Source organism: Ursus arctos, unplaced genomic scaffold (genome assembly GCF_023065955.2).
Source record: "Ursus arctos isolate Adak ecotype North America unplaced genomic scaffold, UrsArc2.0 scaffold_11, whole genome shotgun sequence".
Taxonomy (NCBI): Eukaryota; Metazoa; Chordata; class Mammalia; order Carnivora; family Ursidae; genus Ursus; species Ursus arctos.
In genome coordinates, this window is record NW_026622775.1 from 69,626,459 (window position 1) to 69,872,599 (window position 246,141).

The 246,141-nt window shown below is 50.4% G+C and overlaps 2 protein-coding genes across 3 annotated transcripts; both read left to right on the top strand.

Annotated features, from left to right (window-relative positions):
- The first annotated feature begins 4,714 nt into the window (after positions 1 to 4,714).
- Positions 4,715 to 206,287, top strand: PEBP4 (phosphatidylethanolamine binding protein 4). The gene is made up of 8 exons (XM_048212224.2): positions 4,715 to 4,771; positions 10,068 to 10,217; positions 10,320 to 10,456; positions 16,756 to 16,882; positions 111,278 to 111,376; positions 192,683 to 192,728; positions 195,117 to 195,230; positions 205,985 to 206,287. The coding sequence occupies exons 1-8, from the start codon at positions 4,715 to 4,717 to the stop codon at positions 206,131 to 206,133; spliced, it is 879 nt and encodes a 292-aa protein (XP_048068181.1). The 3' UTR covers positions 206,134 to 206,287.
- A 16,514-nt stretch (positions 206,288 to 222,801) lies between these two features.
- Positions 222,802 to 228,200, top strand: EGR3 (early growth response 3). Of its 2 annotated transcripts, none has more exons than XM_026519008.4 (2): positions 222,802 to 223,055; positions 224,382 to 228,200. In XM_026519008.4, exons 1-2 carry the CDS (start codon positions 222,902 to 222,904, stop codon positions 225,389 to 225,391), a joined length of 1,164 nt encoding a protein of 387 aa, XP_026374793.1. In that variant the 5' UTR covers positions 222,802 to 222,901; the 3' UTR covers positions 225,392 to 228,200. The 2 variants fall into 2 exon arrangements, with proteins under 2 accessions (XP_026374793.1, XP_048068242.1); XM_048212285.2 differs by lacking the exon at positions 222,802 to 223,055 and adding an exon at positions 223,242 to 223,559.
- Positions 228,201 to 246,141: the final 17,941 nt, after the last annotated feature.

Genomic DNA, 246,141 nt, shown 5'->3' on the forward strand with positions numbered 1-246,141 from the left:
AGCAATTCACAGGACACATGTGGTTCTTCCCCCCAAAAGGTAACAGTCTACTGGTAGATAAGCACAAGTAAATGGCAAATAAAAATGGCCTGATACTTACTATCATGGTGGGAGTATTGCAGAGACTGTATGTGGATATGAGAGGGTATCTAAGAGGGTTCACTGAAGGAAGGCTCACTGATGTTTAAATAACATCTGAAGGATAAGCAAAAGTTAGCCATATGGGTCATGGGTCAGGAGAGAATGGCCCTCCTTGCAGAGAGAACAGCTTGTACAAAGGCCTTAGAGTGAAGAAAGCACAGCCAATTGGGGATATTTGGAAAGTAGTCTACACAGGCCGATCAAGTGGTCTATACAGTGAGGAGAATGGATTAGGTCAGGGTTTCCAAAGTGGGCTGTATAGACCACTAGTTCCTCGGATGTGTATGGTGTGTGGGTGCTAAAATATACATAAAATTTACCATTTTAACTTCTTAGGAGTACTATTCAGTAGCACTGATTACATTCAAAATGTTGAACATTTATCATCCTATGCGTTTCCAAAATATTTATTACCCCAACATAAAATCTATAACCATTAAGTAATAACACCTCTTTGTGAAAAAATAAGTTTCTGCTGCTTCAGCCACCCAATTTATGATATTTTGCCATGGCAGCCCTGGCAAACTAACCATTTGTCTTGTCTCTGATCTTTGGGGAAAATTTTGAGTCTTTCACCACTGAGTGTGATGTTAGCTATAGGCATTCCACACATGGCCTTTATCATGTTGAGGATGTTTCCTTCTCTTCCTGGTTTGTTGAGTAGTTGTTTTGTTTTGTTTTGTTTTGTTTTGTTTTGTTTTATCAAGAAAGTTGTTGGTGCCTGGATGGTGCAGTCAGTCAAGCATCTGACTCTTGGTTTCAGCTCAGGTCATGATCTCAGGGTGATGAGATCAAGCCCAGTGTCAGGCTCCATGTTCAGTGTGGAGTCTATTTGGATTCTCTCTCCCTCTCCCTCTGCTCCTGCCACAACCTGCTTGCTTTCTCTCTCTCTCAAAAATAAAATAAATTGTCAAAAAAAAAAAAGAATGAAACTGGATGCCTGGGTGGCTCAGTCGGTTAAGCATCTGCCTTTGGCTCGGGTGGTGATCGAGTCCCACCTCGGGCCTCCTGCTCAGTGGGGAGTCTGCTTCTCCCTCTGCCCCTCCCCCCACTCACACGCTCTCTCTCTCTCTCTCTCTCGCAAAAAATAAATAAAATTTTTTAAAAAAAAGAAAGTTGTTGAATTTTGTCAAATGCTTTTTCTGCCTCAAGTGAGATAATTATGTGGATTTTTTCCTTCATTCTGTCAAAGTGGTGTATTACATTGGTTGATGTTCCTATGCTGAACCATTCTTACATTCTAGGAATAAATCTTACTTGGTCATGTTGTGTAATCTTGTTAATATGCTTCTGAATGCAGTTTACTAGGATTTTTACATCAATATTCATAAAGAATATTGGTCTTTAGTTTTCCTTTCTTGTACTGTCTTTGTCTGGTTTTGGTATCAGGGTAATGTTAGCCTCACAAAATGACTTAGGAAGTGTTCCCCCCACTTTAATCTTTTGAAAGAGTTTGTAGTGACATGTTTTTATTCCCCTCTTACTTTTTTGTGTGTATATTATGTAGGTATATTTTGTGGGTACCATGAACACCACAAAAAACATCCTAAAATTATTACAATCTAATTTGAATTGATACCAACTGAATTTCAATTGCGTGTAAAAACTCTACTCCCCTACTTTATGTAATTGATGTCACGAATTATGTCTTTATATATCTATACGCTAGCAAAAGTCTATAATTATTTTTAGGGGCACCTGGGTGGCACAGCGGTTAAGCGTCTGCCTTCGGCTCAGGGCGTGATCCCGGCGTTATGGGATCGAGCCCCACATCAGGCTCCTCTGCTATGAGCCTGTTTCTTCCTCTCCCACTCCCCCTGCTTGTGTTCCCTCTCTCGCTGGCTGTCTCTATCTCTGTCAAATAAATAAATAAAATCTTTAAAAAAAAAAAAAGTCTATAATTACTTTTAAATCCTATTTTTTTTTAAAAAGTGGAGTTTCAAAGAAAAATTGTAATAATACTGGCTTTTATGTTTGCCCATTTCTTTACCTCTACCTGAGATCTTTATATCTTCACCTAACATCAAGTTACTGTCTACTGTCCTTTCATTTTAACCTGAAAGACTCTTATTAGCATTTCTTGCAGGGAATCTCTAGTGACAATGAACTCCCTCAGCTTCTGTTTATCTGGGAATGTCTTAATATCTCCCTCATTTTTGAAGGACAGTTTTGCTAGATATAGAATCCTTGCTTGACAGGTTTTTTTTCCTTTATATAGTTTAAATACAGTTGACCCTTGAACAACATAAGTTTGACCTGCATGGACCCATTTATCTGTGGATTTTTTTCTCTTCCTTATGATTTTCTTAATAACATGTTCTTTTCTCTAGCTTACTTTATTGTAAAAATACGGTACGTAATATATAGACCATACAAAAACCTGTGTTAACCAACTGTTTATGTTATCAGTAAGGGCTCCAGTCAACAGTTATCAGTACTTAAGTTTTGGGGGAGTCAAAAGTTATACACAGATTTTTGACTGCATGGGGGTCAGTGCACCTAACCTCCCTGTTGTTTGCAGGTCAACTGTATATCCTGATGCCTTCAGGCCTCCAGGGTTTCTTCTGATAAATCAAGCGTCAGTTTTATGGAGGATACCTTGTACATATCAAGTCCCTTTTCTCTGCTGCTTTCAAGATTCATTTTTTTGTCTTTCAACACTTTGATTACATGTCTTGGTATGAGTGTCTTTGAGTTTATTTTACTTGGCATTTCTTGAGCTTCTTGCATTTGCAGATTCCCGTACGTCGTCAAATTTGGTAAATTTTTGGCCACTATTTTCTCAATGATCTTTCTGCCCCCTTCTCTCTTTCCTCATTCTGGAACTCTCATAATGTGTATATTGGTCTACTTGATGGTATCCCATGGATCTCTCAAGCTCTGTTCACTTTTCTTCATGCTTTTTTCTTTTTGCCCCTGCTCCTAGACTCAATAATTTCAGTGTTCCTATCTTCAAATTCATGGATTCTTTTTTCTCCTTGCTCAGATATGCTATTGAATCCCTCTAGTAAATTTATCATTTCAGTTATTTCATTTGTCAGCTCCAGAATTTATGTTGTTCCTTTTCATAATTTTTATACTTTGTTGGTATTCTGATTTTGTTCATATACTGTTTTCCTGATTTCCTTTAGTTCTTTGTTCATGTTTTCCTTTAGCTCTTTGAATATATTTAAGACAGTTATTTTAAAGTCTTCAATAAGTCTGATGTGTGAGCTTCCTCAGGGATAGTTTATGTCAACTTATTTTATTCCTTGGAATGGTTATGTTTTCTTGTTCTTTGTGATTTTTTGTTGTTGTTGAAAATTGTGTGTTTGAAAGAAACAACCACCTTTCCCAGTCTTTGCAGACTGGCTGTGTGCCAAAGAAGACCTTTATTAATTAGCTGGGCATTCTCTGGGCCCAGGGATCAGCCCAACCTGAGAGCTTAAGATCCTCTCTCATCTTTTCTGACCATGTGTCTTGCCTGGACCTGAATGTGGCTTTCTCAGGTCCCCCATATACAAAGCTTCTTTTAAATGTCTTAATTTCCCCCCAAGAATTTCACCCTAGCTTCTCTTTGGAGCCTATATTATCTTTTATATGTCTCCATCCATAATCTCTTGCCCTAAATATCTGCAGGTCTGTAGTCTCCCTGCAGCTTTCATAAGCAATACCCACTCCTTATCCTCCCTGAGATCTGAGTTAGACCAGGAAGAGACCAGTCCTTCAGGCAATCCCTAGACAGATTAGAACACTGGAGTAAGATCTGCTTTGTTCTCTCTGATTTGAGAGAGGAAACTGGTAACTGGGCTTCGGTCTCCTCCAAACCAAAACTGAACTATGCTGGGGAGGGTGTGGGGGCAAAAACATGTGAAAATACCATGAAATTTCTTATCATTTTGAAGGCAACTTTTTTTTTGATTGAGCATTCATTTGGTTGCTCTTAATCCTAGACTGTTTTCCAGAGCTTCTAGCTCAGCCAGCTTTAGGGTTTTTATGTGTTTGTTTTGTTGGTTGGTTGGTTGGTTGGTTGGTTGGTTTGGTTTTGGAGTGTGTGTACATGTGTGTATTTTGAAGTTTCCATGAAAGAATGAGAGCTTGAGTATTCCCAGTCCATCACTTTGCTGATGTTACCTGGACTTTTTTCTTTAATAGCTTTATTGAGATATGTTTACATACCACACAGTTCACTAAATTATATGGTATAATCTAAATATGTACACTTTAATGGCTTTTAAAGTATAAAATCCAATGGTTTTTAAGTATATTTACAGATATTTGCAACCATTACCACAATGTTAGAACATTTTCATCACCTCTAAAAGAAAGCCCATACCTTTCCACTATCACTCCCATCTCCCCTATTCACCGGTCCACCCACCCACAGCTCTAAGAACCATGAATCAATTTTCTGTCCCTATATATTTTCCTATTCTGGATATTTCATATAAAAGGAAGCATACGATATGTGGTCTTTTGTAACAAGCTTCCTTCACCTAGCACAATATTTTCCCCCATCCCCTGCTCCAGGGTCTGTAGAGGGCACAAAGGTACTGAGAAGATAAGAGGGAATGGGGAGCAGCAAGGGTGCACAATGGACGAGGCAGACTGGATCAAAACTGGAGTTACACCCAATAGCTACAACATGAGGGTAAGTAGGAAGGAACTAAGTGGTGGCAAGTGAATAGTAGAAGCAAAGATTCACAGGAAACTAGGCACCAGAGAGAAGGAAGTCAGAATAGGTAAGGAGAAAAGACAGTGGTCAAGGGATTGGAGTTCAGAATGAGATGGAAGAGTAGATGCAGTGGGAGTAACAAAGTGACAGCAAAGGACGAAGAGTTTGTTATCACAATGGCTGCTTGAATTTAAGATTTTAGGCACAGAATGGTTTTTAGTGGTGACAGTGTCCAAGAAGTTGCCAGAAAGGAGGCTGGAGAGGAGGGAGAAGTGTTGGAAGAGGTATCTCCAAGTGTTGGAAGAGGTATCTCCATTAACCCAGGGTTAATATCAAGATCTGGAGCAAGGGAAAGCTTCCATGCCAAGTAGCAATGTCTTCAGTGGGCAAGGAGTGATAGGAAGACAGATAACACCAATTAGGAGTGATTCAGATGGAGTAAGCCTCAAGAAGTGTAGATTTTGACAAGAAGGCTGAGGATCATGGTATAGAAGCAGCAATGGGGAATGGGGTGCTAGTCAACCTTACCTCTCAACCCTGAGTCATGTTGGGCATGGGAGACTGAACATTCCACACTTTGAAGAACTTCAGGAGAAGTTGCTTTTCAAGGGTCAGAGAGATTCTGGTTACAGCAAGGGGTAGAGGTGAAGTGATATCAGTGGGAAAAGCAAAGTCTTTTCATCAAATGGTGTTGGAACAACTGGATAGAACTGAAAGAATAAAAACGGACCTTGCCCAACACAACATATAAAAATTAACTCACAATGAGGGGGCACCTGGGTGGTTCAATTGGTTAAGCCTCTGACTTTTGGTTTCTGCTCAGGTCATGATCTCAGACTCAGTGGGGAGTCTGCTTGGAGAGTCTCTCCCTGTTCATGCTCTTTCTCTCTCTTTCTCTCTCTCTCAAATAAATAAATCTTTAAAAAAATTAACACACAATGGATCAATGATGATCTAAGAGCTAAGATTGGTAAACTCTTGGAAGAAAACATAGAGGAAAAGCTTCATGACACTGAATTTGTCACTAATTTCTTGAATATGACACCAAAAGCATAGACAACAAAAGAAGAAATAGATAAATTGGACTTCATTGCAATTCAGTGGAGTCCACTGAAATTACAACCTTTTGTGCAACAAAGTACATCATCAAGAAAATAAAAAGACTGGGGCAGTTCCTCAAAATGTTAAATATGGAATTGTCATATAACCCAATAATTCTACTCCTGGGCATAACCCAAGAAAATTGAGAGCATATTTTCACAAAATGTGTACAAATGTTTATAATAGCATTATTCACAATAGCCCCAAAGTAGAAACAAACCAAATGTCCATCAACTGGTAATTGGCTAAACGAAATGTGGTGTGTCCATGCAATGGAATATTATTCAGCCATAAAAAGGAATGAAGCACTGACACAACATGGGTTACCTTGAAAACATGCTAAGTGAAAGAAACTGGTCACAAGAGACTATATACACAGTTGATCCTTGATCAACATGGGTTTGAACTGCATGGGTCTACCTATATGCGATTTTTCGGCAGTCCAAGACTATAAGTGTATTTTCTCTTTCTTAAAATTTTCTTAATAATGTTTTCTTTTTTTTTTTTTTAAGATTTTATTTATTAATTTGACAGAGAGAGAGACAGCCAGCGAGAGAGGGAACACAAGCAGGGGGAGTGGGAGAGGAAGAAGCAGGCTCCCAGCGGAGGAGCCTGATGTGGGGCTCGATCCCAGAACGCTGGGATCACAACCTGAGCCGAAGGCAGACGCTTAATGACTGCGCCACCCAGGCACCCCAATAATGTTTTCTTTTCTCTAGTTTACTTTATTATAAGAAAACAGAATATAACACATATAAGACACAAAATTGTGTTATTTTACTGTTTTTAGGTTATCAGTAAGACTTCTGGTCAGCAGTAGGCTGTTAGTAGTTAAATCCGGGGGGAGTCAAAAGTTATCAGATTTTCAGCTGTGGGGGATTGACATCCATAACCCCCATGTTGTTCAAGGGTCAACTGTAGTATGATTCCATTTATATGAAACATCTAGAATAGGCAAATCTACACAGGTAGAGAGCAGATTAGTGGCTCCCAAGGACTGGGAGAGGAAGAAATGGGGAGTAACTGCTAATGAGTTGTGCTTTGGGGCTTCTTCTGAGGGTGATGAAAATGTTCTGGAATTAGGTAGTGATGATGGTTGCATAACTTTGTGAGGGTTGCAAAACCTTTAGTGATTTCTATGCTAAAAACCACTGAAATGTACATGTTAAAAGAGTGAATTTTATGGTATGTAAATCTCAATTTTTAAATGTAGAGTGAAGGAAAGGAGTAGATTCAGAGATTCCAGAGGTCATAGGTGAAAATATTTAAGGGAGAGGGAAAGCGTGAACATCTGTCTGGATAGAGAAGGAAGGTGACACCTGGGCAGGGGGGTGGGGGTGTCAGGCACAGGAGGTCTGGAGGGGGGTCGAGTGTTCCAAGAACCCTGGCCCAGGAGATCCCGGGGTTTGGAGGGACCAAGGCATCTCAGGAAGCCAACAGGCTCAGCCTCCCTGATAGTATTGGGATTTGGTTACAGCCCAGATGGCTGGAGGCATGGAAGTAGGCTCCCAGGGTGGCTACCTTGGGATCTAGAGATGGGAGTTTCCAGAAATAAGGCAGTTGAGCAAAGCAGGCTGGCAAAGGGAAGGGGATGCTGTGCCTTCCTGGGTTTGAATGTGGTTCCCAGATCTTGGACTCCATGTATGAAGTCCTGTGAATCCCCAAGAGAAAGATCAGATTCGAAAATGCCAAGAACCGCTGCACTCTGTCAGAGCTCTCTGAAGAAAACAAGCCAGAGAAGGTCAGATAAATAAGCAAAAGGGATTCAGGGCCAGAGTGGTTGCTTCCTGCTGATGTTTATTGAGTTAGGAGCTGTTACTTGAAAACTGAACTATCAGAAATAGAGGTGGCCCGTTTGTCAGGCATTCACACGGTAATTTATTAAGCATCTAGACAGCCAGGGACTGTGCTTGGAATGCTGGACGCAGGCTCAGTACAGCCTCCCAAGAAGCTTGTGGACCAGGGGTGGGGAACTCTAGGCTAATCTCTAAGCAAGCAATTACAAAATAATCCATCACAAGCGTATGAGAACAAGGAAAGGAATAAGGAGCTAAGATTCTGTGTAACAGGAATCGAATGGAACCTGGGGGTCAGGGCATTTCTCTGAAGAAATGACATTTCAGCTATCCGCCAAAAGGGGGTGGGAAGTGAGGGCGGTGCATGGGAAGGCCCTGGGGCAGGAAGGAGCTTGAGGCCTGAGTGGAGTTAACCCTTGAGCAGCAGCAGCATGGAGTAGAGAGTCACAGTTAGAGAAGCAGGAAGAGCCAGATCATGCTGGCATTACGGGCTAAGTGGGAGATTCTGGGCTTCATTCCAAGAACAAAGGGAATGGAGGGGGACAACAGAGGGGGAAAGACAGGGCACGGCAGAGCTCCAAGAGGGGGCAGTAGAGGAGAGTGGTAAGGGGCAGGGAGTCTGGAGGCAGATGGCATGGGTTCAAATCACAGGTCTGCCACTCACAATCCATGTGACCACGGTCTGGGTCAGCAAACCTCTCTGTAGCTCAGTCTCCTCCTCTGTAAAATGGGGTAATAATAGGACTTACTTCAGAGGATCATATCCAGAGGATTCAATGATAAAAGTTTGGCTCATCCTGAGTAAAGAAGAACTGCTGACACTGGTAGACTCAGCAGGATCAACCCTTTCCCAGGGCCTCTCCCCCACCTCTAGACAACCCCTTTTGGTGCTAAGAGCTGTTGGCATTCAGGAAAGTTTTGGCTTCTCTAGTGGTTGCCACTTTGAAGACCAGAGTCTCTTGGCCTTAGAAGACCATGCTGGCAACGTTGTCCCCGTGGCTCTGGCTCTCCAGCAAGCTCCATTAGAACAGGGACCGTGCTGACCCAATATCATATCAGGGCCTGGCACAGGGGAGGCACTCAGTACCCACTGGCGAGATGGATTGCGAATGAATGAATGAATGAACGAACAAATGGATGGAGCTGAGGAAGAGTACTTACACTCTGCGTAAGTGACGAGCATTCCCTGGGCGAGGGCCATTCCCGCCTGAGGCCCTTACATACACAGCTTGTTCATTCCATCCGCACAGCCGTCTTGTGAGGGGGCTACCAGGAGACACTCCCAGGAGGGGAATGACCTTGGGAATGAGTCCTCTGTGGGGGAGCCCTAGGCATACATCAGGGACTCTAATTATTGAGAAATGTGTTTGAGTTGTCACCCCAAAGAAGGGTTTTGGCTAGAAGTCGGCATCCTGGAAGCAGGAATTCAGCTGGAAAGCAAGCAACGCTCGAAATAGTTTCTCTAAAGCTCGAGCTGCATATACTTTATGGCTATGATCTCATCTTCCTTAGCAAGGCACAGGAGCAACGGGGGCATTTTACTTGTTTTTGAGAGGGAGAAGTGGTGCATCCTAGCGAGGCATAGCCCCCCTACCCCTGCCCCCACCCCCACCCCAGCAACCTGGCGGGGCTCAGAGCAGAACCCAGGCGTCCTTGTTGCCAGCTGGTGGAACGTCCCCCAGCACACCCCCACACCCCATCTCAGAGGAGACAGGGAGCAGATCAACTGGAAAGGCAGTGGGAGAACTGCCTTTGATCTTCTCCCTGCCCTCCCCGTTCCCATCGGAGTCCCACACGCAACTTCCTGCAGGCTGCTACCCCCCTTCCTCCCAGCCAGCGCCCGGCAACCGCAAGGCAAGCTGCCCCCTTCCCCAGCAGCCCTGCTGGTTTCTTCTCCAGAGACTATTATTTTGGGTGAGTGCTGAGTTCAGCATTGCGGCAAGGTGCAGCCAGAGGAGCCCTTCTGTCCTCAGCTGGCCCTTTGGAGCTGGCCTCAGGGCCAGGGCCGCCCTAAGTGCAGCGGCCCCTCCTACACAGGGTCACCGCGTCCAACCACCTACCATCCGTCAGACCCAAGGCTGTCAAGGCAGGTGGCACAGGAACTGTGGGCAGGGGACACAGAGCTGTCCAAGGGGCACAGCCTAGCCAGAGCCCTGCTCCTAGAAAAACGACCAAGGTCTTGCTCTCGCAAGGACCCCAGAACCCAAAGTCTGGGATCACCAGCTCCCGGGGTTTGCCTTAAAGCCAAAGAAGCAGGCTGGCCCAAGGCCAGCTGATTGCACATGGGGCGAGTGGCGGGGACAGGACGAGGAGCTGGGGCGACAGGCTTATATAAGCCCTTCTGCCCCGGCCTCCGGGATTAATGGCCAGCAAAGCCCTGCTCCCATGGAGGAGGGGCCTCAGCCGACTGCAAACTGAGTCCGGCTTGGAGCAGGCCCAGATCGTCCCAAGATACCTGTGTCCGGGTGGCAGACTGGCTGCCGGAGCCCAGGCAGCGGCCGCCCTTCTCCTTCTGTTTACCAGAGGTCTCTGTTCCTCCAAGGGGGACCCTGGGGCAGGGACGCGCAGGGTGAGAAGGGCGCCCCCTGCAGAGGGCCCCGCAGCTCTAAAAGCTCCTTCTGTTCCAGGTGTGCGTGGACTGGACAATGAGGCTGGCCGTGGCAGCCCTGTTTCTGGGTCTCACGATGGTGATCACCAGAGACGAGGAGGAAGGCGACCTGTGTCTGTACGAGGCCCTGTCTGACACCGATGCTGTCCTCTGCAAGTAAGGCTGGGCAGGACTCCGGAAAGCAAGGGGGCAGGTCAAAATGGGGCTTGAGATCTCAAGGAGGGGTGTCCCCGGGGGCTCAGGCAGCCTCTGTGGACAGGAAGAGAGTAAGTGAGGCTTCGAGACCACCTGGATGGAGAACGGCATTAAGGAAAGAACTTGAGACGGGATCCTGCCTTCCAGACAGCAGTCTCCCGGCCCCAGACGGTGTACGGACCTGGTCAGCTCCCCTCACACCCCAGGGGCCTCCAGACCTGAGAGGCTGGCTTCACCCTCCCTGCTGGGACCCTGAGGGACCATCGCTCCCTGCAGCCCGGGCTGCTCCCTTCCCCCCAGCAAAGTGGCATTTTAAAGAATAGTGGCAGTTGACAGAGGGCGTGGATTGGTCTCTCCCTGTGTGAGAGGCGGTTGTTTGCCTTCCAGCGACGAGGGCCCAGGAGTGTGGGACAGGTGGGCCTTTTAGGGAGTGTGGCCTCTGGGTGTTGTCTGGAGAGGAGGCCGGGCGTCAGGGGTGGACTTTTTCCCTCCGAGGGCACGAGCCTCTCCCTGCCTCCGTCAGCTTTCTCCTCACTGACCACCAGTTAGAAAAGCCAGTCCCAATTGTCCTGGACCCATGGCTCATCCTGAGGGTGGCCCGGGGCACTTCGCTGCCAACGCCCTTTGCCGGTTTGGTGGCCAAGGAGGCCGGTGTCCCACTAAAGCCATCAGAAGTGAGAGAGTGGGGAAGAACTTTCCTTTCTTACTCTGTCTCCTTGTATACATTTGAATTCTTACAAATGTGACTTTTAGAAAGATAAATAGATGTTTTCTCTTAAAAAGTTAGGAAGCTGAAACCCCTCCTCCCTCCCCAAAAAGGTAATACACACCCTGCTCTTATCAGTACATTTTTAAAACTCTGGTGAAACAATTGTGGGTGAAGTTTTGTGTGGGAGAAGGAGGGAACGTGGCTGCCTCTCACATGGGCTCCAAGCCTCCAGGCACTCTGCAGAGTGGAACCTTCCCCCGGGGCTGCAGCCATCTTACTCGGGTAGGCAGAAGATCAAGTCCCCAGGAGCTGGGGACGTCAGCTGGGCTGGACCACGATAAGGCCCACGACGGAGTGCCTCTGTGCTTCCCACGTTCTCTGTGGAACACTTAGAAAGTGATGATATGTGTACGGTCACTGGGGGTGACCAGCCTGGGCCCCAGCTGCCCTAGGCTCTGCCCTGCAGACCTCCACACACACACACACACACACACACACACACACACACACGTGCACGCACACACACGCGCGCACACACGTGCACACACGCACACGCATGCTGGTGCCCTGCTAGCCTGAGAGCTTGGGGCCTGGAGGGAGCTCGGACGGCTGTATGAGCATCCTCGTCTTGCCGGTGAGGCCGCCCCAGAGATCAAAGAACCTGTTGTCCGCAGAGCTCACACACCTTGCAAGTGGCAGAGCCGGGGTTCAGCCCCTCTTGTCTGACTGTACACTCGACACTCCCCACCTGCCTCTGGCCTCTGACCTTCGTCCAGGGGCTCGGAGCTTCTCAAACTCGAGGAAAGGGGAGTTGTCTTAGTCGACTTCAGGCTGCTGTAACAAAATGCCGGCGCAGGGCACCTCACAAACAGCAGAAATTTACTTCCCATCCTTCTGGAGCTACCAGCAGGGCGTCTGGTGAGAACTGCTTCCTGATTCACAGACCGCTGCCTCCTTACTATGCCCTCGCCTAGTGGAAGGCACCCCCCACTTCCCGATGCTGTCACACTGGGGGCTGGGGTGCAGCCTATGAATTTGGGTCCTTTGCAGGAGCCATTCTCAGGACTGCCTAGAATACACCAGCAGAACCCCAGTTTGAGAAACACGAACTTACCACACTAAGGTCGCTTGGTAGGAAATGTCCCATTATAAACCATCCCCGCAAAACTGGAGGTTTGTCTTCATGACTGCTGAAGATTTTCGTTGGTAAAATATCATCACTAACTGAGAACACATTATGGACACGCCAGCCCCCCAAGGAGGGTCAGTACCTCCTGTGCTAGGGCCCCCCCTCCCCAAGAACCCTGCTCAGCTCAGGCTTCTCGCCTGGCCAAGAGAGCCCCCAGAGAGGCCGCCCCTCCCATGGTATTTAGAGTCTAAAAGGGAATTTTTAAAGTTAGGCCCTCATAGCTGAGGGCACGAATCTAGAAAAGAGGAATTTTATGTCTAGGGACAAGCGGTAGGAAAACACTGCTAAGAGAAAAGCTCTTCCAGAGTAGTACCTTACCTACCCCTGAGGTAAGCCTGAGTAGACCGACAAAAACTGAGATCAGAGCCTGGGTTCGGGGGCGCCTGGGTGGCCGTCAGTTGGGCGGCCGACTCTTGATTTCAGCCCAGGTCATGATCTCCGGCCGTGAGACTGAGCCCCATGTTGGGCTCCATGCCGGGCATGGAGCCTGCTTAACATTCTCTCTCTGTCTTAAAAAACAAAAGACAAAAAACAACTTAGGTTGAGTCTCAGCAGCGAAAGAACCGGTCATCTAACCCGCACGCTTTGGGTGAGTCCGCTCAACAGCCCTCTCCCGCCGCCTCTGCTGGAGGCCCCGAGCTGCCCCCCAAGCCCTCCGGGGGGTGTTGGAAGCTCCACCCCTTCAGAGGGCACGTCCCGTCTCAAGGCAGGGCCGCCTGTCTCACTCACGGCCCTCCTTCCAGTTCTGCCGCGGACAAAACAAGCTTTGTTTCTCTGCCTCCTGACGGCCCTTCAGATGCTGGGATGTCATGCTCTGCCCTCACCCACAGCTCTTCTAAGCTGGGCGTCCTCCTCCATCCTCTGTTCTTCCCTGGGAGCCTGGCTTCTGGGCCCCACTTCTGGAAGTGTCGGTTGGAGACAGACCCATTGCTCTTTCCCAAGGCTGGCGCCCCACACTTGGTCCCTGAGAACCGTGCAGGGGAGGCTGGGGTGCCCACCGAGCCCCCTCAGACCTCCGTGGGCCTTCCTGTCATCCTCGCTTTCAGGCCGCTGCAATTCTGGGCCCTTTGCACAGGGACACCCAGGGAGCAGTTTGCCTCAGATCCGCTTCTTACAATGTTGAAGGGACTTCAGCGACTGTCCTGTCAGACAGAAGCCCAGAGAAACGCAACGACTCCCCGGGGAGGCCGTGGGGCGCAGGGGGAGTCAGACAGACCACTGGGATAGTTCTCCGCGGCCGCACAAATGCATTCAAATGGAGCGGCCGCTCACCTTTGTCGCGTCCCGTTTTCTCGGGGCGGGGTTCAGCGGGGCAGCTCCGGCTCGGGGCCTCTCAGGAGGTCGCCCTAAAGCTGCGGCCTCATCTGAAGGGGTAGACTGGCCGGGCTGGGGTGCTCGGCTCCCGAGCTCGCTGGCGTAGCTGTTGACAGGCCTTGGTCCCCTGCCTGCCACATGGCCTGTGTGTGGGGCCATTCACAACATGGCAGGTGCTTCCCCTGGAGCCAGGCTCTGAGGGGGAGCGTGTGTGAGAGGAGCCCCAGTCTTCTTGCAGCATAATCTTGGAAGTGACATCCTTCTCCTTTCGAAGCGAGTCGCTGAATCGAGCCCCCACTCAAGGGGAGGGTCACACTCAGCTGGGAGAACCAGGGGGCAGGGATCACTGGGGGCATCAGGGACACTGTCCGCCACACCCACGTCCCGTGCCCTCCGTTCACCAACAACGAGACCCTGCGTTAGTTGCCGCCCTTTCCTTGGGTGTCTGTTTACTCATTTGGGAGAGGCTGCTTTGAGGTACTGTCGTATGGGAGGAAGTAATATGTTTGTGATGCCCCGGACCCACTCCCTTTCCCCGGCCCCCATGCAGTGTGAGATGGAGACCGAGCTGGGACCAGAGCCCCCTGCCCTCCCCTCCGCGCTCCCAGGGCCTTGTGCTCCCGGAAGTGCCCCAGCTCTGGGGCTGGAGACAGAACATGCCCCGTGTGACGTACCCCTCGAGCAGGAAGGCAGTGCGAAAAGAAGGCAGAGGTTCGAAAGCGTGTTCGTGCTAAATTCAATGTTCTATTCATTCATCTCAGGCTTGTCCAGATCTGTTTTTAGGCTGATTGGATCATCTGTTTTAATCAATGACACACTTGATCACTGCTATTAATCAACTTTGTGCGGCTCACAAATCAAATAGATTTGCCTTCTGTGTCCTGACCCAAGCCTTTGGTAAAACTGCGAACAGGACGGAGGCCCACACATGCCCCCCCAGCCCTGCCTGCTGTGTGAAGCAACAGGGGCTTTTCCGACACCGGGCTGGCAGTGCCCCACGGTGTGACCAGGGCTGGGGGCACGGACCCAATCCCTGGTCTCCTGGCACCTACCTTTCCAGGGCGCACTCAGTGGCTTGAGGCCCGCTCAGAGAGCATCGACGTGCTGCTTTTGCTTAACTGTTCTAACATTTGCAGCAATTCTACCAGGATAAAAAGAGGAGACCCATTTGTTCCCTGGGGAAGGCCCCTCTGGTCAGACTCTTCGTCTCCGCACAGGTCATGATCTCAGGGTTGGGAGATGGAGCCCCATGTCGGGCTCTGAGCGGACTGTGGAACCTGCTTAGGATTCTCTCTTCCCCTCTCCCCCTACCCCTCCCGCCACATGGGTATGCTCTCTCCTTCTCTCACTCTCTCTCAAAAAAATTTTTGAAAAATGTTGCTGTGAGGAAAAATGAAAACCCATCCCTAAAACTTGTTCAAATGCCATCCAAAGCATGGCATCCAAAAGGAATTACTGTAACCTCACCAAGAGGTAAGAGAAACAAGTGAGCAGAGCAAACCGGAAGCTGAGCTAACCGGCCCGAGGCTCCTCAGGGGTGCTGGCCCGCAGAAGCGCCCGTTATCTGCTGGATGTGGTAGGCTCTGGCTGCCAGCACCCCAGGTGGGACCTCAGGAGCCACCGGAAGGGTGGGACGGGAGGGGAATGTGAGGCTCCCCACCAGGAGGCTGTCCTTGCCTTTCTCCCAGATCCAGAACTTGGGAGCTCCCCCTCCAGATCTGTTCCCTCACTATCTCTTCACTGGGTCTCCTCCAGGCATCACCCCAGCAAGGGAATCGTGGCCAGCTCTGGGTGACCACTGGCAGACGGAGCTGCTCAGCCACGCTGGGCTTTTCAGCAAAGGCTAAGAACCCACCCCTTCTCTGTCAGTGAATCATCTTTTTTTTTTTTTAAGATTTTATTTATTTATTCAACAGAGATAGAGACAGCCAGCGAGAGAGGGAACACAAGCAGGGGGAGTGGGAGAGGAAGAAGCAAGCTCATAGCGGAGGAGCCTGATGTGGGGCTCGATCCCATAACGCCAGGATCACGCCCTGAGCCGAAGGCAGACGCTTAACCGCTGTGCCACCCAGGCGCCCCATGTCAGTGAATCATCTTAACCAAATGTACCCTACAGAGACCCTGGGTCTTGGTGATAAAAAATGACAGAGGGACAGAGAGGAAGGGCAAGTTAAAAAAAAAAAAAAGTTGGCACAATGATTTTTTTTAAAATATCTATTTGACAGCCTGGTTTACATCCCTGAGTTTTGGTTACAGGTGAGCCCTTAAGGCTAACCTTGGTGGAGTTATGAGAGCAGCCCTCCCGCTGAAATAGATTCTCAGAGCATTCGTGCTGTTTAGGTCTTTGCAGGAAAAAAGCAGACAAACGGATTCATACTACTGTCTCAGTGATCACATAGTTTACACCCCAGGAGACATTTGCATTTTGAAAGCGCAGGGACTGGTAGGTCGAGAGCCTAGGCTATTGGGCAACGCTTGACCCAAAGGTGGGGGCTATGGAGTTACCCGTGAGGATTGCAGACACGGAGAGGATCTGGATTGTTTAGGGTTGACAGATGCCTGTCTCCGTGAAGAAGGCTGTGCTCATTTGCTAACCCTTTCTTCATTTAAAGAGAACGTTCGTGGAAAGCAAGTGTAAATATTGCTCTTGTAAACCCGATCCTACTTTAAAGACACTGACCAGATTTGCCTCAGTATGTGCGTTCTTTCTGAGAAGCAGATACAGGTGACGGTTAACACCTTCTGACTCCTGATGACACGCTGGTTCTGTCCTAAACACTGACTGCCTTCTTTACTCCTCACGCCAACACTATAAGGAGGTACTGTCAGTGTCCCCAGTTTACAGGTGAACAAACTGAGGCACCAAGAGGTCAAGTAACTCTTAAACCACACTGGTCACACCAGTTAGGTGCCACGACTACTTCATAGCAGGCCTAGGATTTGTTTGCACTCGACTCCACGTTCCCAACGGTGCTAGACTGAAGCATGTGAGCTCTCCAGGCTCTCCCCCAGAACTGACGTGGGCTGACCATCTCCCTCTCTCCATAGGGGCCTTGAAGTTTTCTACCCAGAGCTGGGGAACGTTGGCTGCATGTTTGTTCCTGACTGCAACAACTACAGACAAAAGATCACTCACTGGGCTGAGCCCATAGTCAAGTTTCCTGGGGCCTTGGAGGTAAGTGAGCAAGCCTGGCCTGGAGGAGGAGGGCCATGGGTCTTGGTTTCCCTCTGAGCTTGTTCTTCTGGGCGACTTGAAGCCGTGTGCAGGGCCATCTGGGATGGGTCTGGGGGTCCCAGGTGACGGATGCCATAAGCATGTGCCCTTCTGAGAACAGCCCCATGGCTTTGGAGGAGGTTGGGGTGTGATGGGGGTTTGCAGACGGAGAGCTTTAGTGGGTCTCAGGGTGCTCTGCGGGGACTTTGCCTGCTCCCAGAGTACGTGGAACTCCTCGGTGTACGTGGAGACCAGCTTGTGTGCTTTGGAGACGGCAGAGAGAAGGAGGAGAGAAGGAGTCCTTTCTCAAGGTGCAAGGTGGCTGGGCTTTCAGAATGAGCTTCTCAATGCGGAGGAGCTAGTCTGTAATGGGCAGTGCGTCTCACGTAGGCTAAACAAGCAGAGGGGAGCATCCTGACTCCATCATTGCAATACGAAACACATCTCAGCATTTGCTCACACATGTCTGAAATAGAAAACTGAAGCATTTTTAGGAATTGGAAAAAACGATTCTTTCTACTGGGAAATGCTAGTACTATCTTGTTCTGGAAGCTTCCTGGAGTTTGGGGATGTAGTAAGCCTGGGGGAGGGCCATGGAAGTGGGACTGTGGCTGCTGCTTCCAGCGGCCAGGCCAGGTCCGGGGGCACTGCTCTAGTGTTCCGGTCTCTGTTTCTTTCTTCCTTGACTCCTGGGTCACACTGAGCCCCCGAAGTGTCAGCAGTGGAGGGTGACTCTCGCTTCATCTGCGGTATTTTACTAGGAGGTGCCCAGGTCAACCTACATACAAGGACTGTGATGTGGCCAGGAATCAGGCCACAAATGAGTGGAGACAGAAGGGCCACGGTCAGGATGTGACCCCTTGCACACCACGCACACAGCCTTCTGGTCCCCTCCGTGCGCCGCAGCAGGGAGAGGCCACTGCGGGCTCTTCCCCTCTGTCCGTCCGCCCTGGGGACTGTCAGTGCTGCTGTTGATCAGGCCTGATGGCGGTCAGGACAAACACAACAAAACAGCAAGTTCTGGGGTGGGGGGTCCTCAGATGTAGAGGGTAGATTTTTCTCTCTTTCTGGAACTGTTCACCCTCAACCCTCCCAAGCCTCACACACATGACCATGCATGCACATGCATGTGCACACATGCACCTGTCAGTCTCCTCCCTGGGGACACTTGGCCGGGGTCACACTGGTGGACATGTGGGAGAAACAGACGAAACATAGGCCACTAAGATTCTAACACTTGGATCAGGATGGGGAGGGCTGCAGAAGCGGGGCAGGAGCCCAGTCCTTTAGGGAAGAGAGAGTGCTGCTCCTGGGACAAGTTGCTCGACTTCGCCATTAATTCACTTGTCCTTGGCTCTGCCACTGAAGGAGTAATGAGGTCGAACCAAAATACTTTCGCAGCCCAGTGACTGTCCCCGAAGGGATTCTCAAAGGTCTCCACTCTGTGTGATATTATAGCAGATGTCCACTAGATGGCAGTGCAGACTTTCTGAGTACCTGGTGTACTTGGTTTGAAGCAAGGTGGGGAGTGTGCATTTGATTCCGCGTGGTCCACACGCATTGTCCTGGGGTATAGGCGTGGAATGCAGAGAAGACCTCACCCCCACCAGGTCATGAAATTTCCCACCCTGTCTCAGTCTAGAGGCGGGATGAGGGAGAAAACCTGGAGACTTATGAGGGACACAGAGCTGTGGTTAAGAAAGCCCTGAAGGGTAGAGATTTCACAGAGAAAAAATTGGAAACAAAGGAGGAAAAAGTAATATTCTACTACTAGAGAAGTCGACTTTTTTTTTTTTTTTTTGGAAATTTAACCGATGTTTGACAAGGCAGATTCAGTTAGAGTTCCCGAAAAACACCATTAATTGAGACTTTATACTGGATACTATTTATGTGTCATTTCATTTAAAGTTTTCATCAGGTCTGCAAGTGAAGTATTTCTTTAGTTGAGACTGTTAGTAGCAAGTGACAAAAGCCAGTTCCAACTGGCTTATGCCAAAGAGGGAAGAAATTGTTGGTTCACAAACTGAAACTCCAGGGATAGCTTCAGGCATGGCTGGATCCAGGTGCCCAACAACGCCACCAGAAATCTATTTTTCCCTGTTCTCTACTTTATCTTACGCTGGTTTTATGTCTGGATAGACTCTTTCCTTGTGGTGGCAAAGACAACCCCATCAGCTTCAGATTTGTGTTATCAGTTTATCAATCCCCATGGGAATAGATTGATGCTTTTCAACCATTAAAAACCCCAAGATTTGTCCTGCTTAGATCACATGCCTATCCTTGAACTAATGACCCTGGGTAGCCCCAGAAGAGAATGGTTCCTCCAAAGGAGAATCAAGATGCTAGTTATCAGAAGGGGAGAAAGATATTGGGTCAGAAAAACGAGAGAAATTCCTGTGGAAGGAATTAATCAGAGCAAGTCCAGAGCTGGAAAGTGGCAGAGCCAGGGTTTAAACCCTGACCAACTCCAAAGGCTTGAGCACTGGCCCACTGGCAATGGCCCTCAGGGCAGACATCAGGATGCTGGTACTACTGACGAGGGCTTGCTGAATGGAAGCTTTCCTGGGACAGAAAGCAGTGATTGCTAAGGAGGGTGGTGGTGAAGAGGAGACAGGACAATGGGAAGGGCCAAGGACAGTGGGAGATGAGAGGATGGGTAGAGCTTTCCTGAAGGGGTAGAGGGAGCAAGCACCTCTAGAGAGAGCAACTGGTAAAGTTGGAGAGGAAGTGGATGCTATCTGGGAATAGGGTCTCTCAAAAGTGCAGGCAGGGGAGCCCTTAGTGACAGAGAAGAGGATGGAGAGTGTTCCCTCTGGGCCTAGGGCCTGATGAGAAAGGGCAAGCAGGTAGCAACCAGCTATGTGGGGACAATGCCTTGTCTCAAAGGTGATTAAAGCAATGCCACCAAAGCAGCAGCTGCCAGGGGGCATGCCTTGGGAAGCTCCCTCTCCCCCTGTCACCAAGCAAGCCCCAAGGCCCTGGAAGGAGGGGTGCAGTGGACCGGGACAGTGCCTCTGTGCCTCCCAGAGGTCTTCCTGCCTGCACACTGTTGCTCAGGCCACTTCCCATATCTGGACCCTGCATTCTGGGACACTCTGACCACAGCAAAATGCTTCTTCTAAGAAGCCTTCCGTGACTGCCTCCCTCTTGGCCCTCTCTTCATCCCTGGCTGGTCTCTTCTTTGAGCTTTTTAAATGTCCCCTATCCACCAGACCTAGCATTTACTTCCTCTGGCTTGTATTGTGGTGGCTTATTTCTATCTCCCAGAGCCTTGGCCAGTGTATAAGCTCTAAGAAAGTAAGACCACCCACAGCCCCTTACCAGCACTGCAGACCCCACGTTGGCTGACCAGGTGAGTGAGTAGAGAATGAATGAATGGACACCTCCTGCAGTGTGAACTGTGAGATGTGTGAGTCCCATGGTTTGCCTTTTAAGCTGCTGGGTGTCTAGGTAAGCCTGGTGGACCCCAAAGCCAGCGCTAGTCTCTCCTCCACCCAGCGTGGGTGGGGGCTTGTGGCTAGGAAGGGGAAAGCCTGGAGACAAGTCCAGCGGGTTTCCCAGAAGGCAAAGTCGTGCAGGGAGATGTGGATGGTCCCTGCGCCAACAGCCCTGAGAGCTGAGAGAGGTGTCGAAATAAGAAGAAGCTTTCTCCCTGGGTGCTTTGACAAACATTAAGAGGCAAACGTCTTAAAACGCATCCCTTCTCAAGACGATGCAAACTGAAAGGCCCCTGAGAAGCTTCTTGACGGAGGCTTATTCTTCACCTTGAATTTAACCAGCTGGAATCCTTTTGAAGTGAAGAAATTGCCTTTAAGTGGGGGAATGTACATTGCATTAGAGAGAAGGAACAAGGAGTCCTGCTGTCCCTTGGGTTTCCAGGCAGGCTCTGCTCCTTTCTCCTTCCCAGAAAGCAGGAGACTCTGAGCATCCTCGTCCTGGCTGGGGTGGGCAGAGCCCCACGCCACCCTGGGCCTGCAGCGTCTGTGTTGCTGCCTCCTGGGGGCCACCTCCTTGCCTTCACGGGCCCAGAGCAGGGACACAAGTCAGGACATAGATGGCAGCGTCACAGACTCTCTGTGCTGAAAGAGACCTGGGAGCTAACTAGTCCGCCTCCCATCCTTCTCTTTACACACAGAACAGAAAAATCAGGGCTGCTGCGATCACAAAATGATTAGTAGAGGCGGGACATAGGGCTCCTGACAGCCAGAGTAAGGCTGGTTAGAGCAGCCCCAGATGGACGGGGCAGATTCGCTCATCCGGGGCCAGAAGGGGCAGAAGAGGAGCATGAATTCATGCAGGGGGCAGCCAAGTGCATTTGTTCCAAGGGCAGCAGCCAGGCACGATTTAGTGTTAGGCATATGAAGCGATTCACTTAACACATATTTATTAAACACACAGACACCATGTTAGTGCCTTGAGGTCAAAAACAAAAGGCGCCACCACGGAGCTCCCAAACTAGGTGGGGAGGCAGACAGGTGGCTGGCAAATGCAGGGTCGTGTGGTGTCAGTGCTGTGATAGAGGAGCTGCAGGTACCACGAGGACGGGGCAAGGCAGCCAAGCTGAGTGGCAGTCAGGGGAGGCCTCCAAGAGGAGGTGACCGGAGCTGACCTGTGGACGGTGAATAGGCAAAGCATGAAGGGGGGCCCCAGGAGGGGCTGGTGAATGCGATCAGGTTAGCGAATCAGGAAGGTCACCGTGGCAGTGCAGGTGGAAGAATGGAAGAAAGAGGAGGTTGGAGGCAGGGAGGGCACCCTGCTGAAGCACTCAATCTAGGTGAGGGCATAAGCCGTGGCATGGACTTTGAGAGGTATAAGGAAGTGACATCCATAGGCCTTGGTGACCGGAGGAACCGGGATAGTGGCAGAGAGAGGGTTGGTATGACTCTTGGGTTTCTGTGACGGTCAGACAGGTAAGGGTGAAGCTGAGGATATAGCCTGTCCTCTAAAACAAGACGCTTTGGAGAGTGAAGGGACATGCGGTGGATGATGATCAGCATGGCAGGGGTGATAGGGCACTGTCCCATTACTACGGCTTCCTGCAGGGGACACAAGAGAACTAGATGTACAGGGACAAAGGCCAGTGGCAGCGACTCTGCAGACGCTGAATCTGAGGACCCTATGTACGCCCGGAGGCAGGTGCCCCATGAGTCTGCTGAGAAGAGCAGGCAGGGCCGGAGGCCTAGATTTGGGTCCTCAGTGTCAGGGGGTGGAAAGTGGAAGCTTTGAGGTGGCGGGACTCACTCGGGGGGAGGATACAGAGTGGTCACCTGCAGCTGGCCGGAAGAGGTCAGACAGGCATGGGAAAAAGTGTACCAACCTAACCCAGCCGGCTGTCGGCAAGCCCTGTCAGGGAGAGAGGAGTGAATGCGAAGAGGACACGGCGGGGCGGGCACACAGACCGGAAGTGTGCAGGGAGACAAGGGGCACCTGAGCTATTGAAATGCTGGCAGGAAAGAGCCAGTGATAAAGGCAATGCCCCTTGCAGCAGAAATTGGAGCTAACAGGCCCACTGGGGAAGTTCACATCTGAGAAGAACCACGGGGGTGGTAGAGGTCAAACAAAGGGCAAGAGATTTCCAAGTTCCTCAGAGGTCAAGGGTGGGACCTGCAGAAGAAGTTTCCAGAGGCCCCAGGCCTGGGCACGGGGGTGAGCAGGAAGAGGAGGGAGAGGCAGGTGTGCTCATGGTGCCAGAGGTGGTCACCCAGGTCACCAGGTGAGGGGTCTCCCAGACTGCCAGACCTGTGAGCCGGAGCGCAGGCAATAGTGCCCCTCATACAGAGATAGGATGCTATCTGGAGGCTGGAAGGGCTTTGGGTGTGAATGTGAGAAGTGCACTTTATGGGCATCCCAGACAGAGGTCAGAAAGGTGCAGGGCCAGAGAGGCAGGGATGGAATGGGATGGCCGCCAGGCTCAGACTTGGGGTAGGACAGGGGGGGTGGGAGAAGCAGCTGCAGGGCCAGGTTGGGGAGAGCCATTAGATTTGGCAAATTCCCTGGCCCGACTCCTGAGGATGGAGAGAGGAGTTCCAGAACGGGGGGCTGGGAGCAGATGGTAAATCCAGGACAGGGTGAGGGGTTCAGCGAGGCTCCGAGTGGTAGGGGGAACTCATGACCTGCAACCCTAAGCCAGGGCCTAACCTGCGACACAGTCTTAGTAAATGTTATCCATTGTCATCGTAAGAGACAATAAGGTAGTCTGAAGAGTACAAGGCGCAGAAGGATTTGGGCTTCTGGAGGGTTAGAGCGGCAATGCTCATCACCATTTCTAACCCTTGCAGCCAGATTTTGAGGTTGCAGAGAAACTTCTCATGTAGGATTTCACACGATCCTCCTCACAGTATTGGGATTGGGCTGAGTAGGGATTATCCCCATATTGCAGATGAAGGGCCCTCCCAAGGTCACACTTGCCAAAGCTGGAAAGTAGGAGAACCAGCCTTAGATCCCTTCCGGTCCACTCTTTTTCGGCTACGTAATTTTGCCTCTTGACTCCATCTGGATACTTGAAAACGGATGGGGTTGCAGATAGTTTCATACCTAAGCGTCTTTGCTGCCAACATTTTTGCTGCACAGCTAATTGGCTATCAGGCAATTTTGCTGCAAACGCTAAAAACATGAAAAATAAAAGAGGGACATTCATTAAAAATGACATAATGAAACATGAAGAACGAATAACAAAATTAAAAAGACTTTATTGTGAAATATAAAATATTTGAATGTATTAAAAATGCATAGTGCAGATTCATGACGTCTCTACACATACTGATTTTGTGGATTGTACCTAGGTTCTTGTCTTCAAAGTGGTATCATACATTTTTTTTCTTGTTGATTGGTCTCCTTTTTCAGCCTCACGCTTTTTCTCTTTTCACTAAAATTTCTCCTTCATTAAGAGAGGTATCGTTTCCCAAATACGAGGATGCACATCCGGAGCTGAGCTTTGTATGACGAGGTGACAGCCTTCTACACTGCTGTTTCCTTATGGCCTCTGGTCCCATGTCCACTGATGGATGTTCCAAACTTCTATGAGAAATGTGGGTTGAAAACTCTGCGTCACTGTATGGACGGCTACGAGGGCTAAGATTACATAGGATAAAATGCAGCAGTAAAACCTAACGGTCAAAAACTGTCTGCCCGTGACTTTTCATCTTTTACGGCAAAGCTGCCTTACGGCCGATTACTTCTGCGGCCAAGATGGGTGCCGCCGAGATGCTCACGGCGGAGGAGGCGGGAGTGGCCCCCGTGTCCGCGCTGGACTCGGGGGCCCTTTCCCGCGTCGGCTGGCTGGGGCAGCTCGGAGGCCTCCTGTCTGCCACTCCGCCGGTCACTGTTGCGCGAGCCGGGGACACAAGCGAACACGAGCCCCGGCCCTGCCTGCCAGCCGCAGCGCGTCGTGAAGGTAAGAACCGGCATGGCTGTCGCTGTAGAAAGAATGACCTCGGAAGTGCTTGTGCCTCTGGGGTTTTGCTCCTGGGCGGCTTCATTAGGAAGCTTCTTGGCCTTGATCTTTATTTCCAGTCCTCTTTCTCCTCCCACCCACCTTTCCTGTCGTTACACTCACTGCTCCAGGGTTTGCAAAACCTCTGGTCAGACCCGAGCCTGACCTTCCCGGAGCTTGTTAATCAAGCCGCCTGTCCCCGTCCACAGCGGTGCTCCTCCAAGCTCAGGCAAACAGGGTGTTTGCTCGGTGGTTGGGCAGATGATGTTGGCTGAAAGCTTCCAGTCAAGTGTGGGGAAACAGGTTCCAGATGTTTTTCAGATCAAATAATGTTTCTTTGAAAAAAAAAAAAAACTGTGTGGGCCGCTCCTCGGAGGGGGCATGTGGGATCTGAAAGAGAGTTCACTGGGTTTGTATCCTGGTTTTAAAAAAAAGGTCATTCAGCAAGTGTCTGTGTGGGGCACTTCGTGTGTGTGGGATCTGTTCAGAGCCGACGGTCAGGGGGTGTGAGCAGAGGTTTCATGGATTTCAAAATAGCTGCCCGGCCCTTGTGGGAGCCATTTGGAGAGACGAATAATTGAATTTTGAATGTACAGTAGCTTGTTGCCTGTTCTCACTGGAAAGAAAAGATGGTGTGGCCTGAAGAGCAGTGCAGAGAAGGGTTTTGAGGCTGTTTGAATGAGTGATGATGTTATTTGTTAACCCTTGCAGTCTTGGGGTGGGGGTGGGGTGGGGGAGAAGGAGGTGAAGGGCCCTCCACTGGGTGGAGCAGCTGGCAGGACGCAGTCCCATCTCACTGTCTTACCAGTGTACCCTCAACGCCGGCCAGCACATTGTTCTGTGTTAGATCCCATCTGGCCCTAACTGCAGCCATGTGGGCCAGGCGGAGCAGACTCTGTTCTACAGACGAGGAAACAGCAGCTCATGGGAAATTATCTGTTTAGGTTTTCATAGACTTTATTTTTTAGAGAAGTTTTAGGTTCACAGAAAAATTGAGTGGCAAGTACAGAGATTTCCTATGTGCCCCTTGACCCCCACACAGGCATCCTACACTATGAACATCCCCCACCGGAGTGGTACATTTGTTACAGTTGGTGAACCTACACTGACACGTCGTTATCACCTACAGTGCCTAGTTTACCAAACGGTTCCTTCTTGGTGTTGTACATTGTATAGGTTTGGACAGATGTATATGACATGTATCCATCATTATAGTATCAGACAGAGTAGTTTCGCTGTTCTAAAAATCCTCTGTGCTCCGCCTACTCATCCCCCAACTTCTGGCAACTACTGATCTTTCTGCTCTCTACATAGATTTTGCCTTTTCCAGAATGTCATAGTTGGAATCCTACTGTATATAGCTTTTTTGGATTAATAGCATAGACTACCACCCGGGCCTCCTGACTCCAGTGCCAGCACCTTCTTCACCACACAAGGGTTTGGCAACATTACCCATCCTGGCCCAAGACAGTGGCCAGTCATCCTGTGGCTTAGCTCCCTTTTTTGGGAATTGTGCTTCCCTCAACTGGAGGTTTCTGCTAAGTCTTTGGAGTGGGCAGGATCCACTCACTCCTGCACCTGCTGTCAGCCTGGGCGTTCCCACCATTTTGTTTCTTGTCTGTCTCTCCAACTAGAATGTAGACTCCCTGAGGGCAGAGTCCTTTGTATGCTTGGAGACAGCAAGAAATAGACAGTTTTTGTGCAATGAGATCTGTGCTATGATAGGGAGCTAAGGGCAGGATGCTGGCAGGGGAGAGCAGGTATCTCTTGGTAACAAGATTCTAAGCGTTCCAGTTTTTAAAGCACTTTCCCTTATCATGACAGTTCTTATCTCTGATCAGTCCCGAGAGATGGGCCAGGCAGGTGTCTCTGCCTTCCCTAAGGATCCTTGGCCCAGGGATGGCCAGAAAAGGCAAGACGCTCAGCCTCAGAGCCCAGACCCCATTTGGGCCTCCTCACAGCCTTGTGGACGTTAGCTTGCCCTAATGCACCGATGTGTTAAGTGGAGTGATGAAGCCCGGGCTCGAATCCCTGCCTCCTCTACTGTGCTCTTCTTTCCCGCACCTCCTACATCCCTGTCGTCCCCAAGCATTTACTACGTGGCCACACTTACTATTTTCTACATGGTCGGGTTCTGTGCTAAGTGCCCCATGAGGTATGATTACCTTCATTTTCCAGGCCAGGAAACTGAGGCACAGAAAAATTTCAAAGCTCACGAGTGACAGAATCAGGATTTGAACCCAGGTCTGTATGGATTCATCCCCCTGAGAGTAGAAGGCAACCTGCAGTGTGCCCCAAATGACCTGAGCTGTTTCCAACTGCCGCCTCAGCCATCCAGCTCCAGGTCCAGGGAAGAAGCCAGCCCCTAAGGCAAGCAGGGGAGGAATAAGTAGGAGAGTTCCTCTTGTTCCATTACCTCCCTTTACAAATGGGCCTCACAGTATCAAATAACTCAGCAAAGTGAGAGATAAGGGTGGGACATGGGGGCATGCAGGGGTATGCACAAATCAGAGACCCTTGGTTTCTTCCCCATCTCTAGGTCTGTACTGCTAACCTAAGGGAGAACCAGGGTAAGCCAGCAGACATTCTAATTTCCATGTTTGAGTTCTTTCCATTGCAATTGGGAGGGCAGAGCGCCCATGCCCATGGCCTAGAGTGCTAGAACTACCCTGGGCAGAGGCAGACAAGGCCTAGAGGGGATGAGAAGGGAAGAGGGCCAGGCCAGTGGCTCCTAGGCGTGGTTCTCCAGGCCCTGAATGTGGGAAGGCGTAGATAGCCTCCTGCTGTCTCCTGGGGCTGCAATTGCAAGAGTGAACACCAGAGGGAGACAGGTGACTGTCGTCCTGCTCCAGGCAAGGCGAGCCCACATAACTGGCCAGGAAGGCTTTGCCCAAGCTGGGCAGACAGTGGAGACCTACCCAATAATGGAGAAACAGAGGGTCCTGGATTTGGATTGAGTGTGCACGCCTCTTCACCCCTTGCCCCATCTCTCCCTTTGCCAGTTGGTTGTAGACATGCCCTTTACTCAAATACAAATATCCTTGGACTGGAATTCCTTAAACCAGGGGTCACTAATTGGAAAAGCCCTCAGGAGCCAGGCCCTAATTAGGTGCGTGAAATGCACAGTTGGAAGGAAAGCAGGGCCAGGCAGACCCGCTTGCTCTGAGAATCCTCTCACATCCCACCTGGCATTAAAAGGACTTTTACAGTTGTGCTAGTTGTCCTCTGCTCATCCCCAGTTTTCCCTGACCTGCAGAAACTATTCAACCTTCTGAGGATGCCTGGTCCAGTGGGAGTGAGAACCGCTGGGTGTCAGAGCTACTCCCTTAGTTTAGAGAGCACTCGGAGCCTGCAGGGTTCGTAAGAGGAGCAGCCAGGCTGGGCTTTGCGCAGACCTTGTCTTACATCCTAGCTCTGTTGCTCATAACTCTGTGACCTTGGATCTTCTCACTAAGATTCCTTTTCCTCACCTTAAAACAGGTATAATATCCATTTCTGGGTTAGACCCAGTGGTCATTTCTCAATCGTAATCCTTCTGGTCTGCCCAGCATCATTTGACCCAGTTGGTCACTTCCTCCTCCTAGATACCCCTGCCTCCCACACTCTCTGGATTTGCCTACACCTTCTATGGTTCTTCACTTCTCAGTCTCCTTTGCTGGCAGCTGCTCCCCTCCCCAACCTCTTGGTATAGGATATCCCAGGCCTCAGTGTTTGGTCTTCTCATCTTTTTCTACACTTTCTCCCTTATTGTCTCATCCAAGGTCATGACTTTGAAGTTTTCTCTGTGATGTCCTAGTCACATGGCCACTGGGGTATCTCACAGACCCCTCAAATGCAACATGTCCACCCCCAAGTGCCCACTCTCCGCAAACCTGCTCCATCTGCTGTATTTGCCATCTCAGCAAAGAACAACCCCAGCCTTCCAGCTTTGTTGCTTAAACATATTGGAGTCATCAATAACTGCTCTTGCTCTCCCATTATACATCCAGTCCACCAGGAAACCCTCTTGGCTTTGCTTCCAGAATATATCCAGAAGCTGAGCACTTCTCCTCTCCTCCACTGTTAACACCCTGGCCAGGGCCAGCACCCTCTCTACCTGGGTTATTACAATAACCACCTAACTTGTCTCCCGGCCACCATGTCTGCTCCAAACCCCCAGCGTATTCTCGATACAGCAGCCAGGATGAGCCTTGAAATCTGCAAGTCACATCAGTTTACTCCTCTGCTCAAAATCCCTCCATTTCTCCCCCGATTCACCTGAGTAAGAGCCACAGTGCTCCCAATGGCTTACAGAACCCTAGAACCTGGCCCACTTCACATCTCTGACCTCAGTTCCTACCATTTTTTGCCTTGTTCACCTGGCCTCCTTTTTTGTTTCTTGCCCACACCACGCATGCCTTGGGCCCTTTCTCCTTATATCTCTGTGGCACACATCCTCACCTTCTTCAGATCTCTGCTCCAAGGTCATCTTCTCAAGGAGGCCTTCCCATCTCCAGCCCTGATACTCCTGAGCCCCCTAATCCCTCCCCACTTCTTTCTATCATATTTATACCTTCTAACCTATGTACAATATCTTCATTTTTCTTGTTTGTTCATTTGTTTTGTCTACTCTCACCCCCCACCCCACAGCTAGGATGTAAGCTTCTTGAGGGCAAGAATCTTTGGTTTATTCACTAGTCTATCCCACGTACCAGAGGAGTTTCTGTCACATGGTAGGCACTTAATATTTGTTGAATAAAAGTTATTGGATAAAGATTATGAGAGATCATGTATTTATAGCCTTCAGTGCTGACACAGGGAGCATTCAGTAAATGGTGGTGATTCTAATCTTCTCTCGCGTCCAGGTGACTAGTGCAGCCTGCAGCATGACAGCCGAGGCAGGGTGACGGCTGGAGGACATGGGATTCAAGATAGAGGGTTGTACGGGTTTTTTTTTAGGGGTTTAAGGAGAGAAAATGGGGGTGGGGAGATAGAAGGGAAATATTTTATGCCTGGTTAAAAAGGAATAGATCTACAAGGCTAGACCCAGGGGTCTGCAGATAGTAGACACTCAGTAAACCTGTGGGATGAATAAACAAACCCCTTGGCTTGTTAGTACAAGTAGAGTTGACTTTGGAAACTGAGCAAAGACACTCAGTAAAAAGTTTTGGGGGCTGGACTGAAATAGTGATGACAGAAGGCAGTGATCGCCTGAGGCTGGACAGAGGGGGCAGCCTGCAGCAACCTCTTCCCGGGTGCTGGCTGGAGGTAGTCACCCTGTGCTCAGGAGGCCACATCCCACCTGGTACTTATCGCCTCTCAAGCCCTTGGGGGGCTGGACAAAAGAGACCGTCCACATCTCTGGGAAGCTGAAGTCCCAGGCTCCTCCTTCCCTCAGGGTCTCTTCATGAGAACTTGGTATTCGAGGATACCCAATACCAGCAGAACTGCCTCTGGCTTCGTCTTGCAAATAGAGTGATAGTTAATTTCAGGTTTGGAATCCAATCCCCTGATTTTTAACGTGCTAAGACTGGAGCTGCTCACCAGCTCTCCATACATCTGGCACTCCCCATCCTCCACCTCCCCCATCTCGGATGGGAAACAGAGCCACGTGAGGTGCACCTTTTCCAGTGTGTAATCGCAGAGCAGCTATTCATTTCTTCCATTCACTAGCAAAAACCCGGGGCCCCGTGGAAAGCTGCCTGCCAGGCTGAGCGCTCCTGGAAGGCAGGAGCGGCAGACAGGTCAATTCCTGCATTTCCCTGGCAACCATCTCTGACCTGACTCCAGACTTAGGACTGTTGGATGAGCAAATTCAGACCCCACCTCTATGTGAAATCCAAGGGAGTTAGAGCAGTCAATGTTAAAACAAGCCACACAACCATGAAATAGCTGGAAAAGCAGCATACAGGTGAATATTTCTCTGGTCGCAGGGCGGAGAAGGTCTGTCTAAGCATAAAAATCAAAGGACAAAATCATAAAGGAAAAGAAGGATGGATGTGAGTTACAACAATATTTGAAACTTCTACACTTTAGAAATGCCGTAAACAAAATAAAAATCCAGTGACAAACTGAGAGAACATATGTGCCACAAATATGGCAAAGGATTATTATCTTTATGCATAAGGAGCTCTTATAAATCAATAAGGAAAAGATGAATACCCCAAAGAACTAGAGGGCAAAGGATATATAGGTGATTCCAGAAACAGGAAAATTCATTAAAAATGGAGGGGCGGGGAATGCTTCAATGAAAGGAAAATGTAATTTCTATTAGTACAGACTTCGTTTAAAACCAACCAAATTTGCAGTTTGGGCTTTTTGTTGTTGTTGTTGGGTTTTTTTTTTTTTTCTTTTTTGAAGAAGAATATACGTTACAGGCAGAAGTACAAATTGCTTCAACCTTTCCAGAGGGTGATTTGATAATGCGTATTAAAATCATTAGCATGTTCATTGTGTTTGAACAGTAATTTTAGTTCTACGAATTTATTCTAATCTGATTACTTAATCAGATACATACACACGAATTTATGTAAAAGGCTGTTCATTGTAGTATTATTTAAAATAGCAAAAGAAAAAAAGAAAACCAAGTAAATGTTCAACAATAGATTGGTTAAGTAGAATACGTTCTATCCATATGAAAACGTACCACTAGCCATTAAACATCATGTTCGCAATGAATATTTAAGGCTATCAGGAAGTCTTACAATATATTTTTAAATGGAAAAAACCAAATGATAAAACAGTAATTTCACTACAGTCTCAATTTTCAAAAATTATATCTTTTTATGCATGAAAAAAAACCCTAGACGAATGGAGAATACATCAAAATGTTGACATTGGATCACCTCGAGTGGTGGGATTAAGGGTGATTTTTATTTTCTCCTTTACACTTGTCTGTAATTTCCATATGTTCTCCAATGAACATGTATTACTTTAATAATAAGAAAAAAATGCTATTTGGGGAGAAAAAGAGTGAATGCTAAGAGGAAAAGCTTTAGCTACCCAAATGGTCTGAGTGCTGGTTGCTGTGGAAACTGTAACTTTGAATTGCCCAACTTTTTGTGAATTACTTCCCTGCTCTGCAGGGTTAGTGCTGGGGCTGGATTCAGTGTTATTCGGGTGTGGGCATGTTGCCAGGGGGGTGGTAAAAGTGGAGGGGCCCTGCCCCAGGCAAAGGTCCCCAAGGAGGGTCCTGGGTTTCATTCTGTCACCCTCTTCCCTTCCAGGTGTCCTGCACAAGCTGCCCTGTGTGCCCACGGGGTGGGGAGCCCGCGAAAAGCCCCCTGCTTCCCTTCATAGGGCTCCCCAGTGCCTCTGTCGAGTATTTGGTTGTTCTCATGAATCAGCCTTGCCCTGCTCCCAGCCTGGTATCTAAAGATGGGGTCCCAGCAGTGGTGTGGGGAGATAGGGCAAGTGGCTTTCTTTTCCTTTTTGTGTCAATGATAAAGATGGGGATGTGACCGAGTCCCAGGGACATTTGCCCTAAGTGTAGCCTTTAATAAAAATCCCAATCTTGGCTTGAGCCTTGACCACTTGCCATCTTGCCTTCCTTCTTTTGGCCACCTGGCAAGCAATTCCTGCACTGAAGGGAAGACAGGGATGAAGCACTAGCCCCAGGGCCTTTCAGGAAGCTGAGAGGCTGGGTACCCTGAGTGCAAAGTCACTTTCATATGCCTATTCTCGGAATGAATGTCTCGCTGCCATTTGTGAATCCTGTTCCGAGCTCTAGGGTGTGGAGAACTGGTTGATTTATAGATCGAGGCAGCCACAAGTTGGAATTTTAAAAAGCAATGTGTCCTTTGAGCAGGAGCCCGGGCTGGGGGCTTTGCAGGCTGTCGCTTTGTCCCAGGGACCAGATGGAACTTGTTTTTCTGTTCACTTGGGGGTTTAACCCTTCGTGCACTCCCTCCCCTACAGCCCCATTCAGGAGTCGCTGCCTTTGAGGCCAGGAGTCAGCCATAAGGGAGAATCCACGTATGTGAGCCTCAGTGATATTTATTGAAAATGCCTCATCTTTTCAATCCCGTCTCTGCCGGATCATTTTGTTTTATTTAGCATTCACTGGCATGTGCCAGGCACTGTTTTAAGCACTTTAGAAATATTAACCCATTTACTCTTCACAACCATTATTATCCCTGTTTTACAGGTAAGTATACTGAGGCACAGATAGGTTAAGCTACTTGCCTAGAGTCACACAGTTGGCGGGTGATGAGGCCAGGATTTGAAGCCCAGCTGTTTGGTTCTCAAATCTGTGTATTTAATTACAAAATCATGGCTGCCTCTCAGCAGGTAAATGAATTCTGTTCTTAACAATTCAGAGCTTCTGAGGGTGATTCTCTCCACTTAAACTATGGGAGCATAGGGACCATCAGAGTGATATGTCCCAGGGGTTTGTGCCTGAAATATCACTGCCATCCTGGGTGTGTCTGACCTGTTACCCCCGTGTTGCCTTCAGGCACATCAGGCTGCAAAACCCCTATTTCTAAGGTCTGGGCAATGTAACAAGCAAAGTTCAGGGTTCGATGCCCACCTCCACTCCACCCACAGCACGTGCCAAACTAGTGCTACCCGGTGGAAGCGCGGGTCCCTGAGTTTGGATCCTGTCTTCTACAGGGGAAACTTTATGTCACATACATCTTCCCTCCAGCAGGGGTCCTGGGGCCGGCCTTTAGCAAACTCTCTTTCCCCTTTATGGAGCAGAGTGCATAAGGCTCTTTGAAACTTTAGGCACATTGGAACCCTAACACTTCCCAGGCAAAAGCTGTTCCCTACCCTAGGGAAGTCAGCATGGTTCTCTGTCCCCTTTCTACAGAGGCAGGATCTGGATGGAGTCCTGAGCTCGGCACTCACCAGGGCTTGGGGCTAGAAACAGCGTTGGGTGTCCAGGCTGTGTGGGGAGAGGCTGTAGCCTGGGGAGAAGCTAAGAAGACGTCAGACCCTAAACAAAGTAGGGTGGGGTTTGTCATCCTCACCAGGGTCACAGGAGCACGGGTTACACTGCCTCCTGCCGTGAGGTTACAGGGTGGGGGGCGGGCAGGGAACCTGTGATGGTCTATTAAGGAAGGATGTAGGGCTCCGAGTCCGGAAGTAGATTTTTGATAAAAATGGCAAACAATAATAGCACCTGTGAGAGGGAGCTGTTCTTTCTAAGCTCGTCTTCCAGACAATCACACCTTGCTCCTTGTACTCAGACTTCTTATTTTAATCATGTTCTGTATGGCTGTCTTTCTAAAATTGGTTACATATGACCCTGCCTTCCTCAACAGTCTAATGAACATAATTTAACCTCTGTTAAATGACTCCATGTCATCGTTGCAAACACCTGTCACAGAGCGTGCCCTGCTATGCACGGGCATTTCCTCTGTGTGTTGGCAGGAGCTGTTGAGAGTGTTCTAGCAGGGCCCATCTGCGCACTCCTATGCAGCTAAGGCCAGGCCCCTCGTGGGCAGGGGGCACCTAGCCCTGAAGGGGAGGTTGCCTGTGGTTATCAATCATCTAGGACAGGAAATTAGAACTCCGCGGCTGCCTCAGTCACTCTGCAATGTTTTCGCCCCACAGTACTTCTAACACCAAACGTGTGGGTTTTTTCCACACCAACAACCAGTTCTCCATCTCCCCGCCAACGTGGAGTCCTGCATTTCAATTCAATCCTCACACTAACTCCCTAGACTTAGTATCAGACTCCACCAGTGAAGGGCTCAGTCTCAAAGACCATCCCCCACTTCAAACACCAGTCACAAGTACTGGGTGCCCAGAGTACCCACGCTTCTCTCTGACTTGGCTAAATAATCAGGAGTCCCCACTACACCCCCACTTTCAGGTTCCATAATTTGCTAGGACAGCTCACAGAACTCAGGAAAACAGTTTACTTACAATTACCAGTTTATTACAAAAGGATACAACTCAAGGAACAGCCAAATGGAAGAGATGCCCAGGGCAAATCATGAGGGAGGTTGCATGGAGCTGCCCTGCGCTTTCTGAGAGTACCACCCTGTCAGCACCTTGACATGCTCACCTACAGGGACGCTCTCCGGACCCATCATTTGGGGGTTTTCACAGAGGTTTCATTTACAAAGACGTGAATGATTAAATCATTGGCCACTGGTGATTAACTCAATCTCCAGCCCCCATGAAGGTCTGGGGTGGGACTGAAAGTTCCAACCCTCTAATCACGCCTTGGTCTTTCTGGGACCAGCCGCCATCTTAATGCTGTCTAGGGGCCCCCAACCACGGGTCATCCCATTAGCATACAAAAGACACACAACACTGGAGATTCCAAGAGTCCTCGCAGAGCTGGGTGCCAGGACAAAGACCAAATACATATCTCTCACTATGCCACGCTGGTGGTGGATGGTGTAGAGAGCTGGGGGGGGGGGTGGTATTGCGGAGGACTTCAGCTACATGCAGGCAGGCTGGACCACAAGGGGACACATGCCTTTCCCAGGGGTCACCAGCTGCAGACTGACCGCACACACTCCCTGCATTTGTCAACTTCACAGCTGACAGCCTTGGCCCTGGGGCTGTGCTGCCTCATGGCAGGGGCCAGATCAGTGTCTATCGATTATGCAAATGATGAGCAAATGGCTATTTTGCACCTGGTTTCTTGTGGCTCTCTTCATCCGCTTGTCTTCTGCTGTCTTGGGGTCGTCGGTGAATACGGGATGTGCCTCTCATTTCACAGTGGTGCCAAGGATGAACGCCTCGGTCTGTCTGTGCTCTGCCCTGGCTGGAAAGGTGGAACAGGACAGGGGCTCGGACAGCGGTGAAGGGATCTTGGGGAACCGGAGTCCGAGCTGCTGGAGGCCCAACTGCCACGCCCAGCATGGAGCTTCTTTTCCTGCCTGGGAAATATACATGTTCTTTTCTTTTCACAGGGAGGGCTGAATTTTTTTTTTTTTAGGATCACTCGCAAGTGATAATCTGAGGGATCAAAGAAAATTGTGGGGTTATTTGCTTCTACATAAAACTGCCCAACACTGTTAAATTATTTCAAAAATTAATTTTCCTCCTGTCATCTGTCGCTTTTTGTTGCTGTTAAAGATGATTAGTAGCCGTATATCTCTTCTGATCTGTAGTAATATGGAAAAGCTGATAATCAAGTATGTCAGAATTATTTCTAAACTAAGAGTAGATAGACTCAAAATGAGGATGTGAGTCAAGCACCTGCATTTCAGCCTAGGAACCCTGTGATGTACGAGATGCCTTTGTGTGTAGTTTTCAGACGTGGGGATCAGAAAAGCAGCATAGGAGAGTCGTCACACGGGCCGTGGAGGTCTCGAAAGACAGATCTGTGTACAGATTCCAGTTCTGTATCTAACTAGCAGGTTCCTCAGCCTCTTAGCCTCACTTCCCTCATCGTGAACGTGAATAACAATATCTGCATAGAGAGGCTTAAAGGGGAAAATGTTCCTAAAGCAACCAGTCTGTGTGCAGAGAGCTTTTTCCACAATAGGTGCTCACTAAATGTCAGTTCTCACCTTCCCTCCTACCCTTTCGGATGCTCAGCTGCGTGCTAGACACTGGAGCCGTGGGAGAAGTGACCCCCAGATTGGTCATTTCTGTTGGCTCTCATGGTTAGAGAGCCCGTTATATGTTTCAGATCCCTCATCCTTGTCTCAGCTGGGATCATGACCCTCAATGTGCAGATGAGAAAGCCGAAGCAAGAAGGGAAGGATCTTGTCCAAGGTCACACAGGCAGGTGGCGACAGAGGCCAAACTAGAAGCCGGGCCTCCTGCTTTCCCTGTGCCCTGCTCCTCCCGTTGCTACTCGCCTGGTAACCACAGGTGAGAAGGCTAACTCTTCACGTTCGGGCTTCCCTCCTGTGGCATGCCTGCCGCCCCAGGGTTGTTAGGTGGTTCAAGAAACAGACAACCCATGAAAGCTCTTTGAAAAATTAAGAGCGGTACGCACATGAATTCTGCCATTTTTCTGCAATATTTTAATCCCTTTCTAATACTACTACGTAGATGAGATGGCCGACACTCCTCCTCCCTCCATCCCCAGCCCAGCAAGGGAAGAAGGAACAAGAACCAGAGCTGCTTTTCCCAGAGGCTGCTCAGCAGACACCATAGTAACAGGGTGAGTCGCAGGTGCCAGGAGCTCAGCATCGGGCCCTGACTTGCAGGGTGCATACCAAGAGCCTTCCAGAATGGAAAGCGAACAAACTTTTTTTTTTTTTTTAACCACTTCCTCGTCCATGCTCTGGCTTTTCAGAATAAATGATTTGGAAGGCCCAGCTGCCTCCTGTAAGTACTTCAGGCTGCTCAGACTTAGGAACAGGCTCCGCACGCTCCCTGCCACCCCAGGGCCAGGGCTCCCAGAACAGCCGCAGGTTGGGGAACAACAAGGAAGGGGGAATGATGTCCAAATGCCTGGCAACCCCCGGCTCCCTGGGTCTGGGTAAAGCTTGCTCAGGGCAGCCTTCCCACCTCCCGAGAGCAGGGTGTGATAACAGCTCCCTCTGTGTGTCAGGTGCGGTCTTCAGTTCTTTATGTACTATCAGCCTTTCATCTGCGCACGATGCTATGTGGTCAGTGCTATTATTGCGCCCATTTTCCAGATGAGGAAACAGGTGTGTAGCTTGCCCCAGCTAGTAAGCCTCAGAGCTAGCTTGAAACCCAAGCGATCTGGCACTGGTGGCCGGCCAGTAACCACAATGCTATACTGCTTGTCCAGTCCAGTCGACTTTAATTCATCAAGCCACATTTCCTTGGAAACATCCACAGTAGGGACTAGCAAAGGGAGACTTGGGTTCAGTTTCCTGTCTAGTCTAGTTTCCACGGTGAGGCCCGTCCTTCTTTGCCTTCCTGAGCTCCTCCCCTCCGGGGAGTAAGGGAGCTTTCTCAGGGCCCAGTCCCTCCAGATTCACCTCTTTATTATCCCACAGAGCTTCCTAGCCTGTCCTGCCCTCCATTCTGGCTGGCATATTTCAACCACAAATTTTCTCTGATGAGCAGAGTCTCATACATACCAGACCCTTGAGAAAGACTTAGTAACTGCAGAAGAGAAAGACATCCCAGGGGCCAACGCTAGCTTCCTCCTGGGCAGGCAGAGCATGAGGGAAACACCTCATTCCTTTCGGCAAAAACATCCATGGTGGTCTTTCGAAAGTTACCCTAAACCAAAGGCTAGAGCACTTTGTTTGAGACCCTTCATAATAGATAGCAATTTGATGGCTGGGAGGATAGAGTTACCATTTTCTGCACAGGCTGCCATAACAAAATACCATAGACTGGGAAGTTTATTCTCGCAGTTCTAGAGATTAGACATCCAGGATCAAGGTGCTAACCAAGTCAGTTTATGGTGAGAGCTCTCTCATCTTCTCTTGCAGACAGCTGCCTTTTCTCTGTGTCTTCATGTGGAAGAGAGACACACAGAGAGAGAACTCTCTGTAGATTCTTCTTATAAGGGCACTAATAACATCATGAGGTGCCTACCCTCATGACCTTATCTAAACTACATTAACTCCTGCAGGCCCCATCTCCAAATACTATCACATTAGGGATTAGGGCTTCAACATATGAACGGGAGGGAGAGGTGGGGGGTAGGGAATACAAACATTCTGTCCGTAGTAGATGGCAAAGACTGGGAAGAGTACGTTTGGGGGGTGCACGCAAGAACTCAGGCAATCTGTCTGGACATCCTGAGTGTGAAGTGTTATCAGACATCCAGAGAGGTATTGAGGGAGCATTTACATATGCGTTTGATATTCAAGGCAGAGGTCTAGGCTGGAGAAAGAAGTAGATCTAAAAGTCTACCTCTCCAAGCCACAGTCTTCTCAACTATAGAACAAGATTAATAATACCCATCTCTTAGGATTGTTGGAAGGTTTGAATAAGAAAAACAAAATAGTTGGTGATACTTTTATGTATATTAAAACTAGAGAGCTAATTCTTGAGAGTTAAGTGGCCAAGACACCTGGCTAGAATTATGGCATAGACAGCTTGTCTTTGGTACCTTGACCCTCCACATACCGTGTCCTTTTCCCCCTTGGACATGGCAGCCTCTTCTTCCTTCTCTGCCCCCACCCTCACCCCCACTCCTATTCCTGTCTATGTCTGTTCATCTCAAACACACCATATCCCAGTGTGGTGACTGATAGCAGCTTAAAATGTTATCTGCCCCAAGGGACTTTGCATGCCAAGACACTGAACAGTCTTAAATTAAAAGAAGGAGAAAGAAAAGGGAAGAAGGAGGAGGAGGGGGAAAAAGCTGTATTTTCTCAATTAGCTGAAAAAATATGGAATTTACTCAATTTTAAGTTTTTTTCCCGTACTTTTCTTAAGTCTTTTTTTTTTTTTTAGATTTTATTTATTTATTTGAGAGTGAGAGAGAGAGAGCACAGAGTGGGGAGGATCAGAGGGAGAAGTAGACTCCCTGCTGAGCAGGGAGCCCGATACGGGACTCGATCTGGGGTCTCTGGGACCATGACCTGAGCCGAAGGCAGTCGCAGTCACTTAGCCAACTGAGTCACCCAGGTGCCCTTAAGTCTTTCTTAAATCATTTCCTTTCTATATCAATGTCTACATTAAGCTTTAGTATATTTGATATGTGTGCTTATATATAAATATATATATTAATATATTTAGTACATTGGGCTATTTGATTTAGCTATGTATATATTTATATCTATATAGATCTCTTTATATACATATATATAATTTTACATATACATGAAACTATATACATATATATGTGTGTGTATATATATATGTATGTATAAATATGTACGTATGTAGAGAAAAAAGAGAAAGAACCATCATATACTACGCATCAATTAAAGTTTAGAGCTACTATGCTAAAGAAAGAGACTAATTGTGGATTTGGAGACTTCATATATCTGATGGCAAGATGGTTGAGGCATTTTGCACTTCTGAAATACTGCCCCATCATAAATTGTCACTTCCTAACCTCTGTGTAATGCTGGTTCTACCAATGAACACAGTAGGTTGGGAGAGTCTGATTAAATTCTGAGCCTCAGCTTGAACAAGAATAGAGAGGCCAAGGACAGGTGTGGGGGATGAGAAATGAAATGGGTGATGTGGTTCTTAGGTATCCAGAGCTAGAAAAATCTCACTGGACAAAATGTCAGGGAAGTTAGTGTAGGAGTGCACCTGAGTCAGCCCCAGGAAACCCATGGCGGAAGGGGTGGAAGGAAACTGATCATTTGGATGATGGCAGGAGATAAGGGAAGACTCCGCTTAGACTGAAGGTACCCCTAGCAAGCAGGTTGGAACCCTGATAACACCCCCACTGACACTGCAGCCATCAGGTAATTAAACCACTGAGTATGAATTGATAGGTAAGCAGGGGCAAAATTCTGTTAATGGGTGTTAGTTCTGACCTGCGCTTCGTGCTAATTCAGACCTTCATTATACCACACTTGGGCTATGACCGTGGTTTTCTAAAACTCAGCTCCCCATCTTTTTTCCCCAGATTAATTCATCTTCCTCCTCTGGGCTCCCACGTCACTCTGCATTCCGAGGGCATTGATCACACTCAATGGCAGGATGTGATGTTTTGCAAACATGTCTTATCTCCGCACCTACATAACCAGCAACTCTAAGGCAGCTGTCTTACACCACATGTCAGACCTGCCCAGGGCAGAGAGAACACTCAATAGGCAGTAACTGGGGGTTCATGCCCCAGACTGGCATGAGGAAATCTGCCCGTGGGGAGCAGGGCTCATGCTTCTAGGTTGGGCTCAGGGCTAGGTCTCATGCCCTAGGAGGCAATCTCACGAAAAAGGCAGAACCTCCATCAAGGAAAACTAGACAGGTTTCTGAAATGGAACTTAGGATGAGCTTATCGACAAATTGGACATGATTGGTGAAAGAGTCCGTGAACTTGAAGATGGATAGATAGAAATTATCTAAGCACACATAAAGAGAGAAAAGAAGGATTGGGGACACAACAGAACATCCAAGAATTGGGGAACAATAGAGAATGGTTTAAACTACATATAGTTGGAGTCCCAGAAATAAAATACAGAAAGAACAGAGCAGAAGAAATATTTGAAGAGATGATGGCTAAGAATTTTTCAAAACTGATAGATCCAAGAAGCTCAGAGAGCTGTAATCAGGATTAACAACAACAACAACAACAACAACAACAACAAAGCAACATCTTGATGTATCATGATCAAACCATTGAAAACCAAGGGTAAAGAGAAACTCTGAAGACAACCAAAGAAAAAAATAATGCTGGTATCCCCTCACCAAAGTATTCTTAAATACTCACAAAGGAAGTATGTTCTCGGGACAGAGTTAGAGAACACACAAGGGGACCAATGTGTTAGCCTACCACAATTTTTCTATTGTTCTCTAGGTATTTGGGTTCTTCCCTTTATATTATATGAGGGAATTTCGATCACCTCAATTTTAGTTAGTATAGGATACCATTGAGTTCAGCAGTCATCAGAGAATGCACTGAGCAAACAGATCCGCACCCAGATGATCTAGCTAGCACTTTGGATATAGAATTCATATTAATCAAGCTGGGCCGATCTCAGATTATCTTCTTTCCTCTGATCTAGCACCTTACCTTAATATATATAGTGTATTTCTTAGGTTTCTGAGGTAACATATCTTTCTCAGGTCTCTGCCAATAAATATAAGAAAACAAATGCCAGTTATTTTGGTGTGGAAGTCTGCTGTTTTGGGATCAGACTTTATACCTGTCTCCATGAGGTATGCTGAAATCTGACTCTAGGATAGGTCCGGAGCAATGAGGGGTGGTCAGTGTGGGCATCAAGAACAGGTATTCTCTTGCAAGTCAAGATCAACCTTATCAGGCACAGAAGAAGGGGCGCTTCTGCTGGAAAGGGAGGCTCAGTTGGGTCTGAGCTTCAGCCATCTGAATCATGCATCCCAGATCACAGGGTCCCAATTTTTCCTCATCAAGTCTCTCTCCCTGAAGAGATCTGATGAGTATGAACTGAGGTTATAACTCAGCAACCTGCAGAATCAGAGTTGATGTGCAATTTGTTTTGTTGGCACCAAAGCTTGCAGGCTACCTCAAGATTTCCCACAGCTCACTGATGTACCATTCTGTTTTGGTTTTCTCCCACAGGTTCTTTCCAGGAAGTAATAAATGTTCCCTGGTCTTCTGATTACGCCTTGAGTCAATTTAAACCCCAAGTCTGTTTGTCTGTTTGTTTTTGAATCTTTCCACTTCAAGCAGAAGAAGCCATCTTATACCACTCTGTGTGTTCATCACTCCCAACGTAATCAACTATCCTGCAACTCTGCCAGTCAGACACTTCTCTTTAATGGGCACCTAACTCTAGGCAACCACACTTGATAATTGAGAATCTTTTGCATGTCATGGGCCACCAATGTCACATTTTATAATGTAGCCTGTTCCCCATCTTCATCCCTGGTTTTGAGCAATTTGATATGATGTACCTTTGGTGTAGATTCCTCATTTTTCTTCGGCTTGGCATTTCTTTTGTTGGGCTTCTTGAATCTGCGGTGTATGGCTCACATCAAATTTGGAAATTTCAACCATGATTTCTTCTAATATTTTTTTCTGCCTCCCCCACTCTCTTCAAAGAACTCTAGTTACCCCTATATTTCGCTACTTGAAAATGTCCCACACTCATTGACCTGCTATTCTGGGTTTTTCCCCCAGTCTTTTTTCTCCCTGTGCTTCATCTTGGATGGTTTCTGTTGCTGTGTCTTCCAGTTCACTAAATATGTTATTCTGTGCGATAATCTTCTGTTGACCTCGTCAAAAGTATTTTTCATCTTAGACATTACACTTTTTTAGATCTTCAAATTCAATTTGAATTTTTAAAAAATAGATTCCATGTCTTTTGGGATATTTAAGCATCCCTACCTTCTTGAACATATGGAATATAGTTATAATAACTGCTTTCATGTCTTTGTCTACTACTTCTATCATCTGTGTCATTTCTGGATCTGTTTCTATTGATTGATTCTTGTCCTCATTACGGTGTCTATTTTTTCCTTCTTTGCATACCTGGTAGTTTTTTGTTTTTTTGGTTGCCAGACATTGTGAATTTTTACTTTGTTGCATGTGAGATATTTCATACTCTTATAAATATTCTTGAGCTTTGTTCTGGGATGTAGCTAGATTCATTGGAAACAGTCTGATCCTTCTAAGGCTTGTTTTTAAGCTTCGTTACGTAGGATCAGAGCAGCCTTTTTCTAGAGCTGATTTGGCCCACTGCTGCATGTTCTACCTGCTCCCTTATGAATTATGAGGTTATTTTGGGGGGTGGGGGTTGTTGTTGTTGTTTACTGTAGCTGGTAGGAATACAAACTGTTCTTAAGTCTGTGTGATCCCTGAAGATATTTCCCTCTATTCCTTTTGGGAGTTCCTTCTGTGGTGTCAGGTCATCTCTTCACATGCATGTGCTCATCAGTACTCAATTACACAAGGAGGCTGCCCTACAATTTCCAGAGGTTTCTCTCTGTACAGCTCTCTCTCTCTCTCTCTCTCTCTCTCTCTAGTCCCTCTGAATTCCAGGCAACTTGACCTCCTTGGACCTCCAGCTCAGTATCCTCAGCTCAGAGTAACTGTCAGGCTCCACCTGGTCCCCTTCCCTGCACTACAGCCTGGAAACTCTGTCTAGGCGGTAATGGGGGTAATTGTAGATTCTCCTCATTTGTTTCCCCTCTCTCGCTGATCACTGCCCTGTTCTGCCCAATGTCCAAAGTCTGCAAACCATTGTTTCACGTGCTTTGTTCAGTTGTCTAGTTGTCTCAGGTCGTAGGGTGAATCTGCTCCCGTTACTCCATCTCGGCTGGAAGCAGATGACTTTTACCTGTCTTCAGACTGGACCAGGCAGTAACCAACCCCAAATATGAGGGTCTACTGCCCGCACCCTCTTCCATCCCAAAACACCGTCAGTCGGCATTTAGTTGCAGAAAACTGGAGCTACACTCTAGCTATTTTAAGCAGAAAAGTACTTAATAGAGGACATTCACTGCTTACAAAATTGTTAGCTGGGCTAGAGGAGTAGGCTCTAGTTTGGGCCTCCAGGAATGACTCTCCCGGGAACAAAACCACCCAACTGGTCTACCAGAGGAGCTGCTCTTTCTGCTCCAGTGAGGAAGCCAGGTAATCAGGAAGCTGCCCTTAGAGCTGTTGGCTTCAAAAGCACACCGCAGCTACTACACCCAGTGATCAGGAAGCAGCCACCACCTCTCAGGAGCCTCTCAGCTCCCATGATCAGTGACTAGACTTGAGAACAGTAAATCTGAATGTCTCTGTCACTACATCTCTCTCCCAAGACCTATGAAGCTGCCCCTCAACACTGGATCACCATGGGTGATCCTCAAGTCCTCACCTGGTGACAACACAGAGACCGCCATATACAGCCACATCCATTAGGGTGACAGTATTTGCGATAATTTCCTAGTCTCATCTTCAAACAGTGACAGTGGGAATCAGCAACCTGATGTAAGTACCAAGCTTGACTGAATAGGGATTGGGAAGGAAAAAAAGCAAACCGAAGGCAGGAGGAACACATAGCAGGTATTTTATTGCTGGTATGCTCAGTGGTACAGAGCAGAGCCCTTATCCGGGGGTTTGTCTATTGTCTGGAGACCCTGGCTAGGCTTTAGGGAAGCCATAAACCCCCTAAATTATTTGCAAATTTACTTCTGCAAAGTGTTTTCTGGAGTCCGTACTTTTTTTTTTCATTCTCTTTAGGGCTTTGTGATTTTAAAAAGTTAAGAATTCCTGAGGTAATCACCATTTTAAATTTTTTTAGTATTATTATTATTTATCATTATTATTATTATTATTATTTGCCTCTGCAAAGCAAATTGTCTTAGTAGTTTTTGAAACTATCGTTTCATTAATGTCACAATGGTGTATTACTGTGCCCATTTTCAAGTTATGAAAACCAAAGCCTGAGAAATTTGAATTTGCTTTAATTCCACATGAAACTGGCATTTAGCCATCACTTGGCCTGGAATCTTCTGGGCTCCTCAGCATTCACTTAATCCATCAAAGCATACTGCCTGCCAGCATACAGTCTGTAGTTTGATCACCCACTGCCTGTCAAGACCAATTTTATTTTTTTTTATTTTATTTTTTATTTAAATTCAATTAGCTAACATAGTACATCATTAGTTTCAGATGTCAAGATCAATTTTAGAAGCAGAACACAGGCTTCTTCTTTTGGTTTGGCTTATTATAAGTCAGGGAAAACAAAAGGGTCACCCTATGTGCCAAGGACAGACAAAGGAAAGGAAGCCTAGAATGAATAGCCTGAATCAACAAAACATTCGTGGAAGAGATGAGCCTTTAAGCCACTTGATGTTTACTTGGTATTGTCATGAATAAGAAAGGGCAGAATGTTCCAGGTGAAGGCACTGAGTATAGCAGAAACCAACATTACTTGAGCACGTATCCCATACCTGAATCTCATCTAGTCACCACAGTCCTAGGAGGCTGAGATACTATTATTTCTAGTTTATTTATTAGGAAACTGAGGCTCAGAAAGTAAGTGGCTTATCCAAGGTAATACACTTGTGAGTCATAATAAAAACAAACAAACTCCTGTAATGGAGAAAAAAGAAACATCCGAAACTTCAGAAACTTAATCTAGGAAATGTGGACCTGGTCACATGTACCTATTTTATTCTTGTTAATGTTCCTGCTACTCCTTGGCAAAATGTTACCTCCTAAATTTTGGAATTTGAGATTGCTATTTTGTTGCTATAGTCATAGTGATAATAAGAAAAAAAATCTGCATTAAAATGTAACCTAGGACCCTTACCTCACACTATATACAAAAATTAACTCATATGGACCAAAAACCTAAACATAAGAGCTAAACCTACAAAACTCATAGAAGTGAACATAGGGGGAAATTTCATGACGTTGGATTTGGCAATGATTTCTTGGATATGACATAAATAGCATAGGCAACAAAAGAAAAAAATGGACAAATTCAACTATATCAAAAATTTTTAATTATGTCAAAGTATCACAATCAACAGAGTAAGAAGGCAACCCACAGAATGAGTAAATATGTACATATTGTATATCTGATGAAAGATATCCAGAATATGTAAAGAACTATAGTTCAAGAGCAACAAAAAATAATCCAATTTTTAAAACGGAAAAAGGACTTAAATAAACATTTTCCCAAAGATATGCAAATGGCCAACAAAAACATGAAAAGATGCTTAACATCACTAATCATTAGGTAAATGCAAATCAAACCACAATGTGATGCTGCCACAAATCCATTGAAATGGCTACTATTAAAAAAAGGAAGGAAAAGAACAGGTGTTGGCAAGGATGTGGAAAAATTGTAACTCTTGCACATTGTTGATGGGAATGTAAAATGGTGAAGCTGCTATGGAAAACAGTATGGTGAGTTCCTCAAAAACTTAAAAATAAAATTACCATATGACCAAGCAATTCCGTTTCTGAATATGTATCCAAAAGAATTGAGAGCAGGTACTGAAGAGATATTTGTGTACCCAATGTGAACAGTAATATCTACAACAGCCAAAAGGGAGAAAACACCCAAGTATCCATTGACAGCTGAATGGATGAAGAAAATGTGGCGTATACATACAGAGGAATATTATTCAGCCTTAAAAAGGAAGGAAATTCTGACCCAGGCTACAGCACAGATGAACCCAGAGGACATCATACTAAGTGAAATAAGCCAGACACAGAAAGACAAATAGTGTGTGACTCCATTATACGAGGTACTTGGAGTAGTCAAATTCATAGAGACAGGAAGTAGACTGGTGTTTGCCAGGGGCTGGGGCGGGGGGGGGGAGAACAGGCAGTGGTTATTTAATTGGCAAGGAGTTCCCGTTTCGCAAACTGAAGAGTTCTGGAAATTGACTGCACAACAAAGTGTATGTACTAACACTACTGAACTGCGTACTTAAAAAGAGTTAAGATGATAGGCAGGGATATCTGGGTGGCTCAGTCAGTTAAGTGTCCCGACTCTTGATTTCGGCTCAGGTCATGATCTCAGAGTCATGAGATTGAGCCACATGTGGGGCTCTGTGCTGAGTGTGGAGCCTGCTTAAGATTCCCTCTCTCCTTCTCTCTCTGCCCCTCTCTTCCCCCGCCCCACCCCCACCCCCACTCACACGTGCTCTCAAGTGCTCGCTTATGCTTTCTCTCTAAAAAAAAAAAAAAGTTTTGTTAGATGCATTTTACCGTAACTTAAAAAAACATAAGTAAGAGATATTACTTGGAAAATTATTTCATATATTTTAGCACTAAATAGGCTGACTACTAAATTTTCATTTCTCAGAAGTTGGTTTAATTAAGTATGACCCTTAACCCTTCTACTTTCTCCTTTCTTGGTTTCTTAAGATATGAAGGATCCTGTGATGTATGGTAAAAAGATGGTGGATCGGGGTCAAAAGACCTAATTATAATCCAGCCTCACCCCTTCCCAGCCCTGTGAACGGGTCCAGTGAACTGGGCTTTACTAAGGGCCTTAGTTATCTCTCTGAGACTGCTCTCAATAATAACTCCAACACTCGCCTCCATAACCCTGAACTCTACATAAGGAACATTCCACAATATGCTAGAGGCACTATCATGCCTAACCATATTATCACCCCCACACCCAGACTCCTCATTCCCCAAGTGGCATTACCCTCTGGGTGGTCAACAATTCATGCCAGACCAAGAGGCCAAAACGAGTATTTCATGCATTTGTGACTTGAGTTTCATTGGAGGGAGGTGAGGCTATGGGAGCCAACAGGTGGGGTATTATAGAAAGCAGGAGGAGCCAGGCTACATCCCTCCTACCCAGCCTTTTGCCCTGGCTTCTTTCTACCTCATGGTCTAGTATGAGCCACTTATACTTTGTTTGTCTCAACTACCTCTGAAGTATTCATTCATTCATCTATTTGGCAAGTGCATACTGAATAAATACAAAGGGAGCAGCTGGTCCTTCTTAAACATCTGGTGGTATCAAGCTCTCCGTATATGTTATCGCATTTACTGAGAGGGTAGATCTTGAGGAAAGAACTTTAGTCCCAAGTCACTGATTAAAATGCTGGGGCTTCAGGAGGTAAAATCATTTGCCTAAATGAAGCCTGCTTGTCAGTAAATGGTGGAATCAGAATCCAAACCCATCCTATCTAATGTCACACTCGCCCTTTCCACCACACGGCACCACTTCCTGACATCTGCCCAGTGGTCTCCAAACATGAGTGGTCTCTAGGTGCTCTCACTCCCTAGGCACTCACTGTGACGTGATGAGTGGAACCACAAGGGCACCACAGCGTACCAAAGCACAGAGGAGGAAATGGAATTAATTGGAAAGATAGAGCTAATGATATTGTCCCCATAAGAAGATCAGGGCATCGACCAGATTACTTCTTGGGTCTTTGTCTGGGGGTCTTTTCCAGCTCTGAGATTTGTGACTCTATGTCTCGAGGTTGCTCCTGGTCTGGAGACTTGCTGCCCACAGTGTGGCCCATGGACTAGCCACACTGGCAACCCCTGGTGGCTGGTTAGAAATGCAGTCTCAGGCCTCATCCAGACTGACTAAATCAGCATCTACATCTTAGCAAAATTCCCAGACTCTAGAGCATTCACTGCTACAGCTTCTCTGCTAGATGTCCTCTTGCCCTCCACCCTTCTGCCTCTGGAGGCTCTAGAGCACAACTGTTGCTGGGTCCCCCTGGCAAGGAGGCCTCTTCTCCATGCACATCTACTTCCGTGGCCTTCCGTCTCCCTGTCTGTGAAGGCTGGTGAGCGCTGGCTTACGTCTCCTCACTCCTCCCAAGGAGTGTGAGGTCTTCCAGGTAACATCTGGTAGCGCTCAGTGGCTTGCTCAGAGACCTCAATATTGCTTGGCTCAACCAAAAATAAATTGGAAAAGAAAATTGAACATTGCATCAATTTGAAGCAAGTTTATAAATTCTGCAGCTAAGCAATACCAATAGAAAATGATAGATCGCTGCAGAGCAGAGCGTCCCTGCAGTGATGTATAGTCACATTACCTGAAATACCGTATTACATGATTCTGCTTTATTACCAGTGTTGGTGGCAGACAGAAAAACAGATTACACTTGAGTTCAAATCGATAGGAACTTTATTTACTGGCCTTTTAAAAACATATTTCTGCACTTTATAAAAACATACGGTAGATGCTATTGATAGAGCTTGTCTGCTTGTTAAAAAGCAATTTGCCCAAAACGAGGCTTTTAAGCTATAATTTACGGCATTACCTTTTACCTCCTTTTTTCAGGGTTCTGTTCGCCTGGCTGTGCTTTGACGACTTCCTTAGACTTTTCTTGCCTTTAATTTTCTTTCCCACTTATCATCTCCCTAAACTCTGAGCTCCCCAGGGCCTTAGAGCAGGAGGTAGAAAGTAGCAGCATCTTCTCTTGATGAAGGCTAGGGTCTCTCCCTAAAGCCCACCCTCCCGCCCTCAGCTTCCTTACTGTTATTCTGGGTTTTGAGGGGGCTTCTGTGGGTTCAGATGGTCCATCCTCTCCCTCCTTCTGTTTCTCACTCCCATGGACCCTCCTTTGCTCTCCCTCCTCCTCGGAGAAAGGCACTTCTCTCCCCAAAGCCCTGATTGCAATCACCCTGAGTGGTAGGAATATCATTCCTACTGCATAGCTATGCAAACTCACCCAAAGAAGTCAAACTCAGATCTTGGGACTTCAAGTCAAATCAAGTCATTTTTGAGGCTGGAAGATGAGCATCCCTTTTCCCCCAGGCCCTTAACCAGGTGCACCCACCCCTCCCATCTCAGATTTCTGTCACTGTCCCTGTTGCTGTTGCTGCCTGGTGAGGAGTGGGAGATTTGGACCACTAGAACAGAGTGGTCAGCGCCCCCACCTGGCCATGGTTCTGGGCAGGCATGCTGTTTGGGGGCCGCAGCCTTGCCCGGGGGCTGCCAAGCGTCAGGGCCCTGTATGGCCCAGAATGGAAAGGGGTCACATCCTTCCTGCCCCTGCATCTTGGCCTTGACCTGACACCCCAGACTTCAGATGTGCTGGATTTGTACACATGATTTCCATTTAACCCTTACAATTCCATGATGAGAAAATCTGGGGTCAGGAAATTTAGGAGTCCCTCAAGGTCCCCAGCTGTCAACCAATAGTATGATCAGATGCAGTGAAATTGAGGGCCAAATTCAAAGAGCTATGGGCTATATTAAGTGGCCTCCTGATAACCAGCCTGGATTTAGGAGTTGTCTTTTGCCTATTCCAGAAATGTGGCAGCTTACAGTCAAGGAAGGGGGGAAATGGAGCCAGATCATTGATCAGGAACCCTTGCTGCCTCACACCCAAGTGGCCAGGCACTGCGTTGAAGCCCACGGTGGGGGCTGCCTCTGGTCGGGTCTACTTGTCTCTCTAAAGTGCAGAAGTACCCAATGCTGGCACCTGACCCAGAGCCCATCTACTGCAGAGTCTGTATTTGTCTAGTAAGGGCTTTGTTATTAAAGAAATGATTGACAAATAAGTGGATGAGTGAGTAGATCAACAAATAAAGACAACCTCCCTCCTTAACCTGTAATTCCATGTTAATGATGCTTAAAGATCACAGAAGAGGAGCAAGCCTGACTCCTAAGAAGGGATGATAAATCCAAGTCCTCACGTGATATGTGACTAGGAAGTAATGAGGTAGATCCTTGGAGTGACCCATTAGCTGGCGCAAAAAGCAATTCCCAAACATGGGTGTTGCCACACTCTTGTGTCCTGGTCTTGTACCTGGAACACAGGCCTGGCTTCTCCCGAGGACCCCCAGGTGAACACCACCAAGGAGTATTCATTAAGCTGTGTGAGTCCTGACTTCATTCAAAAAGTCATAGTAACCTTGGCCAGAACAGCTTCGATAGCAGCCGTGTTGCAGAAGTCAGCGAGTGCCGTAATGCCTCCGGCCTGCCCCATGGCCTTCTAAGAGAGGCACCTTTAGCGTTTTTGTTTGTTTGTTTAGCCCTAAGACTAAAGAGTATGGCTTCAGTGAAGAGTTTGCTTCAGTGAAAAGGCCAGTGTCAGCTTCCTGGAAGAGTAGAGAGGAGTCAGAGTAGTGTCCGGAGCCTACAGCTGTGAAAGTGGACCAACAGGCTGGCAGCTAGAGTAGCTGAACTCAGTGCTCATCTTGTGGAAAAGACCAGTCTCAGCCTGATTTTTGTGTTTGGTCTCAAAGGAAAAGGGAGGGTGCTGGAGGCAGGCAGACCCAGACTAGGTTTGAATTCTAGTTCAGTCCTGTACCTCTGTGGACACTGAGCAAGTCACCTAACGTCACTAAGCCTCGATTTCCTCGAGGAAATTAAATGAGATGATTCACATAAAGTACTCAGCTTTCACAAGCGAGATCTCAGTAAGCAAGGGCTGTCTTACTGATTAGCATCAAGCAAGATGGTGCACATATCCTAGGGGTAGATAGTATCTGGTTTCACTGTTATCTCAAATCTTCACTTGCTTTGCCCAATGTGCAAAGACATATAATATTCCATTCTCACTTCCAGGAAGTGAGAAGAGAAGAAGTGTCCGCTTCATTTGGGAGAGTGCAGTGAACTCTGTGTTAGATGCAACCTGAAAATTATCTAACAGTAAATGTTGCTGTGACTCAGAACAGAGATAGCAATGCAGGGTAAGGCTTTCTGGAGCAGGTAAACCTAGCTACACTTTGAAGGATGGGTAGAACTTGTGTGAGCAGAAAGGAAAGGTGAACACTTTTCAGGCATGGCAGGGGAAGGATAGGATGAGGCAAGACTCCACATTGGAGAATGCAGCAAAATTAAGGAGAGACATCGGGAGAATATGGAGGTGGTGTGGATTTGAACTGGTTATGTGAAGGCTGGGGACAGTGAGAAACATGCTCAGAAGAGTAAAAAGGAAGTCAGAAGGCACTTGGGACTTTTGGGGGAAGTCCAAGTCGAGGGGACAGATGCTACCCTTGGAATTGGAGGCTGACCTTCTCCCTCTTCCCTCTCCTGATGCCCTCAAGAGTTGTGAGCCGAGTGAATCTCATCAGTTGGCTCTTCCTTGATTAACCTCCCAGGTGGTGGCTTGGCCATGATTTGTACTTGCTTCCCCTTAATAGCCAGTGCACTCCCCCATCCCACTGGAATGCACATCCTGACATTATAATAGGCTCTGCAGAGAAGGAAATGCTGTCATCCGTGGTGGTGACAGCAGGCTCCAAGCCCTGCCAGGTAGCTTTAGCAACTTTCTAGTCTTCCTTATCTTGTTAATTAGGAGGGCCTATCTCTCAGATTTGGGCTATGAATCTCAGATAGCAGCTCTTCAACCTTCGTAACTGCTCTTAACTAGGTGATGGAACCATGTGCCTTCCATACACATTTTAGAGAGGCCCTAGGATTTAAGATCTGTGTGAGCCCTGCCTGCCAGGGATGGAAAACAGAGCGAAACTTCCACATGCCTCTTCCAGTGCCTCCAACCTTATTGTCTCTTCAGCCCTCATTGAGATATGGCTACTCAATCCCCTTCCCCAGCTCCCTTCTCAGATTCAAGGGCATAGGTCCAGGTGTCAGGGAACCTTTGCACTTCAACATAAACATTTGTGAACACCAGAGCTGAGAACTGGTGAAATCGGCTGATGGTGGAGTTTTCCCCCTCTTTTTGTATTCCCCGTAAATAGTATACAGTAATCAAAATTTAAGCCGCCCAAGATGAAATAATTGCTTAACAATCATATAAGACGAACTGATTCAACAAATGACAATGAGGGCCCGTGATATACAGAACAGATGCATGCAGTGTACCATATTATAATGTGCTAATACAAGATTGACAGCACAATAATAGGAGTGAGCAGCAATTCAGCCTATAATTCCAAACCAAATGTGAGGCTGTCCACAGAACTCAAATCCTAGCAGGCTGCAAAATTAGAGGTAACACCGCGCAAGGTTCAAGACGACTCATTAGCAGGTTGGCAGAGTGTTTCAGGAGCAAATTTGTCTGTCGAAGGAACTAATTTTGTGCCATCTTCGGCTCAACTTTTTTTTTTTTTTTTTAAGTCTGCAGATACAGTTTTCCCTGGAGAGAAATGCAGGGCTGGGGGTGTGAGATCTGGTCATAGCCCATGGGGCACAGTGAGGTGGCTGGTGTCAGCTTTTGAGCGGCTAGTATTGGACGAGTGATCTGGGTGTGTCCAGGGGGTGTGCGAGGAGCAGACAGCAGCGATGGTGACAGACACTATTCAGAGTAATTTCAACACGAGGGAGTGAGGGACTCTCAGGGCTGATTCTACAGCAGAAAGGGCTTAGATCAAGGATATCATTCAGGTGTGATAAGGATCTTTGCACGTCTTAAATTTCTGAACCTCTAAATAAGCATTTAATCCCTGCTTGGTATGGATGCCCTCGTGGTTTTAAGGGTGCCCGGGATTTGCTTTTAGCAGATGGAGTAAGACACAGACACAGAAATGACTGTCATGAAGGAAGGAGTTTTTACACTTACACATCCCTAGAGACAGAAAGTGTGGCAGGCCACACAGGGCCACACAGGAAGGCACCAGAGGCCGTCAGGAGGCAAAGGGAGGGAGTGAGGGGGGAACTGTGGACAAGAAGCCTTTATTGTGGCTTCCACAGGAGGGCTGGGCGAGGAGGAGTGAACAGTAAACTATTCAAACTGACTAGTTTGGATAATTTTAGCAGGCTCTGGGGCATAGGGCCCAACCCTAGTCCTCTCTACCTGGCCCTAGGGAGATAGGGTAGGGGCTGGTGGCCCAGAGTGTGATAAAGGAGGTGGTTGAAGGGGAAAGGCTCCAGTTTGGTTGGTTGGCATATGGAAGAGTTGTTCTGCTCTTAGGAATTAGCTAGCCCTGGGAGGGGCAGTCCCCCTTAGGGTCAGTGAGAACCCCAGGTGTCAAAGCAGCCTCAAAATATAGAATAAAAGGATATGATTACTACACTTTCATAGCCCCACACCATCAGCTGCCTTCCATTTCCTACCATTTCCTCCTCCTGTCCCTTGCCCCAGCCCCCTGAGGAAAAGCCGGACACGGTGACATCACCTTCGGCACAGATGAAAAGCCATGGCATACTCCCCAACACCACCCCACCCCTGGATCTGCGAGGCCAGGAAGGAGAGACTTCTACCCTGCTTCAACCAGCGCAGCTCTCGCCAGGCTTCTCCTCCTCTCTCCTCCCTCTGGGGCTGCTGGGTGTGGATAGCACCAGCCACGTCGCCACGGCTGACTCAGAAGTCCTCTCGATTCCACCAGGAACAGGCTGTGTGGCTGTTGGCGAGGCTGCTTCACATTTCTGGGCTTCAGTTTCCTGCCCTTCAAAGAAACAGCCTTGATCATCATTCTAAATGCTTCGTTTCTGTGAAAAATTGAGGGAAAGGATAGAAGCAGCAGAAAAGCTAAGGACATGGGGGGGGTGTCTAATCCTCCCATAAAACCAGTGACATCCACAAAACCAGAGAAGCCGGCCAAGTCTCCTGAGCCCCCGTCCTCCATCCATCCTGATGAGATGGCTGAGACTCTCCCAGTGATGGTGGTGGTGGTGGTGGTGGTGGTGGTGGTGGTGGTGGTGATGATGACGATGACAGGTCAGCAGCTGTGGGGTGGCCAGGCTACTGAAGTATTACCTTGCTTAGTTCTTACAACCCTAGCATGGGCAGCCGCTCTCGGTTTAGAGAGATGAAGTCACTTGCCGGCAGCCACACAGGCAGTAAGTGATGGAGCCAGGTCTCAAGCCCAAAGCCATGTTCCTAGTCACTGTGCTCTGCTGCCTCTCTCTGTCATGGGCAGGATCATCCCAAGAGGATTTGATGGAGTGTGTCCCAAGCAGCAATAAATTGTGCTACTAGGAGGGGTGACCCCAAATAGGGAGACTGAACACCAAAGGAAAGTCACTGCCCTATGGGGAGAACGCTGCTTGGAACTGAAGGGGTTTCCTTATTCCTTCTTTCCGCAAATATTTTGTGTCCTTCGCCTTCTTGGCATGGCTGTCAGCAGTGAGGATGCACAGCCATGAATGTCCCCTGCACTCAAGGCGCTCTCAGCCTGGTGGAAGGGGACAGAGAGAAGCAAAGGGAGCAAATAAATACAGTCTCTGTAGAGAGCACCTGTCTGACAGGCTCTGGCCCTCCTTGTGTCAAGGCCTACAAGTTGGAAAACGCTGGACCCCAGAGAAAGCACAAGTCCTCCATCAGGCCGGAGGGCTGCCACTGCCTTCAGTGACCAGGCCAACCCTCAGGACTCAGGGAGCCACCAGCTGTGTTCTGCCAGGTCAGCAGAAAACCAATCTCCATGAAAACAGAGGGGATTTAATGCAAGAAATTGGTTATGCAGGTGATGGGGGTCTGAGAAGCAGAAGAGAGGATGAGAAGCAACAGCAGAAAGCCAGGGGAGCCCCAGGCTGAGGGACAAGGGAGGCTGTGGCGTCACCAGTCTAGGGCTTGGGGTATCCCTGAGGATACTGGAGCCCTGTAGGGCCTAGCAGACACAACCAAGGCCAGAGACACTGTCCGGAGCCAAAAGGAGGGGTAGCAATATCCTGGCTTCTCCCTCCTCTTGCCTTCTGATTTGTCAGTGACTCTCAGTGACCCAGCCGGACTAAATCCTGATGGTATGGGAAGTCTGGGAGACTCCGCCTGCAGGGCCCAGTCCCCACACCCCCTCCCCCATGCGGAGCAAAGCGGGAAGGTTGAGCAGTGGGCCTAAGTGCGAGCAAGCAGGCCAAGCCCCATGCTTTCCCTTCTCTCCCTTCTCTCCCTTCTCTCCCTTCTCTGTGGGACACGGCTGGGTCTCAGGGCTTACAAAATGCCTTGGTGCGGCAGGGGAAGCACTTGCTTTAAGCAGAGCCTGGGGCTGGGACTCCTCCCCACCAGAGTCCCATTGGGCTTATGCCCTCTGTCACTGCTCCACCTTGGGCACCCCACACCCCATCTCTGCAGTGCTTACTGAGGACTGCAGAATGGAGAGAAAGGCCTCTTCCAGCCTATCTCGCTGAGACATGAGAAGCAGGGAAGGGCAGGTGGGGAGAGCCCCCTGGCCCTGAGTGTGAAAAGCAGGGCTAGGGACAAGGGCACAAGCCACCCTGAGATGTCTCCTAGAGCCGGCAGTCACCTTCTCGGTGAAGGGACGTAGACTCCGCTCTTAAAGGGCCTCAGGTAGTATCAGCAGCAAAGCAGTGCTCAGATAGCTGGTAAAAGAGAGGTCTGTCCTAGTGTAAACAGAATATAGCCAACTTAGGAGCAGTTTGAAGAATTTTTCCTTTTAAACTCTGAGGTGGCTATACATAGTTCCTATCAGCATATTTCTTACAGAATAATAACACCTCACATTTATGTCGCCGTTGGAGCCTCTCAACATAAGTTCACATGTCATTTGACTGTCACAAAACCCCTGCAAAGTAGATGGACAGGGACCGCGACCAAGTGGCCACAGTGACACTGAGGAGCCAGTGGAGCTCCTCAGCCCATGCTCCTTGCTCCGTCATCCGCTCCCCATTATCTGCTGTCTTCTGGTTCCGTGCCCCAGAGTCCAGAGGGCGGAATGCAGCCCCGTAGCCAGCTGGCCACACTGTCCTGCTCTGCGCCTTTCTCAGGCTCGAGTATGGGTGCAGCAGCTCCACTTTGCAGCCAAACTTAAGTGCATGCAGCAATCTGGACAATATTTTCAGCTGCAGGGACAAAAAAACGGTGTTCAGCACCCCCTTTTATGCAAATGCAGCGTGCCTCTCTGTGTGGTGTAGAATGTTACCACATTTTATGAAATAAACATACCACAAGATATTTATTTCTTTTCTTCTGTGGGGGAGGATGAAGAGATTTTGGTAATTAAAACTTCCATCGATCAATGCTTAGATCTCAGAGATAATTGCATTGCTGCTGCAGATGTGCGTTGAATCATGCGGTTTTGTTTTCAAGTGTATGTGTACCCCAAGGCCTGGAATCACACCTCCCCCCGCGTGAAGCGCCCCCACACCGCGCTCACCGTCCTCCCCGACCAGCGTGGGGCTGAACAAGAACACTGGGGTGGTAGTCCTGGGCCTGACCTGGATCAGCTGTGTGGGATTGAGGATGTGGCTTACCCTCTCTGGACCTCAGTTTTTCCTTCGTAAACTGAAGAGTTGGAACCTGATCGTCTCCATTTTCTCCACCTCTTTGACATTCCCCCTGAGAGCCGGTCGTCTCTGATTCATGGGTCCATGACACATTAATGGAGGGCCTTGTGTGTGTGCCAGGCCCAGTACGAGGCTTGGAAGTACAAGGATGTCTAAGGTCGAGTCCTGCCTCTCGGGATCTCCCAGTCTGATGGGCTCAACAGTCCAGAAGCAGACATCTCACAAGAAGACATGTGGAGTGCCTTTCCAGAGATAGGAACTCTCTTTGTGTGGCCTGCCTGTCTCGCCGCACTGCACCATCAGCTGTAATGAGGGAACATTTGCTGTGGCAAATCCTTTCCCATAGGGAAGGGCCCATCCTCTCTTTCTGCCCCAAGAAACCAAGTAGACAGAGGAGATACCATGGATGGGGACAAGAGCCGTCATCTGTAGCTCTTGCTCTCACCCATCGTGCTCCGGTAAGAAGTCAGGCCAGTATCATTCTAAAGGATCCCTTACAGCCTCTAGGGTCTGTCTGCCCATGGTGACTTGACCGTAATGACTACCACTAAAAAGCAAGAATACTCGGAGAAGGAGGGATATTTTTCCCTGGCCTTCCAGCATGGCCTGGGCATTCACATTGCTGCTCTGTTCTAGAAACTCTGAGCTTCCTGTGGTGAAGCTAGGGAATGCACCCCTGTTAGTTCTTGCACTCCACTCAGGAGCAGCCCAGAGGAGGCAGGCAGGAGACCCTCTTCCCAGCTGGCTCTGCCTCCAGGAGCACCATGAGCCCTCTTGTCTACTTTGTGATCCTAATTAAGCAACCAAATAACTCAGGGCCTCCACTGATAGTGATCTCACTAATGTGGCATGTCAGGTAAACTGAGCCAAAAAGCGAATGTGCCCCAGAGATGGGTGCCTTCTGAGGTACCACCCAGTTCCACCCCATCTCAGAGCCCTCTGAACATCCCCTAGCCTCCAGCCCCTCCCACAGTTTCCATACACATTTCACCTGCAGTGTAGGTTTTAAGCAGAGGCCCCCCAAATGCCTTCTTACTACTGTATTCTCTAACCTTCCATTCTGGGGACTTGAGCCCCTTCCTCCCTTGCTACACTCACCCCGGCTCCACCCTCCCAGGAGTTGCTGGTGCAGTCAGCCTCCTGTGCCTGTGATAGCCTTACCCAGTCTGCAGTAGCACTGGAGACCCCAAGGATCTCCTTGCCCAACCAAATCTCACTTAGAGGGGAGTCTAGGAGGAGCCAGGGGCGCGGGGCACAGAGGTTGAGTATAGGCCCTTTGATTGCACCGCCTTCTTCCCTGACTCCCAGTTACTACTGAGCCATGCACGGCGGCTGGCTGGCTGGCTGGACGGATGGGTGGATGGACAGATGGGTAAATGTCCCCCTCTGTAGTGGGGTGGGGGAGCTGTCCTCTCACCCTGTGTCTTTCTGCCTCTCCCCCACTAAGCATCCCACACTGCAGGTGTCTCTGAGGCAGTGTTTATGTAAGCAGCTCATGTTCTGCAGAGTTACATCAAGAAGCTGTTGTCAATGGAGGAAAGCCCCCGGCTGCCCACATGCGTGGTTGTCCCCAGCAGGTTTCCTAACAGGACAGCGAGGTGGGGTAGGGGGCCTCCCCGAAATTGAGTGCTGGGTTGGACTGGGCTGGGGAGCCTCGGGCTTCCCAGGCACTGCGTCTGGAATCTGCAGCCTTCTTCTCTCCTCCCTGCCTGGCTTCCTGGCGGTTTGGCTGTGGAGACTGTAGTAAGTGCCTCCCACCTCTGGGCAGCCATGCAGAGCAACGCAGTACCTGGGTTGTGTTATTGGTTATATAAGGGCAAACAAACCCGACCTCTAGAAGGCATGAAAGTTGCAAGGATTACCATCCAACCCAGCAGGCTCAGATGAACTTTATATGGTCCCTCAGGTCTGAATCTTAGTCAGGAAAAGTAGCTCTTTAATTATGTGCTTGTTAGACACTAATGGTCCCTTTATTCCAAAGTCCCCTGACCTCATCAGTATGTACGTCCAAGGGAGTGAAAAAGTCTTTGAGCCACCAAAATGGTTGCAATGGCTCACAAATATATACCTGAGGCTGAGGGGCTCAGTTTAAGGATTCCCACCCGAGAGAGGTATCACTGAGCCTTGTCACTTCTCAACTGTTTTCTGTTAGAAGAGCCTGGTTTGGGGGGTGGGTTGGGGAGGGAATCCAAAACATGACGCCCATTTAACATGTCTGTGAGGGCAGAGTAAAATCCCAGAAACCCAAGCCATAATTAAAATAGGTAATGTTTATGAGGGCTTCTCTGTCCCAGATACATGCTATGTAATTTACATTTAGATCCTTACAAAGACAGCATGAAGGAGGTGCCATTATTATCCCCATTTTAAAGATAAGAGAGATTAAGTAATTAGGCCAGGGTCACCCAGTGATGGAAGAAGAGGATCCGTTGAAACTTAAAGGCTTCCTTTCTATACCTTTAATGTCACAGAAATTTGCTTTTTTTTTTTTTTTTTTTGCAGACCAAACCAGGTGTTGGCTTTGCTCCCTGGAAGCTGATGTCTCACCTGAGACATCATGTTTAAGCAGCGGAGGAAACAATTCCTAGCTCATTCATTAACTTCTAACTGATATACTTTATGTACTGCTTATTTAACCAGTCTAAGTACTGTAAGCATACACTGTCATCAGTGAGGCATGTTTGTTGAGTGCCCCTGGGCTGTGAGCTAAGGTAGAGATGGGACGTGTCACCACTGCATCATTGGAAAGTGACCTCCTTCCTGAATTTCTGGCTTCTCAAGTGCTCCCAAGTAAGCACATGTAAATCCTTTCCTGGAATGGGGCCTAAAGACAAATCCTGAGAATCTTGAAGAATGAGCTGGATCCCGTCTGTTCTGAGTAATTCATTCATTCAATCCTTCAGCGAACACTGGCGGAACTTCACTATGGACACTACGTATCGATGATGCAGGAAGTCTTTAAGACACCGTCTCTGCCCTGCAGGGACTTGGTAGAGTCAGCAGACACAGTTCTGTAGAACGTATGGAATGCATAGGGGCTGCATCATCATAAAAGCAGTGCTCACAGAGGAGAGGACGTTTGAGCTGAGTACTGACAGCTAGGAAGACCACATCTAGAGAAGTCGTGGGAAAGAGCGTGTCTGGTGGAGGGAGCAGTAAATGCAACAAGAAGATCTGGAAAGGCTGTGCTGTGTTTTGAAGCGTAGCCTGTGACTGTGGCCAGTTTCAGGACCGGGTGAATGGAGACGGGCTGTGGGCGGCGTGCGTGGGCCCTGGCCCCTCAGTGTGGCCGGCCTCAGCGCTCTCAGACAGTCAAGGAGCCAGTCAAGACCGACTGGGGGCGAGGTTCTAAGTATCGTGCGACAGTGTAGAAAGTGCCCGAGTTTGTAAGCAATCTCCTTTTGTAAAAAGGGCTTGTGTTTAAGATTATTACTAAAATAATATGCTACTTGATTTCCTAACTAGGGAGAGAGAGGGGTGGAGTTACCTTTTGTGGGCAAGCAGTGGTTCAGGACAGTCCGCGCCCTCGTTCCCAGCTCCCAGCTCCAGAGAGCTGGAGAACCATCTCTCGTCTCGCGCTTGAGTCTCACTGGTGACAAGGCTGCGCACAGCTGGCTCCAAGGGATAAATTCATTATTTCGCTAACAAGATTGACTCCCAGCACGTTGAAGGGTAAAGATGTAGAGGCCTTGGGTATATGCCCCATAGGGAGAAGCAGGGAAGCGGCTAGAGACCCCGCCTAGAAAACAAAATGGGGAGGTAGACCACCAAGCCCTCCATTTCTTAAAGCCCTAATGAACAACTGAAAATTACTTGCCCCTGGAAAAAAATAATAAATTCCACATTATCATTTCAATAGTTCCTCACATAAATACCAAAGAATCAGAAAAGCTGGTGCCTCATGTTGCTCCCAGAACCTAAGAAATGGTATCTTTCAGTTATCGGATTTTATTTCTTTGCCGCGTTACATTTTATACATATTTATTCATGCAGAACAGAAGCGCAGCGTTATTGAGGCTGCCATGGGAGCGGAAGGAAAAGCTGTTATACATAAGAATGCGTCGCATTTACATTGCTGCACTTTGCAACAATTGAACTATATGCAACTGTTTTTTTTTAATAATAAAAAAACTCCGGTTTGCATTTAATTTGCTGATTTTTTTCTTTCTGACTCTTGAATTTTCATATGCCATAGAAATGTGAAAGGGGGAGGGGTCAAGATCCTTGCAGATACAGAGGGTTGGGGGCTAGCAAGAAGCAGCTTTCATGGGGAGGGGTTGGGGACCCAGAGCAAGTTTATAACTATTTCTTTTTTAACAGAGGCAGTTAACTGAACTGGGAAACATTCATCTTCTGATTTAATAACTCATTCTCCCTGCATGGAGACGGGGTATTATAGTGCTGGATATTGCTTTTCAGGCTTTTGAGTGTCAATGATGAATCCCCATCTTCTAATAAAATACATTTTCATAGTAATTGAAATAATAATTTTTTGCCTCTTCATTTTCCCAGGTACTTAAAAAAGGGCTTTTGACTTCTTTCCCTTTCCCCTGTCCTGACCTTATTTTCTTTTAACTGAAATGCCTTCAGCTGTTGAGATGCAGAGTCCGTCCTTCTGGCATCTGTGTTCAGGTGGCTGCATGCTTCCCTCCCACCCCTGAGTTGCAGCTGCAGGATGGAACCGCCCCATCAGACCACAGGGGTGATTAGGGGGACTGAGACATCAAGACCTGGAATTGTTGGCTTGGTTTGGCTACTCCATTTGCTTGGCAAACTGAGCTGTCCCTAGGGAGGGACAAAGGCGATAACCAGGCAGCTGAGAGGAGTACCGAGAGGAGCAACGAAGGGTCCCAACCCTACAAATCCTGAAGCTCACACCCTAGTTAGACCCCTAAATCTACCCCAACATGCCCGAGGTCAAGATCTGGGACTGCCCCTCCCCATTGCACATGCACCCCTCAGGCTGCAGGGGAACTCATCTCTGAGAATTAAAATGAGTATCAGTGTGTTAAAGACAGCATTACTTTCTCAAGAATAAAATTTGAGGGGGTAACGTGGCAGGGATGATGTTGCATTGGGTGTAATATACTTAATCTGCAGCTCTGTACGCAGGGTTACTTTAAATGCTATATTGGTAAAATCAACTTGAATGGGAAAACGTGAAGTTGTGTCCTCTTCATCCTCTCCTCCGTGGCTGACCGTGATGAGAAAGAAAAAAATTTATAATTAGGACTGTAAAGGGTTTAAGAAGAACAATCGAGGTATGGCCTCTCTGGTAACGATGCCAGCTTTGGGAGATTGTCCTGGCCCTTTCTCTTCATACCCACCCAGGGAAGGATGATTTTGGCGAAAACTTGCTCAGTTTAAGCTATAGTTTAACTTTGCCTGTAGGAATTCTCCCCTCTCTGTGTCTAATCTTTCCTAATCTAGTAAAAAGAATTTGGAAGCCAGGAATCTGGATTTGGAACCAGTCTGGATCAGGAAATCAAAGTAGCTGTTGGGTAAATGGTCAGGGAGACTGAAAGTGTTTGGAAGCAATGCCTTCCATCTTAGCAATAGAAGTAACACTCTTCTGCCTGTTTGTTTTCCAAGGTACTTAGAAAAAGGCTTTTGACTTCTTTCGCTTTACCCTGCCCTACTGAGAAACTCACGTGTGATCCTGGCCTGTCCGGACGGAGTAGGTTTCACCTGCTCCTTGCAAATATGTAGGCTGTGGCCAGCATACGCAGCATCTTTGTGCAAACTATGGAAAGGACTTCTGTCTTTTGGCCTGATTCCTCCCTAGTCCAGGAGGCATGGTCTGGCAAGAGGAGCAGGGGCTGGATTTGAGCCTCCAGTCCCGTCCTTGCCTGGGGGGCCTTTGTGCTGTGCAGACATTGTTTAACTCTACTGGCAGGAGATGGTAGCTTTTTTTTTTTAAGATTTTATTTATTTGAGAGAGAGAGAGAACATGAGTGGAGGGGAGAGGCAGAGGGAGAGGGAGAAGCAGACGCCCTGCTGAGCAGGGAGCCTGACTTGGGGCTCAATCCCAGGACCCCGAGATCATGACCGGAGCCGAAGGCAGATGCTTAACTGACTGAGCCATCCAGGTGCCCCAGAGATGGTAGCTTTTGAGTTAGAAAGACTCAGGTTCAAATCCTGACTCCACCACTTTCTAGCTGTGTTACCTTTGGCAAGTGGTTTGATTTCATACGTAATATATTGTACCTATATTATAAGAACCTTGCAAGGGCTAAATGAGATAATATATGTAAATCTCTTAGTGCTAAATCTGTCGTGCCTATTATTATTCCAGAGAGGCCTTTTTTGATCCTTCAGTATCCATGAGAGGCAGGAGTGAAAATACATTTCCTATAATAGGGATGGGGGTGACAACACGTGGGCCCAAGCCTGGATGTGAATTGTCCTTTGGACAGAAGTGCTGGGCTATGAGATCTGATCTGCTAAATACTGGAGGGTCAAGAAGGGAGAGAAATCCAGTGGCTTGTGTGACCTCAGCTTCCAGACAGAGGCTGGACTCCCGTTCCTGCATTTGGGGTCATCTGTCCCAGCTATTCTTGCTTCTCTGTTTCTCTACTCCTCATCCCCAGGGACCAGCAGCATTTCGGGGGATTAAAGGGACCTGCTTCTCCTGGGACTTTGGGACTGGGGGTGTGGGATCAGCAACAGAAAGTCTTTCTTTTATGTCCCTGTCCTCATTCTCTAGTGAAGCAGGAAAGGAACAAGTCCAGGGCATCTACAGAGCATCTTCCCAGGTGTGTCCCCACCCTACACAGCCCCATCTAGGGCTATCCTTGATGCCGAAGTTTTCTCTGGCAGTGACCAGGAGCTTCTTTGGATAGGTGAGAAGTAGCCATCCAGAGCCTGATAATCTACTGCTTGGAAAGACCTGGGGCCCATTCAGGTTTTTTTGCAGACTGTTTTTTTAGAACAGTTCTAGGTTCATAGCAAAAGTAAGTGGAAAGTACAGAAAGTTCACCTATACCCCATCCGCCACTATCAACACCCTGGGCCAGAATGTTACATTTATTATAATCAGTGAATCTGTGTTGAGTAATCATTACCACCCAGAGTCCATTGTTTACTTTAGGGTTCATTCTTGGTATGGTAAATTCTCTGGGCTTGGACAGGTGAATAATGGCACACATCCATCATTACAATATCATACAGAAAAGTTTCACTGCCCTAAATATCCTCTAAGCTCCACTGTTCATTTCTCCCTCCCCCAATCCTTGGCATCCACTCTTCTTTTTAGCGGTCTCCCATTTGTTTTGCCTTTTCCAGAATGTTGTATTGTTGGAGTCATACGATATGTAGCCTTTTCGTATTGTCTTCTTTCACTTAGTAGTAGGCACTTGAGGTTCCTCTGTGTCTTTTCATGACTTGATAGCTCATTTCTTTTTAGCACTGAATAATATTGTCAGGGTGTACCACAGTTTATTCATATATTCACCTACTGAAGGACATCTTGTTTGCCTCCAAGTTTTGGCAGTCATGAATACAGCTGCTATAAATACCAGTGTATAGGTTTCTGTGTGGACATAAGTTTTCAACTCCTTTAGGTAAATATCACTGAGCATGATTATTGGATTATATGGAAAAGGTATGTTTAGTTTTATAAGAAACTGTCAAACTGTCTTTCAAAGTGGGCTGTACCATTTTGCATTCCTATCAGCAATGAACCAGGGTTCCTGTTGCTCCACCTCCCCTCTAGCATTTGCTGTTGTCAGTGTTCTAGATTTTGGCCATTCTGATAGGTGTGTGGTAGTATCCCATTGCTGTTTTAATTTACAATTTTGTAATGATACGACGTTGAGCATCTTTTCCTACACTTTTTTTTTTTTTTTTTTTTGCCATGTGTATATCTTTTTTGGTGAGGTGTCTGTTCAGATCTTTTGCACATTTTTAAATTGGGTTGTTTGTCTTCTTATGGTTGAGTTTTAAGTGTTCTTTGTATATTTTGGATACCAGTCCTTTATCAGCTACATTTTTGCAAAGATTTTCTCCCAGCCTATGACTTGTCTTCTCAGTCTCTTGACCCCATTCAATTTCATGCCCTCTTCCTGTGTGTCCAGCAGACCCAAAACTCCTTCTCTTCCTGCAAGAGCTACAGAGAAGCCATACTAGCTGTGGAGGGGCATGGCTTCCTAGGGAAATGTGTGGACCTATGGCCACCCTTCACTTCAAACCAACACATATTTATTCATTCCTTAAACACTTAGATTTTTTTTAAGTCCTGGGGATGCATCAGTGAACAAAAAAGACAAAACTCTGAATCTTGTAGAGCTTACTTTCTGGTAGAGAAGACATACTAAAAAAATAAATGTAGAGACATATACTGAAAAATCTACATAAGCATCTTATATAGCTTTCTAGAAGTAAGTCCAATGTGAAAAAAAATGAGCAGAACAAGGGAGATTGGAGGTGCTGGCATGGGGGATGTTTGCCATCTAAATTAAGTGGCAGGGTGGGCTTCATTGGGAAAGGGATGTTTAAGGAAAGAGGATGCCAAGAGAACACAGAAACCAGGCAGAGGGACCAGTCAGTACAAAGACCACAAGGCAAGAGTGTGCCTGGTGTGTTTGAAGATCTGCAAGGAGGCCAATGTGACTGGAGTGAAGTAGAGGGAACACTGGGAAAGGTTTTCCTGATGGATTTGATGTGGGGGTGAGAGAAAGGAGCATCCTAAATGACAACAGGATTTTTGACTTGAGCCACTGGAAGGATGTCATTAACTGAGACAGGGCAGAGCAGATTTCCAGGTGGTGGTGGGTGAGGGCAGAGATGAGTTTTTTTGGACACATTGAGTTAGTGCTATTAGACAATTTGGTGGACATCAGGTAGGCTGTTGGACAGATGAGTTTAGAGTTCAAGGGAGTTTGTGTATAAGACTCTGGGCTGGCTATGGAAAATAGGGAGAAGAATAAAACCCAATTCCTCTACCCCTACCTCTGTCCAGGGATCCCTGGAGGGTAGCACATAAAACAGGCACCCCCACCAGAAGGCAGCTCCTTCTAGCCTCCCTTGAGGCTTGAAGGCAGGTGAACAAATCCAAGCTACCAAAAATTACACTAAAGAGACAACCAGATGAAAGACCACCCCCAAACACCTTGACTGCTCATTAGTAAGAAGTCAGCAAGAAGGGGAAACCAGAGTGGTGTTTTCTTTCTCCAGCAGCAGTAAAAAAGACCCTTCAGAGTTTTGAGGATTATCACAAGGGCTCCTCACAGTCCATTTGCCTTCCCGTTCACCTGCCAGGCAGTTCAAGCAAGAGAGGGAAGGCTGATGGGGGCCTCCTGGCCACAGGGACAGTCACTTCAGCTCTCCCTTGCTCCTTTGGCTGTGCCCCCCAGCCACCTGTCAAGCAGCCAGATCAATGCCAGATGGGTCCAGGCGGAGCTGGGTCCTGCTCTCTGTGGTCCATGTGTGCCCAGGGCTAGCTATTTAAAGAGAGGAGAGCTATTACTATCAATTCACCACACACTAGACCAATATTAGGTCGAATCCCTCATATGGGTAACCCACGTCCCAGGGTTAGCATGCCAGCTGTGGTCTTCACTCTGAAGTACAGTCAGTTGCCCAAGGAAGAGCCGTGTTTTCACATTAAACATCCCTGAGCCTCTCTTGTTCAAGTGGCAGATGGTGAATTTCATGCAATGACGTGAGTAGAGGCCCCTCTATTTCCAGCCTGGAACTCGGAATCTGTGGAAAAGCCGTATCTCTGCATCCTGTGCCTGCGTGCTGCAGCTCTTGGGGTCAGGATGTGTCTGAGAGAGCTGGGGCCAGGTGGGGGAAGAGCAGTGAACTGGCCTTTGCCCAGGGTTGTCCAGCAGAGAAAGGGAGACCAGGGTGCTTCGGGAGGCCTAGGCTGGATACAGAGGACAAGACCTGCCATACAACCTGAAAATCTAGTGCTTTAATAAGCCGAGGCTGATATTGGAACTGGTGCGTCCAGGGACCTCGGAGAGATGGGCAGCATGGAGCAAGTGGGGGGTTACTGATGCAGTGTCTTTGCAGGCTAGGATCTGAGCAAAAGTAAACCTGAGTTATGACACGAAGGTCGGATTAATGAAAATGTGCCTGGGAACAGCCCATCCTCAGTGATTTCCATCCAGCACTTGGGTGCTTTCTGACCCAAATATGTTGACGGAGTCTAATGTCCTACATCCAGCCTTTTCACTGACAGAGACAGAAAAAGATTTATAACACAATAACCTTCAGGAATTTCAGCCCACTCCTGGTCTACTGCCTTAAATCCTCAAGGGAATTGACCCCTCAGGGAAGGTTCTAGGACAACATTCAGGGTTTGGAATTCTTTATTTGACAGGCTTCCCAAGAAATGTGATTGAGGTCTTATCTCCCACTCTTTCCCTTCCTCACTTCTGCCACACAGACTTCCATGCAGTTTCTCCTGCTGGCCTCTGGCCTCCTGCCACGCCTTTGCAGCCTTGGGGCGCACAGATCTCTCCCCCGGGGCGCCCTTCCCAGACTTCCCACTTAATTAACAACTCATCTTCCATTAGGGCAAACTCAAGCCACACCATCTTTTGGAAGCTTTGCACTCAAGCTGTACTTTAATAACATTTATTGCTTTTCTTCTTATGATAAAATTCATGTTCAGAGTAGGAAATATGGAGCTTATAAAAAAAATGAAGAAAACAAAAACCACCCATCATTTTGACATGTATTCTCCTGGTCTTTTTTTTTTTTTTTTTTTTTTTCCTGAGCGTTTTTCTGTATTCTAATTGGGAGCATACCATAATACTGCTTTGTGATCTGCTCCCCCCCCCCTTTCCCTATAGTTAAGGGAAAAGAGGGCAGTTTAGCATAGTGGTTTGTGTGGGTGGGCTCTGGAGTCAGACTGTCTGAGTTCAAATCCTGGCAGGGCCACCACAGTCCTGACACCTGAGCAAGTTACTGAAACTGTTTCCGTGTTTAGAACAGTGTGGTTTACACCGAATTTTAATCTATAATTTTGTTTTCTCTTTTTCTCACTCAACTGTGAGTTCCTTAAGGTCATAGAGTGGCTCCTGTTCATTTTTCTGACCTCCACATCTTGCTCCTCATGATAAGCATCCCCAACTTGTTAAATGCATGGAAGACCCCAAAGGAAAAGGCCTAGCCCTAGGAATCAGATGCAAGTTCCTGAAACAGGATCAAAGATTTGTGTCAGAGGCCTTGTTTCTTACCCGGATTAGCTAAAGCGGGACAATACGTCTTCCGAGGCTCCCATTTCACCATTTGTCAAATGGAGACGCCAGCCCGAGTGTGAGACAAGCAAGACGACTCGTGGCCCTGCTCTGCAGACGGTAGAACTTTGCGAGTGAAGTTACTATTTCCTGATTTCACAGGGCTCCTCGCCGGCTCTCAGTGGCGACAGTCGCCCCAGCCGCTGCCCTCAGTTCGGGAGAATCGAGCCTGATGGCAGGCGGTGCGCGGCTGCGGCTCCTGGCTTCTCCGGGCGCCGGGAGAGTCAGGGGTGCGCAGGCCCCCGCGCTGGGTGCGCAACCCCCGCCCAGGTCCCTGCCCGGCTCCGAGCCCAGGAGGCCACCCTGGGCGCCGCTGCCACCCGTGTCCCCGTTATCAGGCTCCTTCTCCTTCCCCCAGGGCCTAATGTTGAGCCCACCAGATCCGGTGGGGGGGGGGAAATCCTATCCCCTTTTCTCGGGGATCCGGGAGGGGAGGGGAAGGTGGCGGTGGCTAGAATTGAGGCTTCCTTTGCCTCCTACTCTCCGGCAAAATCCGATCTTTTCTGAGCAGGATGGGGCGGGGGCGGGGGGCCGCGTGTGCGCCCGGGCGGAGGGAATTCCTTCTCCGGCGGGCGGCGGCACCCGCAGCAGCGCCTTCCCTTTTTTTAGCTCTTCCCCGAGGCTCCTTCTCGGCGCGGCCGGGGGTGGCGGCGCGCTCCACCTCGCGCTGGGGAAGACAGTCGCCCCGCGCCCCGCCAGGCGCCCGGGCAGCGGCAGGTGGAAAGGGCGGCGAGGCCAGGGTCCCTGCGCCGCCGGCGCCGCAGTCGCGGCCGCAGTCGCAGCCCCAGTCCCCCGTGGGTGGGCAGCCAAGAGCTTTGCTGGAGGGAGACCCGGGGTGATTCCCATCCGCCCGCAGCTCTTCCAGGGCTGCCCTGAGCAAGGAGCTGTTTTGTCATTTTGAAAAAACACCTTCCCCCCCGCCCCCCCCCCAGGCTGTTTCAGAAATGGCATTGAGTCAGATCTGAGTCACAGAAGGACGTGGGCCCCCTCCCCCTCTCCTGCGGTTCTTCCCCGTCCCACCCCCAGCCACGCTGTCTGCCCCGGCCCCGCTACGCACCCCAGCGCTGCGGCCTCAGACACCGCGGGGGCCCCCTGCCTGCCTCCCTCTGTCGCTGCGATACCTGCCCACCCGCCCGGGGTGCGAGCCCTGCCGCGCTGCCCGCCCTTGCTGCGAAGACAGCTCGTCTGGGGACAGCAGTCCCGTCCTCAGACCGTGAAAAGGCCACGGTCTGTCCCCTGGCTCCGGGCACGGCAGGCCACCTGCCCGTGACCTTCCCAAACAGATGGTGCGTGCAGGGGGTCAGGTTGAGAGGGGCGCTCAGCGGTGGCCTCAGTGTCTCCCACGGTAGTTTACTGGGGTGTGTACTTCCCTCAAGGCCCTGGTCAGCTTCTTCCACCTCTGGCTACCTATTTGCTCACCCCTTCCACCCTTTCCTGAGCTCTCTCCGAGAAGGTGCTACACAACTCTATTTTTAGTCCTAACAAGCTGCCTGCCTGAGCAGTTTCCATCTGCAGCACTCAGAGCCCTTTACAAATGCTAATGAATGGAAGCTGCTGCCTCCTGAGTAACTTAGATTCATCTTGCTCCCTCTTCCCCATCCCCCACACTTTCCCAGTGGGGAAACTGAGGCATGGGATTAGGGATGGAGAGGAGACCAAGGCAGTGTCAGAACTCCAAGCTTCCTGTGGCCTGTTGGTGGTTCTGCCTTTGCCAGTGCCTTCTGCCTCCTCTTACTTCACAGTGCTAGGTCCTGGACTAAGTTCAGAGGTCAGACAGTCTGTGTCCTCAGTGAGTTGAGGTCCAGTGAGAGAGGTGAGCATAAAAGTCGATCATTACAATACAAATAGGTGGCCCCACAGAGCTCTTTCTGCAGAGAACATTTTGTGAGCACAGAAGTCTCACCCAGCCAGGGAGGGAGAGGGGGAGAGGGGGAGAGGGGTTCATGCTATTAGTGTTCTATTTTGTAATCAGGTAAGGCTTCCTGGAGGAGGTGACACCTGAGCTGCGTCTATAATTGAGAATTGGAGTTAATCAAGCAAAAGGCAGGGGGCATTCTGTGACCAAAACACAGGGTGGAGAAGGATGCAGTTTGGAGTTGCTACAGGTGAAAATGTTTTGAGTGCTGAGGTGGAAGGTGAGGCTGGAGACGGGTAAGCAGGGAAAGGACCTGGTCAGGTAAGGGTTTGAAATGTATCCTTCTGATGGCCAGGAGGGAGAGTCTGATGGGCTAAGAGTGGGAGCCAGGAGACCAATTAGAGATGATAAAGGCCTGGATCAGGTGCCAGGGAGAGGGCCACGAGGAGGACAGGGAGCACTGAGGAACTGTTTGACAGTTACATAACTGTAAATCCAGGGTGACACAATCTTTTTCTCCCCCCTGTGGCCCACTGTTGGACTTGCAGGGCAAACATGTCCCTAGGACTTCAACTAGACATCGTCACACAGGTGGCACTCTTCCCTTTTGAGCTGGATGCCCAGAACTCCTGGGGGGCAGGACCTACCCTCTGTCTCTGCTGGGGCAACCTGCAGCAATACAGACAGTCATTGTTTCTGAATGTTGGTTGAATGAATGGTGCTTTGATCATCTAAGCGTCATAAAAAAGGGTGGGAAATACTCAGCAACTGCAGGTAGGCGGATGTAGGCATGTGGGACCCTTACCACTGCTCACGCTCCTCAAAGTTAAAGCCCCATGCACACTTCAAGGGGAAGCCCACCCTCCCTGTGTGGCTTGCACTGTGAATCAGAAATTGCTGCCAACTGCAGCAAATGCAGCTTCAGAAGCTGTAGGAAGCCTCCTTACCACTTTCAGGGCTCTATTTTCCAACCAAAAAATCATGGAGCCATTTTTGGAACACCCCCAATGTGTTCCAGTTGGAGCAGACTGTAGAGAAGATGGGTGTGTGTGGTGGCCCTTGGGATCCACAGAGAGGAGGGAGGCATGGAGGGACTCACATTTGGCAGTTTTGTATATTGGGGTGGCAGGAATTTGAGGAGAGGCTCATTTAATTCTCCATGTTGTCTGAGTCATGTCAGAAGATTTCCCAGTGGTGCCTTTTGCTGCAAATAGCTTCCTCTGGTCATTGTCCCAGTGCTAGATCCCAAGAGGTCTGCCGTGGCAATAGAAGGTCAAAAGGGTGGGCTGTGGTCTAGGTTCAAATTCCTGTCTCCTCCACTCCAACTAGCTGTGGGGCCTTAGAGAAGTTAAGTGGCTCATCGGCCCTTCGAAACTTCAGTTTCTCATCCGTAGATTGGGTACATGCTAGAGTTATTGTGAAGTTTAGGAGAATTCATGCCTATTTAAGCACTTAGAACAGCATCTGGTATATGGTAAGCCCTCAATAAATATTAATTGTCATGAATATTGACAGAGTCCTCTGTCCTCTATTTAGTATGGCTGTACTTCTAGCACCTCTACCAGCTGAATAACCCCCATTGCTGTTTGGGGATCCAGTGAAGTCTTCCCTTGATCTCTTCCTTTATTTTAAGTCTTGGATACTTAGGAAGACAACCATTGACGCTGTGATCTCTGAGAAGCTCTTCCGGGGACAAGAAAATACACTTTATTTAGAAGAAAGTCCCATTTTTTATCGAAGATGAGATCGTCTTGTAGAAAATTGATTAGGACATAGAGTCATAGAATGTTAGAGCTGGAAGACATCTTGGAGGTATGATTTCAAGCTGGCGTTTTTCAGAGACCCAGAGAGATTGGGTTACTTGTGTGACTAGTGGAAGAGGGAGGGCAGGAACCCAGGTCTGCTCTTGGTGTCCCCCGGTCACTACTGTTCGGCTCCCGCTTCTCCCACCCCACACCTGTGGGCCCTTCCAAGTCCTATTGGTCTTTGCGTCTGCGTCTCCCATCTCAAGTCTGGTCAAGTCTCCTGTGCCTAGTCCAGAACCGTACTAGTGTTCTGTCGCTGTGTCAGTCAGGGTTCAACTGGAGAGACAGACCCTGTGGGAGCTACATAGTAGGGGATTGACTGCAACGAGCTGGCTTGCAGCATTGCAGTGGCCAGCTTGGCAAGCCCACAATCCACAGTGCAGGCGGTCAGGCAGGGCAGGCCGTCACGTGGGGCAGGCCAGAAACTCTTGGCCAGGGGCTGACGCTGCAGCCCACAAGTAGGACTTTTCCTTCCAGGGAAATCCAACTGATTGAATCAGGCCCTCTCAGATCGTCTCTGATGGTCTCCTTTTCTCAAAGTCAAGTGACTGTGGGCATTAATTCCAATTACAGAATATCTTCAGAGCAACACCAGTGTTTGAGTGAATAACTGGACCCTGTAGCCTACCTAGCCTTGCTGGGGCCATAAGACTGACCACCACAGTCCCCTCGTGGTCTTGCTTTCTGTCCTCCTTCCAGCCTGTCTGACAGACTGCAACTGTATTAATCTTCCAAAACTCTGCCTTGCCCTCCTTTTCAGTTTTCCACAGTGGTCCCTGGGTTATAAGAGAAAGCCCAACTTGCCAACTGTAAACTCTCCGTTCTAGTCCAGCCAGTCTCCTTGGTCCCTGAACACTAACCACCTCGGTGGTTTTCCCTCCTCCAGTCGCTTCCCTGGCCGAACCCCACCCCTCCCTCCAAGGCCATTCTGTTCGGTTCCTACAGCACCTGAGTTCTGCCCCTCCTTCCTGCTCCCCAGGCACCCCTTCTCTGCCTCATTCATTCACTGCTTAGCCCAACAAGAAGTGAACTCGGGATTGGGGGAGAAGGGGAGAGAATCGCTGTTGGTGCCCCACCCTTCCCTAAACCAGCCAGTATGCTGGTCAAATCCTAACAAATGGCTCCTGAGATCTTATTGCTCAAGTGAAAGATTGGGTCGAGGTTATTATAAATGACAACTGAAACAATTTTCTCTCCATTTCTTTTCATTTCCCCTGCCCACCATCTCCACCCCACACCTTCCTGTCAAGAGAAGTTCCCAGTTCTTGCTATCTCTTTTTAATCAAGTTGGCATCCCTTGGACCTAAGGAAATTCAGAATCCAGATGGGCTGCACAGCACTGAAGGAGCCCAAACAGAAAACAGATCCCTGACGTCAGAGGGGCCCCCTTTTAATGTTTTAAAGAGATTCTCGAATGGGTTCTGCTAAATGTAATCTACATCAGATCCTGCCAAAGCAAGATGTTCATACCAGAACAGCAGAGCACGAAGAGTTTGCCTGCCTGGGTTTGCAGGCAAGTTTCTGGCAAATCTGATATCACTTAATTTCCCTTCTGGATGCAGGGGGTAAGGTATTCAGCCTTTCTGTGCCTCAGTTTCATCATTTGTAAAATGGGGATAGTAATAGATATTTGTTTATCCCAGATAAAACCTATCTCTGGGGTTTGTTGAGAGGATTCAGTTAGTCTGTAGAAAGCACTTAGAATGCCTGGTACATGGAAAGATCCCAACATACCTTAGCTTACTACAATTATTAGCTGTTACAGGGCTACTCGAATGTCTCCTTCTGCACATGCTGACATCAGCAGGCTAAGGTAAGATACTTTTATCAAGCCCCCACTCCACCATCAGGGATTAGAATCTCAGCCTGTGGCTGAACCCCCAGATCAGGAAAGTGCTCCAGCAGTGAGGTGAGCACCGACTTCTCACTAGCTGTGTCACTCATGGTCACTTAGAAGTCAGGAAGCCCTGCATTCCAAATTTAACTCTGCTCGAACAAATATTTATTGATTATTTCTTATGTTGGATCTGTCGTGCTGGGGACTGGGGATGCTGAGAGAAGACGTGGCCCAGGTCCTCGGGAGCTTCCAAGGCAGATGGCTTATGGGAAAACCATCAAGGAGACCTCAAGGCAGCATGGTGGGCCATGAACACGGCCAGGGAGGGCTGTCTTGGAGTCCTTCCTGAACAACGTGCCAGGAAGCTGGGCTTGGACAGACTAGAAGGGGAGACACCCCTGTGCTCTTGATGCCAGCACAGGGCTTGGTAGAGAGCAGATGCTCCAAAGATCTTTGTGAATGACTAGCTAGCTGTAACTGAGGGTCTTGAAGAAAGTTTCATCCAGTAGGTAACCTGGGTTTTAAGCTCTGTAGACAGAGTCAGATTTTGAGAGGGCAAAAAAGAGAGAAATGGATCAATGAAATGTGGTATATACATACAACGGAATATTGTTCAGCATGAAAAAGGGAGGAATTCTTACCATGTTACAACATGGATGAACCCTAGGGACATTATGCCAGTCATAAAACAACAAATAATGTCTGATTCCACCGATATGAGGCACCTAAAGTGGTCAGATCCTTAGAGACATGTAGCAGAAAGGTGGTTGCCAGGGGCTGGGGGGAATAGAGAGTTGTTTAGTGGGTATAGAGTTCCAGCTTCCACAAGATGAAAAAAGTTCTAGAAATCAGTTGCACATCAATGTGAATGTACTTTATACAGAACTGTGCTCTTAAAAATGGTTAAGATAGCACATTTTTATGTAATGAGTATTCTGGCACAATTTTTAAAAAAAGATGGGGAAGGAAGCAGCAAGAACAAAGGAGTTAAGGAAGGTAAAGAGGCAGAGTGTAGGATGTGTTCAAGGAAAGGACGCTTAACTGATAGGGTCAGAACTTAAAGCACAGGGAGGGAGGGACATGGTAAGAGATAAGGCCAAATGGAAGCCAACTGGGCCTTGAATGCTGTGCCAAAAAAGAGTGGAATTTAAAATTTTGTCTTTGACTCCATATATGGCTGAGGTGGGTCTTATAATATTCTCTTCCACCTTGGCTACTATACAGTCAGCATACATACTGTCTGGGCCAGTGTGCCAAGCTATTATTCCAGTTCTATGCTAACCCAAACTCTTCTGCGAAGCAGACCCCAAGGCTCACCTCACCTGGGACAGTGAGGGCCCATTGCACCCAGGCACCTCTGGCTGCTTCCTCTGCTGCCTTTGGTTTGAACAGGTCCCCCATGGAGTGTTTCAGCTCCAGCTGCACTAATGGAAACTAATGAGATCTCACCCTGATTAGCCCGACTCCTTTCAAATCGAATATTCGTAAGCAACCTCATTGCTACAAGCTCAACTCTTGGCAAATTACTGGCTCAGTGTCACAGACTACTCAAATTTCCCACCCCTGACTTCATCCCAGGGTGCAGTCTCCAGGGGCGTGTGTGATGGCCTCATGATAGGGCTCCCTGGTAGGCGCTGCCTTATTTTGTTTCATCGGCTGGGCTTTTCTCAGTGGAAGACAAAAGGCTTACTTGTTGAAAGTAGAAATGAAGTGGCCTATGACATTTTGGAGTTTGTTTTCCTTTGTAAGTGTTTGGGTGTCATGGGGACACCCATGCAACACTGACTTCTAGATGGAGTTGCAAACCAGATGGCCAAAGACAGACCTCTTCGTGTAGCTGTTATTTATTTAATATGAAATTTTAAGGATCCAGTTATCTTCTCTATGTCTCCATTTTTCACATCTAAAATGAGTGTAATAATTTCTTTCTTGCTTTCCAAGGACATCAAGAAGATGTATGGGATAGAGTTGATGACATACTTAGAAATCTGAATAACAGAGTGAATGTTATTGAATGTTAACATAATACTGCACATTCTCTAAGGATGCTGGAACTAAACATTTACCTGTGCAGGTGTATTTTGTAAGCCCCTTAGCACTGCATTTACCAAGATGAAAACAGAAGAAGAAAATTCTTGTTCTGAGATTGATGGTAGGCCTTAAACTGAGTGGTCATTCGTTAGAGCCTGGTTAATTCCCTCCTTGGGCAACAGTGCTAAAAACAGTTAAACTCATTTGATGTCTTAGCCATTTTGCTGCCCAGCCTCTGAGAAAGGAACTTGGTAAGAAGACTTGTGGGAATCTTGACTGTTCCTTTCACCATTTCTACACCCACACCATCCTGCTTTGACCAACTGTGTTGTTGGTACAGCTGAAGCTACACCTTCTCACTGGAGAGGACCCCTCCTTAGTTACAATAGCAGCAAGAACAAAATGCCTCAACCCTCGTCACCTCAAAGGATTCTACCACATGGACACCAGGCTCTAGAAAATGGTGCCAGACATGTTTGGGGTAACAACAAAGACCTTGCCCCACCCTTAGTGCATGAAACATGGACCGTGCACCAGGCACCACGTACCATGGGGCATCTCAGAGTCAAGCCATGGACAACCCCTATTTCAGGTAGTTCTCACAGAGAGCTCTCCTCTTGAATAGTGTTTCCTGTTCATCTCTATGGCTCACTACTCCCTAACTCAATACACTGCCCTAAATGCGTACAAAATGAGACAGAGAGAGAAGCTCATTAGGAATACTTCAGTATTTGACCTCAGTTACTGGCTTTTCAGTTTAGCAACTCACTCGCACCTCCTTCTGTGGTTCTGGACTCAACATCCCACTAGAATCGAGTCTAAGTTCCCCCAACTTAGGGTTCTCCTGTGGCTTCAGATCAAAGATTCATCCTATGAGTCCTGAGTTCAGAGACCCTCCCAAACAGGCTCACTCCTGATCTACCATCCTGGCTTCTAATTCTGGTTCTAGTATTTACTTGCTATGAAGCTTTTTCACTGCACATAGACCAAAATACCCTGTGCACCTACCCTTCCATTCCTGCTGGTTCTTCAAGAACTTGACTCTGGCCATGAGTGTTTCTGTGGTGAGTGATTGCGAGCCCAAGGCAGAGAGAAGAGTGTAGCTTTTGGTATGCACTAGGAGCCCCATGTGATATAAATGGCCACATCAGGGCATTAAACCAAAGTGTGTGTGTGTGTGCGCGTGTATACATAGGGTTACACCACTTAGTGTGCTTTACAAGTAACCCAAATATTTAAGATTTTGAACTATTCTGATTTTTTAAGAAGGAAGGAAGGAAGGAAGGAAGGAAGGAAGGAAGGAAGGAAGGAAGGAAGGAAGGAAGGAGTTAAATACTATAACACTAAAAGATGACTGGTAGTAATGATATCTTGTGTAAATTCCTCCAAAACTTTTATATCTATACTACCTATACTGGTTTATAATTTAATTTTTCACATAATTGTGTATCTATTCATGTCATCACACCCTCATCTTTTATTTTTAATAGCTGAGTGGTATTCCAGGGGATTATGACTCTACCAGACTTCATTTCACCGACTCCCCTTTGTTGGTCATTGTGTTGTTTCCAAGGGCTTTTTCTCTTCACTATTATAAATAACTTGCTGTCAGGAAAGTTTGACCTAAATCTTTGACTATATTTTTAATTCCTTAGGGTAATCCTACAAGAGGAATTAATAGGTCAAAGGGTATGCTCCTTTTCAAGGTTTTTGATATTCAGTGCCAAATCAGCCCCAAGAGAGTTAAACCAACTTCTATTCCCATACCTTCAACCCTTCACTTACGCTGGATATTATAATTTGTTAAAATAATTACCAGTTGATAAGTGAAAAATAATATCTCCCTCTTTGATCATACGAGTTACGTGAGATTTTTTTTCATATGCTTTTTGGTCATTTATATTTATTTTGTGATTTTTCTGTCCATTGTTGCCCATTTTTTCTATTCAGATGCTTTTCTTTCTTTTTTAAAAAAGATTTTGTTTTTTTATTTGAGAGAGAGCAAGAAAGAGAGCCAGAGAGAGCATGAGCAGGGGGAGGGGCGGAAGGAGAGGGAGAAGCAGGCTCCCCACTGGATGTGGCGCTTAATCCCAGGACCCTGGGATCATGACCTGAGCCAAAGGCAGACACTTAACCGACTGAGCCACCCAGGTGCCCCTATTCAGATGTTTATCTTCCCGATCGGTCACAGCTTTTTAACACATTAATGATATTATCCCCTGTCATATATGTTGCAAATATTTCGTTGGTCTTTTGTCTGCTTTTTACCGTATTTATGGTGTTTTTGTTATTGTTGTTTTGAGGGGGATTGTAGATGGATTGTACATTTTGGCATAGTTGAATCTATCAGTCTTTTTCCTTTATGATTTCTAGTTTGGTATCATTGTTGGGAAGACCTTCCCCACCCATTAAAGCATTCTCTCCCGCTTATTTAACATAATACTTCAAGAACCCTGGGCTTCAGGGAGGCACTGCCTCCAAAAGACCCAGCGGGTAAAAGGGAGGACTAAGGAAGGTATAGATCTGAACACAGACCCCACATCTGCTCGACTCTCTGAGAGCCGAGAAAGGACTGTTCTAGCTTTCCAGTGACAATCTGACAAGTCCAGATTCTGCTTGAACATTTCACCCTGGGATTTTGCTTCCTGTTCACATCTTCAGACAAGGTCCCTGGGTTCAGAATAGTGTCAACGTCTTCCCAAGCATCTCTCTCTTAGGGGCTTGTCTGTGCCACCAAACCACGTGGGCTGTGCCCTGACATGTCCAGCCCATGCAAGGGCAAAGGGAGAGGAGAGGGGCTGGCTGCCCCCACCATGATGATGGCAGTGCCCACATCAGCAGGGCCTTGTGCTATTCACACCTGGGCCATGACACCTCTGCTGGGCTGTGAAGATGCCTTTTCTTCCCGTGTGTGTGTATGTATGTGTTCAAGCATGCACATATATGCTCACTTGCACAAGCCTGCACACACATTCTCTGCTAGTTAATCCTAAGTGGGAAAAACTGCCCCTGTAATTTTGAAGGGGGAAGTGGAGCAAATAAAACCTTCAGTAGAAATAGAAAGAAAAAGATGTGCACTGAGCATGTGCAGAGTAATTTTTCTTCTGCATGCTTTATTAAAGAATTATATGACATAATTACATGTTATAATGTCTTTACACATATTTATGGTAATTACGTCAATGCACATTTGATGTTCTATAATTACAGTAAATACACAACAATCCTGACAAATCGCTTGATCAAGAATTCAAATTCTCCAAGTGAAGACGGGGAGAAAAGACATTAACTCTTCTGCTTCCTGATTGCCCCAGCGCCTGATTATTCCTCCGCCTTTTCCTGGCAGTTTTGGAGGTTCTTTATGTCCCTGGGTGTCATCAAGGTACAATTACATTCATTTCCACCAGGGATGTTGCTGAGACGGGTCCCTACAGCAACACCACTTATTTTTTTTCTCGTTTCCTCCATAGCACTGCTGTGTGTGCCGATTGTGTAGGAGGAGTGGGTGCCAGGCCCCGATAGAGCCCCAGAGGCAGTTAGGGAGTGAAGGTGTGTTCGGTGCCCTCAGGAAAGGGAATTGTCCTGGCAGATGTGGGGAAACATAGAGAAAGTGCCAGTCAGCCTTCATCTCCTGTAGAAACTGGAGCCTTATGGACAGAAACAGCAGCAATAATGAATACCACAGAAGCAGCCCCCTTCCCATAGCCCGCTGTCAATCCCTAAGCCACTTTTTCCACTCTGTATACTCCTGAAGGGCGGGAAGGTGTCCCAATTCCCCAGCACCTGGAATCGAGTGTTGAGTTTTTCATGGTGAGGCTCTGATATCACCTATCTGTATAAAGCATTGTGTCCATTAACTATGCTGGATGGATAGTTCTTGGGTTTTTTTAAGATTTTATTTATTTATTTGGAAGGGGAGAGAGAGAGCACGCGAGCATGAGCAGGGGGGAGGGTCAGAGGGAGAGGGAGAAGCAGACTTCCCCGTTGAGCAGAGAGCCCGATGTGGGACTCGATCCCAGGACCCTGGGACCATGACCCGAGCTGAAGGCAGACGCTTAACTGACTGAGCCACCCAGGTGCCCCTGGATGGATAGTTTTCTTCTCTTACATGAATATTTTACGTTGTCTCATCGTCTCTGGATTCTGGTGTTGGGGTGAGAGTGGGAGTAAGGGATTACAGTTCCTGCTAAGGACAGCTAGTTTATCAGAAACCATCAGCAATTGGCATAACTGCTGTCCCTACCAAGATACATCTCCTGCGATCTGTCCAGTCCCTCCTAAGGTCTGGAGGGAATGTTTCTTTACCTTTGCCCTGACAAGATAAGAATCACCCCGATAAGAACCATCCATGGATTCAGACCATCGTGTATTTAGCCCAGAGAAGGAGTGTTGAGTCTCCAAGATTTGGGCTCCAAATCCCCAAAGGGACGTCACAATGACTCACCTCGGTGGAAGGAACTTACTATGCAAATTATAAATTATAGAATTTAAAGAACACAGGACTAGAGGTTGTGACCGTCTCTCTGGGGAGAAAGGCACCTGCCTACCAGGAGCCTTGAGCTAATAGATGTTAAGGAGTTTGAAAAGTTAAAAGCTTTCAATAAATGTGAGGAATTTTCAGGAAACTCCTTCTGGTGCCCAGCACTGACTGCCTTTAGTATGGAAGCAAAGAATAACACTCCTGTTTGCGTTCACCGATTTCATCCCACCTCCATGACCCGGAGAAACTAATTATCCCTGGAACAGGTGGTCTTGGAGGGAAATTGCACTGATCCCCACAGGTGGAAAAAAGAAATCTGTTACACTGGTTCAGACCAGTGTGGGAAAGGACCAAATTGAGGGCTAATGATTCATAAAAGTCACAAACTTATTGACTAATATAATTCTTAGTCATGAAGTCTCCATGTTCCATGCATTCTGGAATCAAAGCAATTACAGATTTAAATGAAGCTGGAATCCTTAGGGCGGAAAATGCTTGTTTTAGCCCCAGATGGGGCTAGAGGTGAGTGACCCGTTACTCCCCCGGTAATGAAAGCGCCTAGCAGACTGCAGGCTTCTCGGGATGGTAATTGCTGCGGGCTGAGATAGGGATCTCACTGTGCTAATGATGCCCTGTTCCTTTTTTTGAGGCCTCACTCCACTTTTCCTGTAGCACCAGGATTGCAAAGAAATGCAGCGCGGTAGAAATGAACACATTAACACGCGCGTCTTAGCATTTTGCATTTTTCAAAAACGTTGCCATCATGTTTTAGTCTTTTTTTTTTTAATTGTTAATTGCTTAGGACCTGGTAAATTTAGAGGGATGCCTCATCCATGTATTTCAACATGTGAGCAAGTGAAATGGAAACAGATGTAGCATTTTCTTTCTTTCTTATATTTTTTTTCTTTTTAGTGAGGACTTTGCACGGCCAGGAACCATAATTCATATTTTCTTCACACTCACAAAAGACTCTGCTGGAACCAAGTTTGTGTTGGGAAACAGATTTTTCCAGGCTCTTTCTGGTTGGGCGTTGTTGTGGTGTGTTTTTAACTGCTGTTCATTTACCAACTACTAGAAAAGGTGGGCTCAGAGGGAAAGTAGACCAGGGCTGGCTCCCTTTTACATGGGTTCAGAAAGAAACTGGGAGGTCTGTGCTCCTTTGAAAGTCTTTGAAAGTGAGGAGTAGGAGCCCACAAGATTCGTTCATGTAATCAGAGCAAGGCCATTCATTTCACAAAAGCAATTTCTTGCCTCAAAACAACAGGTGGGGGGGGGGAAGAAGAAAGAAGCTCAGCTCTTCTACTGTCTAAGGGTTGATGCTTTGGAGGTGGAGGGCAGGAGTTTGAAATTAAATATTCGGAAGAGAAATCAGCAAGAGGCAAAATCTCCAGGAAGAGATGTCCATTAAGTCACAGTGATGGGATTGCCAATAAAGTCTGTTTCAGCAGCACCCCCCACCCCGCATCGTCCCACCGGTGGCGTTTGGGAGTTCAATAACTCCCCCAGAGGGACTGTGCTCTATTCTCTACAGGTCTGTATAATCCTTGGCTGCTGAGCTACTGATGGCGGTCCCTGGGGATTGAAAATTAATTTCTTCCCCTGCCCCACACGGCTGATCCCAGCTGGCCTATGGCTCAGCTGTGAGCTGGGGTCAGATGCACGAGACCACCAGGTGCCTGGAGTAAATGATCAGGGCCTTGGGCTGCGAAGGCCTCTAACAATACGGAAATGGCATTTTCCACTTAACTCAATTGCTGTGCACCTGGCTGTCTCTGCGCACCAAGATTCAATTATCAGGGCCAGTGCATGTTACCCCCTTCCCCCTAGTCTTCACCTGCACTTTCTGGGGAGCTGTGTAGTGTCCTCTTTTTCTGGCAGTGTGGGTGATGGGATTCCAACAAGTAAGAAAGAGAAAGGATTTTTCTGCTCACGGTCAGCTTCAGAACCAACTCCAGTGTGCAGTAGGTGGCACCGTGGAAAAGCACTGGAGTGTTCTAGCTTTGTGGCCTTGGACAAGTCACTATACCTTCCTGAGCCTCAGTTACCTCCTTTGTACAATAATAAAGGTATACCAGATGATCTCCCATCTCAGCATCTAGTTCTAAAATCCCAAAGGGGTTTATCTGACGAATGAGGATCCAAAAGTACTTCTTGATAGGAATGTGTACAGTGTCAAAAATTAATTCAGAAGAAGCTGGAATACAAAGTCACGAATAATGGGCATTGGGTAACCCAGTAATCAGTGTGGCTGGAACTCAAGCCAGATGTTTGAACTTTCAGCCCAGGGTCTTTTGCATCCCCTTTCTCAGGAAGCCCAGAGGTCTCTGTAGAACCCTCCGTGTTAGCACTCACTAGAGGCACCTTGCAAGCCAGACGTAGATGGAAGGGAGGAAGTAGAGACTATCACCCAGGGCAAGATGTGTTTGGCATTGTCCCCAGAAAGTTGCCTCCCAGGTCCCCAGCCTCTCGATCTTCAGTTTGTGAGACTGTCAATGGAAACCAGATCCAAGTGTTGCTGATTCAGTGATGTTTGCCCAAATGCTGTTTCCTAAGAACTGTTGGATGCCCAAGATGCCTTCTGAGTCGGTTTTCTTTTTCCAACAAACCCGTTTCTTTTCCTGGAAGTGGGACATGGCATGGAGCCGGTGGAATCTGAACCCGAATCCAACTCCTTTCTAAACTTGGATCCCACTGCAAGGAGAGGGTTTGGGAACCCAGCAGAGGCCCCTTCCCCCACCCCCTGCCCAGGGTCCTGGAGGCTGGGGCTCTTAGTAAGCACCTTCGGCATGCAGCAGCCTTCGTGTTTATGAGCTACACGTGGCTCCATAGATCTGCGCTTCATGGCATTGTCAAACCACGAAGGTATCAGTACCTCCATAATTCAAATGAAGAATTAAGACAGGAAGTAGTAAATGGCAGACTCCACAGTCAGACGGGGGCCCATTGCCCTTGTTCTTTCTAACATCTCTCTCTCTCTCTCTCTCTCTCTCTCTCACACACACACACACACACACACACTTGCTATGAAGATATGCTCTTTTTCACACCAAGGAAAACCCTTCCTAGGTGGCACAGCTTCAAGTCACTTTGTTAAAAAGGCGCCCCAACCCTTAGGCCAGATCGTAGCTTTTGACTCAACCATTGCTTATCTTCCTGGCTATTTGAACACCACTTTCTTCTCTGGCCTCCCAGCTCTGCCAGCAGACTGGCTCCCTGCCGTGAGGAGGCCGTGGCTTTGTTCTCTCCCAGATCCACTTCAGTCCCTTCCTCCCGCCAGGCCATCCCTTCTGTCCTGTTCCTGTAGTTTGAAATGCTGGCCACTGGGTACCAGCCTCTCCTCTCCTTCCCGTCTACAATCACCCCATCTACCCTGACCCTAAAGCAAGGGAGGCTCTGTCACGCACCAGCCCATGTCCTACGCCCACCACTTCTGCTTCCCAGAACACGCTCAGGACCTTTCTCCCAGCCCCACCCACAAGCTGGCGCCATTCAACAGCAACAGAAGACAGACTAAAGCCATGGACACACGAACGCCTCAGCTGGGATCCATGGGAAAGAAATCGGAAGCTTTTGACATCTTTTAATTTTTTTTTTTTTTCATAAAAAGTAGATGTGACAAGTGAAGAGTTGTAGTAACACCCCAGGCCAAGTAACACGTTCAAGACAGCATGGCAGGTGACACACAGGATGTCGCAGAGCATGACAGCAGCACTGGGGACGTGAATAGCATAATGCCACACATCAGCGTTGCCGGCAAAGCCAGTGTAACTTGGCAGTGGGTGTGGAAAGACCGTCTGGGTCAGAAGATGCCAGGAGGAGTGGTGTGTTATCATTAGCACAGGCAGCACTAGATCCAGCCAAGCCTGCTAAGACCGAGTTGCACGTCTTCTACCCCATCTCGCTGCCCTCTGGTTGACCTCAGGTTGGTAGCTTCTCGTTCCCCTGCCCATGCGGTGGGATTTCCACCTTCACAGCTAGACTGTGAAGCATCTTGAGAGCAAGGACCGTGTCCTCAATGTCTTTGGTCTCCACCAGGCCAGAAATATGTCTTGCAGGTAGAAGGCACAGGATATCTATTAATCAAGCAATAGCCGTAATCTATTTTGACGCAGTGCCTCAGCTTCTCCACTTGTCAAATGGGAGAATAATTTGTAAAGGATGGACAGCAAGAAATGCAATATCCATGGAGAATGTTGAAGTCATCTGTTAGAACTGCCTTCATCTTCATTTCTGAGTATGAGCTTACCCATCCATCCCTGCCTGAAGTCAGTGTCATCCCCAGCACTGGCTGGGAAATAAGCCACCCGGAGCTCTCCAGATCTCTGCGGGTGGACTACAGTACGGCAAAGGGGAGTGAGATACTCTGACTCTGGAATGGCAGGGCCAGGTGCTTCTATGAAGAAATCAGAGACGAAACAGTGCACTTCTGTCTTTAAGGGACACTTCTTCAACAGGAAACTGTTCTACCCCCTCTGCAGCCCCATCTTTTTGTCAAACCCTTTTTTTTCTTGGTGACACTCATCTCTTCTCCAAAACACCGCTGAGGAAAGGAAATTTCTCCTTCATTCCTACCTCCATTGCTACTACCAAAAATCCAGTGTCTCTTCCTTTGGGACTCCCCCTCCTCCTTTCTACTTGCCTATTTTTCTCTGGCTACCAGGCATTCAAGATTGATCTGTTTCTTATGGCTCCAAGTGCAGTTTGACTCTGTGCAGGGAAACAGCCAGGAAGAGCTGACAGTGCTGTCAGACAGTGAGCACAGCCCCTGACATACGTGCCTGGGAGTGAGTGCATGCATGCACACGTGCGCACGCGCACACACACACACACACACACCCCTTTCTCTGAGCCCCCGCAGGATTCCCTCTTTCCATTCCCTTTGGCGAGTCCCACCTGCTCATCCTCCCCTGGTCCAGCCCACCCCACCATCACGCGGCCCATCTCTACTCCTGCCAAGCAGACAGCCCTCCCTTGCCTTCCCACTCCTCACAAATCCAGGACGGGGCACCAGGAGAGCTGCACTCCCTTGGATAATGAGTTGAGAACTTACAGCCCCTCGTCTCTCTCTGGCTGGTGACTGACACAAATGGAATTCATCTTTAATCATCTGTTAACTCGTTGTCTATTATAGCTCTTTAATAGCACCATAGATATTCTTAATGAAGCATGATTTAAGGTATTTACAGCACATGGACCGACAGACATCACTCACAGTGTGCAGGTAATGAGGCATAAAACGGCTTTTGAATTCCCCCCAAAAGAGAAAGCGACACAGAGAGAGAGAGAGAAAGAGCTTTAGCACTGGGATAAAAAAAAAAAAATTTAAAAGCCTTGTGTTGTAAGGTTTGTTTTAAAATGTTTAGGCATTTAAAGTCATTTTAGCTCTTTCGAGGTGTTTGGCTCACAGAGTTCAGCAATTACCCCCGCTGAGAGTGGAAGGCTCAGAACCCAAGTGTTCTCCAGCAGCCACCTCAGACCCAGACATCTCTCCTGGAATATTTCAGGGTCTGGGGTGGTGCCAAGCGGGATGCTCAGGGGGGCCCTGACTTCCTCCACATGGAATGCAGGCCTTCCTCTGGTTTCCGGCACTTCCAGTGTTCCCTGGTGCTGTTCTGGGGCACCACATGTTAGAAAGAATAGTAGTGGAATGGGGGGCGGCTGCCCCCACTCCCCCGCGGGGAAGGGGACAGGGGCTGGGGTTGCCTTCCCACCCAATGACATATGCCTGGGGCTGGTGCCCCTGCTGTTGCACTTACTTAAGAAAAAGCCCGAGATAAGCAGAGGACCTAACCTACCACCCCCTCCAACCCTTCCTTTCACCAATGAGGAGACCCAAAGTTATCTGGCTAGTTCGTGACCAAACCAGAACCAAGCCTAGACCTCCCTCTCTCCACACAGCAGTGCTCTTTGTTCCTGCCAGGCAGACCCCATAAAACCTTTAAGAGAGTGAGGATTTAAAGGGACCAGAGAGATGGAGTGGGGGACTCTTTCCCAAGCATATACATTAAAGATCGAGATCTCCCAAAGGAAAAGAGCTCCTTACAGACTTATGTGCCAAGGCATGAGAGTGTAGAGCTACACGACCAGGCTTCCAGCTCTGAGCCCTGCTTGTTGACTGAGCCTAGAACAGACTTCATAATATCCCCACTTCCCTTCTCTCTGCCCCAGAGGGATGGTTCAACAGGCCTTCCCTGCAGTCACGGGACGTTGCTAGGGAAAGTAAGTGGCTTGGGGATAGGGTGGAGATGAACACCACTCACAGGGGTAGAACCAATGTACTTCTATCTTGGGGCCTGGGTCCCTAAGATTCCCTTCTTTATGTGGCTTTTGCAACTGTTATCGCAAGCACATGCTGTCTGTACTTGGTCTGAGCCCAAGGCAAGGGCTGAGCAAACTCTATATGCGTACGTGTCATTTGCATCAAATCCCCTTTCTGCAGCTGCCCAGTATTGGCCACTCATGGGTCATGGTAGATACAGACAGGGAATAGGAGCCCCCCAGGCCTGGCGTGCTCCCTCTCAGGAAGGAACAGAGTTGGGATGTTCTGGAATTGGTTGCATACCTCATATCTGGCTTTGGTGGGTATAGACCTAGGCTCTCTGCCACTCTAGCCTTCTCCTCTCCAAGAAAGAAGGCTTAGAATCACAGTGAGGTATCTTCTGTTACCCCTGGGTTACAGCCAAATGAGGGGGTCTGGGGTGGGGTGGGATTAGGACCAGATCTCTCAGGATAGGGTGACAAGGATGCCCATGTTGGGTTAACTAAGATTATCAGATCTCTCAATCAGGAATTCAGCATTTTTAAAAGCTGGAGCCCCTACCTTCTAAGAGCCCCATTTTACCTTTTCCACCCTGGAGAAGGAGTCACAGAGTGGAGGAGGGATTGGCCCAGGTCACATGGCATCAGAATTCTTGGTCCTAGCACTTCCCAGGCTATTGGCCCTCCTGCTAAACCAATCTGCCTCCTGAGTATGCGGCGCCTTCCTATGTCTCTGAGGGGCCCACAACCATGGGAGGGTAACATTCTGAAGACATGGAGAGAAGGGGGTCCCCTGGACACACCCAAGGATGGAGGTCTGCCTAGGAGAAGCTCATTGAGCTCAACTTAAAGGGCATTCCTCCTGGCATTTCTAGCCCTTTTTGCTATGTTCTTCCCTACCCTAGCCTCTGCAATCCAAGCCAGTATGTCCCAGCTCTTGCCGACCACGTCATTCATTCATGTATTGATTCATATATTCATTCCAAGCCTGGCCAGACATCATGCCAGGTCCTGAGGATAACCGAGCATCTTGCCCAGAGGAGCCCATGGTTTGGTCAGAAGACAGAGTTCTAAAGAAATGATATCTTAGGGTAGGGTGGGGGCAGTGAGCTGTGCCTTATGGGGCATGAGGGCAGAATAAACCTGGATGGAATAATATTTAGGATGGATTCTCAACCTTAAGTTTGGCAAAACATTTCCCCCAATAGATAGCTAGATACAGAACGGACCAGCCCTCTGATACATGAAGACTCATAGGACGGCAGGACTGGAAGAAGCCCTACAATTTCCCCTACAGTATCCCCACCATGTGATGGTGAATTTACTCTTCTCCCCCACCCTACCCTTACTCCCAAGCTGCCCACTCCATGTCTGCTCATCTCTGACTCTTAAAAAGTCCTCATTCGGGCCCAGTTGAAATCTGTCCCTCCACCCCTTCCACGAAGAAGCTTGCTTCTACCCTTCAAGAAAGAGAAGGCTTATGTGGGGAATTTGTGAGGACCAGACAAGAAGTAGGTGGCAGGCAGGCCCCAGGTAGTCCCAGGATTGGAATTCCCTCCCCACTGCTGTCCTCACCCTTGGACACTGGTCATCCCAGCTCCTCATGACTCTTACCTACATATGACCCTGATTTCTACCACCCTCCACTAGAGAACCTGGTTCAGAGTGCTGGGGGCAAGTAGGATTGGCCCAGCCTAGCTTTTCTTGTGCTGGGCAGACACTAGGTGGTTTATGGACTGCCTGCCCAGGCCAAGTGCCCACTGTGGTCCAATCAAGGATAGGGTTGAGAGCAGGGAAGGAATCAAGGTCAGGTTTCAGATATGCCAGCCTCCTGCTGTGGGCAAGGCAACAGCTCTGCCAGTGGGTTAGGGGCACACCCATAAAATCCCCTTAGCTGGAAAGGACTTCTCCCTCTCTGAACACCCAGAGCCAGCATCATCCCCCGTCAGAGCTAATTTTCTAAATAGAAATGAGTAGAGAAGTTAGAATGCAGTTAAGTGAAAAAGGAGAAAAAAGCATGCGGAACTTTATGGGGATACTTGAAATTCTCTCACCAGACAAGCCTTGTGATTTGAGATATCCTTGTGGCATGGCCTCATCATAGTTTACAGTAACTTCCTTTTTCTAAGCTGAAAGATGCCAATTTCTATGGCATAAGTGTCTGTGGACACATTTTGGGGGCCTCGTCTTGATTTTCCTTCTGTAATTATTTCTGGAACAATATGAGCACTAGAGTTGATGATTTCTGTAGTATCATTTGTCCTTTCCTACCCATCTCAGTATTGACTGTGCCAAGTTGTGCTGATTCCTGAGGAGGATTTGAGATAACTTGTTCTGAAGATGGAGAAGGCAAGGCCTGAGCGTGAAGTGGTTGCTAGAAATGTCACTTTGAGGTGGCCCTTGGGTGAGCCTGGGCTGGGGCTCCTATGAGTGTCTTTTCTTTTTCCTTCACAATATCATCCTCACCCTTGATTCAGCATCCAGGCTCTTCAGGCTTCCCAGACAACTCAGGAGTGGCCCTTGTCATAAGCTAAAGTCATTACTTAAGACTGTTTCCAACAAACAGGTATGTCTGAGGGTGAAGCTAGGGAAAGAGGAAGGCTGCCATTCAGCCACAAAACATCCACTTGAAACCAGGCCCATCAAGGCCTATTTTTTTTTCCTCTTTTCCAGATGGTTCTGTTCATGGATTGGCCATACAGCAGGTCATTGAACAACTCAGGTGTGCCCCAGGCTCCCCTGGGCCTTATTTCTCTTGTTTTAATTCCTGCCATTAAGAAACGTTTTTAGCAAAGCATGTGCATGACACTAAGATGGGGCCACTAGTTGCCTAGGAAACTGTCCACTCTACACATGTTCCCCTTCCTGGCATCATTTGGATCCAGCTGCCTCGATTGGCCTTCTCCCTTGGTCCTCCTTTGACCTACTCCCCCACTATTATTATGCCAGCTGAGTAGATCCTAACAAGGACTGCCTGTGTCATTTGTGGGGCCCAGTGCAGAACGAAACTGCAGGGCCCCTAGATGAAAAATCACTGAGAATTTCAAGATGGCAACAACAGAGCATTAAGGCAAGCACTGCCCGTCTGAGGGCTGCGCAGGTTCTAGGCCCTGCACACCCTTGCTGTGGCTCTTAGGGCTGGTGACAGAGGCAAGCTCTTTCCACTTTATCGACATAGCTCACCAAAGCTCCACGGGCTCAACCCTGGGATTTCTGAAGTTCCCCCTGTGGAACTTATGTGGGCTCATAATTGTTGGAATCAGGAAATTACTTTTTGTTCACCATTTTCTCTCTTCTCAGAATATATGCATAATATTTCTTACCTCCTTCAGCCCAAAAAGAACATCAGAATCGGCACCTTGGGTCAAAGTGAACCATTGTCTGCCCAGCTGGGAATGCCAGCCACCCTGGCCACCACATCCAGAGACTTTTACTGGCCCTATTCTCCTCTCTGCTATCAGGCCTTAAGGATCTCTTCCTAAAATTCACTATCTACCCAAGAAGCCATTGTGAATTGATAGCCCACTGATTTGTCCAAAACTTTTAAAGGGCAATTTATATTTTCAACCTGTCTCACCTCTTGGGTAATGACGTAGATGAGTTTATGGCTCACTGTGTAGGCTAGTGCTTCTTCTTATCTATTCTAACTGCTTTTTTTTTCAAGTATCAAGAGTTCCCTCTTGGGGCACCTGAGTCGCTCAGTCGGTTAAGTCCGACTCTTGATTTCAGCTCAGGTCATGATAGCAGAATCTTGAGATCGAGCCCCATGTTGCCCTGGGTGTGGAGCCTGCTTGATTTTCTCTCTCCCTCTCCCTCTGTCCCTACCTCCCCTACCCACCTGCCCCCATGCGTGCTCTGTCACCCCCCCCCCTAAAAAAAGAGTTTCCTCTAATTCCACCTTCCAGGATCTGATGACCAAGACTGGGTTTGAACATTTGTAATCTTAGTGATTTGAAATACTTTGATCATTCCATATCTCCTTCTCCTGGCTTCATCCCATCCCTCATATTCGACTATTATAGTGGCACCTTTCTGCAGCACTGTGAAAGTGAAGACATTGCCTCCAAGCAAACATGAGGGCTCCACACAAATGCAATGCTTTAATTTACACGTGTTTCCTTCCGGTTGAGCCCGACCTTCCCGTGTCCTTGCAGGTCACAGCAGCCCCTTGGTGTCTAGAGGGAATGATCTATAGTGACTGTAATATCCTTTTCTGAGTTGTCCTCCTAGAAATACCCAGAATTCTTTCTGCCAGGCCCAGCCTGGCTTCAGCCAGCCCAGGAGCTCATCTGTCCATATCTCCGTCCTCGCACAGCCTCTCAGGGCCAGCCCGGATTTATCCCCATCACATGGTATTTTCACCTGCCAAAGGATTCCCTGATTATCCGATTACCTGGGGGTGCCATTGTAAACTTCCTCTCCCACACAATTTACATACCGGTGTAGAAGTTCTGGAGTTGAGCCCCAAAGAACTTAATCTGTAAGCGAATGGAGAGAGACATCCTTTTGTTGCTCGTTTGTTGCTGTTGCTAAGCTGTTCCCCACCAATGACAAAATATTTGGCCCCAAAGGTTCTTAATTTTGAAAGTAAACTTGTCACAAGCTTTTGAAAGACTGAATACATTTTCCTTTCCCGCCATTTTTTTTAGCCCCTTAAAAAACTGTAACAGATTAACAAAGCACTTAAGATCCCCAATTTTGGAATCAGAACTGGATTTGATTTTTGATTTTTGCCTTTGCCACTTACAAATAGTGTGCCCTGGGGCACGTTAGTCAATTACCCTCAGTCTCAGTGTTTTCATCTTTAAAATGGAAATAATAATGCTGACCTTCCATGTTCACTGTGGAATTAAATGAGGCAAGGGATTTGAAATCGTTGGCATATAATAAAGCTCAATTAATGGTACCTATTATTTGCTTGTTAATCTTTTACTACTACAATTGCATCAGTTTGTACATCTAGGGTTCACTTTTTATGGACAAGCATTTACTTGAAGGTGAAGTCCTTAGCCATAAGTACCACTAGTAATATATTTCATGCACGCATTCAGAATACATGTTTATTGTACACCTCATGGATAGAGAGGACACTAAGAGGCTGCCCCCAGCCCCTAACCTGGAGGAGCCCCCAAGGAGGTGGTAGAAGCAAACATACTAACAATCAATATAAATTCATTCATCTTTAACACAGACATTCTCTCAAGGATCTGATTCATGTTCTCTCCCATCAAGTCTTTAGCCAAAGGAGAAAATGTGGATTTTCCCAAGATTAATCTGGAATTTTCTGAATAGGCAGGAATAGTTCAAAACCCTCTGCTTTCCAGTTTCCTAATAGAAGAACCCAGGTTTTGGGGGGACTCCCCCAGCCAACAGTGCCACATTTTAATTCATACTTGTATATTTCAAAAATTCTTGAAGGCCCATCAGTATCTATGATTCACTGAGTCTAGTTTTAGAGTAGATCTAGAACTTTCTGATCAGTTTAGAGGGTAATTTGAAAGGGAAAGGCAGAGAAAATCTACCCAGTGTCTGAGAATTGTTTTGCGTTGTGATCATCATCAGAAGATGGTTCCCTGATTCTCTACCTGAGCTTTTCCAGGATCTTTTAAAAATCATTTTATAGGTTTCAGGAAAAGGATAGAGTACACACACACACACACACACACACACACACACACACGAGTTTTTCACAACAAATGTCTTCTTTGCAGCTGACCAGTCCCGTTCTGTGGGTTTCTTTCAAATCAAAACACTTCCTTGAAATTGGAAGAAGCCCTAGAAATCACATGGCTGTGTTCCCTTAATTCATTTCCTTGTTTCTCCATCAAATTCACTTCTAAAAACTCAACAGTGCCTTCCTCCTTGGCCATTCCATTGGGGGCTCAGGCAAGGGAGATAAGACCACTATTCTTTAGTTTCAGAGGATGAAATTGGACACTTGGTGCTGAGCCCCTCACATGGACAAGCTGGGTACTGGGAAGGCAGACACCAGAGCAAAGACCCATCAGGTTGTTGTACTCATAGTTATGCCTTGTTTAGCCCCCCACAAAGGGACGGAACCCCCACACACTATGCTTACAAATCAGAATTCTTGGAATCCACAAGTATTTGTTTGGGAGCTTTTAATGATGCCTGTGTTTCACACACCACATCTTAATCACCCTTTACACTTCTCCTAACCCTCCAGCAGAAGAATTCTTAATATTTTATAGGACCCCCTCATTCTCCTAATGTCCCTCCCAACCAGAGATTGAGATGATCCCCTCCCATTTTGTGTGTGGAGAGAGGCCCAGACAGACCCAGTCGCTCACCTCACAACCTCTACCTCCCACCGGCACTTCATGATTCCCCAGCATTTCTTCCAGGCCTGGACCCCATCTAGATCCCTGGAGCAGGACATCCAGGCTATCTACAACATCTCTGTCTCTTCCTCAGGTCCCCACCCCTTCCCAGCACCTCCTCATTGGGTGGCCCGACCAGGGGTCCACCCACCTCCACTGGGGCCAAATCCCTTGGTGACCAACACCACCTCCAAAAGGGTGAGCCACCAGCCCAGCCACTTACCCCCATCTGGCTGGGCTTGGTCACCCCAAACAAGTGTGAAAACGCCACCTTTGCAGGCCGGAATCCGAAAGAAATTGGAAACCTGCTGTTAGCTTCATTCCCACTCTCTTCTCATGTTTGCTGTTATTTTTTAACACTTTTTTTTTTCTCATAAAAGCACTATCCTCTTCCCCAGAGCTTGCCTGTAGCGAAGGCATGGTCTGTACAACTGCAATTATTTCAGAGAACAGATGGAGTGAGGAGCAGAAAGTCTGTTAATAGTAATAGAAATGCTACATGTTAACCTGGACAGCACATGATGACAGTCCCATGACTACCCGTTCTGTTCCCACCAGCTGGGCCACCAAAGTAGGAATGAGATATTCACAAACACAGCCATCAGCCACGTAGCCACCTAAAGTTAGAACTCAAATTCCTTCACACTAGGGGCCTTGGCGACTGCTTAGGCCGAGAGCAGAGGAGGCCAAGCCACAGCCCAGCGCCAGGCCTGGCAGAATGGCCCCAGCTCTGTTTCCACTGCCAAGGCTTCCTAGATCAGCTGAGGCCCAGGTCTGGCTTTTAGGCAAATGCTGCATTTGCCAACCCTAGCCAGGAGCCAATCCAACCAGCTCTTGGGAGGAAGCTTCAAGTCTGGCTGAGCTGATCTTACGTCCTGGGAGGTATGGGTGAGTGAGAGGCCTGAGTCAGGAACCAGAGCTTCAGCTTCTCCAGGCTGAGGCTGGGAGACAAAGGCAAAGGCTCCCCGGGAAGCAACACAGTGTCAGGACCAGCAGTACAAAGGGCTTGTGGGAAATCTTTTCAGAAATCTTTTCATTCTTCTAGCTCAGGAGAAATAAACAGTGTCCCATCCTGGTATAGGAAATGGGTCCATTTATTTCAACAAATCTTTCTTGACCACCTACTATGTGCAAGAAAATATGCTAGGCACTTCAGGAACAACCAAAACACACTAGCCCTACCTTTGAGAAAATCCTAATCTAGTAAGAGGGGCCAAGAGAAGCCCACCTAGAGCCAGATACATAGCAGACCATGATAAGTGTCCCGCACTTATTGGAGTTCAGATACTAAGAACATCTTGTCTGGTTCGAGGGGCTCAGAAGAAGTCTTCCTAGAGGAGATGGGTAGCACTTGACAAGGGCCTTGAAGAATGGGAAGGATTTTCTGATGGGCAGAGAGACCAGTATAAATAAAGGCACCGAAGCCGGGAAGCAAGACCCATACTGGCGATCGGAAGCATCCCCAGCCTTCGTGGGCACATGTAGTGCTGTGGTGGGCTGGGCCAGGCAGGTGACTCAAGAGCAAGCTATAGGAGGCCTCAAGTGCCAGGTTACACACTTCATATTTAAGTCACAAATCTGTGGCAGGCTGTTCCTTAGATTATTGGGCAGTTGTATGCTTGCAAGGGCCAATTCCGGGCTGCTCTTTCCAACTCTGCATTCTGTGGCCTCACGTTGGTAACTGGGATGCTTGGATGGACCGTGGTGTGAATATTTACCCACAGAAATGTGGGAGCATTGCCAATCAGGCTTTGTTTTGGGTTGTTTGTTTTCTAGACAACTGGTTTACCAGGTCAGCCGCAAATGAGTAGAGGGGTAAGAAGGCCAGTGAGGAGACTGTTGAAATATTAGAGGCAGGAGAAAGTCTAGACTCACCCTTGGGTGCCAGAGACAATGAGGAGGGGGAGAATGGGGTCTAGAGAGACCCTAAACTTGGGAATCAAAAATAACTGGGCATGGTTGGAGAGGGAAGAGCCAAAAGATGATTCATGTTTTGAATTTGGTAGCTGACAAAATGGCAGTGCCATTCATAGAAATAGGTAAGTCAGAGGAGGAGCTGGTGAGTGGGATAGACATGAATGTAGCTTTGGAGGTGGAGATATCCACCTGATAACTAACTAGATTGAAGAAGTGATCCACACTCAGCATTGCTTTTGAGCTCTCATCTCCCATTCCTTTTCTTCCGTCTCCTCTTCTCCCTCCCATGCCCTGAGGATCATATCTCAATTCATCACTCGATATGCTGTGATTTCTCTGCCTGCTTGGCTGCGTATGAGACTTTGAAATTTAAATAAGTCCCTCAGCTTTATTAAGACAGAAAAGTTGCAATAGATCAGAGCACAGGCTTTGGGGAGTGGAGAGAGTACAGTGAACTCACCAGGACTTGAACTCACCGCTCGGCCACCTGTGCCCCCATGGCACACAGCCAGAATCCCGTGAGCTAGGCGAACTTCCCTCCCCCAGCCATCTTGAGCGGGCAGATGCTGTGGAGGGACCGGCATCCCCAGAGGACTGGGCAGCACAGTGGCAGAAGGCACTTGATTCAGAGATGCTGGAACATGTTGCCAACAAGTACATCTTTGTAGTATGTATGTTTTAGATTGCACAAGTGTCCAGAGACCTGGGTGTGGAGGAGTCTGCAACACACAAATAAAATACCGTCTTTTAAGTAGAAGTCAGCCCCAAATCTGTCCCTCCGCCTTCTGACCTGTACCTGCCCTTCTGTGAAGGGAGAAGAGGGTGGACTTGGGAGACCAGGGACATGGTTTTCAATCCCAGAGAAGCCATTCACTTGTTCACAGTGACTGGCATTTACTGATCACGTGCAGGGTGCTATTCTGAGCCATTTAGTAGCTCACTCAATGTGTGTAACAATTCAAGAGAAAAGCACTATTATTATTAATATCTCTAGTTTATAGGTAATGAACTTGAGGCCCAGAGAGTTTAGGCAACATATCCAAGGTCACACAGTGCCTGAGAAGGTCACATCACTAAAGTATATTGCCTCAGACAGGTCCTTGAATCCTTCTGAGCCTCGGGTTTTTTTTTTCCAATGTCACACTCAGAATGCTAATCTCTATTTAGAGGAGTTTCACCTGCAGTGGCCCCATGTTTCCAGTAATGTGACTCTGGTCCTACCAAATTATGGCCTTCACTGACAGGGACCCGAATTCCCTGCAAACTCTGACCCCAGCACTCAGCTCTTGCCATATCATCCTTTATTCCTCCTCCTCAACCCCCACCCCCAGCAGGAAGCCTTACCCCCACTCCGGCCCCATTCTGCATGGAAGTATTTAGTCCCTCACCTGTGTTCCCATAGCCAGCGGCATGTCACGTTCGTTGTGCTGTAGTTTGTTTACATGTCTGTCTCCTTGTCACTTTGTGAACCTTTCAAGGGCACCTTTGTATAGATGGTGTAGGATGTAGCCCCAGGTAGCTGAACCAGTTGAAGGAAAGGACCTTTAGCCTGAACAAAAGGTATTTGTGAAGCTATGATAACTGCCTTCAAATGTTTGAAGTGCTGCCATGTGCAAGGACAGGACTCGTTCTGTGCAGTTCTTAAAGAAAGAACAGGATCAAGCCTGAGTTTTAAGGGGCAATTTTGGGGCTCCATGAGACATAGTCCTCTCTAACAAACGGGGCTGTACTGAATGAGTCATGTCCCCAGGGAGTGAGGGACACTCATCATTTGGAGCACCATGGAGATAACTGGATGGTTGCTGGCTAGGTTTGCTGTAAAGGAAGCTCTGCCCCCATTTCCTCCCACTATTTCAGGGTCCTGTAATCAGTCCCATTTCCAGACAAACTTAGTCTCTACAGGGCCATGGAGAGAGCACGAGTTAGAAGGAGGGCTGCGTCTGTGCATGCCCCAGGGTCCCTAGACTAGACTGGAGATGCCAAGGAGCCCTGTCTCTCTGGATCCAGGCAGCTGGAGATGGGCCTTTTAGAGGAAGTCTTCTGCCTGCCAAGGTAACTGCTACTCCAGGAACCACTGGGAACAAACACTGAGGCCATTTGTTCAGGATAGCAAAACTTGACCCAGGGACCTTTCTTCACAGTCTTAAAAATACTTTCACACTTTAACTCACTTAATTTTTAGAATACCCCCATTGTGTGAGACACATATGATTGCCGTTTTGCAGATTGATAAACCACACCTGTGTAAGAATAAATAACTTGCCCCCAAATGCATACATGGAACAGCTAGGGCTAGAAACCAGGTCTCTGTCATTGACTTGAGTTATCTTGCACAACATCAAGATGCCTTTCTGAAGATCAGCCTCCGACACTTTTAAAACCAGCACAGAAAACTGATGTGTGTGTCAGGTAGGAATGTGTTTGGGTTCAAGGAAGAAAATTCCCTACCCCAGGAACTTAGCAGGTTTATTTGTTTCGTGCAACATGTTGAAGGGCTGGCAGTCCCAGGCTGATCTGACAGCTCAAGGACCCTTTCCATCTTTCTGTTTCACCATCCTTACCACATAGGCCTTCAACCTCATGCTAGGCCCCTCTTTGTCGCAGGATGGCTGCTACCCATCCAACATCACATCCACATTCCAGGTAGGGAGGAAGGGGAATGGGTGGAGACAAAAGGTGACAAGGGTTTTCTCCTAGTGAGCCTGTGCCTTTTATTCTGGAAGATATCCCTTCCCAGGGACTTTCTTCTACATCTTCTTGGTCAGAACATGGCCCCATTTGGTGAAAGAAACACTGAGAAGTCCAATGTTGTAGCTTTCCAGCCTCTACAGTAGAGGAAGGCAGGGAGGGATATCTAATCCATAGTAAAGATACATCTTTTCCAAATAGTGTCAAAGCGTGACATGAGCCCCAGTTCCCAGGCTGTGGTGCTTCTGTGCACATAGCTCAGAAAGTGTCTTTGTCAGCAGCGATGGAGAGAAAGGCTGTCTGTCCCTCTGGATGCCAGCGTGAAATGTGAGTCGGTCCCTGGGGATAAAAGGCTTTAGGCTCAAGGGGCAACACCCAGACTGCATCCTGGCGGGACCATCAGCCCTGGTGAGGAACAGCTGTTACACTCAACCTCCCCCAGGAAGAAGGCTCTTAACTAGATTTCCCATACAGAACTTTGTGGGGGAGGTTCAAACACAACCAACCCACCATGGGCTAAATTTGTATTCCAACCAACATCATAATGAATAGTGGGAGCAGAGGGTGACTGGTGTTTGTGACTTCAGCTTCTCGATTTGGTGCTTGAGCCCCTTAATCTGTAGGGCCCCAGGCACAAGGAAATCCAGCAGTTTGGGGGAGGCCTGTCCTCTTTAGGTAGAGGGCACACACTCTTCTCTGAGAGTGCACTAAAGTAAGAGGTGAGAAGCCGTGGTTTTTAGCCAGTGCAGATTTGGTAAGGGACCTGGGACACCAGACTTCAGGATTGCAGTTCTCGCCCCTAACTCTACGTTAGCGTCACCTGGGAAACTTCCAAATCGACACCAGTGCCTTGGCCCCACTCCAGACCCCTTAGGTCAAGTGTCCAGCCTTGGTAGCTTTGAAAAGCTCCCCTAGTGATTCTAATATTCCCTTGGGTAAGAACTACTATCTTGGAGAATATGGCCCTCCACTTGACCGTGAAACTTCATCATATCAGGTCACCTCAATCTCCCATTCAAGGACCAGTGAGTACTGTAGGCATCAAGCCATCTCCATAATCGTATCTGAAAATGAGAGAGATGTGGTGCTGGTTACTCCCCAGTGTGCTGTAGCCTCCAGTGGGCTGACTGGATATCTGAGTCAAGGAGTCAGGGACCGTGTTGTAAGATGTACCTGGGATTTGTTTTAATCAGGTGTGGTAAGGCATGCAGATGGAAATGATGATCATGAAGGAAGGAGTTTGTACTCACAGATCCCTAGAAACAGGAGTCAGGGCACATGACACAGGGCCACATGGGGAAGTACCGGGGGTCTGGCAGGAGGCAGATGGAATGATGAGAAAGCATGGGCGAGAGTCTTTACTGTGATTTTCATGGGAGAAAAAAAATGGGCAAGGGAGGATAATCAGGGTAGACAGGTTTAGGATTGGATCGTTTGAATAGTTCCAGTGGGCTCTGGGGCCTAGGAGCTGCCCCTAGTTGTCTGGTCCCTGGCCCTGGAATGAGTAGGGCAGGGGATAGTGGCTCAGCTCCGTAAAGGAGATGGTAAAGGGCATAAGCTCTGGACTGATAGACTTGCGTTTGAAGAACATGCCCTCAGGTGAGTGTTTGCTGTCTAGGAATTGGCAGCCCCTCCGGATCAGCAAAGCATCAGAAAACAATACACGATTAACATAAGCCCCGTCTTCTCAGTACTTCCAGCACTCAGGACTATCTACCAAAATCTTGTCATATTCTGTCTTAATGCTTTTCATTTCTTGTCTCTGGGAGAGGCAGGCACACATACTCCTCGGATGGCAAGGGGGAGGGGGAGGGCCTCGAGACTCAAGGGTGCACCTCCACGTCAGGCCCTTTCCCTGGGGAATCTCTGCACTACAGAGAGTGTGGCTCGCTGGCCTACTCTGGGAATGCCCACTCTTGAGGCATGTGACCCATCCCTCACATGATCAGCTGTCACTGTGCCCACTCGGAACCACCCCCCTCCCACCACCTGCAGTAATTCCATGTCTAACACCTGTGTCTGGCCATATCACCCCCACGCCCCATTTACAAACCTCCTTGGCATATACGACCTTGCCCATCTCCCTCATCACCTTTGCTGTCTGCCTCTGTTGCCCCTGCAGGCCTCAGCCCCTCGGCCTTGGGAACTCTGGGCTCCCTTTCACATCTCTGTGGCTTTGTGTGTGCTGTTTCTTTGCCTGGCGTGGCTTCCCTCCTGGGCAGACTTCCATTCACCAGGACCCTGCTCAGAGGCAGCATCGTCTGGGAGGCTTTATTTGATCAGAGCAGGCAGAGTTGGTCACCTCCTCAGGTTGGCTCCTGCAGCACCAGCAGTGTGCCTGGTCCTCACGTTATTTGCACACGCATCCAGCTCCCCATTAGACCACAGTCTCCTCAGAGGCAGAGGCCATGTGTCTCTCACTGCTTATCCTCAGCCCCTCTCATGGTGCTTAGTACATGATAAGAATTCAGTCAGTGCTTGCCGAATGAATGGAAGAGTGAACAAATGATTCAACAAACAAATGAACAATTGAACCACCTGGGCCACGTACAGTATTTGTTTCATTTATTCATTCAAAAATATTTATCGAGTGTCTTCTATGTGCCACATGCTGTAATCAACAGGGTATATAATGGTGAGCAGAAACAGACACCATCCCTGCCGCCAAGGAGGGTATAATCTGATGGGGGACATACACATTAATCAAAACTCATGCCAACGAATGGATTATTGACTGTAAACTGAGATGAATGTTGGAGGAAAAGAGATATGAGCATGTTTAACAAAGGAACTTAACATGGAACAGGGCTCAAGAGGACCCTTCTCTAGAGAAGACACCCTGAACTGAGCTCTGGAGTGTGAATAGGAGTTCACTACATTAAAGGGGTAGGCTAGGAATGAGGAACATTCCAGACACAAAGAGAACATACGCAAAGGCTATAAGTGGAGGGAGGAGGGCAAACCCTAGAAACAGGAAGGCCTGTGAGTGCAGGGGACACGTGCACAAAATGACAAGGAGAGGTGGGCAGAGGGCATCTTGTTCAAGGCCTTATAGAACACAGTAAGGATGCACAGAAAGCCAGTGAAGGATTTTAAGTACCAGGATAGCATGATCTTACTTGTGTTTTGAAAAAAATATTCTGGATCCAGGTGGGAAATTGATTAGGGAGTCAAAGTGAATATGAAGAAACCAATTAGGAGGCTGTTATAATAGACAATACGAAAGATGATGGCAGCCAGGGCAGACATGGCAGTAGTAGAGAGGGAGGAAAAGGGCGGAGCTGAGAGATGCTTGGGAGGCAGAACTGACAAGAATGCTATGGATTGGAACATGACTCCTGGGCTTCTGGTTTGCAATACCAGATGGGGGTGCCTTCGTTCGTGGAAGCAGAAAACTCTGGAAGCCCAGGCAGTGTTGGTGGGCATGATTAGCATGAGGTGCTCCTCTCCTCTCCATGGGGAGAGAAGCGGGTCATGGGGCACAGGGTCTGGAGCTCAGAGGAGAGCTGGGGGTGGGAGGATAAATGTGGCTGTGCTTGGAGACTCCTGAGAAGGGGGTAGGAGTAACAAATGAAGAGAGCCTAGGATCTAGTCATGAGCAAAACAAGCTGTGGGGAAGAGAATGGCCTGGAATCACAAAAGGCTTTCAATAAAGGAGTGGCCCGCCTTGGGAAGCGCAGCAGGGAGAGACACCAGGTCTGATGAAGATTGGAAAGTGCCCATTGGAGTTGGTGACACTAGCAAAGGGCTGTAGCAGAACTGAGGGGGCAGAGTGGCTTAAGGAGTAAATGGGAAGTCCCGGGGATGAAAGTACAGCACAGGGAATACAGTCAACACTGTCATGATGTCACTGTATGGGCACAGATGGTGACAACACTTTCCGTGGCAAACACCAAGTAATGTATAGAACTGTTGAATCACTGTGTTGTACACCTGAAACTAATATAGCGCTGTATGTCAAGTATACTTCAATAAGTTTTTTAGAAAGAGTAAACGGAAAGTAAGGACGAGGAGATGGTACTCTTCTGTACGGTTTGCCTATGAAGCAGGAAGCAGGCGAGCTCAAGGGGCTAGCCGGTAGACAGGGAGGGGGGACCGTCACCCATGACCCTTGAAGTCAAAGACTAGTCCTGATAGGCATAGTTGAAGAGTCAGGCTGAACAGAGAGGAGGTTGTGGCCATAATCAGTGTGAATTTTGGAGATGGAGCAGTTTGGGATGACGAGTGTTAGGGTGTGACTGTTGCTGGTTGAGATAGAGGAAGAGAGGACTGCCTGAGAGGTGGAGGTGCAGGAACGAGAGCGGCCGTGGTGCTGGGTGGGTATTCCACATGTTTGCTGAAGTCGCTGGGATGACAGCAGGACAGAGGGAAGAAAAGAAGACTGAGCAGGTGCCAATGTCTTCAGTGAATGAGCAGAAACAACCGTGAGATCATAGGTGACAGCAAACAGGCTAGAAAGAGGACATACGGTTAAATGGCCTGAGCCACAAAGAAGGACGTGGCAACAGGGAGCAGTGCCACCTCCTGGCCTCCTGACCCTGGGGTTTGTGGGGCACGAGAGAGCACACACCAGCCCTTGAGAGTGCTCAGGGGTTGGGGCCCTTCAGGGGAGATCCAGGCAAAAGCAGAGAAGCAGAGCGAGTCATGGAGAGACAGAGGACAGAGGGGAGATGCGTGTTGCTCGGTGGCATTTCTGCAGGGCAGAGTGGATGTGTCTGGAGGTGGAGGAGGAATGAGGAGTGGCTCTGAGGCAGACAAAGAAAGAGCATTTGGGGCATGATGGGGTGGCCGAGGACCAAGGGCTGAGAAAGTGGTCAGTGGGGGAGCTTTGGCTGAAAAACCCCAGAGTGGGAGGAAGGGGAGATAGGGCTCAACAGTCTCTCTGAGGGTGGCCAATGGGGCAGTGGACAGAAGATTCGGCTCACTAGGCCTGGGGAAGTCAGTGTCACTGGGTGTTTTCTGCTTGCCTGGACTGTGGTGGCTATCCATGAGGCTGACGTTTCCCTGCGGGAAGAATGAGCGTCACAGTGAGCTGCAGCAAGCAGACAACCGCATGTACAGATGGTGATGGAGGGCGGAAGCCCGAGGTTCAAGGATGAAGCATATCCGGCTCTGACAACTCTTCAGAGCAGAGTTCAAAGTCAATAGCCTCTTCTTCCCACTTTGCTTCCTTTTTTCCTCTCTCCCTACTGCTCCCATTTCCCCAACCTCCAGTTGGGACACACCTATTAAAACTCCTTCTGGAATAATAAGAAGAAAAATTTAAAGGGACAAAGATTTATACAGACATTTCACCAAAGATCTATGAATAACCAATAAGAACATGAAAAGGTGCTCAACATCACTGGTCATTAGGGAAACGTAAATTAAAAACATGGTGAAATGCCACATGATACCTGCTAGAATGGCCACAATCTAAAATAGACAGATGGTAACAAGTGTTGGTGGGGATGTGGAGAAATTGGAACCCTCATGCACTGCTGGTGGGGTTGCACAATGGTGTGACCACTTTGGAAAACAGTTGGGCAATTTTTTAAAGTGTTAAACATAAATTTACTATATGACCTTGCAATTCCACTTCAGATATTTTCCCAAGAGAATTGAAAACAAATATCTACACAAAGGCTTGTAGCAAATGTCCATAGCAGCACGCTTCGTAATAGCCAAGAAGAAGAAGCCCAAATGTCCATAAACTGGATAGACGAAATGCATGCCAATATCCATACAATGGAATACTATTTGGCAATAAAAAGGGATAAAGCACTGACACATGCAACAACATAGTTGAACCTCAGAAACATTATGCTGAGTGCAAGGAGCCAGGCACGAAAGACCACATATTATACGATTCCATTTACATGAAATGTTCAGAAAAGACAAAAAGGAGATTATCGAGACAGAAAGTAGATTAGTGGTTGCTTGGAGCTGGTTGGAGAGAACAGGGAGTAACTGTAAATGGCACAGGGTTTCTTTTTGGGGTGATAAAAATGTTCTAAATTTAAATTATGGCGATGGTTGCACAGCTCTGTTAATTTACTAGAAATTGTTGAAACGGATGCCTAAAAAGAGTGAAGTTTGTAGTATGGAAATTATGCTTCAATATAGCTGCGTTAAAAAATTTACCTGGACAAGTCCAGATCTAATTCTGCTTCTGTGTCATCAGCATCATCTGGAAGCACCATGATTTGTTGTTGTTGTTTTTTTAAGAGTTTATTTATTTGTTAGAGAGAGAGCGACGAGAGAGAGAGAGAGAGAGCGAGCACGCAAGCAGGAGGAGCGGCAGGCAGAGGGAGAGGGAGAAGAAGGCTCCCTCCGCAGCAAGGAGCCCAACGCGGGACTTAATCCCAGATCTCAGGACCTGGGATTATGACCTGAGCCCAAGGCAGATGCTTAACCAACCGAGCCACCCAGGCGTTCCGGCACTGTGATTTGTTAACATGGGTTCCTGCACCTTGCTCACGCCCTGTGCTATGGAGCCCAAGGCCTCGTCCACCCACTGCCCTTCACCTAACTGCCCTCCACAAACAGAATGAGGAGTCCCAGAGCTCTGCCTGCTGCAAAGGGACAAGGCCATCCCTCTTTACCTCTCAGCCAGTGAGAGACTAGAGGCTTACATCTCCAAGATAATACTAGGTGATTACTTGTGCAGGTCTGCTAATCCACAGATTTTTTTCGATCAATACAGTACATTACCTCAAATGTATTTTCTCTCATGATTTTCTCCACTCCATTTTCTTTCCTCTGGCTTACGTTATTGTGAGAGTACAGTATATAATACATATACCATATAAAATATGTGTCCGCCAGCTGTTTATGGTAGCAGTGAGGCTTCTGGCCAGCAGGAGGCTGTTAATTGGGGGAGGCAAAAGTTATACATGGATTTTCAACTGCACATGGGGTCACCACCCCACCCATTTTTTTTCAAAGGTCAACTGTATATATTCACATGGCTCAAAACCAAAATGGTAGAACAGGCATATGCAAGAGGTTGCCATCCCATCACTCCATCCCATCTACCCCATTACCACCACCACTTGCATCCTCTATTTTGCTTTTTTTCAGTATCCTCCCAGAGTTTGTTTATGCAAATACAAGCCACTGTAAATAAATATCTTTATTTTGTCTTTCTTCCATAAAAGTGAGCTCCTAGATATACTGTTTGGCATCTTGCTTTTTTCACTTAATTTATCTTGGAGAGCTTTTCATAACAGATCTTAGAGAGCTTCATTGTTTTTAACAGCTATAAAGTATTCCATTGTGTGTCTGTGTGAGTGTTTATTAACCAGTCCCCAACTGATGGACACTTGGGTTATTTCCAACTTTTGCTATTATCTTTCAGCTCTGTCTAGAGCTGAAATGAATACCTTACATACAAACTGTCTCATAAATGTGCAGATATCTTTAGATGGAAAAAAAAATCACAGAAATGGGATTGCTGAGCCTAGAGGTAAATTGCCCCCACTTTGCTTCCCCACAGCCTCACCAGCAGAGCAGACAGTCAAACTCTTGAGATTTGCAGAATATTTGACAAGGACATTGGTTCCATCCTGCTTCTCCAAGTAGACTTACTTTTTAAAATTTTTAAACTTTATTCTATTGTGGTAAGAAGATGAGATCTACCCTTGACCAGATTTTAAAGTGCACAGTAAGATATTATTAACTACAGGCACAATGTTGTTCAGCAGATCTCTAGAACGTGTTCATCTTGCATAACTCAAACTCTGTACCCATTGAACAGCTTCTTCCCACCTCCCCCTCCCCCCAATCCTGGCAACCACTGTTCTGCTCTACTTATAGGAGTTCGACAAGTTCAGATACCTCATCTAAATTGAATCATACAGTATTGGTCTTTGTGTGGCTGTCCTATTTCAGTTAGCATAATGTCCTCATGGTTCGTTCCTTTTGTTACAAATGACAGGAATTCCTTCTTTTTTAAGGCTGAATAATACTCCAGTGTATGTATGGACTGCATTGTCTCTAGCCATTCATCCACTGATGGACATGTAGTGGTTTTTTTCACATCTTGGCTATTGTGAATAATGCTGGGACGAACGTGGGAGTGCAGACATATCTTTGAGGTCCTGATTTCAGTTCTTTTGGAATAATACCCTGAAGTGGGACTGTTGGCTCATTTAAGCAAGATTAGTTTCACCCGATGTCTAGACACCCAGAATCCACTAGATGGATGTTAGAATCTGAAGTAGTAGTCCATCTATCAGTCCCCTCATTTTCTAGGAAAAAGCCAGAGAGGAGAAAGACTTAGCCAAGATTCCCCAGCCCACAGAGCAACAAGCCTTCATGAGTGCCTACTGCATGCCTGGCATTTACTAGGTCTGTGCGATACCCCTAAAGAAGTACAAAACAGTTTTGTCCCAGGCAAGAAGACATGTGGCAAGTGCAAAAATCTCCTGAGACAAATCCATTGTAGAAAGTATCGATTGCACGTTCTCCTCAGGCTGTGCCTAGAGGATGGACCACCATGGTCAGACATTAGTGTCATGTGCCTGGAGACTGGCTCATCTCCTTCACCCCACCCTGTGCCAGCCTGTCTGCTCCAACGACCAGCAGGGAACAAGCGGGGGCCTGGGTCAGACTCCAACGGGTCTAGCTAGCTACAAGCCAAGCTCTTGAATAGCCCATTTCCCAGTTTATCTGCTGAACATCACCCCACCTCTGCTAAATATTTGCTAGGGAGCTTCTGTTGGCAATTGGGGTCTTTGAAAGGGCTGAAAACCAGCTCCCTGAGTGCACTGAGAGAGAAGGCTAAAGACCGTCACCGCAGAAGCCCTCTCTTTCCTGCTGAGTTTTAGAAGAGGTCTGCTATGGGGTTGCTTAGCAGGGAGGGGACGTAGGGTAAACCTCAGTATGTAACCACCTCAGAGAGCACCGTGCAACAGGGACTCACCCACGGAGACCAATCTCCTGGTTCACCACTAATAGAAGCAGAGTGGGGAGTGTGGGAGAGCTGCAGGTGGGGGCCGGGAAGGGCAGTGAACGAGAGGAATGGGAAGGAAAAGAAGCCTTCCACAGAGAAGAATTCCTCTGGGCATTGTTTGACCAGGAGAAAAATGAGGGTTTGGGGACTTCTTACATTAGCTTTTTTTAAGTACGAGTCTTTTTCCCCCCTTATGTGTAAAAGCAGTGCATTTTATTGCACAAACTTTGGAAAATGCAGAAAGCACAAAGAAGAATATAGTTCATAATTATCCCATCACTTAGAGATGGTCAACATTTCAGTTCTGCTTTTCCTGGTCCTCTTTCCATGGAAGGGTATATATGTGTATGATAACACATTTTTGGTCTTCTCTTCTGGTTAACAAAGACAATGAGATCATATCTTACATAAGATTTTGTAACCTACCCCTTATTTCCACATACCTTAAAAAACTCTCAGAATAAACATAAAAATATGTGTCAATTTCATAGGCAAAATGGGGTTTTATTTTATAAAATTTGCATATCTTGATTACTAATGAAATTGAACATTTGTTCATATGTTTGTTGATCATTTGTACTTCTTATTGTATGAATTTATGCCTATTCATGTAGCTTATCTATTTTTCTATTGGGTTATTACTCTTTTTCTTATTGATTTAAAAAGTACTTTACATATTAAGGTTAACCCTTTATCATAGATCTTGTAAATATTTTCTCCCAGCATTATCTTTGAATTTTGTTTTGCTTTCCCTTTTTTTTGGTCATAAAAGTTTCAAAATTATATCTAGTTAAATATATCAATCTTTTCCTTCATGCCATTTACTGTTAACAGTTTGGTGTGTACTTTTCCAGACATTTTCTATGCATATGCAAATATATCTATAAATATATATATATATAGTTAGATATATAAAGTTTTCCTGCACATTCTAGATGATATTCACACTATTCGGCAGCTTATTTCACTTACTAGTATATTTTAGATATTTTTCCATATTAAAATAAAAAGATCTTATTCTAACAGAGTATTCCATTATATGAATATATTAAATTTCATTAAATCACTTTTTAAAGATTTTTTTCATTTTCACATTTAAATCTGGAAATTTTTTGATATATGAAAGAAATGGAGACTGAAGTTTATTCCACATGGTGAGCCAGTTGTCTTAGTAGCACTTAAAAAATAATCTATCCTTTCCCTACTTGTTTGAAATAACATTATCGTATATTAAATATCATATATGTAATGATTATCTATTAAATACACATATATTAAGAACATGGGTTTCTCTCTTGATTTTCTACTTTGCTTCCTGTAGTTACTTGTTCTTTAATCAGCACCACATTGTTTGAATTATTGTAGCTTTATAATATGTTTTAATATCTTCAAAATCAATACCATTTCCCTATTGTTCAATATTGCTTTGGCTAATTATTTTTTTCTTCTATTCTGAGCTTCAGAATTATTCCATGAAGTTCCCAAAACACCTATTTAGGACTTTGATTGGACTTGTGTTAAATTAGCTAATTAATTAAAGGATATCGACATATTTGTAAATGATTCTTTCAATTTAAAAGCATAGAGTGTCCCCACATCTATTCAGGTTTTCTTTTTATGCACATCAGTAGTGTTTTGGCTTCTTTATCTAAGTCTTGGATTTTTCATCAAGTTTATTCCTAGGTATTTTATACTTTTTTATTACAATTGTAAATGGGATTTTAAAAGTGTATTTTCTGGTGATTATTAATAAGTACTGATTTTGTATGCATTTTATAACAACTCACTTTACTGAATATTAGTCTAGCTGTTTCCAGCTGAGCCTTTTGGATTTCTCACATAGGCAGTCACGTCACTTGCGAAAAGAAAAAAAATAAATAAAAATAATAATAATAAAAAAATAATAATTAAAAGACAGAAAGAAGATAGATGGTTATATTTCTTTTACAGTATTTACACTTCTTTTCTTTTTACTTTCTTATTACTTTGGCTAGGATCTATTCTTGGGTGTATCAACTATACAGTTTTTCCTTCTGGGATTCCACTGGAATCACACACACACACAGACACACACACACCCTGGCTCTTTGGGATATGATCCTACATTCCCCCTCATATTTTCTTTCTCTCTCTCTCTCTCTCATTTTTTTGTTTTAAGATTATATTTATTTATTTGAGAGAGAGAGAACACAAACAGGGGGAGGGACAGAAGGAGAGAGAATCCCAAGCAGACTGCCCATGGAGCAAGGAGCCCAATGTGGGGCTTGATCCCAGGACTCTGGGATCATGACCTGAGCCTGAAGGCAGACACTTAACTGACTGAGACACCCAGACGCCCCCTGCCTGCACATTTTAACACCAAACTCAAGGTCTCCCAGATTTGTTACTCCTAATATTCATGGCACCATCACCCACCTAGTTGCCCAAGATAGAATATCAGGGTCATCCTAGACATCTCCCTCTCCCCCATCAGCTCTATCCAGTCACTCCATTCTGTTGATTGAACAGTACAAATGCCTTTTTCTGTCTTCATTACTACTACTTTCATTTTCAAGCTCTTGTGATCTCTCTTCAGAATATCCCAGTTGTCTTTTTTTTGTTCTTCTTCTTTTAGTTTTTTGCTCAGCATTTATCTTGTGCCTTCCCAAAGCACACGCTTAATCATGTCAGTGGTCTATTCAAACAATTTCAGTGAGTCCTGTTGCAAAACAAATTCCAAACAACTTAGGACACTTAATGCTCTCTATCATCTAGTCCTTGTAACCTCTCAACTTCGTCACCTACCATTCCTTATTAGATGCCCCGTGTCTCAGCATACCAAGATTCTTGCCGTTCCCCAAACCTCCCCATTCCTTTGCACAGTCCCTTCCCTTTGCCTACAGAGTTGCTTTCCTGACCCTGCTCATTCTTCAAGATCAAGTTCAAAAGACAACTCTGTGAAGGCTGCCTGGATTCCTGAGGTAGAGAGGTTTAAGCTCTGTCCTCTGTGTCCCCTGAGCACTTGGTAAATGTTCAGACACTTGCACATTGTTCTACCCCTTCAGATGAAGAGGAGCCCTGGCTCTTCTCTATTTACCTTACTCACATCTTACTCTCCCCCTCCCTTCTCATCCTGCATCCTGACCAGTCTGAGTCCCTGTCCACATGAAACCCAGCTACCATCCATTTCATGACTGCACCTGAGCAGTTACAAGCACGCAGATGTGGAATGTAATATTTCCTAGGAACCTTACTACAAACCTATGGTATATTCAATTTCTCACTTTCCGAAATGACTGTCTCACCCTTTCTTCTTTGTCCCCAAACTTCCTATAATCCATCTTCCCCTAATGACCTTGCCTCTAATTCACAGAAGACAGTTTCCTCATTACTCACCATCACATTCTCCAGTTCCCTTGCATCTGAGCCTGTATCCTTTGCATCTACCAGAGGCCAGTCCCTCTACTTTTGCTCTGGATCCTGTCCCCACCCACCTTTCCAGAATCTTGGCTCTTGCAATGATCCCCTTTCTCCTGTCTGTCACTTCTATCTCCCTTTCTCCTGGATCATTTCCACTGGCCTACAGACATGCCTGACTGTCACCTCTCTCTTAAAAGAATAATTAAAATAATTTTTTAAAGATCTCTTGACTCTTCCTTCCCACCTAGTAACAGCTAGTCCATGTCTCAGCTGACCTTACACTAAAATTTCTTTGATCATCTTTACAAACTATCTCCAATTCTGCATCCCCCGTCTCTTCTCCACCCATCCCAAGCAAACCTCAGTCTTTTCTACTCCACCGAAACTGGTCTTGCCAAGTTAGCAGTGTCCCCAGGTTGTCCAATCACATTGTCATATCTGTATCCTCATCTTGCTCTACCCTTCAGCAGCATTCGGCATAGTTGACCACCTCCTCCTTTTCAAAAACTCTTTCTGGCTTAGCTTTCATGATACCTACTCTTCAGGTGTTCCTCCCACCTTCCTGGCTTCACAGTCTCCTTTGCTAGATTCTCTTCTCTTCTAAACATTAGCTGTTCTAGAGAACTCTTTTCTGTTCATGAGACCTCTTTTCTGCTCCATGTCTAACCAACCCAAGAAGAATCTCATTAGCCTATGGATTTAAGGACCATCTATATTTCAATGTCTTCAAAACTTAGATATCCAGTCCTGATCTCTCCTCCAGACTCCAGACTCTGACTTGAATACTTTCAGAAGCATTTCTAACTTAATATGCCTTAAACAGAACTCTCAATATCCCCTTTCAAACAGTCTCCTTGCCAAGTCTTCTATGTCACTAAATAGCACCATTCACCCAGTTGGTCAAGCCAGAAACTCAGGAGACATCCTCAAATTCTCTTCCCACCCCCTCAATGCCCTACTGTCCCATCCATCAGCAAATCCCATTGATTCTACCTAAAAATACTTCCCCAGTCCACCTACGTGCTTCTCTCTCTGTTGTTACCATTCTAGTCCAGTATGCCACCATCCTTCCCTTAGCTACTGCAGCAGTCTCCTGACTGTCCTCCTGGCTCCCTCTCTCACCTCCTGCTAACCATGCATTCTCCACCCAGCCACAAAAAAATAATCTTTGAAAAACAAATCAGAGCGTCTCACTCAGCTGGCTGATACCCTCCATTGGTTCTCCATTGCACTTAGAGTAAAACCCTCCTCCTCACCCTACCACGGCCTACAAAGCCTTCTGTGGCCTGACTCTACCCCCATCCCTCCAACCCAGCTTTGTCCATTCTCCCCCTTGCTCACCCCTAGCCACATGGTATTCTTTCTGTTCCTCAAACCCTCATTCTTTCCCACCTGCAGGCCTTTTGTAGTGGCTATTTCCTCTTCTTGGAATGCTTGCTCCGTCTCAGCCACCCTATTTTTTTTTTCATCAGAGCAGTAATCCCAGTTGGACATTTCCTTGTGGCTTGGGTTTGTTTTTTGAGTTTTTAAAAAATGTGTGTGTCTTCCCTAGAATAAAAGCTTCCTGAAAGTAAGGCTCACACTATCTTGTTCTCTGTTGGATGCCTAGCCCATAGAACAATTTCTAGCACATAGTAGGTGTTCAGTAAATGCTTGTTGAAGGGATGAATGAATCCTAGTATTCCTTGCCACTGGTACCCTTTGACACAGACTAAGTTCTCCTGTGTTTGCCGCATTCATGGATAAGTTGCTCCGACCATACTGCAAACTTCTTGAGAGCAGAAACCCTATTTTAAATTTATTTTTTCCATCACAGCACCTAGCATGATGCTAGGGACTTCCAGATGCTTAGTAAATATGCTTGCTTGATTTATTCTTCCTCATAAGGGGAAAGCCAAGCTTTTCAGCTGTCTACTTAATAGACTTCATTTCTCTGAGAGTAAACACGTGACACAAGAGGAATGTCACGAGAACAAAGATGGACTGGGTAGGAAGCTACAGAGGTTGGCCAGCCATTCTCGGCTGCAAGGGAGATAAAAGGAGAGACTGCACCTTGCAGTTTTCCTGTCAGAATTCTAGCCATGACGCTACATTTCTTTCTGGTGAATGTGTTACAGGGTGCGACCTACATCCTGGTGATGGTGGACCCAGATGCCCCGAGCAGGTCTTCACCCAAAGCTCAGTTCTGGAGACACTGGCTGGTAACAGATATAAAGGTAAGCAGGCCAGAAGGCACTTTCGGATTCATTTGGGTTTATAGCTGGAGGATTCCTCTTCTGTGCAGTTCTCGGCTTTCACTCAGGAGGGCTGGGAACGCTGAAGAGCAAGGACTTCCGTGTCAGGTTGCCCCCCACACCCAGCTGTCACAGCCCCTTCCAAGTTTTCTTTTTTTTTTTTTTATAATGATTTTTTATTATATTATGTTAGTCACCATACAGTACATCCCCGGTTTTCGATGTAAGGCTCGATGATTCATTAGTTGTGTATAACACCCAGTGCACCATGCAATATGTGCCCTCCTTACTACCCATCACCGGCCTATCCCATTCCCCCACCCCCCTCCTTCCAAGTTTTCTAACAATTTTGAAAAACATCCAGGATCAGTGGTACACAGGTAAATGGACTCTCAGTATAAACCAGGTGGGGAGAGCCCCAATTTGTAGTGTTTGCTGATTTCTGTAACGTAAATACTTCCATCATGGCCAGTTTTGAGTTCCTGATGATTTAAGGATTAACTCACAAATTTTCTGAAAATTTAACAGTTGGCTCTAGTGCACCACCACAAGGGGCCTGGATTCGGAGGCCTGGGGGTGATTCTGTGCAGTCCAGGGGGCAGAGCTGGTCAGAGGGCATCCTGCAGGAGCTCCCCCTCCTGATGGGCCGAGGGGCCTGGGGGAGGCATGGTGATTTCCTTTCCTTTGTACAGAAACAGGTGGCCTCCCCTCATCTCTGTCGCTTTGCCACCACGTAATTGTGAAGGACACTGGCTCCTCCCTTCTGGAGTAGGTCTGAGGAACACAAATCTGGTGCATTGTTAACGGGCATTATGTGGGGGAAGAAAAAAAGGTTCTATTCTTAAACAAGTTTTGGAAACTCCAGGTTGCACTGTATTAATCCCATTCTTCACTGAAGGGTTTGTTGTTTGGTTTTTTTTTAGTGCTTTTAATATTCTAATGTACACTGTATAATATGCATTTATTTCCCAACCTCATTTGACTATTGAATCTTGTGTTCACGAGTGCCTGGCCACGCACTTTGGGAAAATCCACGCTAGCTTCAGCCATCGTGCATCTGTGCCTAGAGAGTTCGTGGATGGCCTTCACATGTGTGCAGAGGCATCAAGCCGACAGATAGTAAGAATCCAGAACTAGAAAGACTAAGTCTGGATCTAGGTTTGGCTGGTTCCCAAATCAATGATCACCATTCAGTTGCCAGAAGTCCCTCTGGGCGTTTCATGTTTATCTGTAAAATAGGAACCATGGTACCTCCTCTGTGTGGTTGTCATGATAATCCAGTGAGACAGCATCCCAAGAGCCCTTTGGAAACCATAGTACCACAAGTGTAAGAAGTTTGTGTTTTTCCTCCTACCGCTATGGGGCTGAGGAAGGGGTATCGGTGTGAACTAGCCATTGATGCTCGTGAGCAAGGCGGGGGCTCTCACCCAGAGTGGGGGGCTTGGGGAGGAAGCTACCCTGTCAGCCAACCCCGGCCCAGTGACCACAGGCCCTTCACAGGATGCTCAGGTCGACAGCCTATCCTCAGAGGCACTGCTAGCTACAAATGGCCTTGGAAGGGGCCCCCTCCAGGGAGGCTTCTGGCAGCAGCTTCTTGGACAGCCCCTGAGGGAAGGCAGGGCCATTGCTCTGACACACTTCCCTGGCCAAGCACCCTTCGGCCCTGTAAAGAGCCTTGGAAACACCATAAACATACAAAGGGGCAGAGCTGTGGGATTTTCATGCCGTCAGGGCAGGGAGAGGAGCCGAGGGCACAGAAGGGAAAGATGCTGGATCGTACCCCAATCTAGAGCCTTGCCATTTTCTGTACTTGGGATTCCCTGGCAGTCACAAGGGGATGAAGCTCTCAAAAAAACGGGTATTGGTCTGGCTGTCATGTGGAACAGTGCAGCTCCTCACACACCAGGCTGTCCATAAGAGGGTTCTACGGGGCAGTTCTGAGGCAGATTTCAGAAACTGTGGTGGACGGAGTAATTTCAGCATCGAGGGCACCTTGGGGCCACGAGGCTGCCTCTCTTCCAAGCCTGAAGCCCTCCCATCCCGCCCACCCCCTCACCCCGTATGCACTCGGGACAGTTCTCTTGCAGAGGCTTTGTGGCACAGGCATGGGTTCTCAGCAACCCAGCTGAGAAGCAGAGCAGGTGGCAGGTGGCAGCTGTCCGGCAAGATTGCTAAGCCGCAGAGCTTAGCAGGGCCACCTGCCCGGGTGTGGCCCTTAGCCTTCCCGCTCAGACCGGAGGAAGCTTGGGTTTCAGGCACATTTTCACCCACTTTCCCTGATCCTAGGGTCCAGCAGGAAGCAGCAGCTCTCCTCAGCTATATCCACTCAGCCTGCCCACCAGCCCGCAAATCCCTCCAGCTGCATAGCCAATATAAAAACCAGACTCGTTTAAGTCTCTGCTGTGGACCTCAGCCAAAAAAAGGGAAGGCTCTAATCAAACCCAGAAGCCCTTCCTTTGCGTTGGCGTTAGCTGCGGCTGAGTGGGTCTCAGACATTAGCGCATGTTCAAATCCACCGGTAAACGTGTGAAAATGCAGATTCCCAGGCACCACTTCCGTCAGTGTGGAGAGAATGAGTCTCCAGAAGGGAGTTTAGCCAATTGAAGGAAGACCACGGAACTCAGTGTCGGAATGCCTTGGTCATTGCTGTCGTCACCCATCTGTGGAGCAATTTTCAAGTGACAACCACTTCTGACACTTCCTTTTGAACCCCACAATCGCTTTGTGAGCTAGGCATTATCCCCATTTCGTAGGTGGGAAAGTAAAGTCTAGGGGGTTGGCTGATGCAGTCTCTCAGCTAGTGGGTCACAGAGCTGGGTCTTCAGTCCAAGCCCCCCAGCTCCAAATTGCACACCGTTCCTGCTATATCACATGGTCTGGTTCACACCACATCTCTGCTGGCCACTCCGCTGTGGCAAGAGGCATCCCACCGTGCCCTCTCTGTCAGATGGGAAACATAGTCTCTGTGGTTCCCCTACCATTCCAGGGCTCTCTTTCTGGTTCCCTCTTACGGATAGATGCTGCCAGGGAACCTCCCCAGGGAATGGTATCTTGGGCAATCAAATACACTTGGGAAGTATTTCGAACCCTTCAGTAATTTTAACCCTTGATATGTTAGGTTAAAAGTAAGCCCTACCTAGTATCATTACCCTCAGCAGTCAGTGGCCTCAGAAGTAAGGCACACCATAAAGTCACAGCCGACATAGAGTGACGACAGCCCTGTGATTCACAGTGGCCACAGAGGTGGAACCCCAGCTGGTCTTGATATTAAGGGGCCAGGTCTAATTGAGTGGTGGGCAGGGCCACGGCCATGGGAGCCCCTCAGTAAGGACAATTTGGGGACCATCTGTCCAGGTTGAAACAGCAGTCAGTTCTTAGGAATACAGGGAACATCTGTAGTACCCTGCCCCAAAGAGAGGCTGACAGGAGTCGACTATAGAGTGGGATAAAGCTCTGGATAAAGGAAACGTGTACAAAAACTAGAGAAGTCTGCTAGCAGGAACCAGGCATTCACAGTACCCTTTGTTCACTGAATTCAACAAATATGGATTGACCATTGTTTGCAAGTGTAAACGCAAGGACTCTGGAGCCAGACAACTGGGTTCAAATCTGAGTCCATCAGTATAGCTATGTGATCTTTGGGGGCAAGATATACTCAACCTGCGTCTCAATATGCTCACTTGAAAAGTGGGGCTCATCACTGCCGCACACTGTTGTTATTAAGTTCAAATGAGTTTTTAAGTAAAGCGCCTAGAACAGTACCCGGAACACATAGTAAGCTGTATATAATTGTTGGCCATAACGTTATCCTTATTGTTACTAAGTCAGGCACCACACTGGTCCTGGGGCTACAGATGTGCACACAGCAGGGCAAATCTTTGCCTTCCAAGGGCTTCTGCTCTAGGGAGGCAGAGGAAGGAGGCTGCAGCACAGGGCTGGGATTACAGGGGCACCAGGGGCTCTCCCAGGGCGGAACTTCCCACAGCGGTGGGCTCCCATCAGCTCAGGGGCAGGACGAGGCTTCAAAGCTGGCCAGACTACTGCAGGCAGGGACTCCTCGGTAAAGCATGCTGTCCTTCTCCGCCCCCTCTTTGAAAAATCTCTCATTGAACAAAAGAGATTTCGAAAAGAGCACTGACAACTAACATCTCTCTCCCCTCAGTGCCATGTCCTCGGCTTTTTCTTTAAGATGTTTTTCAGTTCTGATTCAATCTAACTAATAATCTTCATGCTAAAGCCTAATTAAGATATCAATTAATTTGCATCATTCATTTCAGAAGAAAAGCTTATTGGTTCATCCTCTATTTGTCTCTGAAATCAGCGCTCAGAGCTTTTCATGCAGATATTTTCATTAGACTTTTTATTGTTAATGGGAATATTGAACACAGGAAGATGGTATATTAATACCTTCCACAAAGAATATCATGATTGGTGACAAAGAACACTAAGAACAATTAAGGAGACAAGAGTACCTTTTTTCTTCCAAAAAAGAAAATCTTCCTAGAAACCGTCAATGATTCTAAAATTTGCCCTGAATATCTTTTTTGTTTTAAGAAAGAAAGCAAAACGGCAAGTTCACGTTTCCCTTTCATTCGGTGCCCTCAGCCTTGGGCAGCTGTAAGCGCAGCCAGTTCTGGGTGGGATTAAAAGGACCTCTAAGAGTCCATTATTCTGTCCACTTTTCTATAAGGGTTGAATTTTTCCATGATGAGAAGTTGTTTTTTTAAAGGACCCCTAGGTGTGTTAGGTGAAAAAGATAAATGGGAAACCAAATAAACAGGGCAAGGATCTTAGCCCCTTGCTTTCCAGTGATGCGGTTGGCACATGTCGGGACACTTCTGCCTGAATGATTGGTCCCACTCCTGAGTGATCTCAAGAAAGTTACTTGACCTCTCTGAGACTGCGGCTTCTTGTCTGTAAAACTGACACAAATCCTTAAGCTTCAGGGTTGCAACAGGAAAAGGAAATTACATATGCAAAGAGGGGGAGCCTCCCTAGAGAAAGGCTCTATAGAAAACAGCAAATTTATCCTGTTCCTAACCAGTTGAGCAGCGGATCCTGTGGAAATTTAAATATACTGTGTGCGCACACGTGTGTGTGTGTGTGTGTGTAATACTGGAGTATTATATATATTCTGATATTATATATACTATGCAATATATATATTCAATATCTATGCTCAGAAGCAAGCTAATGATAACAGAAGAATAAACAATCTTTAATCAGGACCACAAGTTCAGATGAAGAGATCAAACCAAGGAAATGGGATTAATTAATTAATTTCTTTATTTAGACCTGTATTTTTAGTTTTTCTGCTCTTTGTGCACTTGTCCATACATTCTTTGCCCTGTACTGTGAGGGTCCATTAATTTAAGTCATGAACACCAGGAAGGCATGGCTTCTGCCCCCTAAAGAGCTACAGGCCATAGAGGGCTTTGCGTGATGGCGACAGTGCAGGGGGGGTCTGGTTGTAAAGCAGACTTGTACAAGGCCACCCTGAAGGGGGAGGGACCAGGCCTGTACTTTTGGGTCAGATGGACCAGGGGAGGCTCCAGGCTTTGGCACTTTCACATGGGAATTTCTGAGCCTCAGTTTCTTCGTCAAGAAAATGGGCATGATAATAATATCTCCTTTCCAGTGTTCAAGGAGATTAAGGCTCCTGACTGAACAGAATAGTAGGACCTTGGTAAATGTGATTCTCTCCCCTACAACGCCCAACTTGGAGATTTGACCACAGCAGCCACTTATAACTTAGCAACTTCCCTTAGGCTTTTGGACTCATGCTTTGCAAAGTAAGAATTCTAGACAATGAAACAAGCCTTGCTGTAAAAACAGCTCATCCTTTTGCCTTTCAAGTCCAGGTGGGTTCAGGCCCAGCTTTCAGGATCCGCTTTCCTGGAGGCACTAGGAGTTGGGGCAGGGGGATGGGTTCCCTCATTCAGCCTTTGGGAATTGCCCTGTGCCCCCTTGGACCAGACCACAGCCAGGGCAGGGGGCTGGGCTGCCAGGGCCGGTCAGGCCTGGAGTGTGCTCGCCCCATCAGGACTGCAGTCTTCCCGGACACTTTCCATCTGTCTTTTTAATGCAAGCCAGCACCCGCTCGCCATTTCCTTATCACTCACAGTCCCCACCTTGCTGTCATTGTCCCACCCCAGAGATGCCTTCGTTCCCATTCAAAATAATTTAAATAAAATGTTGCTACAAAGTGGAATATTATCTTTTGATGAATGTTTTTAAAGCCCTTTAGGTTTTCATGGTAATTTGCGGTGTAAAATTATTTGGAGATAAGAGCCAAATTAGCTTTCGTATGCTGAGGTCGCTGTGTCCTGTTATCCATGTGAGCAGTGTTTAAATATAATCAGCCCTCAGACTAATGCAGCATAATTGTTCATTTGAAATAGCTTTTTTACTCCATTCAATGAGTCATTAAAATATTCAAGGGATAATGCAGTGAATTGGAAATGAATTTATCATATTATCCCATACATACTGGAGTGCTTCAGGTAACTAAGGAGAGAGAGAGAGAGAGAATGAATATAATGTGTACAAGCAGGAAAGGGGCCAGGATAGACAGGAACACGGTCAACAAAGCTTGTCAGTTGGTTTTTGGAAACTGTGTATAGAGAGGCTGACCGGGAGGGTGGGAAAAAAAGGAAAGAGCTGTTCTTCGAAGAGCTCGTGCGCGCGCACTCCCTCCCTCTCTCCCTCTCTCTCCCTCCCTCTGTCTCAGCACTCTGAGAGTCTGTGCTCCACCACAGCTCCACTGTTAACTTATTTTTATCAAATATGTTTATATCAGAAAGTCGTTATGGAAACCAATTCTGCCATCCAGGAGAATTCCTGGATCAGGCAGAAAATTCTCTCTCTCTCTCCACCCCCCGCCCCCCGTCCTCTCTCGCCCTCCCCCAACCCTGTCACATACACACACACACACACACACACACACAATCACACACACTCACACACACATACGCACCCCTCCCTCACACACACACATGGATGCCCCAAAAAGAACAGCAACGTCTTGCCCACCCAATTCTGAACACAGCTCTGACAGGGACAGAGGGTGGTTCCCCTCCATGGCACTCCATAAAAATGGATAAGCCCAAGACAGACACCCTGCCCTGACACACGGAACCTGGAGTTGTCACTGTCTACTGGCCTCGGGCCCCCTCCCCTGAGCACATGCTCTTCGGAAGAAACAAAGGAGGGGCTGGTGGCAGCATATTCGAGGGATCCTTCCCTGATTTCAGGAGAGTTCTATTAGTGTGCACTGTTCATACCACACCTGGAAGAGTGTCTTCCGTTCTGGCCACAGTATTTTAGGAAAGATCGTGAGCAGCATGAGGAAAGTAACCGAAGCGAGGAGGCTGTGTAAACACTATGTCAGGTGAGCAGGACCTGAAAGAGGTAGGGATGGTTAGCCTGCTGGAATAGGACAGGAAGGCATAACAACTGCCTTTAAAAATTCTTTGAAGATTTCCTTAAAAATTTGAAGAAATCTAATTAGAAAGCAGGGACGATCCTGCTGTGCTTCACTGGGCAGAATTAGAATGAATGGGTGAAATTTACATGGAAGTAAATTGTGGCTCCATAGAAGAAAGGACTTTCTAAGAATTTGAACTGCCTAAGAACTGAGCATATACTCCACAGAGGAGGGAGCTTCTTATCATGTGTACTTATTCATGGTGACCCAGGGAATTCCCCCAGTGCATGGAAGCCTGAAGCAGGTGACTTGTTGGATGTTTCCACCTGCATATGTCCTCTCCTGGCTAGAAACACTCTTCTTATAGCTTATATTCATGTAACATATTAACAACAGCAGTAATAATTAAAGAAGGAAGGGGGCACCTGGGTGGCTCAGTCAGTTAAGTGTCCAACTCTTGGTTTTGGCTCAGGTCATGCTCTCAGGGTCGTGGGATGGAGCCCTGTGTCGAGCTCTGTGCTGGGCATGGAGCCTGCTTGAGATTCTCTCTCTCCCTCTCCCTCTGCCCCTACCCCCCCATGCTCGCTCGTGCCCTCTCTCTCAAAAAAAGTAAATAAACAAAATAAAGAAGGAAGAATAGAAAGAGAAAAAGGAAAGAGAAGAGGGAAAAAGAAAATCTGAAGAAACACTTGCTCACTTAGCATGTGGTTTGGGGCACTGTGCTTTACATGAATATCTCATTGAGTCTTAACAAAAGCCAGAAGAGGAAGGTAATAAAGACACGAAAAGAAGGCCTCAAGGGACTGAGCCACTTGCCCAAGATCTCAGCTACCAAGTGGATGATTGGGATTTGAATCCAGAGCCTAGACATGTGCTCATGATGCCGTATTTCCTCTTCAGAGTGGCCCCCGTATGACAGCTTCCGTCAGGGCCAGGTATGGCCGCTAAGAGTGCCAGTGTGAGTGCTGTGGTTTGAGCTTCCTGGCCCTCTACCATCTGCCTCTGCCCATGGCCGCACCCCCTCAGTCAGAGCACGGCCCTGACTCTGGGCTTTGGACTGCAGCACAGACCCAGGAAGTTGATCCTCTGGCTTACTGGGAAGCAGATTATTTACGTGCCCAAGTCTGTCCCCTCATTTGTGAAAGGATACTAGCATCGACCTTGCAGGAACACTGCGAAGACTCAGTGGGATAAGTTGTGTGGCACGAACAGCGCCTTCCCTGCTAGCGCCCTCCGTCCTCCGCAGGAAGCTTGGAAAGTCAGGGGCGAACAGCGCTCCCAAAAGGTCAGGCATGGCCTGGCCGGGAGAATGAGCGGTCTGCTGGTTACCAGTGAAAAGAGCTCGAGGAAAAAGGACAATGCAAGCATAGCACTTAACAGTGAGGTGTTGGGACCAGCTACTTAATCGGCACTGTGCTCAGCACTGTGGCCATAAAATAATATTAATAGATTATAGACAGATAGGTTTTTGATAAATAAATGTTAGAAAATTTAAAATGTGATTTTTTTCCCGCTACTCAGAAGAACAAGGCTAATGTGTAGGAAATAGAGAGTAGAACTCAAGGGGTATGGTGTCAACTCTAACTGGACTCTTGAGACTCAGCTATAAAAGACTCCTCCTTCAAGGCTCAGCTCCCGATACCTCCAGCTTTGTCCTTCTTCACTTTGTTATTATTTATGGGTCTCTTCTCCTGACTAGACCATGAGTTCCCGGAGAGGAAAATTGTATCTTATTACATCCCCAGCATTTACTAAAAACCCAGAAGGCCCTTAGTAAATGTTGGTTCAATCAATTAATGAAGGCATGAATAAGAGAATGAAGGAAGGAAGACTGGATGGATGGGTGGATGGATAGTAGTTGGGTAGGAGGAGGATAGATATGACAAATTCGCAGTGGAGATAGAAGTTGAGCTGGGCATTCAATTATGAGCAGGCCTGGAAAAGTCAGAGGCTACCAGAGACTGCATTCCAGGAAGGGAGCAGAATAACTAAATGTGGGGCGCCTGGGTGGCGCAGTCGGGTAAGCATCTGCCTTCGGCTCAGGTCATTATCCCGGGACCCTGGGATCGAGCCCCACATGGGGCTCCCTGCTCAGTGGGGAGCCTGCTTCTCCCTCTGCCTGCCACTCCCCCTGCTTGTGCTTTCTCTCTCTCTCTCTGACAAGTAAATAAATAAAGTCTTTAAAAAAATAACTAAATGCTCAGACGTTTGAATGGGGTAGGAAAAAAGAAGAATCATAAACATAAAAGCCAAGACGTCTGAGTTAATTAAAGCCCTTATCACTTCTCTCTTGATTATTATTGCAAAAGCCTGCTAACTGGTCCCCCTTCTACAATCCCAACCCCTCCAAAGTTATCTATTTTTCTAAAATCCAAATATGATCATGTTACTTCACTAGTTGAAGCCCTGCAGTGATTCCTCAGTATCTCCTGTCTGGCCAGCGTGTTATTCAAGGCCTCTGAGGCTCTGGCCCCTGCCCCGCCAGCCCCCGTGGTGCCCCTACTGAACTGCTTGTGGTATCTCACACCTTCTGTGGTCCCAGGCCTCAAGGGACCATGCTTGCTGTGTCCTCTCTCCCTAGGAAGCCTTTCTGCAATCTGCAAACAATTACTTGCCTTGCAGGAGTTAATATCCTCATGAGTTAAGACCTTCAAAGTCCAGAAAGTCCTTAGATTTATGATCACAAAGTCACTTCCAGAAATAGGATAGGAAAATGTAAATTCCCGAATTTAGGCTGGTAAGTGTGATATCAATCCGCATCAAAATTCCACACCGATTTAATAATGTCTGAGACAACACAGAAAATAGTGAACACTGGGAGTCAGCATAGGTTCACTAAAAACAAGTCACACCTCCCCACTCAGATTTCTTTGTTGATCAAATCACTGATCCAGTGGACCTCCACAGTACAGCTTGACTGACCAAGGCATTAGACCAAGTCAATCTGGGTAAACTTGTTGGCAAGGAAGGGAAATATGGCTTTGATGACTATTGTGCTAGGTGGGTTTGTGGCTTGTTAACAGTTCCTGAAGAGTGTTTACCAATCACTGTCACCCACAAGGGTGGTCCCTGGTGACACAGCACGGGACTCTTGCATGGGCCCTACGTTGTTTGATATCTTTATAGATAGCAGGCTCGCCAGATTCGTAGATCACACAAAGTTTCAAGGAATTGCTGGTATGATGACTGACACAAGACAGTTAATTTTAATGAATTGGAAGGATGGGCCTACATTGAAAGACTTAAATTTAACAGGGGTTAATCTGAACTTCTGTATTTAGGTTCTGAATCAATTGCACAAGTACAAAATGTGGAATATCTGGCATGGCAGGAGTTCATGAGGAAAAAGGATCAAAGGAGTTTTAGTTAATTTTTAAGCTAATCTTAAGCTAATAATAGAATGTCAAACCATAATGCAGGAATTAAGAACGTTAATGTAATCTTTGATCACGTCGATGGAAGTAAAGGCTTTTAGATCATTGAAGATTATAATTTCCCTTTTCTGCATCAGTCAGACCACCTCTGTTCACTCAATCATTCCTTCACTCATTCATTCATTCAGCGTATGTTCAGCACATCTTAGGCAATAGTTTTCATTCAGGTGCTGCAGATCAAAAGTTTGTAAAGTCAAGTCCCTTCCAGGGAAGAGCAACCTGTCTGGTGAGAGGAGCAGAGGAATAAATCAATGACTACATATAGTACAGAGTGGGAGTGTCAGGGTGGAGTTAGGTCCCAAGAACCTGGAAGGAGAGGGGGTGGGCTCCACAGAGGAGGGAGGTGACTCTTTTAGCAGAGTAGAAATTGGGCAGGTGAACAGTGAGGAGAGGGCACATAGGCAGAAGAAGTAGCAAGAGAGAAGGTCCCGGGACAGGAATGAAGATCCTGGGACAGGAACAGGCTGGATAGGTTCCAGAAACAGGAAGAAGGCCAGTGCAGCTGGAGCAGAGTGATCAAAGGGAAATGCACAGGAGGTGAGCAGTGAGGGAGGCTGTGAAGGACAGAGGGTCTTAACCTTGATCACTCCCTGGTTAGAATCACCTGGGCGGCTACACTCCAGGCCACCTAGATCAGAACCCCTGAAAGCAGAACCCAGGCACCATTTCTGTTAAGATTTCCCAGGTGATACAAATGTGCGTCTGGGTCAGGGATTGGGAAACGGGAGTCGCTAGTCAAGGAGTATAAAGTTTCAGTGACACAAAATGAGTAAGTTCTGAAGATTAAAACTGTACACTTAAAAATGTGTTAAGAGGGTAAATCTCATGTTGAGTGTTCTCAACACAATTTTAAAAAGGAAAAAAGAAAATTGAAGGAAAAACAACGTGCATCTGGGATTGAGAATTATTGTCACAAGGCTTTGTGTCCTGTCCTAGGCAGGGAGTTTGGCACATAGCTATTGGAGGGCTTTAAAAAGAGGATGAAAACTGCTTTGTCTTTTTAATTCTTACTTATTTAAGTAATCTCTACACCCAACATGGGGCTCAAACCCACAACCCCGAGATCAAGAGTAGCGTGCTCTTCCGACTGAGCCAGCCGGGCACTCCTGCTTTGTGTCATTTTTTTTTTTTTTTAGATTTTACTTATTTATTTGAGAGACAGAGGGAGAGAGCACAGAGGCAGAAGGAGAAACAGACTTCTCGCTGAGCAGAGAGCCAGATGCAGGGCTAGATCCCAGGACCCCGGGATCATGACCTAAGCCGAAGGCAGATGCTTAACCAACTGAGCCACCCAGGCACTCCCTGCTTTGTGTCTTTCAAAGATCACTCTGACTGCTGTGTAGGGTGGCAGCAGGGTGGCCACAAGAGGCCATTTCACTCCTTTGGGAGAGATGAGGGTGGCTTGCACCAAGGGGACAGCAGTGGGCACGGAGAGGACAGCTCTGGGGTCTCTTTGAGGTTAAGAGCCTAATGGACTTGCCAGTAGATTAGACATGGGTGGGTGAAGGATGGTCCAAGGGTGGCGCCTAGATCTGGGGCCTGAGCAAACAGGAGCGGTCATTTACTGAAGTGGAAAATACTGGAGGAGGGGCGGGTTGGAGTGCAAGGCAGGGGGTAGCGGATGGGAGGATCTGAAGTTCTGTCTCAGACAGTTAATTCTGCGATGCTCTTAGATCTTCACTGGAGATTTCAAGTAGGAGACTGAAATGAGGCTGGAAGTCAGGGGAGATGCCAGGAGAGGAGGCCTGACTTTGGGATACATCCGGGGTGTTGGTCACCACGGGGCCTTTAAAGGCTGTCCCTTGAGGAGGGGGATGACTAAGTTGTCTTTGGAGATGTTCAAGAAGAAGCCATCTGCCAGAGATTGGGCAAAAGGTTGGACACATTGGCTCTAGGCTGCTTCCTCCAGCTCTCAGCTGCTGGGATTTCATAAAAGAGCCTGACACCCGCCTGCGTAGAGCCGAGCGCAGAGAGGCAGTGAGGCCAGGGCTGTGGAGGCACCGTGGAGGCCGTGAGAAGTTGGTTCTATTTAGCAGGAAACCGTGTGACTCTGAGAGGAGCTTGGGACTCAGAGACCAGTGTGCTGGGCCCCTTGCTAGCTGGATGACACTGCTCCGGGTCTGCCCCTCCGTGGGACTCTGCTGTCTTGCTGAGCAAGCTAGGTAGATTTGGACCATCACATCCAGCTCTGAGCATCTAATTCTGAGACCTTTCTTTCTGTCAAAACGTTGTTCATATGTACACCGCATACCCCTGGGTCTCTGAACACGTAAAACAAGCTACAAGTTCCGAGCAGTTCCCTGTGCACGTGCTCTCCCGTCAGCAGAGTGTTTTCAGAGTGCCGGAGAGAGTGGCATTGGAGGGCCGGAGAGAGTGGCATTGGAGGGAAGACGTGGAAGCTGCGCCGATTTGTTGTTAAAGGTAAATCGTTTGCTGCAGCTTTATGATTAGCAACGCCTGCCCTGGAACCTACTTCCCTAGTGATTTTCAACCCACAGCTGGAACTGGTGTCAGGACAGTGTTGCAAACGTCAGTAACAGACCTTAGAGGACCAGAGTGGGCCAGGTAGCAGGGAGAGGCCTGCACAGCTCTGGTTTAGGAGAAGGGTAGCTACAGCCTGCGTATCAACTGGAGGAAGACGAGCCCGTGGCAGGAGGCCTGCTGGGGGTGGCTGCAGGAATCCAGTCATGCCAGGGTGAGCAGTAGGCCTTGAGTAGTGGGCAGTAGGCTGCAGGGGGGAGGTGCTGGTGTTCCTCATGCTCTCCTGCCAGCCGCAGCCCAGGAAGACATGGTGGAGTCGGTGTGGGGCGATCAGAGACCGAGGGGCAGGAGAGAGCAACCTCGCCACCACCACCCCCTGTACCCCAAACCACCCCCACAACCTCCCCCCTCAGCAGTGGGCTGTGTTGCTCCCCAGAAAGATGAGGAGGAGGAAACCACAATCCAGAGCATTCTGGAAGAATCGGGGACTCCTCTTGGGTATAGAGGAGGGGCTGCAGGGAAGGACTTAAATAGGGTGGAAGAACAGACCCCCAGAGCTCCTTGGGCTGCTGCCCTGTCAAGCCCTTGGCTAAGAATTAGCTCTTTCCTTTCAAAGAGGGTGGAAGTCACTGTTTTCTTGTCTCAGTTGATGAACAGATTCTGGGTGGCAGGAGTCACCATAGAAACAGGTGCTATCTTAAGCAAATGAGCCTTATTAACCTTAAGAGTGGTGGAGTTTTCACAAGATTGCACATATAGGGTAGGAGGAGAGCCGGGTTTGGTTGGGGGAGGGCCCCAGTGCTGGGGAGCCATGCTGCGGTGGCTCTGGGTGTGGATGTGTGTGTGTACGTGTGTCTGCGTGTGTATGGATGCGTGTCTGCATGTGCTTTTTGTGAAACCATTGCTCAGGGAGTGAGCTCATGTTCTGCCTTTTCCCTGAGAAATACACACATCCCCCAAAGAAATCTTGGATTTCTTGGGATCTCCTTGGGAACTGGCCTCCAGGTAGCAAAGGTCAAGAGCCCAGCCTCCACCCCTACTCTTCCTCCCGCTGCTGTTTCTAGTCCCTGCGTCTACTGCGTCTACAGCAGGAGTGCTGACCTCAGGTGGGCCTGGGTCCATGTGGCTGCCCTGTGATTCTGAACCAATGACCTGCCTCCAGGAGCCCCAGTGTGTAAATGGCAGGAACACAGGGCTTATGTGAGGCTCAAATGAGATGATGGATACGGATGTGGGGTGTCCCACAGCCCTCCCCCTGTGAGGAAAGGAGTCTTTCCCCTCAAGCGCAGCTGTGACCTCACATAGATTTTCCAAAGCAAGGTATCTTCCCGCAGCATTATCCCATCATACAGGTTTCCACTCATAGCTGCTGGGCTTGGTCCTGGGAGAGGACAAAGAGCCTGCCCCCAGGGGGTTACCATCACTGGGGGGGCAGGAGAAAGACTTAAAAACTAAGGACTACCACCAGGAAGTACTGAATCCGGTAAAGAGAAGAACTATAGCTGCTCAAAGGGTGTGAGCTGGGAGAGGGTAGAAAAGAGAGGTGACCGGGGCTCTGACAGCCAGGTAGGCCTGGGGTGGATGGGAGGAGATGGCCAAGAAAGCGGGGCATATATTCATCTCTTGAGGCAAAGTCGGCCAAATTCTGGACTGCTCCCACATTGTGAAGGGTAAACAATGAGCTGGCGCTCTCCCACAGAATCTGGGAGCTGCGCATCTTGGCTCCAAGAAGTAAGTCTGCTGCCCTCTGCAGCCCCGCCTTGGGCAGGACAGTCAACCCGCCCCTGCCTGGCTCCAGTTCTGGGAAATAACGCTGAACTGTCATCCCAGGGGCTCTGAGGACTAGTCCCATGAGACCCCGCCACGTATACCGTGCAGCCTGAGGTGCTGTTTGTCCCAGGAGGAAGGATGGAACCAGCCTGGCCTGGGAGGGCACACCACTGGGGCACCTTTATTTTCCTTTGCCATGAGGAGCAAAGGGTCCCAAAACATGCCTGAAGCTGGGATGGGGTTGGCATCATGCCTGATGGATTGTTCCCTGCCTCAGAGATTCTAGATCTCTAGAGCTGGAAGGACCCTCAGATTTATATGGTCCTAATCCTCCATTTTACAGATGAGGAAACTGAGGCCCAAGGTCATCTGAGCTTATTGTGCAGGGCGTAGACCCGAATTGAGTCCTACTGCTCTTTCCTCTCACTGCCCCAAGCTAGCTGAACGAGAGAGGCCACTGACTGGCATGTGCCCTGCGAGTCTGAGGCACTCGCTGGGTGACTGACCAGGTCCCCAGAGAAAGAGAAAGGGACCATCTTCCCTGGGCAGCTCAGGTCTTACCTCCTCTCCCTCTCCAAATCGAAATTTGGCATTTCATGATCTTCACCTGGCGCCAGCCAAGGACTGCAACTATAGAGGTTCTGGGAAAGTTCTCCCAGTCCACCTATCCCTGTCTCCCAAACACTCTCCCCACTGGCTTTAGAAATGCTCAAAATTCCTTAATGGCAGGGAAAGCATTGGGCCACAATTGAAGGCAAGGCTGGAAGGGCTGCTTACTAGGGGAGAAGTCATGGATTGGTTTAAGCCCCAAACCCAAAGCGGTAATAAACTATGCTGGAGTCTTGGCTGGGCCAATGGGAGCAAACCAGAGCAGAATGCCACTGGGCAGTGAAGCAAAGTGAGATATGGGGGAGGAGGAGCAGTGGGGAAGGCGATGTGAGCCTAGCCGTGTCCCCCCCAGTTTCTCCTACACGAGCCGCTCCCAAATATGACGGCTGTTCCCTTTCCCATGGCAGATGACGCAGAGATCAATGCCATTGAAAGGAGTTTTATTCCTCATAGTTCCTAGGAGAAGGAACACACCGTGCATGCCACGCCATGCGGGGTGGCATGGGGAAACACCGAGGTCAGTCAAGAGGCAGAAGGAGCAAGAGGCCAGCATGGCCCAAAGTCTTTTATCTGTGGTTTCTCCTGGAAGGAATTGGCATGGGTGAGGCAGGGGAGGCAAGTTTGAGCAGTTCTAGGATTGAGAGTTGGAATAATCTCGATAGGCTCTGGGCTATGAGTCGCTGGGTACCTGGCCCCAGGGTGATTAGGACAGGGGAATATTGGCTTGGTGTGTGAAAGTGAGATGTAGGATGTGGTTGGCAGTATGGACTTTGTATTGGTTGGTCTGCATAGTGACTTGTTCGCCATCTCTAAGAATTAGCTAGCCTTGAGAAGGGCAGTCTCTCCAGGATTAGCAAACCCTTGGGATATGAAAGCATCATAAAATACAAAAAGTGAAAAACCAGACTAATAACACCTGGAGCCCACTTCCCTCCAAAAGCTGCTCTTTTTAAAAGTTCTCCTCAAAACCCACCTTCCTTATGACTCCAAGACCCCTCTCCTCGTCTGGCCTCCCACTTAGCACTTAGTCTGTGCCGCACAATTTAGCACGGGATTCCACGCTGTCTTATTTTCTAGTTGTCCCAGGGCACTTGCCCTAGTTTCCCAGCCCTGTGGGAAGACTCTGCTCACCTTCCTCCTGCCCTAGTACACATCCAGCCCTCTACCTGGAACACAGCCATTCTTCTTGGCATTAGCCCTTCCGGGCCAACCGTCCCAGGCAGGGTACTTACTCTGACCACCTCACCTTTCATGCTTTCGTCTCCTGGCCAGGCTGTCACAATACACAGCATCCTCCCACCCACAGACAACAGCAGGACCCCCTTCTCCCACTCCTCTGACCACATGTCTGCCAGCGGCCTCCTCCAGCAGACACCCTCCACCAACTGAGCACCCACCACTGACCGCCACTTCTGCTCACCACTGACCACTTACTCCCCCCTACAAACCTCTTCTTCTGCCGTCCCCCTACCCAAAGTATCCACTGCCCCTCTTCTCTCCCAAATCCACGTCCTCTCAGTTTCCAAACTCTGCTTAAAACCCTCCCCATCCCCTTCTGAATGACACTAAACTCCTGCCAATCAGTTCACTAACGGAGTCGGATCGTTCATCCCCCTGGGCTTTGGTGCCCTCCCAGGGGAAATGAAGAGCTGGCCTGCATGGTCCCCAAAACCCCTTTCAGTTCTAACCATGTGCGGTGCTGACATTCTCCAAAGAATGATTCCTTGGTGTGTGGCAAATATTTCTTCTTAGCCAGCGTGTAGGCAAAGAACGGGCTTTCATGCTTGGCATGTCCTCTGCACAGAGCCTGTGCAGACTGCTGCCCAGAAGAAGTTTCCACAGCTGCTCATTATTGACTACACTGCCTAGTTCTGATAGCGAGAGACAATCCCTTTCAACTCAATACAATTTACTGAGCACCCCTTCTGATTCAGCGCTCTGCTGGGCATTGTGGGGGCTCCGAAAGGATAGAATTACATTCCTGCCCTCGAGGAACTCAAACGCAGTGGGGAAATGAGTTACACACACACACACACACACACACACACACACGCACACACACGTATATGTCATTTGAGAAGTGCCAGGGGAATTGGGTGACTCTATAGGTTGAAGAGCCTGCTGGAGTCACTGCTTTTAATCCTTACCTTGGTTTTTCCGAGCACTGAACTCTACGATCTGACGGTATGTCAGTGTGAAGCCATCCATAAATATTGAGTGTCCACCATGGTGCAGGCACTGTCCTGGGCAGCTTGGCCTTGGAAACCAGTCACACCTTTGGGATTCAGCCAATATTCTTCCAATTTTAAATATTCCCATCTTGTCCTCTTAACCATAGAAATGCTCAGAAATTCCTCGTTTCAACATACAAACTATACCTCCTAAATGTCTTTGATACTCGGAAAGACCAAAAAATATATGTATATATTTTTTCAACATGTGTGTTGATTTGGGGCTCAGAAAACATGATAAATCCATTTATATTTTATACTAATAAACAGTAGAAAATATTGACAAATAAACTACCCTATAAATGTAAAGAATTTCAATAAAAAAAACTTTCAAGGAGAGTATGAAAGACTTTAGTATATGGAGACATAACGTAAGTTCACAAATCAATATTTTCCAAATTAATTTTTGTATGTGCTCTTTGTTGATAAGAAAGGGATTTTTACTGGAACTTGACAAAATGATTTTTATTGGAATTTAAGGTTACTTTTAGATATTAATACAGGTTATAAAACTATAATTATTAAAAGAGGGTACTGGTGAGTGAAAACACACACATCATTGAGACTGAAGAAAAGGATAGAAAACAAAACAGCATCTAATAAAGGAGTCATCTCAAAACCAAAGGGAAAGGACTGATTATTTCATAAATGGTTTGGGGTTGATTGGCTAATCATTTGGGGGGAAATGATGTTGAAGCTCTTTCTCATACCATAATCAAAATAAATTCTAAATGGATCAAATATTTGAATGTCAAAAATTAGGCCATAAGAGAACCAAAAGAAAATATAGCTTAATATTTCTCTGATCTAAAGATAGAAAAAGACCTTTTATAACCTGTATTTGCAAAGGCAGAAGTGAAACGTTGACCAATTTGACCTCACAATACCTTCAAACTTTTACAGATCAAAACATCCATAGACAAAACCAAAAGACAATCAACACATTTTTTAAAAATGTGATATATAGGACAAGGGGTTACTATCGTCCATATATAAGGCACTTACAAATTAATAGGATCATAATTGTACAAAACCCATTAGGCTATTAGAAGGAGCAAAGGAAATAAAGCAGTATATAAAGTGCTTGGGGCGATGCCTGACATACAGAAGGCACTCAATAAATGTTAGCTGTTAATTCATTTTTTAATAAATAGAAAAATGAGCAAAGGACAGTAATAGGAATGGTAATAGGAAGTCCTTTAAAAAGAAATACAACATAAACATATGAAAAATGAAGATGTACACAGGTACAGAAGTCCAAATGGACACAAGAAATCATTGCTACCTCTCCATCCCTCACACCAACTGTGGCCATTAAATTGGCAATGTTTGGGGTTTGTGTCTTTAAAAACTAATAATAATAGCATCCAGTGTCCTCTCATATAATGCTGATGGGCATGTAAATCGTGGAAAACACTTAGGCAAGGTTATTTGGTGGTATGTATCAAACTTCAAATGCCTTTAAAATGCATATAGCCTTTGACCCAACAATCTCCTAGAAATTTATACTAAGGGAATTATAATGAATGTGAGCAGCAGTTCATCCACAATGCTATTCATCACAGTGTTGCTTATAATAATAAAAACCAGAAACAACCTATCTGTCCAACAAGAGATGATTAGCAAATAAATTATGGTCTGAAGAATATTACGCAGCCATTAAAAATGACTGAAGGTGAATAGGTGAGGCCATCAATAAAATAGTTGTGCCAAATTGTTATGAGAAAAGAAAAAGAAAATTAAAAATAATTACATGGAGCGTGACCCATTTTTGTTGCGTGGGAAAATAGGCATGGGGAAAAGAAACTGGAGAATATATGCACGAAAATATTCATAGTAGTTAGGTCTGAGTAGTAGGGTTATGAGTGCTGTCTTCTTTTTTGGGCCTAGCTATTTTTCTAAATTTTCTATAATCTATATTGTTTATAATCAGAATTTTCAATTTAAAATACTGTTTTAAAAATTAAATTGCAGAGAAAGAAAATATGATTATCACAACTACAGGGAATATAAAGAGAATTAGGTAAGGTCCCCGTTCCCAGGAGTCTGGTTTCTTTTGGGAGCATTTAAGCATCACCTCTGCTGCAGAGGCCTGAGAGCCACCCCACCCCAAGCCCCCTTCACTGCCCTACCCCCATAGCACCCCATGCACACATGTCATACACCTGGTACTAGTCAGTACAGGTTTGCCTGCCTTTCCCCCTACTGGGCTGGGAGTTCCTTACGGGCAAAGCCAATGCCCTTTCATCGGTGTCCCCCAGAATGCAGGGCCAGGCAGGCACTAAACAAATTCCCTGAGTGTTCGTTGTAAGAGCAACCTAAGCCTAGAACAAAAATAATACTTCCCAGAGTAAGGTTCAGTGCCCGCTGAAGTTGCCCAGGCAGTAGGATAAGCTCATAAGAGGGAGATACTGGTTATGATTGGGATGAACAGGGAAGGCTTCATGGAGAAGGGTGTTGAAAACCTCCCGGACACTTGCCTAGGATAAACCTGTCCCGCCCATCCCCGCCCCCAGCCCTTTGATCTCCATCTTAAAAACACCCGGAAGTCCTCTGCGCTGAGCACTGAGAGGTGGCCTATGCAGGGAACCCCACCGCCACTGTTTCACCCAAATGGGCTTTCTCTCCCGTATTAAGGAAACACTATCTGTCGACATACCCTACTAGCTCACTTGATGGCTGTCAATACAGATTTCTGCACATTTGCTGGAAACCTTGTGTTAAGACTCCAGTGGATTTCAATGTTAGCCCCCCTAAGGCAGGAGCTTTATCTGACTTGTTCATTGCTTTACTGCCAAGACCCAGGACAGTGTTTAATGAATAGGAAGTGCTAATTAAATGTTTGTTGAATAAATTAAATATGATAACTTAAATATTGGCTTACAGGAGTCTGTGCTGTATTACACATATATGTGATGAATATATATATATATATATATATATATATATATATATATATATACACTTCTGTAACTGCCTTGTGAATATGCATTACGTGTTTGTACATAAGTAGCGAACCCTAAAACAAATGTGCATGTGTGTGGTGCATGAGCACTCGCGTGCGCACATGCACACACACATACACACACACAGAGTTTGGGAAAATATCAAAAGGAGAAGCCCACAGCTTTCTCAGGAGTCAATTGCATCCTTTGAGAATAGGATTCCAATAAAATAGAATTTGGATGGTGTCACAGATAAATTTGCCTTTCTAAAAGCTCCCAAGTTAAAATTTGAGAAAGGCTTGAGCATGAAGACAGGATGGCAATGACTAGATATGAATTTGCTTTATTTGTGTGGCTCAGAAATCCTCCCAGTACCATTGGGTTGAGGCAAGGGGACAAGATGGAAAATGCTGAGGCTCGCCTGTACCTTGCCACCTCCAGCCTCCTCTCCTTCCTCTTCCACCCCCGGCCCCCCCGCAAAAGCCCATGAAATTCAGCTTTCTCGGGGCGGGGGGGGGGGGTACGGTTCTGCATGGAGGTAGCATTCAGATTAATGGTGCCTGTGAAGTTACCCAGCTTCACTATTTATTCTTCTGGGCTACTGGCCAATCAAAGGGCACTGACTGCAGCCTCCCCCACGTGCCCCCCAGTAAAAAAGTTACTGCTGTCATATTGTTCCAACATCTTAAGCCCTGGGGGATCTTTGCTTGTCCCAGTCACTCACAGATCCCAGTGCCTCATGCTAAAGACTGTATTTAAGGGTAATATAAACAGTTTGATCTTTAAAGTACCCTGGATGCATAATATCTATACATAGTTCTTGAATTTTTATTCTAAAAACAATTAGCCAAAAAGCCCTTTTTATATGATATTTGCAACTACACTGACAGTAACAGCAATTAAACCCCGTCTGTTTGCTGAGAAAGGAGCCAACTCTCCATTTCTCCAGAAGCCTGTAAAATGTACAAATTCAGAACTAGAAAACGAAGCCTCCAAAGGTAGCCACAAGACCCTTCAAGGTCAGGCCCTAGCCCAGCCTTTCAAGCCCCCCTCCACCCCCCATGAGTCCATCATTCCAACCAGCTGCAGCAACCCCGAAATATTCCTGGTGTTTTTCCCACTGCTAAGACTTTGCCATGTCTGCCTGCCAGGATGTCTTCCTTCCTCTTCCCTCTCTTACCCCATTCATACTTCAGGGCACCCTTGAAACTCCCGCACTGTGAAGGCTCCCTAGCGTCCTGCTCTTGACCAGGTGCTTCCATGTGTTTCATAGGGTGGTCCATTCTGGACGTGACTGCTCCCCTTCTGCACTGTGATCTCCTTAAGGGCAGAACTGCCTCTGGCTCTGTGCCTCCTATGTGGTGAATAAATGAGTGAGTGAGTGAGTGAGTGAGTGAGTGAGTGAGTGAGTGAATGAACGAGTGAATCATCAAACAGCCCGCACAATTGAAGGCTAGGTTGGAGGCTAACACAAGGGGGCTTCCGGGATACAAAAGGAAGACTCCAGGGCTCAGAGTTAGAAATGGGGGTGAGGGGTAAGCAGACTTCCATTTAGACTTAAACCACTTTCTTACTCCCGCACATTGAGCTGCCTCTCATTGGAGCACTGTCCTAATTTTCCTCTGCGTGTTTTCCTGATAAGGGAAATATTTCTAAGTTCTGAACGTCTCCCCGTGTTTTGCTTTCATTCAACAAATATTGTTTTGAGTGGCTACCCTATGCCCCCTCTCTATTCTAGGTACTTTGGATGCATCAGTGCATAAAACAAAGTTCCCTCCCCTCATAGAGCTAAGACTTCCTAGAAGAGGGAGACAGACAAGCAACAATAAACATAGCATGTAAGTGATCTGGTACGGGTAGGAGGCTTAACTACTTGGGGGAAATGCAGAGCAGGATTGTGGAGCCAGAGTGCTCAGGGAGGGGCTCACTGAGAAAGTGAGATTCAAATGAAGACTCAGAAGAGGTAAGGGAGCAAGGCCAGCAGAAATCTGGGGGGAGAGCCCTCAGGGAGAGGGACCAGCCAGTGCAAAGAACCTGGGGCAGGGGCTGCGGTGTCCCAGGAAGAGCTAGCTGGGAGGCTGATGTGGCTGCTGGGGGTGTAGGGGACAAGTGAGGGCTTGTGGAAGAAGAGGTCGGGAGGTGAGGGGACCAGATGAGACAGGGCCTGGTGAGGGCTCAGGCCTGCTCTGTGTGTCTTATCAGGAGGCCCCGGGCATGTGAGAGAAGAGGGGTGTGTTTTACTTGGGGTTTAGTAGGATCTCCTGGCTGCTTCGGGTCAGGGGTAGGAGCAGGGAGACCTGTGGCAGGAGGCTCTTGCAGTAGTCCAGGCAAGAGATGATAGAGTGACTGCGGTGGTCAGCTGCCCATAGGGCCCCAGAAGGGGCAGGCCCAGCACCCTCTCGCCTGCATGTGGAAGAGGGCTGCAGGGCTAGTGCAAGAGCATGCACAACAGGATGCTTGCAGCCTTCTCCCTAAAGTTCAGCTTAGCAGAAAGGAAGTGAGGCAGTCAGGCCAGAACAGCCCTGCAGCCCTGGAGCAGCTTTAGGCTACACAGGCTTCCTGGGCTTGAAAGGAAAGGAGGAGCCCCAAGCTGGACCTTGTAAGTAGCAGCAGGGGCTCTCTACAGGCCCAACCCCCCAGCCTCCTGGCACAAACTGGAGGTCCTCGTTCTAGGCCTGGCTCCCCAGCACGGTCCTCGACCAACAACTGTCCAAGACTTCCCGCCAAGCTTGAATTTCTTCATCAAAAAAGTGAGGAAGGTGGGCTCCATGTTCTCTAGGGCAAATTCCACTTCCAAATTTCAGAATTTCTCCACTTCCTTGACTCAATGACAGCCTACTTTCGTTTTTTCTAATGACTTAAAAATGTACATGAACACACTTAGTATATAGCTCTGTCTTTCTGTTTAGTTTTTTAGTTACATTATTCCAGATAATACTCTACTTGCTTGCCAAGAGAAGAAAAAAATGACATTAATTAAAGATTTGGTCTGTGTCCTAATCAAAAATTTTAAAAATGAATGTATCATACTGTACATTCTGTAACGTAGCCTGCTTTTTTACTTAGCAATATATCATTAACATTTTCCCATGTCAACACATATTCTTCTAAACCATGATTTTTAGTGCAGAAGTAGTTTACCATATGGATGTACTATAATTTACTCAGCCAATCCCTTACTATTGGACATTAGGTTGTATCTATTTTTTTTATAATATTACCAATGCTACAATGAACAAAGTTGTGCATACCCACTCTTCATTCACCTCCGTAGTGACTTCCTTAGGATAAATTCCCAGAGGTCAAAGGTATCACACATTTGAAGGCTTTTGGATAGATATTATGAAAATGCCCTCCAGAATTTAGAAATTCCATCAGTTTAGAATCCTACCAGTAGCATGCGAGTAACCATCAGGACGATCCAACTTTAGAGTTGAAAGGAGACCTCCCAGGGCCATGGTGCAGCCCCTTCCTCTCCCAGGTTAGGACGCTGAGGCCCAAGATGGTGTGGGATGAGGTAGGGGTCCTGGGCACTCCCCACAAGTGTGTGTGAGACTGGCCCCCCTCTGGTCACACCCCCTGTCAGCTGTCTTTCCCAGTCAGGCTGCTTCCCAGGGCCCGTGGCATGTGTGCAGTTTCTCCTTCCTCACTTCCAGTTCATCTCTCCCACACTGACACTGTTCCTTCTTTGGCCCTCTCCCTACCACATTTGATGGAGACTTGTCATCCTCACCCAGTGGTATCTCTGTGACCATTAGGCACCAGCTCCCATTTTGAAATGTGCTTCTCCTGGGCGACCATGATTTTCCTCCCAGAGTCCCTCCACCTGACTTCCAGTGCCTGCAGCTGCCAGGTTCTCCTGGCGCCCTTTTCCATCAGACTTTCCCAGGATGGGCTCATCCATTCCCACAGTTCACAGCACACCCATATTGCCTCTTCCTGAGCTCCAGAGCCGGGTGCCTGTTGCCCATGTGTCTCTCTGGATGCTCTGCAAGCCTATTCTCAACGCACTCCAAGTGAAATGGATTATCTCCCACCCTCTACTCCGCCACCCTGCCCCTGACCCCTCCTCCTCCATAGCACCACAGCCGCCCCAGGTGGAAAAGCTGCAGCTCACCCTGGAGCCTCCCTTCTCCCTGCTTCTCCTGTTCTCCCGTCCAGCCACTGCCTTGTGCCTTCTGAGTCTCTGGAGCCCACGCTGTCTTTTGCAAGCCCTCCCCAAGTTCCAGTCTGGAGCAAGGTGGTCACTTCCCAACTGGTTACCTGCTTCTAGTCTCTGTGCTACCCAGCCTGTCCTCTGGCCCATCCCTGAAGAATCTCCCTAAGAGTGGCTGCCCTCATGAGACTGCTCCCCTACTTAACCCCCTGACTGCTTCCCACAGGGGGTTAAAGCTGCACACCGTGGCATGGCACCTAGAGCCCTCTCTGACCCGCGGGCCTCCTCACCAGCCTCGTGCCTCACCAGCCCCCATGTGGCACCCCCATTCCCGTCCCAGCAGTCACTTCCTAGGCTCCTCCTTGACATGTGGTCAGTTAAGCCCCCAGCTCAACCCTCTTGTCTGCCTAGATCATCTTTTAAGACGAAGCTTAGACACCTCACCCTTCACAAGGTTTTCTGGGGCCCCCTTCCTTTAGGCAACATTAAGCCCCCTCTCTTCTCAGAAATCGCCATGGCTCATGCACTCCTCTATTACGGACCCGAGCACAGAAGTGTAGGTACTAGTAGTTTATTTCCTTGACTCCCCAGTGAGACTCAAGTATTTGAGAGTAGAAGCCACCTTTAATCCTTCTTAACCCAGTGCGTGTTTGTTGCCTGAAGAGCAGTGGCAGAGAAGAATGAGGGTTACCATTACCAGTTCACACCTGTTTTCTCCTTGCCACCATCAGCCAACTGGGGATCCATAGAAAGAATAACTTTTGACTGGAAGGAGAGCATATGAGTACTATGGAAACAAAAATGACCTGACAAAATGCTGGTATCCCCTCTTCTTCCGCTTCTGCCAATTCCCAGGCTGGGAGAACGTCTGCCAGGCAAGATGAGTTTGAGATTTTAAGACCCTGTGTAATACTTGCCTTTCTGACCATGTCCCCAGTGCAAACTCTTCCCCTGACTTAACTGACATGTCTAGAAACAGACCCCAACTCTTCAGCTTCACTCACTGTGCCATTCTTCGAGAATACTGCCCGTCTGCCCAGCTATGCACATCTTACCCCCCTGCCAAGATAGGCATCCGGGAGTTGTTCCTGGAGGAACCCACCCCTGAATTAGAGGGGACCAGCCCTCTTCCCTTGGTATGACTTCCCAGGCACTAATCATCCACTTTCCCTGCCAGCTCCCTTGCCTGCAGCCATAGAGCTTTGTAAGAAGTGTGTGCTCTGATGAATATCCTTTGATCAGTCGGTTGAAATCTGACTGTTGGAGGAACTGAACAGAAAGAGATTGCTTCCTCTCTGCACCCTCAAACTGCAGGGCAACTTTTTAAAAGCCGCCAAGAGATGGGTGTTCAAAGTCCAGAAGTATATCTAATAGGTCGCATCCTATTTCTAGGGAAAACATGCCCCTGAATACCATGATGTATCCGAGTCCTCTTTCCCTGGTGTCACTAGTCCAGAACCCTCCACAGTAGAAGCTTAGCGGTTCTCTTGCTGGGAGACAGAAGGAGGATGCATGAAGTGGGTAGAGGGGAAAAGGGGGAGGTAAGCCAGCATATTGTCCGTCTCTGCTCCGTGCTGGACACTGCCTACACCTGCATTACGTCATTCCATTCTCACTACAGCGCTGTGAGATAACACGAATGCTATCTGACACAGAAGGAGACCAGGGTGCAGAGGAATCTGGACCTTATCCAGGGTCATGTAGCTAGTAAGGAGCAGAGCCAAATTTTAAAGTCAGCTCCAGGCTCAACTTTGAGCAGCAATGATCCCAGGAAACTGCACTCCGTTGGCCCATCAGTCCTGTCACTTCCTCCTTTATTAGCGCTCATTAAGGACTTAACTGGATGCCAGACACCATTTGTAGACATTCTCTCACTGACACCTCACAGGACACTGTGTGATAGCTATTGTTCCCATCTTATTTTTTTTTAAAGATTATTTATTTATTTATTTGACAGAGAGAGACAGCCAGCGAGAGAGGGAACACAAGCAGTGGGAGTGGGAGAGGAAGAAGCAGGCTCCCAGCGGAGGAGCCTGATGTGGGACTCGATCCCGGAATGCCGGGATCACGCCCTGAGCCAAAGGCAGACGCCTAATGACTGCGCTACCCAGGCGCCCCACATCTTTTTTTTTTTTTAAGCATTTATTTATTTGAGAGTGAGAGAGAGAGAGCGGGCAGAGGAACAGAGGGAGAGGGAGAAACCCAAGCAGACTCCATGCTTAGCGCGGAGCCCGACGCAGGGCTTGTTTTCACGACCCTGAGATCACGACCTGAGCTGAAACCAAGAGTCAGACGCTTAACTAACTGAGTCCCCCCCCCCCCCCACCAAACAACCCTGTTGTTCCCATTTTAAATCAGGAAGCAGTCTCAGAGAGATTCTGTAGCTTTCCCAGGTCACGCCACTAATCAGTGGCCCAGCAGGGTCCATCAGAGTCCAAGCAGCACGGACCAGCCCTGCCTCCCTGACTGGGCTTCCCTCTTCGGTGCCTCTCCCTGATACCAGGAGCAGCACTTGTGGCGGTACGTCACCCCAGGCTTGTCCCAAACCAGACTTACCTTGACATTCTTCAACCCGCATCCTTGCCTCTTATTCTTACCCCATCCCAGAGATGTGGCCTTCTCCAAAATTGCAGATTGCCCAGGATCCACACTGCAGGATGCTTGGGATCTTGATATGGCCATAGTTCTGTTCTGGGCACTGGGTAGGAGGCACCGAGGTGCGGTCTGGGTCAGGTTCCTGCAGGTGCCCCGGAAGGTCAGGGAATTCAACTTGAGGAAGTGGCCACTCCCAGTTCCACTGCGTAAGGCCTGGTGTCCTTGGTGGTGGGCGGTCAGAGAGACTTTCCCTCGGTAAAGCCAATGCCGTGGAGAGGTGGGGTCCCCATGGGTCTGTGCTAAGCTGTTCTGTTGTTCAAATGCGGAGCCGAAGGAGTGACAAAGTGTTCTAGGCACACCGGGGCCCTGAGGAAGCAGGCCCAGCCACCACTCACAAGCCCGCAGTGAGTATTCGTGGCCATGGGTAGGCACTGCATGGCCCACCGCGGCCCCCTTGCCCAGGCTGTGTCTCCAGCACCCCCAAAAGTTGACGGAGCCCCAGGTGGAGCTCAGGGCATCTCTGATGGTCCTGCCTTCCTGCTCCCTGCCTTTCTCCTGGTGTCATCACCATTGACAGAGGATTATGTAACCTCCAAGGAAGGGAGGCCTGGAGTTCTCTCCAAAGCTGCGAGTGAATCCTGAATCCGTTTTTGCTGCCGTCACTTTCTCAGCAGGAATCTGCTTTATGCAGACTGGATTTAGGGGTTTTTCCTGGATGCTTCTGTTTCATTTAACATGCAAGGGCTAATAACTTGTCACAATTCAATAAGGCGGTGGTTACAAACACCCGGGCGGCTGCTTATTTAAATGCAGGTTTGTTAATTAGCTTCTCTTAACAAGGCGTTCGCTAAATCAGGCACCCGGCTGGCAGCACCCGAGCCTGGCACATCTCCCAGGATGGGAGCTTGGCTCCAGGGTCACGTCCAGTGGCTGGCAGCAGGGCCAGAGTTCAAGGCCAGTAGGCTTGTCCCGGCCACCCTAGTGCCTCATTTTCCTTAAAGACAAGGTAGCTGTGACAGGTCTTAACAACTGCAAGATAGCCACAGTCTGTCTCTTCCTGCCTGTCCTGGTCCTCTTTCCTGCCTTTGAGTCCTGAGCACATCCTCCCCTCCCAGTGTGTTATGTTTATCCTTGTTGCTGTTCTCCCTGGTCCCCACCTCTTCCCCTGGGCCTTCCTTCATCTGTTCCTTCAGCCCTTTCTGGCACCCGTCTTCCCTGACTTAGCACTCGGTACTCAGTTTTGGTAGCGGGGGTGCCGGTGATGGGGACAGAAGAAAACTAACAAGGACGGAGTGCCGGTTTCATGCCAGGGTCCAGGCGGGCACTCACGTGATCCCTCTCTGTGATCCTCCCCACAGCCTATGGGCTTCCTGGTCCCGGAGAGCTCACATAGCCTTCCTGAGCTCACCGGCGGAGACAGTGACTCTGGGCCTCACGCTCCAGCCCGGCTCCAGGGCCTGTGCCGTCCCCACTCGTGGTGTGCAAGAGGCGCCTGAACACCAGTCGTATTAAGTGAGCGCTGCTCATTCCAGCTGTGGTAGCACTCTCTTCTCTGAGATCCCACGGGGCACAATGACCCTGGTTGAGTGCTGGCATCCGATTCCACCAGAGCCCGAGCACCTGACCAGCAGTGTCCAGAAAGCAGCCGAGGGCCCCCCGGGGGCAGCAAGTCAGCCACTCTAGGAGGGCCTGGCCCTCTGCAAGTCTCTCCAGAGCAGCCCTGGCACCACAGGCTATCGAGGAAGCCAAGGTGGGGCAGAGAGAGAGGGCCATGCAGAAATCCCAGGAGGCGGGCTTTCGCAGACCCTCGCCCTCCCTGTTTGGATGGCGCGAACCTGTCTCCTCAGAGGGAAAGAGCATTGAGAGTATCGAGAGAATGGCTAGGCATCGTTCCTTATGCTCAAGAAAGGACTGAGAAAAGATCTAAATACAGAAAGGAAGTCAAAGTGAGGTTGGAATAGGGGAGATGGAGCCCTGAGGAGCCCCACATTGCCTACCCCTCCCCACTGAAGCAGGAGCCCCAGCCCATGGGTCTGGACTCAGACCTCGGTGAGCCGTGCTCAGTGGAGAGGCCAGGTCTGCCTGGGCACTCCCGTCCCATACCCTCTGGCTGAGAAGAAACCTGGGGTCTGAGCAGGAGGGCTGGGGGGTCCAGGCGGTCTTCTCTGTGATCCTGGGAAGTTGATCACTGCCCCCGAGGCATGTGGCATATGTGTGGGCTCTCCCCCAGGAGTCTGTGAAGTCATGCTGCTTCCAAAGCTGGGCCAGCCTCTAATATCAGGAAGGGTCCTTAACCCTTGGAGGTCACTGACCCCAATCTGGGGAAAGAGACCGGACTCTCACTAAAGAAGTACACACACAGGCACACACGAATGCATACAATTGTGCAATTCCGGTCATTCATAAATCCCTTGAAGCCTGTTCACGGCTCTTAGGTTAAGAACTCCTGCCTGAGGAAGGCATTCTAAGAGACTTTTCTCCTAATGAGAACCTCCGCGTGCCCCCATAAGATTTTCTGTATGTGGTCCATGGACCCTGTATAAAAAGTGAAACTCTCTGACGGGTGGTTCAGGCACGCTTGTGCCCTGAAGGCAGGGGTCTGGATCCAGCGGGCTCTCCAGAACTCGCACCATGCAGGTAGCGGATTCTGTACAGATTTGTTCTGAATGAATGAGTGGCAGGTTCCTGCCTGCTCTTTGATTTTGTGCCATGCCATTGTTCTAGCTCACCCGACTGCCCTGAATTTGTGGCATTGAACCCCAGGTCAGGCACCTTGTGTCATGAGGACAGCTATCAGGGCCTCTGAAGGGGGAGTGTGGGAGGGTGTGCCGGGCCTGGGCTTCGCGCCCTCTGCCCAGTGTCTCCGGCACACACCCTGAAAGGACTCCCCCACTCACCCCCACTCACCACCACTCCTACACCAAGTCTGTTTCCCAGGCAATCGGGCATGGCACAGGTGATAGCAAGGGAGCCAGAGAGGGACGGAGAAGACCTCATTCCAAATCCTAGCCCCACGGGAAGATTTTGAGAGAGAGAAGGGGACCAAGGCCCACAGGCCCTGTTCACAAGGTGTGGTGGTAGTGTGGGTAGCTCCAGCCTTAGGTTTCCTGGGCCTCGATGAAGCAGGCTCAGTTCTGCCACCTCCCCACCAAGAGAGGACTGAGGAGAGCCTGCCATGTCCGAAGGCCAACATGGGTGCCTCCAGACAGGAGCTGGGAGCTCTGAGTCTGAGCCAAACTTCAGGCCTATAAATGTGAGGGTCTAGAATGGGGGCTGATGCCAAGCAGAGCGTTTGGTCTCCCAGATTTCTCCTGGTGACTGGGCCACATGACATCGCCAACTGAGGTGGGGAGTGGCTGTGTGGGAGGCCGGGTACAGGGGGAGGGGACTCCTACCCCCGCCCAGGCCTTGGATCATTTGAAAGGCAAATGTGCTGGGTTGCCTAGGGAACCGAAGAAAAGGGACTTCCCTAGCACCGGTGACTAGTAAGGGATGGAGACGGGAGCTGTGATGCTGAGAAAATTGTTTCCAAAAAAAAAGTAGAAAGCGGTGACTAAGCAGCCCTGGTTATGTAAAGCGATCCCTGAGGAAGTGTGGGGAAAAGCCTGGAACCCACCCCCGTGTCCCTCCTCCCCACTCTCAGCCTGGTTCCTGCTGCCTCGGGGAGTTTCCAACAGCCCCTTCCCCTCCCCCTTCTCCCGGACTCTCTACTCCTCCACAAGGCTCTCACCGCCAAGTGCAAACAACGTGGTGGGCAGGGCGCAGAAGAGGGGATGCCTTCATGGTCCCCAAGGGGACCCGTTGTGTCAGTTCTGAGACCTCTGCTCAGTACAGGGCACCAGGGTCAGCCCCACAAGAGGCAAAGGGTCATTTGCCATCCCCAAATCAGGGCGGTGTTCCACTCCAAAGACAGAGTTCCAGATTTGCACCCCAGCAGAGCTGGTTGCTAATTGTGAGCTTGGGTGAGTGATGGAGCCTCTTCGAGGCCATTTTCATAGCTGTAGATGGAAAATGCCATCTACCTCACAAGACTGGGCTGACCTGTGCAGGCACTCAACACATGTCCGTTTCCTTTCCCCTTAGCCAGGAACCCAAGAGACCCTCAGGTCTCAGTCTGGGGCTGATCATTAGGCTCACTTGGGATCCAAAGAATCTAACCATCACTTTGGTGCCTTTGTCCACATTCGTCCAGTGGATGAAGAACTGCGGATCTGGCCACTTTCTCCGCCTTTCAGGCCTCATAACTTCCACCCCAGGTAGTGGCCAGGACCTGAAGGGCATCCTCTTGAGAGCAGCCCAGAAGAGCAGTGGAACCTCAAAGCATCAACGAGATGTTGTCACCACCATAACCCCTGTGTGTGGCCCCTGTCTTCTCAATTCTTCCCTACTCTGCATATCCTCCAGGGAAGAGAAGGAACTGGTTTCAAGGCATGAGCTGCTCTGAGCCTCAGAAAGCTATGGAAAGGGTCTGGGAAACAAGGGCCTCTGTCACCAGTGAAGGTGACCAGGCCTGAGTGACGAAGGACACTGTCATCTGTCACCTACTGCAAGATGCCTGGGAAGCAGCCCCACTTTTAACCACACCCAGCAGACTCCTATGCCATCCTCACCCTCAGGAGGGTTGACATGGCCAGTCCAAACCCCCCAGGCTGGAGTTGAAGCCCTGTTTCCTCTCATTTGCCCTCCTTGGAAAAGAAAAATAGCTAGTCACCTTCCATATGTTTATACTTCATAAGGCCCAAACACAAAGAGAAACATTTAGAGATCACGGTCTGATAACCTAACATTTTCCTGGAGGTCGGAGGGATTGGGAAAGGCCTTCATTCTCATTTAAATGCTGTTCCTGCACTTCTCTTGGATGGACCTTGAGAGGGGTCAAGGGGACAGACTTGCCATGCCTCTGGAGCAGCTGGACTAACTCCGCAGCAGAGGCCCAAGGAGAAGAACGGAGACCCCTGGGCCCTGTCGCTGCCCTGCCTCCCCACAGCCCACTGACAGGTCCTGTTCCACTCTGCCCTACACTGCTCATGCCCTAGACTCCAGTGAAAATCCATCACCCACCCACCCACCAGGCCTCCAGCGAGGCAGACTGTAGGGTTTTTTCCTGGGATCCTCAGTGCCTCTTGTTTTTGCTAGTGAATTCTAGTTGACTCTCTCCTCTTGAAGACTAGCCTTCCCCACTTTCCCCAGTGCTAAGCACCATGCTAGGCCTGCAGTAGGTCATGGATAGGCATTTTCTGGGGGAATGAACATGCCCAGTAGAGATACTGCTCAGCTTCCTAAAGGAAAACTCTTCCGTTCTGTGAGAAGGCAGTTGGGGGACCAGGGTGCAGCCCCACCCCTCACCCCCTGGGCTTTTCAGTGCCCCCATATAATGGAGGGGGTGGGGGTACTTGTGGCCTGTGCCCTGGATGATCTAAGACCCTTAGAGTTCTTGGCCTGGCGCTTCCACAATACCATAAAAACCCCATTGGTCCTGAGTCAGAGACCTCTATGCATCTTGCCTGGTCACCTCTAACTGGCTGACCTCTGAAAAGTCACTTACTTCTTTGTGCCTCAGACTCTATCTGCACCTTGAGGCCAATGCCAGTGACCTCATGAGTGTAGGGAGAATGCCTAGGATAGCCAGAGTCCAAATATGGGGCACCTTGGACCCCATAGGGATGCAGGGTTCTCCTGTGGGTAGTCTGGGTCCTCGAGGGTTTCTTTTCTTGAGCTCTCCGACTCTCCTCTGGCCCACATGGCCTGCACAGAGCCAGGGAGCTGGCGGGGTGAGGAAATCCCGGCCCCCACCTCCCTCACCTCCCCTGCCTCCCCCTCCCACCTACCCACCACCTCCTCTGAGGCTCATAATTGGTATTGTGAAGATTAGTCACCGCGCCAGCACAAGGCTGCCTCCCCCACAGCCCAGGCCCCCCACACAGGCAGACTGGCTGAATGCTTAATTGGAGTTCCTCACACCTCCGAGGACAGCTTCTGACAAGATGACAAGACTCAGAGCCCCCGTGGCAGGCCTGACTGAGGGAGGGTACTAACGATGGGCTGAGGACCTTGCTTTCCCCAAAAAGGCATCCTTCAGATGGCCTCAGCTGAGAGGGAGGAAAGGCTGGGAACTTGACTTGGTGCCCAGCACCCCGACAAGACAGCACTTCCAGAACCTTCTCCTAAAAGGCTTGCTGGGAAGGCCTGTTCATCTCAGTGGAAGGAGTGTTACCAGCCACTTTACCCTCCCAGAATCACAAGAGAGGGAAATGGGAACAACAGGAGGCAGGGAGAAGTCACTTGGGTGGAGCCACTGCTACTCTGTGTGGGGCACCGGGAGAGGGCTAGAGGAGGCCCAGGGACCTGTCCACGCGCACACCATGTCCACCCTCCTACACACACAGTTTTATGTGCCCCCATAACTGCCTCTAAAAAAGACTGAGAGAGGCGTCTTAGAGGCAGGAGGACCAGGCTCACTGATTTGGCTGGGGCCATTGGGGTTTGTGGGTCAAGGGAGTGAGGTCACGTGTCACCATATCAGTGCTGAACTGGAGCACAGTTGGGTGAGAAGGACAATCACGACAGACCGCAGGAGAGCCCAGATTCGGAGGGGGACCCAGCCCCAGGGGTGCAGGAGGCAGCCCCCTTACCCCCTGCCCCATTCCAGGGGCAGGAGACGAGCAGCAAGAGAGAGGGAACTGTGGTGGCTGCTGCCCTGGGTCTGCTGCTGTCTGAAGGGTCCACCAGTGGGACTCTGTCACCCCAAGTGAGAAGCGGATGAGTGACAAGGGGAATCAGGGTGTGATGGTGGCCCCAGGAAGGGGACCTGGGGGCTGGAATGAGGGAGCTGGCTATAATTTCTCTTTTAGGGCTCTTTTAGCCAGAAAGTGAAAAGAAACCTCCCACATGCCCTCAGCCTCCCCAGCCTTGCCCATCTAATTGGATTCCCTCTGCCTCCTACGAGGTTATCCTTAGCGCCAGGAAAATGCCTCATGGTTGGATGCTCTACCCCCCCTTAAGAGGAAGGCTGGGACTCGGAGCAGCTCTGCCATTCACAACATTTCCCCGCGCCCCAGTCACCGCCCCCAGCTCTGGGGGTGACAGGAGTGCCATGCAGGGTGAGTGAGGAAAGGAGTCTGACAACCACAGAGCAAGGAGAGGCAGGCTGGGAGCCAGGGAGTGAGCTTCCCAGCCTTTTTCTGTCTGTTAGCTGGAGACCCTGCCAGCCATGATCTCAGCGGAAGCCTGCCCAACCCCTTCAGGGGCCTGCCTCTCTCCTTTAGGGGACTGCCTGTCCCCTGAGGGTCCAGGGGCTGTGCCCTTGTCCTCCTCCTGCCCCTTTGACCTCCCAGGCCAAGCCCAGCTGGGCCCTGGCTCAGGCAGCTCTCACACATGCCACCCGTAGTCTCATCCTCCCCGGTCCAAAAGCAACCCCACCTGTCTCTTAGGGCTCCCTCCTCCTGGGATCCACAAAGCATGACCACAGCTGTCATTAGCACCTGTGGTTCTCCAGCTGCTGCGGGTGGCCCTGCAGCCAGAGAGTTCCCCTGAGGACAGGGCCATGCCCTGCCCCTCTCTCAGATCCCTCATGGGGTTGGGCTCAGGGAAACACTTCAGTGATTGGTTCTGCACACTATTCTAGACCCAAGGGCCAAACTTCTCCCCAAAGGGCCTGCCTAACCCATGACTCAGGGAGCAGAAAAATACAAAGAGGAACTTCTTCCTCCTAAGAGGTGCTTTCTCTAGCCTGTGAGTTCCTGGAGGGCATCCACACACCCGACATCACACATCACAGGTGCGCCATGAAGGGAAGTGGGCCGCTAAGAAAGCACTGCGGCTTTGGCCTTTGGGCTCGTGGTCTGCGCAGTGTCACTGGTGTCCACGGAGGACAGCCAACCTCAGCCAAGCCTCTGTCCCGGAATATAGCCGGCTGCTATCTCTCCACCAATCCCAGACGGCCCTTTGGACCTAGCAGGGAGCAGACTCAAATGTTTTCTGAAAACATCATCTGCAGTCCCGGAGGAAAGGGTCCCAGGCCTTGAGGAAAGGCTGAGGTGAAGGTGCAGGCTGCTGGCAAGCCATACCGTGCTCCTCTGTCCCAGCACTGCGGCCGCGGGCACCCCGGACGCAGCACTCACTGCAAGAGCTTCCACGCTTCCGTCCCGCGCCAAAAGATTTGCTTTATCCCATGGTCATTCAGAAGTGCCCTTCGGGCAATTTTTGCCACACACCTCCGTCTTCACCCTCCTTGCCCTCTACCTACCTTAAGGAAATATGGTAAAAAATGAGTCAACAAGCCCTTACATATGCCTGACTTTCCCATTGCAACATTCCCAACACAGATAACACCTCTCTCCCCTCATAATCTCTCCTCAGTTCCTCCTCCCCTGACCCCCTCATCTCCCCTCCTCCTCCTTCTTCTCCAGCCCTTTCCTCAGAGCCACTCTGTCTCTGTTCCAATCTCTGTACAGGGAGGCGAAGCAGGAGAGAGGGGGAAGGGGAGGCAGCAACTAGCGGGGGAGACCACCTTGCTTCCTGTACAACCCTCATCGCTCTGATGTCAGACAGGCAATTCTGAAGAACTTCTTCAGCGCTAGGGCGACAGGTCTTGTCCCCCCCCTCCATCCCTGCTGGGAAGCTCTTCTGGAGCGACCACACCCTTTCTTCACTCTGAAAGTGAGCTAATACAGCTAGGGGAACTGGGGAAGATGGGGGAAGAAGGAGAGGTGAGCCAGAGGGGAAGCCGAAGGAATGAAGAAAATGAGAGAGCATGAGGAAGGGGGCACACCTGCCTTACTGAACCTCTTCCCCAGCCTTTCTAGTGTTTTCTCTGGCCCCTGCTGCTTGTCTGCACAATTGCCTTACGTGTAACCCCCTCCCCTGCAGACCTCAGCTGGTACCCCTGCCCCGCTCGACCAGCACCCTTCCCTGTCTCTCCACCCAAGCATGGCCTCCCTAGGACCCATCACAAGCCATCCGGTTTCCCCCACTCACCCGAGCTATGCCTTCATGCCACACTTCAGAGAGGCCTGGCTGCTGACCTCCCAGCCCTGCAGTTCGGGTGATCTGAGGGGTTTGCTGACTGGAGCTACTTAGCCACCACCTTGAGTGTCTGGATCAGAAAAAGGCCCTGCCAGCCCTCTTGGTCTCCTGTTCAGAACTGTTACTGCGCTTGTTATATCCACAAGTGATTGTGTTTTTAACCAGTTGGGAGGTAGATGGGAGAATCAGAGTTAGGGAGGAGTCCATGTTTGCAGATAGGGAGAGAAACAACACCAAGACAAGTGAAAACACAGAAAGGACTGGCCCCAGGGAGAAAGTGGTGATGGACCATGGTGGAAGAGGGTGTAGTGACCGCCCAAATGAAAGGCCAGTCGTCTGAAGGCTGAGAGCAAGGCAGCTGGCCCACCAGGAAGGCCAGTGGACCCTGCAGCCAGCCTGGCTGCTGTTCACAGGGTCTCGCAGGTGGGGCGCCCATGGAGAGCCCCCAAAACCACACAGCATTGCTGTTGAAAGACTGTATCAGCCAGCTTCAACATGGATCGTTCTTTGTACCTTGGAGAAGTTTGATGTCTTCTACCAAATCCCATCTACAAGTAAAAAGAGGGATGAAAGGATGACAGAAGGTCTGCAATGGCTTCTGGAGGCCCATGGATCCCCAAATCTCCTTGGTGTGATTCCTCCCCCACCCTAGGAGCCCCAGCATCAGCATTGCAGGATTCTGTTCTTCAGAGAGACTGCTGGCCCAAGCCGAGGCTTTCTAAGTGCTGATCTAACATGAGGGTGAAGAAGGGGAGGGTCCAAGTGGCCCCAGGGCCCTGCAGAGGTTATGGTGTCTGCTCTGGGCCGCCCTGGCCACAGACCCACCTACCTCCCCAGTTGGAGATGCCCCTGTATGTGCATACGGAACCTTGTTGTTTCAGAGGTGAGCCCAGACGACCCTGGCCGGCCCTGGTAGGGACAGATGGGCAGAGAAGCTCCCTGCCAGCGCCTCCAGAACGGGAAACCCCCCAAGAGCCAAGGAGTCGGGCAATCCTTCCTGCCCACTCAGAGATTCCGGAAGCCCTTCAAGTCTGGAGAACCCGCCTCCCCAACCTCTCTCTCACTTCCTCTGTCTGTCTCCTCGCGACTCCTGTGAGTGCACAGGAGGGCTGAGGGAAGCCCCGTGTGCCTGTGATGAACGGAGCTAATTTCTGGTTTGCTGGTATGCCGCAGAGACGCTGCCTCCGTTCCCCTCCTTCCCAGCAAACCCTCTCCCACACACAGACAAATAGGCTGCATATTTAATTGGAATTCCTCACACCTACAGGGTAAAGCCTTGTCAGTAGAAATAGAGCCCACAGCCAGCTGGCTTCCCCCATTCCACCCACCTTGTCTCTTAAAAAGAAATCCCCCCCCCCATACGTGAACACCCACCCACGGGCCCTTGCACGTCCCTCTCAGCATGGTTGTAAAGGAGGGATTCGTTGGCAGTGACGCGCCTTTCCTGGGCTGCAACAGCTGGGCCCACCCCGCAGAGACCACCCAGAGCCTTCTCCCTGGCAGATGGGCCCTGACTGCCTTCTCATGGCCCACCTCCGGAACCTCCTGGCCAAAGCTCTTGGCACTCCAGGGTCCCCGAAGGGTGCTAAGAGATGCCGGCTGCCTGGATATCAGAGAGCGGGTGATATAGAGAAGGAAGGAAAGGGTAGCCATAAAATCCTAGAACATTACCCTCGAGGAGACCGGGGAGCCCCCTCTCATGGGAAATATAGGTGGGAAAACCTACATCACACAGCTAACTTACAGTATTGCTGGGCTGAACCTGGTTCCTGATTCCAAGGACACCGCTTTGCCCCTTACCCTATGGCACCTCTCCCCACATGGGGAAGGGGGGTGGGACACAGAGGCTGCCAGGACAGAGGGAGTGGGGCTCCTGGGGAGAAGCAGGTGACAGACTCGGGCCATGGAAGAGCAAGGGACCACGAAGGGGTTAGACATGTGAAGGAGTCCTTACTGGGGGAAATCAGCGGGGTTTATTTCCCATATGGCAAAAGAGAAAGAGGTGTGGGGGGAGGGGCTGGGGCAATAGAAGTTAAAGGCGGTGGCAGGCCTGGGGAGGCTGCATCCCTTAGGACAGCCTCTGGCACACCCAGCTCAAGCTCTGACCAGGAGCCACAGCTGGCTGTCCTCCTGGGGACAGACAGGCCAGAGAAGCTCACTGCTAACACTTCCAGGAAAGGAACCCCCCTACACCCGCTCCTCATGTTGTGACCTCAGCATTCAGGATCAGCTGCCTTGGCTGGGTTTTCGGGGCCTAGGTCCCCCATCAGTGAGTTTTCTCTTGCCTCTTTCCTCTCTGGCAAAATGCTTCCCGTCACATTGAGCCTGGCACAGGGCCACACCAAACCTGTGTGTCAGTGAGTAGACAGCTGCCTGTGGGGCTCTGAGGAGCACTGTGACATCCTCATTCTCCCCCACAAAATATCATCTCAGTTTGCCTGAAAGTTCACCATTAGTGACTCATTTCTTTGGGTTAAACATAGCCCTCCCTTTTGAAACACAGCTGCTCTAGGAAAGGGTAACTCATTGAGTTCTTAACACCCTAGCGTGAATGGGGATATGGATGAGATCTAGGGGGCCGAGAGGAGAGAAGGAGTGGAGGTAGAAAAGGTGACGGGAAGGGGAAGCTGCTGAAAGGGAAGAAGAGAGCAAAGAAGGGAGCAGCAAGAAGCTGCCTTGGCTCCACCTCGAGGGCCGCCTGCCACAAGCCACCACAGCTCCACGGCGAAGGAAGGACCCCCTTGTTTAGGTGCTGCACTCTGGTCTACAAAGCATGTTCACAGCATCCTCGCCTGATCCTTATCGCTCTGTGAAGCCAGAAAGAGGGAGGATGTTGCGCCATTGTACAGTTGAAGAGACTGAAGCTCCTGGAGTTGAGAGGACTTGCCATCTAGCCAATGAGCTGGAGAGCCAAGAGTCTGTGTGCCCTTTGTACGGAAACCTGTTGAGGCGCCCTCCACGCTCACCTCCTCCCAGCTCACCCACTGTTCTCTGGCCAGAGCAGGGAATCTCCCACAGAGGAACAAGAATGAAAACAGGGCCAGAGGGGTGCCGGGGACAGAGGGTATATATAATGCAAGGTGCTCCACAGTAGGAGCTGCAAGCACACACACACACCCCCCCCCATGTCCTAAAACCCCCAACTGAGACTTGGCATGGAGAGATGTGGATGTGGAGGGCAGAGCCCCCACTCACTCACTAGTAAAAGTCTGAGGCCAACATCCAGAACATCCCACGGGTCCTTCTGTTGGCAGCCTCACTCCCCAGGCATCCACTCAGGGGCCAGGAAGGCCTGCAGAGGGCTTTCATGGCCTTGGATGGGAGACAGAGCTGGTTTGGATGGAGTAGGGTAGGCTGGACCCAGGAAGGTCCCCAGGGAGACAGTCAGGGAAGCCGGACTCCAAGGGCCCTGCTGAGAAACCCTACAGACTTTCAGGCCCAGCTTTTCCTGCCTCCCCCCTATCTCTTCTTCTGTTCCCGCCTTTTCTTCCCTCCAGTCCCAGCTCTGTCTTCAAGCTTTCCACCCTGCAGGAAGTGGTCTGTCCGCCATTTTGAAACCATCCCCCGTGTCTCCCTCTTAACGAGCCAGGTTAAATATGCTGTAATCAAAGTAATAATACACCTGGGCTGGTTCTCGAGAGAACTGCCTTTTGTACTGCGATAGGACATTAATAGCAATTATTCTGCTTTGTAATTGGAGCTTTAAATACTAATTCAAACAGCCAGAGGAAAACCAATTAGTGCTAATTTATCTCTATGTGTTTTCCAGAGCTGGTGTCTGTCACACTGTGAAGAAATAGGTTGGTAATTAGTACAGTTGGGTGGTAGATAGAAGTAATTATCAGATTCTTTCATTTTTCTTTGGAAAAAAAATTGGGTAGGGGGTGGGGAAGGCCAAGATAGGTTCTGTAAGTCTTTGTTCCCTGAAGTTTAAAGGGAGGGCCCACATTATCTCTGGATCCCAGTCCTCAGCACCCCAACTGTACAGGTATTTCTGAGAGACAGGTGGGCTCTGGTGGAGGCCACGTTGAAGGCCTTACCAAGGACCCTCCAGCTAAGAGGCTCACAGAAGTACCACCAGCAATGTGAGAGGAAGCAGAGCATTTCCTATTTGTCTGGGAGAAAGCTCTGTGATCCCCAAACAACTGACCTCAGGGTAAAGGGGGCAGTGGGCTCTGGGTCCCAGGCCAGCTTCTCAGTCTCCAGCTGTGTGTGTGGTCTGGTGGAGGCACTGAACCTCTCTGAATGTCAGTTTCCCCATTTGTAAAATGGACAGGAGGATACTTCACAGGATTGTTGTAAGGACCGAATCAAATCAAATAATGTACATAACGGGCCTATGTTATGTATAACATATATATATTATGTATATGTATGTATATATATGTATATATAATAATAGGTATGAGCCATTGCGAACTTACAGTCTGCCTGGCACTCTCCTAGATGACCTTGGATATGTTATTATTGCTAACCCTCCAGAGCCATGGGCTGACTCACTATGCTAGTTTTACTTCCGTGTTTCCTCTCCCAACTCAGGAGACATTATTGGTTTTACTAGGTTTCTGTTTCCTCTTCTGCGTAATGGGGGTAATATAGTTTACCTTCCTGATAAAAGTTATTGTGAAGATCAAAGGAGATGGTGATTGTGAAACCTCTTATCCCAGTGGCAAGCATGGAGCAGGGGCTCCGTTGTCGTTCCCAGTATTATATATACTATCATTCCATGGTGTATGGTTTTGTCGCCATCCATACAAACCCTCTAGTGAAAGAGGTAAAGGTGGCACGTTTCATTAATTCACCCACGAGGATTTACCAAATGCCCGATCTGTACTCACTACTATCGAGAGCCCGCTCACACCAGTTAGCCACTAAGCCCAGCACAGCCTGGACAACAGGAGGTGGGATAGTAATGGCCTTCCATGGAGCTTCACAGTTTACAAAATACCTCCACATATGATTTCAATGCCTTGTCACAATTGAGTGGGTTGAGAATTACTGAAATCCCCATTTTACAGGCGGACAATGTGGCTTAGAGAATTTAAGTGACTTGCTCAAAAGATTGATAGAATGAGAACCCAAGACCGGGCTCTTTACTACGAAGCCCGCGTAGGCACTCGCTAGATGCTTGTTGAATGGATGAATAATTGCGCTTTCCGTGAAACCACATAAGCCTAGGCTGTCAACAGGTATCTCATGCTCCTATATGAGGAGCAAGGCTGATCAAGGAGGGGTGGGCAGAGACACAGAAATCTCAGAAGGGAGATGGACAGTGGCAGAGCTGGACGACTTTGCCCTACCTGGGCAAAGCTTCTTGACGTGTTGAATGAGTACAGACATTAAACATTGGAGAACTGCCTTCGATAATCTGGGTGAAGATCTGACAACCCAGGTCATGTCTAGTTCTCACAGACCCCACCCACTCATACACACAGGGGACCTGCCTGGATGCTGTGAGCCTATGAGATGTGACCCCTGGGCCAGAGGCAACAGGCAAGGATGAGCAGGAGCATGAGTGTAGGGAAGGGGGGTGGGTGTCGAGGACGCAGAGAGGGTGTTGCTTTGGCAAAGACCCCAGAGGGGGCGGAACACACAGTGTTCCAGAAGCAGGGACTACACGGGTCTGGCAGCTCTGCAGACTACGTGCTGGGGAAGGGAGGGGCCGCGGGTAATAAGGCCAGGAAGGCTGGCCAGCAGGTGGCCGAGGGCAGTTTAGCCCGGGGCCACCTCCTGCCATTACCGACTGCTCCAGCAACAGGGGCAGGCAGGGGCCGCCATGCGCCCGCACTCTGCCCACCAGCCACTCGCCCAGTCTGGGAGCTTCCTCTACCCCAACACAGGGGAGCCTTGCTTCTAATCACACAAAGGCGTCCGCCATATGCTTGCCAAGCTGTGGGCTTCTACCCGGAGGGACTGTGTTTCCTGTGGACTAGTGGCTGCCCTAGATTTGACATGTTTCAGAGGCAGTGTCTGAGAAGGTTAGACTGGCCAAGGAGGCCGGCTGGAGGAGAGGGGAGTCGGAGACACTGAGGGGCGGAGAGCGCAGACCAGTGGGGCAGCGGGAATGGGAGTCACAGAGAGAAAGAAAAGGGTGGAGGTACGTGGACGTGGGCCAGGGACTGACTGGGTCTGTATCAAAACAGTGATAGTCTGCTGTGCCTGGAAGAATTATGGGTAATTCTAATGTTCTTCTTTTTGGTTTTCCATATTTTCTACACCGAGTATATTTCTCTTTTATACCAAAAAACAATGAAATTTATTTTTAAAAAAGGAAGGGACATATGCTAGAGACATTTTGAAGGAAAAACTGACAGCATTTGATAAGTGACTAGATAAAGGTGATAAAGGAGAAAGATGAACCAGAAATAACTCGGAGGCTTTGAGACTGGGTGGCGGGGAAGCTGGCAGAGAAAAGGGAGCTAGGTGGGGGAGTGACGAAGCAGGGAAATGACCCACTCGGTTTCAGGCTGTGGCGCCCAGCTGCCAGCCAGCCATAGGAGGTATTCCTGCAGTAGGAGAAGCAGAATCTCCCGCACAGAAAGGAGAACTGAGGCACGGGAGGAGGGGCCGCACTCACCAGGCTGCAGGGCAGCCCTGGGGCCAGGAACAGAGCTCAGCAGATCCTCACCACAGGTTCAGTCCAGAGTAGCAGAACTGCCTGTCTGGGCAGGGACTTCAAAAGAGAGAGAAGCCCCCAGATAAGACCCTGGGGTGGCCCACCCTGTGGACCAGCCAGCCTTCCTAGCCTTGGAACTATGGCCAACTGTGCCATGTGGTTGTGCGAGGAACATGAGCCTGAGAGAGGCCAGGACAGGCTTGATACATGACAGCCCAGCCAGGGTGGAGGCCGTTGGGCCTGAGGCTGCAGAAGACAGAACATGCTGGCTGGGATGTCCCAAGGGTCCCAGTGTCATTGGTGATAGTGATGTAAGGATGGAAAGTGAGGGAGGTCACCTCTGGAGGAACAGAAGCCGTTTCTCACAAGGAGAGGGGTCCGCCTAAATCATAGTTCTCAGCCAACTGTCCACAAATGCATTATCAGTGCCCAGAGACCCATTCTGCCTGCTCCTGACTTGATTGGTCTGCAGAGGCTTTGGACCTGCCAGAGACTCAGAGACCAACTGTCCCAGGCCACACAAATACCCAGCATGGGGAAAGGCTGTTCCCTCTGGCCTCCAGAACCGTCTGCCTTGTATCTGCTGGTGACACGGCCAAGGGTGGATCTCCTACAGGCTCTAAGTAAAAAGTTGGATCCTGACAAGCATCGTCCAGTGGGCTGGCAGCAAAGCCACCACCTCATCCTTGTCCTCCTCCCCATGCGGCCCTGTCCCCTGCCCCCCTGGGCCAGCCCACCAGCCCTCCAGCACCAGCGACACACTGAACCACCATTGCCTTAAAAGACTCTGCATTGACTGAGCCTGAGGCCCCACCCGAGGCTGCGTCACTGTTTCCTTGGCAACCGAAGGGGTGGGTGAAAAGTAACACACAAAGCAAACAAAATGAGCTCCACATGGGTGTCCGGGAGAGTCACCTCAGCATCATGGGGCCACAGATGGGGGTGCAGTGCCCAGCTCCTTTCCCTGAGGTTGCTCCGAGGAGCTCATGCTAAAGCCCAGGCCAGGGGCACCGGACAGCATTCAGCAGTAGCATGCATGCTCTCACTCTGCGCTGAGCTGCCTTGCCAAGAAAAATGAGATTGTCTGGGGAGGGTCCTGCCTCCACATGCACTGGCCACTAATGTGGCTGAGATGTCAGCCCCAAAATGTCATCAGCCAGGTGAGAGCTCTGAGGGGTACACTGAGAAGAGCTTGTGGCCAGTCATTGCCCACTGGAACTGACCTGATGTGACCCCAGCACTCCCACGGCTCCTACACTAACTGTCCGCACCCAGGGCCCTAGAACATTTGGGAAACTTCCAGTGGACATTGTCGGGAAAACCCTGACAGGTGTATGCCTGAGATTCCAAAGTTCTTCTCAAAAAAATGTTTTATTAAGTTATAAATACATACATCAAGCACACAGATCTTAAGGATAAAACTTCAGTGTTTTGTTTTACCCATTGTCTTAGTCCAGCTGGGCCTAACAAAGTGCTGTCTTGGGTGGCCTTATAAACAACAGACATTGATTTCTCACCGCCCTGGAGGCTGGAAGTCGCATATCAGGTTGCAGGATGGCCCCGTTCTGGTGAGAGCCGTCTGGGTTGTGAACAGCCAACAACTCAAAGTGTGCTCACAAGGAAGAGGGCAAGGTGGAGGGGAAGCAAGCCCCCTTGTGCCTTTCCTAAAGGCATGAATCCCACTCATGGGGGTCCCATCCTTATGAGCTCATCTAATCCTAATTAATTCCCAAGGCCCCAACTCCTAATTCACTGGGGAGTAGGGTTTCAACATACAAATTTTTTAAAAGATTTTATTAATTTATTTGAGAGAGAGAAAGCAAGAGAGCAGAGCACGAGCAGGAGGAGGGGCAGAGAGAGAAGCAGACTCCCTGCTGAGCAGGAAGCCCAATACAGGGCTCGATCTCAGGACCCCGGATCATAACCTGAGCCGAACGCAGACGCTTAACCGACTGAGCCACCCAGGCGCCCCTCAACATACGCATTTTGAGGGACACAAACCTTCACTCCATAACATCATGTAACCACTACCAAGATCAAGACATGGACTATTTCCAGTACCCCAAAAGTCTCCTACAAGCTTCTTCCCAATCCTAAGCCAACATTATTCTGACTGCTGCCCCCATCAATTAAGCTGGTTGTTGAGCTTCAGGTAAATGGAACCATCTAGTGAGTGCTTCTTTGCATCTGGCTGCTCGCACAATATTCTGGCATGAGAGGCAACCACACTGGTGTAGAAGGCAGTGGTCCATTCCTCTCTTCCACTATGCGGTGTACCTAGTGTTTCTAAATTCCTCAGAGCCTTTCATGTTTCTGTTCTTCTCCAAGTCAGTGGCTGGCTGCTGTTAAGTCCAGCAGGCCAGGCGAGACTGTGGACACCCATGGCCAGGCACGCCCCCGTTGTCAATGCCAGGATGCACTCTTTTCTAGCCTATTCTAGAAATCACAGAGCAATGTGAGTGGGTATGATGGTGTTATGGGGATAACCTTGAATTCCCTCTACTTTACAAAACAAGCTGGGGGGATTATTCGAAAACTGCAGCACTTTATTATTAGTAACATATTTGTTTGTGATACATCTCACAACTGCTGGTGCCACACCAGCGTGTCACAGCTTTTAGGCTGAGAACTGCTAGTCTAAGTGGTGTGATTTCAGAAAGAAAGGAAGGCCATTTCCTGCCCCCAAAATATCTCTTTCCTTTACCCCACTGCTTCCCCAGAAGTCTTCGCCCCCAGTCAATTTATTGTGCCTTATCAATTAGCCCCAGTGTCCTCTTTTAAAATGCAAGAACTCCTGAGGGGAGAGAATCCCTTAAACCCACAATACCTCAGTGTGACTTGCAGGGGAACTGGGAACTCACATGTCCTAAGGGCTGACTGCATGCCCTTCCCTGTGTGGGACACTTTTCCTGCACTTCATTCCCACAATGAGGTCATGAGGGTGGCATTACTATCCCCATTTTGCAGATAAGGAAACTGAGGTATGAGGAGATTAAAGAACTTGCTTAAGGCCACACAACTATCAGGTTGCGGAAGCAATAATTCAGACCCAGTTTCATCTCCTCTGGAGCCCCTAGTGAGACCCAGCTGGGTGGGCCGGAAGTACTGGGCATTTGTTGAGCAAGGAGAGAGAAAGGCAGAGAAAGGAGAAGGGCAAGACTCTATGTTAAGGAAAACAGTGACACCCTGGCCATAAATGAAGGTGTTAGAGAAAAACAGAGTACCATATCCCTACTCGATGGCCCCTATTGCCAGCATCTGCCACGCCACCTGGCAAGTACTGGGTGCTGTTACCTGTTGGTCACTCAGAGGTATACGACCAGGTCTGCATGACCCCGGGGAGCATGTCCTCTTCACCAGATGGGCTCACTGCAACAGGACTGGGCAGAGACCAAGTGGGAGGGTGAAGAAGGCTGCTCTGGGGAAGGAGACACAGGCTTTAGAAGGAAGAGGGCATGTTTCAGTTAGGACAAGGAGCTAGCTGCCTATTATATGTATTAGTGTGAGGCAAGAGCTCTTTCTCAAAAATAGGCCCTGCACCAGTCATAATTCCACCGTTGTGTGTTTACTCCCTTGGGTCTTCTGTGTTGAGGGGCATGGTTGCACCATTCACCAAACCCAGTCTGTACAGAGGACAGAATGGATTCAACGCAGTGCTGTCCTCAGGCTGTAGAAAAGGCGAGGTGGAAAGCCCATAATTTCCTCAGGCCACGGAGAGAGCCCACGCTGGGTTTGGGGCTAACATCTAGGAGGCACTTAGAACAGTGCCTGGCGTGGAGCATGGGGTGAGATACTCACATAGTCACATGCACACATCCCAGGGGGCTTGTACGGGATCCTAAGATGGGGGATTTTGTGGAAGGGATTTCAGCATGAGAGTGACAACATCAAAGTCATGTTCTATTATGCTAACTTTGGCAGCATCAGTGATGGGAGGGATGGACATATGGAGGGACGGACATATGGAGGGACAGTGAGCCTGGCAACTAACTTAGTGCATTCTGGAAGATTCACAGATCATCAGCTAGCACCCTAGCTAGCGTATCTTAGCAGAGAATGACCTGGACTTGACGAGAGACCACAGTAGAAGGTGGGGTCGGCACTAGAGAAAAAAGTGTGTCCCAGAAAAGTGGACAGATAAAAAAGCAGCCTTCTCAGTTTCCCCGGGTGGAAGGGCCGCAGGTGTGTAGCTGTTTGGGGGAGGTGGGGTGCACATGCACACACATATACACACACAGACATGTGCATGTGTGCACACACATGAACTGGATTCAAGAATGGGGAGCGTTAAAAAAAAAAATTCATACCTGGGCCCCTTCCACCCAGTGGAATTCCAGTCTCAAGTAGCAAGCACGACGGGGTATGTCTGGGGACTTGGACACAAGGCATGCCCGGGACCGAAGCTCTGCTTTGCTGCCATTTTTAATTCATCCTGGTATATTTCTTTGAATGATTTCATATAAGGAAAATGGGCTGGAAAAAAGTTAAGCGAGGAACGCTTACAGAAACTGATGAGCATTTCCCCTGGAAAGGGAAGCTCTGAAGACAAACTGTTAGATCTTCTGGAGTGTAAACTCTGTGAGACCAGGGAACAGGTCTTCCCCGCGTGTCTCTCCGCTCCTGGCAACCGCCGTGTACCTGGCAGCAGGGGCACATCGTGAACTCTGAGCGATGAATGAATGAAATAGTTGCAAGCAGTCGTGTAGGAGAAAGATTAATCTTGTCTTGCGGGGCCCCAGGGGGAACTACGAGCATGGCAGTGATTCCTGGGAAATAGATGACCTTCCTAACAACAATAAAACTAACTCAGTAGGTTATACTTAGGAGGTTAACCTTAGTTACCTTAGTAGGCTGGACACTGCCTCAGCTCCTCCTCACAAAACCTGTAAGGTGGGCACTCATTCCCATTTTACAGATGAGGAGGAGACGGAAGCAAAGGAATGTGAAGCCGCTTCTCCACACTCCCATAGCTGGGGCACAGCAGCACGGGATTTGAACCCAGGCACTCATGCTCCAGCGTGCGCTGCTCTCAAACACTTGCTCCTCACTGTGAGAGCCGCACAGTGATGATCCGACCACTGTGGGAGGGTGTTGCCTACCCATTCATCCCTGGAGAAGCCAGAACCAAGAATGAAGAAATCTTGGTGGGGACCTTGGGAAGGGGATTCAAGCAGCACCTGGGGGTTGGGGGGGGGGGGAAGGGGAGCTAGATGATTCTCCAGACTTCTAGCTCTCAGAGAAGATAACTGTGTGTCTCGATCTGTCCAGGCTGCTGTAACAAGTGCCGTAGACTGAATGACTTAAAAACAAAAAACAAAACAAAACAACCCTAAGCATTTATTTCTTAGAGTCCAGGAGGTTGGGAAGCCCAGGATCAAGGTGTTGGCAGGTCCAGTGTCTGGTGACAGCCACCTTCTCCTTGTGTCCTCACAGGGCTGAGAGAGCAGAGAGCAAGCTCTGGCATGTCACTTCTTAAAAGGACACTAATCCTATCATGAGGGCTCTACCTTTACGGCCTAATCACCACCCGAAAGCCCCACCTCCAAATGCCATTACACTGGGGGTAGGGTTTCAACCTCTGAATTTGAGAGGGACACAAACATTCAGTCCATAGCCCTCTTGTCATTTAACTCCTTTGCCTTTGTCATTCTGGGGCAGGAAGTATTGCTTGGAGGTAGTCTGTTTAAAGAGGTAAAAATGCTGAGCTGGGAGTCAGGACCCCAGGGTCCAGCCTCAACTGCAGGCAGTTCTGTTATATTAGGTAAGTTAGAAAGCCCCATGGCGGAGGTTCCGCAACTATAAAACAAAGAGGATAGGAAAGGTCTAAGGCTCTCAACCGCAAGATCCCATCATTCTTTGACTTGGCATGGGGAGGAAAAGGAAGATAACAGTAGAGAGATGGTCCCCACTTTGCTGCTTCTAGGAAAGTAACTCTACCTCTCTGGGACCCTGCAGTCCCTTTTCTCTTTAAAGGCATGATAACTGGAGGCCTGACCAAAAAGAAACCAGTTGGGTCAATATCAGGCCATCCATCCCCCATGGAACTTGGCCTTTTCCTTCCTTCAGGACTGAGAATCTCACAATCTAGGGCATCTCAAAATTGATCTTGCTTTTTCTCAACCATGGACAAGGGCTGATGTCAGAAATACCCAGAAAACCAATGGAGCAGAATTCTGGCTTCATTGGAGCTAGGCATTTTGAAGGGCCACCCTGCATTTTTGCTGGAATGATCCCTGCCACATGGTTTTCCACCCCTGTGTTGCTTTTATAGATGTATATTTATATACATATAAATATCTCTTTCCCTGAGGGACAATGAAGCTCAGCCAAGTGGGAATTCAGTGTGATCCAGCAGAATTTGTTACAAAGGAATTTCACTGGGGTGGGCAGCAGAAGTGTCTATTCAGGGCGTCACCTGCCGAATAAAAAATTGCACAGCTCCCAAGAACACATGAGATTTCTTTTTTTTTTTCTCCTTTAAATTAATCTAATGAAGGGTGTGTTGTTTCCTCCATTTTTGTGTATTTAATTTGCTATTTTTTTTGAGACAATAAGCAAACTAACAGTAGGAGTTAAATAATTTGTTAAAGGGTGGGGACTAGAGAGGAATTGGGATTTGGAAAGGGGGTTGGGGGGACTAGAATCTGCCAGTAGCAGCAATAAATGTGGAGTTATGCCTCAGGCATAATATATCAAAGAAAATATAATGCATCCAGCTTAAAACTAATGATTGCCATATAATTAGATGAGAAGCATTGTGCTATAAATGTGTATTCTTTAGCGTGCTGTGATTTTACTGTAAAAAAAGAGAGAGAGAGAGAGAGAGAGCAAGAGAGAGAGCGAGAAAGGAGACAGAAAAACACAGAGCCCAGCAACATACTATAAAAAGAACCTTCTGTTGACTTCTCTACTGTTTAGTATTCCTTGGCTGTTCTCCCTTGGGAGTGTGTAATTAGTACTTTATGAAGAGTACATTTAAAGCAGTTTAATATTCACCTCATTCAATCTGAAACAATGTGATCCATGCTTAGACAAATCAGTGCTCCTTGCTGACATAATCTGTCAGAACATTACCTCTGAAAAGACCTTTCAAGAGGTTTGGATGTTAATTAGTTGTCTATCATGTATAAACAGAGCAGTGAGCAGAAGGGGCTCCGACAGGCCAGAGGGATACGTTGGGAAATGCATTTTGTATGAACACGGCTTGCAGGGGGGTCTTCTGGCTCTCCCCGCCTCTCCCCACACCCCCGCCTCCCCGTGTGTCAGCAGCCACATCGGCTTTGGACCTCTTCCGGGCGAGAAAAGAGCTTTCCAGTTGGCTTCAAGGGGCACAGCTGGCCCCTAGAGGGGACTGTGAATGCTAAAGGGGTTCCCCCACACACCACCTAACCACCCCTGCCCCTGAGGTCCTGCGGCTCCCCAGGACAGGGCTACCTGCAAGGGGTGGCAGGAAGCATGACCTCACAGACCCACCTAGGCTTGCTGGGAGGCTCCAGGCTTTGGGGCCTGGCTGGGTCCCACCTCCTGTAGGTGGAAAGGGCCATGAGGAGGCAGAGAAGCCCCACATCCTTATGCACATATCCCCACTCACCTGAAAGCTCTCCTCCTCTGGGAAGCCACTGGGCTGTAAACAGAGCTGCAAGGCGCAAGAGGGGGACTCATGCACTCCCATCTTCCTTTAATACCCCAGACTCACAGAATGCCAGCAAGGTTCAGAACCTACAGGGCTCATAGTCCACGCCCTTCCTCCAGGGTGAGACTTTGCCAAAGTGCGTCCTTCAAGGACCAGGGTTTAGGTCCCATGTGGACTGCCCATGTGGACTGTCTAGGGATTTAAACTAGCCATCCTGGGGTGCCTGGGTGGCTCAGTCGTTAAGTGTCTGCCTTCGGCTCAGGGCGTGATCCTGGCGTTCTGGGATCGAGCCCCACATCGGGCTCCTCTGCTGGGAGCCTGCTTCTTCCTCTCGCACTCGCCCTGCTTGTGTTCCCTCTCTCGCTGGTTGTCTCTCTCTCTGTCAAATAAATAAATAAAATCTTAAGGAAAAAATAAATAAATAAATAAAAATAAATAAACTAGCCATCCTTTATTCTGGACTTAGCATGCCCCCAGTGTGAAGAACTTCCTAGCATAGCGAAGATGCTTACTTACTTCGTAGTGAGTCAGGACATCATTCTGTTGTTCCTGCCAGGCTTGTGATTCCAAAATGGTGTGGCAACTGGCAGCAGAACTTCCTCACCCCCAGCTGGGGTCAGGTGCTCCCCACCCACTCAACTGTCTCCCTACCAGTCTCCCTTTCCCGGCTCCCAGGCACCCCACCTACCCTTGGTGGCCTCAACCCCCACAGACTCTTTATTCAACATTCATTCCATAAGCATCCACTGAGCACCTACTGTGTGCATTGCACTGTGTTATATTCTAGGGCAACAAAGATGAGTTCTTGGCACAGGAGGCATTTACAGACCCATAAACTTATCATTACAGTTTGGGGTAATTATAAGTAATGTAAGGGAGACAATATAATTTAGTGGTTAGGAGGGAGGGCGCTGGAGTCAAACTGCCTGGATCCAGATCTCAGCCTTACCACTTAACAGCTAGGTGACCTGGGGCGGGTTATTTAGCTGGTCTAAGCCTCAGTTTCCTTGTCTGAAAGATGGGGGTGAGAAAAGCCACCACACGAGTTTGTGAATATTAAATGAGATAATGTAGTAAAGCACCTAGTGGAAAGCATAGGCTGTAATAAGTGTTCAACTAATGTTTGCCCCTCAAACTAGTACAATAGGAACACAAACGAAATGCCTGAAGGTAGAAGAGGGAGGTACTAACTGTGCCTAGGTAGTCTTGGAAGGCTTCCTAGAGGAGGTGACATGTTGAGCTATGTTTTAAAGGACTCAGTAGAGGAGTGCCTGGGTGGCTCAGTCTGTTAAGCGTCCCGCTCTCGATTTCAGGTCAGATCATGATCTCAGGGTCATGAGATGGAGCCCCGTGTCAGGCTCCTCACTGAGCGTGGAACATGCTTAAGATTTTCTCTCTGCCCCTCCCGTGCTCAAAACATTTTTAAATAATCATAATCATCATAATCATAATTATAATCATAATAAAGGACTCAGTAGAGGTTTACCAGGTAAAGAAGTGATAGAAGGGCTTTTCTAGCTAGAGAACAGTGCGTCACAAGTGGAAGGGGCACAGAAATGAGCAGGGAGTTGGAGGTATGAAGACAAGACCTTGTGCTCCATGTCACACTGCTGAGTGACAGCCTGGGAGGCTGGTCTCAGGTGAGGCCTTCAGAACCAGCCATGGGATGGCATAGGTACACAAAAGGGAGTGCTCCAGGTTCCATGACTGGGTGACAGTGGGGTTCTTCTGACAGCCGAAGAACTTGTCACTTCTCCCTATATTTCAAACAAAGAAGAGCCAAGATCTCAAACACCCATGGCCTGGTATCCAATCCAAGCCCGAATGCACAGGCAGAATTAGGACATCACATCAGAGGAAATGGGAGCACTAGTCTGTTCTCACCCCATTCCTGTCCCTGAAGCCAAAATCCATAGCCCTCTGCAGGGTCCAGGCTTGCTGGGAGGATGAACATGCAGCCTCCAGCAGGGCACCTAGAATGCAGAAGGCGCTCAGCACATGGTGGCTCTTACTGTTAATGAAAAGAACTTGCTCCGGTCCATGCTTGTTTCGGAGCTGCTGTTCCCTAATGTTTTGCTTGACCAGAAGCCTGGACTCAAGAGGACTAGGTAGTCCCCAGAGTTCTCCCAGCAAAGCTCTGGACCTCCTTGGCCCTTGCTCCGTCTTTGTGGGGTCTCTTGTAGCCTGGCATTCTCCCAGATCCACTCCTGCCTCTCAACGGAACCCTGTGCCCCTTACAAGGCCTCCATTGCCCCGTAAAATATTCCAGGCACCAGGAGAGCTCTGTCCCCCCACCACACCTAGGACAGGGCAGGCCAGCTCAGGTTGTGTGTTCCTTCCCTCTCTCACTGAACAGTAAGGGTGCTCTCAGTTGCCATCCAGGGGATCCCTGCAACAGCAGGGCACTGCATAGACAGCCCCCTCCTCACAGAGGCCCTCTGAAACAGGCAAGGCAACAAACGATGTCCCAGGAGGCCAAATGAGTGCTTCAAAGGCCTACAGCTAAATGGGTTCTAGGCTTTTCTATTTCCAAACCCTTATACTAGACTAGGGGCAGCAAACTACTTCCCACAGGCCAAACTGGCCTGTTTTTGCAGGATCTGTGAGCTATGGATGGCTCTTCCATTTTTAAAGAGTTGGAAGGAAACAACATGGGACCGAAACCTGTGGGGCCTCAGATGCCTCCTCCCGGGGCTTTTGCAGAAAGTTTGCTGCCCTTGCACTGGAGCACACGGGCCACTCCGGCAGCATTCGGTTCAGTGCCGGACACGGGGGACTAGAGATACCAAGTGGAAAAAGCCCCAGTCGTTAAGTTAGGCATTTGACCAGGACAGTCCTGCTGGGTGAGCCACCACTTCAAAACCATTTTTTAAAAGGTGCTTCCTAGAAATGAAATGGAGCTGAAGGGACCACCAGTAGTTTCTCTCTGGGCAGGCTCTGTAATTTATGACGAAACATTTCACACACAATGTCTGTTGCGTGTAGTCAGTATCCCCACAGTTTGTGTGAAAAATGGAAAAGCTGAGTGGTGAAATGACTAACTTAGGGGGCCTCTGGTGAATACTCTCCCCTGGACCAATGACCTCGAGGCCAATCTCCTTTCCGTCACACCACGTCTGCCTCCAAGTCCCGGGGCATCCGGGAAGGGAAGCTCAGGCGCAGGAGCCTGGCCACAAGGGCAGCCACTGTCGTGACCGCCAGGCCCAGCCGCCTCCCTCCCTCGTACAGATTGAATTTATATGCATCTCAGATGTCCTTTCTCAATACAAGCCCAACTCTCTCGGAGCTGGTTCAGCCACTGAGTCACCCGTCAAGAAGAGCACCCCAATCTGCTATTTCTCAGGGGTAATTCTAGCCCACATCCATCAAGCCAGATAACTGCCCTAGAGGGCAAGAATGACTGGTTTCCAGTCCCAGCTGTCCCGCCAGCCGGCTGTGTGATCTAGGGCAGGCCAACATCCCTCTCTGTGCCTCCCTTTCCTCCCCAGGAAGTAGAGTCAACGATCCCCACCCCCTCCTTAGCCCACATGGGACTCTGTGAGAGTGAATGAGATCGTGTCTGTGTACTGCTTGGTGGAAGGAAGCAGCAGAAGTACAAGGTAGTATTATTTTCTGGGTCTGCTTGGGCAGTTGCCATGAAGTTGCTGAGATGTGTAAGCATTTCAGGGCCTCGGGAACAAGTCCCAGGAACACCATGGTAAGGTAGTGTGTCAGGACTAGCTTGGGCTTCCGAGTCACTGGGGTGTGAGTTCAAAGGTCCGCTCAGCCACTTAGCAGCTTTGACAAACATCCTTGTCTCTTTGGGCCTCAGTCTCCTCATCTCTAAAATGGGAGGAATCCAGGGGCGCCTGGGTGGCTCAGTCGTTAAGCGTCTGCCTTCGGCTCAGGGCATGATCCTGGCGTTATGGGATCGAGCCCCACATCAGGCTCCTCTGCTGGAAGCCTGCTTCTTCCTCTCCCACTCCCCCTGCTTATGTTCCCTCTCTCGCTGGCTGTCTCTATCTCTGTCAAAATAAATAAATAAAATCTTTAAAAAAAAATAAATAATAAATAAATAAATAAATAAATAAATAAATAAATAAATAAAATGGGAGGAATCCCAACCACAGATGATTGTTTGGTTAATTATAAAATAATCCCTGGCACTCGTTGTTCTGAATTCTCTGGACCTTATCAGGACATCTCTTTGTGTCTCCACAAACTCTCTCCAAATAAGTGCAGAGGCCCTCATGACAACCTTCTGCAGCAGGGATGGGCTGAGCTTATTACCAAGCCCCTCCTCTGAGACAGGAAAGGGAGAGCCCAGGTGTTGGGCACAGGCCTTTCCCAGCATCCCCCAGCAGCCTGCAACGTGTGGGGCCAGGGCCCCAAGGCCAGGGCACTGGGTGAGGCCAGATGTGCCCTGGAGCCCTCTCCCCTCAGGAAGTGGTGCAGAGAGGCCCCTGAGTTCTGTACCCACGGTCCCAATCTCCGTAAGCCAAAACTCCCAGCCTGGCCAGCTGTCCAAAGGCAGCAGGCCCGAGCTCCCTTCTCTCTCGCCTGGTACGAAATAAAGGGCCTCAGTGAGCCTCCAGGCAAACGGTTCTTGGGGACAGTCTTCCTAGCCTGTTTTCACAGAGCAGGAAGGGACATGAAGATAGGGGCCATGGATGAACATGGAGAAGGTCTAAACCGGGGGGAGTGGTGATGGGGTGGTAGTCGAGGCTGGTGAGGCCAAGGCTAGCCAGGAAGCTGACATCCATTCAGCAGAGGGTGTGAGAACCAGCCACAAACTGGCCCAGGCCTCATGCGGCTAACAGCAAAGCTGCTGAGCCAATCTGGCCAAGACTGTCTGAATTAGTCACCAGTTTTGACAAGGAGTTAAATCGGTTACATAACAGCCTCCCTCACCCTCCATTGGCTCTCCTGAGCTGGGCCCTCTCTCGGGTGAAGCATCTGTGTCCGGGAGGGTCACGTTCTAGCAACCCAGGGGCGAAGCTTCCCTCGCAAGCCTCCCCAGGCCTGCTCCAGCCCTGCAGGGCCAGAAGGAGGCGCCAGCTGTTCACCTCCTGTGTGAGCCTTTGCCACCCTGCCTCCAAAGCAACCCCACGCTAGTCTTGCAACCTTAGGACTCTGGGCGCTAGCAGGGAAAATGCCCCAGACGAGGAGTTAAATATGCTTCTCAGCTCCTGGAAGCTGAGTGGCTCTCTGAGCACTAAGGCCCACTTCTGCTGAATGTAGTGTAAGACATCATTATGATAATTATGATCAGTAAGCATTTAGGGAGCACTTTTGTTGTGGCCCTGTTCAAGGCGCTGTAGGGGCTACAAAGATGAATAAGACACACGTGTACGGCAGCAGAAGCAGCTTGGAATTAGAAAACCTTTCCTGCAGTGAGAAGGGCACTTTCACAAAGAGGAACAACACTGAGCAGCCAGCCCTGTTTCCTGCTGAGGGTCAGATTTAATCTCTAGGTAAGGGTTGGAGAAACCAGCCTTGACCTGAGAGACGCCCAGAACAGTGCAGGCTTCTGGCAGCCAGGTTTCGTTGCTGATTTACTCATCCGCTGCACAGCGCTGAGTGAAGAACAGTAAAGGTTTAACGATATTGATAATAGGTGGTGGTGACAATGACAATGAGGACGAGGATGAGAGACTACTGCTAGAGTATGTGTGTCCCCTTTTGGCCCCAAGCCCTTGGGACTTCAGCCCTTCCTTCCTCCCAATGGGCACTTCTGTTACACTCACTCGGTAATGAAAACAGGAGTAGAAGCCTGAGAAACATTTAAGAATCATTCATGCAGACCTTCTGACTCCAAGCAGGACTCAGCTAATTCATCCAGGAAGAGTCATCATTGCAGCAAAGGGGTGAACACAGGAGCCAGTGAGTGCAACAGGGGCTTTGGGGCCCATACGCCCTCTCCCAGTCCAAGTTCAGGGAAAGTCCCTAGCCCAGGCTTTTGGGAGACAGTGATAACACAAGGGCCACATTCCCTTCTCATCATCCTACCAGATTTGTGACCAAGAGCTGGAAGAGATCCCAGAGATCATCTAGTCCAGCCTTCCCATTGTACAGATGAGAACACTGAGGCCCAGAGAAGAGAAATGACTCACCCTCCGCCACACAGCAGAGCTAGAACTCAAACGGCCATCTCCTTTTATTAGCCTGTCAAAACCAGACAGAAAGAGGTGATGGAGGGAGTGGATGTGGGGAAATTACCAGCCTTCTCCACCTGCAGAGGTCCACGTGACCCATAATTCCTGCCTCTCTGGCTTGATAACAGGCAGCTCACAGCTTTGCACAGAGGGCTGCCCCAAGGAGGACGTGCAAATGGCCATGATGCCAAGTCAGTCTGTACAGTTTCTAGAACAATGAGCCTTTCCCCTCTGCTCAGCTCCCTAGAAAAGAGCTAAAAGGGTAAACTACCCTCAGGCCTACAGGCAAATTCCTGATGAGAATGCTGATCCAGCTTCTATCTCCCAAGGATCTCTCTGGGTGACTACTTGGGATGAGCTTTCCCAGCAATATTTGAAACCAATTAGAGAAAATTAAGGGATTAAATAGGAAACCTCGTGTCAGTTTAGGCTACAAAATCATTCACTCATTCAACAAACTTCCACAGAGTGTCTACTCCACAAGGATTCCATGATGAAGGAGATAAGGTCTCTTCTTAGTACGCCCATAGCCTAGTAGTAAGAAAGAGGAGCAGCTGCCTCAGGGACTTGAATCGGTACAAAGCAAGACACTTGGGGAGCCCCGAGGAGGGAAGACCATCTGGAGTGGGGAGGCGAGGGCTGGGGCAGCTGCACGGAGGGGGAGGCACCAGACCGTGGGCACTTGAGAGCCCCTGCAAAGCCAGAAGCCCATCCTGAGCAGATGCAGATTGATCCATTTGCTTTCATTTTTCACTTTGTCCTTTGTCCCTCCTCTTCCCCAGAGTTCAGAGACATTCTTTTTTTCATGCGAATGTACCCTGTCAGCCACCCCTAGCTCAGCCTCTGTCTTCCGACTTTCCATTGTTCTCCCCATTTGGGACCCAAACCCAGCCTCCGCCCTATCGATGAACAGGTAGACGTGGCATAGAGGTTGTGGAGCGGGGCCCCACCAGCCTCACCCTGGACAGATGTGCTCTGTTCCCCACACAGCTGTCTGGGCAGCCCATCTGTGCTCACTTCCTGCCTCCCGGCTCCAGCCCCTCACGCCTCCCACGCTGGGGCGGGGAAGTCTGGTCCAAAAGCCAGTGTTGAGGCCAGGCCACCAGCCAGCACAGCAAAGCCCATAGCCCGGGACCCTGGCTCCCGCCCTCCACCCTCCCCCCTCCACCCTCCCCCCCCCAAGGAATGGCGGCCTAGGAAGTACTTCAGCAAGGTAGCCACTGTGGCGGGCTCTGCCTTGGAGTTTAACCTCAGCCTGTTGGCAGCTGCAGGAGCTACCCAGCTCTCAAGTTCTCCCAGCCATCGTTTGTCCACATGAAGCACACCAGCGTCATCACTGATCTCATGTCAGTACTTTGTTCAAGCTAAGAAGTCTGCTTTGCTCTGGTCAGGTGTCTCCAAAGGAAGAAAAAATTATTTGCAGAAAGAGTTTAATGCAAAAAGATGTCCCAGTGAAAAATCCATCCCAATGTCTTTTACTCATTGACTCCTCTTTGAAGTCTTTGTGGTGCCCCCAGTTTCAATGCTGGGAGCCGGGAGGAAACAGGAAATCGCTGGAGGAAGCCACTTCTCTGGAAACCTGAATGTTTCTGGGATGCTCACGGCTCCCTCCTGCCTCCTGAGCAGGATGTCTCTTTCTCTGGGACTACAGTGATGGTGCAGGCAGCTCTGGAGCTCCCATGGGCTGAACACTCCTTAACGGAAGGAACTGTAGCCCTGTGGCCCCCAGCCTGGCTCTGTGCACGGGAGTCACCGAATAAGAGTGTGCTGAACTGGGCTGCCAGGCTACTCCCTGACCACACGCATGTGTCAAACAGGCAAGTGAGGACTCTGATTGACCCTCTTCGGTTTGCTCTTAGGAAACTCAAATCAGGCAATCAGGAAAGTAGAGGCATAGAAGTGATATGTCTCCATGATGGAGAATGGGGATGGAGAATGCTGGAAAAATGGGAAATTTCAGTGTAAATTAACAGGTATCGCCTACTCAACCCAGAGCCTTCACTTAGTATTGGGTCCTGGTGCATTGGGAGTTAGGCAGAAACCTGATAAATTTCTACCTTCTCCTGGAAACAGAAATGTTTTAGGAATGTGTGCAAACCCCAGAATTCTACATCTCCTGAACAGTGGGTTTGGCCTGGGTGGCAGTTGGCTTCTCCAGGCAGAAATGAGCCCCAGAACAAGAGCTGGTGCCAAGAACAAGAGCACAGAGCTAGCCCAGCCTTTCCAGTTGCAAGAAGCTATTGCCTTCCTTGACCATCATTTGTAAATAAGGGGAAATTCCAATTCACCCACTCTTTCCCACCACATCCTCAGACAATGTATATGACTTTAGGTGAGGGGCAGTGCTGGTCTTTCTGCCAGGCTGGAAACCCATGAGCCATGGGTGTTGATTCTGGTTTTTTAACTGTTCCCTTAAGATGAGCTGCCTCAGGGTGACCAGACAACCGTAGACTTAGGTTACTTGATTTTCAAAGTGTTTTGCTAAATATCTAAAATAGAAAATTTCTTTTACAAAGATATCCATGTCACCATTTTTCCACTTTACAAATCTGGCCACCATAACCGTGATGGAGTCCCTGAGATTCAGGTCCCAGCCTGAAAACTCTGATCACTCGAAAAGTCTGAGCCTAGTGTAACAGAGAGAGAAGATGGATAGAGATAGAGGCGTAAATGTCTGATGGTAGGAGAGATGGCTGACAGCTGGGTGGGAAGACAGGCTGCTGAGCCAGGGCAGGCAAAGAGGCCAGGAGCCCCATGCTTATCCTGGGCCTTTGAGGTGAGCTCTCAGCCAAAGGAGGCACTCTTTTGTTTTAAGAATGGTAATATGTGCTCCTGTGGCTTCAAACAAGAGAAACCCCAAGTTTTCTTTAAATACAAATACACACACACACACACACACAGATTTAAGAGAAAGGGAAAACCCATATTCACCTGGATCCTTCCATTAGTTCATCATGATAGGGAAGCCTAGGATTGCACAGATGTTGCTGGGTTTCAGACCCAAGTTCCCCAAGGCAGCTGGGGCTTGGAGGGAAGGGAGAGGGCTTCATTCTGACGACTCCACAGGAGTTGCAAGTTGTCTGTGGGTCCTCAGAAATCCCCAGGCCTCACACGGCATCATAGCATCTCTAGGCGTCTGAGTTGGGGACCCCAGCCTTTGCCCTCCTAATCTTGGGATTTTAGCTCAGGGTGGCCACCCCGGCCCACCTGAAGCCTATCTAGAAGCAAACGGCTTGACCCTGGAGCCCCCAAAGCACAGATTCCCTGGGACAGATTTCACAACCCAGCGCGGAGTTTTACTACAAGTTTCAGACAAAGAAGGTGTGTCGGAGTTGAGAGCATGCTTCTGCCCGCTGCGTGGGTGTCAAGTTCAATACCTTCTTGTCAACACTTGAATGTGTTGAACATCACTCACAAGGGCATTCTTTAAGAAACCTATTAACTTAATTACCCAGGCCTTTCCACCCCCCCCCCATCCATGCATCTCATATAAAAGTTTGGCTTTCTTCCTTTCTGAGATATTTTTGATGTAACTTCTCTCCCCTTGGCACAATACCGTCTTGTTTATTTCTCTAGCAGATAGTCAGGGTGGCTGCCACTGTGCAGACTGAGTCCTTTACTCAGGTCTTAGCCCTGAGGGAAGCTGAGAGAGCAAGGTGTGACCCTGGCAGGTGAGGGGGGGCTGGTCATCCGGCATCCTCCTTTCTGACTGCCCAGCAGGAGTGGAAACCTCGAGGGCAACAGCAGTGAAGGGTAAACCCAGCTCTTACAAAGAATGCCCCTCCTTCCTACAGAAGGTGAGGGAGGAGTCACCCCGAGACACAGGTCAATCAACAAGCATTGGTTAAACACCGGCCCTGTGCCCAGAACCATCTCCCTGGATTTTAGAAGAGAAAATGCTGCCCAGATAAATTTTTCCAAATGCCAGCCCCATGCACATCCAAGCCCCTGAGAAAGTAAAAGAATTAATTTGTTATAAATTATCTCACACTGGGAATCCGGAGAACTAGGTTCCAGACCCAAGCTGCCTGTAAGGACCCTCAATTGGTTTCTCAGTAGAATGTGGAAAGAGGACCTCACTGAAGGATCTCCCTTTAGAAGGACCCCCCTTTAGAATTCACCCGTGGCTCATCTGTGCTTCCACAGCTACCTAGAGCTGCCCACCTATATGGGGACTTGGCTCAATGGCAGGGAAGGAGTGGCAATGTTCAGACAGAGGCAAATGGGGACCATCTCAGAGATCCATACGCTGTGTTTGGTGGCCATGCCCTGGATGATGACTCCCCTTTCCAGGGAGGGAGGAGGTGGATAGAGGCAGGGGCTGGGGCGGGCATGGCTGCCGGCTCTAGCAGGGTAGTGGAGGTCATGAGCCTGGGGAAGGTAGCTGTGCTCCGAGGGCTGACATTACATAGAGGGGCCCTCTTGCCCACAGACCTAAAGCAAGAAGACCTACGCAGAGGCCCACAGAGATATGTGGGGGAGGTGCCAACCAGCCAGACCTCTTCGTATTGTGGGAAATCTGGGCTGCCAGCTATGAAAAAGGAGGAACACACCCCACAGCTTTCTTGCCAAAACCATGCATAACCAAAAAGCAGTTTGCAGATCTTTCTAACCATCCTCACTCTTTTTCCTATTTCCAGGAAGTAAAAACCTTGGAGCAAATTCAGAAACTGTAACAGGACTGTGTCAGATCCCCCCTTCTGTACCCACACCTTTCTCAGTTCCCTGAACACAGACTGATGTCTCCCCAATCCCCACAATGTTACCCCCCCTGCCAAACTCTCAGTGGACCAGTGTAGGTCCACAGAGCCCAGAGGCTCTGATGTGGTGAGGCCCCTGTGTGGAATTACAGAGTTAGAAGGGACCCAACAGGTCATCTGGTCCCAGTTCCCTGGCTCCAAGCAGATCTGCTTCTGAATCATTCACTTGTCATGGCCTCTCTGTTCTCCTAGAGTGTACAGTGATGGCAAAGAAAGGTCTGGTCTGCAGTCAGAGCCTCATAGCTGCCCCATCAGGGAGGGTTCTCTTTTCCCAGGAAGCTCTTACTTATTGGGAACCCCAAGACTACCTGAAGTTGTTCCCACCCACTTCTCTGACTCAGGGCTGATTAAAGCCTGGTGACCTGATTCAACCACCCATGTCTTCACTCACCCCCAGCGACCACCACCATCTGTGTGCCGTTTAGTACAGACCAATGGTCAGAGAGGGGAGAGCTAGCAGAGGCCGAGCATTTGACCTCAAGCACCTAAAGGTTAGAAACTTTGAATCACAAGCCCTCAGCGCCCTCTCCGCCAAGGCATCCAGCGTGAGTTTCGCTCTGATGCAACTCTCCATCAGGCGGGTTCTGTGACCCAGGAACCCCCGAGGCTTAGATACCTTCTGGAGCAAAAGAGAAGGCATCCTCTTCTCTTTACACTGTGGCCACATCCCATCACATACTGGCTGGCGGGCTTCTCTCCCCTGCCCTCAGAGGGCTCCTCTCAGTGGTCCCTCCGGCCACAGCCCTAGGCTTGGAGCCTCCATCACACCCAGGGAGCCTGAGAACAGCCCTGTCTCGAGGGATTCCCACCCCCTTCTCTCCAGATGTGGGGAGATCTGCTGCAGCAGGAGCTTGGAGGGAGGGCAAAGCAGCAAAGGCTAATTTATCTTCCTTCCACACACCTCCCTACTCAGTGTATCCACGTGTGTGTGTGTGTGTGTGTGTGTGTGTGTGTGTGTGTGTGTGCATGAGTGTCCAAGTCCTTCAAGCTGACTAAGAGTCTCAGCATTGCATAAGCCAGGGCCCAAGTCCAGGCAAAGCCCCTTCCCCTCCCCCCACCCAAACTGGGACGGACACCCCCTCTAATGCCAGGGCCAGCAGCACTGTGGGAGAGCGTGCACGCGGCCTGGGGCTTCTGCACCACAGTGCCATTGTGCACACACACTCGCACATTCCCTGAGAAAGCCCCTGGGGCCTCTGTGGGAAGACTTTCCGGGAGACTTTTATGGCAGAAGAGGAAGTCTGGGGCATCTCTGGAACAGCCTGGGCCAGGGAGCAGGCAAACGCCTGCCAGGAGTGGAGTCAGGCTGCAAACTTCCCTTCATTGTGGAGCCTTTAACCCCCTACCTAGTCCCAGGCCGTTCAATCAGGCAGGGTCAGACTGCGAAGCAGGGTCCCCAGGGTCTCACTGCTGTCCCTCACAGCCCCCTCCTCCATGTATGCACACATGTATGGGTATGCTAATGTACATATGTATAGGTGCACGCCATGCACTCACGCGTGCACACACACACACACACACCACCTGCACTGCTGCTCACACTGACTCACCCAGATCTGATGATAGGAGGTTCCTGCCCAAAAGCAGCAGGGAACTTAAAGCTGGAAGGGAACCTTGGAGCTTGGGCACCTTCCTCAAGAAATTATCCTCATTATGTTACCAAAGAGGCCACTGACGCTCACAGATCCGGCGCCCATGTTTACCCAACTCCAAGCCCAGAACCCAGGCCTCTGTGGCTTCTTACAGGACAGGAAACAGCACAGGAGGGAAGCCGTGTCCACACAAAGGCATTTAGCAGTGGGGCAGGGCTCAGACAAGGGTGGGCGGTGCCCCCAGGGACCTCCCAGGAGTCAAGCACTTGGCATCACTTAGAGCTCTGATGTCCCCTTCACTAGCCACTAGCCACGTGTACTTATTTAAATTAAAATTAATTAAAATTTAATAAAATGTCTAAAAATTCAACTTCTACATAGCACTAGCTACATTTGAAGTGTTCAGAACCCATGTGTGGCTAGAGCTACGATACAGGACAGTGCGGATCTAGAACATTTCCATCACCGCAGCATGTTGTAATGGATGGACAGTGCTGATCAGGAGGAGGCAGAATGCCGAACCAGATGGTCTGAAGAAATCTGTTTCCTGGTGGAGGGCTGAGGTCCCTTTGGAAGGAAGGAGAAGAGAAGAGAGAGGAGGAGGGAGGAGAAGAGAGCAGAACAGAGCACTCAAGAGAAAGAGGCTGGAGAGAGGAGAGAGAACGGAGGAGGAGGCATAAGAAAGGAGGGGCAAGAAGGGAAGGGGAATCCTGTGGCTGTCCCTATGGTCGAGGTCTGACCAACTGTCCTAGTCCAGGGGGACTGACAAACTCCCCCCACCCTACTCCAGAAGGGCCAGAGAACAGAGTCACAGACCCCACAGCCAGGGGCCACAAACTGGGCATCTGATAGCTCTCCAGACCGAAAGAGCCCAACCCGTCCCCAAACTGAGGAGTCCTTATGCCCAGGACTGTCTCCATGTCCCTGGGTGGCTTCTGCACGCTGTGCAGGAAACAGCTGGACTGGCAGAGAGATTTCCCTGCCCCTTGCGCTGGGAGGGCACACCCCGAGGCCCTTTCACGCTTCATGGCAGCAAAAATGTCTCTTGGAAAAAAGAAGGCAGGAAGGTGAACCTAGTGAAATAAAAATGCTTCTCCTGCTACAGGTTGAGTGCATTTTTCAAACCAGGAGACAACACCTTCAACCAGGATTCAATTCCACAGATAATCCATTTTGTCACTTCCTCACACATTCTTCTAAGAGAACATTTGAGAGACCGTAGTGAGCCAGGCAAAGAGCATCCTGTCTGAAATCAGAAATACCTGCGTTTAATTCCCATTCTGCCGCCTAATGACCAGAACAAGTGGCTGCGCTCCCCCAGACTCGGTTTCCTGCTTAGCGGGGCCATTGGGATCATCCAGTGCTCTCATGGGTGTGGAGCCCATGGACAAGGGAGGCACTCATGTGTCAGTCCCTCCCCTCCTGCCCCAGGGACTTACTGTGCGTCTTCTGCCTGCCACCCAAGCAGGAGAGGAGGTATTGGACAAGATCCCCAGCGGAGCTCGAGGCCTGAGGGGAGGCAGCAGCTGCAGCCCTAGGCTGAGGGAGTGCTCACCACCACAGAGCCAAGCACAGTGTGCGGGAGGAAGCGCTAGGGGAAATGCAGGTGAGGAAGGCTTTACGGAGGAAGAGAAGGCTGAGCTGGGCTGGAAAGAGAAAGAGAATCCGAGGAGGGCATCTGAGACTGAGAAAACACGTGAGCCACACTCATAAGGAACCTCAGCTCTCCCTGAGGAAGGCCCCAGCCTCAGATGGGAGAAGCCTCTAGCCACAGAGTCCAGGCCTTCTCTGCGTCACTTGGCCACCCCCTTGTCTCCAGCCCATGCCCCCTCTCCATGTCACTCTGGGTCCCTAAGTCAGGAGGGGCTGGGGAAAGTGGCCTGTCCCTGTCTGAACAGCTTCCCACCCGCAGGTCTGGGTGTGATTCGGGAGAGATTTGGGGAGATCCAGACTGGTCCTTCAGCCAAATGTAAGCACATCCAGGGTCACCCGAGAAATTCCAGCGAAGGGGAAAGAAATCATCTCTTCTCCTCACAACCAATGTCCTTAACACAGCCCCCTTTGTTATGAGGTGTAGGCAAAAGAACAGTGGACTATGAGTCAGGAGGTTCAGAGCATGGGCCAGGACACCTGGACTGCTTTCCCCGCTCTGCCGCCGGCTGGGACTGTCATCTCAGGCAAGTCACTTAACCTCTCAAGGGCTTGCGTTCCCCACCTGCAAACTGGGCGTGACCCTCTCTGCCCCTTCTGCCTCCTTGTAAAGGACGACTAGATGATACAGTGGCACAGAAGTGCCTAAAATGCCTCAAGAGGGGAGAGTGCCTGACACACGTCCAGAATCGTGGTTGTTACTCTAACAACCATGACACCACCTCCGAGTGACTCACCTTAGCTGTTAACTCCCCACTCTCCCTGGCCAAGGACTTGAGACCTGTGCCTCTGTATGTTCCTTCTCTACCAGAGAGAAGGCGCCCCTAGCTGAGGAGCTAAGTGGGACCTGGGAGCAGTGCTTTTCCTGCCCTGCATCGTGAAGGGGCAATTGTTTCTGAGGGAAGGGAACGTGAAAAATGGGATACAAGCAAGGGGCACAGGAACCTACAGTCTTGGGATCATCTGCCCTCCACTGACCCCAATTATCTGCAGATGGCCTGGAGGCAGGGCTGGGCCAGCGCCCAGATGGGAACACTGAGGCTGCAGGCTGACTCATTCATGAGTGTCTTGCCACGGGCAGACCCTGTCATGGTGGCCTGTGGCTTCTGCACAGGCTCAGAAGACCATGGTGTGAGACAGTCCCATAGCTCTGGGGAAAGCCAATTGGGCTGTCTCCATCCTCACCCATTCCACCTCCCTCCAATGCCGCCCATCACCAGGACCCCCTGAGGACGCCCCCTCCCGGGGCTTGTCCATGGGAAGTGGACTGGTTTATTTATTTCCTCTTACACAGTTCATCCCAAACGATGCCATGTTCCCCCTGACCAATTTCTACAATCGAATTTGGGAGAGGTGGGGAACTTGGAACAACTCGAGTCTCTCATGGAGATGATCCTGGGAACACAGGGGCAAGTATCTCTTTAAAAATACTCCCTGCATAGCAGGTCACACTGGCCTGCAGCCACAACACCCGGGGCTGTGATCTCACCAAGCTCCAGGAAGCCAAACAGGGTCAGGCTTGGCTAGTCCCTGAGCGGGAGACCTCCCAAGCAAAACACAGGTGTTGCTGGTGAGTCAGCAGGCCGAGCCCCTCCCTCTGCGAGTCTAGCTCTTCTCAGGTGTTGGATGATTCTGTGAGCTCCTATCAGTACCTGGGCAGGAGGGGGCGTGGTGCAGGCAACGGGTACTAAATGCTCTTTCTTTGCGCCACGTGTTACAAGTGTCGACACCATTCTGAAGAATCAGGGCATACATGCTTCCTCCCTCACCAACCCCTGCCCACTTCCTAAGCTTGGTCAGCCATCGACCTAAATTCCCCACAGCTGTTTCAAACAGATAAGGGATGGGAAAGGAGAAGGCAGCCTCCAAGGGGCCTCAGGCTCAGGAACAACTGGCCCCCACCCCAAACAGCTGGGGTCTGTGGCTGCCACCAGGCTCTGGGCCTCAGCCCTCAGGATGGTCCCTTCTGGTTTGGGAATGGGTGAGGATGAAAGGGGTCCATGAAATAAGGGCGGTCATTAGCCTGTTTTATGAGTACAGAGATATTCATTACACACCAACCCCGTCATTAGAGGCTGTGGCAGGAGAGAGCTCAGGGCCCCTTCTTTATTGCAGTAAAAACTGAGGGGTTTCTCCCCCAAATGGAGCTCTGCTTCTGCTTCCCAGCAAGGGGTCCTGCCCAAGAGAAGGTCAATAACCTCCATTATGCCCAGCCCGATTCACTCCCTCTCCTGCTCCTCCATCCCTCGAGGGAAGGGTCCAGCAACTCAAGGAGGTGATAGGGGCCTGGGGATGAGGAGGCTTGAGAGAGCCCAGGTGTAGAAATTGGGGCCTTTCCGTCCCAGCACGCAGTTCTTCCTCCCCTTTCCCTGTCAAGTACCACTATCAGGTGGAGAATCTGCCAGCTTCTTCCAGGAAGCCGTCCCTGCCCTCTGTAAGTCCTCTTCTTAGCATGCATCCCATCTGTAATTACCCCCTTCACTCAGCCTTCCTGCCAGACTGTAAATCACCCGCACACCTGTACCGCACTTGGCACCTAGCAGGAGCTCAGTAAATGTGGGCTGCGTTGACATCAGCAGGGAGCCAGGGCAGGTGACCTGGCAGAGAAAGAGGGAGTCTCTGTAGCCCCATCCTTCTCTCTCTCTGCCTTTTCCCACAGTGGGAATGATCTGAGGAACCGCTGCTTTCTTAAGGCCGCACTCGGCGAGAAACTGAAAAACAAACCGTTGTCTAGACAGTGCCCCCACTTACCTCCTAAATGTAACCCCTTTCCACAAATCCCACTGAGCACCTGCTTGCATCTTTCCTTGCCATCTGCCCCGTTCCTATAGGGGAGCACCCAGTGAGAGAGTCCAGCAGGACCGAGCCCACTCCTGCAGGACCAGCCCTTCATGCATGACAGGACCGCAGGCTGGGGGCTGGTGCGAGCAAGGGCTGGGGACTTGCCCTCTTCCCCATTATGGCTGGAATAGGTTTATTACCACGCAGTGGTAATAGGTTGGAGCCCACCCTGCTGGCGCAGGCCGTGGAGGCGGAATGGAGCGTGGCCAGACCCCACAGAGAGGAGGCAGATTAATCAGCTGTCATTTGCGTTCATTAAAGACCCCTTGCTTGTGTGCTGCAGCCTCAGATGCCGGGGCGATTGACTGCTCACAACAAAAAGTTCTGGGGAGTTTGTCTCGGTTCCCCGTGGCCTAGCCTGGGGATTGGACTGGCAGCCTAGAATCCCAGACTCCTTGGGTGGAAGGCCTCTGAGGTCCAGCCACGGGTGGGGGATTGGAAGGGGACCCACTGAGCCCCAGATTGGGAAGCTTGGGGAGTCAGCAGCCATGGAGGACCCTTGACCCTCTTTGGGATTCTTCCCTGCTGTCACCCGTCCCCTTTCCTCCCATCTCCCCAGGGCCCTGGGCACTGTCACCTGGAACTGCTGGGCCCTCCTCAAAGTTGTGCAAAGACTCATTTCAACATACTTGGAGACTGCTGATGATCCCCATAGGGCGGGAAGCCAAGCACTACATCTGCCCCAAGCCCAGCTCACAGCCCGTCTGTCTTCCCACCAGACTGTGGGGCTCAGCCGAGAGGACCCTCCACACATGAGCACCACTAGAGGGGCAGCATGGGGACCCAGGTGCCACGGACCCTGCGGGAGAGGGCCGTAGACTCCCTTCCACTCCCCGGGGTTATGTCAGTCCCCACACATTCCAGAGACAGACCAACTGTGAGGTCAGGGTGTTCACTGAGCTCAGTCTCGGTTGTTTTTTCATTGTAATTGCCAAGCTCCCCAGATTGGCATTTGCCTGCCAGGCACTGTAAAAGGTGACACAAGAGAATGAGAGCAAGCCCTGGGCCTGGCAGGCCCCCGGTGGGCCACATGCACTGTTCCCTTGGCCCAGACAAACGAGCCTGGCCTGACCCAGGCAGGCAAGGGCGCAAAGGCCCACCGTGGGGCCCGGGCATGGCCAAAGAATGACAGGGCAGACTGGCAGCTCGCCAGGGATGACAGCTTTACCCGAGCATCTCTGAGGGAGGAAGGCTGAGGAAGTCCCTTAGCAGCAGACCTCCTGTTAGGACCAGGGCCCTAGAGCAGACCCTGACCCACAAACTGAGGCAGCCTCACGCAGCTCCCCCCTCTTTGGTCTGCAGACTACAAGGAAGAGCAATGCTCTCTTGCTTCTTGTTCCACTGGAGGTCCCTGAACACCCGGGAAATAAATGTCCCCCAAATAGGGTCAGGAGTAAGGAGCATGATCAGGGGAGGAGATGTGCCTGGTGTCTCGCATTCCTGGCTGAGCCCTGCCCCCTCCAGTCCACGCATCTCCTCTGACCGCCCAGGAGCCCGACCAGTCCAAATAATCTGACTTGAGATCTGGGGCCACTTCAGGACCAATCAGTCCTGCCCGAGAAGGGGGATTGCAAGAGCTCCAGAGCCTGAAAGAGACCTGTCAGAGACAAGACCTCGGACGGTTCCCCCCACTGCTGCCCCAAGGTCTGATGAGGAGGGAAAGTGTGTAGGCAGGTCTGAGAGCAGGAGTCTGGGGCAGGGCTTCTCGGACTTTCGGTCTTTCATGTGCAGATGAATCACCGCAGGTTCTTGTTAAAAAGAAGATTCTGATTCACAGGTCTGGGGTGGAGCCCGAGATTCTGCATTTCTGACAAGCTCCCAGGTGATGCTCTTGCTGTTCTGAGTAGCGAGGGGCTAGGGGACCAGGGCCAAGTTCACTGTCAGCCCCTGTGAAAGAGCAAGATGTGATTTGAATGAGATTTAACGGTTTCTACTTACTATCGCATTTCCTAATGAGTACAGGGTTTCACAGAACTTCCCCGGGTCTCGCCAGCATCTTTTCTTCTTTCATCTCAAAACCTGATCCCCAAGCTTTCTTCCAGGAAGTCCTTCTGTCTGTCCCTCCCTTCCTTCTCACCCTCCTTCCTTCCTTCCCTCCTTTCTTCTTCCTCACAAGGTAGCCCCAGGCCTGGGCCCTCTGGTGAGGAAGGAGAGAGGGGGCCCAAAAGTACAGATTATGCTTCATCTCCCACTAGAGCTGAGCATGGAAGCCTAAAGTAGGACAGAGGAGGAAGAGAAAGCAGAGAACAGAGCCCGGGAGCCTGACTCCCACCACTGCCACCCACCTTTCCCCAGGAGGCCAGAGGGCTCATGATTGCTGGGCAACCCCCACCCCCTACTCCACGCTCCCAGGCCCCCAGCCTTGTGGGCTGCTTCTCTAGAACTACCGGCATGTCTTAGGCGGCACATGGGGAGTGCAGCAAGGCCCAGAGGCAGCTGGCTGGTTCCTGGTTGGCAGTTGAGAACAGGATGGGATAGGGTCAAGGGTGGTGAGAACCTCTTAGACTGAAAGAGGAGATGGAGGGATTAGTAGAACCAGGAGCAGGTGGAGAAGCTGAGCCAGGCACTGTGAGTAGCCTCCCAGCAGTTGGTGAAGGTGGTCCCCACTCCACAGAACCTGGGGGAGGGGGGTGCCATGAAGCTCTCACAGCCACCCTGGAGAGGTCCAGACACCAGTGCTGCAATCATCCACAAGCCCTGGGGTATCATCCCCAGGCCAGATGGGTGCTAAGGGGCTGCTGGGCCCCCTCTGTCCAGCTGGAGCTGGGAAGCAAAGGTCTGGCCGCCACCCCCCCCCCAGTTTGTTGCCCTCCCCAGTGCCTCCTGTCCCCCTCCTGGGGTTGCAGCCACCCAGCCAGAAAGACTGGATGCTGGAGATGAGAGATGGGAGCCATAGATAAGTGCTGGGCCTGAGGAGGTAGCCCTGCAGCTCCCTCCCTCTGGAGGTTGCAGTTTCCCAAGCCCTGTTTGTGTGGGGGATTAACTAGAGCCCTTTCCCAATTGTTCTGCCTCTGTGCTGCACGGAGAGGGGAGCAGGCCAACCCCAGCTCCTCACTCCAGCGGTGGGAGGGCAGGGCTGGTGCCCCCACCCCATTAACCACCTCTCCCACTAGGGCTCCCCTTCCCTCCCCCATCCCCACCCCATGGGCTCTCACAGGGGAGAAGAACAGCTCAGTTCTTACTCACAAAACAACAGTCCTAATCAGTCATCTCTGTGTCCTGGGCTCCTGCCAGGGGCCTGGAGATTCCCACACCCCCTGGTCCTAATCCCGCAGTCCAAGCTTTAGCCTCACCCCCGGCCCCTTCCGAATGGCCCATCACCCTGGTCTTCCTATCATACTCAGCCCCTGATGTGCACACCAGTGCAAGGCAGCCTGGGAGAGGGAGTGTGTGTGAGCACATGTCTGTGAGTGTGTGTGTGCGCTTTGTGAGTATGTATGTGTGACTGTGTACAACTATGTATAATGTGAGTACGTGTATGTGTGCATGTGTGTGCATCTATAGGATTGTGAGTGTGCATTTGAGTGTGTTGTGTGTGAATATGTGAATATATATGTGTGTAAGCATGTGTATGTATATGTGAGTACATACTGTATGAGCATATTGTGTCTGAGTGTGCATATGTGAGATACGTGTGTGCGCATAAGCACTCTGTATATGTGTATGAGTGTGAACATATTATACATATGTGAATGTGTGAGACTGTGAGCTTAAGGGCACAGGTGCAGAGAGTTGTGTATCAGCATGCACGTGAGCATGCACGTGTGTGTGAATGTGCATGTGTGTGAGCCTGTGTATGTGACTGTGTAGACACGTGTATGTGTGTGCATGTGTGTGGGTGCATGTGCATAAGTAAGCATGACAGCTATGTGCGTGTGAATGTGTATGTGCGAGTAAGCATGTTGTATTTATATGTGAGCATGTGTGTGGCTGTGAACATGTATATATGTGAGTGTGTGAGGGTATGTGTGGGCACGTGTGCCCAAGTATGTGAGTGGGGGGATGTGTGAACATGTTGAGTGGGCATGTAAGTAGTGTGTGTACACAAATGGGGGGCCATGAGTGTGTGAACGTGGGTGTGTGTGAGTGAGTGTGACTCACTGTTCTCCCCTTCTCTAACTCTCACCCTGCCACCCCCAGAATCCCCCAGACCCAGCCTGCGAATGATCTGAAGACTTTTCTTCCCTTCCTGCTCCCATGAAGGAGCCCAGCCCCTCCCCAGTTCCTGAGGCTCCTGGGCCGTGTCTCACCCCCTGCCACTCCCCTTCCTCCCCACCAGCTTTGGAAAAGTCTTGCCACTGTTTTGTTTCCATTGCTGCCATTGCCAAGCAGTCTCTGGCCCGGTTTCCACCTGACAGCAGAGCCCTGGCATCCTCCCACCTCCCTCATCCAGGATCCTCTGTCTGCCCCTGCGGCTGGACCCCCATCGGAGTCCCTCCTCCCCGACAGCTCTCTCTACTGTCCTTCGCTTTCTCTGTCCGTGAGTGTGTATGTCTCTGTGGGTGGAGGAAGAGACAGGAGCGAGGAGTGAAAGAAAGAAGGAGGCCGGGCTCAGATGGTGTCATTAAGAGATATTAATGCTCCTCATCAAAGCATATTAATAAACATTATGTGCCATGCGCTCATCGCACCCTGGGTGAGTGCAGACCCAGCAGGACGGGCCCACGTTCACAGCCGTTCACAGCCGAGTAACCTCCAAGCCCACGGCACAGCCATTAGCCTCATGAGGTTGACCCTGCCAGGAGACTTCTCAGGACTGCCACGGCAAGAGGGGGCTGGCAGGATGGGTTCCCCATCTCCTCCCCACCCTGCCCCATTCCTCCCACCTTTCCCTCCAGTGGGCAGCCCAGGGAAGGGGAACCACAATGACCCTTGTGCTGGGACAGCACTGTAGGACTTGAGAATATTCCTCTTCCTAATTTCATCTTTACAACAGCCCCATGGGGAAACCAGGGCAGGCATCATCATCATTGCCACTTCATAGGTACAGAAGCAGAGACACTGAGAAAGTAAGTGTCTTGCTCACAGTCATGTAGCTGATTGGTAATGACATTGGACTGAAGCCCACTTTGCCCTTTTGGACAGCTGTGTGAACAGCACGGTCACTAATGCAGTGGGGCTGCTTTTAACTGGATGGCACCACTTCCCCAGTTCCCACAGCTGCCAAAAATCAGACCCCGAAGAACAACTCCTTCAGCAGGGTGGGTGGCCTCTGTCCTCCAAGGGGTGGGTCTCTTGAGGGTCAGTGCTCCTTAGTCAGCAGGAAATGTCCGGGGAGGCGGGGATCAAGGGAGCGAACTTGTATAGAGATGCTGGCAGAATGCCTAGGCGTTGCAGGCACCCGGAAAGAGGTGTTTCCCTTTCTTGATGTGGTGACCACGACCACATAAATATTAAATTATTAGCTCCTAAGGAGGTTTGAGCAGGCAGAAGGCCAAATGGCCCGTTCGTTTTATTTGTTTTTCAGCATTACACTCCGGTGTTGTAGCAGGGTGTAAAATTGGTTCTTCACTGGGTCAACCACAGTGGTGTTTAAAATTACATAAGGTAGTCTCCGTGTTTGTGTTTAAGAAGATAAGAACTAGTGTTTAGTAAGATCACTAGCCAAAATAGTCAAGACGAAAGGGGTTGTGGAGCTAAAAGTGTAAGATTCAAGAGATCAAGGAAGTGTGCTTACGAAGAATAGCCAACTCGCCACATGCTTCCAGATAACTGAAGCGTTCCAGAGACGTGTTGTTGATTCTGAGAGCCCCGGCTTCTGTTCTGTGTGTCTAGAAATGGCAGTCTGTAGTCTCAACTCACATTGATGGATAATAATTATATTTAGCTATCAACTCTTGATACTTGCTCTCAAACTATCTTAATATATCTTATCTGTTTCTAAGTGGAACAGGTTCAGTAAGACCATATGTTGTGTTCTTTATTCCGTTTTCCTTCCCACTCCCACTCACTAACCCTGCCCTGGAGCTGCTTGACCTGTGACAGGCAAGGGTCAAAGAGCAGTGGCTCCGCCTTCTCCTGAGGTGCAAACCAGTCTGTGAGCCTTCGACACCGACACCGAGAGCAACTCAGGCAAGTTTCCCCAAGCAGGAGGTCAGAGGGGAGGCCAGCTAATGCAGGCCCCAGGGGGGCCCAAGGCTCAGAGCTAGCACCTGCGTGACAAGAAGCCTTGGGACCCAGATGCAAGGAAGGGAGCCATGGTGTTCTCAGAGCAGTTATCTCTACACAGAATGATCCAGGGGATTCTTTTTCTTTCTGGTTGTTTGTTTGTTTTCTGTGTTTTCAAACTTTTCTGCCATGAGCATATAGTACTTTAATGATCTGAAATGAAGTTATCATTTGTACAGGGAGGCGTTTGGGTTTGGGGAACCCAGACTCACCTGCTCTGATTGAGGCCATGGTGATGGAGTCCTGCTCCACGCAGCTCTGACCTGCCGCCTGGGCCGTGCTCCAAGGCCTGGCCCTGCCCAGACACTTTCTTGACCAGAGGCCCCTCTGATGACTCTCTTGGGTACACGGCTGCTGAGCATATGGAAGTCTTGCCTGGGGTCTGTGGACCCAAAGTGTAGGTTGCTGGTGGCTTTGATTGTCAGAAGCATCGCCTGCCATTCGAACCCAACCCTCACTTACATTTCCAGCCTTATCTTGAGCTTTCTTCCAGACCCACGCGCTCTTTCACACATTGTTTGCATATTTATACATTGCTAATGCAGTTCCCTCAAATTATGCTGCCCCTGCCCTATCTGATGCACTGGAAAGCTAAAAAACTCCTACACATCCTTCAAGGCCCAGATAGCATATAGCCTCCTCTCCACAGCTTTTCCTGCTCGCTGCCCCCAAGCGGGTACAACTTCTGTTCTCTGTGCTCTTCCAGCACTTCCTGTAGACTTCAATTATTGAGGCCTATAATAGAGTTATTTCTTTGTCGATTGATCTACCACACTGGACCATGAGTTCCTCAACACCATGAACTGTGCCTCATTCATATTTCTGTCTCCAACCCAGGGCTTCTCATTCATTGACTCATTTATCTACCCATCTCCCAAGCCATCATTCCTCAGGGCCACCTCTATGCTAGATATTATCACATACACACAGGTGCAAGACAGCGTGACTTATTTGGAAACCACATGTACTTCCACACGGCCTAGAACAAAGGGCCTGGACAGCCTGTATTTGTGAAGTTGCAGACAGTCTTGACCTTGGCCTTGGGAAATCTTGCCTCTTAACCCAGTGTCATGAGGAATGGTGAAGCCCTGGGTGAAGCTCCTCTCTCTCATCCAGGTAACCACTTAGTTACAAGGAGCAGCTACACCCCACCTCTCCCCATTTTGGCATCTGGAGACCCAGGGAGGTAACTGACCCCAGATCTGAAGCCAAACTAGGAGTCAAAACCCAGGGGTCTGTGCCAGTCACGGCCAAGACACCAAATCTTCAGGCTACCCACTGGCACTTTCTGAAGACTATTCAACCACCCAGCCCCACTGCCCATGAAGGTGCCAGGAAGAAGCCTATCGGGTCTTTGATGTTAACCCTTCTTGAGGGAAACTGGTGCACAAAATAATTGGCCATCTTACATCCTGGAGTCTAGAAGCACTTAGCTCCCAGGAGGGCTCAGGTGCGTGACTCCACTTCCCACGGACTCCATTTCACCTACCTCAGTGGCCGGCCCTCCTTTCCCTGGCCTTAGGGCAAAAAAAAAAACAGGCCACAGGATTAATTGATCACAGCCTTTCCCTTGAAGCAGGTACCGGTCTCCAGGGCTGGGTCCTCTCCAAGCGGGTGTTCGGCGGCCTGGCAGCCACAGGCCCTGGAGACCTCAGAGCCCGGGAGCTGTCAGTGCGTTCCACTTACTTACCCCTTCTTAATTGCAGAATACACGGACTGCTGGGGAGCACTCGGCAATCTTGTGCCTTTTCCTGGATCCTTTGCCACTTGGCAGCTTGCAGGCAGCTGTGCAAAACAGCAAGGAGCTTTCTCATTTGGTGCCAGTGTCAGAGAGCCTGGAACTCTGTTTCTGTTTTCCCTATTTTTCCCTCTCCCCCTCCCCCGCCCCGCCCCAACCAAGTGCTGTTTCATTCATGTCTCCCTTCACTCTCCCTTCTCCCCACAACATCTTTCTGTACCTCACCTTTCAAGTTCAGGACTCTTCTGACAGCCCTCCCCATCCCTACCCCCCAGAGATCAAAAAGTGAAACCCCCCACTCTGACTGAGGTTTGCAGCCAGGCAGGAGAAGTGATTGAATCCTCCTGTCTAGATGGGAAGAAGTGGGTGAAGAGATTAAATCATCTCCGGCAGACTCCAGGAAATGTGCTGCTGACCCTCTACTCCAGGGGTCAGCGAGCCCGAGTACCTGGGGCCTTCACAAATGCCCAGGTGGGCGGACAGTTGCCTGTAGGTAATTGAAGGGGAATGAGGAAACTGGGCTGGCCTCCCTCCTGGGCCCAGCGCTGAGCCAGGCCCTTTCTCACCCACCTGACCTCAAAACCCAAATCTGGCCACCATGTCTCAAGAAGGCTTGACCTAAGTCTTCTCCCAAGGCTGGGGAAGGGGTCCCCCTGGACCCTCGATTCTCAGGAAAGGTAGCTTTCTGGCTGTGCCCGTGGATGAGAAACAAAGGCGAGAGGTGTCTTTCATCTAATTGGCTCATCTGTTTGTGGTACTCCAAAGCCTTAATGTATCAGGGACCTCTGGGACCCAGCCTGGGAGGGCAGAAGGAGCCACATCCAGTTAGCAGTGTGGTCCCATCAGGAGAGACTGGGACAGAGAGTCAGGAGGAGAGGCTTCTAGCCTCGGCATCGGGGCCAGCTACCTATCACACCTTAGACAAAGGCTTCATTCACCTCTCCCTCCTTCCCCAGATGTCTGTTGGACCCTTACTGTTTTAGTGTGGGTTGCCCCAAAGCAGAGCGCGAGACAAGGAGACTCGTGCAAGTAGTGAATTTTCAAAAGGACGTGAGGAAGCACTAGTAAGGGATCAGGTGAGACAGGAAGAATGAAGGCACTCAGTCAAGGCTCCTGAGCAAACAAGCTCCACTGTGGGTGCCTGGAGCCAGTAGGGAATATGCAGCTCCATCATCCCCCCCAGAGGTGGGGAGCTGGAGTATTTATGTGCCATTTTCCATCGGCCATTGGTTAGGAGCTGTTGCCAGAGGATGGTAACACCCCAGCATGTCACCCTATTGTGCAGGTGGTGAAGCAGGCTCTGGATGCCCGAGGGGACCCTGGGACCAGGAGAAGCAGATTGGAAGGAAAGCTGGAGAGCACCACAGTGGCAAGGGCCAGGGAATGAGCCAGGGCACTGGCAATGCCTACTACTCTGTGTGAAGCATCTTAAGGGCTACAAAGATGGGCAGGATGCTGTCCCTGCCCTTGAGAGGCTAAAGCTTCTCTGGGTTTCCTTCTAGTGAGTTGGGAGACTGAGCTCTGCCCTTCCCAAGCAAGGGCTGCTGTGAGATGGATGCATCGGTTAGAGCCCTGGAGAAGAAACACTGAAAGCTCATTGCGAATGTCAGTTAACAGTAGTGGAGAGCAGACCCTAGCTTCCAGCACTGTGCTTTCTACTTGACCAGACACCAGCTGATCAGAGCAAGTCTGGTGGGACAGTCTGTATCTACCCTGGACCAAGACAGGGGTCGCCATGACTCTCAGTCGAGTTTCGACTCCTCTTCAGCATCTCACATGCCAGGTCCAAACTAACTTGATAGAGAAGCTATGAGTTCTGAGGTTGGAGACAGCTGGAAAGGAAATCTCACGTCTATAAAGCCAGAAATTCCTCCAAAGTGTTCATAGAGTCAAGCTCCTTCTCTGCAACTAGAATAATGCATGCCTCTTCCTATGCCAGACAGTCGTGTGCATTTCCTCCACATGCACACATGCATGCACTTACACATTGGGGACCAACTTGTAAGGAAAAGAAAAGACTATTCTTATATCCTGAGTGTTTAAGGGTCCTCCTGAGCAATCTTCCACCCCTCTTCTCCTCCCTTTGACAGAGGACGCTGATAAGGAAAAGAATGGCCTCCCCAAGGTCATCTAGTCTCTGACACTTAGAAGGGCCCTGGACATCCTCCCAAGCACACTGTCCTAACACCTCAGGTGTTCCTGTCCCAATATCCTGAAAAAGCCACCCTGGGCTTTTCAGTGCTCTTGAGGATCAGAAAGCCGACAATTTCTACACTGTTTGTAATTTCTATAATTATTTCCTTTTTTAACCTTAGCATTTAGACAAGCTCCTTCTGAAAATGTCAATCTGTCTTAGCTATAGTAAGGGAAAGGAGGTTTTGTCTGGGCTGGGCCCATCTTAAAGAGGAGCAGTATACCTGGGGGAGGGGAGAAGGCCAGGGAGGAGGGCTCTAGGTGAGGAAGCCAAGGTGTAAGAGAGCTCTCAGCAGCCCCTTCCCTGCTGCACGCCCTCTTTCCAAAACTCTTGTCTGCTCAGACATGACAGGTATGGTATCTGTCCCTCAAATGCTAGGTTCATTGCCCACCCTCAGGACCCTTCCGTGAGTCCTGTCTTCCTAGGAAGTGCTCAGAATCAGAGATTCCCCCCTCCCCACCAGAAATGTTCCAGAATCTCATCCATCCCCAGAGATTTCCAGCTTCCTAAGGTCATCTCAGGCTAAATGAGGTACTCTGATCCATGAAGACACTTTAGGAGAGCTCATGATTTCATATGGGGGTGGGGGGCTGGAAGCGGGGAACCGTGTAACCATTTCCACTGTAGCCTCAGACCTCTAGGTAATATCCGTGTATTTTAATAATAGTCTTCCTAAAGCCATGCTGCCTGGAGGAGCGATGGGATTGTCATGACGTTGTAGAAAAAGCATAGGATGGCACTGTGTGTCAAAAGACATGAGATCTTCAGCTAGTGGGTCTCAAAGGTCAAAGGGTCTAAGGCTGCTTCCTCCTGGAATATTCTGGGATTCTCCCACTCACCAGTCTGTGGCTCTGGACAAGCAGTTTGAGCCCCTTGGAGAGTCAACTTTCTCACCCTTTGAGTTTGGTTTCCTAAGACCCCTATCACATATTGATTGAATGGTAGAAATTTTGGCACATTCCCCCCACCCAGGACAGACCAATAAGGAAAGGTTGATGGCCACAGGAAGCTTAGCCATTCCTCAACCCAGCTTGAGTAAATACCAACCACCCTGACCACAGGCTCTGGGGGAGGCCCCTCTATAGCCTGGTCCTTCCTTAGAGCCTTCCTTCCCTGCTCATCCTTCCAAGGACCAGCCCCTGTCTGCAGGACAAGCTCCAGAGAGACCCTAAGAACTCTAAAGCCATCAGTGCCCTCTGCTTCCAGTTCCGCCCGCAGCTGCCTCAGCGGAGCTCAAGGGCTGCTCCGCCAGGGAAGGCGGGCAGGAAGGGCCCCTGGCTTTACTCAGTGAATCCACGGGTGTGCGTATGTCTTTGCCAAGCTGGCCCCAGTTGATGAGAAAAGACTCCCCGGAGTGAAAGGGAGGGGAAGGAGAGCCTTTCCACCCTGATCAAGGCTACAGATCAGACTTTCCACCCTGCTCTGCACAAACTCCCTGACCTTAGGGGCCCCAGCAACCCGCCACCCCTCCCCAGCCCTCCCTGCACTCGCTCAGAGGGGAGAGAGGCCTGTTGATCACTCTGGGTGGGACCCAAGCCTGTGGGGAATTGACAAGAAAGAGCCAGCTTAGGTTGCTGTTGTTTTGTGGAAACAAACCGCTGGCTGGGCTGACTTGGAGAGGAGTGAGGGGGAGGCTGGGAGCGCACAGCGGGCTTGGCTGGGCTGGGCCGCCCTGGGCTTGGCCCCCATCTCTCAGCGTGCTAGAGCCGCCAGCCAGAGAGCCAGGCAGCTATTTCGGGAGAGTGGCTGCTCAGGCATGGGCCCTCCCATCGTCTCCTGAGAGAAATGGGTATCAAGGAGAGCGCCCTCTGTTCCCCAACCCCTTTCCCCTACCCCGGTGCCCCCTGACTTCTCAAGTCCTGGCCACAGCTGGGTCCCATGCCAGTCCTGGGTAAGACAGGGCCTGATACTGGGGGAGCGAGGGACCGTGCTGAAAGCAGGCCAAGGCCCAGCTGGGACGAGCCCTGCTGTCCCAGGGACTGAATTTAAAGGCTGTCTGGATGCTCCCGAGCAGACAAGACTGCATGAGGGGGGCTAGAAGGGTGCCAGAGGACAGAGATCTCATCTGTTCGGGCTGAAAACAACCAAGTGGGAAGGGGGCCCAAGGTGGAGGGGCCCATTCTGCAGTCTCCCCACCTTCTCCCAACCAAAGGTAACCTAGACAGACAGGGAGGAGCCTTGGGGAGGGGATGTTCTAGCCAAGGAGACCCAAAGTAAGAACAGTCAGTAGACAAGCTACAGCTCAAAGGGGAAGAGAAGGGGGAGGGGGGCTCAAGAAGGAGGGGTGAAGCTTTAATTCTGTAGAGAATAAACCACACTAGGGGTTGGGTCACCCAGCTGACCCTGAGTCTCTGCAGAGTAATGAGAAGTCTCACAGCTCCCCCTTCCCAAAGCCTCATCCTAAGCACCTTTGCCAGGGGAAGGAACAGAGGCCGTACCGGGAGGGCTTGGTGGAAAGGTGGCCAGGGCACAGTTAGGTGTTGGCAGAACCGATGAAGAGCCATGCTAATCACCATCATTAAGGCCATAAAACCCCACACCTAGGGGCCCCCGAGCTGTGGCACGGACCCAGGGGCCCGGCTCCAGTCCCTTTCATCTGAGCATCTCCCAGTCCTGCACAAACAATAATTAGCACCCGCCCCCGGGATCGCCTCATTATCCCACAGACGCGGAGCAAAGGAGAGAAGGGAGGGGAAGGAAGAAGAGGGAAACTGAGGCCAAACAATCTGCCCAGGGGTTGTGGGCTGAGTCCAATCAAGGCTGGGGAAGAAGCTGCCTCAGAATCAGCGGTCCAGCCTCCTCCTGCCCTCCCTGCCCTTCTGGTTACTCAGACAGCCATTGGCCTAATGTTCTGAAGGCCCCGAAGAGAGCCTGAGAGGCTAGGTTGGGCTAGCAAGGCTGTGTGGATTGTCAGCCCCTGCCTTAGATCTGACCAGACCCCAGAGGTGGAGACCTGTGTCCCATGCCCAGTCTAGGGGCACAGATGATGGGAGTGGAATGGCCCTTCCAGAAGTATCCTGTCACTCTCTCCAGTGGTCAGGGGGGGTCCATCTCTCACCCCCAGGCCACCCTCAGCAGTGCCTGTGTCTGTCCTGGACCTCTGAGGCACCATTCCAAACCCCGTTCTGGCAATGCGTCCCAGGAGCAGCCATACCCGTCCCTACTCTTCTATCTTACTCCCTCAGAGAGAGAAAGAAGTCAGCAAAACCCATTTGGACTGAAGTGTGTGGTGTGGCCTTCTGCTGCCCCAGGAGTGAGTAACCCACACCTGTGCCTGTCTTCTTATTGCAGGGCATTGATATAAAGAAGGGGAAGGTCCAGGGCCAGGAGTTGTCACGTGAGTACGACCCTCCCATACCACTTGCCCCAGCCAGGGCAATGACATGACTGCAAGAACCGTAACAATGCAATTTAATGTTGAGACTTGGTGGTGGGAAAGTGCCCACCCACCTGGGCTAGTTTACTCTTCCACAATTAGATAATTAATCATCACAACGGCCTGGAGGCCACTGCCGCCAGTATCTCCATTTGAAAGAGAATGAAACCAGGCACAGACCCACCTGTCCCATGGCTCCCAAGGAGTAAAGGGTGGGGCCAGCATTAAATGCAGGGGTCTGCTCTCCTGGAGGGACTGGCTGGGTCATTCCCCTCCCTGTGTTCCCCCGCACCCGGTGCCGGATGTGCTTGCATGAGGCCCCATAGGCCTCCCTTTTCTCTGATGCCCTCCCCTTCCCACCCCTGTCACCCTCAGCTCCACTCCTCCCCCACCCCGTCAGAGCCCCCTGCAAGAGCATGCCCCCCACTCAACTTGAAGGGATTGCTCAGGTGCAGACCTGGCCTCCGAAGAGGGCTGAGCGAAAGGACAAATGACCCACACAGTTCCATGACACAACGTGGGGCCAGACGTCAGATAGGCCTGGATTCAAATCCCAGTGTCACCACTTCCTGTCAGCCTGACTTCACCTCTCAGAGCCCCATGTCCTCATCCAGAAAATGGGGCTAACACTCATCTTACCAGGTTGTGCTGAGGATTGACAAGATGTCACACAGGAACGCACGTAGCCAGGGCCTGGTACCAAGACGTGGCTCCTCATGCGTGTGTCCCTTCCCTTCCTCCTCATGACCCCTCATCTCTACTTTTGCAAGGGGATTCTTCAGGAAAGCCCTAGTGAGAGGGGCTGGGTCTCCATCTCCCCTGAGGATAAATTCCCAGCTGCACAGAACCGGTGAGGTCCAACCACGGCCTGCCGCACACACAATCAGGGACACTAGTTCTTTGGCAGTGTGCGACATGCCCACTGTCAAGCGTACTTGGCAACCCACGCACCCAGCAGCCTTGCCAAAAGCTGACCCGGCCATCTCTGCCCTCCACACGCCATGCACGTGAAGACACACTCCAGCACCCGCCTGTGCTCAGAAGTCTTCCTCAGCATTGGCCGTGTTTGTGAAAAAAACAATGACTTACCCACATTTGCACACACACTGACAGAGACCCTCCCAATCAGCCTCCAAGAACATGCACACCAGCTCTTCCGGCACCTGCACCTGCACCAGTGTAGACCCCAAGCTGTACAAACTCACATGGCTCCTGGCACACCCTGTGCTGTGCTCACTCTGAATGTGCGTGCGGGCGTGCACCCTCGTGCGAGTGCACAGCACACGCACACACACACACATGCACGGATATCAGATCTGCAATCAAAAAGTCAGGGAGAGTTGAATAGTCAGGAATTCCCCTGGCTGTGAGCATGCTGGAGGCCCCAGTGGCCGGAAGTGCACTATGAAGAATGCTTCCAACAGCTCCAATTAGCGAGTGGCTCTTGTCTAATGACTGGGAGAGGGAGGGGGCCATAAAGTACCAACACTCCCTCCCACCAGCATCCTCACTGCAGACACTCCATCCCCACCCACCCCCAGGAAGATTTCTGGCTCTCTGGAAGGGGAGATGAGGAGAGCGAAGGGGAGGAGGCAGAGGCACAGTTTGGAAGGAGGCCCAACTGGAACCAACCGCAAAAGTCTGGCCCACAAAACCCCTGCATAGACTTGGGGAAAGAATGAGAGATGTCCCCACCTCAGCTCCCCCCTACCCCAGAAATAGATCTGCCTCCTGCACCGAGGGCAAAAGGGAGGGAGATAGATAGGCCTTCTCCTCCGGAAGAGCCTGAGTGGGCTCCCAGTGCCCCGAGCACCCAGATCCTACACTTCCATGATCAAACCTTTGAACCGAGTCCCACCCACCCCCGTAACCACTTCCAGATCCTCCGGATCCAGCCAAGAAATTGGCTTCTTTGGGAATTGAGTTCATAAGGAAATGCTGAAAAAATAAATAAAAATCCACTGCCAAACGCTCTCACAGAGGAAGATGGGTTTCTCTTGAGGCAGGAAATCCATCAGGATAGACTAAAGCAGCACAGGGATAACACCAACACCTGCTAGCCAAGAGAGGCCCGGGGAGTCCCAACGGCGCCCAAGACCCTCAAGCAGCCCACACCTCTTCCTCCTCCCCGTGCTGCCCAAAATAAGGTGCTTCCTAAGGGCAGCTACCGAAGCTGAGGTCCTGCCAAAGATACATCCTAATGGTTTATGATGGGTACGCCCCCAGCTGGGACCCCAGGGGGGACCCTGAAAGGCACAAAGGATTCTCTTTTCCTCTGGCCCAGGGCAGCCATGAGGTTGTGGGTACTGTGGGGTGGGGGCCCACGCTCTGTCCTTCTTCTGCCCCCAGCCTACCAGCCTCCGTCCCCACCAGCACAAAGTGGCTTCCACCGCTACCAGTTCTTCGTCTATCTTCAGCAAACACAGAACATCTCTCTCCATTCCAAAGAAAACAAAACTCGAGGTAAGGCCTTCCCATCTGCCAAAGCCAGTGCGAATTCTGGGGCGGAAGTGGATGCTTGTGCATTCATGGTGAAGTTGGGACCTTGACCCTACCCATGAGCCTTGGAGGCCAGAGTCAAAGGGTGGCCTTTCTGGGCAGTAGACTGGAATGAGTGTCCTAAGGGAGATGTTGGCATCAGATGTGGTCTCCCCCCAGAAGTAAATCCCACAGACCAAGATGGTGGCTTTTGCTGGGTGGGTGGGTCTCTGAGGCCGGGTCCCAAAGGGATAAACTGAAGCCAGGGAGAGAAGCATTTCCCCAGCTCAGCCTCGAATGGCATGTGCAGGCAGCTACCCCACAGCACTTCTGCAGGTAATTGTACCCTATAATTGAGTCCGATCTGGGCAAGAGGGCCCTGGAATGCCACCCTGCCAGTCTGCCTTCATTGGTCGTTAATTGCCCTGTCTGCCCAGTACTACCTCAGTGGTGGGGCAAACACTTCCCCAGCCATGCTCCTTCCACTAGCTTCTCTGAGCAGCCCTTCTGGCACCCTGGAGAGGATCCACTCCCTGTAGCTTCCTAATGGCGAACTGATGGTGGCCTTGGTCCCACTCCCACCAGAGCTGGGGAGCGGGAAGACCCATGGCCATCTGGCCGCAGTGCCTCAGGCGACTCCCCTGCTTCTGTGTGAGCCATGCCCCCTCTCTGAGCCTTGGATTGCTCTCCAGAAATTGGGAAATAAAGTAATCCCTGTATGCTCTATCATTTCCCCCATTGGGGGAAGGGAAGATAATGTGGAAATGCCATCTTGAGAGTGCAGACAGCACATCCCCCAGGCTGGCAGAAGGGTGAGTGGGTGGGTGAGTGTCATCAGCCATTTGCTCTCACCCAGTGACCCTGACCAACTTCCACCCACTGGGAAGCCGGGGAAGGTATTGTTACAAACCTGTTGCCCGAGGCCCCAGAGGAGAGGAACACGGAGCCCGGAAAGGCACTCGCTGAGCAAAGGAGGCCTTCAGGTGTGCCGAGCAGGAGCCACCAATCACAGAAGGCTCTGGGCTGCCCTGAAAGCAGAGTTGGTGCAACCTTTCCACTGGTGAACCCTCCCCAGGTGCCCTCAGCACCTTGCCAATGTGTAAATCTGTTTAAACCGCTTTCCCAAAGACGAACTTTCAAATCTGGGTACAAGGAGAGAAGGAAAAGAAAAATGTATCTTGCCCAAGCCAAGACAAGTTTCTCCAGTTCCCTGGCTCCCTCTCATCTCGGTCATCATGAGCCCCCTTCCACCAGTCCAGGCACTGCGCTTTCTGGAGGCTGGGAACTAGCACCTCAGCCCACCACGTTCCCCCACAAAGTAAGGCAGCGCCTCTGAGTCCCACGTTAGACATCATAGTCACAAAGCCCACACCCTGGGTGGGGCGGGGGGGGGCGGGATCGTGCTCACACTGTCCCCTGGAAGAGCCTCTCGCAGGAGCAAGGGCCTTCTGAGGGGCGGGGTGGCAGGGGAAAGGAGAGAGCAGTAGGTGAAGCCAGGAGGAGCGTGAAGGGGGCGAAGGAAGAAGGGAGGTGCATGCGACAAAGACACTTGCCCCTGCCTTGGCTGCAGTCCTCGCGTTTGATCCTAACCCGTCCTCCAGAAAACACAGTGGCCTGTGTGCCCTTCCTGTGACGCTGGCAGCAGGCAAGGAAGCTCGAAACCTATCCAGCCTGACACCCACTATTAGCCCCTTTGAATCTTGGCCCAAACCGCAGTTTGTTGTGCACCCCCCCCCCAACACACACACACACAGACACACACACACCTCTCATCTACATGAAAACTTAGGAACTGGACAGAGTCCCTTGACTTCCGAGCCGTTTTGCTTGCTGCCAGAAATGGAGGTGGGAAAATTATCCTCCCAGGAGAGCTCTCCAGCCAGGCCGGGGACCGCTCCCACCATATGACCCCTCTGGTGCCTTGTCCTCCTAGGTAGGGGTTTAGGAGAGGACAGGATCCCACAGCACAGAGAATGTTCCCTGCCCTCAGGGGGCTTACAGTCTGCTTGGAAAACACTTAAATAACAATGCAAAGCAGCTTATAATTAAGCACTTAATTGTGTTCTGCCTGTAAGGACAACTGGAGAGCAAGTGGAGTTAGGGATTGTCTGTAGGTTCCTAGGATTCCCTTCCCTCCGAGAAGACACACCCTCTTTAGCTAGGAAGATTGCAAAGGTATTTTACTGCAGGGTAAGGAAATCTGTATTTCCAGTCTCCAGCTAGTGATTGATGTTTGGGCAAATCAGCTATCCTCTCTGAGCCTCAGTTTCCCCATCTAGAAAATGAGGGGCTGGAGCTAGATGATCCAAGAGCCTGTATGGCCCTGAGGCTACGCGGAAGAGGTGCGGCCTGGGCTGGGCCGGGAGAAGGAGGACATGTGAATCCTTGAGTGAAAGAGAGAGGAAGCTCCGAGCTGGCGAAACCACAGATGCAAAGATTATTTTTTAAAAGTGAGAAGGAGCACCCCTGTGAGGAGCAGTGAGGGCATGAAAGGAGGAAGGGGGATGGTCGGTCGCGCAAGTTCGCGACAGCCCAGCAGAGGCACAACCTTGGCGGGCGCCATGAAGAGCCGTTAGACATTGGCCATGGGAGAGGCGAAACACAAAAGCCCCTCTTCAGAGATGACTAAGCTGGAGCGGTGGGCAGGACTGAGAGGAGCGAGAGCACAGGGGGCCGCCAGCAGCGTGGAGCTGTGTGCCCGGATGAAGCTGGGGGCCATGGCAAAAGCGGGAGCTGCGCTTGCACATCGTTGGAACTCCTGGCGCTCTGTGAAGCACCAGCACCGTGCTCGTGGAGCCCCAGGCTGGCCCAGCCCTCAGGAGGCCAGGACCGGGAGCCAAGGGACACAGGCCCGGGGGCTTACTTCGGTCTAGTTTTCTTTCCATGGGAAGGTATCCTTGGAGGGGCAGGAGAGCCCTAGGGTATGCATGGTATAAGCAGCCCCTTGTGTTTCCTGGATGCACAGGTAGGAACAGATTCCAGAAATTAGAGGGGAAAGTCACTATGCAAGAACCAGATAGAAAGGCATCCGTAAAGGATAGTTGACTTGAGCCGGTCCTGTTGGGTCCTTCCCTCCCTAGGACTTAGGTGTGAATGACAGTTTTGGATGAGGACTTAGGTGTGAATGAGAAGTTTTGGATGGATCCTAGTTGCACTTGTGTGACCATGGGGACTAGAGAACATAGCTCATTGCCAGGGGCTGAAACCCTCTCCAGGTTTTCCCTTTATTCTGTGACCTCAAGACAGCGTATATAGGGTCAGCTGATGGGAGATCTTGATATATCCATTGTGTGACCTTGGACAAGCCACCTCACATCTCCGGGCCTCAGTTTCTACATCATCAAGATAAGGGGTTGGACTAGTTGGTCTACCATTGAATGACCCTTAACAGATTTGCTCCCAGCTTACCGAGTTCCCCCACCTCCGAGTTCTGTGAGACGCGTGCAGGGAGCAAGTGATCAGACTTGACTAGCCCAGCCAACTCCACACACTTCTGGGTGGAGGCTTTCCATCAGATACTGGTCTGCCAGGACCACAGCGAGGGCCCTAGAAGTGGATTTGGAGCCACCTTGCTTCTAGTTTACAAAGTCCTTCCTTCCCCACTCCTCCTGCCTTTACACAGCTCCTTCTTCTCCCTGCCATTTTCCCCACCATGCTGGGCATGATTCACAAATGCCCTCTGCATTCGTTGGGATGATGCCAAGTGTATGTGAGGCAGTGTTCTAGGTGCCGTGGGCACAGAAGTGAGCCATGTGGACCCGGACCCTGCTCCCGTGGATGTCCATGCTGTCACCTGGTGTAGCTCTGCGGACCATTGGATCTCACAGAGCGAGTGGAGGGAGATATTCAAATTACTCGAGCACGACCACATCCCAAACAGGGAACAACGGTGAAGCTGAAAGAGCCCGAACTGGTGTCCTCTGACCAGGGCTGGCCCAGTTTCACTGACATTTGTCCCAAAGGCCACACCTCACCTTCCCAAATTTGGGCCTGCAACACATTGGGCTTGCACCTCTGCCTCCAGTCCCCCACTCCCAGCTCCAATACCCCCTCCCCCACCTTCTATGCCCAAGGCCCAGAATCCGGCCTCTGGGCTCATCTGTGATTCATGATGGTTCGACCCTGCATCTTCCTCACAGCAGCCTTGGTTTCGGCATCTAGACTTCTACATTGTAGAGGAACCAACTGAATGAGCCAAGGGGACGTGTCCGAAGACACACAGTGCTGGCTCCCACCTCATCCCGTGCACCCTTCCAGACCACATGCTGCCGGACAGCCACTAACTCCCACTCACGCCAGTGCCCCCCAAGCTCCCCCCAGCGACTGATTTGCCTCTGCCCGCTGATCCTGGGTAGACCATTTCTCCCCTTCCCCGAGCCCAAGGGCCCTGCCTGCCTGCAGAACACCAGTCCTGCTGACGGCCCCAGGATGCTTTCCCGTAGGGCGTTCTTCTCTCGTCGGCTTGACCCCGCCCTCCCCGGCCGCTGTCCCTCTCTACACACTCAGTGACACTTTGTTGTGCCTCCTTAGTCACCCACTTTTATCTCTTTGTATTACTCAATCATTTTTCACTTGCAAGGGTCTCTTCCACCATGAGACTCAATTCCTTGAGGGAGAAGCTCACCTCTGCTGTAGATTTCCCCTTTATCGCCGGTCCCTGTGCTCAGCCCACTGTGAACTTTGAGTCAATGAGGATGTTTGTGTATGGGACACACCCACGTATGCACGTTCACAAGCCACACACACACACACACAGGCACACAGCTGCACATTCTCACACCCCCGTATTCAACTCATCATCAACTTCCTTTAACACCTGAAAAGACAGCCACCTCTGTGAGCGTCATCCCCACAAATGACAATTTTGGCATCCACATCCTCCCTGTCCCAACGCCGGGCGGTCAGGACCACTTGTGCCCAGACTCTCTGCCAGCCTGCCCTGCATCTCCCTGGCCTTCCCCTCACCCAGCTACTGGACCCTGTGGGGTGGGCAGACCACAGCCATTGCTCCTACCGGGTGAATGAGGAGACTGAAGCCCAGAACAGTGATGGCTTGGTCGACCCAGGATCCACAGTTAAGAACAAATTACCTTTCTTCTGATATCTGGGGCAACCTCTTTGCTCCTGTCGCCCACTTACCCACATTCCCTCTCCCCTCACCAAGACCACCAGACTTCTGGGCCCTGGGGTGGGGACAAAGAAGGCGCAAGTCCATCCTGAAGCCCTGGGTGTCCTTGGCTAGCAGCAGCAGACTCCCGAGACAAACCCTCAGGCCCCTTCCCTGGAGAAGGCTATAGCCAAGCACTGTGTAGAGACTAGAACTCCCAGGAGCTGTGGTCTGCATCAGGCCACACCTCAGCCACCTGGCCCAGGGGCGTCACGAGCTAGCCTCATGGCCCCAAGCTCCTCTCGCGAGTGAGCAGGGGAAATCCCCTTTCTGCCCCACAGGATGACATGCCACCGCTTATTCCAGAAGCCTCTCCAAGGGGGTGAGCCCAGGATGGTGCCACAGTGCCAGGGGAACTAACGGGCCACATCAGCCTCAGTCACCGCCTCACTGGGGCAGCCTCAGAGGCCTGCAGAGAGACTGCTCCTTGCAAAACAGGATGGGAGGGGCAGAGAAGGGACCTTGGGTTCTGGACCCGGTGGCCATAACCCACTCCCCAGCACCACAGACACCTGAATTGACCAGCTCCTGGGTGAGCCACCCACCCACAGGGGTCAGAGAAGAGAGACAGGCTGAGACTTGCCACACGGTGGAGTTTAAGGCTTGCTTGTGGCCTCTAAAGGCCTGAGGGGCACCATGGGTGATTGAGACAATGGGCATCTCGGGGAAATGTTTGAAAGCACAGGCCAAGGGCAGGAAGGCAGCAGAACTCCAAGCAGTGTCACCAGGAGGAGGCACTGCTGTGGAGGGCCAGAGGCTGGGAGAAAACCCCAGCCTGGCAGCAGTGAGGAGAAAGTACACGGTGGAGGCAAAGATAGAAGGAAGGGGCCCCCCGCCTGTAGACCAGCCCCAAACACACACACAGACACACACAAACACACACAACCCACTGCAAAACAGCCCCTACAGCCGCCCCCACCCCGCCATGACCTCCCATGGTGGTTCACCTGGCCAGGCCCCAGAAATTCCACCCCCCCGCCCAGGCCCAGCCCCTGAGTCACTGTGCGGGCTTGTGTGAGGCAGCCCTCTTCTGCCTCCCAAGGGCCCCACCCACCTGGCAGAGCGGGTAGGACTGGGGGCCTGGCAGCGGACCAGATGGGGCCATCCTGGGCAACTCTCAGACAGGCACCCTGGCTAGGAACTGCCTGCAGCCTCCACGGGCTACAGGCAGCCCCCTTCAGGAAGCACACCCCAGTCAAGCCAAGCATCAACTGTCCAAAGCAGTATTGACCAGATCATTGGGAAACCACAGCGCATCCCCCAATTTCACCCACAGCTCTAGCCCGCCACCAGCAAATACTGGACTTGATCACCAGAAGCTCAGATCAACAGCTTGGAGCCTCCTCTCTTGCTCCCTTCCCAACCCCCCCCTCCATCCCCACCCCCAACCCCAGGAGGGAGGGAGGCGTCCTGGGCGATTCATTTACTGGGTAATTCGGGATTGTACTTCCGCTCTCCGATTCTCCGGAGTGCTCCAGAGGAGCCGGGCAACCCCGCCCACCTTGGAACCCCCTCCCCAGCATCCGCACCCTCTCACTCCTGCCAAAGTCGAAGTGGTCCCCTCTGCCCCAAGCCTCTCAAGCCAGCAGGGTCAGCCACTCAGCAAATATTCTTCAGGAGTAATTGGATGTGATGGAACGAGGGCTTTTCAGCTCCTGAGTGGAAGTCTCTGGATGTCATTTAATGGCACAAAAACTAAGAGGCCCAGGCCTCCCGCCTACCACCACCAGGACATCATTAATCTCAGCGGAAAGGCATCAGTGCTGCTATCACTGCAGCCAGCCCTGCGAAGAGCCAGACAAATTACAGACCTCAGCCGGGCGCTCGATGGGGCGGTTATTAGGCTGGCGTTCAATTTTTGTTTTTTCTTCAGGGCCACTGTCCCCTGACAAGAAGCAACGGTGCCCCTAGGGAAACGGGGGGGGGGGGGAGACAGGGTTAGACATAACTCACCCATCTTGGGGGACAGGGTGGCTCCTCACCAGTAGAGGCTCAAGCAGCTGAACTCCCAAAACAGCTCAGAGGAGGCCTCCCCCTTGTTCTCCAGTCCATCTGAACGGAGGCCTCCGTCCCACTGGGGGCTTCCCAGCCCCCACTTCCTGGGCCAAGAGGGAAACAGTTGAGGGCCCACTGAGGACCAAACAGCAAGTCAGGTGCGAAATGTCCCTTGGCTAGAGTGAGGACACACGGAGAAGTCTTAAGAGTGGGCCTGATAAAGAGGACAGGCGCATGCTCGGGATGGGACCCCATCTGCCAGGAGCTGCAGAATTGTGCTGCTGGCCAAGGTCACTCTGTGAAGACCTAGCCTGTGACTAGTCCAGCATTCATTAGCTTGTATTAGAAACCCGTTGAGGGCAGGAGTAGGGCCTCGGTGCAAGCAAACCCCCCACGCCCAGTAGACGCAAAGAAGCGGCTGTCAGTTGGGGTGTCAGATTGCCCTCAGCCCAGAGCTTGCCCCTTCTAGCAGAGGAGCTGTCCTCCCCATTCTCACAAGTCCTCCAAGGAGGAGGGGCTGGGCAGGAGAATATTTCTCAGTCCTGGGATGCCTGCTTAAGCCTGATAGGCCCAACGGGCCTGTGCAGTCCCATGTGATGAACCGCTCCCAAACAGTGCTGAGCCAGCCCCACAGACTGGGGCAGCTGGGGGCAGAGAATGACTGGCAAGACCTGTCCCAGGGCGATTCCTGAACATTCTAGCCATTGCAGCCCCTGGGACTGAAGCTCCGAGGATGAGTAGCTGAAGTCTTGGAGCCCCTCTCCCGGTTGTTGAAGTCACTGTCTAGGAGAGATCAGGCACACGGTGGTGGCTCAGAAACCCCTGACGGCTTTAGGTAAGCTTACCCATCTTTTCCCTTGGCCCATTTCTGAAACATCTCTCACATCTAATATCCTTCATCGCCAACATCTTCCCTATTGGCACCAACCAGTAGGTGAGAGACCAGCCTCTGGGCACAGCCGAGGCATAAGGCTTTGCGGGTTGGGAATGGGGCCCCCTAGGGTTGTGCAGGGAACAACCAGAACATCACATGCAGCGGCCCCGCCCTGAGGAGACCAGGCCTCCGTGTTCCAGCCACTGGGTGGCTCAGGACACCGGCGCAGACACCCTCCTCCTTTCTCCCTCCAGCCACAGAGGCATTTGCAGTGCACTCACTACCCCTGCCCTGGGCCAAGGAAGAGCCCATCTGGGTGGGCCCAAGTGTACAAGGGGAGTGGCCTGAGCATAGACTGCAGCTCCGGACAGGACAGAGCAGTGCCATACAGGATGGGACTTTCCTCCACATGGTGACCACGAAGCCACAGCCTCCCAGCTCCCCATCTCTCCCCACACACACACCCCTGAGGGTCTGACTCACCCCTCTTCCTTCTAGAACTAGCACGGGGTCAGTTCCTCTTGCCCTTTGTGGCAGGAAACGGGGGTGTGAGGAGTCACGGCCAAGCCAGGGGAGGAGGCAGCGGGAGGCTAGCAGCCAGCAGCGCCGTACCCACTCTCCTGAGGGACACGGGCTGGTTTGAGGAGCTGCCCAAGAACCACAGCATTGTCGGAAATGTGACCAGGAAGGGGCTGGGAGGCTCCAAGGGCACTCCAAGCTCCATCTAGAGAAGCCCTCTGAGCTAAGGGAGGGCAAAGTCTGCAGGAGGAGGGCACGATCTCCCTCAGGGTACAGGGGATTTCTTTCCACCAACTTGCCCTGATCTCGTGATGAGAGTTTCAATTCCCTCCTGGCCATCAAGGTTTCTTCCTGCCCCACTCGGTGGGGAAGGCCCCCTTGTCCCCATGCCTGTCACACACCAGTTCACCCATGAGCCCTTTTACTGGCTTGTACACGCGTGCACACACGCACACACACACACACACACACAAGCATAGACACATGCACGCGCTTTCCCAGGATCATGATACCACAGTTCTTTTCCATCCAGCCAGACTTTCTGGCTGTGAAGGCCATGCCAGGCCAGTGCCTCCCTGCCTCCCCTCCCTGTGGAAGACCCCACTGTGCTCAGTCATCCACCTGTCACCCAGCAGCAGTCTCCCCCGGGGAGAGGCTATCCCAGGGTCCAGCGTCTCTCTCCCTAATCTGAGCATGCAGTCACCAGATCGGACCTGCGGGAACCTGAAGAAGCCCTTTCCTCCATTCCTGCCCCTAAGAAGCATCCTCACCGGAACCCCATCTTGTGCCCCATCCTCCCATCTGTGCACTGGGGATAAAAATAGTCTCCCCTGGTGAGGATTAAGTGTATGAATATGCATGGAGTTCCTGGCACATAGGAAGCACTATATAGATGTGTTATTACTATTATTATTATTATTTGCATTATCATTATTATTGTCTTGTTTCTTTGGATTAAAACGTTTTGTTTTCCTTGAAAACATCTTTGAAGTGCAAACACCCCCTGGGGGGGGGCAGGATGATAAGTGGAGTAACAGCACTTCAAGGAACTTGCTTTCTTCCTTGTTGAAAAGGGTAGAAGGTGCAGACAGGACCACAGGTGGAGAAAGGGCAGCTCTGAGAGGAAGGCTAGGCTGCCACTGTTGCCGTGCCCTCTATGTGCCTTAGAGATGGCTCTTCTCTGCGGGGCCAGGGCCTATCTGTCACTGCCTAGCTCTGCTCTGGCCAAGGTCTTCCCCGAGCACTCCCTCCACCCGGGGAAGGTTGGCAGATTTAGCCAAAAAGAAAAAGATAAAAAATACAGGATGCCCAGTTAAATTTGAATTTCAGATAAACAAGGAATGAATTTTTAAGTATGCTTCATGCAATAGGAGGGACAGACTTACAAATTATTTGTTGTTTATCTCAAGTTCAAGTTAAACTGGGCATCCTGGATTGTAGCTGGCAATCATGCACAGAGGGTGCCTGAGGCCCAGGGTTTGGGAAACAAGAGCGTGGGAATATGCTTGTGACCACTTCCCTCAGCTTCTCCCCAGTGCCTGAGGCTGCGCCCTCCTTGCCCTGCTGCTAGACCTGCCCACACTTGCCCCAGAAGAGCCACCTCCCCCCACACCCCTGTGCTTTTTTCCCCTTGAAGAGCACCTGGGCACCAACCGGGACTTCTCACCCATACTCTGTTCCCGCAGGATCCAGGTGCTCAGGAGTAGGGAGACAAACAGCATGGACTCTTGGGCCAGTTTCAGCCCCAGCAGCTGGGGTTACCAGATGTGAAGGAAAGAAGCATTAAGGCCTCAGTTATGGGGTCAGGAGAACCTGCGGAAAAAGAGGGGTGGGTGGAGGAAGTGGGCAGCCCACCCAATGGGGCATTTCCTTTCTGCATGTGAGTGAGGAGGCAGAGTTATGCCAAATAAAGGGCCCTAGGAAAGGAGACCAAAGGCAGTCCAGACCCGACCCAGTCCAGACTCAGTCCCCTTTGTTCCCTGCGGAGCGGCCTCTTCCCACTCTGCTAACATCCAGCTAGGACCCAGAGGGCGCCCCCAGGCACTCTGACACCCTCAGCCCAATGGCCAAGGTCCTTACTTGCTGTCTCCATTTCCCCCAGAGCTGGCCTCCCTGTCGGGCCCTGCCAGCATCCAGTCCATGGCTCTTCCTCACTGCCTTCCTCTGGTCTGTTTGTCCTTCCAGGCTCTTGGAAAATGGACAAATTCCTGAACCGCTTCCACCTGAGCGAACCTGAAGCAAGCACCCAATTCATGACCCAAAATTACCAGGACTCGCCCAATTACCAGACCCCCGGAGCCGGAAGCAGTGAGCCGAAGGACAAACCCAAGTAGAGATAACTGCCTGCCAGGCATCAGGCTTCACACTGCAGGTGTGTGTGTCCACGGTGCCTGCCACGACGGTCTGGGTATGGAACCCCCGCTGGGTATGGCACCCCCTCTGGGTATGGAACCCCTCCTCTTCCAAATTAAAAAAAAATATATCATCCAGGGCTTACTGGTTGGTTGTGTTCTTTCCTAACCTGCTGTCTCAAAAACTAAGACGAAGAAATCAATCACTGTCCAGCACTGGGACCTGGGGCTTCCCTATAATTGCAAGTGTGTGTATGTGGGGGGAGGGGGTGCTGGGAGAGATGGATAGGCAGGAGGTGGGGGTCCCTAGGCCTCAACTGTCACTGAGGCACTGCGGCCTTGAGTAAATCACATGTCCTCTCTAAAGTTCTCCCTCAGTTGTGAAAGCAAGGTAGGAAGGAGGGTTGGGGCAGTTGGTGTATTGCCACGGCCCCCTTACAACTCTGACATTCAACATCATTCGTTTGACAGATACTGTCGGTACCTGGTATGGGCCTGACCATCTTCTTTTTTTTTTTTTTTTTTTTTTTTTTAGATTTTATTTATTTATTTGTCAGAGAGAGAGAGCACAAGCAGGGGGAATGGCAGGCAGAGGCAGAGGGAGAAGCAGGCTCCCCACTGAGCAGGGAGACCAACACGGGGCTAGGTCCCAGGACCCGGGGATCACGATCTGAGCCAAAGGCAGATGCTTAACTGACTGAGCCACCGAGGCGTCCCTTTGCCTGCCCTTCTGCTTAGGTGCTGGGGATACATACGTGAACAGGGCAGACAAAACTTAAGGCTTGCTTCATGGAGCTTACAGTCCAGGATGGGAGGGAAAGTTTCATCAGATGACCACAGGCAAATGACAACAAATGTGGCGTGTGCTGCGAGGGTGCAAGGGGACCTGCTCTGTGGTGGAGGGGCATAGTAAAGGCCCAGGCAAGGCCTCTCTGAGGAAGTGCTATTTAACTTCAGGGCTGAAAAGTGTGGTAGGGGTTAACTGTGAAGGGGGGTGGGGGTTGAAGCCCATGCCAAAGAGAGGGAACACCACCGAGCTCCCCCGGGGCTGGCAGGGGCTCACATGGCATCTTCTAGGCCAGCAGCCTGGCCACCTGGACAGATAGGCAGAGACCAGAACACGCCAGGCCTTGCAGCCATGCTGAAATTTTGGATTGTTACCCTGAAAGCAATGGAAAGCCATTGAATAATAAATAGATTGGAGGGGAAGGAGGGGTACAATCTGATTTATGCTTTTAGGAAGCTCTGAAGGAACTCCTTGGTGTCTACGAGGCAAGGGTTTTTGGCGCCTAACTCCCCTGGATGTCCTCTGAAGGTCACTTGGCTTTCCCACCCAAGTCCCCCTTGGAGGTACCTCTTTTGCTACGGTCTCATTCATGTACGAAGCACTGGTTCCTTGACGCCCCCACCCCCAGCTCCAGTCCTCTTAGCCCCCCCACCCCCTCACCAACCCGCCCACCCCGTTTCCCTCCAAGAGTTAATAACCCCCTCTCCTTGGCCAGAATAGAGCAGTGTTGGTGACTCATGTGTACAGAGTACCTTGAGATCCCCAGATGAAAGAGCAGGCTGCAGCTGGGGCAGGGTTATTACCTTCTCAGAGCCATGCCCCACACTCGCTGGAAGGCAGAGGGGCCCTGGCCAGCCCCTCAGCCCAGCTGAGCATATCTTCACTAATTGGGAGATTTGAGTGGTGGGGATCTGAAGAACGCAATGAGGTGGGAGACGGAGTCCGTGAAGGGAATTGGACAACGCTCCCCCCAACATTGATAGACTTAGCTCCCCACCTAGGTGGTGGGCACTAACTTCTTGTTCTGTAGAAGGAGGGCCTCTGATACCAGCCCAGGCGGTAGGGCCTCCCCACTCTCTTCTACCCCACCAGGGAAGCTTGTCGGCAGGGCTAAAAGAAGAAGCAAAAGGAAGTGTCCATTTGCAGTGTCATGGAAGGCAGCCTCGGAAGGGACATTCTGGGTGTGTGTGAACCTCACACCCCTGCGTCCTTCTCCTTGCAGCCCCCGCCCCACCAGGCCCAGAGTGTAATTGGCAGCTCCGGCTGGTGCCCGAGGCCGGGATAAATAGCAGGCCAGCTCACTAGAGCGGCCCCAAATCGAGACACATCCTCCCCTCTTCTGCTTTTAATTCCTTGTGGCTAGCATGTTTATTTTGGGTGAGGAAAAAAAATCGGATGTTTATCCTTCGAGGAAATTATCGGCTTGCTTTCCTTCCTCCCCCCCTCCCCTTTTCTTTTCTCCTGGTGTTTTGGGCTTTGAGTTCAGCTACAGGAGAGACCCCCACCCTCCTGGCCCCAAAACGTGAAAAAAGAACAAAGCTGGCCCGGGCTCGAGGCTGAAGCCAGCCCTGCCAGATGGTCCTCAAAGCCATAGAGAAGAAGGACCATTGCTAGCAAGGGGAAACATGAGGGCCAGGGACACCTTGGGAAATCCACCCTTGACTCTTCAGAAGCCAGGTGGGCCAAGAAGGAAGGCTAGAAGTTCCCGAAGAATTTAAAGGGAGTTTCGCCCAGCCTCTGCCCTTCCCCCAGCTCTAGCTCTTCTAGACCAAGTGTGACCTGAGGGAGGGCCAGCGCCTGGACACTCAGGGCAGCAGCCCAGCCCGGCCCCCCACCCTGCCTGCCCAAGGCGGCTACCCCAACAGTTTACCACCCTCAACCCATGGAATCACCCATCTCCCCAAGAAGCTCCCCTGTGTGACAACTGCTCTCACGGAAGGGAGAGGTGGAAAAGGAGGGAAAGACAGCCATATGGGAAGACTGCCTGATGACCGTGATAACAAAGGTGGTGGTGGTGGTGGTGGTGGTGGGTCCAGGTTACGGCTGAGCAGCTATGGGCCACAAAACGAGCCTGGTAGATGCCATAAATGGCGTAGTTTGAAAAGCACAACTTTTCTTATTGAGCAGACCCAAATTCACATAGACTCTCTACTGTCGATAGCCCTGTGACCTCAGGCAACTTCCTCAACTATTCTGGACCTGGGTTTCAACTGCAAAAAAACAAAAAAAACAGTATAATGCGAAAAGCATGGAAATAAGTGCCTTCCTTAAAGATGTGTTGCACCAGTTAGACGAGAGAGCAGGCGAGGCACCCGGGCGCAGTGCTTGGCATGCAGACTGCTCAGTGAATGCGTTTTCCTCTCCTTCCCTGCCTCCACCTCACCTGCTCTGCGCCCCACCTGGGCTGGAGCAAGCAGAGCAGCAAGCAGCGTGGCTTTGGGGAGTGGGAAAGAGCCACCCTCCCCAGATGAGAGTACTTCCCAGGAGGCCCATCAGAGTTGCAGCGGCCCTGGGGAAAGGCCTGACGGCCAAGGGATCCTCAAGCCCCAGCCCGGCATCCCCCTCCCATGCTCGGCAAAACATTGGGAGGCTTGGATCAGGGAAGAGAGCCCAGTTCCTTAGCAACTAACAAGCATTTCTCTGTAAAGACAAAGACCCTTCACTCAGAATGCTCCTTCCCCCAACCCCCCCACCCCTTCTCTCCAGGTGTCTGATATACTCTGCAGGAGTAGGGCTAGGGGCTGCCCACCCCCCACCTGAGATCTAGGGGCCTTTTGCCCCACCCTCCCGGCCATCCTGATGTTACCTGTAATTATCCCACAGCACCTTTCATCCTGGTGCTAATTAACTTTCCCATTCCCCCCCCCCGAGCTGCTGGGGGGGCACATGAGGCATGTGCGTGCGCGCGCACACACACGCCCGCACGCGCACTCACACATATACAGATGCCCATGTTTCCCCCTCAGAGACCCTCGCTCCATTTTCAAGACCAGGAAACTAAGGTTACAGAGAGGAGCTGATTCCTTGAGGGTTCCCATCTGCCTCCTCAGTACTTGGAAGGAGAAACCGGAGTTGAATAGGCTGGCTCAGGGACAGGGAAGTACAGGGTCCCCCTAAGCATCCTGGGGAAAGAGGGACCAGAAAAGAGAAAAGCCTTTGGAAAAGACTGAGGAGAACTGTGCCAGGACAGAGGTCTTGGCTCTGAGTGCCACTTTGGTGCCACCAAATGCCAGCCATCCTGCTTAACACAAAGAGGACATTTCAAAGGGAAAAGAGGAAGTCGTTCGATAAAAAAGGAAAGGAAGAGAAAGATGCAGAAAGAGAAGGAAATAGAAAAGAAAGGCATGGCCATCTGTCTGACGTAGCTAGAAGGACTGCTGGCCCAGAGGGGAGGCCTGATTTTCATACCGTTCACTGCTGTGTGAGCCTGGACAAGTCAGCTGCCCTCTCTGAGCCTCTCTAAAATAGCTCAGGTCCAGCACTCTCTGAGGTCCCCTCTGGCCGAATATTCGGCAACTCTGTGTGCTTATTTTGGGGAATGGTAGAGAAAGCCACTACCACTGTCCCTTTGTCTGGAAAGGAGTGGGAGTAGGTGAGAAAAAGCCACCAGAACAGGGTAAAACCTTGGGACTGAGAATCAAAAGAGCCAAGAGCATTTGGCTGCAGAAAACCCTAACACGAGGGCCAAACTAAAAAGACCTGAAGACCTTAGGGTTTCAGGAGGACCTATTCCCAGAAGCAACAACCAGCAACAGAGCTCATCCTCCCCAGATCCAGGCTGGAGGAAAGCCATTCAGGGAGCCTAGTGGAGGGAAAGTGGAGGAGCCCACGGGCCTTGTGTCCGCACCCAGGGATGAAGGGCAGAAATGTGATTCCTGAGCCTCCCGCATGCCCTGAATGAAGGCAGGACTCAGAAGCACCCCCTCGATTCCTTCTGAGCTGGGGTCTGCCCCACTGTCAGAAGTCACCTGGGCAGAGAGCAGACAGCTCAAAGGAGAGGGGCCGAGCTTGTCAGAAAGGCAGGCTGATGGGGCTTCCATCAGGGCCTGGACAGAAGGGCGAGCTTGCGCAGCGCCCCAAAGGAGTCCAGACACCCTCTACCCACACCCACACGCCTACACACTCACCCTCTCACACGCTCACATACCCTCACGACTCACTTTCACTCACGCACACACGCTCACACTCACATATATACCCCTAATACTTACCTTCACTCACATGCTCGCACTCACATATCCACACACACACACTTGCCCTCAAGTCCACAACATGCACTTGCAGTCGCCACAAAACGGCCCCTCCCTCGCAGACATGCCGTGGCTGAGGCCAGCATACAGTCAGCCGGCCTCCGGCACTGAGGGAGGCTCCGCTGTGTGCAAAGAATGGAAGAAACTACCAAAGGAACCTAGCAGGTGCCTGCTGTCCGGAAGGTGTCCCTCAGGAGCCGTGCAAGGGGGAGACCAAAGGCTCTCAGCAGTGGGGCAGGGTGGGCCAGGCCAACGAGGAGGAGAGGCGCTGGAGCCCGCGCGAGACGGCACAGCCCAGGGAGGGGCAAAGGGGGCTTGAGGAGAGAGGCCCGACGGGGCCTGAGGTAAAAGGGAAAGGCGCACACGAAGACAAAGTGGCCGGTCCCTAGCCAGTGTCCCCCAGGTACACATTCACACCTGCAGTTCACCGACCTGCCCTCAAACCCTGGTCCCCAGACGGACCTTGTGCGTGTTTGCCCATAAGGACACGGTCACCGTTGTCTGGAGCTCTCCTGTCTTCCTCCCCAGCACGCTGAGAGCCAGGCCCGCCCATCCGTACGTGCACAGACGTGCGTGCGCACACTTACACACACCTCTACTCTACTCATCCTGCACACACATACTGTAAATACACCAGCCCACACAAAATCACATGGCGTACGCACCCGCTAGACACTCCAGGGTTTCAACTCTGCCAGGCTCTTTCTAGACATCCATGCAAGCTGTGTGTGCACGCATTGTTCAGCCCGGGCAGCTGTGAACATCGGATTCGCATGCACATGCAATCGCCATATATGCACGCCCACTTTGTTCACAACCTACAGACACACCGGCCCACCAGTGACACAGGCACACCATCCTTTGGAGTAGAGTCAGGACCAGACAGGGCCTAACGCCAGATCTCACCTTGCAGGCTCCTGATGCAGCAAATGCGTTTAGGGCAGTAGCTCTCGGGGCTGTGTGTGTGTGTGTGTGTGTGTGTGTGTGTGTATTCGCAAGCACGTTTAGGGGTGTTGGAGAGGGGTAAGAGGGAGGTTCTGAAGTCCAGAAGGAAGGCACCATGACACACACCCATCCTCCCAGTGGCCCTACCTCTGGGCCCTCTCCTGCTGCCAGGCCAAGGAAAGGAGAAGCTAAAAGTGGCCAGTCTGAATTGCTAAATCGGTCCTCAGTGGAGAAGGGGAAACGCGTCAGTTCCCTGGGGAAGTGGCTGAGCCCAGGGTGGCCAGAGGCCCCTGGGCTTCTACTCCAATGGAAAAAAAAGTTGCTCAAATAGATCTGACGCTTTGTTTTCGAACCTAAAATACCCTGTGGTGGCTGCCGGAAGTGTGACCACGGGAGGGAAGTGGGGGCAAGAAGGGAGGGTTAGTTCGAGTTTCCATTGCGGCGACTTTTTCTTTCGATTGGGGTCTAGAAGAAGCTTTCTCGCCAATCTGAGAGATGGTTTCTGCAAGAGGGGAGTGCAGCTCTGAGATTTGGGGCTGGGGTACCCACAGCCACAGTCACTCTTGGCCCGCTGCCATCCCTTCCCCTTGAGGCTTCTGAACCGGCTTCGTCCTTCAGAACTGTCAGAATTTTATCTTAGGCCACCTGGTGGCAGACGGCAAAGCTGACCCAGGGAAGAGGGGCTGATGCCAAGGGCACGGGGCCAAGTCACAGGGGACTTTGCCTTCAGAGACCTGACCTTCCTTAGTGGATGGACTTTGATGCCATTTTTAAAAATTTATTTAAGCAATCTCTACACCCAACAAGGGGCTCAAACTCACGACCCCGAGATCAAGAGTTGCGTGCTCCTCCGACTGAGCCAGTCGGGGGCCCCTGATATAATTTGTTTGAAACCAAGATCGAAAGTATAGAGAATTTTTCAGGGAGCACACAATAAATCAGCTGGACTACAGCACAAGACCCACATATTCTGATCCCAAACTTCAATGTCAGTGGCACTAAAGCAAGATCCCAAATGCAAAGAAGGGGAAGAATAAGGACCTAAAGCCGGGTCTGGACATGCACTCCCCATCACTCTCCCCTTGTCCTTCTCCTCGTATCACCACCTCCTGTAGATGTACGTATTGCCCGTCCCCATCCTGAACACTCACTGGGCCTTGAGTCTCCCCGCAGCAAAGACTGCCAAGTTTTCTTTCCCCGTGCCTGACACATAGTAGGCGCACAAGACGGCGCTGTCGACAACACCTGGGCAGAAGGCAGTAGCCGTCAAACAGTTCTGTTGCCTCGCGGGGACTTGTTAATTCAGAAGTAAAGAGGCCTGCTGGACACCAGACCCTGGGGATCGGTGGCAGGAGAGTGGGCTGGGAGGGGGGACACACAGGGTAAACAATACAAAATCCGTAGGGGTTCCTGCCCTTCTGGAACGTTTGGAAGGAGGGAGGAGACATTCATCAAAGGATTACAGAATGAATGTAAAAAGGAGCTAGGATGGTGGGAACCTGGAAGTGCTGTCTGGTGATCACCTGGAAGGGGGCATCACAGGAGAGGCTTTCCTGAGGAATGGGGGCTGAACTGAAGGATGAACTGACCCAACGTCCCTCAAAGAAAATGCAACGCGGTGGCAACGGGATGGCATTTCGGCGTTTGGGGACGCGGAGGCCCCGGGGGCTCCCGGCCCCTGGATACTGGGAGCTGGTGGCGGCGCTGCGCCCGGGAGGGGGAGCGCTCCTGTGAACCCGGGCCGCAGTTCAGAGGCAGCCGCGCGCGCGCCCTCGGTCCCTGGGTGATATTTACCGGCCTTTAATGACGGCAGGGTAATCACCTTAATGAAAAACTCCCTCGGGGCTCAGGGCAGCCAGACTGCCATGAGGAAACCAGGAGGCATTTCGGAGCCGCTGGTGACTCACGCTGAGGATGCCGCAAGCCGGCCTGCCATTGGGCACCAAGGACTTCCTGGTCCCCTTCCCTGCTCCCGGGCCGCTCCAGAGCCGCCTCTGGGCTCATCCTGGGCCTGGGCCGGCTCTCGGGGGCCAAGCCACCAGCACACCTGATTGGCCTTGGCCAAGGAGCTGAGACTTCTTTCTCTGCTCCTTGTGGGTGTCCAGTGCCCCCTCCTCATTCATGATCTCAGCTCCTCAGCTGCCTGGGTTTGGGAGAAGGCCACCGTGCGATGTGCTCAAAGCACCCCAGAAGATTCTGGACTCCGCTGGGCTTTGTATCCACTCCCCTAACCAGTTTCACCACCAGTGCCTCAGTTTCCCCGACTGAGTAGCAGCAGCTCAAGATTCTCCACACCACCCCCACCCTGCCCCCGGGTGGATGGAGTATTAATTACAGTTTGTTCCTCACTTTGAAGATGAAAAATGCCAAGGATCATTACCACTCAATTAACGGGGCTATTACCACTTGAGTTTATGTATGATTAATCCTACCCCGCCCCCAACCTGGAATCCATGTTGCCGTGGACTCCCCAAGCTCCTTCTTCCTCCTGGATTTCACACATGGAGTTGACCCCCTTTCATGTTTCTGCTATTAACATCAGGAACGGGGCCTAAAAAGAGTGTCTGGCACATTCGTTCTTCAACAAATATGTATGGAGCACCCCCATAAGCCAGGTTCTTGCTGGGAATATAGCCATGAGGGTCATGGACCCAAGCCCTTGCCTTTCTGGACCTTACATTCTAGTAGGTGCCAGACGTCTAATGGGATCCAGCAGATCCAGGCTCAGTGCTGTGTCCCTTCTCTCCCTCCGGGGTTCCTCACTCACTCACCTACACAACAAGCCGTCATCAGGCCTAGGCTAGGCTCTCTGAGAGAGAAGTCCGGGAAGGACAATGCTAATGGATTCTAGTTCCAGAGATGAAAAACATAAAGTTGACGTGAAATGAGGGGGGAGAAAACCGTAGCTCTTGGCACAGAATCCCTCTCCCCTTCTCTCCCTTCCTGTCTGCTCCCCTTCTCGCTATGGGTCTCAGGCCCCCCTCCCAATCGGGCCTTCCCCTCTTCCTGGACAAGTCTGTCCTGCAAGGCCCACAGAGGTGCTTCCACCTCTGAACCCCCGCCAGTGCCTCCTTTGAGCCACGGGGCATGTCTGGTGCATGACCGCTCCTAACAGAGCCCCCTTACTCATCACTAGAAGCGGCCTGCTCCCTGAAAGACAGCAGGAGCCCAGCCTCGAGTTTGCTTCCCTCCACAAAGAGTGCACCGGAAGGGCTTCCTAGATGTTTGCCTCGTTGCAGCAAGAGAGCTAAGTCCCAGACCTAGGAGCATCCCTGACACAACAGAATTTTGGTGGACAAGGGGTACGTTACCCTGTGAGGAGGGAATGGGGGGGCGGGGGTAGAAACGAAGGACCAGGTGGGCAGATTCAAGTGGATTAGGCTGTTCCTCCAATAGACCACATTTCAGAGTCACCACGGCGGGCCCTTGAATTGGGCCGACAAGCTCTTATGGAGTACCCACGGGGGCAGGCCTGGGACTAGTGCTAGGGAGACAAAGAGGAATAAGACTCAGCCCTGCCCTCTGGGAGCTTGGATACCATCTCTTGTCTTCCAGTAACTCTCTGGGTGATCTTGGGGCAAATCATTCTGAGAAGCCCGAATAATGCTGCAGTGGTGCCCCTTATCCTTTGCCCTTCTGCCCTAAGCCTTGTCAGGGAAGCTCACGCCATCAGTAAAGCTGATGGGAAGAATTCCAGTGGGCTCCCGTTGGCCAGTATTGTTCCCCCAGCCCTCAAGGTGTTGGCAAAGGTCCTGGGGCAGCATCTGTCCTTTACCCCAGTGCCGTAAAAGAGTTTCATTCTCTAGGAGAGCTAACGTGTGACAAAGGTCAGGAAGCCCTGCCTAAGCCATCTTGGTGAAAAAAGATGCTAACACCACCCAGGAGCTCAAACTCTGGGCCCAAGGGAGTCATTAACCGCTTTCCCCCCGATCCCAGATTTTTGCCCACATAGAACAGCCAAAAAAACCACAAGTTTCTGTCTCCAACTCCTTGCCTTGATGCATGAGGCAAAGGGCCCCCTTGTTTGAGGCTGGCGAGGGTCCTGAGCCAAGGAGCTGGTAAGGGGCAAGGGGCGAGGATCTCAACCATAGCTCTCTGGTTTCCCAAACGTGTTTCCGACAGGGAGGCAGCACCTGCCCCATGGGTGAAGCCCGCGACCCATCAAGCGGCTGGCTGCGCGGAGAGCAGTGGGAGAGAAACTGCTCTCATCTCTCTCACTCTCTTTGCGCCCCATGACTGCCTCCCCCACTGTCCCCTCACACTCACACATTTTCTGGTTCATTTCAGATGACAAAGTTCCTCTTTTCAAAAAGCCCCATCCCCCAAGAGTCCTTTCTGCAGAGATACCATCCCTCCAGTTGAGAAGGGGGCTGTCCCACGGTGGCCCCCAGGGGCAATGACAGGCCTTCTGAGCACATGACTCCACTTACCTTCCATGAACCCCTAAGCTACCACAGCAAAGTTCCCGTTATAAGGCCTCATCCCCTGACCGATGCCTCCTCTTCCACAAGGATCCCAGACCAAGCCTTACGGAACCCCAAACTTGACTAAACACTAACGTGCCTCCTCCCAACCCTTTCTATAGTGGGATCCTGAAATAGTGGATTAACAGGGCTGGGAAGACCTTAGAGGTGGGATGTCCTGTCCAGTTACTACCAGAAGCCCAGGAACAAGGGAGCCTGGTTCAGTTACATAGATAATTCACAGCAGAATCCAGAACTGCTTGTTCTACTTTCCACTTACCCATCCAGCAAACTCTTTCCAAGTCTTGCCTTCTACGTGAGACCGGCCTTCCCTCCCCGGCCCAACCTGGCCCGGCCCTAAACGCTCATCCTCTCCACCCTTGTGGCTGTTACTCACAGCCTTGGACTTGTGTCTAAGGAGGGGGCTCCAGGACCACTTGGGGGCCCCTTCCAAGCAAATGTTACTTTGTAATAAGACTTCCTCCCTTTTGGTCACCAGCCTTGCCCCCAAATTCCTGGAAGTGTGATAAAGAACCATTCTGATTTAACATGATTATAAGGAGTTACTTATAATGGGTCACAAGCAGGTGTTCAAAATGGAAGTGCATGACTGATGTGGAGAGGCCCCTGTGGCCTCTGAGACAACCTAGGGTCACGGGGCCTGAGCTCAAAGTGGCCCAGTGGCCATTCCACCTACTGAGAGCCCTGCTGAAAGACCCCACCCACCCCCAACCTCCCTAAGTGCTTAGCTGGGACTCTCCCCTGGGCGGGTCTCCTCCCCTACCCCATGCCGGGTCCAAGCAGGCGCTGCGAGGCAACACTCCAATTAACCTTTTCTTCTACCCCTCACCTTCTCCACAAGCTGTACACGTATCCGTTCTATTACCCACCTCTGCCATCTCATTTCTTTCTCTGACAGCCATGATGGGGACGGAGGCTGGAATGAAGGGCAGGAGCTCGAAGTCTCAAGGCCGTGAGTTCAAATCTCAGCTCAGCCACTTCTTGGCCCAGTATCCTCCAACAAACAATTCAGACTCCATTTTTTTAAAAAGACAAAATGTTGGGGGGGGGGGGCCGTAAAAGCTTTTTCACGGCATTGTTGTAAAGAATGAAAACAAAGAAGTATGTCCACAGGGCTCCCATGGCCCCATCTCCTGCGGCTTCAGAAGGAGCTCACCCTCAAAAGTCCTCATGGCTGTCAACATTATTTCCCCTCTTAAAAGCGTCCAGGCAAAAGCTGCCTAGCCTCAGCCGCTGTCATTATCCAATGAAGAGCAATGACCTCTAGAATACCAGGGAGAGCTGGCCCGGCAGATTCCCCCAGTGACCTGTCTCCTTGCACATCCTGTGAACACCCTAAAATGGAAAGCGGTGGAACACCCTTAAGACAAGGGTCAGTCCAGAGCAATCCCGCCAGGCTGGGCCCTGTACACAGGTGCCGGGAATGACGGGAGGAACCCCAGACACTCTCTCTGTAGGCCAGACCTCCCGCTGCTTGTCACTGGGCCTGCTACCCACAGTCAGACCTCACTCCTCCAGCCCTGAGCACCAATCTTTCCAGGGATCCTGCTAAGCAAGGGGCTTCATGCCTTCGGGTTATTTCTTACCCTCCCTAATCATTTTCTTTTAAAATGCAAATCACCTCTGAGAAGAGCAATGCAGTAATTGCTAACACCCCAGATTGAATAATTGGGGGAGTGCTTATTGTAAGACTGCAGAGGACTGGAGGTCTTTAGCAAACAGGGGAGCTAATGTTCAGAGGTGACCGTGGAACTAAGGAGCCAGACAGAGCAACAGCCTGGCCTTTTTCGGCAGGGGGCGGGGGGGGGGTGAATTCCTAGGGCCACATCTATGCCTTCCTTCATCCCGCACCAAGACAAACACACCCATGACCCCCATAAGTGGCAGCAGTCCCCACAAATGCCACTGGCATGGCGAGCTGGGTTCCAAGGGAGAGAGCAGCCAGGGGCTGGGCGGCCTTGGCCCCAGTGCAGAGGGGCCGAGCCTGCCTTTCACCATCTCCAGGCTGAGGACGCCCTGAACCAGTGCCTACTCGCTCCCCAACAAGTCCGGGGCTTGGAGTTCAGGTAATTAGGCCCTTGGCATTCTCACCTGAGCCCGCCAATAAAACTGAGACAACCACTGTGGGCCCCTGTTCAGGAGGGAGAGAGGAAAGAAGGGGGGAGGGAAGGAGGAAAACTTTTTTTCTATGCTCAATTCAAGGCTTGGCAACCAGAAGGGAGAAGGCTGTTAGTCTATAAGCAACCGCTCCAAACACCCCACACCCACTTCATACCCAGGGTAGTCCCCTCCTGCCACGGAACCCCGGCCTCCATCTGCCACCATCACCCCGGGTAACAGAGGACAACTATGGGGGCTCTAGCCTGGACTGGAGCCAGGCAGGGAGGACCTCTGCTTGCAGAGGCAGCCTTTCCCAGCGTGACTCCTTCCATGGCAGAGGAGGGACAGAAGGGCACGCGTCCCCCACCCCACTCCAGGAGCCAGAGCCACTCTCTAAAAAAGTCTAGAAGGATGCTCCAGAGTGTTAAAGTGCAACGGAGTGACATCTTTGTACCCTGCCGTATGCCACCTCCTGCTGTCCAGGCTGGTGCTCCAGCAGGGTGAGGATCTTTCTTTAACCATCTCTACGTTGGCACAGTGCCCGGCAGGTATCCGGCACACAAACAGGACTTGCTTTTTCCCCTAAATAATAAACTTTAATGCTTCTTGTATATGATCGCGCAGATGTGGGATACCCAGCCCTTTTTACTCCCTGTATCACTTATGCTCACACATAAGATACATGGTAGAGTGCGGGAGAATATAGTTTACCAATATTAATTGCCATTTATGGAATGCTTGTGAGGGGGCTGGTGTAAGTATGAGGATTATCTCATTTAAACCTTCCTAAGGAATGGGTACTATTATTACCCCAATTTGCAAACAAGGAAACTGAGGCTAAGAAAGAAATTCCGAAATTTGCCCCAGGTCACACTGAAGCTTTAATGAATATTTATTTAATTGAACTGAAGGCTCCCATTCTTTGTCAGGAGCTAGTAGGAAGGAGGCGGGAGGCAATCTGCCCCCAAAGACTCTTATCCAATCTCACCAGTGGGCGAGCCGTCGGTGGAGCAGGCGGGCAAGCCCTGCTACTCGCTCCTCTCCTTCGGTGCAGCAAGTGCAGCTAGCCTGGAAGTGGTTGGGGGCCGTCTCTGCAGCGGCTACACTCCTCCTCTGGGGTCCTGGAAGCTCTCAAGGATCCCAAATTCTCCCACTGCCTCTGCCTTTCCTAACGTGGGCCCCTATCGAACCGAACTAGGGTTTCCAGCTCCTTGACTCTCCTCTTGCGGGGAGAGGGGTCTGGACGGATGGGGAGGGGGTGCGTCGCGGCAGGGTCCTCGGGTGTTGAGCAGGACGGCCTGGAGGTCTCCCGCTTCCTTCCCGCCACCCCCGCAGGCTGAGCTGTGCCTCGCGCGGGGAAACAAGGGCACTGCAGTCAATACTGTGGCCTGCCGCTCGCCCCAGGCCGCGGCCCTGGCGGCGTCTGCCGGCCCCGAGCAGGAACCCGCCGAGACCCCTGCCACCTCCGGGTGCCCGCGCAGCAGGAAGCGCCGCCGAGGGGCCCGGTGCGGGCGTTACTCGCTAGTCACCGCCGCTCGCCGCTTCTCCCTCGCCGCCAGGCTCTACGGCCAGAGGCCGAGCCACCGGCTAATTTTTCACGCCCCCCAGACCGCCTCCCTAGGTGACGCTAGAGTCTGTGCGGTTCCTTTAAAGGCTGCGGGTTCCGTTCTTCTTTCCTTTTCCACTGGTTGCCAAAATATGCAAATCCGGAGACCGGAATCTGCAGCCAAATCGAGGAGAAGGGGCGCGGCCGGCGCGTCACCGGATCCGCTCCTTGTATGGCTCTTCCCGGCTTGGCCCGCCGCCCCGCGACCCTCCCTGCAGCCGCCAGGGCCCCTCCCGCGCCCAGCCGGGCTCACACTGCCGCCTACGCCCCCGGGCCGGCCGCTCGCCCCCCTAGGGAGGGAGCCGGGGGCGGGAGGCGCTGCATGCCCTGATTCCGGCCGGAGCCGGGGACCGCTGCAGAGCGCTCCCTCCCCGCGCCGCTCAGGCGGAGGAGAGCCCGGGGGCGCAGCGCCTACCCAGTATACTTGTGGGGAGCCTGGCGGGAGCGGCGGTCGGGGTGGGGTGGGGTGAGGGGGCTCTCGGGCGGCGGGAATCCCTCCTTTCCTAGGAACCAGAGAAGATCCGGGGGAGGCCGGGCCCTCCCACCCCCAGTTCTCCGCCGAGCGGAGGGGAGGGGAGTGAGGTTGTCATCCACCCCCACCACGATGTGCAGCTCGGGAGTTCCTCCCACACGTCCCCGGCCCGCGTGGCCCTCCCACGGAGTGAGGCCCGGGGATCCTCTCTTCCTCCTTGTCAACACTCCCACTCCCCTTGAGAAATGCACGTTCCCCCAACCCCAACTCCCCGGCGGGGGGGACGCGGGATTCACCGCGCCCACACGGCCACCGAGGAGGGAATCCTCCCACGCCAAGCCGGTGCCGGTGTGATTCGGGGTCGCTCCCCCACGCTCCCTTTCTCTCCTCCCGCTCTCCCGCGGCCCGACCGCGCGCGCTCCCGGAGCAGGCCTCGGGGAACGTAGCAGCCGCCCCCGGGATCTGCTGCGGCTCCGGGAGGTGACAGCGTTCCGGTCGGCAAACAGGAGGCCCCTGACTGCAGGGCGCCGGCAGGCAGCGATGGGGACAGCCCTGTGCAAGGCGAGGGGGAGGGTAGAGACTAGAGGAGGTGGCTCAGAGACTGTGGGCTCAGCACGCTCCTGCTGCAACTCAGTGGCGGGCCCTTCGCGGGCAGCAGCAGACAGCGACTGCGCCTGGGCCTGCTGGGCCCTCCTGCCATCCCGTGGCCAAAGGGGGTGCTTCGAACCGTTAGGGAATGATCAGGGATTTGGTGCACATGTTTCCTGTCCCCTCAACTTCATTCCTATTTCTTCGCCACCCAAACCGCACATCCTCGACCCCAGAAATGCGGGGTTTCTCGCCTCCCGCGCAGCCACGCTGCAGCTACGAAGCTCTCCGCCGCTGCGCTCGGCGGGGAGTCAGCGCAGGGTCAGGGCCCAGGGAGGGGCAGGGGCGTGGGCGGAGAATCAGAGTGAGGGCCGCACCAAAGCGGTGGGGATACTGGATCTGCGATCCCTGACACGCTGGAATCTCTGGAATCCCCTCGAAGGGACGCGCTCGCGTTCTCTGGGTCTCAGGCCGGGTCCTGGACGCGAGAGGAGCGGCGGGAGCAGGGTCGGAGCGCACACCTTCCGGGTTCCCCCAGAAGTGCCCAGGTTGCAAAGGGACCTCGCCGGGTGTTTCCAGTTCCCTTTCTCCCTGCGTGGGGTGTTGGAGCCACTTGCAAACAACTCCGCCCCCCCCCGCCCCCCGCTGGCCAAGCGCGCTCCCGTAGTGCGGACCTAAAATAAACACACAGGCAGTTATTGCTTTTTCAACTCGGGGCTGCGCGCTTTACACTTTGCGTTCAGTTGCTTCCCTCTTTCCTCTCTCCTCTCGAATTTTCCTCCTTTCTTCTCTTTTATTTCTCTCTTTCTCTCATTTTCTTAAGATCCGCGAGCGTTGCGGGCGCCGCATGTTGGCTGCGGCCCGCTTCCTGCTTTCTAATGTTCCATTGTGAGGAGCTTCCATTGTGACGTCGCGCCCCTTCGGCTGGGCTTTGTCTGTCCATATATGGGCAGCTACGTCACGGAGCTTTCCCGGGGCTCAGATAAATAGGCTGGTGGAGTTCCCTGGCTGGGAGCTTTTGGGCAGCAGTGAGCTTGCTAGGAAGCGGCGGGGCTGGTGGTGGTGGTAGCAGCGGCGGCAGCAGCGGCAGAGGCGGCGGCGGCGGCAGTGGCGGCGGTGGCGGTGGCGGATCGGGGGGCGGGGGGGCCGCCGGCGCGCATCTGTTTGTGAGATCAATACTGAGGCCGCGTCCAACCCCCTTGGGCCGAGATTCCCCCAGCCCAGGCCCCCCCACCCACCCCCCGCACACGCCCCCCCCCCCAGCCTCTTACGGCACCAGCTGAGGCACCCAAGAGGATTACCCCCCTTTGCCCTCTCTCCCACCCACCCCAAAAAGAGAAGATCCCCTCCCCTGGCCCACCCCTTCCCCTCTTCCCTCCCCCTCCCCCCGAACTTTCCCTCTCGCATGCTTTTCCCCTGCACCACGGATCGCCTCTCGGATGCCGCTTGCCTGGAAGCTGCGTTAGGAGCGAGCGGCGGCGGTGGCGGCGGTGGCGGCGGCGGCAGCTCGGGAGTGCTATGACCGGCAAACTCGCCGAGAAGCTGCCGGTGACCATGAGCAGTTTGCTAAACCAACTGCCTGACAATCTGTACCCCGAGGAGATCCCCAGCGCGCTCAACCTCTTCTCTGGCAGCAGCGACTCGGTAGCCCATTACAATCAGATGGCTACAGGTAAGGGCGGCGGGGAGGCGGCGAGGCAGCTCGGAAGGAAAGGGAAAGAGAGAGAGGAAGAGGAGGAGGGAACGAGCTAGCGATGGATGGATGGATGGATGGATGGATGGATGGATAGGTGGATGGATGGATGGGTGGATGGATGGATGGATGGATGGATGGAGAGATGGGGGGCGCGCTGGGAATTTTCCGGGGGGCGAGTTGCTTTTCCCACCCACTCCTCCCGCCCTCCTCAATCGGGAAGGCTCGGTTGGCGACGCCACGATAGAGGCTTCGGTTCTCCCGGGTGGGGGCAGCCGCCGACCAGCGGGAGGTAGGTGCGCGGCTCTGGGGTTCTCCACTTAGGGGGCGCGATCGCCAGGCTGCGCGCAAGGCGTGGTGCTGTCGCCCCCTTTCCCGGGAGGAGCCCAGCGTCCCTTTCACCCGCGCTCTCCCCCCCTTACTCCCTCAGCCTCCCACCCGGGATGGAGCCATGTGCGGCGTGGAGTCCCCGCGGTGGGAGAGGTACTGCGACGCTGCCTTTCCGGGGCGTTCAGCAAAGCCGTGGGGGTATGGGGACGGCGGGGAGAGGGAGGGGGTCCACCCGCGCGGGGGCCGTCACGGGGGGCGATCCCGCGGCCGTGGAGCTTAGGAAGAGCGGCCACTCCCGCCATGGAGACACGGGCCGGTTTTCCGCCGCCCTCCACCCTCGCTAGCTGAGGCTGGGCTTTCCCCCTCCAGCAAGAGCCAAGAGCTCCTTCAGGCCTGGAGAAGGCTGGGGCCCGGGAAGGCGGCGGGAGAGCTCCCTTTGCGGGCAGAACCCCTCTACGCGCAGAGGACAAAGCATCGGAGCGCTCTGGGTCAGCGACCCGGGTGCGGTGCGGACGGGGGGCTTCGTCGGGGCAGGGAAGGCGCGGCGTCCCGGCGCGGACAGGGCTAAGGGAAAAGGCCGAGTTGTGTGCGCTAGAGAGCGAGAGCCCGGCGCGCTCCGGGTCTGAAACTACCTGTAGCTGCCGCTACCTGCCCGCCCCACCTCGGAAACAACAACAATGCTTCTCGCGTGCGCGCTTGTGTGTGTGCGTGTGATACGTGAGTGTGTGCGCGGCGTGTGCGGTGTGTGTGCAGCAGCCACTCCACACCCCGATCCGTAGTATTTTGCTCTATCCAGGTTGCGCCCGGGAGCGCGGCACCGCCCGCTTTGCGCCCGGGCGCAGCTTTCCTCCTACCCCGTGCGCTGTTCACTCCACCCGGCCGCACCCTCCACACCTGGGCAAGGACCTGGGCGCCCGGGCCCGGGAGCCGGCTCGGCTTCACTCACCCCTCCCCTCTCTTCCCCGCTCTCCGCAGAGAATGTGATGGACATCGGTCTGACCAACGAGAAGCCCAACCCGGAACTCTCTTATTCGGGCTCCTTCCAGCCAGCCCCCGGCAACAAGACCGTGACCTACTTGGGAAAGTTCGCCTTCGACTCCCCTTCCAACTGGTGTCAGGACAACATCATTAGCCTCATGAGCGCCGGCATCTTGGGGGTGCCCCCGGCCTCAGGGGCACTCAGCACGCAGACCTCCACGGCCAGCATGGTGCAGCCGCCGCAGGGCGACGTGGAGGCCATGTATCCGGCGCTGCCCCCCTATTCTAACTGCAGTGATCTCTACTCGGAGCCTGTGTCTTTCCACGACCCGCAGGGCAACCCCGGGCTCGCCTATTCCCCCCAGGATTACCAATCGGCCAAGCCGGCCTTGGACAGCAATCTTTTCCCCATGATTCCTGACTACAACCTATACCACCACCCCAACGATATGGGCTCCATTCCGGAGCACAAGCCCTTCCAGGGCATGGACCCCATCCGGGTCAACCCGCCCCCTATTACCCCGCTGGAGACCATCAAGGCATTCAAAGACAAGCAGATCCACCCGGGCTTTGGCAGCCTGCCCCAGCCACCGCTCACGCTCAAGCCCATCCGGCCCCGCAAGTATCCCAACCGACCCAGCAAGACCCCGCTCCACGAGCGGCCCCACGCGTGCCCGGCGGAGGGCTGCGACCGCCGTTTCAGTCGCTCGGACGAGCTGACCCGGCACCTGCGCATCCACACGGGCCACAAGCCCTTCCAGTGCCGGATCTGCATGCGGAGCTTCAGTCGCAGCGACCACCTTACCACCCACATCCGCACGCACACGGGCGAGAAGCCCTTTGCCTGCGAGTTCTGCGGGCGCAAGTTTGCGCGCAGCGACGAGCGCAAGCGCCACGCCAAGATCCACCTCAAGCAAAAGGAGAAGAAGGCGGAGAAGGGGGGTGCGCCCTCTGCGTCCTCGGCGCCCCCCGTGTCCCTGGCCCCTGTGGTCACCACCTGCGCCTGAGGCTCGGGCCCCCAGATCCCCACTTTTCCCCTGCAGTGTCTCCCAGCTGCTCGCCTGAAAGCAGCGGGAAAGCTAGCCACGGAGGCGCAGGGGCCGCGCCCTGGCCTCTCCATGGACGTAAGGTCCCTTGTTCCCCTTCGATGTCCCCCGTTTCCACCCTTTCACACCGGCCAACGGTCGGGGGCCAGGGCAGGAGGCGCCCTCCATTCGCTGCCCCCCCTTAACCAAGGCGTGGGGGCGGAAAGGTGGCGTCTAGCCCGCTTTGTTCAGTTCGGATCGTCTTGATCCAGGGGCCGCTGGGCCGCGCCAAGGACCTGCGGGGGACTGAAGGCGGGGCCCGCCCAAGCCTCGCCCGACCCAAGCACCTCACGGTTCCCCCCACGTCTCCCTCGGTTCCCCCTCGAAGACCCGAGAGGGGGAGGGGGTAAGGAGCGCACCAAAGCGCAGAGCTTGCTGCCCGCCGCACGCACGCGCGCCTGCGTGCGGGGATGCGCGCGAGTGTGCGTGCTCGCGTGAGTGTTATGTGTGTGGCTGTGTGTGTGTGTGCGCGCGCGCGCACGCGTGTGTGTGTGTGTGTGTGAGACTCTTGAGCTGAACTGGGCTGTGTCCACCCCAAACTCTTCCCCACATCGGGTCCCCAGGCCGCTGGGGGAATGTCCCAGGTTGGGGGCCTGCACGTGGCCGGATGAGACGGTCTTCCATCTGCTCGGAAATAATGTTTCTTACAGAAATGCCTCGGATGCCGCCGCCGCGGGGCTGCTACCGCCGTGTAGGGTTCGGCCCCTCAGCACCCCTCCTTTTCCGAGCGCTTCGCTCTTAGGCCTCAGGGCAGTCTGATCTGCGGGGAGAAGGAGCAGCCATCGCTAAACATGCCTTGTAACAAATCTATTTCCTCAGCCCCACTTCTCGAAATCTCTGTTCCTGAGTTCGCCCTCTGCCCTTGCTCCCCCACCTCTCCCTTCTCGCTAAAGCCTTCTCCCATCTCTTTCAAAATCTTCTTCCAGAAAGGCAGGCCTCAACCAGCCGCCGCATTTCACCATCTTTTTGTTTTCGCTCACTCATACCGGTTTCTCCTACCCCCCATTGATGGGAAAGCAGGCTCATTTTTCGTCTTTTGTCATCGCCACGCAACAGGTAGAATTCAGATCTATGTATATGGTGTGTGTGTGTGTGTGTGTATGTGTGTGTGTGTGTATGCATGTTCGTGTATATACACACATACATACAGCTATATATACATATAAAAGACACACACACGATATGTACTCCTAGCAAAATAAGATCTCTAAGGTACTTGGCTATCCAGTGCAGTGCACAGGAATAAAGAGAATTTGTAGGTATATAAGCTTTAAATGATTTATTTTTATGAAAAATTTAACTGATGAGATTATATCTACATAGGTGCGTGTATGCACACACACACATACGTATGCATGTATGAATACCTGCAGATACACACATACACACGTCTGTCCAAATTTTCCTTAAAGATATGGGTATTTTTGCATTAATCTATGTTGCTGAATGAGGCATATCTTTTCCGCCCCCCAGTCTCATATTCTCCCCGCCCTACCTCACCTCTTCTCAGGCACCCCCTCCTCCCTAGCGCTTCCCCCACACAGGGGTGACTCTTTTGAAGTGGAGTAGTAGGGAAGGTTGCTCTCTGACACAGCTTCCAGCACAGTCTTGACTGAATGTACTGTTCCCTCTTAGCGTTATTCTCCTGTGGTCACTAAGCTGCCCAGAGAGAAGGAACAAAGGTCTGGAGTTTACAGAATGTCTGTTTTTAAAGTCACTTTATGCGTTTCCCACTTTTTTTTTTTTTAAGAAAAAAAAAGCATCGGGGTTTTTTGTTTGTTTGTTTTTTTGGGTTTGTTTTTTGTTTTTTGTTTCCTTTGGTGGTGGATAAATAATACTAAAAGGAGTCTAGTGAAAGGGAAAAAAAAATCAAAGAGCAGGGGGATTGTGAATTTCCAGGTACTTGGACTTTTTGTAGAAGGAGAGAGAAGAGGATGAAGTTTGCCAGGAGGGCCCATATTTTTTCAGCTGAAGGGTAAAATCTTTCTTTGCAGAGACAGTATTTTGCTGAATACTTTTTATAATGTGATGATTATTAAAAACAAAAATTTTGGTCACTTCAAAGCTGGAAGGAGGAATCAAATATCCTTTAATATTTTTTCCTTGCTCCTTCTGGTTTATGCATGTCACTGCATGATAATCTGAGTTTTCCTTTGTTTTAATAAAACTGTTCTCAGACATTTAAGCTTAAACTAAGAGAAAAATAACTTTGTTGCCAAAAGGTTGTGCTATCCAGATTTTTTTATATGTCTGCATGTTTTAAAAAAAACAACAAAAGAAAATGCACTCTAACTTATGTGAACTGAGAGAAAAAAATCAGGTTTTAAACAGGAAAACCTATGGGGAATGATATTTTTTGAAAGACTTTTGTATAAAGTTGAGTACTTAGAAAAAGACAAACCAGATGTAATATATTTTGTGGATGTTTTTATTTCTTGGATTTATAGTACCTTATACTAAGGTTAAAAAAATATGCTTGATATTGTGAAAAGGTGAAATTCTTCACCAACATTTCATTTGCTCCTTTGTCACATTGTTATGCCAATATAATATAGTTAATGAAAACAGCATTTTTAAAAACCGAAATATTGAAATGGTGTAATGTTGTACCATTTGCACTGTGAGCAAATGCTAATACAGTAAATATATTGTGTTTGCTGACAATCAGCCGGCCTATAAATCTCCTTATTTTATTTCTTGTTTTCATAGTATAAAGTTTTGGTCTGGCCTGTTTTTTGTCTTGTTTTGTTTTTGGCTGAGGGTTGGTTTGATAGGTTCTTATGCCAGGTTTTGCTGTTCTTGCTCTGAGAACTCAATGTGAAGCATGCAATTTGGCATTATTAGAAGTTGGTCAGAATTTTGTGCGGGTTCTGGAGTTTCAAACCCGGTGTCGAGCATTTATCGCGGTTCTGAGAGAATAGGATTCTTCCTCCACGCTGCTGGGAGTCTCAGACTGCCAGAGAGATTAAGCAAACAGATGAGATAAACTCATGGGAGTCAGGAGTAGTAACTGGAACCTTCTAGAACCCTCTCCCTGGTTTCTAATGGGTATTGAGGGTAGAGAGGCGGGGATCTCCCAGTGGATGAACTATGGCTCTGGTGGTAACAGGGAGCACCAGAGCAGGACCTTAGAGAGTCCTTACAGCCATACTGAGCAGTGCTCTTGTTACAGCTTTTGAAGCCTGAAAAACAGGTGGAGACTTGAGAGAGGGTTCTTCAAGGTTGGCAAGATAACCAGAGAGATTGGAGGCTCTATTGTGGTCAGACGACTGGGAAAAATCAGGTTTAAAAATTATGCAACTTCAATCCCACTTGGACAGGACTCTCCAGGCCTCACTACTTGTAGCTGCCTGGGAAAGAGGGTCTTGGCTGAAAAGAGCAGCTCTCATGAACTCCCAAGGGATCCGATGCTTCTGAGAGGAGAAAGAATATTTGGGATTTGGAGAATGTACAAGGAATATTTTATATAGCATCAACCCCTCACATTTTATGACTTCTATCTCCCACAGAGGTGATGCTTCTCCTACTCTATGAGCTTTCTTCCCCAGAAGCTTCCCCTTTCTTAACTGAGATCATTTGCCAGCCCTAGAGCTTTCTCCCTGTTCTCTTAAAGAGATACATACCCTCCACTTTCTTCCTGTGTCCCCAGCTCCGCTCTGCCCCCTTCACCTTATTTCCCAGGAGTCTTCACAATCTTTGATCCTCTTGCGGCTTGTTCTCGAATGCTCTTTGGACAGATCAGTCCTTCCTCTCCCTTTCTTTCTGCCTGCCCTCTAAAACACTCAGTTGGGCTTTTTCTGTCACGTATTGTGCATATCATCGGCCTCAGTGAAGCTTGGGGGCAGGGGCTCGGTGTCTGATACTGTGCTGTGTAGATGGGACAACAAACAGCAATGGGGGACAGTGTCTTGCCGCCTGAAGCAAACACACAGTGACAGAAACGGAGTACAGCATCCCTGCTCAGGAACTGCTCTTGCCGCCCCAGTCAGACCCATCACCCTGAAAAATGTGGGTGGTATTTCTGGTTGGCCTCAGTTACCAAGAAGTTGAGGGCAGACCCGGGTGAAGGCGGTGGGCTGTGGCCTTAGAAAAGAATGTTTTTGAAGTGTGAGTTCAATAAAGAGAATGCGGTATGGAATCTTCCATTTTCTCACCCACACAATTCTGGGTCACGGGCTGCCATCTTGAATTCCCTTCTCTCACCTCATGAAATTTTGAAATTCTAAACTGCAACTATAGCCACAAGGAGGTGTCCTTTTTTAACAAAGGGAATCCGAGATGGCTGAAAAGTCCTGATGATTGACTATATAATCCACCTCTTTGCTAAACTAGATATTTGCTTCCAGATTTCTATGTGTTTTTCAAGCGCATATTTCTCAGGGAAGGATAGCGTCACTGGGTGTCTTCATAGTTACCATCCAGCCCCACCTGCACCTTCTCCAATCAAGTCAGGCCTTCAGAGTTACACTTTCGTCAACAGTGTACTATGCTGCATGATTAATAAACTCACTTCCCATTGGTGCATATTACTCAACCCAACCTGGTTCAACCACTGGGTTACTTGACAATATGGCAGCCCGCCTGGCTGGCACCAGCCCTGTGTGCTGTAATCTCTGATTCATACTTTGTAACTAGATAAGGCTGTCCCAGATAGCATCACACCAGCAACCCAGCCTGCCTGGGTTTTGTGAATATGGGGAGAGGAAACTCAACCTTCAAACTTAGGGATGAAGTGGAGAGATGGTAGAGGAAAGGGTTGGGTGGAGCTATGATGAGAAGGAATCAACGTAAGCTTTTCTGGGAGCAAAATCCGACAGAGAAGTATGGAAGAGGTAGAGGCATAACTATGTCCAAAGCAACCTCTAAGCTGTTAGGGGTGAATGAAAGGATCTCTCTCTCTCTTTTCCTCTCTCTCTCTCTCTCTGTCTCTCCCACCTTGGGAGTGGCTTACTGAAGGTGATGACTCTTTGCAAAATTGTACTCCATGAACTAGGGCTGGGTACAAATGAGATATTTCATGAGAAGCGGGGAGCAAGGAGTGGCTTATTTTCTAAATGGTGGTGGTAGTAATGATCTAAGCATGTGTCTATTCTTCTCAAGTATATAAAAAGGAATAGCAAGGTGGATTCTGATGATAGCAAGGTAATGGCTTATGGCCAGTCGCTATAGATCCCCTTTCACTAATCCAGAATTTGCCTGCCATAGATAAGGGGGTTGTGAACTGCCTTTTCCTGGCTTTGACTGGCTCCCCTGGTGCCATGGATTAAAGAGCCTAAGGAAAGTAGAAGGGCTCTGTGTGTCCCAAAGACTAGAAGTCATACTGGCAAAATCTTAACGACTAGAGGGAAATGACTTTCTAAAAGGTGCCATGGGGTTTTCAAAATAGGTCATAATCCTAAATCTATCCCAAGCAGTTCTTTTTAGAAAACCCACTCTTTGCACAAAGAGGAATGAGGTCTCCAGAGGAAAAGAAAAGATCCAAGTGGCTCTCGGAGCCCCTTGGCTGCCCCAGTACCCGGGACAAGGCCGCGAGCATTCAGGCCCCTGTCAGTCATCCTACAGTGGCCAGGGACGCATCTGGCCTGGTCAGCTTCTCCTAGCATCTCAGCTCTTGAAACTTCACCACTCCTTTTGCTTGAAGGTTCCTTTCTATCCCATTTCTCATATTTTCAACAATTGGTCATTTTCGCAACCTCTACAGGAGCAGAGGTGGGCCAGGGGCAGGGGCAGCATGAGGAGGCTTTCCCAACTTGCATTGAAGTCGCTGACATGTCCGTGCCCAGGCAGGAAGGGACCAGGCCCTGACTCACTTGCCTAGGATCCTCATTCCCCATCCTCATCATGGTTGCCTCACGTGGCGTCTGAAACTGGGACAGTCCCTGCCTCCGCCCCTGCCGGCCGCCGGGAAAACACTGCTCCTCTGCCCTCTGACCTGGGTGGGAAAAGAGTATTTCTTCCCTTTTGGCGAACACGCAGATGGCTAGAAGAAAGGTTTCTGAGCAATCTTACTAAGGAGCTGATCCAAAAAGAACACGGCCAAAAGCTGCCAACAAGAAGGAGAGAGTCGAAGGTTCTAGATGGTGCCGGCTACTCAACAGAAACACTCTAATGTCAAGGTTGGGTGGGAGTTTGACCACCACATGGTTTCTTTAATGTTGCCTCGCCTGCTTCTTGGCCTTGGCTCCAGGAAGGCCCCTAGCGCATTCTCTTAGGACGAGGACATGGGGCTTCCCTGGGTTACTGCTACCCTCCTTTCTTCTCAAGGTTCCTGGACAGAGGACAAAGAAGGCACACTCCTGGACCTCAGGCACCCCACCCGCACCTACAGTCTCTCCTTCACCCATTCCCAGGGGCCTCTGCCACTCCACAGCCCTCCCGCCCTCTCGCTGCCCAGCCATGTTCTCTGGGCCCTGCTCATTTTGCGTGGAGCATGATCGCGGGTCCCTCAGGCTGGCTCTCCCTGTGAGGCCTGCCCAGGGCCTGCAGCCATCTTTACCTCAGGCCTTCACAGCGGCGTCCTGACCCACACAGAAACACACTGCTCTGTTCTGACCCAGCCAACAGCAGACTTGAGTCCCTATTTGAGTTCCCTACTGAGTTCCTAGTTGTAGTCTTAGGAAAGCTTCCACCTCTTGGCTCCCTAGGGGTAAAAAGATATCTGACGCCACTGAGGCTGGGGACACCCCAACCCTCCAGAGGGGAAGTTACCCTTGTCTGTGGACCTGTCTTCTCTGTCATGGCTCTCCCCAGGGGGTGTCTCCCCCCCACCCATGCATCAGGTCCCTGTTCCCAGCAAAGGGAGAGAGATTAGTGACCAGAACAGACTGGGGCCTCCAGGCACATTGGCTTCTTCTCAAGCACAGGCTGCAAGAGCTCTAGAACTTTCTACTCCTTAGTGCTTTGCCCGTCCAGGTGGTCTGGGTGCCTGAAGGACTTCCATTCCTCCTCATTCCCTTATCCTCCCTGCTTGGGATGTTCAGGCCATCTGAGCAGGAAGGCAGAAAACTTCTAGTGCCTGTGTGACCCCAGGGTACTAAGGAAAGTCTCCTTTGGGGCACTCGTTCCTACCCAAGTCTCCATCCTGAAAATTGGGAGGTGGTTTGATAACCCAGCAGCTACTTGGCTTTTCCCTTGGGGCCTGCTCTGGAATCACCATCTCCATCTCAATCTGAATCTCAGCTCCACCACTTGCTTACGGTGTGACTACTGACAGATTTCTTAGTCTCTCCAAACCTCGGATTCCTCCAGTCTTAGCACGACATCGTAGAGTTCAAACGAGGCAACATATATGGTGCCTGGTTCATGGTGGATGCTCCATAATGTTACTTATTTTCCTTGTCCCTCACCTGGTCCCCTCTCCCCACCCTCCAAACACAGATGCAAGAAGGAGAGCTCTGTGTCCACCAGAGATCCGCACACCAGTTCAAATAGAGCCAAGGCAACCTCCGGTCCTCACCACCCGCCCCCAACACCAGCCCTCCACAGGACATCTGTATTCTGAAAATGGATCCTCTCAACCCCAACCCCCAGTCCTCCCAGAGGACACAAGTCCTCTCCGCTCTGGGCTGCAGCTGCTGTTCATTGTTGCCATTTCCTGGCTGGCTCCTGACCCCATCCCAGGTCCTCTTGTCTCTCTGACTTAGATGGGTGGATGTAACACCTTCCTGATGCAGTATCATCTGCAAAGTTAATTAATGTGTCATTGGGCTGTTGCCTGCTTCCTGATCCTTATCAGGGATTTAAATAAAACGCAGCAGCCCCAGTTCCTCCCTGTCTGTCCCTCTCCCTGGATCTGAGGCTTGTTCTTAGTCATCCATCCTTGACCTCAGCCTTCTGGCCAGTTCTCAGCTTCCAGCCTCAGGCCTGATGGAGCTGCCCCTGCCCAAGCCTAGTTTGGGAGCAGAAGCACCATCCAGGGCTTTCCCAGTGGTGATGTTCTAGGACAGAATCACAGGCAGCAGGGCCCTGACCTCATCCCATCCCCCTGGGTGGGTTCCCCTGCATTCGTTGAGTCATAATGGACCTTAAGAGTCCAACACCCGCTTTTTCAGGTTAAACAACAAAACAAAAACAAAAAACAAAAAAACAGAGGCGTCCAGAGGTTCTGTGACTTTTCCAAAATCACATTCAACAAAGGAAGAGCCAGGACTTCGGATCCAGACTTTCAGTGGAGGGCCCCATGGAAAGTGCTGGTTACTTCATTTATTCAGTACTATTTGTTGAGAGACACAGCATTCTTCCATTCACAAAACTTGCCTTCTCCAGGGCAGAAGCAGGTAAAAAATACTCATGTTGGATTGTGATATGTGTTACAGAGAAAAATACAGCAGAGCGATTGGAGTGAGAGGTGCTAGGTGGGCATTACAATTATGTTGGGGGAACACAGGGAGCTGTCCGAGGGCCTCACTGGGGAGGGGGCTTCGTACAGATGCAAGAAGTGCTGGAGCCAGTCCTATGGACATCTGGGCAAAAAGGAATACCAAGTGTAAGGCCCTGGTGGTGGCCATCTAGAACTATTCAAGGAGCCACATGAAGCCAGAGTGGCTAGTGACAAATGTGGAAGGGGGTCAGCTGCAGGAAGAAGGGGAGAGAGCAGGACTTATGCTGGGCTGCCAGGCCCTCTCCCTCTGCCAAGCTGCCTCTCTTCTCTGCCCTCAATGATCCCCCTTCCTCCACTTGGCTTCCTAATCCACCCCCTCCCCAGCCAGCTGCCGTCTTCTTAACCTTGCTTTCACGTTCAGAGGCAACTGATGATTCCTAAACCCCAGCTTGGTCAAGGACAGAAAGAACTGCCTCCTTCAAGAACCACAGCCTGAGAACCGTTTCTCTTCCTGTGGCCATTTGCCTTGGTGCCAAGTCCCTGACAAGATGGGTGACTCTTTCTGCTGCCCAGTCTCACAATGGGAATCTCCTTTGGCCTCATCTCACAGAAATCACTCCTCACAAAGCCAGCTTCCTCCTTCATCTGTGGCTGGCTTGGCCATGTTTCCTGCCTTGGCAAAGAGCTGGTGATGGCCAGGTTCCTCCGATATGGTCACATTCTCGCCCTGACTCCGAGCCCTGAATGTGCAAAATGGGACATTCCTGAAATCACTTGATCCACTATGGTCCTCACCGTGAGCTCAGTGTCCCAGGATCGTTACAAATCTTGGTGCTGTGACTTTATCTCTATATACTTGTCTAAGCAATTTCATCTAGGAAAGAGAAATTTCTTCCCTCCATCTTTCTTTGGTCTTCCATGTCATGTCTTTCCAAAAGCCCCCCCCCCCCCGCAGTCCTTGTCTTTCCCTGGCAACGTGACATCATCCAGAGCCTCTTCCCATTTCATTCATTCATCTGTTAATTTAGCAAGCCTATAGGAAGCCAGGTATAGTGCCTGTCTGCAGGGTCAGGGGGAGTGGCAGGCAGTACAAAGATGAACACCAATGGGAGACCATTCCTGCCCTCGAGGGTCTTCCATTCTGTTGGGGGAGAGGGAGACCCATAAACAGATGATTTCAATACATTGGGCCTGGCGTCATGTAGTGGTGGTCCCTGATCGAAAGATACCTAAAGCAGAGTCCGGCGGGAAGTGGGGGAGACAAGAGTTAGAGGGAGGGGAACTTCCTGGAGGATCTCAGAAAGTCCTCTTCCATGTCTCTCAAAATAATGAAACCAAGGTCCTGAGAACCCACTACATGCCAAGTGTGAGCTAAGGTCTCTTCGTAAATTATCCCTTTGGACTCTAGGTAGAGTGGCTCCACCCTGGGATGCTCACCTGGTGCTCTGTGGGGCTGCTCACTCTCTTGTCCTTTTCCCCAAGGAGGAAAAGAAAGTCCCAGTGGCCCACAGGCCCCAGGAAACAGCATAGCAGCTTGGCATCTCTGGAGCATGCCCAGCAGGCTTGGTGGAGGTTGTCCAACCCAGATGACACTTCTCCGTGTTACATTCTGGTTGCTTCTTCTTGCTACAAGGCAGACTTTTCCAGGGTTGGGGGATCCATCTTCTGACTCTCCTTGGTCCACACAGAGCATCCCTCCAGCTGACCTTCCTGCCTGTTCCTCGGTCCAGGCCCTGAGATGGTGAGCTAGAAGCTGCCCCACATCCTCTTCTCTTTGGGCACTTAGAATTCTGCATCCACAATTCCAGAGACAAACCTCTGCCTTTCTCCCCTCAACCTACCCACCTACTTCTCCTTTGCTACTGGTTGAAGAGCTCAGGCCTCTCGGCCAAAAGACCCAAGCTATAGCTTTGGTCCCCGCATTACTCTTCTCTCTGTGTTAAACCAGACCAGACCAGACCAAAAGATATGAGATAGACCGAGTCCACCTCGTGACTTGGCCAAGGCTCTGTTCTCCCATCTCCCGTCTGCAGGGAGTATTAACTCCCATTCCACAGGGCAGTTGAGAGGTCCACTGCAATGTAAAATTATGAAGGCGAGCTGTCCTGTCCCAGAGGCCTGAAGAAGACTGCTGGGGAACACTCTTCCCTCTACAGGTGAATATCCCAGGCAGACATTCTAGGCAGAGCTGGGAGCCAGGTCTGAACTCAAGTCACTCTTCTTAGTAGGTCACGTTGGAAAACCACACAGGACCCAGATGGTTCAGAGGTGACAGGCCTGGGAATGATCCCTGATTCCCTGTTAGAAACTGTACCTTCTGGGTCTAAGGGTGCTGAAATGTGCATCCAATGAGGACACATATCATCAAACAGCTGTATACCCCTGGGACTCGCAGACAGCTCTCCCGTGCCACACCAGGAGTTAGGAGACCTGGCTCCTGATCTCGATTTTGATATGAGGACAAAGCTGTATGACGTTTGCAAAGCCATAGTCCCCCTCTGTGTCTTAAAGTCCCTGTCAGAAAAGTGGGTGGTGCTAGTGGTAGAGCCATATGGCACCTCAAGCTTGGCTCTGCAGAGTTCCAGGACCATCCCCTGTGCACACAAGATCCACCCCTCCCCCTCATAGCTGGAGGGCTGAGCCGGGGCCCGCAGGGGCAGGAAACAGAAAAGGCCTCAGCTTTCGTCCTCCTGGGCCCAAACCTGATCCTACTTGCTGGTGCTCAGAAGTGCTGGCCTCGTTCCATCCCCGATGACGTCCTGGGCCTCTCATTCTCTGGCCCAAGCCAAATGTGTGTAAGATGACATTTGGTGAGGTCCCCTGGCTTGGGGTCTCGGCAGTGGCCTGTGGTGCACGGATCAGCCCCAGGCCCATGAACTAGAAGGTGCCAGAGGGTGGCTGGCCCCTAAACCGAGCCATTGTCCCGGGGAGGGAGCAGCAGTCGTGGAGAGCTCAGAGCTCCGCCTTTGGGCCTCCCACCCTGAGAATTCCTCTGTTCTAGGATATTAGCCCCAAAGAGCTTCTGCCTCTCCTACAGGGGCCTAATCTCAGTAGAGGCCTCCCAAGAGGTCCTGGAGCCTCATTTCTTCTTCCCATCCCCAAAGAAGTGTGCTGCTCCCCATCCTCCTCCCAAACAGGCTGCCCGGAACCATCGGCCCCTCCCCGCCGCCGTTTCTCCCTTATCTGGAGCATCGCTCTTCCACCCTCCCTGCACTGGAGCGTCTGCTGGGTTACCCAACCATCCCTAGGTCAAGCCTGTGTCGGATGGGTTGAGTCATTATCTCCATCTCCTCCCCAGCCCTCCCTCCCAGGTCCCAGGGCTTGGTCTGGTTTAGCAAGCTGGGAGGGAAGGCTCCATCACTTCCATGTGGGTAGCCTCCAAAGCCCCACAGGCCTCTTGGGACCAGGATTTTCCTGGTATTTGGCCGGACTTTGTCTTCCCTGGAACAGTGCCTCATGGGCACTCCTATGTCCTCAGCACTACAGACCGCTCAACACCAACCAGACCACCCAACAGATGGCCTGAGTGTGCTTCCTGCCCATCTCTCCACCCCAGCTCCTTCTCTGGCTAGTCATGGAAACTCGGACACAGCAACTAACCTCTCTGGGCCTCGGTGGGCACTTCTGTAGGATGGGGGTAATAACGCTGCTCCCGCCTCAGGCAGGACACCAGCTTGGCTCCCTCCCCAATGCCCTCTTCCAGTTCCCTTAGGTCTGCTTGTCCTTTCCTCTCTCTCACCCTTGCTCTAGAGCACCTCGTCTGCCACGGTGGGGGGCCCCTAGCTCGCTGTGCTCCCCTTCCTCATGCACCAGCCGGCCTTGGCTCCTGCCTCTCTCCCTTCCACACCCCTTATAGCCTCTGTGGGCTGGCCTATGAAAGTCTCCAAACAAGCCCAACCAAACCCCTGAGAATAGGCCTCCAGACAAACCTCCTCCCGAGGTTCAGACCACAGCTTCCCTCCGCACTCTCCCCACATTATCCAGGGAACCTAGAAGCGATGGAGCATAGCCCCGTTTCTCCCCAGGACAGGAAGGTGGGCTCCATACTCTCACACAGCCTTCCCACCCTGGCTGGTCCCTGGGCAGTCCCCTCTGTGCGGCCCTGCTCACATGACCCCCATCTTTGTGCCTGCCCTGCACACGCATGCACAGCAGCCCCGCTCCGTTCTCCCGCAGCCCAGGCTCCCCTGCTTTCCCTCCCCCTCTCGTTCTCTTTCTGTGCTGTGCTCCTAGAACACACCCTCCCGGCCCACCAATCCTACACAAGCCACTGTGCCTTACAAGCCTCAGCTCCACAATTTCCCAGCCTGCCTTTGTGGGAAGGGTCTTTGCGATCTGCCTCCTAAGCCCCTCGCCCCTTTCCCCAGGAGGAAAAGCAGCCCGAGGCCCCAGCAGCACCGGCAGCCCCTCCCCAGCATCTGGTGAAGGGACCAGAAGAAGGAAGCACTGTCGGTTCTTTTCCCTGAGACTCCTAGATTTTGCACCAAAATGCAGGGTGTGCTCCTGTTTGCATTTTTTTTTTTTGTTTCCTTTCTGAAAATAACCATGAAACTATCATTTCCTCCCACTGCCTTTTCCCTATCTTATTTGGATTAGCAGAGTTGCTGGGAGAGGTGGTTTGGAGCCACTGGCAGCCTCCTTCTCCGACCTGGGTCCGGAGGACTCACAGGTGGCTTTCAAGCAGGTGCAGCCAGAGGGGCACCAGGTCCCCCAGTGGGGAGGAGAGGAACGCAGACACTGGGCACCACGGAGCCCTGTGACTCCCTCAATCAGAGACCTCCTGGAAACCAGGTTTCTGCCCCGCCTTGTCCCCAAGTTGGCAAATCCTGGGAACAACTGTGCCCTGGTTTCCCCTTAGCTTCTGGGTGTGGGGGAGGGGCCAGCAGCCCAGGCCCCCATCCTTGGCCAACCGCAGGGGAAGCCGTGATGGTTGCATATTCTCCCTGTGAGGTGAGGGTGAGCAACACAGGAGAATCTGTCCTTATATAAGAAGGAAAATGGGGTGCACGCTGGGGGGCATATTATCTCTTTCCATTTGGTTTCCATCCACGCCTACTCCCCGCTCAGCCATTCTAGGCATTCACTCTGGTCCTCCAAGAAGCAAGCCTTGAAAGACACCAGACCCAGGTCAGGGTGGTGGATCAGAGAGGCCCGCAAAGGAGCCTGCCGCACCTCTACCCAAGCGCCTTCGGTTCCAGCCCACTTCCTGTGACTTGCCTGAGAAGCTGGGTCCTCACGACCTCCCCAGCCGTGGAGGGAGGCCCCAGCTCCGCCGGCCTCAGGCCCTCCCTCACATCTCAGGTGGGGACAGCAGTTCAAAATGGCAGCGCTCCTGGCCCTGACTCCCTTCACAAGGCTTGGGGCCCCAGCTCCAGGATCCCAGTCTCCCAAGTCCACAGCTGCCTGCCTTTGTGTCTGGTTGAAGACCACCCGATGGAAGGTCCCTGGGGTCCAGGAATTGACCATGCCCTCCAAGGCAAGGGATGCCTAAGGTTGGAAGAGGAGCTAAGGCCTGGCAGCACCCAGACCTCGGCCTGGCCCTCTGGGGCGGGGGGAGTTTGTGCCCCCAGCACCCTCCGCACCTTCCCTTAGCCTCTCTCCCCTGCACCGTGTGCCTTCCTTGGGCATTCTCTCCTGATCCGTCCAGAGGTACAACAGGCCAGGACTGGAGGTACGCTGGCCTGGCCTTGGTGGCACTGCTGGTCCCTCCCACAGGGCAATGAGACCCTTTCTACCTGCCGCTCCATGCTGGGCACCACCTTCTCAATGCGCAGACTCGCGCTCAGGAAGCCTGGAGGAGTGGTGTCTGCCCCATCCACTGACCCACTTCTCTGCGCTGGCCTGCTACGGGGGAGACCTCATCCCTTTCTTTGAGGGTCCTTGACTGCCCCAAAGGCAGAAACCCTGACATGACGCCGTCGCTACCCCCACAGCCCTTCCGAACGCATCCACCCCACACACCCCTTTGCTCCTGCCCCATCTTCTCCAGCGGGACCCTTCTCCTCCCCCACTCCCTGTGCCAGGCTGAGCTGCTGGGCTATTTGGGGCTTTGGCTGGCCCGGCAGTGTAATCAGTGCCTCGGGATAATTGCCACCTGCCCTGCCGGTGTCTGGGGGCTGTCTCGGCCACAGCGGCAGGGGGCGGACACTGGGCAGCCAGGCCCACAGCGAGGTCAGGCTAGGGCAGTCTTCCCCACTCCCTAGATCTGCTCTCATGCATGTGGGACCTGCGAGGATTCCCTAGGAAAGCCATGCCTTCCTGGGGGCTGTGCTTCCCTGGGGTACCCTGTGGCTTCAGTGGAGAGGGGAGGGCTCTCCCAGCCAAGGGATCAAAGTCCTGAGTCCAGTCTATCAAGCGCCATCGGCTCAAAGCCTGTCCTCCCCGTACTGCCATCTGATATCAGTGGGTCCCCCTTCCGTCTTCCTTCTGGGCGACGCCACGGCTGGAGCACGGGCTTTGCAGCAAGAATGACTTCTGTTGGACTGTCTCAGGCTCTCCTGTGGCCAAGCCCACCAAGCCTCATTGTCCTCCTTTGGGGAGGTGGCAAGGGTTAATGAGATGGCATATGAGCGAGAGCCCATAAATGCTAACTCCCTCCCCTCTTGCTACTTTCTTTTCTACTCCAAGGCAGTTTAGATAAACCTGGTTTTAAACGAGGCCAGTCATTGTCACTTGGCCAACTCTATGACCTTGGGCAATTGGTTCAGCCTTGGTTTTCTCACCTATAAAAAGGGTCCTGAGGGGAGCTGCCTCATCAAGTTACTGTGAGGAACACATTGTCTCGGTGCGCCAGGCTGGCTCAGTCCGCGGAGCGTGTGACTCTTCATCTCAGGGTTGTGAGTTCGACACCCATACTGGGCGTAGAGTTACTTAAAAATAAAACCTTTCTTTAAAAAACAGAATACATTATTGAATACATGTCAGATTCTTCACCCAGCGCTCAACAATGATGGTTGTTGTTATGGACAAGTGCGAAGAGCAAAGAATGGGCGTGGGAAGCATCAGGAAGCCAACTGGCCACACTCAGGACAGCAAAGCCTGAAGGGACATACCAGGGCTGAGGGAACCAACCAGATAGCAAGCCCAGTGCCTGGACCGCCCCTGTGGCGGCTCGGGCCCTGAGGGTGTGGGGGACTCCTCCCAGGATTTCCCCCTCTTGCAACCCCCTTTGCTCTCACAGAGAACACCAAACACTTGTGGATATTTTATTTTTTAAAGAGAATCAGCGACGGCAGAATCACAACGAAGTTGCTTCGATCTTGGGAGATGTAGAAGTAAAATTGTTTCTTTTTCTTTACTGATATAATCCAAAGGTTATTTGTCCTAATCCTTGGAATTCTTAACGTATCCATGAGTGGCTAGCCAATTGCAGGGCCATTCAGACAAGTTCCTTCTCGGGGTGGAGCACCGTGGTGGGGGTGGGTGCTGACCTGAAAGAATAGGACTCACGGGGCCAGCCTGAGTCCGATGCAGCCCAGCTCCATCCCTCCCTGCTTCAGAGCCTTCCCCAGAGAGGTGCAGAGCTCCCATCACTGGCACCCAGGCCAACAGGACAGACCAGGAGAGCGCCCTGGCTCTCTTGCCCCATCAGCACCAAAGCAGGAACAAAGGCCACCCGGCGTACCAGATACTGCCCCCTTGAGGATGCAGAGGAGAGAGCATGCTAGCGTGTAGGACATGGGAAGTGGGCCCCATTCCCATCAGCAGGAGCTGCTCAACCCCAAGCCGAGCCCAAGGCAGCAATTCTTTAGCCCCTCCAGCGCCTGGGCACCAGCCCCATGTCACAGCCATCGTGGGCTCCATCATCCTCTTCAGCCACCAGTGTCCCACCTCAGGAGCTGTGTCTTCAGTGACTTCCCTCTGACTCCCCCTTTCCAGGTGTACCCTGGACCCACCTGGAGGAACAGGCCACCTGGAGCCAACTCAGACCCCAAGGAGCATGGCCTCGGTGTTCCTCCTGCCAGTTCTCTTTCCAGTGGCACCTCCTATTATGGGTTGAGCTGGCGGCGGGGGGGGGGGGGGGGGGGCGCTGCCCAGCCTGGAGGAGCAGCCCTTGGACCGATGCCCTGGACACATGTTGTCCAGGGGGATTGTTTTCCCTCCTGGGTGCGCTCTTTCTCACTCGCGACTCCTCCTTGGCTTCTGCGAGCTAATCAGGGAGAAGGAGGGGGAGGAGGGGGATGCTGCTTGCCTTCCCCGTTATCTGCAGCAATCCACGGTGACTAATGCTCCCAGTTGGTAAAAAGGCAGTGTAATCAAAACACTTTTTTTTTTAGTCCTTAAAGTTAGTCATTCTCCCAGAGTGGAGGAAAAAAAAGCCCACAGCAGGCACCATGAAATGCAAGCTGAGAGGCTCACGCTGCGGGTGGAACTAAAGCATTGGCCATGGGAGCTCCTGTGGGTCTGAGGCTCGGGCCTTCTTCCTCCCAGCCCTTGGCTAGCCTTCCTGCACACCCTCCTTTGTTCTTGCTTTCCTCGACATCTGGGCTGTCTGATCCCTGAAGGACTTCCATGCCAAGTCCAGAATCTGCCCTTTACTCTCACCCTGCCAGGTGCTGCCACCTGCTGGTCCTGAGCTCACCAAATGGGAGGAAGCATATAAAAGCTCCCGGGATGAGGCTGAGCCCTGAATCCCTTTAGGTACCTGGTCTCATGCTGGCCCACCCTCCAGCCCCAACCCAGCCATTCAGTGTCCGTGCTCCTCCTATCGCCAGCTGTCTGCTTCTCCTTTCCACTTTGCCTTGACAGAACTATAGGTTGTCAGAAGCAGGAACTTCAGGAGTCAGCAGTAAGAGGTGGTGTACCACAGTGGCAAAAAGCATAAGGCTCAGGGCCAGGTGGCCAAGGTGGGATTCCATCTCCCTACTTACCATCTGTGCTTTGTCCTGATCACAATAATAGGACCAACTTCATAGTGTCATTGTAAACAATGAAAACGGAACCACTTAGAACAGTGCCTGGCATATTGTGAGTGCTCAGTTATTATAATAAAAATAACAACGACTAAATAATAAAGTAGAATGTACCTCCTTAGTCATCCAAGGCAGACATTGCTCATCAATCAGAGAACTTCCCCACCAATGGCAGATTCCCCAGAATCCTCAATAGTACTCCAGGCAGCCAGGAACAGGAACAAGCAATTCGAGATGGCAAGTGGGATGGCACCCATTTGCCATCCCAGATCTAACCCAGACTCTTTATGTTACAGTCAAGAAAAATGAGATCCCAAGGATGGAAGAAACTCCCTCAAGCTACTTGAAGACAGAGCTGGGGTCTGGACAGCTATTCCTGGCCCTGACTGCTTAGCCAGCCCAGCGTCTGACTCGTCATTTTACCCTGACATTTGAGCCATTAAGGTGTGCTTCCCACTGCTGGAAACTTTTACCCACATATCCGCCATCTTCTCCCACCCTTACTCCTCTCCCATGTCCTTGGCCCATGGTTGCTCAGGGAACTGTGTTGTTCTGAGGCATCTTGCTGAGCAAATGCAAAGCAGAGGGAAGTAGGCAGTGAAATGATATAGAAACCTGAGGGTCTTGGTCTGAATTTATGCTGCAGGAACCTCCCGGGGCACAAAGACCTGCAGGGCTGCAAGGGAGCTTGGCCCAGCGACTCAGGCCCCTGACAGTCAGTCCCTTCGGTCTCAGCCCTTATGTTGTAATGAAGTCCCTAATGACCCAGCTCCAGTTCTGGAATCCCTGCTCTTAGCTGATTAGAGGCTGGCATGGTGAAAGAATCAGAGGACCAGCTCTAGACCTCTGTGTGGGGAGGGCATATAGGACAAGCCCAGAGAGGAGGGTCAGTGGGGAGCGCCTGCTTACCAATTTCTGAGTGGAAAGCTCCAAGGAGAGGTGAGTGGTATGGTGGCAGAACTGGTTCTCTGGCAGCTTTCCCTCTGGTACAGAACATTGTCCACCCAAGCAGATCTCTGCCACCTGAACACTCTTTGAACTTAGGGCTCAGACTCTGGGGGAAGAAGCAGTATTCACCTCTGTCTGAAGCTCCTCCACTTTCAGCCTCCACGTCGAAGCTGAATTTGCTCCTTTTCCATCCCTCCCCTGAAGGGGCAGGATCAACCTGACCTGCATGGCACTGTCCTTTGGTTCCCAGAAGAAAGACATAGCTCCCAACCCTGGGTCTGCAGACCCTGCAGCTGAGTTTTCTAAGACAGTGGGAGGTGTTTATGCTGCCTTGTGTTCAGTTCTCTAGGGATCAAAGGGACATGGCATGTCAAAAAGGACAGTGGGGTGCCTGGCCGTCCATCCTCAGCCTGGCATACCTCAGGCTGAAGAAATGAGCCACAGAGAAGGAGTCAGAGCAGGCACTTTCCAGACAGCCTCCTAGAAGACCAGCATTCTCTCCAGGACCCTCAGAGATCCTGCTGGCCACATTAAAGAGCCAGGGTTGGAGGTAAGCAGCACAAGCCCTACTTGGGCCTCATGCTGAATCCTCCCCCCTCCCTCCACCCCCACCCCCCTGCCTTGAGATGTCACTAATTCCTCAGAGCTGCTCATTTCTCTCAGCTTGCCTTCTGTTCAGGTCCCACCCCACAGACCTCCCCTATTTTCCTATATCCCGAGGACCTCTTCAGTCAACAAGACAGTCAACTTAAAACCTCAAAGTGTTGGCAACTTTGGTAATATTATCCATCCACTCATCTTCTGGACAAGGGGACCAAGGTTCAGAGAGGGGATGTGACTTCCTGAGGTCAGTCCTAGTGTCAAAAATGGAACCAGAGCCAGGACTCCTCCAGACTCTTAATCCAGAACTCATCATTCTTGTCCTATGGGGTATGTCTGCTGCCCCCAGCCCTGAAACAGACCTCACCTGGGATGTGGTGGTTGCCTAGGCTGATACTTTCGGAAATTCTTTAGCACTTTGGGGCAATAACTAAGGGACACAGAGCATAGGGAAAGGAAGAAGCAGGTGGGAGAGCCATCCACAGGTGTTAAAATGCCAGAATGTTCATCACCCACAGCACCCTTCATCCAGCCACCACACCTTGTACAAAGCAGCAAGGACTGTCCCTCCCTTTGCCTACTCTCTGTCCAGGCTGCCTTTCGGTGACTCCTCCTCCTCTTTATTCTTCAGGCTGCTCTAGTGCTCACTTCAGCCTGTTTCCTGAGGTTTAGCATGGTGATGAAGCCGATCTGTGGAATGCACTCGGGGGCCCGCCCTCTATTGGAAAACCTCTGTTGAGTCAAACCTTAGACTCTAAGCGATAGAAACGGAAAACACAAACGAGGGACCGTCTCCTGTGGACAATCCTCTGAGTGCCTCTGCTCCTCCTGACCAAGCTGTCAACTCTCTCCTGGGAACTCAGAACAAGTAATGCACATCTTCTGTTCAGTGGCTTAGCTGCTCTCCAAATGACCCGAAAATATTTGAGATCCATTTGAAGGAGGAAAATTCCCAGAGAGAGGGCCCTTGTGAGCCCAGTAGTTACCTGCACAGGCCTTGCTGCCTGCTTTTCTCTTCTAAAGTAGGGAGGTTCTTGGGCGTGAGGAGAGCAACATGGACCAAGACCCCAGGCAGGACTAAGGCCCCAAATTCTGACTTTGGGAGACCCAGAATGAGCTGCTTGCCTGAAACTCAATCCCCTTCTCAGCTAAGACAGGTTTCCTCGGCCTGGACTCTCTTCAGCCCTTATCGTGGATTCACCTGGCTAGCCTGAGTTGCCTTCAGGACTTGGCTTACACATTGGCTTCTAGAAGCCATCACTAAAACGCACGTGCAGCTTGCAGGAGCCCTTTATAGGCAGCCACAGCGCCCTGTCCTTCCCCGTCATATGTGATCACTTTGTTGCCGGTTACCTCTCCCTCTAGGTAACTAGCTCTGGGAGGGAATTAGGGCAGGACCCATACTTCTTTTTCAGGGCTGCAGCCTTGAGGTTAGCACAGTGACTGGCACATTGCAGGAACTCAGTGAATATTTGTTAAATGACTGAATAAAAAGAATGGGACCATTCACATCATTTGGGTTCTGTAAAGGGGAGCAGAGGGAAGGACTGGAAGACATGGAGCAACCCTTACTCTTTGTTCTCTTTCGTTGGGTAAATCTACAGAACATTGCCAACCCTAAAAGCACCTCTTTTGTATTCAGAGCCTGTGCCATCTTGAAGAAGAGAACAGATCCATTTGTGTCTTTGTAACAGGTAAGGCATGTACAGGGTACACAATTTAAAAGATACAAAAGACCATACGGTGAACGTAAATCCACCCCCCACCCCAACTTCCCGGCTCCCCAAGTGACTCCTTCCCCCATCGACAAGGACTGCTACTGTCTCTGGATTAGAAATTTCTTTACAGACAGAAAAACTAAGGCAGTAACAAGGTTAAGAGGCACGTGTAGT

Coding starts and splice junctions, on each gene's coding strand:
- EGR3 (XM_026519008.4), top strand. CDS start 222,902: ATGACCGGCAAACTCGCCGAGAAGCTGCCGGTGACCATGAGCAGTTTG. Junction 223,056..224,381: donor TTACAATCAGATGGCTACAG/GTAAGGGCGGCG, acceptor CGCTCTCCGCAG/AGAATGTGATGGACATCGGT.
- PEBP4 (XM_048212224.2), top strand. CDS start 4,715: ATGGACGAGGCAGACTGGATCAAAACTGGAGTTACACCCAATAGCTAC. Junction 4,772..10,067: donor CCAATAGCTACAACATGAGG/GTAAGTAGGAAG, acceptor TGGCCAGCAAAG/CCCTGCTCCCATGGAGGAGG. Junction 10,457..16,755: donor ACCGATGCTGTCCTCTGCAA/GTAAGGCTGGGC, acceptor CTCTCTCCATAG/GGGCCTTGAAGTTTTCTACC.